Source organism: Ursus arctos, unplaced genomic scaffold (genome assembly GCF_023065955.2).
Source record: "Ursus arctos isolate Adak ecotype North America unplaced genomic scaffold, UrsArc2.0 scaffold_14, whole genome shotgun sequence".
NCBI lineage: Eukaryota > Metazoa > Chordata > Mammalia > Carnivora > Ursidae > Ursus > Ursus arctos.
The window spans coordinates 26833656-27077448 of NW_026622808.1; the positions used below are offsets into that span (position 1 = coordinate 26833656).

The following is a 243793-nucleotide window of genomic DNA, read 5'->3' on the forward strand; positions in this document are numbered from 1 at the left end:
TGGGGTGCTCGTGAGATCTCTGGGTGTCCCCTGGGGACTGGAGCCTGCCCTGACCGACAGAGGCGACACCCCAGCCCCCAAGAACAGCTCCTCAAGCTCCAAGGCTGACAGTGGGGACCCCACTGGGGGTCTGCTTCTGAGAGCCTGCCCCAGGCATCTGGACACGCCCCTCCTTGCTGGTTTAGAATATGCTGGAAAGTCCTTCACTCAGCACTCTGGCCCTTTACAGGCAGCCACCTCCCTCCACTGAGCCTCTACGGCTCCCACGCACCCCCCACCTCCCATCCTAATCTCCGAGGTCCCCCCACCTACCCCCACTCACCCTCTCTCCTCCCCAAGTCCACATCTTGGCCAAGGCTGTTCCTCTTGTGGAAAAGTCCCTCCCGTGTGTCCATGGGACAAACCTAGTCCACCTTTCAAGGCCCAGCCCAAGTGTCACTTCCGCTAGGAAGCCTGCCTTGATTCCCCCAGCAGGAGCCCTGCCCACTGGCACGTGGGCCAACCTAACCAAGATGGGGGTGTCAGGATGGGTATCTGGGCCCCCCCCATTTGACTGGGTCCGAGCAGCCAGAGGTGAGGGGTGTGCATGAGTGGGGGGCCTGGTTGGGAAGGGTCAGCACCATAAACTGGCTAAGTGGCTTTGCTTCCTGGTACTCCTAAGGAACAAAACCCCAAATCCAGGGTTTCTTGGGATGACAGATTTCTTATGGACTCCAAGAGAGGCCAAGAGGATGCTGGGTAGCATGCAGTGTGCAGTGTAGACAGGACCCAAAGTCTGTGGCCCAGGTTGACCCCAGCTCTGGCGCTCTCCTCCTGGCCACAGCTTGGGGCAACTGCCCGGTCCAGCTGAGCCACACGTCCCCCTGAGCTGGTCAGAAGAGCAAATCGGAGAGTCATTTCATGCCACGCGGTAGGAGCTCGGCCTGGGCTGTCCCCCGCCTGCTCTGTCCCCCGGTGTGGACGGACTCCCGTCTGGAGGGCCTCGGGCAGGGCCAAGAAGCTGGCATGCCTACAGTGCCACAGGGACCGGCTCGGCCGCCGGCAGGCCACACTTGGAGACACGCGGCTCTAAACTCTCACGGCCGTTCAGGAAATAGTTCTGCGCCCGCCAACGCCAGATGCTGTTCTCGAGGCTGCCATCCTGCCTTCTCCAGCACATCCTGATTGCCCTCTGCCTCGGTCACCCCTGATTTCAACCTTGACCCCAAGTTGGCCTTTTGGGGACTGCCCCAAGTCTAAAAGACACACTCCTCAGCCAAACCCCGTGTCTGCGGCCTCTGGGTTCCGCGATGTTCCAAAAGCCAGGAGGAATCCAGCCAGCCCCGTCCCTCTGCTCGGCTTGAAAACATGCCCAGAGACACCAATCCCGGCAGAATTCTCCACATTCCCGGTGTGTTTCCGTTGAACCCCAAACCTCAAACACATCCTGCTGTCTCATTTCCTCAGCGCGGCCCGGGGTGACAGGCCAGCGTGCCGGAGGCTCGTGGGTTCGTTTTGAGTCATACAGAGGTTTGTCGAAGGAAAGGTTTCTTATCTCAGAAGTTGTTACAAGCACAGCCGGTTCCCACCAACCCTCTCTGCCTGCGTGTGTGCGAGTCCCTGTGGGGGCCAGCTTTTCCCTGAGGGGCAGGACCTGACCATGCCTGGCACACAGTAGGTGCTCAATGAAGGAATGGTGGCCGTTATTAAGAGCGAGACGGTAGATCTTCAAAGCAGCAAGCCCACTCATTTTATTTATTTATTTACTTACTTATTTATTTTTTAAGATTTCTTTATTGGGTGGGGGGAAGGGCAGAGGGAGAGAGAGAGTCCTCAAGCAGACAGCCTGCTGAGCGCAGAGTCTGATGCGGGGCTCGATCTCACGACCCTGAGATCGCGACCTGAGCCGAAACCAAGAGTCAGATGCTTAACCGACTGCACCCCCCAGGTGCTCCCCCCCACACTCCTTCTCTTTAATTCCAGGGTCTCCAGGACGTTGGACTAGGGGAGGGGGACTGCCACATTTGGGGACGATCCCGAGGTCCGAGGTAACTGTCCACCCCGAGCGACTTGTGCCCGGGAAGACTCTGAGTCTCCCCATGGAAGCACGCAGACAGGGCATCAGGGCAGGTGACCCTGCCACTGGTCCCTTCTCAAGCATGGGTGAGCCCCGCCTGGATGCCTTTTTAAGTGGGAGGGGCTCCTGCAAGATCTTTGCCTGGAGGAAAAGTTGGGGTGCTTGTTTTTATTATTGTTGCCGCTGTTGGCTCGCTCGTGTAAGAAACAGTCAAGATATTCACTGCAGCACTGCCCGTCACAGCCAAAAAGTAGAAAAAACTCCAGTGTCCATCAAAGTATGGAGACATACGCACAATGGCCCGTCCACGCGCGGAATCATGCTCGGCCATAGAAAGGCACGAAGCCCTGACCCGCGCTACAAGGTGGGTGGACCTTGAAAACATTGTGCTGAGAGCAGCCGGACGCAAGGCCACACCGAGTGTGATCCCATCGACATGACACGTCCACAACCAGCAGAGCCATAGACACAGAGGGCAGCTTGGGGGCTGCCAGGGATTGGGGGAGTGGGAGGGGGAGTGACTGCACATGGGGACTGGGTGTCCTTTGCGGGGAGGAGAATGTCCTGGACCTGGAGGTGATGGTCGCACAACACTGAATGTCCTAAGTGCCTCTTCATTGTACGCTTTAAACGTACATTGTACACTTTTAATTTTATGTTCTGTATATTTCACCTCAATAAAAACAAAAATTTGTTTAAAGATTTTATTTATTCATTTGAGGGAGAGAGAGGGAGAGAGCACACAAGCAGGGGGAGAGTCAGAGGGAGAGGGAGAAGCAGACTCCCCGCGGAGCAGGGAGCCTCACGTGGGGCTCGATCCCAGGACTTGGAGATCATGACCTGAGCCGAAGGCAGACGCTTAACCATCTGAGCTACCCAGGCGCCCCAAAACAAAAGAAGAAAATGGGGAATGGAGATTTCAATTATAAAATGCTGTCATTTTTTAAAAATTCTTTTGTGAATATAAAATAAAATTTGGACCCAGTGTCTCTGCTCTTGATGGGTGAATGGAAAACAAGACATGATCACACACACACACACACACACACACACACACACACACACTGGAATGTTCTTCAGCCTTGACAAGGGAGGGAATTCTGACACCTGCTACAACATGGATGAAACTTGAGGACGTTCTGCTGAGTCAAAGAGGCCAGTCACAGAAGACAAAGAGTGCATGACCCTACATAGAGGAGATTCACAGACACAGAAAGAATGGCAGGTGCCTGGGGCCGGGGGGTGGGGGAATTCGTGTTTAATGGGGATAGTTTCAGCGTCACGAGATGAAGCATTCTGGGGATGGAGGGTGGGGAGCGCGGCACAACTTGAATGTACTTAGCACCACGGAACTGCGCACTGAGAAATGGGTAAGGTGGTAAATTTTATAATGTGAATTTTACCACGGTTTTATAAATAAACAACTACATAGATAGCATTTGGAAAATCAGACGTAAAAACAGAGAACTGCCCTGGAGCCTCAGACTCCCAGGGCACCTTCCACCTCTGCCATGCTGACAGGAACATCCACTCCTTTATTAACAGCAGACACCCAGAAAGGGTGAGTTCAAACCCCTTTTATCCATTTCATTAGGGAATACTGTATAAGACTCCACTAACGTGTATAATTGGACATATGAGTGATTTTCAGGAAAAACAATGGATTTTCCATTTTGTGCTTTAAAAAAATTCTTTTCAGCCCATGCCTTTGTCAGCCTTGAGTCAAGATGGTAAAGAGAGTCCCTAATATGGAGAAGTGGGGGACTCAAAACAATGGTATGACCTTGACATTGTCATTGGATTCACAGAAGGGGCCATTCTTACTTCACATCATTTCCTTTTCAACATGTTGACTCTAAAACTTATGTATGGGGAAACAGGGAGGGGACCTCTGGTTTGATGGTGTTGTGGACAATGCAGCATTTCATTTTTATTCTTCCAAGTCATGCCACCGGCACCCCAGAGAAAGATAGACATCAAAAACTGTTCAGCCCTCTTAAAAAAATAAACTCAGCTGGAATGCCACAAGGGCAGAGAAAAAGTCTGGCTCTCCGCTGCCTCCCCAGTCCCCAGCACAGGCCCTAGATCCAGGCTAAACCCGGCCCCCCAAATGTTTTTATAAATAAAGTTTTATCGGCAGGCAGCCGCGTGCAATCATTGACATATATTCTCAAGTTGCTTTTGTGCTACAATCACAGACTTGAGTGATTGCAAACGAAACCATATGGCCCTAAACGCCAAAAAATATTTACTATCTGGCCCCTTACAAAAAGTCTACTGACCCCTGGTCTCGTACAATGTGATGGCAAACGTTTGCTGAATTAAATCGGATTCAGAGGACATTGGCTGCTGGCAGCATCTCCGGTTTCTGCAAACACAACTGCATTTAAGGGCGTCTGGTTTTTGAAGAAATGCAGCAGATCCACGTGGTACAGAGGCCCCTAAGAGAAAGTTGCAAATGAGGTCCAGCAAGAGAGCGCCCCGAGCCCCAGGGCTTAGAGTAGTGAGTCCCGGGCTCTCAGGTCATGGGAGGGAGGGGACTCAGTGTGAACGGACTGGGTGTCCTTTAACTGACTCTAAGTGGGAAGAATTTTCTAGATTGAGTTTCACAGCCGTTGCAGGCCGTCCGTGAAGGCCAGAAGGGGACTCTCACGGCCAGCCTTAAACCCTTATGATGCCTTGCCAAAGATTCCAGCCTGTCCAGGGTCCCTGCGTCCCCCCCCCCCCAAGAAAGTCCACGGCAGCATGGGGGACCCACAGCCTGTTGTGTGGGGAGGCAACCAGGCGGGCCTGATGGAAAATTCTCACTGGTTTGCTCAACCACGCTTCCAAGGGAAAAATGTAGTTCAGACAATACATGTGGCACCTCCCCAGGAATTGGGGGTGTCGTGTTGGCAAGACAATGTGAGCAAAGACAGGGTTCTGGGGGGTTGGTGGGATGTGAGAGAGGTAGCTGAAGAAAGAGAAAAAGAGCTGCTGGAAATGTGACCAATGTCCTGAAGACAAAGTATCAGAAAACGCCCCACGCAGGGCTTCCTCCTACACCGGGCACAAGGGCCTGGGGGACAGAGAGACGTCCCCAAGGGGCGGGATGTGCTCCACGTCTGAAAGGAGCCCCCAGCCGAACTTCAGTCTCCTGTCACCTCCTCTGTTAAATGAACCACCTTCCTTGGCCCAGCCCTGCTTGAGAGAGAGAGAGAGAGAGAGAGAGAGCGCAGCTCAAGAAAGGGGCATGGAAAATGGAAAATGAGAGAACGTCCCCCCTGCGGGCCAGACGGGGGCAGGTGGCCGAGCTGTCTGGGGTAAGCCATGAGGGTCAGAGGACCGTGGTACAGGTGAGGGTTCTGTGGCCTCAAACGTATGTCTGGAAAGAACCAGAACCTTCCTCCGGGAGGCTGGGGATCCCCAAATTCTTCCTGGGCTGGGAGGGATCTGCTCTGTGGGAACGTCTTGGTGAAGGGCCTGAAGAGCCACCCCATCCCGGGGCTCATGCCCTCCAACTCCTCAAATTAAACTGCAGGAGCTTTCTATGCACGAATGCCAAGCCATTTCCAGTAAGTCTCCTTGTCGGCTATAAAAATAACCACTGGTGAAGTGGTGACAGGCCCATGATTCAGTCCAGCCGTGCCACACAAGGGCAGTGGCGTCTGTCCTCCTCGAGTTGAAAGTCCCCTGGCCGAGCCTCTGAATGAAATATAGCACTTGGTTTTGGACATAAGCACCATCTGCCCTGATGTCGGCCGATAATGGACTTGGTCTACACAATGTACTCGGCCCACTTGAGCCCCCTTCTCCCCATAGACCTTCACACAGTCTCAGAGAAAGTTGGTGGCAGGTCTGGGCCTCCTGTCTCCCGGCTACCCCATCCCAATCAACGTCTTCTATTTAGAACGAGACCCCCTCCGTAAGCAATAGTGCAGTAGCTTATTAGCGAGGGTAGAGGTCCCTCTCCGCATGTTCCTGGGTAATAGAACTAGAAAACATAAGCCTGCTCTCAAAGTGCAGACCAATCACTATCGTAGCAACCAGAGTCTTAATAATAACCATCCGAATCAGTAATAACAAAACCCGCTACTACTGGCTGAGGGGAGGGGGAAACGGGGAGTTGTTCCATGGGTATGAAGTTTCAGTTTTGCAAGATGAAAATGTTCTAGAGAGCTGTCGCCCAACAACGCGAAGATAGTCAACACCACTGCGTTGTACCCTCAAAATGGTTGAGATGCTAGGTTTTGTTAGGTGGGGCTTGGGTTGGTTTTTTTTTTAACCACAATTAGCTAGATAACAAAACAACTATTACTACGGTTCTTTCCACCTTGAGCACCTCGAGTGCTGGGAAGTCAGCCATGGATTCTCAGAACGGCCCTGAGAGATCGAGTTAGTATCTTCACTTTACAGAGGAGGAGAAGTGACTCCAAGGGATGAAGTGAGAGCCCCCAGATCTGCCAAGAGGGGGGCTGGATTTACACCAAGTCTGTCTGACTCAAGGCTGTGTCCTTCCCAGCGCACCCGGGGTCTCTTCATACCGCGGTGTCTTCCCTGGTCTCCCTTAGGGGAAGAGGGGCCACAGGTCTCTTATCCTAGGATCTAGAACTGGAAAGGAATCGGGAGTTCCGGTCTGCCATGCTGTTCCCTCAGAACCAGGATCCTCGCTTCCTTTACAAAGCGTGTTTACGGTTGAACAATGGCTACATCTCATCTTGGGTATTTTTTTGGCTCTTGGGTTGGAAACTCTGCCCTTTGTCTTTAGTACAAAGAAACAATATTCGCTGCAGACCACTATCTCAAAAGTCCTTCTGCTCTGGTCCTCAGAAAGGGTCTCTACCCCTGGGTTGAAGGTCAGCGTAGGAAAACCACTGCAAGGTCACCGAATTGCTCATTTATGAAACTTGGGTTTCTTGTAATGTACTGGGTTTTTTAGAGTTTATATTGTAAGATATATATTATATATTGATATATATTATTGACACAATGTATTGATTTGATATGTTATACATACTACATGTTATAAGAGTATTATCATACATAATAGTCTATGATATGTCAGGCTAGTAATTATATAATAATAATATTATATACAATAGTATATGCAGTAAATATATAATAGTGCATACACACACACGCACACACACACACTAGTTATTTAAGCTAGTATTTCCCCCTTAGCTTTCAGATGGTCATCAAGAGTGGGAAAATATTTTTTCAATTTTTTTTAATGCATGGAAAATTATTTTTATTGACAGACATTTGACATGTAACATCGTGGACATTTGCACAACATTGTGTAAATGCAAGGGGTACATGTTAATTTGACACACTTACATATCATGATTCCCACTGTAGCAATAAATAGCACCTCTCTCACGTGACTTAGTTGAAACTTGCTTTTAGTGGTTGGAATAATTAAGTTCTAGTCTCTTAGCAAGTTTGGTGATAATAAGACAACATTTTTGTCTATATGTGCACAAAATATTTTAAGTAAAGATGAGGCTAAGGGGATGATTTCTATTCTCCTCTTGTATGTTACCCGAAATCCTAAAATATGTGCCTTTCTGGAGACTTGAATTATAACCTTCAGACTTTAAAAGCTCGGAAGGTCGGTGGTCCAGCTCAACCTCCTTGGCCAAACGAGGAAAGTGAGTCCCAGGGCACTTAGGCAGCTTGCTCAAGGTCATGAAGCAGAGCGCGCGCACAGCACAGCTGCCAGAAAGCAAATCAAAGAGATATTTAAAAACCCACTAAACATAAACACAACACGAGCCGTGCAAGCCCACATCACGTAATTTCTTTGGAATAAGTTGGTGATAAGGATCACATTTCCCTTTATGCTTTTTCCAACAACAGCTCATGATACAATTTGTACGGCTCCTGGTAACTTTTACTGGGGAAAATTTGGGGAAAAAAAACAAAACAAAACAAAAAAAGACCCACGTTTCAAAGGAACCAGATCTGATAAGGGGGCAGAAATATTTACTCCATTATTTCAAGAGGCAGGTTCTTTGTTTCTCAGACGCTTCCTGTTTTAAAAATAGCTTTCCACAACTGTTCCAGGACTAGGATGTCCTTTTAAATGAAATTGGCTTTGAAGATGCAATTCCATTTCCTTGGAGCAAGCTGCAGGCCACCAGTCCACCTTTTGCAAAAGGTGGCTCAGATCAGATATCCTGGACCCTTGGGTTCTGGTCCTGCTGCAGCCGGAGCCGGGTCACTGGCCCGCAAGGAAGGGGGGCAGCGGCTGCCACAGGTGGGAGCCGCGGTGGGGGGGTGGGGGGAGCATGTCCTAAGAGGACAAAGGCTTCCAGCCATCAGGCGATACATCAGTGATGTCACCAAATCAAACGTCGCTGCTCACGTGCAGGATATGACTAAAGGGAAGGAGGGCGTGACCCGGAGCTCTAGGTGTGATCACGGCCTGGCAGCTGTGTGACAAGGTGCCCACCTTTCTGAGTGACGTGGACTTGAATGCGGAAGGATGAAATTACATGGGGACAGAGCTGCCTTACTGCCTGTCCGCAAAGGGCTTGGCCAAGGGAAGGCGACAGAATCTGGCCGACAGCTGACAGCGGGCGATGCGTGCATGGGGGGTTTATGGTACGCTTCTCTCGGCTATTCTGTCTGGAGATTTTCATAAGCAATGCTTTCAACCTGGACGCTATTTCTCAGGAAAGGCTGTGCGTGACCCTCGCCGAGGAAGAGGCAGAGAGGGCCTGTGGGAGTGGGGATGGCTCGATGGATTCGAGGCTGATGATTCGCACAGCAGATGTGTGTGTATGTGTGTGTGTGTGTGTGTGTGTGTGTGTGTATCCCTGAGTGTGTGTATGAGGTTGGGGAAAAAGGAAACAGGATTTAAAACTGGCTCATAACCTTTCGTGGTGGGGGAGTGGGAGGGGAGGTAGTCTGGGAAGCGCTGAGAACGGAATGAAAACGTCATGGACACCCTCTGCATAAAAAACCAAGAAAAATCCACAAATGTATCCTCAGGGGTTCGAGGGTTCCCGAAAACCCATTGCACCCCCCTAGGGAAGAACTCCTAATTCAGTGCGCGGCCCTCCATTCCTAAGATAGAACGAGACTCTCTGTACCTTTTCTAAGTGCACTGCATATGTAAAAAAGCAGCAGGCAAGAAAAAACAAACCTTTTCTGAGGCCAGCAAAATGCTGAGCCATGACCCCTTGGCGGCTTTGGGGCTCTGGGCAAGTAAGTACAGGCATCGAGCCTCGGGTTTCCCAGCAGGAAAATGCTCTATCGCCCTGCCCGCCTCACCTGCGAGGTTGCTCTGAGGTTGAAACAAAAGGTTGGAGGTTGAATCCCTCCAACAGTGAGGTTGTCATCTCGTGCTCAAGTGCGGAGCCGTGGCCACCTTGGGGAGCGGTGACACAGTGACTTCCCCAAGGGGACACAGGATGGTCCCGCCTCAGGAGGAGGAAGCCTTAGGAATCGCCTCCAGACACGTTCTGGAAGCTGCTCGCTCTTCCAGAGAGGATGAGGGGCACGTCAGAGCTCAGGAAGCCTGCAGGCTTCGCGAGAGGCCCCAGGCCCACATCACTGCCAATGACTGAGAAGCGAGGCCATCTCATGGGCACCAGGGACCTCGGGGGCCTCTTGTCCATATCCAGAAAAGGGAGATTTCCAAGGACCCTGACTGTCCGGGGTGCCCTCCACATTCCCTACCCGTCGTAAACCTCAATTCACGGTGTCCTCTCAGCCTCACGGGTTATCACCTCGAGAGGGGTCTGTGTCATAAAATACCTGGGTCTGAAAAACTGCCTTTCAAAAGTCCATCCGTGTCAGATGATGGTCAACATCAGCAGCGACAAATGGCATTGATGACGGGGACCCACATCACCTCTGCGCTCCGCCCCACCCCGTCACCCCGAGTCCCAGCAGGAGGAAAACGCCAGACAAGCCAAACCCAGGGCCACACCAGGAGACACCTCCCGGCGCCCTCCACACTGGCGCGGTCAGCAAGAACGCTGCTGCGAGACCCCCTCCGCCCCGAGGGGGCTAAGGAGGCGAGACAACTATATATATGGTGGGGACCTGAGACAAAAATAGGTAAAAACACTGAATAAAGGGTGACCTTTAATAGTAACTTCTCAATATTGGTTCATGAATTCTAACAAACGTGCCATATTAACGTAAGATGTTAACCACAGCGGAAACAGTGCGGATTCATGGGAACCCCTTTGTATTCTCTTTGTGATCTTTTTCTGCAAATCTGAAACTGCGCCTAAAACGTCAAGTTTATTAACATGTAAAAACGAGTTTGTAAAGCCCCGTCACGGGATGATTCCCTGCCCACGAGAAAGCCTGTGAGGTCAGGCGGCGGCGAGGCAGCATGCTGGGGGCAGGGGGTAGGCCGCCCGCCTTGGCTGCGGAAGGGGGGCTGCCAGAGATCTTGGCCCAGAGGCCCAGCACACACGCTGAAAAAGCTTTCCCAAAGAAGGGTCTCAGAAGCCGGCACCACCAGAAGGCGCTGGGGCCGGGTCCCCTGAGATGACACATCAAGGCGGATCCCGACGCGGACACTCTGGGCCTGTTTAGTCCTGGCGCCCCCGTCTCATCCCTTTCTGAACCTGCACGGGCTGGCGGTCGGTGGCTCTCTGCCGCCGTTTGGTTCCCAGGCGGTGTGCACTCTGGCTGCTCAGATTCGGAAGACTTATCACCTTTACCTTCGAAAAGTTGGCCTGGGGCTGTCTCGTGTCCCTGGGGACTGTGAGAAGCAAAGCTGGGGGCAGATCTGCAATGTCCTCAGCAGCTCCTGAGGTCGTCCCCACAGTTATGCCCAAGCTTCTGGAATGTTCTGGGGGAATTCAGCTGCATCCTAGTGGAAAACTCTTCCGCCTCCCAGTTCTGACAACGGGTTTCACGGTGCAGGACCGCCCAGCGGCCTCGCCCCCTACGTAGACCAGGCCTCAGGGAACAGTGCAGGAATCTTCCTTCAAATTGCAGGCCTTGCTCTAGTGACGGTGAGGTTACAATCATTTCAGAAACATTCTGCCTCCTGGAGTGACGGGGTGACCCCTAGAAACTTCCCAAATAGGCTCTGTGGCCCTAGAAGCCACTCAAACACTTAAGATGGAAACAAGAAGGTTCCACCTGGTTTTCCACCCCGAGGGGCTCGTTCACCTAAACCACATGTGAATGTTAATGAGAAGAAAGTACTGTTTAAATGAAAGGGAGAAAAGAAGATCGTTTTGTATTAAAATATTTTATATTAATCATTCAAACTTAATTTTATACAACGAATGCATACATCGCCCAGATGTCTGTCTCGGGAGGGAGATCGGGGCGGCGGGGTGTGGGTGTGCCCGGGCGCCGGTAGGAGCAGGAGATGAAAGGCAAGGAGTCGCCGCGCTTCCTCTACTCGTCCTGTGCTCCAGGCGGAGGGAGACCCGGCGCTGCCACTCGACAGGGACGTCACCGCGGAGAGTGGGATCTGCGGCAGCAACACCTCTCTGCCGGGCGAGCCCCCAGAGCCCGAGGCCCTCTGACCAGCGAGTCCTTGACATAACAGTGGCTGTGGCATGTCACAACGTGAACGGGGACCACTGCGAGCGTGTGTGTGTGTGTGTGTGTGTGTGTGTACAGACTGGAGTGTTCTTTCGCAGAACTGCCCGCGGCCGCCCCGCCTGCGCGCTCGGGACCGGGGCCGGGCCCCTAGGCGGCGGGCATGTCAGCTTTGCTGAGCGCGATGGCCAGCTCCAGGTCCTCCTGCTCCTGCCGCCGCAGCCGCGCCAGCCTCTCCTGCTCCGCCTTCTCGCTCTCCCGCTTGGCCCAGGCCAGCTGCTGCTCCTCATTGCCAAACTGCAAAGGAAAATGGAGGTTGGGTTACTTGGCCCGGGAGCTGCAACCTGCCACTTGGGGGTGGGGGCCAGAGCACGAGGACGCCCATCGCGTGCTGTCGGGGTGCAGGGAAATGCAATGCTGGGGTGCACTGGGCGGGGGGTGGCAGGGGTTGGGGGGCTGCCTGGTGTGCACGCGAAAACCAGGAAACGCCAGAAGCCTGTGTCTTGGTTGAGAGCGGGGAGGGGACACGCAGCACCCCAGTCCTGACCCACAGTCTCATGCACCGAGAAACAGGGCTGAGTCTGACCCTAGCTACCACCTCGGACCTCAGAGAAACTAGCCGCCCGGCCCTACGCAGGGAACCACAGCAGGCAACGCTAGGCATCCGTTTGGGGACACAGAGGGTTCCCGCACGTCTCTGGGTCGGAGTCTCTGAGGCTTCGCCAGGGTGTGAGGGAGGAGCCCCCGCTCAGCCTCCTCTCCAGGCACGGCAGGGGCGTCTGTGAAGGCGGCCATGGAGCAGAGGTCAGCTGAACCGAGGAGCTCAAACAGCAAACCTACAAGGCCTGGGCCTCGATGACAGGCCGATGACACCAGCAGGTGGGAGGCGCTGGGGCCGGAGAGTTCTGGCACGCGCATGGCCCTGCATTTCAAACGTGCGCAGACGACATGGTCTTGAAATGTGACATGGCAACCCCAAGCTCTGGGCCCGCTGGGGCCACCTCGTACTTGAACTTTTACAGGAGCCCTGGCATTTACACTGCCAATCCGTCCAGGAGTTCTTGAGGTCTTTTTCCAAAAAGTCCAATTGAAAAACCAGGGAGGAAACTGTTTTGATACCAAGATGGGTGGTTTCAAACCATTCAAGGTACCTTAGCTCTATGAAAGAAAAGCAAAGCTAGATCTCACAGGCGCTTCCCCCGGTGTGGGTCTCTGGTACCCCCACAGGCCCCGGTCACATGCCCGACACCCCCAAGCAAAGCCGCGGCCTGTCCACGGGCTTGGCCTCCCTTCGCGTCTCTCTTCTTGGCACTGGCTCTGCCGGGTCTCTGCTAAGCATTGGATGACACCAAAGAAAGAGGCAGGCCAGTCCTCTGAAAGGTGCCCCTTGGGAGCAGACACACAGATAATCCCGATCTGACACAGGCTTCGTGGAGGCCTGTACAGACCCCAGCGGGAGCACCAGGGAAGCAAGCACGACAGAAATTCAGGGCTCATTCTTCACACGTGTACTGAGCCTGAGTGACAACCTGGGAGGTCAGCTCCTGCGACAGGTGGGGATGCGGAGGCCTTGGGAGAGGGGAGGTGGCTGCAGAGCCTGGCCCCCAACACGCTGGACTTTCCCTCTGGGTCTGGGTGGAGGGGGGCGGGGGTGGTCAGCCACAGCGGCAGAGTTGGGGCAACAGGGCACCCTTGTGAGTGCGGCGCTGGGTGGGGGTGCCGAGCACCCAAGCCTGGTGTTGCCGGAACAGAGCACGGGATGGGAGGAGCTGCAAGGGGCTTGTGTGCAGGTGTGGTGGGGGTTGGGGGCGGTGGGCACAGGTGCGGGGTCAGCATGAAGAGCCTTCCCCAAGAAGAAAGGCTGAGTCCCAGTTTCTTAAAGAAACTACCCAGAAAAACATTCTGGGCCGATGGGTCTTGAGGTAGGACTCCCTGGAATCTGGTCCCTACCCTGCCTGTTTCCACCCCCCATCACAGAAAGCCTCCACCCCCGCACTCTCTGGGGAATTTTCCAACACCTCATCAGGAGAAAAACAAGGAAAAACCCACAAATACTGGCAGAAACAGCTTCCCAGTGCTGCTGACAGCAGCGGGAGGGGACAGCGTGGCTGACAGGGACCTCGTCCTCTGTCAGCCCAGAGGAAGGGAGGGTGGGGGCTGACAAGTAATGGCCAGGGTGACCCAGCCACAGCCTGGAAGCCAGGCCAGGAGGGGCAAGCATTAGCAGAGGCCAGGAGGCTGCACCAAGATTCCCGCCTGGCCCCAGAGTCTCCGGATGTCCCTGCAGAGCCCCCTGCTCAAGGGGTCCCCATTTTCAAATGAAATGTGCTGGCAGGAACATTCCAGATGCCTTCAGAGCACGCCGGGCTGGGGCCGGCTTCTGGATCCCGTCTGGAGACTCGCACCTCGCATGCGGTTTGCACGCACTTGAGCAGGCTGGACCGTGGTGTCCGAGAGAGGATCTGGAGGACGAGGGTTGCTCCGTCCGGGCTGCCGATCAGCCTCCAACCAGCAGAAGAGCTCCTCCCGGCCCCGGTGGAGACCCCTCGACGAGGCCACTCTGGTCCTCCGACCCACGTGCACCATGACGGCCAGAACCTGGGGCGCCTGTGGGTGCAGCCGCCACTCCAGGAACGGCAGGTGACTCCTGCTTCACCCTTGCACCATCCTGGAGCTGAGACAGAGGGCACAGAACGCCGCCTCCCGCGGCATCTCCCGGGTGCAGGGCGGACGCCAGGCGGTTTTCCTTCAGCAGCCTCTGGGCAGAAATCCGGGGTTCAGATGGCTGCGCACACTCGGGCACCCGGGGCCACTCCTCACTGGGGCCTGCGCGTCGGTCCACACCCGCCCCGTACTGCACAGGGCCTCGCAGCCACCTCCCGCTGGCTCGCTCCTGCTGCTGCGAGGGATGCATCCAGTTGGTCCGATGACGCCTGACGCGGCACATCCCTCCTGAGTCGCTCTGCACTTAATGCAGACTTCCGAAGAAAAAAGCCGTTTTGCTACCCTATAAAGGCTACTTCCTAATAAACACATTTGCCCGAGACAGAAAGTCTTGTTTTTAAAGAAATCTCGGAGACGTTTCCTGTGAACGGCTACAAGCACAAGTAACGCATTGATGGAAACTCGGGGCTCGTAAATGAGAGGCTTCCGGAGGGGCAGAGCCAGGGCGCCAATGGGAGACTGCCCACGCGTGTGCCATCGGCTTCCCTGAATTCCAGCACGGGCCACGCTACTTCCACACGGCTGACAGCATGTCCTGGGGCACTCGAGAACATCCGCGCCCAAGAAGTCGCAGTGCCAGACCTCTCAGCGTTTCCTGGGGGAAACGGAAGCACACAGCCTGGAGGACCCAACTCTGGCCTGTCCTGAGTTAGCACAAACCTCCAAGGTCCAGCAAACCAGAAACCACTGGACAACAGTCTGGGTCCCCGGATGTCACAAAAATGCAAAGACATCCTGAGTGCCCTGAGGTGGGACAGGCTGACCATTTTTGGACTATGGTATGACCGAAGGGGACAAACCAAGCCAGTCAGGTGTTCTGCCTCTCCCACACTCCATCCCCTCAGAGGGGCCAAATCACTCTGTCGGGTGTTTCCTCTGGAAAAACTGGGGCATCCGAAGAGGGAAAAGTAATTTTAAACAAAGAACAGCAGGGCTACAAACAAGGATGATTCAATACTAGGGATGTTTCTGGAATGACCAGAAATATCGGCCCAATGATAGCTTAAAACCTCAGGGTTTTGTTTGTTTGTTTGTTTTTTAATATTCTCCCCCAAGCAGCAATCGGGTGGTAGTGGGGTGGAGGGGGGGAGCAGGGCACAGAAACAGATCATGCATTTCAGAAAGAGAACAGTCATTTCTCCAAATTCCCAATCACATCTACTTATCCCTCTTCCTTACCCAAAACAGAGTACCTGAAGCCTGCGTGAATAGCTCTCTTTTTCTCATCGGCATTTGATATTTCTTCCCCCACCAAAACACAAATGCAGTACTATTCAAGAAACTGTAGATAAAGCGGGTTTTGTTTTTGGCTTTTATTAATACCACTGCCGTTTGGACACATCCACAGTGTGCACCGGCTGTCCACAAAATCGAGCTCACTGCCGTCGTAAAACATTTACAGGTTGCCAAGAGCCGGGACCGGGCCAGCGTCCTGGGCAACTGCGGTGAAGCCGCGGGACAGCCGTGCACGAGGTGGAACTGAAGCGAGTCAGGCGCTCGCTGGCACTGACAGGGCAGAGCTGGTTTTAAGACAGATATTCTAGGAGCCGGAGCGTCTATTAAACAACGCATCTCGCACTGAACCAGGAAACAAAGTACTCTGCAAATTCAAATGTAAAAACAGTGCACCACAGACGGTGAAACCAATTCTGGGAAGACAACATCTGACTTCTCTGAGAACAAGGTTCTTGGTACTGAGGAAGGTACTGGAAACACCCCCAAGTGACAGCGTTCTGCAATCCAGAATCTTTTTTGCACACCAAGAAACAACGGCCAGGCTTTCCAGATCCTGGGATTAGCTTCTAAAAAGGCACTTCACCACTTTGCTAAATGGCTCCGCGAGGGTTTTGGTTTTGGTTTTGGTTTGGCAAGGGGAAAGGCCTTCAGAGCAGTTGTTCTAGGCTGGATTTCTTCCCGTCGTAACTCGGAACTGAAATAAGTTCTAAAAAACCAAATTGCTCTTCCTCTGCATGCCCTGCCTGGGTCCTTCAATCCTTACTTGCTGCTCAAAACGCCCTGGGGTGGGCCTATCACAACTCTTGCACAAAGACCCTTCTGGGGACAGTGAAACCCTAATGGCTCTTTGGCAATCTCGTGTGCGTACTTCGGAAGCGTTTGACACTTCAGCTTCCAAAAATTCCATGAACACCACGGCCTCCGGGCCACGGAAACGACACAGAGCCTAGCAGGAAGGACAGAAAGGGGCACACTTGGCCGCCCTGCTGGAAGAAAGCATGCCCTGATCACAGAGTATCCAAACTGCAGCTCTTTTTCTTTTTTTATTGAGAAACTGTTTTTCTTACAGAAAACAGCAGTACAGAATAAATAACACAAGGGATAGCATAGAGGTACCGGGAGACAGAAGCCAGGTTTGCCGTTTCAAAGAGACAAAAAAGAACCCCAAAGAAGCTGCAAGCGGAGGGTGGAGGGGTGACGCGCAGGGAACTCAACTTACAGAGGTGAAGTCTGCAAAGCCCAAGGAAGAGGCTTTAGAAGGTTTAGCTGAAGAGGAGGGAGCAAATGGATCTTTTCCACTAAACGGGTCCCCAAACCCCTTTTTATTTTGGAACGGGTCACTGCTGTCAGCCCCGAGTGGCTGGAATGGATCGGGGGGCTCGGGAAAGTCTGCAGAACCAAGCTGGCTTACAGGTGTACTTTTACCTGGAAAGTTTAGGAGAAAAAAAAAAAGGAGAAAAGAAAAAAAAAAAAAGAAATACAAGTTACTGACCATGGACAGAACAGAGTCCTGACTGAGGAGGCTGGCGAGCGCTCACGGGGACACCCTCTCCCTCTTTGGAAAGGGCTGGAATGCCACTCGCTGATGGGATAGATCCCAGGGGAATCCTGGATGGATCTCACTTTATTCTCACCTTATCCCGGAGGCTTCATGGGTTTGTGGGCGATACAAGAAACCACTTCAGACAAGCCCCTCCCTTCCCCACCCTACACAGCTAAAATGTACTGTCTTTACCAAGTTTACATGCAGACATGTTTCAAAGTGACTCATTTTAGTGGCAACATATTTACTATCACACTGAGTTAAAAAAAAAAAAGTCATGGCTGAGCAGAAAAATACACTGCAAGCTTCTAACAATAAAGAAATGGGGAGGAGGTGGTATTTGCAATTAAAAGGGGGGACGAGTTTCACCATATGGGACAGAGTTAGCATTGGTTGTGAGGGTCTGGCCTCTGCCGTCCTGAGGTTTACATCTGTTCTTAGCTCCCGCTTCTGCCCTTTGGTGCTGGGGGCTCCAAGGGCAGGGTTTGAGCCTTTCCAGGACGCCTGGGTCCTAGCAAGGCCAATCTCAACCGGATGTGTGTGGGATAGATGTGTTCAGAATTAGAGGGAACCTGGGGCATGAGACCACGCTTGGGGCTGTGGCCTGAGGGCAGGAAGCTTCTCCTAACAAGTCCTGCCAATGTGGCGGAATGTTCCACTAGGAATCAGGGGCCTCTCCAGGCCTGCCCACCAGCACTTGATGAACCTTCAGGATCCGCCAGTTTTGTAGGCCAGGTTCCTGCCTGATGCCACTCATTTGCCCGTTGGGGGAACTAGGAATGTGATGTTCAATTTAGTCCAAGCAGCTCTGTGTCCAAGCCCCAGGTCAGAGACTAGAGGATACTTAACATAATTCTAATTTGTCAGTCCATCTGCTTATGTTTACTCTTGCAATTTCAAAGCTGATATGCACCAAGAACCCACAAGCCAAGGGCCACGTTCCACACACAACCTTGGACCTTTAGCTGAACATCCAGAAAATGCCCCCAGCCCTGAGCAGCACCCCCAGTACCCCCATGCAGCACCTGAGCCTGGGACACCTGCCCTCCTCACCCAGCCAGCCTCTGCCACAGCACCTGGCAGCGAGAGTGTACCCGTCCATCCATCTCCACGCCCAGCTCTTAGAAGCATCCTCTCTGATGCCCTGTTTCTATGGGCCCCCAGCTGTCCCTAAGAGCTCTGAGGCCACAGCCTGCCTCCACTTCTTTCAGCTCCAAGACCTCAACGAGGACAAGTCCCTCAGCCCCAGCTAGCCTCGGTTTCCTGTGCGTGAAGTGGGAATGAAGAGGCAGGGGTCAGACGAGGCGGCCAATGAGCGCCGCTCCTTATACGCGCACAGACCCCTGGAGCAGCACGGCTCACGCCCCACCCTGAGGCTGCCCTGGCATCCCACACTGCACTGGGTGCTGCCCTTCTCGGTCACACTGCCTGCCCCGGGCAGTACCAGTAGGACTCGCAGGAACCGAGAACGGGGGAGGGGGGAGGGGCAGGCTGGAGCATAGGTCTGCTCTCCCTGGGGCCTCACATTGATTCATAGGCAGACGTGGGGCCCAAGGATGGGTGGGCCCTATGAGCTAGAAGGGTCCACGGAAAGCCTTTGCCAAAGCCCCTGGGTGTGTCCCCGACACAGGTCACCGGACTATTCCCCAGAAGGGTAGTGCTAAGTCCACCATGCAACAGGACTTCTCTCTCCCACAGCACCTGACTTGTCAAAGTGAAGGCCTGGGGGTGCCCCCCCACTTTCTGTACTGGTCGAGTCTCTATGGTAGGTCCGTCCTCCACTATCCGTGACAGAGCCCAGACCTTCAAACCGTCCGTCCAGCACCAAATGCTCCCCCCATGCCATCCTTGCTAATGTGAGCTCTCCCACCTCCTTCTTACCCTGGACCTCAGGCCCCCCAGGGCTGCAGAGAACAGGGTGCTCTGGGGGCCCGCCACAGCTTCCCAGTTTGTTCCACCGGCCTGGAAGATGGGCCTCCCCCACGGCCGCCACACACAGCCAGTCAACTCCCTGGCCCAAGGGAGGAGCCGACAGGTGAATCAAGGCCTCCCTGGCCCCCAGAACTGTGTGAAGAGGAGACAGCTGTCAGGCAAGGCCAGCCCAGCAGCTTGCAGACTCCAGGCTATCCACCGAACAACAATGGGGTCGTTCCAGTGGCCGCTCCCCCTCTTGGCTTCCTGCCCCGAAAGGCCATCCCCACCCAGCAAAGTGGCTTTTTAACATAGAACTGATCCCCACGCTGCTTAGACATCCCAAAGGCTCAAGGCTGCCCTAGGAATACCCACCCGCCTTGTCCACCTGCCCCCTGCCCCAGCACCGCGGCTGCCTTCTGCCCTGCCCAGCTCCGGCCTTAGCGCTTGCTGCTCCCAGGCTCGGGAGGCCCTTCCTCTTGTGGGTGCCACACGCTCAGAGGCTGTCCCTCCCCACTTCTGGCTGAGACGCCTCCCTATCTGCCGCTCTGCAGCTCTTGCGACATTGTCCCTAGGTCACAGGTGTATTTTTACTCTCCCTAGAGTGTACGCTCTGTGGGGTTGTCCCCGCCGCCCGCTGTCCACAGCTGTGTCCCCTGCTGAGCACAGCCCCCCCCCCCCCCCCCCCGCTTAAACTCCCTGCTGAACAAAGCTTTCCACCGTGCAAGCTCCCCCGCCCCGAGCCCTGCCTCGGGCCCATGCTTCCCTCACCTCATGGCGACTCCCAAAGGCCCCGCAACCCACGCCAAACTCTTCCCAACCTCAGCCCCCGCCAGCCCTCCAGGGCCTGAGTGGCACCTCCTTCCCTGGGAAACCCCCAACTCAGGATTTTTTTCTGGCTGGTTCCTCTGCCCAGGATGTACTCCCGTCCCCCCGGCACCTGTGTCTAACTCTTCCAGCCCAGCCCCGGGACAAGCCAGATCCACCCCCTGGAAAACGGGGAGCAGCACAGCAACCCCCCCACCTTGTTCTCAGACTCCGTTTCCAAATCCACGAGAAGGGGTTATTACAGGTTGAACTGCATCCCCCACACATTCATGATGTCGTCTTCATCCCCAGCACCTCACACCGTGACCGTGTTTGGATACGGGGTCCTTGAAATGGTAGTTGAGTTAAAATGAGGTCCTGTGGGTGGGCCCTAGTCCAATAAGACTGGTGATTTTATAACAGGAGGAGGCTAGGACACAGACACGCAGAGAGAAGAGGATGTGAAGAGACAAGAAGATGGCCCACCACCAGCCAAGGAGAGAGGCTCCAGAAGGAAGCAGCCTTGCTAACACCCCGACCTTGGACCTCCAGCCCCCAGAGCCGTGAGACTAGGCTACGCTTCTGTTTGTTTATGCCGCCCAGCCTGTGGTCCTGCTCGGAAGCCCAAGCTCGCTCACACAGGGTCAGGAGAAGGCCGCCCTGCGTGGCTGCCAGAGCCATCACCAAGAGGAGGGGTCGACCCATGACGGGCTGCCTGCTTTCGTGCATCAAGTCGTACTGGCACGCCAAGCACTCGTGTGCCCTCTCTGGCGGCTTTCGTGCCACACCACCAGAGCTGAGCAGCTGGGAAAATGGAAGGCCCGCAGGGGCACGAAGAGCGACTCCAGCCTTTCACAGACCCGCGCGTACCTGTGACGGCGGAGCAGGCACCCAGCTCAGGCACCTGCCAGGGGGCAAGCATATCACATGCTACTGCCAGGTGATCAGTCCCTTCTGGGAGACGGAAGGACGCTCCAGGCCCCAGGGAGGAGGCCTCTGGGCCCCCACAAGGAAACCGAGGACCCGACTACAGCTCTCTGCTCTGACACAGCCACTTAGAAGCTCTGTGTGTGGCACGGTGGCACTCACAGCCTCCGGATGAGGGCGCCTCTCCATCCCACCTCCTCAAACCCCCCTCTGTACCCTCCTTCCCCACGGTGGAGCAGTGCCACGTGCCAGGTGCCACCCCCAAGAGAAGATGCACAGCCCCAGAAGAGACCCCCGTGGAGTGTACCAGGAGGCTGACTCCACCGCGCCTTCCACACCCCACACCCCACACGGCGGAACCATCCGAGGTTTGATCGCGGGTACACGTGTTTCCGAATAAAGCCCGCTCTGGGGGCTCCTGGAGCACCCACAGCCCTTCCAGGGCCCTCATCTGCACACATAGCCAGTATGCACAAGGACCTTCAAGGCCACAAGCAGGGGTGCCACGGGGGACAGCATCCTGACAGTTGGGGGACAGGCTCAGGTTGCATGGGGAAGGGAAGCTGACCTCAGCCTGCACGGTCCTCATGGCCTGGCCACCCTCAGCCTCCTTCCCATGGCCACTTCCACTGTCCTGACCACCCATGGCATCCAGCCTGGCATAGCCTCGCCCCTCCCCGGCAGACCCTCCCCCACACGGCTCCCCAATGCCTTGTCCACCTCCCACGGCACCAGCCTTTCCTGCTTCGGCCTCCGGCACACGTGAAGGCCAGTTCCTTGTAGGTGGGGCTCAGCAACCACTGACGAAGTAAGTCCTGGTAGGGGGTGTCCTCGTGGGCCAGTTGCTGCCATACGAGAGCCACAGGACTGTCCCAAGGGACCGAGGCCCTTTCGGGGAACCTCTCTGGTGAGCTAGGAAAGAGTAAGATGTCTGGCTTCCCTCCTTTGCAAGAAAGAGCAACATTTACTGGGACACTTTGGGCTGATTTTTTTTTTTAATCAAAAACTAACATGACAATGGACCAAACAGCAAAAATTCGAATACAGGAAAAAATAAAGAGCTGCTGGGGATGGGCTGAAAATCTCAGGGCATGGCACAGCTCCTAGTTCAGCAGTAATTCCAGGTGGACAGCTGCTTGATTTCTCAGAGCATTTCTTGCAGGGTCTGGTCCAGAGGGCAGGTTATCTGAGCAGGGATAAAGGGGTCAGCTGACCCTAGCCCAGCCCCAAGGGCGAGCACAACGGTCCGAATGTTCAAAGGTATCGCCCACTTCTGTGCTCTTTCCTTCTTTTAAATTGGGAACATCTCCCCACCCTGGTTTGGGTTTGTTGTGGTTTTTACATTGCTTTTGGGGGTGGTGGTTAAGAATCCAGCCTGCTAGGATTTCAAGCTGAGGTTTCTGACAAGCCAAGAGGTGATCGGGGAGATGAAAAGTGTCATTCACACCAAAACTGCTGGGGCCTGGTCTTGCTCCGTTGCCGAAACCGTTGTTATTTAGAAATCATGACTGTGTTAATATGAAACCAGGGCACATCAACTGCTCTTGATTTCAGAGGGGAAAAAAAGAAACAGAACGTTTTTTTTCTCAGTTGTCTGTTTTTGTGCTTTGGCACAGAGGCTGACTTACTGGACCTGACACGTGCAACATCAGTGGCATCCCTGGCTTGGCCTGACACTGTGCTGGTGACCGGAGGCTTTCGGCCAAGGAACGCGCTCCATGACAGCCCTCGGTCCAAGCTTCCTACCCCGCAGCCGCATTTATTTTTAGCAGCTGCACTTTTAAAACATTCTGGGTGTAGTTCCTGCTTTTTATGTAACCGCTTCTGCTAACGCCTTAATCGTTTTTCCGATTTTCTGAGGTGTAGTTTATCTTGAGCGTGACAAAGTCATTTTCGGCTACCTCCGTGGCCCTGAGCGAACTCACTGCCATTTGTGCTTTTCGCGGCTCCAGGTACCGTGAGTAAGGAAAGACGTGGACCGTGGCACGTGTCAGAGAAGGCAGTGATAATCGGTATTTAAGAACTGCTGTAAGAGCTACTGCGGGTGATTCCCGGCACGTGCCATGCGGCAGGTGTGGCACCACCATTCCTAGATGTCGGTGTGTGGCGCCACCCGAACCCCCTCCCCCAGCAGCGCGAAGGCGGGGAGTGAGGACCAGAGGGATGACGACCCCCTGGGGGCTGGAAGCTGCTGGCCTGGCGCCCACAGTGACTCTCCAATATTCAGAGGAGTCCTCATTAACAAGGCAGAGGAATGCAAGATTGAAGAAAAGGCAAAATAGGGCTCATTTCAAACCGCAGCAGTTTCAGCAGTTGCCCAAGCGGTGCACCGAAACCGCACACAGGACCGCCTTTAGCAAAAACAGTATGAGCCCGATGGTTTACCACAGTGTGTGCTGTTAACAAAAAAAAAACAAAAAAAACACTCGGTGGCCGGCTCCACCCTGGTAGAAATTTCTTTAATTCTCCTATTGAACTTTTCGAAGCCACGTGTGCCCCCATGCCCCTCGTGTCCCCCGTGCCACGGGCACCCAGGGTCGGGGAAGCAGCCAGGTCCCGGGCAGGTGCTCCTGAGCGAGTCTCTGGCAGCAGGGCTCCCTCCTCGCTGCGCCTTTCCCAACACGCTTTTCAGGAAACCGCTGCCCGGGAAGGGACCCCGAGAGCCTGGCCCGCCCGTGGGAAAAACGATGGAATGAACATTTGCAAGATGTGAACGCTCAAAACTCCGAAAGAAGGTAGATCCCCTTGTTCGAAAGTCTCTTCTTAGGAGAAGATGAAGAGGTTTTGGGTGACTAAGGGTCTCAATAAATCTGATGGGTAAAGATATCAAAAATATACCCAAGTGTGAGTTTGTTTTCATCCCAACTGGACACTTGCTGGGTTCTATTTATAAAATTCAGGGTTGAAGCTGAAAAATGCAACTACATTTCTGTAGATGAGAGATAAATACGAAAACAACAAAACACAACAAAAAAATAAAAAACAAAGGGCTTGTGGTCAGGACAGCTGCCCCACCTTAGCTATTACCCTACACAACACAGGACGTTCGCACAACTGCCATTTATCCCAACACGGGACACCCACGCAGCTGTCACTCGCCCGACACAAGGGACACCCACGCAACGGCCGCTCATCCTCCATAGCTTCTGACTGTCACACCACACGGGAGAACTGCAGCTGGGGAGGGGGCGCTCCCTGTTTCCTCGGCTTCTCCCTTCCCACCTTGCTGCCCCCCTGCCCTCGGCAGAAAAGCTTAACTTGGGGGGACATGGGGAGAAAGAGAGAGCAGGCTGTCAGAGCACAACCTTTCAAATTCGCAATCACTTGGGAATCTTTTACTGCAAGAGACTGCTATTCACCAGCACGTATCGATGTTTCCCTCTGGCTCCCGCCAATGGTGGGACGTGGAAGGCGCGCAAGGGAAGCTAATTTCTCAAAATGTGATGCGCGGGACCATCTAACGGTTTGCAAGTGAGGAGTCCTGCAGACGCCAGCCCTGCTCGCTCTCACTGATGCACACGAGGGAAGGCAAAGCCGGCAGATCAAAGCCGTGCCAAGTAGCACAGCCCTGGCAGATAAAATCTGAGGTCCCCACCATCACAGCGTTGAGATTTTCCACTAAAAATATTTACTGAATTTTAAGAAAATCTGCTTAATGCATTGAAGGGAACAGGATGAGGTTTGGTACCGAATTGTTGAGAAAAGCTGAACAAATATTTACTATTATCCACCAGGCATCTCTACCACTGATAGGTTTTTCAGTCCCTGTGGTGTCTAAGGTGGTCAAAGGTCATGGAAGTGAGCTGGTGAAGAGCCCCGTGGATGTGGGGTCAACCCACCCTTACGAGAGAGAGAGAGAGAGAGAGAGAGAGAGAGAGAGAGAGGAGAAAAAGGGGAAAAAAAGTAGCCACACTTTTTGGGTCCTCAAAAGACACACATCATTGGGAGTGAGAAATACAATTTTCGAGAAGTTTCAACAAAAGGCTCCTTTAGTTCTGAGCAAAAACAGGGAGGGGAGTTCGTGACTTATGAGTGAATTTACAAATCCCAAATCGGTCTTTACAACAAAAACAATACGGACTACACGTCTCACAGTTCTGCTTTTTCAAAAATCACATTTCTTCTTTGATTTTTGCCTTCGACACACTCTGCTGGAGCAGCCCTGCATGCTGTCCTGCCCCGTCCCCATCCCAGGGGCTCAGGGCACCTTGTGGGGGGGTGGTGGACGACACTCCTAGCTACACAGCAGCCAGATGGGGGGGGCCCTGGGTCCATGCCACAGGACCATGGTGGCTCAGCCTTTGTTCCTCCCTACAGAGGAGTGCCAAGGCTGCCACAGCGCTACCTCTGCACAGGAAGAAAGGCGCTGGACCCACATTTAACAAAATCACCGGAGTGTCACGCGGCGGGTCAGAAAGACGGTGAGGGGGTGTACGAGCGCTGGAGCTGTAGAGCCCACCAGGAGCTCCCTCCTATGGTGGGGGCAGCTTGGAAGGAGTCAGGAGAGCCAAACGGGCGCCCCCCACTCTTGCTCTCTGTACGGCCAACTGCCCCCTTCCCCATAATTCGATCCCACCCATGTGCCCGTGCTGTTTTCAGCTGACAATGGCAGAGGGAGGGGGCGGACCAGGTCCTTGGAATCTGAGAAACGAAGGGATGAGGCTCCTCCATCGAAAAGGAGGGGCCACGCTGGGCACATCTTCCTAGGCTCCCTCACCTTGCTACAGGTGGAACCAAGGGGTTGGGGGAGGAGTGGCGGCAAAGAGGCACTCAAGATGGCTAGGGAGGGGCCAGGGCCGGGCGCAGCACGGCAGCTCCTGTCTGCTCACACCTACACTTAGATGCAGGATGGGGGGGGGTCCAGGCTCTCTGCGCCTGCACCCCACCCTGAGGCCCCACAGCCCCCCAGGAACCTGGCTGCCTGAGCTGATTCCTCTGCTCTAGGACCCTATGCCACTGAACAACAGGTGACAACTCTGTCACTGAACTCCCACTCAATCTTCCCTCCTGGGTGCAGGAGGGTGGGCGTGTGCTAAGATAGGCAAATGCTTCTATTTTCAAACTCAGACGACTTTGCGGAGGAGAAATGTACCCCAAATAACAGTCTGTCTCCAGGCATTTCACAAGGAAGAGGCTGAGAGGAAAAGGGCGTTTCTCCCTCTGCTGGGAGCAGCGCTGGTGGCAAGCTCGCGCTGCCAGGGCGTCACCCCCAGGCCTGACACAGACCCGACCCCCCCCTCCCCAGCCGGTGGGGGTGGCGGGCAGGAAAGGAGGGCTCCACCAGGCTGGGCGCCCGGGGCTCCCTGGAGCACCCCGACCGTGGCTGGCCAGCAAGTACCAGGATTTTCCAGGCTTCTTGAGATGGCGGTGAACCGCTCTTGTCCCATTCTAGAACTTCATATATACCCACCGAATTATCTCTTTGAAATCATCGTGGGAACGGAATTAAAGTAGTTAAGTTCAGGGCTGAGGTGCTAACCGCACGGCTCAACTGGAGAAGCCATTTTAAAAGTGGATCCTGAGCAACAAACAAGAGGTCGGGACCCACCCGGGCGAAGGATGGCCACCCCAGTCTCAGCCTGGCCCTTCAGAGCACACGAGAGCCGAGCGTGAACACGGGCTGGAGCGCAGAGGAGCGCGGGGCAGCTCCCCCAGGATGGGCAGGGTGACCAGCGGGCGAGTGGGCTGGCCTACAGGTGGGCGGCAGGCAGAAACCCGCCCAGAGCAAGAAGCCGCGGTCACCCCGTGCACGTCCACACACAGGTGTGGGAGGGGACTCACGTTCTAGGGGAGACAGGATTTTTTATTTTTTTACTTTTTTTTCGAAAATCATTTGACTCAAACAGGACACAGATTAAATGCTATTCGTTTTCCTGTGTTCGTTGGAAGAATTGAGGGGAGGGGGCAGAGGGGCAAAAAAAGACACCCCGGGCATGTGCACGGCTTGATCCTGGAGGTGAAAAGGTCATTAGCAGTAATAAAAGGGTAATAAATAGCGGAGAGGTTAAAGGTGACTGGCTGGTTAGCGGTGAAGGCCCGCTAGCTGGTGTCACCCGGGCGCTGCAGGGCCCGAACGCAGTGCTGCACTTGCAGGAAGTGGCAAGGGTGGGGCCGGGCGCAGGATCCCGCTATCTGTCGCTGGGGTGCGGAGGCCCAATCACTGACACCCACACAGCCATTTCCTGCCCTTAAAAAAAATCTGTTTCTCCCTTTGCAAATCAACAACTTTTACCTAGAAACTCTTCAGCGGTGAGTTCTGACTGATCTCGGTCTCTGATCCGTTGCAGAAAATACACCATTGTTTACCTGGGGGAGGTGTGCGAGCGCCAGCTTTAACTGACAGGTTTCGGAGGCTGCGAGTGGGGTCTGTTTTGCATCTGCCTGGAAGAAACCAATTCTCTCTACCCCAAACAGGCACCTGCTGGTTACCCAATACCTTGATAGACCTTTCTAGAAAAGAGCCCCGAGCACAGAGAACTCAGTGAGGACACTGGAGCCCCGGGTGTGCCCCCAGAGGGTGGTTCTCCATGGTCCCTGAGGGTATACTTTCTGGCTCGGGTCAAGAGAAAATTCCATCTTTAGCACTGAAAGCAGATGGCCAGCCATGGGCTGCTCTAGTCACACATGCACGACGCCAGAACTCTTTCAACAGGGAACCCCGGTGAGGCTCCCGGGTGAAGGGTCCCCCACCGTGACTGCTCGGGCGGACGCTTACACACGTGAGTTTATCGCATGTCAAGTAAACCTCAGTCACGTTTTTAAAAACAAACAAAACAGCTCCCACGGAATGTGAAAACTGCAGGCTGCAGTGTACGGGAGGTGGTACCTAAAAACCACGCGTGACTCAGACCCAAACGTGCACTTGGTCCCAGACAAGCGACCACAGCTGAGCTTCGCCAGCGAGGACCCTGGCACCCTCTCTGAAGTTCAACTACCCATGCCCTGACTTTTCAACTACAAAGCTTTCTGCCGAACTGCAATCTCATGGGGAAAAGGGTCCCTTGGTAACTCCCTGCATGCATATGGCTGCCTCAGACCCAGCCTCTGTCTGCCCCTGGGAAGGAGCTTGTGGAAGGAGGACCTGTGTCCCGGTCCTAGCACCCTAGGGACGGGATGCGGACACATGTCACACACATTACATCACGGGTCATCACTGTGCGAGGCACTTTACCCACACGCCCACCTGCTAGGCCAGAGTTGGTCCCATGTTCAGTCAGGGAAACCGAGGCTTGCTGAGGTTGAGACACTTGCCTAGAGCCCCCTCCAGGAGATGGTGGCAGAGCCAGAACATGAACCCAGGCCCTGGCTTCGCATGTCCAGAAATGTGGCCTGAGCCTGATCAAGCAACCTTCCTGGATTCTAGTGGCCTCACATATGGGAGACACCTCCAGGGGCAGAGACCTGGCAGGGTTCTAGAAACTACGGAAGAGCCATCCCTCCATCTTGGTTTCTGTGAGTGCGGGTATGAAGTTGTGTGTTTGGGCTGGGGAAAAAAAAAAAACAAAAACGTTATCACAGCAGTCTGGACCATCCACTTGGGATCTCCGCGGGATCATGGCTCCATCACTAGGGCTGCGGGGTCCCCGGCAGCAGTGTGCCCACTTTGCCTTGTCCGTACTCAGCCATGCTGGGGCCGCAGCTCCCTCTGCATGCTGGGAAGGCCCTTGACTGTGATGACATGGCATTTCCAGGTGGCAACAGCCACCACGGTGTGGTGACCACGGGGCCTCTCCACGTGGGCAAAGGCCAGGTTAGTGAGAAGAGCACAGAAGCACAATCTATTTCCTCACTTTCAAACTGTTGGACTTTGTTTTCTTAAAACAAAAACAACTTGGACATCCTATCTTAAGCAGCCAAGAAAACAAGAGTTGTGCCTTGTGTTTTCATAAAGACCACCTTGAGCAGGACCTCCTCCAGCCCTCATTGGCTGACCTGTCCTGCTAGTAACCAGCTAACTCCCGGGCCGCTCCAGGGCCTAAGCAGTCTCACTCCACGCAGCATGGACGCGGAGAAGGAGGGCACTGTGCGCAGCTAGGCCTCAGTTCCCTCCATCAGCGCAGCAGTGTGGGGCAGACACCTTCCTTGAATCCCCCAAAGAACCGAACGCTTCCCCCCAGACGCAACTCATTCACAGGTCAACTGCTGGGTCAGACACCACGCGTGGGGTGCATCTGCATGGCCAGCGTGTCCACGTTGTTAGAGGTTAGTAGGAAATCACAGCAGAGCCGCCACCGGAAGCTGCTCAAACACTACTCGCCACGCGGTCTGTACCTACCACCCAGCGGTGTGTACAGCGCAGAGTTTTCCTGATCAGCCATTGCTTCTAGGTAAGAGAATCACATGAGAAACATTTAGACCTCAACGCAGGTATGTCGTAGCCGCTTACAGATTCCACACCGCACATGCATCACCATTCTCCAGAACCTGTGAGAACTCTGAGCCTATGGTTTGATCCTCAGTACAGCTGTAGATGGGGTGGAGAGGTCCAGGGCTGGCCCTGCTGCACTTTGCTGTGTGACAGTGGGTGGCCCATGCGACCTCTCTCACTTCCCTTTCCTCTTCTGAGAAGAGAGCATCACTGTGCCTGTCCTATCTTGTGGGTCTTCCTAGGATCTGGCTAGGTAACAGTCTCACAAGTGCTTCCTACGGGTCCATGGATGTGACAAGGATAGTTGGAGCACCTGGCACCGCACTGGCCAGGACAGAGCAAGGGTGCAATGGCCCAAAGCCAAGAGCAAAGCAGCCTGAGACTCCCTAGGGTACAGGCCCAAGCCTCCCAAAATGGGGATGGCCTCTCTGCTTTGTAAGTACATGATACACTAAAAGCAGCAGCCAAAATGGGGTGGGGAGGCCTGCAGAGGGCAATACAAGGGAGAGGGGACAGTGAAGGGCAAGTTCAAAAGCAGACCCAGCACTGGTTCAAGGAAAGGGAGGAAGCTAAAATAAGAGTTTCCAAGAAACCCTGCGCATGAAGCTCTGCACCTGCTAGCCTGCATGTGGAGTACCTCCCTGAGGACTGACAAGTACTGCAGCTCGCTGCGTGCGTGCATGTGTGTGTGTACCATCACACGGGAACGTGTGGACACGTGCAGTGTGCATATAGGTGCGTGCAAGCGCTGTGAGAACATGCACATGCGAGGGTGCACGGGAATGCGTGCATATGTGCACACACGTGCCTGCACGTGGGAACAGTGCATGAGCACGTGCGCACACACATGCACGTAAGTGTGAACCCAAGCCTTGTGTGTACGTGTGTATGCAGGCATGTGCTTGCATGCTTTGGCCCCCATCTTTCAGGCGGAGTGTGGAGGCCTGACGCTCTTCCATTAGGAGACTGTCAGGGGTGTCCCCTTAGAGCCACCAAAGTGGGCACTGCAGGCAGGGCTCCCATCCTCCTGAAAGAAAGCCCTGGCTGGCCCAGGTGACAGGACACGGCAGGCAGCCTCTTAAAAATAACTTCCCCTCCGTTCATCTCTACTAAGAGGAGGACTTTGACAGGCAGACCTCGTGTAGGATGACCAGAGGGCCTGGGACCCATGATCACCTGTAACTAGAGAGTTCCATGGGCCACCAAGAGGAGCCCCAGGCCAGCTGAAGGGCAGAAGCTAGCTCAGGCGGGACCAAGGTTTCAAGGGAGCATGTGGGTCTCCTGTGGCCACCCCTAGTCTCGAGACAGCACAGGTGAGACTGCCTGGAGCCGGGGCACCAAGAAAACGGTGAGCAGGGGTGGATACAGGGGCTGGGAAATTGCAGTGAATCCCGCTGCCACTTGAAGCAACAGCCTTCTCCTCTCAAGTCTGGCAACCTGGCCTGCCGGCCTTTGGCCATCATATAAAAGAGAGCCCCCACACAAGCTCCAAGTCCTCAGCATCCTCAGGGGGACACCTGGGCCCTCTCCCGAGAGTGGGGCCCCAGGGCCAAGATCAAGAGAGATCAGTGGCACCAGTCACAGCCAGGAGAGGTGAGGTCTGCAGGAAGCCCCTTGCTTGGAGCTATCTGGAGAGATACCCGGCAGGAGCCAAGCAGAAGAGAGCCCACAGCCATCTGCCTCCTCTTGATCAAACACGGCCAAAGACTCCCACTCCCAACCCCACTCTGAGTCCTCAACCAGTAAGGAAGCACCAGATTGAGGGGGTGGCCTCAGCCAACGTGGGAAAGAGCTCGGGTTAGGGGGAAGCCAGAAGGGCCATGGGATCCTGACTACACACGCTGCCAGGGGCAATGCGACAGCTCTCCCCACCACAAGGGCTGAGCCTTGGGCTTTCTGGAGACCACCCTGGAGGCCCACACTGAGCCCAAGCCAAGGGGCCCCAAGGATGGGGTGAGGGTGGGTGGGATGGGAGGCGTGCCCCAGGCACACACCCTGTGAGGACCCAGGTCACTAAGCAGTAGGGAGACCCTCTTGCTTCAAGTGCGGGCCCCCGGCATCTGCTCCACTTGGCTGGTGAACAGAGAAGCCCTTGGTCCCCCTCCCCCCGCCGTCCTCTGACGGTGGGCGGGCGGCTGCGAGAGAAGAAAGCGTACTGACCGCTGGGCGGTTTAGGCCGTGGAGGAGCAGGTTTCTTCGGAGGCAGAGCGGGAGTGTCCTGTTTACTTTTAAAGGGGTCATCTGAGAATCCTGCCCCTCCAAAGGAGGAGGTGAAAGGACCAGAAGTTGGGGGCTGTAAAAGAGGACACGAAAGAGAGGCAAAAATAATCGTTAAAATGGAGGCAACGGATGTCCATTCAGCCAATGCTCAAGTACCGAGAGCCTCAGTGAGGCCCCCACCCTCTGAGTTCCGTGGCACAGCCCCCACGGGGACCCAGGTCTCTCACAAGACCCCTGCTTTCCTCCACCCTCAACAGCCAGGGTCCTCTGGCCTGTGAGGGGCAAGCCAGCAAACATAGAGCAGGCAAGAGCCGCCCTGTGCCTCAACAGGCTTATATCACGCACGGCATTCTACCCACGCAGGGATATCAAGTCTTTCCTGACCCCAGGGTCCCCTGGGCCTCCTGTTCATGCTTCAGAGATGGGCCCCACCTCACCCTCACGCTGGCTGCAGACCCCTCCGTGTGCCACACCTGGGCAGCTCCCAGCACTGGGTCAGAATGGCAGCAGACCACCTCCTCGCCCCGACGTGGCCCACGGGTGCTGCTGCCTACACTGTGACTCAGGTTAGAGCCCACCCCCACTCCTGTTGGCACAGCCTTGGCTGCCTCCGTCAGGCTCCTCCAGCCTGGATCTTCGACCCCTGCTCCCACCCAACCCCATCTCAAGTGCAAATCAAACCATGTCATCCCAGCAAGAGAGAGAGGCACAGGCAGGTGTGTGGGTAGAGAGGACAGGTTGGTCCGTAGCACTCAACAGCCCCAGTGCCCACAGCTAACCTCCGAAGCACTCCTCAAGGCACACAGGGCCTCCATCACAGCCCCCTGCTACCCAATTCTTCCACCTCATCTCTGTAGCTATCCCTCCCCACAATTCCCCAGTCCCTGGAGTCCCTTGCATGCACCCCAGTCTCCAGGGCCCCATGCACACAGGGTCTCCAGCTGGGGAGCTCAGTCTACCCCATCCACCCCAAGATCCTCTTTTCCTCAGAGACTGACCAGACCAGATCTCACTGCCGCCCCTAGAGCTCCGACGTCCCTTCCTGCCAACTGTGCCGCTTGACATCCTGGTGGGACTCCACAGGACCCAGGTCACCATGGGCAAGCACATGCCCCCCACCTGGCCGTGTCTGCTCTGAGTGGGCGCAGGTGATGGGGCAGCACATCTGCTGGCTGGGCCTGTGGTGGGCTGTGACTTGTCTCCGTGGGCGCCCCCCACCCTGCATGCCAGCACAGTGCTGGGCACGACAACCCCCCCACCCCCAGCAGACGGATGAGCCACAGACGGGCCAGCTCAGGTCTCCCCTCCTCTGGGATCCGGTCACAGGAACACAGATGTGGCAACCGCTGCCTCAGGTATAGCCACAGATACTAGTCTCAGGTGGGGAAGAGGTGGCCAGGCCACAGTGAGAGGGAGGGGGCCTGGAGAGGCTGCTGGGCATCCCACCAGGGACGCTGGTTCCCCTCTCCCAGCTCCCAGGACCTCTAGGCTAGGAGATGCTGGCTCTGTGCTCATCTTCTCATCTCCCCAGCAGAGGTACGGAGAGGAGACACAGCCTGCAGTTGTTCAGCCCCTCCGTGGTGGAATCAGGGTGGGAATCACTGTGTCGGCCTCCGGGGCCAGGGCTCCTGGGCCCTGCCCTCCACTGCTGGAGGTAAGTCTGGGGCCTTGTTCCAGGTATAGCTCTGTCCTCAGGCCCATGGAAGAGATGTGAATGGATACAGGCAAGAGGCAGAGCCCGCTGAGGGGTCAGTGCGCCAGAGAAAGCCCCGAGGAAGACAGGGGCCAAATAAGGAAGACTCATTTCCCTGCCAAGAACATGTTGGCCCCCCAGGAAGCTCTGAGCAAGAGGGGCAGATGGGGCTGGCGGGACTATGGTAGGGCAAGGAGGTGCCTCCCTCCACGGCTGCTGCTCCCCCCTTCTGGGCTCTGTGGACACTTGTCCTCTTAGGTACAAAATTCAGGGAGTCTCTGAAAATCCTGCAGCTTCAGTTTCTGGAACATCTGCCTGGCCAGGCTGCAGAGCACAGTGGTCAGGGTTAGGGTCTGGAGTCCCAGGCCTGCTAACTGCTCCCTGCCTCCGCTCCCTCATCTGTGTAATGACCAATACGACACACCGTAGCCCTAGGGCTGCCGCAAAAATATAATCAAGACATGTGTAAATTGCTCCAACAAGCACACCAACAACATGGCGCAAAGATGGCACGATTTTTATCACACCAAGGATGGGGACATGACTGGAATTCCTTCAGATGCTTGTAAAAATCTGCAGATGCCCCGCGAACTACCGATCTTTTTATTAACTGCTGCTTGCTGTTATCCACAGACTTTACCCCAGAAGGAGACAGCATGGGAGCAGAGGTGAAGTGTTGAGCCACAGCTTAGCTTTAAAATGGTGGCTGAGGGTCTGCGGTTTGGGGAAGAAGATCGGGGGCGGGGGAGTGGGCAAAGGAACCAAGAGGGCACGGGATTCTGCTTCTGCCTCTGCCATTCATGGACCAGAACACAGCTCACGCGATTCCCACACAACTTGAGATGAGCAGGCAGGAATTAAAACCAATTACTTAGTGGAGAGGAGGCGTGACCGGCCCGAAGCCCCCCCCCCATCTCGGGGGGTCCAGAAAGCACCCATTCTGGGGAAAGCGTGCACAGCGGCTCCTGGACACATCCCGCTGAGCGTCCACCTGTACCACACGCTGCAGCCTGGACCACGAGCCATTAGGACGGTCCCAGCATTGACTCTCCGCCCCCCTCTTGTGTTCAAACCCACTGAGCGGGTGGTCTCGCTCCAGTGTGACAGGGCTCCAACCACAAAGGCCACTCCCCCCGCGACCCTGAGCTGTAGCACTTCTAACACCGCCAAGCCCGCGTCATTTCCGAATCCCACTTTTCATGACTCCAGGTTTCCCAAGAGGCCTCCTCTGGGACCCGACTCGTTCTTCCTCAGGCTGCAGCTTCAGGGAAAGTGGCTATTTTTAGAAGGGTTTCAGTAAAGCCAGCAGGAGCTCTCTGGGCTGGCACAGCACGAAGTGTGCTCAGAAAGAAAAAAAAGAGAAAAGAAAAAAAAGGAGAGAAAAGCCACTATAAAAAGCAGCTCTAAGAGGAACATGCTTGGGGTCCACAGTTTAAAGAGCTGGTTTAAAGCAAGCCACTCTCAACTTTTAAGAAACAGCCCTAAATGGGAATGCATGGCTTTAAACACCACTGGAGAAACGACTGGAAAGGCCCTGACAACCAGCCAAGAACTGCAGGGATAGCTTTTTTCCATGGGGCAGGGGTGAAATAATTACGTTTGAGTCTTGTTTTTATTCTCAGATGCTCAGAATTTGTTCTTAAAGCAAGGTGATGGATTGACAGGGTCTAAAAAAATCTCTGCAGGTGTGGGGGACCTCCACTTTGAGTGCAAGCCTGAAGACGGTCCCAAAAGAGTCTGCCGGAACCAGCCCACTGGCTGCCAACTTCACTCCACACCGTCAGGCAGAGGACGACACCGCGATTCAGGGTGGAGTGAAGAAAGGGCGCCAGTGTGCATCACCTCGCCACCCCACTCAGATGGGGAAAAGCTGGCGATGTAAAAAACACACACCAAAAAAACATAAAACCAAGAAGCCAAAAAAAAAAAAAAAGCCTTCTTGCCACTTTACTTTCATTTCCTTCAGCATTTTATTTATACACATGATGTTTTTCTTGAAAAACAGAAAGGGAACCAAAGGGAAAAACAGAGACCTACAAGGTGAGGGCTCGGTGTTCCGCTGGACAAGTGGCACGACATCAGGCGCTGACAGGAGCGTGGAAACCAAACAAAGGAGCACCTGAGACAAATTTTCCACAGCCCCGTCCAGCTCTGTCCCGCCCAGCGCCGCCAATAGGAAGGGGCCACCAGCTCTGAAGTCACAAGTGCATGTGTGTGCAGCCTGATCAAGGGACACACGGACCAGAGGGAAGCCGAATCAGAGGGAAAACTCGACGTTAGGTTAGAACGGGCAGAAAGGCAGGCAGGGCCAGGCTCTGAACTGCCTGGCTCCACGGGGTCTCTGCAGCCCCAGGACACGGAGAGACTGCCTGGAAGGGAGAGGGGCGGCCATTCGCTGTCCGGAGCCCCTCCAGACTGGCCACCCTGCGCAGCCCTCCGCCAGCCCAGGCAGCTCTACCAGAGTGCCTCGCAAAACAGGGGCCTTGCCAGTACCCTTGTCCTGGTCTCAGCCCTGGCCCCTGGTAGCTCTCCCCTGCTCTGCCGCTGGGGCCTCCCAAAGGGGGAGGGAGAGTACAATGCAGACCCCTTCATCTGGGGATTGCTGCCACCGTGTGGCACAAGCTCTCTGATTTCAGGAGTTGATTTCCTGCCTGCTAAGCAGGGACGGAAGCAGAGGACGCACAGCTCAGCTCCACTCGAGGAGGAGCCGGGGCACGTGTAATAGCCACCAAGTGACAGACAAACCTCCTGCCCTGGTGCCTTCTGGCCAATCCCAGACAGCGTTCCGACTGTCGGTGTCACAGCGTTTCCACAGGGAAGGGAGGCTCATTCCCTCCAGGCACTGGAATGAGAGAGGCGGCTACACCAGCACCTCAGGGCTCCCTCCTGCGACAGCTGATGGGCACACGTTCTCTCTCTGGCCAGAAGCTGGATTTGCTACCTTGATAAAGTACACTCACATACTTCTTTGAAAACCTAAACAGAATCTCAAACATTTCTTGAAAGCCGTGTGCCACAACACGCACCGGTTCATCACAAGTGCTCAGTGCCCAGACAAGTGCATGCCCGTCAGGCTGAGTGAACACAGAGTCAGCAGGCAGGACACCCCAAGGAGCTGGCATGGCGAGGGTGCCCAGCAGGGGCTGGCGGGGTGCAAGAAGCAAGTGACTCCTTGTCGAAGATGTTCGGCTCCCACATGCTCCAGAGACTCCCTCCCCAGCTCCCTCTCCACCATCTGGCTTCCGAACCTCCCCAATGGGAGGTGAGATCAGGGATGGAGACTGTTTTCTGCCTGTGGCCACCCCCACCCCATGCTGATGGTACATGGGGCTGGAGCAGGTGGATACTGAAGATCGGTGGGGTGGTAAAGCAGCAGGACTCTGGCCGCAGGCTGTGCTCCATGAGGCCCTCACCTGCCTGAGGGGTGGCCGAGAAGCAGCGGAGCACGAGCGGTCCTAGGGACGGGGACCGGAGGCCAACATAGGGAACACCTACTGCTGCTTTCCTTATCAAAGAAACATATTCATACTCAAAAGCAAAGGACACTAAAGATTATAACAAACACCAGCAGATCCTCAGATCACTGCCTTTCCCACTCATCACGGCCGACGTCTTTGACTTCTTAGCAGTTTCTTCTGGGATTTACCTCCATAATCATGGGCTTCTACTCTTATTTCTTAACCTGTCCATTTTGGATATGATCTACTAATTGTCTTCTTGCTATGTTAAAGATTTAGCTTTCTAGCCACACCTTCCCCAGCCCCTCCACACAATAGGGCCCCAACACCATATGGGGTTATATTCACTTAACTGCGGCCACACAGACACTGCCCAGCCTGACAACTGTGGCAATGTCATCTGTCTGGAACAGCTCCCTTTTCACCCGTATATCTGTTCACAGAATGTAGCCCTCGCTTTCCAAACCCTTCTCAGCTTGTCTTGGGCAGCTCCCACTTACATAACCGGTCCACTCTTTCCGGATGCCTCCCACCTGCCAGCCTGGGGCCCACAGTTCCAGCCTCAGCTGCCTGCACACCAGGCCTGCCCCCATGACCCTCCCGAGCCCTCTGTGCCTAACACCTTCTCTGAGTCTGTGCAGCCACAGCTTCATTGCCTGAGATCTGGCGGCTAACAGACACCAGTAGGACCAGGGGAGCGACACTTATGCCTTGTAGAGGGACACACGGCCCTGGCGGTTTCACTCAGAGGAAGGGAAATGGAACCGATCACAACCACAGGCATTTTCTAGACCCTCCCTGCCAGCTCACGACCTCGTGTGAGGATATGTTTCAGCGTCTGACAGGTGCCGGGAAATACATACGTGGTGCTAACAATTATGCCTGGCCGCTCACGACACGACCACGACAAGAGGCACAAAGACACTGGCAGAGGCACGCGTGCTCCATGGGAGGGGCTTTACCTTGGACATCTGGCTGAAGTCGGCAAAGCCCTCAGCACTACTGAAGGACCCACTTCCGAAGGGGTCTACAGTTCCAAAGGGACCTGCAAGTAGCACCAACAGTGGCAGAGTTAATTACAGGGCATCCATGGAACGCGCCTCCAGGGGCAGGGGGAGGTGCTGCCTCTCAGTAGTCAACGGCCCCCAGCGCGGGACATCCGAGGAGGTAGCATTTGCTTGCCAGGGTTGCACATCTGGATGCAGTCCTTCAACACGGCCTCCTTGCCCCCAACCCGCTCTGGCTCATGGTTGGTGCAGCTCAGCCCAGGCATCTCTCGCCATGACGGCCGCCTCGGGCAGAGCCACAGGGACTGTGCTCCATATCTGTACTTCTAGCCAGCACTGTTCACAGTCAGCAAAGGAGTGATAAGTGCAGAAGCACAGCCGACTGCCCTCCTGGGTCAGGGAGGGAGGTGAAGTTCCGCAGGGACCCGCCATCCACACCATGTATGTGGGGAGGTTGTCTGCGGGTGCAGAGTTTTGCAGAACTTTCTCCTTTGGTGGGGCAACTTGCCTGCATAACCCACACACCCACCTATGAACCCAAACTCTATCACCAACAAGCACAAGCTGCGAGGCAAGGCAGCAGGATCAAGTGGGGCCTGTTCCCAAAAGCAAGGGGGAATCCAAACGCTCCCCTCTCCCTTAATGCACAAGCCAGGACCCACAGTCAAACTTCGACTCTTTTAGGAAAAAGATCCGAAGGTACAAATCAAGGATTTGTAAGGAGAAATGAGTAAAGAGTAACCAGGAACACTGGTGTTATTACGGACTTCATTCCTACTGCCAACCTTCCTTTCCGGAAAGATGAGCAGCCGGGGGAGCTGACTTTGGCTGAAGGGCCTCAGGCGAGGATGTGAGTGTCACTGACTAAGGACATAAACTCTGAGGACACACAGCTTCAGAAATGAATGCGTGAACTGGGTGGGCTCCTTCCACTGGCTGGGGGAGAGTCGGAAGGAAAATAAGTCATCAGTCTCACCTGATCCTTTTGAGGAGACACTGGAGGATGAAAAAGGATCACTGGATTCAAAAGGGTCAAGCTGAGTGAAAGGAGAGAGGGAAGAGTAAAAAGCAGTTCATTCGTTCCCCCAGCCATTCGTCCCACCGCAGACTTTCCTGCTACCTGCGTACACTGAGCAGGGGCTGGCCGTGAGGAGAAAACGATTCAAACTAAGCCCTGGTGGCGTAAAACCCCAACAGACCAACCCCTCCCGCACAGCACACCTATAAACTCGGGGCAAAATGCAAAACAAATAAGTAAACATAAGCAACCACCTGAAGGTTCAGGAAGGGAGCCAGAGCAGAAAGACTGGACGAGAACTCCAAGTTGGCAGGAGCCAACAGCACAAGGTTGCGTCTTCTTTTTTTTTTTTTTTTTAAAGATTTTATTTATTTATTTAACAGAGATAGAGACAGCCAGCGAGAGAGGGAACACAAGCAGGGGGAGTGGGAGAGGAAGAAGCAGGCTCATAGCGGAGGAGCCCGATGTGGGGCTCGATCCCATAACGCCGGGATCACGCCCTGAGCTGAAGGCAGATGCTTAACGACTGCACCACCCAGGTGCCCCATATGAGGTTGCGTCTTCTGTCTAGACAGCTATCATCTGAGGGCTTTGTGAGGCTAGACCCCAACAGAAAACTCACTGTCTTTCTGGCCTAAAGACCAGAGGATGGTGGTCTGGGACAACCACAGTCATGGGAAAGGGTCAGGGCCCCAGAAAAGAGAGGCAGAGAACTTTCATGTCCGAAATTTCATGATAAGCTCTGCCCAAGACGAGGGCTGACCCCAGCACCGTGTGCGGGAGGGCAGACTGAATGCAGCCTACAGCTAAGGTCGTTAAGTGCACAGCTACGGGCAGGAGAAAGTGAGTTTGCAGTGGAGACTCACCAAGTCAACTGCCTGCTGAAACAAAAGCATCTGGGCTCTCTGGAGGCACAACCGAGCACTCACAATACACAGGATATGTTCTGAAATCATTCAACAGAACAAGAACCGAAAAACCCAAGGCCAATCAAAGGAAAAGACAATTGATAGAACCATTTCCAAGAGGAGCCAGATGTTCTGGAATTCTTTGATGAGGATGACTTAAAGCAGGAATAACTGTGTCCAATGAAGTAAAGGAAAATACACTTAAGAGGAATGGATAAGAGATCTTAGCAGAAAAATAGAACCTATACAAAGACACAAATGGAAATTCGAAAACTGAAAAAAGCACAATACATAAAATAAAAACTTCACTAGGTCAGCTAAACTACAGATGATCGAGAAAAAAGTAAATGAAGCTGAAGACAGATCAGCAGAAGTACCCAATCTACAGAAAAAAAGAGAAAAAAAAATGAAGAGAAAACGGAGTCTCAGGGACTCAGAGAGCCATTAGCAAAACCTCTAATATAAAAGTAGCTGTAATCCTACAAAGAAAGGAGAGAATATGGTAGAAAAAGAAAATGTCTACGAAAGTAATCGCCAAAAACCTGCCAAGTTTGGTAAAACACCTGATTTACAGATTTAAGAACCTCAGCAGGGGCACCTGGGTGGCACAGCGGTTAAGCGTCTGCCTTCAGCTCAGGGCGTGATCCCGGCGTTCTGGGATGGAGCCCCACATCGGGCTCTTCCGCTATGAGCCTGCTTCTTCCTCTCCCACTCCCCCTGCTTGTGTTCCCTCTCTCGCTGGCTATCTCTCTCTCTCTGTCAAATAAATAAATAAAATCTTAAAAACAAAACAAAAAAAAGAACCTCAGCAAACCCCAAACAGCTTAAATCCAAAGAAAACCATATACACACGTGCTTCACAGTCAAACTACTGAAAAGCAGAAATAAAGACCTAAGCAGCTAGGGAAAAACAGCACAGCACCTATGGGGGAACGACTGCCCAAGAGACTCACAGCTTCTCCTCAAAGACACAGAGGCCAGAAGGCAGGGGAATAACATCCTAAAAGTGCTGGAAGGAAAAAAAAATAATACTAGATTGGGCACAAATACCCTTCAAGAGTGACAATAAAGGGATGCCTGGGTGGCTCAGTCGGTTAAGTGTCTGCCTTCGGCTCAGGTGATGACCCCAGGGTCCTGGGATTGAGTCCCGCATCGGGCTCCCTGCTCAGTGGGGAGCCTGCTTCTCCCTCTGCCTGTGCCTGTCGCTCCCGCTGCTTGTGCGTGTGCATTCTCTCGCTCTCACTCTCTCTAACAAATAAATAAATAAAATCTTTAAAGAGGAAAAAAAAAAAAAGAATGGCAACAAAGTAGACCGGTACTGTGAGAAATGCCGAAGAAAGTTCTTCAGGCTTAAGGAAAGGGATCATTAGGGAAAATCAGATCTTAGAGAAAGGAATCAAGAGCATTAGAAATGGCAAATCTATGGATAAAGATAAATAGACCGCCTTTTCCTTTTTAAAACTTCTTTTAGACACATGCAATGGATTAAAGCAAAACTTGTAAGACAGTCTTACGGAGTTTATGGCATATTTAGATATATTATATTCATACAACAGCTAGAACATAAGAGGAGACATTGCTGGCGGGGGAGGAGGTGAACAAATGGACCTATATGGTTGCAACTTCTCTACATTTTACATGAAGTGATATAATATTGACTCCAAGTAGCCTATGAAAAGTTAAGAGTGTATATGGTTAATCCCTCCAAAAAATAATAGAAATAGGTATAGTTAAAAGAAGCCAACAGATACTAGAAAATGGAATTCTAGAAAACATTCAAATAATCTAAAAGAAGGCAGAGAGGGAACAGAGAAACAAAACACAGTGGATAAAAAGCAAGAAAATAACAAAACAGTAGACTCAAATCTAACCATAACAATAACTGCATTAAATGTTAATGGACTAGACACTCTATTTTGAAGGCAGAGATTTCCAGGCTGGAGAGAAAAGCAGTCCCAACTATATGCTCGCTATAGAAAACCCTTTGTGTATGAAAACCTGGGTAGACTGAAAGTAAATGGATGAAAAAAGATACAGCAGGCGAAGAGCAAGCATAAGAAGGATGAAGGAAGGCTATTTCAATATGTGATAAAACAGATCTCAAGACAGAGATATCACCACAAGAAAAAAGGAAGCTTTTATTATGATAAAAAGGTCACTGCATCAGGGTGCAACAAGAAGAATAAATACGTAGGCACCGGACAGAGCTTCAAAACACATGAAGCAAAACTTGACAGAATTAACAGGGACATAGACAATTCCACAATCACAGACTTTAACATTGCTCTCTCAGCAATGGGTACAGTGGTAGAGCTACAAAACAAGCAAACAGAAACAGTAAGGATACAAACGATCCAAACAATACTATCAACCACACTGACATAATTGGCATTTATAGAACATGACACCCAACAACTGCAGATCAACATTCTTCTCAATTGTACATGTCGGATGGACAACACAAACCAAAACATGGCTATCAAGAAATTTAAAAGGACTGCAAACACACAAAATATGTTCTCTAATAACAGATTTAATTAAAAATCAGTATTACAAGATACGTAAAGGAAGGAAAGAACAAATACCTGGAAATAAAACAGTACTTTAAATAATCCATGCTTCAACAGAGAAATCACAAGGGAAAGTAGAAAATACCTCGAACTAAAGGAAAATGAAGATACAACATATGAAAACGTGTGGAATGCAGCTAAGTGGTGCTTAGGGTGAAATGTGTCATTTTAAAATATTATATTAGAAAAGATGGTCTAAAGTCAGTGACCTAAGGTTGAATCTTAAGATGTTAGAAATGGAAGAGCAAGTACTAACCCAAAATAAACAGGAGGAAGGAAATAATAAAAAGCAGAAATCAGTGAAATAGAAGCAAACAGTAGAGGAAATTAATACAGTCAAAAGCTGGTTCACAGGGGCGCCTGGGTGGCACAGCGGTTAAGCGTCTGCCTTCGGCTCAGGGCGTGATCCCGGCGTTATGGGATCGGGCCCCACATCAGGCTCCTCTGCTATGAGCCTGCTTCCTCTCCCACTCCCCCTGCTTGTGTTCCCTCTCTCACTGGCTGTCTCTATCTCTGTCGAATAAATAAATAAAATCTTTAAAAAAAAAAAAAAAAAAGCTGGTTCACAGACAAGCTCAACAAAATTGATCAACAGAGAGCAAGAACACAGATCACACACACAGATCAGTAGCAGAAACAAAAGGGGGCTCCCGAGACAGGTCTATCAACAGAATGTTACAAATTAATCTTTGCCTTCAAGAAGCTCTGGGTCTAGGGCGACAAACAGGCCCGTGGAGAAGAGGAAAACCAGGGAATGTGTGGGGCAGAGAGAGAGATGCAGCCTAGAACATGAAGAGAGGCTACACACCACCCTCACTAGACACGAGAATTCTCTGTTCAATCACAGAGTCACTTTTTTGCTTTTTAAATCCCAACAGACACCAATTTAATGCAGTGCATTGGGCCTAACACCATGCAAGACATAGGTTTGCTGATGCTGGGGATGGAGAGGAGCATGTGAATGCCTCACACACTTTCAGTGCTGCCAGGAAGATGGCAGGGCAGCCGTGTGGAGCATGTGATGCTCTGTTTTGTTTCAGTTTTGTTGGGCGACGGGGCAGCAGTGGGGGCAGGTGATAGAACAGAGAAGCCACCCAGTGGGCCTGAGCTGAAGTGACAGGCGCACAGAAAGGAACAGAAAAAAGAGAGCTATTCGGGACCCAAGCCATCCTGACATGGGCTCACTGGTCCACTGCTTGTGACAGCCTGAGTCATGGGACAAGCCTCACAGGGATGAGCACCGGGCACACACAGTTAGCACATACACCTCCTTGGTGTCACTCACCTTTGAGGGTAAGGAAGGGTTTTTCGTGAACGGGTCTGAGGTAAACGGGTCATTCTTTGTCTGTTTCTTAAAGAAGTCGTCAGGCGCAGAGCCACGGAATGGGTCACTTTCTTTGAAAGGATCCCCTCCGAATGGATCTAGAGGGTGTTTTGGAAAATGAAGAAAAACATGGCCCATGAATAAACAACATTCTGCTTCATGAAAGAACCCAAATATAAAAGAACACATAGCTGACTGATGCCACTTATATGAAATTCTACAAAAGGAAAAAACCGTAATGACAGAAAGCAGGTCAGTGATTGCCGGGGACTAGGGGTGGGGGGTAGGAGGCACAAGGGAACCTTCTAGGACGATGGAGATGTTCTCTACCTCACACGACTGCACACATGTACCAAGTCTTATCTAATTATACACTTAAAATTGGTGAATTTTGCTGTGTATTTGTATTACACCTCCCAACAAAGCTGATTTTAATAATCAAAATACGGATAAATCCAGAGACAGAAAGCAGAGTGGTGGTTGCCAGGGGCTGGGGGAGGGGGAAAGGGGCGTGACTGCTCATGAGGATGAGGCTTCCGTTTAGGGGACGGCAATGTTCTAGAACTACACGGAGGTGGTGGTTGTACATTATGAATGTACCAAAAGCCACTGAATTGTCACTTGAAAATGGTGAATTCTGTGTTATACGAACTTCACCTCAATAAAAAAACAAACAGAAATAAAGAAGTCGATAAATAAACAGGCAGCACGATTGCAACACCACACCCATGGTGCATTCATTCCCCTGGAATGCGGGGTGCAGCCATGGTGAATGGACGCGGGGCAAAGCCGCTGTCACCAGGAGGGAACAAGAACTAGGCTTTCACGCAGTGCAGATGGTGGTCCTTCCCAGTACTCGCTGCCGCCACCACCTCTGGTCTGTGTAGACCGAAGCCCCATTGCAGGCAGGCGCTACACGGGGGCCCCCTGATGCTACCACAGGTGACACAAGTGAGCACGTGGGAACGAGTTGCCATGGGCATGTTTGAAAAATCGCCTAGCCACTGGGAGCTCCTTTTCTAGTTTTGCTTCTCTTCACACTGTGAGGTTGGCAAGAAGGGGAACCCGACCGTGAAGGGGAGGGCAAGTCACTGCCAGGCTTCCTCAGAAACTAAGCTCCCCTGCTGCCCTGTCCTAGCAGGCATGGCAGACAGGCTGCTTTTCTATTTCCCTCAATTTGAACTAGGAATGGAGACAGTCTGAGGATGAGTCCACGAAGAAACAAGAAGTTTTTTCAACAAAGGCTTTTTACCTGCTGCAGCTGTCTGTTGTTCTGCGAAGGGGTCATTCTGGAATGGGTCACCTAGGTTAGAGGAGAGAGGAATGTTTAGCTCTATGGCAGAAAGGACTCTGGCATATCCAAGTGGGAGCAGCCTCTGGCCGAGGCGGCTTTTCTTAGTTGGGGTGTTCAAGATGAAATGAGGTATTGTTGGCCGGAGGCGGGGAAAATGTGGAGTGAACCAGAATTCACTCCTCTTTCTCCACCACGCTTTATGCCTGTATCTCATCTCCGTCTCACCTCCCGCAGCTGCGACAACACAGGATCCCGGCGCTGCCCCAGTCCTCAACCCACAGGCAGCCCTGGAGCGACGAGGAGCTCCACACCTGCGAGCTTCAGGAGCTTCGACCCCACATCTGACACTGGAAAGGCACCCCCACTGCCCTCTCCCCGCCCCAGCACTTTGCGCAGGAACGTACAGATAGGCTTTCGGGCTTCCTGCTCTGAAAAAAACCGAGAAACCGGGGAAAACTTGTTTCTAGAAGTCTTCTTACTCTCGACACGTGTGCAGCTCTGGGTAAATGCGTCACATGAAGACCTTAGACCTACGTGGGGAACCTGTCCTTCACTGGGTAGTTTCATAATCGTGACTGCATCTGATTGTCTTACTGATCCCACCAGAAGAGCGAGGGAGAATTTACCACCCCTGGGAGGCTGGGAACCGAGATGCGCAGAGGTTAAGGGCAGAGCCAGCTGCCCTTGAATGTGGGTACCTCGCTGGGAGCTGGGAGCTCAGCTCTTCCCACCACACGCCAACGCCTCAGCTCCGGAGTGAGCCGGCTGAGGTGAAACACTCAGGTGGCCCAGGAGGCTCCAGAACTCCCTTCCCCCTCCATTCCGGAAGGTGCTATCTTGCACCCACTCGAATCATCGGACAGTTGTAAATGGCACAAAGTAAACAGCCCTCTAGTGACGAAGTGGGCACCGAGCGAGATACCTTTGAAGGGATCAGCGCCTTTAAATGGGTCGGATTTGAAGGGGTCTTCGGCCTGGAAAGGATCCGGATGCAATTCTTGGGCATTGTTGCTAAATAACAAGGCTTTATTTTTGAAAGGATCGTCCTGTAATTGTGTGAAGAGACAGGACAGGAATTTTATTATTTCAAATTTAAAGCAAAGTAAAGAACTCCCTACCCAACTTGTGTATTTCTCCTTCAAGCAGTGGGACCCTACAGAGAACAACTGAAAAATCACTGAAGAAATGTGGATGCCGGTTCACAGTGACATGTCGACACTAGTTTATTCACGGTGACAAATGTTCATTCACAGGGACAAGGTGTTAACAATAGGGGAAGCTGGGTGCGGGGCATGTGGGAACCTTCTGTGCTATCTTTAAGTTTTCCTGTAAGTCCATCACTCTTGCAATATAAAAGTGTATTTAAAAATTGAGTGGAAGCAACCCAAATGTCTGCCGATGGACGAAGAGATATACCAGATGAAGTATGTAAAAATATAAGGGAATATTATTGACCCTTGAGGACATTATGCTGAGTGAAGCAAGCCAGTCACGAAAAGACAAATGCTGTGTGACAGTGTCACTTTATATGAGGTCCCTAGAGGAGTCAGATTCACAGAGACAGAAAGCAGAGCAGTGGGTGCCAGGGGCTGCGGGAGCGGGACGGGGAGTGAGTGTCTAGTGGGTATGAAAATGTTCTGGAGTTTAGTTGCACAGTGTGAATATACTGAGGCATGGTTCAGATGATCAATTCTGTGTTATGTGTATTTTCTCACAATTAGAAATTTTTCTTAAAAAAAAATCACTAAGTCAGAAAACAGTGGTATTTTTGGAAATGTCAAAAAGAAAACCTAACAAGCCACTCAACAACAACAGCATGGGCCTCGTTCAAAAGTGTGGCCTCCCTCAATCATCTTTTTCTCATAAAACGTCTACCTATGTGGGCATTTTTAAAAAATGCTGTTTCCACACCAAGAAACATGCTGGCTATTTACATCTTGGGAGGAAATGAGTTGCTTATGCAGTTAGAACTACTAGAGCATACACACTTTGCACTTTGCATGTTTTTTAAAAAGTGCTTATTTCTAGAAACAAACAAGCATGTTTAAACCAGAAGAAAAAAAAAAAAAGATTTGCTTTTGAAGAGCACATTTTTATAGTGGAAAATGGTCCAAATGTTGGGGGGGGGTGTAATCTACACAGGAACAATGCACTTCGTTTAGAAACAGTGAGTATATTTTGGTTAATAAAGACACACCCTCAGTGAAAACATGAAGGTTTCACTGTGATATGAAAAAGCACAACATCCTCACTGAATCTGGCAGACATGTCAGCACCCGTGGGGCTGGCAAACATCCATTATTCCAAAGCCAAATAATTCAAGAGCTGGGGCTTCCGTAAAAATACAGACAATGGTTACAAGGGCAATGACGTCAAAGGTGCCAAAGGGAGATTCCTGACGAGGCTCCTAGCACTCTGGGCTGGTTGACTTGGGGAAGCAGGATGGCTCTCAGAGGCACTGGGCCAATGGGAAGCCCCAGGCTTCAGAAGGGCGACCAACACCCCTACCCTCTGATGAATCCAGAATGATTTTTCTTACCTGGGAAAGATTATCTGCAGCCTCCAACCACAGGGCTTCCCAAGGTGGGGAAACCAAGCAGGGTTCTTAGGCAAGTAAGTACAGATGTCCGCAAGCACCGCGTCTGGCGGAAGTGTGCGGTTCGTTAAGGACAGCATGGTGCTAACACCTGCTCCATGCGTGCACCCAGCAAGCGTCTGATGGGGCGCTCAGACACAGAGAAATAGGACGGAGAAGTCCCAATCTGAAGAAGCTGGGAGGCCAAGATGGAGAATCAACCTCTCACACTGTACCGGGGGAAGGGCTGTATCTGTTCCAGAAGAACGGAGAGAGATGATGACCTGGATATAGGTGTGCATTAAGAATGACAGCTTGGTCTCAGGTTGGAAGCTTCTATTTAGTTTTTAATAGCACTGATTTACAAGTTGGTGGATACTGTTTGTTTTTCTAATGTTTTAGATCATCACTTGGAAGCCTGCCAAATAAAAGGGGGCAATGGCAGAAAGGAGACTGTGATTCTAGGGGCTCTGCCTGTGAGCTCCCTGAACTGAAAGTCAGGTCTGCAGTCTCTTTCTCAAGAGCAATTATTTGCCTTAGGCAGCAATCGCTCTCTCCCCTTCAAAGGAGAAGCCTGACAAGACCCCAGGAGGGTTCGGGTTCCGACTCCATTTCACAGGTTCAGAGCAGAGAATGACCCTTCCCTTGCTGCAGAAATGCCGTAAACTCCACCATCCACTGACCACTTTGCAATGAGAACTGAGCCATCTGCCACCTGGGAGACGCAAGTGCAGTAGACAAGCACCGGGGTGAAAGATCCCTCAGCAGAGGTAAAAGACCTCGAACACGGAGTTCAGTAACTAGTCTTAAGTTCTGCACTTGGTAAGAAATAGATGTGACAACTCTGAAAGGAGTTTCTGTGACTTTCCTTCCCTTTAGATGGGGGCTGGGCAGTGGTGTGCTGGTGAACCAGCTCTCTAGGGGGGCGGGGGAGCCCTGATTGGTAGCTTCTGCCAGTTCCCATGGTGTAAATACTCCCACCGTGGCTGAATCCAAGTTACCAAAAGTTGAACAATCAGGTTACAAAATTCCTACTTAATAATCAGCTCTGGAAAGTCAAGAAAATATGGCTCCAGCACGCCAGTGGGACTGGATGCGACAGACGACCCAATGATGAGTTCTTGATGAGGCTTAAGTCTGGGATGATTTATTACTTTCTCTCTACTAGACAGGGTGGTTGGGTGCTGCCTTCAAGGGCAAGAGGCCAGTATTCTCATCACCGGATGAGAGATAAGAAATAAATTTGGCTTTAAGAAACATCAGTCTCTTGGACAAAGTAACACAGTATGAGCTGAACACTAAAGTTAGTAACTTTGGTAGAACTGTCCAGCCTTAGAAAGTTCTAGATGCACCTCTCTGGTTACACTATTCTCAGGGGACTAAACCCCTCACTTTTGCCCACCTCAAAGAGTACTAAGAGCTCTCTGAAGCAGTCTCGAAATATTCAAGAGTAAACAAAAAGCCCTCTTCAAAGTGTTTATTAAGAAAAGGAAACAAACCGAAAAATGCTTTAAAAACTGTATTTGTACAACAAGATAAATATAGTTTTTCTTTCAGACACTGGTTGCAAGTTTCTATGTAACATATCTGACGTCGACATTCCAGGATGAGTTGACTATCATGTAAACTTTGCCTCACTTACAAGATAAATGAAAATAAGGAAAGATTAAAAATCTGTGGGGGAGAGGAGGGAAATCACTGGCCACTTGCAAACTGCCACCTTGCTGCCAACTTTTTACCCAAGGAAACCCATCTTATTCGAACCTGCAAAAGGGTTTGAGAGTGAGCTGTCCTGTGAACTAAGATGAAACGGGACAAGCCCAAAGCTGTGCAAGGGGACCAACGCCAGATGGGAAAAGTGAAAGCAGGGTCACGAAGCTGAAGGCACACACTGAGATAGGACACAGCCAGAGAGCCAAGCAGGCAATTCTGCCTCACACGGTTAACGAAGAATGGTTGTTCGTAGTCCACATTCGGACAATCGAGCTGACGATGGGCCCCAGGGCGGATATGGAATTCACCGGTCTACAGTTCCATGACAAAAAGGAATCTGTGAACAGCAGAGGGAAGCAGCAAAGGCCAGAGACAGGAGACAGATGAGAGCACCAACAGTGTCTTCTAAGAGACTCAGGGAAGGAGGTATAAGCTTTCCCATAAATTCCTGGGAATGAGTACTCAGCTACTGAGGAAAGAAATACGTCAAGAAATGAACATGAATAGCTAGGTCTCTAGTTGAGAGAAAGAGAGAGAAGCTGTATTATTACAGGAAGGAAAAGGAATCTGTGAAGCCAACAGGGCCAGGGGCAGAAGGAGGGCTCAGAGCAGGAGCCCTGGACAAGGGGGCAGCAGTGCAGGGTGAGCAGCGAAAGGCTTTGGAAGCACAGCACGACCAAACCATCAAGACCAACCGCGTCCCACTGGCTCCCTCAGGAGCACATAGATGCTCTCATCAGCCAGACTAAAGTGGAAACGCTGGGGCTCAGGGCCGGAACAGCAGACTCTGGTAGGAACAAGGGGACGTGACAATCTAGGGAAAAAGTAACACTGGCTGGTGTGAGCAGCCCCAGAGTCCACAGAAACCTAAGAGGCCAACAGCCCCTTGGGCCTTGATCGGGACCCCTAGGGTCATAAAGTGCCGAGGTTTTCGGCATTACCAAAATTGCAAGAGAGAGGCCAGTTCATAGGTCGAACAGCAGTGCCTCGAAGGGCTGTCACTTTTTTGGATCGATTTTCAAGGTGCTCCTTGATTTTCAAGGTGCTCCATTCGATTTTCAAGGTGCTCCTTGTGGGAACACAGACACACATAGACATAGACACACACACATACACACACATTCCCCTGGTCCCCCCAACTAGTAGAATATAGGGTTTCACAATGTGTGAGAGCTTGATTCAATTTTGGTTAAGTTTGGGAAGCCCTCCAAATGTGGGTGGTTGGCCCACCGGAGATGAAGGTCTTTAAATACTGTTTACAAAGAATTCAGGCCTATCCTTCGCTTTGTCCCGGAAGCAAGGCTGGCGCACAGCCACGTGCACTGGGCTGCAGGGCCTGTGGGGACACACAGAGCAGCAGCGCACACAAGAAACGCCCTGCATTTGGACAGAATCAAGGCTGGCAAGCGCCCGATCCAGCAGGCAGGGCACTCTCTGATCTCAACGTGGGACCTAAGCCCAGGACTGGAATATGTTTATTCGACCTTTACCATGGCTCCAAAACCGCCCCTCTCTGTCAGGGAGACCCCCTCGCTCAGGTCGGCTAGGTTGGTCAGGCTGGCGCCGTGGGCCCCATCGAGCGCCTCGTCGTACTGCTCCAGGGTCCTGTGGGCTTCCTGGTGGCTCTCGTGCAGCTGGGAAAGCTTGCTTCTTGCCTACACAACAAAAATGGCTGATATCACGCAGGGTTTAGGGGAAAAGCGTCAGGCGAGACATTTTTTTCTCCTAATGCCCAACCCTGAGTGATTCAATGGGAAACTGAATTACTCGCCTACAGAGTTTACAAGAAGTGAGACCACTTGTAAACCAGAATGAGGTCCTTCCCACAGCCCCATGAGGCCTCTCTGTATCCCCAGCCCCTAAGGGAGGCCTATGTTCAAACAGACGTTTGTCAATTCTGGAACAAACTGAAATTGGTAAAATCCAGATTCACAATCTGTTCCAAGCGATAGTCGACATTTTCCTTTATGGGGTTTTTATCACCCCGTTTGCATGAATAAGCAGCAGTGAACATCACTGTTATTATTACTAACACACACTCATGTCTCGGTTCTATTTACCTTGAACAGACTCTTAGTGCTTGGAGGAAAAAGGTCTTAAGATAATACTATACCTATTCCTTAAGAATGAAACACAATAGAAGGTATTAAACCCCCGGCACACGTTTGTGATCAACTTTTGTCTGTAATCTGACAAAAAGAGGGAGAGATGGAGCCAGTCAAGAAAGGAAGCATGACCAGCCATTTTGACATTGCCAAGAGTGAGCGTCACCCCACGCCGTAGATGGGACACCTAGGGGCCGTTGCATACAGGGGAGCATGAAAGGAGCCCTCCCTCTGCTGGAGAGCCCCCACTACAGGCCTCAGAGCCTTCACATCGGTGCAGAAGGATGGGGTGCCCAGACAGTCTGAAGAACTGGAAAAGGACCTCACATGGGGTGATGCTCGTCACAGGGTGGGGCCTCCTGCATGTGCCAGTCCTCAAACTGCACGGGGATAGAGAGGTGCCAGAACCGGTCTCAGACTCCGTCCCTCTTTCTTGTCCAAGAACCATGCTGGTGAGGGCGTTACTGTACCCAAGACTGTCTCCAAAGGAGCTATTCAAGTCCTCACACAGACCCTGCCCATTCTCCCAAAATGGCACACGCTCAGCGGGGGAAGTGGAAGGACGGCGAGGCAAAGGGAACTACCACCGGGCCATGATGCTGGAACACGTGCTGGAGGATTCTGGGTGCTTATCCTCCAGGCCAGGACGACAGCCTCTAAGAAGAGAACCTAACGTAAATGAGGTGGGTGACAGCAAAGGAAACAAGCGGCCTCAGGGCAGGTGCAGACCAACACAGGCTGGTCAGGCACAGCGATGTGACCGGTCACTGCAGCTACTCCCCGTGCCAGAAGACCCGGTCACGGCCAGCAGAAACATACCTGGTTGATTTCATCTTGCGTCGATTTCAGGGACTTGATAATGGTTTCCAGTTGAACTTTCCCAGCCTGAATGCTCTGCTCCAGCTGGGTTTCTTCCTGCTGCAATCGGTTCAGCTCCGATTTGGCCCGGTTCAGGTCATCTTCCTGGGACTTGAGGTCAGATTCCTGAGACTGGATTTGGGTCTTCAATGAGGAAATCTGAAATGAAACGAAATATGATTGAAGGAAAATTTTTTTTTTTTAAAGATTTTATTTATTTGAGAGAGACAGAGTGCGCGAGTGCAGGGAGGAGCAGAGGGAAAGGGACAAGCAGACTCCACACTGCATGCAGAGCCTGATGTGGGGCTTGATGTCACAGACCCGAGACCACAACCTGAGCCGAAACCAAGAGTTGGACACTCAACCGACTGAGCCACCCAGGCGCCCTGAGGGAGAATTCTTAATTCACATTGTTGGAATGAGCTAACTCAGTGAGGCAGACACCAGCCTGATGCCCGGACGCCTGGCTTCCTTCCAAGGCCCTCTCTCCACTCGCAAGACAGAAAGAAGCAAGAAGGCAGACATACGCACACCCATGTAACCGACAGAAAGTCAATTTGGGATAAGGAAGAATGAGACCTGGGATAAGCACAGGCAATCTGTCCCCGAGGGGCTAAACATCCCCATACGAGGCCTCGGAGGGAGACATAAGGGCTTTGCAATCTCCTGAGGCTGCAGCCCCCTGGTTTGTAATGAGCAGTGAAGACAGCAGAGTGAGGACAGGGGTGTGCTGGCCTGCCTGGGCTGTGAGGCACAGGCCAGGGTGAGGCGTCCACACACACAGGTTAGCAGAGACCAAAGCTGTTCACCATATGGCTTCGTAGGCGAGACTGAGGTCAGGCCACAAATGCTTGGTCACTTTCTCGTGTGGTATGTCCGGCAACTCTATTAAAGCAGGAGGATGTCTCAGCCTTGTGTTTCAAGGGCTTCATGAGCTCAAAGAAGCCCGCAGGAAGCCCCCCTGCACTGCTGGGTGTGAGACTCACCATCTGAGTCTCGTCCTGGCACTTCTGCCTGACGTCGCTCAGCATGTCTCGGAGCTTGGCCTTCTGCTGATCCATTTCATCAAGGCGGTCCTGGGCATCCTGTTTCTGAGCTTCTAGCTCTTGCAAGCTGCTTGTTTCCCGGTCTAAATCATTTTGTAATTCCTAGGTAAGAGTCACATCAATCTCCTTCAGACGGATGAGAATGGGGCACATCCAGGTAACATGGTCTCAGCCTGGGCTGGAGTCCCCACGATGTCCTACAAAACCGCCCCATGCCCCCAGTCTGTACTCGGCAGGCACCCTGTGCACACCTGCTGTAAATGCGTGCATCTCGGCCTGGCAGCTGCGGCTTGAATTCTCACTAAGTTCCTTGGAAAATACTTACTGTCGGCCTAAGGAGAGGCCGGGGGCCAGGAGAGTGGCTGGGTCCCACCAAGAAGAGCTGTCCAGTGACACGTGGTCAGCGGTGGGGGGAGGAGAGGCATCACCCAAACACAAATAAACTAGGAGGAATGGAACCAACAGAATGCATGGGTGCTGTTGGGTAGGACTGGGGACATGGGGAGACTGGACTGATGCTGCACGGATGGAGGGGACCCCCCACAGAAGCACCACTTAGGAGGGACCCAAAGGACAAGCCGGCAGCAGCCAGGTGAAGAGCCAGGAGGGAACGAGTCCAGCGGGGGGGGGGGGGGGGCAGCAGGGGGCCCAAGGTGGGGAAGGGGGTTATTGGGCTCCAACTTGAGCCAAAGGAAGCAGGGCCAGGCCAAAGAGACTGTACTTGCTTCTGGGGCAGGACATTCAAGTACAGGCTTGGGACACAACGATTCTCCACTACTAACGCTTCTCTAAACTGGCAGTATCCATCAAGATGACCCAGCAGGTACCCTCACATCCGACTACGACCCCTCTAGGAAAAGCATCTTGGAGGTGTACGACATGTGTGACCACATGCAGCACGTGACAGCAAAACCTGCAAACAATGTAAATTTCCACCAGGCCGGCCTGGCTAACAACTGCGGTACAGTTTTACCCTAAGGGAAGCTGCACCTCATACTCTGAGTTACAACGTGAAGCAAACAAGGCACGTGGCGGAGCACACGTGTACTTCGCATTCTGGCATTCGTGCAAACAGGAAGGAGAGAATATGCACAAATTGCTCTCCTTACACATGCACATGACCTTCCTGGAAGGCCTCATGGGAGCTAATGGGCTGCATCTCTGAGAGGGCAAAGGGGAAGGCAGGAAGCTTCACGCCTTTTGATTTTCAACCAGGCAAATGTCTTATCAAATGCCTCGTAACTAAAGCTAAAATCACGGGTGGGTGGGGCGAGGAGAAAGAAGCCTGGGGGGCAGACAAAAGGAGCAGGGAGGGAACCCCAGCCTAGGTGAGATGGTGGCCACGGGAAACAAAGTAAGAGAAAGATTTGAGGGGACCTTGAGGGTGCAGGAAGACAGGGATGGTGAGGCCGATCCCCAGGGCTGGCCTGGGCTGTGGGCTGCTGGTGCCATTTTAGGAAAAAACCCAAAGCAGGCATGGTGTCTCCTCTCTGCTTTGAGGACAAAAATGTCATGGCTCTCTCCTCCCTAGACAGCTCCCCAGTCTCCCTGCCCATGACCTTTAATTCAGTAAGCAGATCCTCAGTCTGACAAGTTTGGGGAAGAGAAGAGACTGGTGGTTGGGAGTCCAGGACACGGGTCTGCCACATCTGAGGGAAGAACAGTGACGGAGGAGGAGGAGACGAAGCAGGGAGGGGGGTCAGGCCCAGTGTGGTAGCCTGGGACACCAGGTGGCCAACAGCCTGGGACATCAAGGAATCTGAGCCTCATTCTATAATGAAAAAGGAGGACTCGAAGAGGGGACAAATACCCATCAGCTCATGGTTAGGATGGGAGCTGGGTCAGAACGGGGGAGGTGTCTAAGCAAAGAGAACACAGAAATAACCCAGACAACCTACAAACTCAATTCAAACCCCACTGGAATCCCCAGCTGGCTTCTGTGCAGAAACTAACAAGCTGATGTCAAAATCCATTACGGAAATGGAAGGGACTCCGAATAGCCAAAACAATCTTGAAAAAGAAGAAAAAAAGTTGTAGGACTCGTACTTTTCAATTTCAAAATTTACAACAGACATACCTCAGAAATATCGTGGGTTTTGTTCCAGATCAGTACAACAAGCAAATATCGCACTAAAGTGAGTCAAATGAATTTTTTAGTTTCCCAGTGCATATAAAAGTATGTTTATACTATACTGCAATCTATTAGGTACACAATAGCATTATGTCTAAAAATAAACGTACACACCTTAAATAAAATAATACCTTATTGCTAAAAATTGCTAACCATCATCTGAGCTTTCAGTGAGTCATAATCTTTGATCACAGATCACCAGAACATATATAACAATAATGAAACAGTTCGAAAGATTGCAAAAAATACCAAAATGGGACACAGAGACACAAAGTGAACAAATGCTACCGGGAAAATGGTGCTGATAAATTTGCTTGACACGGGGTTGCCACAAACCTTCAATTTGTAAAACAAAAACAAAAAACCACACAGTATCCGCAAAGCACAATCAAGTGCAGCACAATAAAATGAGGTATGCCGCTAAGAAGCTACAGCCATGAAGACAGCGTGGTAGTGACATAACGAGAAATGCAGGTAGAGCAATGGGATAGAACTGAGGGTCCAGAAATAAAGCCACACATTGACGGCCAAGTGATATCCAACAGGGGTGCCAAGTCCATTCAATGGAAAAAGAACATTTTCTTCAACAAATGGTGTGGGACAACTGGATCTCCACACGCAAAAGAATAAAGTCGGGCCCCTACCTCACATCGTATGCAAAAACTAACTGAAAAAAGATCAAAGATCTAAATGTAAGAGCTAAAATGATAAAATCTTAGAAGAAAACATGGGGTAAATCTTTGTGACCCTGAATTTGGTAATGAGTTCTTAGATACGACACCAAAAGCAAGAGCAGGGAAAAAAAAGGAATAGACTGGACTTCACCAAAATTTAAAAGCTTTATGCTTCAAAGGACACCATCAAGAAAGAAAAGACAACCCACAATATTTGCAAATCACATATCTGATGAAGAGCTTATATCTAGAAACTATCAAGAACTCTTACAACTCAGCTACTGAAAGACAACCCAATTTAAAAATGGTCAAACGGCCCGAATAGACATTTCTCCAAAGAAGATACACAAACGGCCAATGAGCACATGAAAAGATGCTCAACATCATTAGGGAAAGCATTAGGGCCAATGAGATACCACTCCACACCCACTGGGAAGGCTAAAATAAAAAATGGGGAGTAAGTAAGTATGGAGAAACAGGAACCCTTATGCATTAACAGGTTGGAATGTAAAATGGTGCAGCCATGTTGGAAAACAGTCCAGCACTTCCTCAAAAGGTTAAACAGAGTTATCACATGATCAAACAATTCCAATCCTAGGTAACAGACCCAAGAGAAGTGAAATCATATGTCCACAGGACTTGCATGTGAACGTTCAGAGTGATGTCATCTGCAATAGCTAAAAAGTCAAAAAATTCAAATATCCATCAACGGCTGAACAGATGAACAAAATGTGGTCCAGCCGCACTGCAGAGTCTCACTCAGCCATAAAAACGAGTGACGCCCTGACACACGCTACGACGTGGATGAACGTTGAAAACACGAGGCGGAGTGAAAGAAGCCAGACACAAAGGCCACACAATGTGTGACTCCATTACCACGTAACGTCCAGATCAGGTAAATCCAGAGAGAGGAAGTAGATCAGTGGTTGCCAGGGGCTGGGGGACGACGGGACTGCTAGTGGGGATGGGGCTTCCTTTCGGAGTGAAGAAAGTGCTGAAGAACTGACAGTGGTGATGGGTGTACAACCCTGAGCATACACTAAACACCACTGAATTATACACTTTAAGTGGATGGACCGTGTGGGATGTGAGTTTCTAGCTCAGTAACATGTTATCGCAGAAACAAAATAAAACCAGAAACCAGGCAAAGACACTGCGGGTGCTCACCAGAACGACAGTGATGGAAATGGAGGCGAGAAACCCCCAGGGAGGGTGGGGAAGGGGAACCCTGGGAACAGGACCATGGGGGCTGAAGCCGAAGCTTCCGCTGCCTAAAACCAAACATAAACCTGAGGACAAAGGACTCGTACTCCACGCGGAGCCCTGGCCCGCAGACTGTGCTAGTGGGTGTGGCAAGTGATCTCCTGACCAGACCCACATGGGAAAAGGTGGCAGGAACCAAAGCCAAACCTGGTTTTCACAGGGGAACTTTCAAAAAATACAGTATTCTGTCTAGGACCAAAAAGCTGCCAGCAAGCACTACAGCAGAGCCCCAGCCTGGCCTGCTTACAAATGAGGCCCCCACAGAACAGGGGTCGGTCTGGCTGGAGTTGGGGTCTCTCCCAGCTCTGTGGGGCTGTTGGGGCACACAAGGACCCCAGCACCTCAAAGGCTGCAGGTGTGTGCCAACAGAGCCCACAAGCCAGGGCTCTAGGTGGCCTGGCTGCGCCGTCAGAACAAGTCACTACAAAGACCCGACACCTTCCTCAGAATCGCCCAGAGCTGGCAGCAGATGATTGGTTTCCTGGGTAGTTAAAGGCCATCATAGCACCCAGATCCTCAGGGACCAGAATACAAACGAAAGCATGTTCATGGCAACCCACACACAACAGGAAGGGAGAATCGGCCACACATCCCTGTCGCTGGCTGGGCCCAGCCGGGCATGAGGGAAGAGGAGGCCAGCTCCACCACACCACAGGACTAAAATGATGGAGGCTGAGAGGATGCAGGTGACGGAGGGGCGGGAGTGGGCTCTGGGTCTGAGGGATCAATTCTAGGACATGGGTGGAAATCAGAGGACTGAAAGAGAATAAAATGACAGGAGGAAAGTACCGTGGGACTTTCAGAGAAATATAGTCACTTCGCCTGCAACGTCTCCTTATAACAGAAGCAAAAAGCCCTTCCTGTCAGAGGCAGGCCAGTCCCTGCTTTCCAATCCAAAACATTCCAGGAGACCATCTACAGCCCAATCCTCACTCCTAACATGCACAGACAGCGAGAAGCCAGGAAAGGAAAGAAGGGTCTGGACAATGCACAGTGTGAACTGGTGAGTGTGCCGAAGCAGGGTGGGTCCTCCCCAGCAGCCCACAGCCATGACAGATGACATTTCCCACAGATCGGCGCAACGTGCCATCTTCCTAGTATCTCAGAGTCCTCCAGTCCCCTTGCGGGTGGTGCAGGAGAGCCGCCCAGCACCTCGAGAGCCCAACAGAGTCCGACGCTACTTCCCCTGGCTCAGGTCACATCCTTGGAGGTGGCCCAGAAAGTACCAGCCACTTTCACAGCGCACACGGCAGCCAGCCGCTGCTCTTGGCTCTGTGAGCAGCCCATGCACTGACCCTTGGTGCCAGCTGGGGAGAAGGAAGCTAGGAGGCTGAGCCACCGGTCCGGGTCACTCAGGTGAGGTCCCTCAGGTGGAGCTGGAGTCCTGACCACTTGGCCATGCTCTTCTCCCTCGCCCAGCTCTGAGCTCAGAACACGCCAGGTCCTCAAGCAGAGACCACCAGTCCCAGCGGCACTTCTTGCGCTCACCGTCAGGGTGCCATGGCCACCTCTGATGTCCTCACAGTGGCAGCACCTTCTCTATCCACTCAGACCCGAGACATTGTGGGAACCCATGCTCCTGCTGCAGACTACCCTCTGCTCAAATGATAAGAAGAGCAGGGAGGGCCCCGAGTGAGTGCTGAGCATATGCCAGACCCCATTTTCCAGCCCCACAACTCAGGAAAGCAGAACAGTCATTACCAATGTCATACAAGACCCAGAGATGTTAAGTAACTTGCCCAAGGTCACACAGCTAAGGAGAACTGGGTTCGAGCCCAGCAGACTCCCAATCTCCACATCACCACCACCTGCTAGGAGAAACTCCAGGAAGCAGGACTGTCCTAAGAACAGGTTAGCAGCCACTGACTAAACCTCAAACACTGAGACTTGAGTGGAAAAAGCCAGACACAAAAGGCCTCACCTCTAACATCCAGAACACGCATATCCATAGAGACAGAAAGCAGATTAGTAGTTGCCAGGGGCTGGCGGAGGAGCAATGCGGGGTGAGGGCTAACGGTCATGGGGTTTCTTTTTGGGGTAATGGAAATGTTCTGGATCTAGATGGAGGAAATAGCCAAGCAACATACTGCATATGCTAAAAACCACTGAATTGTATGCTCTAAAGCAGCAAATTTTATGTGATGTGATTTATACAGCTCCATTTAAAGAAAAAAAGAGAAAGAAAACCCCATCTGTAGGAAATTTAAAAACCTCATCTGGAAGCCCCCCAGAAGCTCCTGCTTCCAGGAAGGGCAGGGCTAGCTCTCCTTTGCCCCGCCCCCACGGACAGCCATGGCCGGTACTACAGGGGGCACAGCTCATGTGCCCAGGGTGAGTACTGCGCTTACCTGTACTTCGTTGCTTTTCTGTCTGATTGCCTCTTCCTTTTCTCTAATGTCTTGTTCCAGGGAGTACTTCTCTCTGGGCATTGAAAAAGATTTCAGGAAAGCACAGATGAGTGACAGCATGGCTATAAAACGGTGTATTCTCTCGGTGCCAACTTCTCAACGCCCAATTCCATCCTTACCCACAGAACCCAGCTGGCTCCCAGTGACTGTGCCCCCGACCTCATCCCCTCCTCTCAAGTGTGGGTGGAATATGTGGATACGATGAGGCATCAGTCCCAGTGAGACCACTTGAGCCCCCAGAGCAGAGGGAAGACAAAGGCAGAGCGATGCCCAGGGTGAGGAGGGCTCAACATGCCCTCACGGACTTTGCCCACAGAGGGCAAAGTGCTTTTTGGGCCCTTCTGCTCAGTGCCCTCCCTCAGAATTAACTGGTGAGGGGTGGCTGCTTTGAAGAGGATCCCAGGGACATATAGGAAATGGATGCACTTCTTTATGCCAGATGCTGAGCGTGCAGACATCCCACCCATCCAAAGCCCTTGTTTACAGATGGGGAAACTGAGGCAGTAGGCACAGAGAGGAGCCAGGGACCTGGACATGAAGGCTCTCTCGGTTTAGCTGTTGGTCCTAAACCATTAACTTGCCACCTGAGACTCAGCCGCTTTATGTGTTGAGGGAGAGCAAGGCCTTCCTGAGGTCAGGGGGAGGGCCCGGGGCTGCCTAGCAACAACCTGCCTGAGACCCCAAGGCCACACCACACTGAGACTACTGCAGATGTCATCACTCGAGCTCAGTAAGTCAATTCAGGGACTCAGGGGAATGTGCAGCACTTCATTCCTGCTGTACGAACTTGTGATGGTCAACCTGCTGCATGTCTCACAAGCCTCTGGTACTTGTGGTAACAGCTGGGACAGGGCCGGCGTAAGATTCAGATTCTCTGGGGAAGGAGCTCTAACACACCTTTGTAACTGGGCGATCTCTTGACTGATGTCATCGAGTTCCTTCACACCAGTAAATTCCCCTGATCCAAGAGAACTTGAACCGTCCTGGAACCAAATTCAGAGAGAGAATTAAAAATTGTCAAGCTGAGGGGCGCCTGGGTGGCTCAGTCAGTTAAGCGTCCGACTTGATTCTGGCTCAGGTCATGATCTCGGGGTTGTGAGACTGAGCTCAACGTCGGGCTCCACGCATGGCATGAGGCCTGCTAAAGATTCTCTTTCTCCCTCTCCCTCTGCCCCTCCTCTCCCTTAAAAAAAAAAACTGACAAACTGAGGGGCACCTGGCTGGCTCAATTGGTGGAGCATGTGACTCTGGATCTTGGAGTTGTGAGTTCAAGTCCCACACTGGGTGTAGAGATTACTTAAAAATAAAACCTTAAAAAAAAATTTGACAAGCTGACCCTACTGCCCAGCAGGTCCTAGTAAGTCCTAGTATGAGGGTTACAGTCATGGTGTATATCGAATTCACAGTAGCAAAAGGGCCAGCACCCTGCCTGGAAAACTATCCCATTGGCCCAGACACACCCCCCAGACCCATCCCTGGGCCCCTGGTAAAGGCCGGGGCCAGGTGAAGTTAGGCAAGGACGGTAGGGCACTGGCCAGCTCACACAGGCCACTGCCGCCACCTGGTGGCAGGCTGCGGGAAACCACATGAACAGGACGGGGTGTGGCCAGCAGTACTCACCGGGATGGGAGTGCCTCTCTCTGAGGGCGGGACCATGTCGGGTGACAGCACTTGAGGGGGATCGATGCCTTTACTGACCTTCTGCTGAATGAAGTACATAGCTAATGCAAACTGGTCTTTACTTAACTTCCCCGTTTGCCTCGTATCAGCCAGGGCCCTGGGAGAAATGTGCAGATGTTAATTACAGATCAGAAGCAAGAATTTGGCCCTGCGTGGTAAGTACAAATCACAGAACCCATCCTTTTAAGAAATGAACAGTGACAATACAAAGACTAGGGCACAGCAGCAACTCCTTTTCTACTGAACATCCCATTCCCGGACAGCAGTCCCAACACCCCCCACCCGAGCACCCTGCCCAAAGACTGGTTAAGGAGGGGGTCGTCAGGGGGCACCTGGGTGGCTCAGTCGGTTAAGCATCTGCCTTCGGCTCAGGTCATGATCCTGGAGTCCCGGGATTGAGCCCAATATCAGGTTCCCTGCTCAGTGGGAGTCTACTTCCCTCTGCCCTTCACCCTACTCATACTCTCTCGCTCCCTGTCTGTCTCTCTCTCTCAAATAAATAAAATCTTTTAAGAAAAAAAAAGGAGAGGGTCATCAGGACAGGAAGGGGGGCCTACCTGGCTGGAAAACCACCAAACCCCACCCCACAGGCTGAGGTGGTGGGCCTTTGGGAAGACCTCATCAGCAATCAGCAGAAATGCCACTGGCTCTTTGTGGCGTGTGTGGATGGGGGACTGTGATGCTCCAATACAGAGCAGCCATTCTGGTGGACATGGAAGCGGGACCCAAGCGGGCATCCTCCGGTCTTTAGCCAGCCCCACTTATCAGAGCAGCCTGGGCTGCTGGCTTTCAACGGGGATGACAGCAACAGCATTTAGGGTTGTTGTCCTGAGGCGAGGGGGCCCAGAAAGCCACACCTGACCATGCTGCACAGGACAGTCCCTCACTGCTAAGGTGTCCCTGCTCACGTGGCCTTCTGGCATCCTGGTAGACGGGCAAGGCAGCACGTAAGCCAGCGGCACCCGGAGCTCCTGCAAAGCCTGGGGGAGCAGCTCTGCAACCAGCCCAGTAACCAGGAGCTGGTCGTTACAGGAAGAAAAGTCTCACGCAGCTGGACAAGGCCTCCACATCTGCAGAAATGTCTCCGCCGGCCCCTCAACAGGCGGCCTCACTTCCCACCACGCATGGTGACGGCAGAGCGATGACATCACTCTCTAACACAAAGCAGACAGCCGGAAATGGTGCACAGACTCGGGCCCAAACAGCCAATGACCGGGGCCGTGGGGGGCACAGAGACCCCACCGAATGGCACCAATAAAGGCTGACTTAAGACCTCTTCATTCTTGTTGCCGTTTGAGGGTGAGGTGTGCGGATTCTGCCTGCCAGGGCCGGTCCTGCTGCACCCCCAGCCCACAGCTGCCCCTGGGCCTGAGGCCTCTCCTCTGCCACCCCCTCCTCCTCCCGTCTCTGAAGGAGCGTGGGCTCCGAGGCCTGCATGCGGTGCTCGGCCAGCCTCCACCCACGGCAGCACAAGCACGTTCTGGCTCCTGGGCTGTGCGCACGAGGCCCCTGGCTGCAGTTTCTCCCTGCCGGCCCCCTGGGTGTGTTACCTATGCTCCAGCGATGTTACTTGCGCTCCAGGGATGCCCCCTTCCCCCAACCACGTGCAGCCAAACCCAGACCGTTGTGCGACCTTCCCGGCGGCTCTTCTAGAGCGTGCTCACCCTGCCTTTTCCCTTACACGCAACGCTTTCTGCATTCCTTCTTTTAATGCAAGTATATTGGTGATTTCACTGTCACCTCCCTGTCACTGCGCCACGGTTGAGGTACTGTCCCTGTGCTATGATCAGGATGCGGCTTCGCTGCCTTTGAATCACACACACATCCACTTCCAAGGTGATAAAGGGGACAGTGCACTTCCTTGGCCCTAAAAGGGGGCACTGGAGCTGAAGGGGCGGAGAATGACTGTCCCTGACCTGTCGGGAGCAGCTGGCCTCCCCCAGCGGCTTGACTCTGTTTGACCAGAGTCAGTCTGAGTGGTACATATGCCTTCTGAAGGGACAGCCTGTTTTCTCAGGTTGGAGCCTCCCCTCACAAGATGCACATCTACGAATTATTGCCAAGGACAGTTACTTCCCCAAGCTACTCAGTAACATGCTAAATTTCACTGCTCTTCTTCGGAGGGGTTCACCTCTCCAGAATTATATGGAAATGCTCTCCTTGTGACTCCCAAGTGAAGCCCCCCAAGCCCTGAGGACAGAGTTACAAAAGGAGCCATCCCAGTGCTGTGAAGATTGGTCTGGTGCACCCTGAAGGAAAGTGGGGGTGAGGCCTGCTCCCTGACTGGCCCTGAGGGGCAGACCGGAGTCTTGCTGACCGCTCGCCCTCCTGATGGGAGCCGAGTCCCTGACCTTCACAGGCCTCCTAGGGGAGGTGGCCGCAGCCCCCACTGCCCAGGGCGGCTCTACCCGAGCTGCTGGAGACATACCACACACTCCCCCCACAGGGGCAGGGCCAAGCGTCTGCACCCCAACTGGCTGTGGCAAAGGCTGGGTCTCCCGCTAGAACCAGCATAACCACCAGCAAGAACTAGCCCTGGCCACTCAAGCAAATCACCCCAGAGCTGTCCCCAGGGACTAAACGGGCGGAGAGTGAGCTGCCGTGCCCAGGATATGGGGAAAGGGCCTTCACACTCCTACCTCACTCAGCCCCCATCCGCCCGGGCAGACGTGGAGGCCTGCTGCAGCACTGGACAGGTGCCCCTGACCGCCACGCCCTGACAGCCACTCGCCCTTCCTTAAGCACAAGCCTCTCTTCCTCGGGGCCCCTCAGAGCTTCCCATAGCCACGACCTCCACACAGGAGGCCCGGACGAGCTGACGTCCAGCTACCCGTCCTTACCAAATGTGTGCTAGAAGGTTCTGGGTGAGGCCCGAGTGCATGAAGATCTCCTTCACCTCCTGGCCACTCACATAGCCATCCAGGTCCAGGTCGGTCTTCAGGAATATCTCGTCAAATCGCATTTTATCTGCAACCGGCACCACCCAGCTCACGGTTGGCTGAAAGGGGTTTCAAAATGGTTGGTCTCTAGCTTCTCATCACCATAAACACATACTATTAAAGCGCTTCCATGCGCTCCTGACAGGAGGACTATTAAAGCGCTTCTCTGTGCATGTGGGCAGAACAACTCCATGAACCGAGAGGGCAGACAGGAGCCCTGTTCGCTAAGTGGGGAAACCGAGGCTGAGAGCAGTGAACACCACTCAGTCAGCCTCTCCCACCCCATTGCAGATCCCCCTTCTCCTTGTATTTACAGGGAGGTAAAGACCCAGCAGGCTGAAGGGGCTTGAAAGGAAGCTGATGACCTCCTTCCACGAGGGGGTCCAATTGTGCCAGGCAAGACCCTCCTGACGGCCTACATTAGAAGGACAGTCTCCTAAGAACCAACCAGCTCCGCTCCCACGCCAGCCTTCCTGGTCCTCTTGTCCTCTGCCTGTGAACACTTCTCTGCAGCTGCCAGAGTTCTCGTGCCCACCGTTCAGGATTCTGTACTCCGTCCTTCGTCCCTGACTCCATTCCCCATGACACAGCAGCGTACCCATGAGGTATCAGCGCACAACCGACAATGACGGGGAATGAATGAGGCGGATGTGAAAACTGTCTGCTGGATGGACAGGCACCCAGGGCCTTCAGGTGCTGGCAGGGGACCTGGGGCCCCAGATGAACATGCCTGCCATCTGCAAGGGCCCCACCACCCTCGAGGGCACCGCCCCGGTAGATGGAGCTAAGACTATCTGCGAGCCCCGGATAGTGCCATTTCGGCAGCAACAGGGCTTGGCCACCTGTTGCACGTGTGACCTCCCCCGCTGCCTGCTCAGGTCTACATGAGAGGGCAAATGCCACCGAATGGCCATCAGGGCCCATGCACCTCCTAATACAGGGGCATCAGGGCCCCTTCAGCTGCTAATTCTGGACATGTCACCTCTGACCTTTGGCATACTCATTGAACCCAGTTCCACTGCACCTCTGCCCCTTTTTCTAGAAACGCTTTTCCTCGGCCGCTCTTTCTGAACAGGTCTCCCTCATTATCCAAATCCAGCATGATCCTGATGCGAGCAATGGGAATCCAGAAAGCAAGGGTGGGAAGCAAGGGACACCATTTGCCCGGATCATTTCAGTTCCAGGATTCTGGATAGGGAGTAATAAGTTAGTCCAGCAAGGATTTATCAGAATCTATGGACCAAATTCAAACAGCAGGGGCTTAGGCAGCAGGAGTTCAGATAACGAGAGAGACCTCCTGCACTTTACTTGTCACGTTATGTGAATTTTGTAAGCCACCTCAGAGAAGACATAAAGACGCACATAAAGGATCTCTAACGAAGAAGAGGCTTGCTGTCTTTATGTCCAGTGGCTGGAGTAAGCTAAACCTCAGAGGCCAAGAAACCTGAGCGGATCAGACAAGATATGCTGAAAGAGACAACGGTTTCTATGCTGCACAAATCCCAAGATACTACAACTCTGGGAAGACAAAAATCCTAACATTCAACGTGCACACAAAATGAGCTTGCTGTCTGATTTCTGGGGTCTCAGAGTATATTGACAGCAACACTCAGAAGCCTACTTCACTACAAATCCAACATGGGACAGCCTTCTCCTCGCAGCTGGGTCTCCCAGAAAGGGCTGGGTTTAAGGCTGCCTTAGTAGCCACAGGCCCCCAGTAAATAGGAAGAGAGCCCGGTGGCTGAAAGGGGCTGCACCCCACAGCTGGCTGTGACGACAGGACCTGGCAGCCCTAGGCTGGCAATGAGAGAAGTGGGGGAGGGAATGGCATGGTGACTGTGGGTTCCCAGAACTGCTCGCTCTCATGTCTGTGACTCCACCAGCTGCCCCCATCCTTGGGTAAGGGAATGCACCCGCTTCTTCCCACCCCCAGCCAGATAGAGGTCCCTGGTAAAACAGGTCTAGTTGCAATCAGCAGTGTGTTCCCAGGATCTGGGAAGGGCCACCAGTTCATCATGGACAGGGGTTACCACGCTGGTCAATCTGCACCTGCCAGCAACCTTGACCCTACTTGCTTCCTTGTCAGCAAAAGCCGTCACCACTAACCTAACCTACAGTGCTTAATAAGAACAGCTCATGCAGATCTAAGTTACCAGCCTTGGCCCCCTCTCTGACTCCATCCCACCCTTCTTCCTGTTTCTAGAGGTCCCCACTAGACAGCCTTGGCACAGGCTAGTCCTCTGATGGCTTTTTGTCATTCGGGTATCAGCTCTCACCTCCTTAGTGACCCTCCAGCTGACCCCATCTACAGCAGGAGCACACCCCTCTCCTCACCCCAAACTTCCAGGCCAGGCCCTGTTCTGCTTCTCATAGCTATTTAACTTTCCTTAGTTTATTGATATGCTTACTGTCTATCCCCCTAAGGAGGGCAGAGGCCAGTCCCATGGTCACTGTGGCATCCCCAGGAAGTGTGGGGCACGGCTGGGGGGCTGCTGAGCTGATGAAGATGCCCAGATTGGGCCATCTGGACACTGGGCTTGTTAACTGACACCCACCAACTGGAGGGGAAGCCCTGTCGCCTGTGCCTCTCCATGCGGCCAGGGCAGTGACGGGGGCTGTGCAAGCACCTCTCCTCCCCGACCAACCCACCTTGACCCTCTCTGAGAGGACCCTCGCTCTACGGTGCGGCAAGCTCCTAGGAAATGAGCCGCCCCCCCTCCCCGCCAACACCAAGCAGAATGCTTAACTTTACAAGTATGTCACATGCAAGAGAATCACCATCTGATCACATATTTCTGAAGCGTTAAGTGCCTGACAATTCGTCTTCTGATTGTAATTTAAGTGCCTGTCCTTAAGCTGTTGATTGCTGAGGCACCCCCTTCAAAAATACCCATCTCAGATGAACACATCGCTAGCCACACAACTAGGGAAAGAGCCAGGCCAGCCCATGACAGTCCCCTGGGAAAGCCAGGGTGGCCTCAATAACTGGCCACCTGAGTGACCCCACTTTTCCCTTCCCATGCTTTCATTCCCACACTTATGTTTTAAACTCACCAGTAAAGAGTGAACCTGAGACACCCTAGACCCCCATGCTCCACCCCAAAAAGGCAGAGCCCTGTGCCCGAGTTTGCTCTCTAGACCTGGCCTTGCTGTGGTGGCCCCGGTGTGACTTGCACTCCGCAGGACTTGTGAGTCACCGACCTTAGTTTCGCAAATTTTCCTGATCGTTGTTGCCGAGGTACATTTTACAATTCTCACAAGAGCTGCAAAGACATTTGCTCTATCTGGGAAGTGTCAGGGGGCGGGGGTTCACCATAAGTCACAGGGGCCCAAGTGAGTGCCACAGGCATTCCTAGCAGACAGTGTCACTTACTGACAGACCAAGACCAACACAAGATGGTTTCCCATTTCTACTCATATGCGAACCTGCATAGCAGAGCCGGCTGGCCCTCTTAACGTCACCTGCACTGCTTGCCCTTTGAAGCCACAAATGGGGCAAAACACAAAGCATGACTCAGGATGGAACTCAGGATGTCACATTCTTGCATGTTTAGGTCACCTCAAGGTGCCTTTTTATAAAAGAGCCCTTTATGGTGTGCTACATTTGCCAGAACAAGAAAGGTCTTTTTGATACGTAAGACACTGCCTGCTGGGAGTCAGAGCCCCCACGCTGTCTTCCTAACAAGACACGGATGCCTCCCTTGCTCACCTGACACTCCTCATGTTTACCGAGCATCAGAGTACCTGAGATTTCTCCGACACTGAGATTATAACCAAGAACTAACTCTGCTCTCATGAAGGTGAGCGAAGGGATGTGGGAAGAAGAGACAGATGACAGATAATTAACTACATAACAGGCCAGGCATGGGAAATCTAGAACGCAGGGTGGACAGAGCGCAGGGCACACTTGCTGTGGTCACGCCCGAGCCTCCTGCTAAGGTGTCCCACGTGAGCGGCCTCACGATGCCAAGTGCTGGGGTATGATCTGGGAATGCACCTGCCCAGCAGAGGCACTGCCTGAGGCAGGAGGGACAGAGACAAGAGAAGAGAGCCAGAGGTGGGAGGAAGCTGAGTGTGTCTGAGGAAGGGTGGTATTTGTGTGCAAATGAATGAGAACAGTAACTTCGAATCCCTTGATGTTTGTGCCCCCACCCCAGAATTTGTATGTTAAAACCCTAGCCCCAATGTGATGGTATTGGGAAGTGGGGCGTTTGGCAGGTGATTAGGTCATGAGGGTGGAGCTCCATGAATGAGATCACTGCCACCATAGAAAAGCCCCAGAGAGCTCCCTCGTCCTTTGCACCACGTGAAGACATGGCGAGAAAACCATCTGTGAACCCGGAATCAGGGTCTCATCAGACACTGAATCTGCCAGTGCCTGAATCTGACTTCCCAACCTCCAGATTTTCTGTGAGAAATAAATGCTTGTCACAGTCACCTAGTCTATCGTACTCCGTTATACTCAAACGGACGAAGATACCAACCATAAATATTGTTTTAAAAAAAACCGTAATCATGGGGACGCCTGGGTGGCCCAGTCGGTTAAGCGTCTGCTTTCGGCTCAGGTCATGATCCCAGGGTCCTGGGATCGAGCCCCACGTCAGGCTCCTTGCTCAGTGGGGAGTCTGCTTCTCCCTCTGCCTGCTGCTCCCCCTGTGCTCTCTCTGACAAATAAATAAATAAAATATTTTAAAAATATTTTTAAAAAATAAATAATAAAAAATAAAAACCATAATCACACATGTTAACTTTCTGGGGTCCCAAATTAACTTGCTCCCAAGGAACACCTGGCTGGGACTTTACAGGTGCACATGGCGGCTCTGAGAAGCAGCCGCACACAGAGGGCCCCGTACCTGTGTTTGCTTGATGCTGTGCTTGGGAGACAAGCTTCCCGTGCTGTTCAGGCTGCTGACGCTGCCGTGGGAAGGTGTGGAGCGCAGGCTGTCTTTCGGCGGGGGGCTGGCGGGCAGCACAGGCACAGCACCTGGGAACACCGTCTTCTTCCTCTTGGAAGGTGGGATGAGGGATGGGGGCAGGACAGAGGGCACAGGTTCCTTCTCGAGGGCTCGGTACACCAGGTGCATCGCCTTTGAGTGCGAAAGAGAATTACATTCAGGTGGCCAGCCGCAGGCCATGGGCGAGGAGAGGGCAGCTCTTTCCAGGACTGCAGTGACAGGACAGAGACTGCTCTTTTCGAGGTCACTTCCAAGCTGAACAGTTTAAAAAATAAGCCTTTCCTGATGCGTTCTCTTCCAATGCATCATTTTTCCAAGATGTGTTTAATCAATGTAAGACCAACATGAGCCCAAAAGGAATTCAATCATGCCAGACTTCACGCATGTCCCTTTACCACACAGCTCCAGGGCTGGTGAGCCTCCAGGTATTGGAATTTGGAAGTCTAAAGATACTCTGCGACCGTGTGTACTTCCTGCTTCAGGCAGGCAGAGGAAAGAAACTGTCTAATAGAAAGATTTAAGTGCATTTTAAAGTGTAACAAAACCAGGGGTCCCTGGTGACTCTCTGATTTCAACTGGGGTCATGTCCACGCTGGGCGTGGAGCCTGCTTAAGAGTCTCTCTCTCCATCTTCCCTCTGCCCCTCCCCACCCCGCCTCTCTCTAAAAGAGAAAAAAAAAGTCACAAAAATCGAACCAACATTAAAACCCTTCCCACTTAAAAATATTCCTTAAGCTGCTATGTGACTACAGACCAGATCGCTAACACAGGTAAAATTTACCATCACTTAAAAACACTACAGAATGTTAAACCCAGAGAGTGATGAAAAGAAACCCAAATGACACAATTTTAAGACCCATTTACAGAACAATATAAATCTCGGCTGAAATGATGGGACATGATAAAAACAAAACACGAATGGAAACGCGGGGCTCCTGAGGCTCCTGAGAAGAGAGGGGGACGTGCTCGGGTTCACTCTGGGCCCGCCAAACCATTCCTGGGGATCACCCCAAGACCAGTTCAACGATACACACACCTCAAGTCCAATGCAGTCAGAGGAAATACAAAAACTAAATAATGAGGGACTGGGGGATGGGGAAGCCAGTGTTCAAAGGGGACAGGGTTTCAATTTTGCAGGATGACAGGTCCTGGAGATGGGCGGTGGTGACAGCTGCACAGCCATGTGAAAGTATTAATGCCACTGAACCACCCACTTAAAAATGGTTATGATGGTAAATTTTATGTTCTATATATTTTACCACAGTAAAAAAATAATAATAGGGGCACCTGGGATGGCTCAGTCAGTTGAGTGCCTGACTCCTGATTTTGGCTCAGGTTCTGATCTAAGGGTCCTGAGATCCAGCCCTGCGCTGGACTCTGGGCTCAGTGTGGTGTCTGCTTGAAATTCTCTCTCTCCCTCTCCCCCTGCCCCTACTCATGTTCACTCCCTGTGTGCATGCGCTCTCTAATAAATATACAAATAAATCTTAAAAAAATAAAAATAAAACACCTGCCCCTAACTATAAGAAGCTACTTTGTTTTACTTCGTTTGAGATTTAAGGAAACAAGGTGAGTGAATAAATCCCATGAGTGGGAAAGATCAAAGCTGTGAGGTGGAGGGAAGGGAAGAATGAGAGGAGAGAAAGAATGACACAGGCCCAGGGTGAGGAGGGCTGGCCTGCGAGGACACGAGCCTGGCTGCTGGGCAGCTGAACAGAAAGGTGGGGAGCTACAGGGGTGCGGAGGGAGCAGCTGCATGGGAAGGCAGCCCATAGGACAGGAGAGCCCTGATCAACACACAGACACACCACCGCCATTAAAAGGAGAAGAGGGCAGGAGTGCCAGGGCTCTGGCACAGACATAAGCAGACCTGAAAGCAGACGGTGGTGCCTTGGGGCACCTGCTGGGCACATCCACATGTATGCGTACTTCCAGCTCTGTCTACTGAAGGTCCTGAAAGCAGTGGCACCCCAGGGGCACTGAGAGCCCCCAGAGCCCACATCCTGGTTTCTAACATCATTCTCCACTACATGGAACCGGGGCTCCCTGGAGAAACAGGGCTGGGGCAGGAAATACACGGGAGGAGCCGGGAGCATCACACTATGCCAAAGGAAGCAAGTGCTCAGACAATGATGTGACCGAAGGACAAAGGAGCCAGCTGGGAGGAGCTCCCAAAGGGCAAAATAAATCACGCCACTAAAAGATTATAAACCGTGAACACAGGATGCAGCCCTGACTCCACTCTGATACCAGCTCCTTATAGTAGAAGGCTAACTAGAAAACATGCAAGAAGTGCCAGAATTAGAAACTCGTCCTGCAACCACCATAATCCTCACTCAATCGGGAGAGACTCCTGGGAGGGCTTGAAAACTAGCAGGTGAGAGGTGGGGAGTAATGCGGAGTCCAGTCCCCACATGTCTCCCACAAGAGACTGAGCACGCAGGGAGAGAGTGACGCTGCAGGAAGAAACCTGCAGCCTCCACAGACCGCAATCAAGGTTGATACCATGTCGACAACATGGGGTAAGTATCACTGGTCCAGCCGACAGCACGTACCCCAAGAGAAACAAGCATCACCTCAGTGGGGTCCTGCCCCACACAAGTGCATGGCCTGGAAACATGAGGAATCATGAGGAAACAGCCGATATCCCCAAGCTGAGGGACACTCTACAAACTGCTGGCCTGCGCTCTTCAAAATGCCCATGAGACAGAGACAAACGGAGCTGCAGAATATAACACAGGAGGCTGGAACTTCTCTGCTGCAAAGGACGTTTGGGGACAACTACCAGGGTCTGAATAATATCCTTTGATAATACAGAGCGACATATTAACGTAGAAACTATACGATAAGACACATAATAGATAGTATGATTAATTAGACAATGCCAGTGTTAATTTCCTGATTTTGAACTAGACACTGGGTATATAAGAGAATACCTTGGTTTTAGGAAATACACACTCAAGTATTCTAGGGCAAAAGGGTATGGTGTCTGCAACTAACTCCAAAATGGCTCAAAGGAAAATTTTAGGTGTACACACACACACACACACACACACACACACACACACACGGCGAGAGAGGGAGGGAGGAGGATAAAGCAATGTGGTAACATAATATCACTGGGGAATGTGACTGAAGGGTATTCAAAAGAATTCTCTGTATTACTGTCGCTTTTCTTTAAATCCAAAGTATATAAAAATAAACACTTTTTAAAAATCAGAGGAAAAAAAAAAAAAAAGCACGACTCGAGAAACATTTCCCTCCTCAGCAGAGTGGGAAAAAAGAGTCACAGCAGGGGCCTACCACAGCAAACTCATCTCTGTCCAGGTGCCCATCCTTGTCGATGTCACTGAGGTCCCAGACCTGCAAGGGAAAGAGAGCAAGGCTTACTGGGGAGGGAAGCATGTGGGCCAGAACTCAGATTCTGAGTGCTCGGTGCATAGCAGGGTTAAGACGAGGCAATAACAATGCATCTGAGAACCAGTCGCTGGGTTCTCTGAAAATCCATCAGCTGAGGAAGCATCGTCAATTCCAAGATCCTTTTTGTTATATTATGTTCATCTTCTCAAACAAATGATCATAATTATAACCATGTCCACCTTGGTTTTTTCTTTACCCTCTTACAAGGAATTCTCAGATAGAAAAAATGTTTTGGTTTCGGCACAGGTGTTGCTCCGAACACAAGCCCCCCGCCATTCACCCTGTGCAGGGCCGTGGGTATGCGTTTACCACTGGTGGATGGTGCCACCAAGCATGCCTGGCCCACCTAGCACCTTGAGGATGAGGCAGGCAGGTCCAGGTTCCTACTTTGGGTCAAAGGCCAGGTGTCAGATTTTCTAAAGTACAATCAAAGCACCAGCTTCCTGACCCAAGTCAGCCCCACCCCCAACCAGCAGGCCAGCCTGCATCATGCAATGCTGGGCACGGCGCCAGTGCCCAGAGCTAAGCAGACACTTTAGTGTCCAAGCGTGGTGCTTCACGTGCTGGTCCCCTCTCAGGTCAATCATAAGCAACATCAGCCCAGGGACATTTGTCATGTGCAGGTCCTCCTCCCCAGCCCTGCTGCTGTCCTTGACTTGGGCCTCTCTAATACACGACAGAGGCCACAGCCTCCAGCTGGCCTCTTTGCCTCTAACCCTTTCCCGAGGGTTACCACGGGGACTGTTCTAGAATACGCTCTGAGCCTGTCCCCTAGACTGGCACATGGAGCCCTCGGTGCCCTACGCAGGTCCCTGCACTGCAGCCCAGCTTCCAGGGGCTCCACCTTGATCTCTAGGGAGCCCAAACCGTTCACAGTCCCTTCAAGCACAGAGATGCCCTTTCAGAGGCATTCTGCATCAGGCTGAATGCTTTATGCCTCCGGCTTCAATTTAGGAAGCAGAGGTTCACAAAGAGTAACTTTTCCAAAGATATGGCACTTGCTCGGGGAACTAGGACTGGAACAAGACTTTCTGGCTCCGCGCCTCTCCCCACCCAGGGCCTCTCCACCTCAGCACCACTGACAATCGGGACTGCGTCACCCTCTGTGGTGGGGCTGACCTGGGCACCGCATGGTGTTGAGCAGTGTCCCCGGCCTCCACCCACCGATGCCAACAACACCCGACTGAGGTGGGACAACCAGAACCGTCTCCAGATACTGCTGAACATCCCTGGGGGAGAAGTACCTCGTAAGAACACCAGCCCTCCCCAGCACACCTCTGCTCATGCAGTCATGAGCCTGGCCTTCCTCTCCCATCGTCAGCCACCCATCTCTTCACTCTGGAGGACACGACCCAGAAATGCCTACTCTAGGAAGCCTTCCCTGCCTGCCCTGTGCCCCCTCTGCCACTGTCCTCACCAGGCAGAACCACAATTATCAGGGAGGCAATGGGCAGTAGGGGGTCACCAGGGAAGAATGAGGACTCTGGGGACCACCTAGGGCCCCATTCCCCTCTCTATGAGACCCCGAGAAGCGTACTGGCCACTCTGAAGTCCCCCTTTTCCTCATCTAGAAAATGGAAGGGACATCATCCATAACAAGGCAGTTCCAAGTCCTGAAGGACTTCATTCATGCAAAGTGCTCTAACGGGGGTTGGCATTTAGTAAGCCCTCAATAAATATGATAAATATTATGATCTTAACCATTATTTATTTATTTGACCTCCTGGACTACATCTAATTTCATCCTCATCTTCCCGGTGCTCAGCACAAGGCCTGGCCCGGAGCAGACTCCAAACTTCCTGAATGACTAAATGGATGGCTGGTGCACAGATGCACAGACAAATGAACACAAGCACGAATGCACGGACGCACAAGTGCACTGACGTGTGCATCACGGAGAGACGGGAGCACAGATGGATGGGTGCACAGTCATGAACACATGCGTGTGCGGGTAGGGATAAGTGCGTGCATGGCTGCATGGACGCGGATGGACATGTACATGCTTGAATGGGTGCACATAAGGCTCGCGTGTGCAGAAAAGGAGGGAAGGCGAGCGCAGCAGGTGAGAAGCGACCCGTGTGCCACGAGACCTGGAGCCCGGGCAGATCTGCAGCATGCGCCCCTCCCAGCCACAGTTCCCCTTCTAATGATGCACACTCCACCTCTGTCAGCCTCTCTGTCTTGTTCAGGATCTGGCTCTAGAATAGGATTACATCCAGTTGTCAGGTGTTCTGCAAGGACTGCTAAATAAACGCACACAATGTGCAGGCCAGGGTCGCCCCATCCCGCTGTGATTCGAACTCATGCTCTGTGAAGACGCTTGGTCCCCATCACAGAGCTCCACCTACACCATGCCACAGCCAAGAGGGAACAAAGGGATCTGAGAGAGTCCCCTTTCTTAGTGGCCTTCTTTCAAAACAAAGTATTAAGATGGGCTCTACCTGGGTCCTATCAAATGGGTCAGAGTCCACAAAAGTCATACTCAAACAGAAACATTATTAGGTGAATCCAAGGGACAAGAATTTGCACCTTTCCCAAAAGTTCTACTAAATGTCATGAGCTAGACCCCCAGGGGTCGCCCGGGGCAGCAGGGACTATGCTCAGTCCCCTGCTCTGGGCCTGTGCCTGCCACGTCGCTGTCATCCAATCCATACAGATGACAGCATCCATCCCTTCTCAGTGCGGAGCGGGAAACTCAGCAGGGACGGCCTTGTGGAACTGGGCTTTGTGGACAGAGCAAACACACGGGGCCGTGATGCAAACCTCACTGGAGGGAAGACAGTCTGGACTAGAAAGCTGTATCTAAAAACCTTGTATTTAATAGGAACAAAACTAAGGGCTTTTTTTTTAAGAGAACACATAAAATTTTTTCTAAACTTGCAAATTTAAAGTACCTTTATCTGAAGCTCATAGCCAGAAAAAAGTAATTAAAAATAGAAAAGAGGGGTGCCTGGGTGGCACAGGCATCCAACTCTTGGTGTCGGCTCAGGTCTGACCAAGCCCCATGTTGGGCTCCACACTTGGTGCAGAGTCTGCTTGAGATTCTCTCTCCCCCTCTCTCTCTGCCCCTCACACTCATGGGCTCTCTTTCTCTAAAATAAATAAATAAATCTTTAAAAAAAATAGAAAAGAAGCAAAGAGTTCTAGACATACACTCCCGTACTTCTCCCCAGAAGCACACAGAGTAGGGGAAATCCCAGGTTCAAATCTCACCTCTGACTGTCTTTGGGCCCTGGGCAGCAAGTTCGCTTCTGAGGCTGCCTCCCCAGGCGTGCAATGGGCCCACACAGGCTGGAGAGCATCTGTGAGCTACATCTATGGGGCCCTAAGCCAACTTGACCATAGCAAGTTCTCCATGCGCATCGGCTCTTACAAAGGCCCCAACGGTGCATGGCCGTGTGTAAAGCCTCATACATGTGCGTGGAGAGCAAGCTTGGGGCGGATGGAAGTCAGAAGCAGTGCAGGATGTGAGAGAACCACTTACCCGGCCCAGGACATCAAGAGGCAGCTTTGAGTTCATGAGGACTGGCTTGACTTTGTCTCCAGAGAGCAAACCATTGATGGGTAAGAGGCTTTCAAAAATTCCGTCGAATTTTGCCTTTTCTTCTACCTAGTTGGAAAAAATAGCCTGAGTGAGTAAAAAAAGGGTGCCTGTGGGAGAGTCCAAAATGAGCTCTGACCTGAAGCTGAATGAAAACAGGCAAGGACCTGCCACTGGCCTCCCTAAAAGCACAGGATGTCTTACAGCAGTTTCAGAGTGAACATCTGACCTGAAGGAAAGAGCTCCCTGGCAACTATGAACCTGGCAGCTATGAACCTGGCAGCCAAGGTCAATGGGAGACAGGACCTGGCCGTGGGCCTTGCTCTCCACCACAGGGGCTGCCTGGGAGACAAAGATCACTCCTACCTCCCTCCTAGGAGCGAGCTAGGACGAGAAAGATGCAAGTGTGAATGGGTTTTCGTTAAGACTAACATCTAAATCTGGATATCAACCTACGGAACTAAAAGAGCTCAAGAACCAAAAATAAAAATAAACCAAAGACTTAAGCAACCAATTATCAAAATCAACTTTAAGAACAGGAAGTCCTCTCAGAGTAAAAAAATAAACAATAAAAGCTCCCCATGAACAGAGAGGTCTGAACAGGACCTACAACGCAGAGTAGCAGCTACAGCCACTGTGAAATGTGAAATGCGGCTGGCGTGTAAAAGGGGCCGTCGGTGAGGCGGGTCTGCACAGGGGCAGTCTGCCCTCCTCTGGAAACGAAACGCACAGTGACTGGACCCAGGGGGTGGCAGATCCCTCACCACCTGCTCTGCCCACGACCTGGAGCCACAGGGAGCACTAAGAAACCCTCACAAGCGTCCGTCGACAGAATGGATAACCAAAATGTGGGGCATCCACACAATGGAATATTCTTCAGCCTCAAAAACAGGAGATTTGGACCCAGGCTACAACACGGATGAACCCTGAGGACCTCATGCTGATTGAAATAAGCCAGACACCGAAGGTCAGGTATTGTATGATTCCACTTCTATGAGGTCCCTTGAGGAGTCATATTCTCAGGGACAAGTAGACTGGTGGGCGCCAGGGGCTGGGGCAGGGAGGGGAGGGGGGTGTTAGTGTTTAATGGAGACAGAGTTTCAGTCTGGAGCAATGAGAAAGTTCTAGAGATGGACGGTGGAGATGGCTGCACAACAGTGTGAATGTACCTAACGCTACTGAACTGTATGCTTAAAAATGGTCAAGATGAACCATGAGAGACTGTGGACTCTGGGAAACAAACTGAGGGCTTCAGAGGGGAGGGGGGTGGGGAATGGGATAGGCTGGTGATGGGTAGTAAGGAGGGCACGTATTGCATGGAGCACTGGGTGTTATACGCAAGTAATGAATCATGGAACATTACATCAAAAACTAGGGATGTACTGTATGGTGACTAATATAATATAATAAAAAATTATTATTAAAAAAAAATGGTCAAGATGGGTGGCTCAGTCGGATGAGTGTCTTACTCTCGGTTTTGGCTTAGGTCATGATCTCAGGGTTGAGTGATCAAGCCCTGCGTTGGGCTCCCTGCTCAACACAGTGTCTGCTTGAAATTCTCTCTCCCCTGCCCCTCCCCTCTATGCGTGTGTACATCCGTATGTGTGTGCGCGGGCATACGCGCATTTTCTCAAAAATAAATAAATATTTTTTAAAAATGGTCAAGATGGTGAACTTCATGTCACATATACTTTACCACAATTAAAAAGAAAACAGAAAGGAGAGCGCATGCAGACACCGTACGCATGAGGCAGTGGAAGCGTGGAGAAGGTGAGCGCCGTGTGTCCCCCTTGAGTGTCTGGAATTCCGCCCACCGGCTCGCTGCTTTGAGAAACCCAGCAGCTCTCCCAACGGAAAGAACATTTGGCACTTCAGCTTTGTCAACGTTTCTCTGACGGAAACGGCTGACTCTCTCTTGAAGAGAGTCTACCCCCATCACAGCACCAAGCCTGCCCAGCCTCCCGTGAGAGGCCCCGCAGCCTCCTCCAGCGCCAGCCCGTCTCATGAGGTCCCAACACAGCCCTGCCAGAAAGGGACGGGAACGGTTCAAGGAATACAAGCTCTCTGGCATCGTTTTCCAACAAAGCAGCTCTTTTTCGAAGTAGGTGCCGTGCAACTGGACTACCAAGAAGGAACTCCTCTGGTACTGTGACTGCCGCCGGCCAAGCGCTCAGCCGCTTCCAGAGGGGACTCTGCCATTCCTGGATCACGTGAGGTCTCCTCCTGCCCCGTCCCTGCACAAACCTCCCCTTCTCCAAACCCTTCCAAGGATGGAACAGAAAAACCGTGTAAAAACAGGACAAATGTACTTGAGGTGGGGCGGGGGGAGGGGTTCTTTATTTTATAGCAAAACTGTTATTAATGTCAGTACTTAAGCCAAATAAATGTGAGAAAATGTGACAATCTCCTTACAACTGAGGAGTGAGGAGGTCTCAGTATCTGGGGGACCATCTCCATGTCCCACACTCATTTCCTTTAGCACTAACTCTGACCCTATGAGAGGTTACCACTTGTGTCTTTCTTTGCTGCTTCTAGAAAGACTTGGGACATGGAGACCGTCCCCCCAGGTACAGAGAGAAGCTTTTCAAAAAGCAATGAGAGCATCAGAAAGGAATAACAACGGTCTAGAAATAAAAGCGAGAGCTACAGACGCAACTTGGAGCTCCTCACACTTGCAAGTTCTCACAACTGCCCCTTCTATCCTGATTAACCAACCCAGGCAGGAAAAACCACAGAACGCGACCCAGAAATGCAAAATATAACTGTAAAATTTTAAGAATCCATTGCCTGAAACTCAGCTAACTGCCTTAGCAGGGCAACGCCCAAAAAGGTCACGGCCATTTCAAAAGATTTTAATCTGAAAGAGTGTCTTGGTTAAATTCTGTGGCAAACTCACTCTGAAACAGAATAGATACAATCATCCCATGCAACGTTTTGAACACCATAAATGGCTAAAACAACTGCACATGAAGGACGGGTGAGGGGCGCCGCCGGGGGTCACTTACCCTCACAGCCCAATGGGCCTCTGCGGATGGCGGTGCGACCATGAGAGGGCTGCTGGTGTCGTGCTATAAAGGAAGAGAAACAGTCTGCTGTGGCTGGCACGGAATTCAACTACAGAGGATGTTGTGTGTGCAAAGGACACACATTTCAAAGTGCTTTCAAAATGGGGAAAGACCTCAAGTAGTTAAACACAGAATTACTATAAGCCCCAGCAATTCCACTCTGAGGTACAGACCCAAGAGACCTAAAACAGGTGTGCAAACAAATCCCAGAATATGAATTGTCATGTCTACCAACAAAGGAATGGATGGACCACGGAATGCGATGTGACTCAGCAATGAAAAGGAACCGAGCACTGATATCCTCTACAGAGCAAATGATCCCTGGAAATATGATGCTGAGTGAAAGCAGCCAGATCTATGATTCCATAAAATGCCCACAACAGGCAAATCCATGCACACAGAGAGATGAACGGCTGCCACAGGCTGGGGGAGGGGAATCCCATGAGTGATTAGTTAGTGGGTAAAGGGTTTCTTTTTGGGTTGATGAACACCTTCTGGAACTGGGGGGGGGGGGGCGGGTTGTACAATACTGTGAATGTACTAAATGTCACTAAGTTGTTCACTTTAAAATGGTGAGTTTAGGTTGTATGAATTCCACCTTGATTAAAAAAAGAGAGAGAGAGAAAACACAGATCAACAGATGATATTAGAAGAGCACAAAGAACTCCAGGATTTTGACACTTACGAATTTAGGTGGCGGCATGTTCAAATTCAGATTGCTCAACGTAACTTCGTGGCCGCTCTGTGCACAGGCCACTAGTCTCAGTGCAACATAGAAACCCTGCAAATCCAAAAAAGAGGGAGGTGTAAACACTAGCCGGCTGGCCATGACAGGAGGAAAACTGTCTGCAGCCACGGGCTTTGGGAGAGAGGGACTTCACTTCACTGCAACAATGAAGACTCAATGTGCAAAAGTCACTTAAAGTGTCAAGCTGAACAGATCTCCCCCTGGGAGCACCGTTTAAATGAATATGCCAAGTGGACTCAGTCCATTGCACTCTGGACACTGCTAAATTTCACATAAATGTATTTTTTATACCTTTATTATTTTTTAAGAAAGCTTTATGCCCAACATGGGGCTTGAACTCATGACCCTGAGATCGAGTCACAAGCTCTACTGGCTGAGCCAGCCAGGCGCCCTCAAATAAATGTATTTTAAGCAACGATGAGCTCCCAACATTTAGGAAAGTGCTAAATTAGATAAGTAGCAGCCTAGAGTTTAAGATTATAAATAAATGATGATTCAAATATGTGTTGACTTTTTAAAAAGGGTTTGAAATAGACATAGTTGTTTGGGAACCAACACTCACGATTCACTGTGATCCCCTCGGCCTTGCTGAAGATAGTCTCTCCCACTCACCCCCCATGGTGAGGTGAGATCCACATTAAAAGACCTGAACTAGGCCATCAGGGGCCTTTGCTCCTCCCAACCCTTCTCCTAACCAAGAGCCGGCTATGCCACAGGCTTAGTGGACTCACACAGCATCATCTAATTTTTTTTAATTGATCAAATAGCCTGAGAACATGAACTGTTTTAAAGCTATAAACACAATTACAGTTTTAAAAACATCCTCAAAGAGATAAGCGCTAGATCAGCCTTTCTCAGACTGATGTCCACAGAATGCCCGTGTGGAATGTACAGAAAAGGAGATGTGAGAAAGCTTCCAGGAGCTGCAATACACAAAGTTAACAGGTTTCTCGTCCACAAGGATCCTCAGAATCTTTCAACATGCAGACGTACAGTGTGAATCTCAAGGAAGGGAAAGGATAGTGCTTTCCCAATGGATCAGATCATGGACACTAGGACACCAGGAATGACATTCCTTGGGATACAGTTTGGGGGAAAACTGAACTAAATTAAAATACGACCATTTAAAATCATTTGTAAGTACTATAGATTTCCATTTACAGAACATTCTCAAAATGACAAAATCATGCTAGAGAAGGAACCAGTGGGTTGCCAGGGGTTAGGGTGTGATTACCGCTGGGCAACACGAGAGAGATTCTTTTGGGGGCCAGGCAGTTCTGTGTCCCGACTCTGGTGATCATTACATGAATCTGTGCAAGTGATAAAATTACACAGAACTATACACACCACCACCACCACCCCCCGCCCAAAAAAGTCCACGTAAAACCGGCCAGCTCCAAGCAAGGCCTCTAGTTTAGCACCACGCTGGCCTCTGAGCATCATGCTATGGTGACGTCAGTAAGCAGCTCTCGCTGTGGGGAGCTGAGGAAGGATACACCGGAACTCTCTGAACTGTTTTTGCAACTTCCATGAGTCTTAAGTTATTTCAAAATAGATCAGTTTGAAAACATTTTCATCACTTGTAAGCACACAAAATACTAAAAGATACACTAACTATGAAAGATGCTCCAAGTGTTCAAAAGACCTTTATTTCAAAATGAAACCTTCCCGTGTTTATAGTCTGATAGCCGCACTCATGCCTAGTAATACTTCTCCGTGGTGGTAACAAGGAAGGAAGTGCAGAGGCGACCCAGCCTGCGGGGCTCTGGCCCAAGTCCCTCCACTTGCTCTGTGTGTATGTGTATATACATGTATATATACCTGTTTGTCCAAGAACCCTTTACCTTCTGGGTCGGCCAAGTCCCATATCTGCGGAAACACAAAAATGCTCATGAGTGCAACTGCCTATCACTGCCCATTTATTCACAGAACAGGAGCCACTGCCAGCACGGTGTGGGCCTTACGCGTCGGCTGGCGTGGCCGTTCCTGAGCTGTGGGTGAGGCGGCAAACTTGGAACAGGTGAATGACCTGCTGCCCATGGCCACACAGCTGGTCAGTGGCAGAGTCTCGAGAACCCCCAGGTCTAGTTGGCTCCAAAGCCAAAATGAACCCATAAGCTGTCAAGATCCCAAAAGGCCTCAGGCCTCTTGTCAGCTGCCCAAGCAGTAAGTGGAACATCCACCAGTTACAGCCCAAGAGGCTCCCAGTGGCCAGCCCACTCCCCAGGAGGCACAGCCCCTAGAAGAAGGGTCTGGTCTTCAGCGGCCAGGGCAGCCCTGAGGGTGGCCTCAGAAGAGAGGTCACTATCTGTCGTCACATACCTTCCCAAGGATAATGTCTGAGAGCCCGGACTTCTTTAGAAAAAGCGCAGCTTCACTCGCCCCGACTCGCCCTGTGTATGCCGGGTCAACCTAGAATGGGGGAACAACTCTTGAGACAAGGCCTCAGCAAATAGACAGCAGATAATGCAGCCCACAGTGCACTGGCTACCGGCTGATCACTTGGAGGACAGAAAGGGACTAAACTGGCTTCTACTCGGGTGTGTGCCTCCCGAGACACGCCCTCTCTAAGTCAATCCAAAAAGACACCAGTGAAACTTACCTGCTTGTAATAAGATTCATATAATGGATTTCCAGTGGGAATCTGTAAATGAAAACCACAGACACTGGTCAAAAGTTGACACACACCCCCCCACCCCCCAAAAAAAGTCATCTTCTCAAAGTGTCATTACCAAAATGTACAACAGGGAAAATCAGAATGTGTGCACTTTAAGCGTCCTCTCTACAGACACTGCAGCTTGTTTTTAGACACAGATCTCACATACTTACTCAGTCTGGGAAGAAGAAACGCTAATGCTCTTTCACAAGTCCTCATTCCTACACAAACAACTTGGTACTCAGGAAGCAGCAGCCGAGGTGACTTCTATTCACCGAATGCAGGGATTTCAACGTGTCCAGGAGCTCAGAGGGAAAAGACACCTTATCCTCTGAGACTGTTTTCTGGTTCCAGAATCCAAACAGGAGTTTCTGTATGCCATCACGAATCACCAGACACGCAAGCTTTAGACTGATTTCCCTGCCCCAGATCTCATCCCCACCCAACCCGTCCTCAGCCAGCCACCAAGGGATACACACTGACTGGCCCCCGCTGGGAGAGAGCTGGCCAGTGACCACTCCTACTGCAACAGGCAGGAAGTCCAAAGTCCTCAGCTCGGCACAGAAGACACTCCACATTCCAACCATCAGATCCCCAAGACATTATTGTTTGGAGGTGACCACCGGCCCTAGGGTCATGTGATTCACTCAAGCCATGTCTGGATCTGGCGGCCCAGCCCTCACACTTTGCACTGTGTCCACAGCTTCTCTTCCCGACCTCAGTGAGCCGTCCCCCAGGGGGGGTGTCAGCTGGGGAAGGAATTAAGCAGCCACTACAATATCAGCTATAAAGGCTTACACATGTTGGTGTTTTGCCACGTGAAAGGAAACATTCCACAAGACTGCCACTGACTTAGTGAGCAAAGTGAAGAATACACAATTACACTTAATCGTACAGAAGAATGGGCACGGGAACCACTAAAGGCAAGGAGGATGGGGAAAGCGAGAACTGAATAAAAGGTGGGAGTACCGTGTTTATTTTAAAAGTCTTTGAATGCTGTCTTGTGATTTTTCATAATGAATAAAACTGGCGGAGATGGGTTCTTTCCAGTTACAATCACTGGATGTGAACCAGCCCAACACTTGCATATTGCTGTGGCATGAAGACTTGCTTCAGGTTAAAAATAATGCTGAGATTACGGTCAGCTTCTCTGGGGGATGCCAACACCTGCGAGCATATAAAGAAGCGAAAGTACAGAGAACACCACAGAGACAGAACGAAAATAGAAGGAAAAGAGCATGAAGACCTGAAAGGGGAGAGAAGAAAGTCAAAACAAAAAGAAAGGGGGAGATCTTGAAAAAGCAGAGAAAACTAAACACAGAGCAACATGAAAAGGAAAGCAAGGCTGTATGACAAAGGAGCCACGGCTTGAGAAAGAAAAGGGGACGACACACAGGAGAAGGATCGAGAGGTAAGTACACAGCTACAGTGGTTCTCTAGCTGGCTGCTTCCTCTGGCCTGGTGCGCTGGCCCGACAAGAGTCACTGCGGTGGGGGGGGTGTCTGTCACTCTCACCTCCTTCAGACCTTAGACCGCAGTGCCCACCATCACACCTCATGTCACCTCCCAGGTTTAAAACTCTGGGATGTTTCCACAGCACATATCGTCAGAGGAGGAAGGCAGACAGAGGAAGCCAAGTCAGGCAGGCTGTTTGTCAAGGTGACAGTGACCGGGTCCAGACAGCACATGGCCTGCCACTAGCTCAAAGGAATGGAGTGCACAAGCCCCAGAGGCCTCCACCTTGATGGCAAAGGTCCCCTTCCCACCAACAAATCAGAGAGGCTCACATCTGAAAGACATTTCCAGTGGGATTTTTTTTAAGATCTCAGGGTAGGCAAGAAAAGAGGTTTCCAAGCTGGTATAATTCCAGTGAAAAAAGGGTATTTGGGGCATACGGAGTTAACAACTGTTTCAAACTTCCCAAATGCTTCTGAGCTATCAGATCCATCATCAAGAACAAGACTCTGAATAAATCTGGAAAAGCCTCCAAAGCACCACAGCCAAAGCTCCAACAGTCTGTGCTAAAGGCTCATCCCCCAGATGGCCTGTGGCCAACTTTCAACCCCACACGATCTACAAGTGACCGGAAACCACATGAGTGTGCCTCAACTATTCCTCTCTATGGGAATCAACTTAGTCAAGCTGGGACAAGGATCACAGTTAGACGCTTCAATGTGATTACTCCTACTTCAGCTACTGCAAAAGCAGAAGGGGGGAAAGGGGAAAACATTAGATCTAGTTGGCACTTCCTCTGACCACCCCACCTCATCCCAGGGATGGTGGAGGCAGGTCTGCAAGCTGCCCAATGTGCCACCGAAACAGAGCTGAAGACACCTGCTGACAAGTGACACCTCAAATACCCCAATGACAGGCAGCCTATGTGGCCAGCTCCTGGGCAGAGACCACCGTCACAACCAGCTCACTGGTTGGTGCCCGCAGCAGCTCCCAGAGGGAGTGTTACAGCTGCTGGGACAGAGCATGCTGAGAGCGGATACTGGAGCTGTTCACTTCTGTCTGACCCCAAAGCGAGCCCAGGGCCAAGCCTGGGGCACAGGCAGAAAAGGGACGGGCCAGGGAATGACGCTTTCAATATAAGAAAGCTGCAGAGAGTAAGAGGATGCAGAGAGCTGGCCGAGGTCTTTGAAAATGGAAACAGGATGGAGCCAGCCGAGGATGTGATCTCCTTCGCCAGCCCACTCTGCGAAGGAGCCATCTTCAACTTGCAGGGACTGAATTATAGATGAGGATCAATCGTAACTTTCAATTTGACCATTCAGTTGCTCATCGTATCTCAAAATACTCAGAGATAACGTGAAAAGTTCCTGTGGCCTCTTCACTCTGTCCTCCAGCCTAGATGCAATTTACAAGCGGGGGTGATAGGGAAGGGGAGTGTACCGAGAACAAGTTCACAGCCTTCTGTTGGGAGGGCTTTAAAACACCATAGTTCATGTGAGCACATGCAATTTTAACACTGGAGAAAAGCAGCTTGAGATGAAGAACACAGCAGAACCACTTTGGAGGGGAAATCCTTTGAAGATCGGGGTTCTAGCCACTCCAAAACCTCTTAGGATTGAGCCCATCCAGCTCTGATCCCCGCTTTTGTCCAGAGGCAGGACCCTTCCTAAATCTTTATGCCTGAAACCAGGAGAATTCCCACTCTTCTGGGAAAAGATGCGCTTTCACGCCAAACAAAGCAATGAGTGCCAGACTTGCTCATTTCAAAATGGCATTTTTTAAAGCAAACCAGCTTTTAAGACTTTTGGAAAAAAGTTTAATTCCTTGTTCTGATAAATAGGAGGTCACATTTATGGAGCACTCACTGTTTCCTATCCCGTACCTCATTTAATCCTCCAACAACACTGTGGCACAGGTATACTGTTAGCCCCAATTTACAAGTGCTCAGACTGACAGTACAGAGCCAATGAGTGACAGCGCCAGAGGAGCACCCAGGTCATGTGGTCCTAACCAACTCTGCACGCTGCAAAAATAGCCCAGGCATGCCAGAGCTGGGCACCGGGTCACAGCACAGACTCCCATGTGTGGTAGCCCTGGGAAAATGCATGCACATGATCATGTGATGGTGCATTTTATTCAACCCAAGAGGTCAGAGTACAAGACTCAACCCGAGTACATAAACTGTCTTGAAAACCACTACAGCATGTCATTTCCCCCAGAAAACCAACACCCTATAACAGCTGTAATTTTCTTTTCTTTTTTTATTGTCATATATCTTTTTTTTTAATTCCAGTGTAGTCAGCACACAGTGTCATATTAGTTTCAGGTGTACAATAATAGCAATTCCACACTTCTGTAGATTACTCAGTGTTTATCAAGATAACTATTCTTTAATCCCCTCTGCCTGTTTCCCCCATCCCCACCCACCTCCCCTCTGGTAACCATCTGTTTGTTCTCTGTAGTTAAGAGTCTGTTTTTTGGGTTGTCTCTTTTTTCCTTTGTTCATTGTTTTATTTCTTAAATTCCACGTATGAGTGAAATCATGTGGTATTTGTCTTTGTCTGACTGGCTTATTTCACTTAGCATAATACCCTCTAGTTCCATCCACGTCGTTGCAAATGGCAAGATTTCAGTCTTCCTTCTGGCTAATAGTCCACTACATATATATACTGCCTCTTCTTTATCCATTCATATATTGATGGACAATTGGGCTGTTTCCACAGTTTGGCTCTTGCAAGTAATGCTGCAATGAACATAGGGGTGCATATATCCCTTCAAGTTAGTATTTTCGTACTCTTTGGGTAAATACTCAGTGGTGCGATTACTAGATTGTAGGGGAGTTCTACTTTAAATTTTTTGAGGAACCTCCATACTGTTTTCCAGAGTGGCTGTACCAGCTTGCATTCCCACCAACAGTGCATGAGGGCTCCTCTTTCTTCACATCCTCACCAACACTTGTTGTTTCTTGTGTTTTTGATTTTAGCCATTCTGACAGGTGTGAGGTGATATCTGATTGTGGTTTTGATTTGTATTTCCCTGATGATGAGTGATATTGGAAGAACAAATATTGCTAAAATATGTATACCACCCCCAGGCAATCTACATATTTAATGCAATCCCTATCAAAATACCAACAGGATTTTTCACAGAACTAGAACAAACAATCCTACAATTAGTATGGAACCACAGAAGACCCTGAACAGCCAAAGCAATCCTGAAAAAGAAAAGCAAAACTGGAGGTATCACAATTTGAGACTTCAAGTTACATGACAAAACTGTAGCAATCAAAACAGTATGGTGCTGGCACAAGATATAATGCACAGATAGATCAATGGAAACAGAATAGAAAGTCCAGAAATAAACCCACAATTATATGGTCAATTAATCTTCAACAAAGCAGGAAAGAATATCAATAGGGAAAAGACATTATCTTTAACAAAAGGTGTTGGGAAAACTGGACAGCAACATGCAGAAATGAAATTGGACCACTTTCTTATACCATACACAAAAATAAACTCAAAATGGATTAAGGACCCAAATGGGAGACCTAAAACCGTAAAGATCATAGAAGAGAGCACAGGCAGTAATTTCTCTGACACCAGTCATAGCAGCATTCTTCTAGACAGAGTCTCCTGAGGCAAGGGAAATAAAAGCAAAAATAAATTATTCGGACTCCATCAAAATAAAAGGCTTCTGGGGAGCCTGGGTGGCTCCGTCAGTTAAGCATCTGCCTTCGGCTCAGGTCATGATCCAGGGTCCTGGGATGGAGCCCCACATCAGGCTCCCTGCTCAGCGGGGAGCCTGCTTCTCCCTCTCCCTCTGCCTGCCGCTCCCCCTGCTTGTGTGCGCGCTCTCTCTCTCAAATAAATAAAATCTTAAAAAAAATAAAAATGAATAAAAGGATCTTTGAAAAAAAATAAATAAAAGTCTTCTGCACGGCAAAGGAATCAGCCAACAAAACTAAAAGACAACCTACTGAATGGGAGAAGATATTTACAAATGACATATCTGATAAAGGGTTAGTATCCAAAATATATAAAGAACTTATACAACTCAACACCAAAGAACCAAATAATCCAATTAAAAAATGGGCAGAAGATCTGAATAGACATTTCTCCAAAGAAGACATCCAGATGGCCAACAGACCCGTGAAAAGATGCTCAACATCACTCATCATCAGGGATATGCAAATGGTGTATTTTCAATCAAGTTGACAAGTTTTGCAGGAATTAGGCAAGTAACACCCAAAGACAGCCCAGTCTGTGTTTCTACTTGGAAAACCAAATGCTGACACAAAAATGCAGCCCATGGAGCACGTGGCTGGCTCAGTCAGAGAAGCATGCAACTCTCAATCTCAGGGTCGTGACTTCAAGCCCCACACTGGGTGTAGAGAGGACTTAAATAAATAAAACTTAAAATAATAAAACCGCAGCCCAAAGAAGTGCTCACTTGACAGTCCTTACGTTTCTGCCTTCCACTCAGCGCTGGCTGCCCTCACTGCTTGCAAAGTCATTATCTTGGCTATGTGCGCAGTCATATTCTGCAGCTGAGGAAACTGGGATTTAGCTCGGCAACGTTCAAAAACATCAGAGAACACTAGGGCGTCCCTAACCTCCCAGCAACTGAGAGCTCTCTCCAACTGCCCCATAAGAGGTTTCTAAACCAGAGCTAAGGTAAACCTTGCTGAGAGAAGGAGAACACTGATGTGAGAGACAGCTCTTATAAATCACAAGAAAAAAAGATACCCTAGTTTTAAAATAAACAAAGTATAAGATAAAAGCGATTCAGAAAGAAAAGACACAGAAAAGTTGGGGGAAATGTTCAATTTCCATACTGCAAAATAGAGGGAAGCACCAGCATTTGCTATCAGGCTGGCAGAGTCGGCAAGGGGGGAACGAGCATCCTGGGTCCTGTGGGTGGGAAGACGATCAACTGGCTTTCCTGCAGGGCGATGCAGCACGCGCAGTTAACATGTACAGCCCCGATGCGCAGGTTTCACTTGATTCCTACCAAACTCCAGCAAGATTTTTTGTAGATAAAAATAAGATTATTCTAAAATGTATAGAGACAGGCAAAGGAACCAAAATAGCTAAAACAATTTTGAAGAAGAAAAAAAAAATTGGGAGGAATCAGTCTACCTGATTTCAAGTCTCGCTGTAAGGCATCATGGCAGTGATGAAGGGTAGACACACAGAGCCATGGAACACAACGGAGAGCCCAGAAACAGAGCCACATGGGTGTGGCCGACCGACTACTGACAGAGGTGCAGGGCCATTCATGGGGAAAGAGGCCTGCCTGGCATACGGTGCTGAAGCAACTGGACATTTAGAGGAAGAAAATGAGCCTCAATCTAAGTCTCACACTTTCTACAAAAATTCACTCCAAATGGGTCACAGGCTTAAATGGAAAAACTTAAATGGAAAAACGGAATATTCAGGATCAAGGGCTGGGCAAAGAGTTCTTAGACTTGATACCAAAAGCCTGACTCATACAAGGAAAAACTGAGAAACTGGACCTCATCAAAATTAAAAATGTTTATTCTGTGAAGGACCTCATCAAAATTAAAAATGTTTATTCTGTGAAAGACCATGGTAAGATGATGACGAGCCAAGTCACAGAAATATTTGCAAATCACAGATCTGACAAAGGATTAGTATCTGAAATATATAAAGAACTCTCAAAATTATTCAGTGGCACAAAAGCAAACGATAGGGGAGCGGGGTGGTGCCTGGCTGGCGCAGTGGGTGCAGCATGCGACTCAGTCTTGGGGTAGTGAGTTCAAGCCCCACGTTGGGTGTAGAGTTTGCTTAAAAAAAGGGGGGGGGCAAATGATCAAATGAGAATACAGACCAAAGAGATGAAGAGACATTTCACCCAAGGGGACACACAGAGGGCAAGTAAGCCCATGAAAAGATGGTCAGCATAGGTTAGTCATTAGGGAAATGCAAATCAGAACCACAGGGAGATGGCACCACACACGTAACAAAATGGCGAAAATAACAATGACACCAGTGAGCACGCAGAGAAGCTGGATCACTCACAGGTGGACAGTGGGAAGGTAAAAATGTACAGCTACTCTGGAAAACAGTTCAGCAGTATCTTAAAAAGAACTAAGCCTGTGACTGATAACAAGACCCAGTGACTGTCCTGGGCATTCATCCAGAGAAATGAAGACTTGGGTTCACATAACAACCTGTACTCAGATGTTTAGTGAAGGCTGATTCATAGCTGCCCCAAACTGGACACACACACCAGATGTCCTTTGATGGGGGACTGGTTAAATGAACTGTGACACCCCCCCCACCCCACACTGTGGAATACCACTTGGCAATGAAAAATGCCAAGGAATGAACTACTGACATGCACAACAACCCAGAAGAATCTCCAGGGGATTATGCTAAGTAAAAAAGGCCAATCTCCAAAGGTTATGTGCTGAATGATTCCATTATATAACATCACTAAAATGCTGAACTTCTGGAAATGAACAGATTAGTGGGTGCCAGAGGTGAAGGAAGGCATGGGAGTGGCTAAAAGGGCCAAGAGGAGGGATCCCTGTGTGGGATGGAACCTGTCTTATCTGACTGCAGCAATGTCAAAGTTTTGGTTGTGGGGGCGCCTGGGTAGCTCGGTCGTTAAGCATCTGCCTTTGGCTCAGGGCATGATCCCGGAGTCCTGGGATCGAGCCCCACATCGGGCTCCTCCGCTGGGAGCCTGCTTCTTCCTCTCTCCCACTCCCCCTGCTTGTGTTCCCTCTCTCTGTCAAATAAATAAGTAAAATCTTAAAAAAAAAAAAAAGTTTTGGTTGTGATGGTTGGTGTACTACAGATTTGTAAAGTGTTACCACAGCAGGAAACGGAGTGAAGAATACACAGGATCACTCTGCATTATTTTTCTCAAGTGCATGTAAATCTATAATTATCTCAAAATAAATTTTAAAAAGAGTGAGAGAGAACGGAGACCTCACAATCAAGTAACAAGGTGACATTCTGAGACAATCAGGCAAATATGAATACAGACTGGCTATCAATGGGGTAATACTAAGGTATGATCAAGTGTGTAAGGGGTTGATGTGGCACTGTGGTTATGTAAAGATAAATGGTCTTCTTGTCAGAGATGCAAATTGAAATAAGATTTCTGAGATTTATTCTTTTTTAAGATTTATTTATTTATTTTGAGAGAGAGAGAGAGCAGCAAGAGCATGGGGGAAAGGGACAGAGGGAGAGGGAGGGAGAATCTCGAGCACACTCTGCGCTGGGCGCAGAGCCTGACCCAGGGCTTGATCTCACAATCCTGAGATCACAACCCGAGCCAAAATCAAGAGCTGGGACGCCAAACCGACTGAGCCACGTATGCACCCCAATTTCTGAGATTTAAAATAAAAACTTCAGAAATAAAAATGTATATGGCAGAGGAGGTCAAGGGATGGTAGACAAGTGCAGAGATTTGCAAAACGGTATTTGTTTGGGTGCCTGGCTGGCTCAGTTGGTAGAGCATATGACTCTCAATCTCAGCGTCATGAGTTCAAGTCCCACATTAGGCATGGAGCCTACTTAAAAAAAAAATCGCATTTGTTGTAAACGGGTGGTGGGCACATGGGAGTTCATTAAACTCTTCCCTCTACTTTGAGTGTGTGTTTACATAATTAAAGACCAACATTTGATGTGTTTCTGCTTTGGCAGGGATGCTAACGGTACAAGCCACTTCAGGTGTTAAGTACGATAAACAAAGAGCAGCTTTATCACCAGCAGTGTGATACTTTTGACAAACAATAAAAACTAGCACTTCTTTACCACACACATACACACAACCCCTTCTGCTACTGTGAGGCCTCTCCCCGAGGGTCTGCCCCGAGGAAGTGATCAACTATGCAGGAGGTGGGGAAAGGCAAGAGCTTGTATCAGTTCACCCTGCTGGAGAGCAAGGAATACCCGTGACAGCAGAGGCTGGACCCAGGCGAGGATCCCGCATAGCAGTAAAACAGCATGGGCAGAACATTTACAAGCGGGGTATGATCGTCAGGTATTTGCCAAATGCAAAGGGAGGGCCCAAACCAGCACAGCCAGTGATGACCCAGCTGGTAAGCCCACAGCGATCACATATGCACATGGACCTGAATGTGGCAGGACGGACGCCACAGGCTAACACTGATTCCTACCAGTGAACTGGTTCCCCATACCCACCCCATGGCTTTCTGAGTTCACCAGTGTTCTACATTAGTGCACACTGCTTTTGTAAATAAGACAGAAAAGGGAAAGAGCCACATACAAGAAGAGGGATCCGAAGATAATATGACTCTCCCTGGAGACCCAAATGATCGCCATGACAAAGATGTGTACCTGCCATTCAGCACAGCATGCAGGGCCTCCGTCCAACCCACTCAGAACTCAAGGCCTGCGGTGGGGACACGACACGGGGGGGAAGGCCTATAGTCCCCACCTACAAGGAGAACCAAAGAGCAAGAGAACCATGCCCCGAAGTTTAGACACACAATGAAGCATCAAGGTGAACAAGACAGCCAGATGGAGTTCAGGGCCAGGAACTATCAGCAGGAACGCAGACTCAAGGTGTAAAAGCTTCAGCGCTCCCACGAGACCACTGCTCTTGGCCCCATCTATCAGAAACGGAAATAAAAGAGAAACGAGGTCACTTGAGGCAACCTTCCCACCCTGACACACCACCCTGTCCTACACTGAGTTCCGAAGGTCTCCGCCCACACCTCTTGGCCTGGCGCTCCTAGCACTGGGGGAAGCAGAACCACAGTGAGGTCAACAGTGCCACCAGACAGACGTGGACTCGAGTCCTATCCCACCACCAGAGTACTGTGCAACCCTGGGGAGGGCGAGCAGTCTCTCTGTGCCTCAGTTTCTTCATCGCATTCCCACCACCAGAGCCTGGCATTGGGTGAGCATTCCTCCAACGCTGGCTGTTTATCGCCCCGTTCTCCTCCTTGTCCTCTCCTTCCACCTGCTGCCATGTGAAATCCTATCCCATCCCTAGAAATGTCCCCTCAGGCCATTCCACTTCAAACTACTGACCTCCTACCTACTCTTCACAGAAAACTTCCTGAAAGAGTGGTCTGCCCTTGGGCCTTGAAATTCATTCATTCACTCATTCAGCAAACACACATTAAGTCCACACAATGAGGAGGAATCAAGGATACAAAAGGGTGTGAGACAGAGCTCTAGGGCTCAAGATAGGGAGACAGGAAGGCAAAGTGAGCACCGGACTACAGCACAAGGTGCCAAGGGACATGAGGGCTACGACAGCAGGAGGCACAGCTGAAGCCTCCAGAGCCTGAGCCAGGGCTCAGGGATGGGCAAGGTGGATTCCAGGGCAGAGGGGGCCGGCAGGGACTTGGGGTCATTCGGCACGGTTTCAGCCTGCCAGGAAGGGTGGACAGTGAGGTAAGAGGGTCTGTGCCCGCCCTGCTGAGATGCCCAGAACATGATCCCCGCAGCGAGCTGAGCAGATTTGCACAGAGGCAGTGAACTGTATAGGCACTTAGCTACGCGGAGTGAGTGACGGGGGAGTGACCAGGGGGAGACTTCGGTAGGCCTCCAGGAGGATGAAGCCAAGGAGTGCAGCCACTCACTGTGCACAGACACAAAGAAAGGGGGCTGTTCACCTTTAAACATGCTTCTCTGGGATGTCCCTATGGGACATGGAAGTGGAAATCTCATTCCCATTCAAGCAGTTTCTACAGAGCGTCTTGCAGAGCTCCTAGTCTGGAAGAAAATGTCATTACATGTGACAACGCACACAGAAGGCAGCCAAGTGCTCAGAGGAACAGACAGGGATGGCGGGGGCACTCAGCAGCCCAGACACTCACCTGTGAGGCTGGGGAGACCGACACTGCCCAGCTGAGCCTGCCCGAGGGGATACAAGACAACAAGCACGCCTAGGAGCACCTACGCTGAAGCACTGGGGCGTAGACAGGCCTGCAACACGGATGGAAAGAGACACCACTGGTGGGAAAACACCAAGGGAGCAGGGTCCTGAAGGGAGCAGGGGACGGGCAGGTAGGGAGGGGTATGGGGTTGAGGGTGGCCACACAGAGGACAGGTGGATGGGACTGGAAAGGGTCAGACAAAAAGGAGTTCCTGGGACCTTGCCCAGACAGCTTGGCAGAGCATGGAGCAGATTCTAGCCCATTCTCCCAAAAATGCTGTTTAAGCTCAAAAGCGGCCCTGGCCTCCCCAGAGCCTCCCTGGATATCGCTCTTCCCAGCATCTCAGAGAACAGCACCCGTCCATTCTGTCCTTCCTTCCTCTGCACAGAGGACCAGGCCCTGAACAGACTCACAGGGGTGACAGCTCAGCAGTAAGGGCCCCTACACAGCAGGGCACCTACTGCCTTCCTTGAGAATGCCCTCTTCTCACAGTGCTCCCAACTCTCCCCAAGTGTGCCCTGAATCTTCCCAAAATTCCTTTCCTAGATCAGCCACCCTGGGGTTCCAACGTCTCTGCCATATGCTGAGCCCTGGCCCGATACTTTGCCATCCCTTCAGCAGGCATGCTGCCCAGCACTCGGGGACCCCCAGCGGGATCAGGTCGGCCGCTCTCCATGCCCCTCCCCTCCTCTCTGAGGGTGGCATCATCAGCCTCCCAGCACCCACTGCTCTTCTACAGAGCCTGGGTCTTCTAGGCACCAGGTACCCAGTAGGCTCCCAGATTGAGCAAGACAGTCGCCACTGCCGAGGTGGAGCGGAGCATCAGGTCCAGTCAGGGAACAAATACAGAAGAGCAAACATGCTGGCAGGAGCCGGGAGGGGAATTCACATGGTCATTCCCCAGCTCAGAAAAGACGCTGTGGCTGGCGAAGAGCGTGAGGTTCCAACCCTCAGCCTAGCTCTCGAGGTGCCCCACAGCCATCCCCTGGCCCTGCTGGGCTAATTTCACTACTCCCCCGCTGCCCACCACACACGCACTCCCTGGACACTCACACTCACTCACACTTGCACACACTCGCAAACACACAGCGCTCAATCCCAGCTCTCCTTCCTGCTCTGGCAGGTTCTCTACATACTGGGCACCGGATGCTCCTTCTCTGGGCACAAATTACTCCCTATGCCTGGCGGGGGGCACTGTGCCTGCTCAAGGCCAATTACCTCCCAGCCCCGCAACCGAGCCCCTGCTTTAAAAACTTCCCCAATTCCCCAACTGAAATGAGTCTCTCTCTCCTCCACATTCGCACAGCCCCAAATCTACAAATGGGACATTTCTTAATGTCCAATTCTTGTCAAGGCTACTCTACTGACTGGGGCCCCCTCCTTCCTACATTTTCAGGTCTGGGAGGTGGGGGGTGAGGCAGAAGTCTCACACCTATTCTACCTCTTGCAGCGCTGGCTCTGTAAGCAAACCTTCCGTATACTTTTTTAAAAAACAAACTTGTTTGTTTGTTTGTTTGTTTGTTTACAGAATGGGTAAGACTTTGATGGAGTCTCAGGAGGGAGTGGGTGAGATGGGTGCAGAGAGGCTGATGATCGGGTAGACACAGCTCCACCACTCAGCAGCAGAGTGAAGACAAGCTACAAAGCCTCCTGGGGCCTCAGTTTCCCCAGCCAAGGAATGGGACTAATACAGCGCCTGCCCTGAGGATTACTTTAAGTACCGGATGAGAATATGTAGGTAAAGTACACTCTACAACCCCCAGATGCTACTGTACCCATTACTGCCCTTCTTATTACTGTCACGGAGACAGAAGAGCTGGCTTTATTTATAAGGAATCATGAGGAGTGGGAAGGGAAGTCAGGCAAAGTTATTAATCAGGGTGTGTTTGGCAAGAATCACATCACAGCCCTGACAGCACGCCACACCAAATGATCTTTGCCAAAAAATGATACAATATTTCACCAAATGCTGGCTACACTACAGTACATATCGTACTCATTTTCTCGCTCAACTAGTTGACTAAGCCGCTTCCAACAGTCTTTTACTAGTTCTCTTAGTCTTACTTATTTTTTTTAAACATCCAATTGCACACACAGCAGGTTAAGTGCTTAGTAGCCGTGAAATAAAGGATAATTCCAAGTGGCTAAGAGGCAACAAAAAATTAAATCAAGAGGCCGAATGCCAACAGGACCAGCTTGGTGTACAAGAAAATGCCGATTCCCTTGTCTGGGCAACAGAAACAACAGCCCCGACCTGCACGCACTCAGCAACCGTGGGCATCTGCTCATCCCCGATGGAATCCTCTTCTCGGTGGAGAAAGCGTCCACAGTGGATACAGGGATATGGCACTCCGGGCTCAGAGACCGTTCTGGTCTTGATCAAAAAAAACTCCCAGCAGGAGAAATGTTCTCAACAGCACACACCTAGCTCTGCCGGGTCCTGGCGCCTCCAGCCACACACAGTGCTGTTTCTAGGGTGCGGGGGAATTCAGAGGGCTAATCCCTGCCCCAAACTTTCCAGTCCTGACTTCATAATGTCCCTGTGAGGATCTTTTTTTTTTTTTCCTATTTATTCTTTCCCCCTTTAAAAGCAGTCCGAAAGAAGATCATTTCCTTTTCCCACTGGACATGTAAAACTGCAAACATCCTTTGTGGATTAAGAAAAGCCAATTTTCTGTGGCTCAACAGGCGTGCTCGTTACTGTCATTAGTAAATCAGAGAACCCCCTCCCCACACCCTCTCACAGCACCAGTGAAGGGACACAGGGAGCCCTGTGAAAGGGTGGGGGCCTGGCCGTCAGGATGCTGGGCCTCAAGGCCTCCCTGACTCCCCTTCACCAGCGCACTAGGTGTCTGCTTCTTCACCCAGGAGAAAGAACATTTCCACTAATCGACTCCCATCAGCTAGAGAGACTGCTCCTGGCCGCTCTTTGGACCCTGCTGCCACCAATCAACAGACAGTTATCACCTGCCTGCTCCAGGGGCTCGGGACACAGCAGGGACAGAGCTGCTCCTGCCCTCCCAGGAGCCCACGGTGTGCTGTCCACAGGAGAGAACACTGGCTTTGGAGCCAGGGCTGATCCAAGCATCCCAACTCCCTGGGAGGCCTGAAACCTGTCCTTTTAGCTCTGTCCTTCTCCATTTCCTTGTTCAGAAATGAGCCCAGGGACAGAGACAATGACACTTCCCTAATGGGGGGTCAGTGGTGAATGGGCACAAAGTGGGTGTCCAAACCCCCTCCCTTCTTCTGTACAAGACCTGCACCTCAAATCTCTCCCCAACACCTGGGTTACCAGAGTCAGGGAAGGGGCCTCTGACGAGTGGTAGGGGGTGGAGAGCAGCCAGTCTGAAAGGCTGCACCCATCTGCTCCCTCCAGTCCTGCTGGAACGGAAGAGGGAAAAGAGGAAGGAAGACCCAGGCCCCCTCTTCCTGCTCTCCTTATTTCCAAGCCAGTGGAGGCAACTGCAATTCATTCCACTTCCGTAGGCTGCCACCCAATCTCCACAAGGGTATCCTGCCACACAGGGTCCTACTTATCTCTGTGCCTGAAAGCCCAGCTCCGATTGAGCCATCTAAAGGGCAGGGGCTCAGTTTTAGTCTTCTGGGTCCCAGACCAGCACCGGCTAGGTGCTCAGCAAATGGGATCTGACGGTGCCCCCAGGAGCTAGGCTGCTTCTCAACTGCCCCTATATACGGGATCCCACCAGGTCTGGAGGGCCCGCTGCAAGGTGATGGTTCTTGTCTCACCTGTCCCAGCCACCCACCTGGCACCGCCCAGGAAGGCTGTCTTGCCCTGCTGGCTGGACACACCACACCTGCCTCCTTCTCCTGCCTCCTCCCCACACTTAGAATGCCCCAGTGCAAATAACCATCCCACACACTGCTTCAATCACCAACCCCTTCTGCTCTTCTGGAAACAACCTCAGGCCAGGTTGTTCTTTATCACTTCATGTCCATATCACAACAAACCTCTCTGAGCTAGTCCCCAGCTCTGCGCATTCTCTACGCAAGCGGTCAGATTTGAACGTGTCACTTCACTCGTCAAGAACATGACATAGCTCCTCCCTGCCTCACATACTGCGGACCTGCCCTACCATTCTGCCATTCATTCAACAGATGATTACTGAGCACCTAAGGACCAAGGATGAATTAAAACAGCCTTTGTGGACCTAGTCTATGCAGTAGGGGAGACTGACCATCAATCTAATAATCCCACCAACAGAAAATTACAGACTGGCATGTGGAAAAGTACAGAGTATCCCCACAGGCAGCAACAAAGAAGCTGGGCCAACCTGTCAGGGAAGGCTTTACCTGAGGAAGTGATGTGCCAGCTGAGATAGGAAGAGGAGTAGAGGTTAACCCAGAAATAAAGTGGGGGGGAAGAACATCCCAGAAAGGGGGCAATAAAAAGCATGTGTAAAGGCCCTGAGGCAAGAGGGAACATCGCCTGAGCAAGCAACTGGAACAAAGGTGCAGGGGTTGGGGCACCTGGGTGGCTTAGGTGGTTAAGTGTCTACCTTCGGCTCAGGTCATGATCCCAGGGTCCTGGGATCAAGCCCCACGTCAGGCTCCCTGCTCAGCACGGCGTTTGCTTCTCTGTCTCCCTCTGCCCCGCCCCCCACTCGTGCCCGTGCTCGCTCTCTCAAATAAATAAAATCTTTAAAAAAACAAACAAAAAAGGCTCAGGGGCCACAGGGCTGAGCAAACAGGGAGGGTAGAACCAGGAAGCGTGGGATGCAGGTGAGCAGCGTGCTAGATGGGGCAGAAGCCCAATTCTAGTCTGCAGACAGTGACAGCAAGCCTTCCTGGCACCACCCTTCCCAGCTTGCAACGGGTGTACACAAAAGGAGAACTGACTTTGTATCGGCTGGTCTGAAATGTAATTGGTAAATCGGTAAGTACAGCAATCCCACGCAGTAGGCAGAGGCAGGGCCAGACGGAAGTCTAAGGACATGGCTGTTTCTGGTCATCTGCAACCTCTACTTCCCTCCAGCAGCTTGTGACACTGAGGGCTGGGCCTACTATGGCGGACAGAGCATTCTAAGCAGGAGCAGCCCTCTGGGCCACCCAGCGGGCAGGTCTCCTTTCCTTCCCTCCCCACCCCCCCACCACCATCGGCCACTCTCTAGGCAAGCAGACACCGTGTCAGTCCCTTTTGTCTCAGGTCAATCTGTAGGCCAGGCACAAACTGTGTCCCATTTACCAAACCACCTTCTTCCTTTAATCCCTAAGTCACCCTAGTTAAAAGAGGGCTATGGACCCCAGAGTCCCCAGCCCTGGCCTCACGTTCAGGCCCTTTGAGCTAGAATTCCAGTGTCCTGGCTTCTGTTTATTCTGCTTTGCCTCTGTCTGAAAAAGCATGCCTTCCTCTCTTCCCAGCGTCCCCACAGCCCAGCCCAGACGCCCCTTCTCTATGCAGCCCTTTCCCAAGCAGAAGCAAGTTATCCACCCTTCATCCAGCTCAGACCACCCATGGCCTGGGCCTTCACCATGGCCTGGACCAAGCCGACCCGCCTCATGGGCTGGGCATGGCTCACTCATTTCTGCATCAGCCATGAAGCACCAAACACCCATTCGAGCAGGGAAACTGTAAAGACGATAAGGCAGCTTCTGTTTCTCCCATGACTTTCCAGTGAGATGAGATTAAAACAAAATAAGAATTTAAACAAGTGATCTTCTCTCCACCAGACTCCACAGTATCTAGAGGTTAGGTGGCATGACCACTGTTTAAAATCAAATGAGATCTCACACTGCTGTATGCTTGGCAGTTCAAAAAAATTAAAAGGGGCGCCTGCGTGGCTCCGTTGGTTAAGCATCCAACTCTTGATTTCAGCTCGGGTCTCGATCTCAGGGTAGTAAGTTCAAGCCCCGCACTGCGCTCCTCATGAAGCCTACTTAAAAAATAAAACGCACAAACAAACAGAACCTACAGTGCAACACAGAGCCCCAGGCCTGCGTTAGATGGGCTGTGTCAGCACGAGCTTGCTGGGTGTGACCTTGCACAAGTGACGTAGCCTCTGGACCTCAGTTAACCCCTTTATACAGTGAGGATAAGACTGACCAGGGTGAATCGGGAGGATACAGTGAGCAATGCAAAGTGCCTTTCCTGCTCGGTCTGTGGCTCCTGAGGCCTCCCCAATCTCACACGTGGGACCCTAAACTCCGCTTCAGTTCTCACCACGAGGATCACTTCACCCCGGGATACACTACGTATCTGCTCATTTCCTTCCGTCTGTGCCCCACTCCTGAGAACCTCGGCTCCATGAGACAGGGCTGTCTTCTGGTTCACTGCTACATCCCACTGCCCAGGAGGTCTCCAGCACAGAGGAGATGCCCAATACGTATCTGCTGAATGAATGGTGTGTGGGGTGCTGACACTCCACTGCCAGGAGGCGGATACATCATATGGAGTTACTCCCAATTTGCACATGGAGAAACTGAGATACAGAAAATACTGCACAACTGAGGGCACTGAAAGGACATCTGGGGACCCTGCAAAAATACACCCTGAAGGAACCTCAAATGATAATGGGGTGGGAGAGTTGTCTTTGAGGAAGAACGTGGAGTAAGTAGTCTTCCAAGTGGACGCTGGCTGCTCAGGTGAAGTCTGAGTGGGGAGACCCTGAGAGCGCCCCCAGCGTGGCTGCCGAGGTGTCTCTCATGGGGGTGGTGGCGGTTGTGTCGTCCATCAGCTAATAACGTGAAGCGGCCTGAGGCATCAGAGAGCAGACACTCAGCTTTCGGGTACCATCTGATCAAAGACAGTTCCCTTCTTTGCTGATCGGGTGAAGAATGAGGCATGGGAAAGTTGCTTTAAAGTTAAAAATTGGGGTGCCTGGGTGGCTCAGTTGGTTAAGTGTCTGCCTTCAGCTCAGGTCATGATCTCAGAGTCCTGGGATCAGGCCCTGCATCTGGGTCTCTGCTCAGTGGGGTATCTGCTTCTCCCTCTCCCTCTGTGCTCTCTCTAATAAATAAATAAAATCTTTAAAAAATAATAATAAAGTTCAAAATTGGTGTGGAGGGAGCAAAACTTATATGTTCTTGCTTAACTGGGAGCTACTCGGTCCACAAACCAGGCCAATGCAGGTCAATAAGATAAAGAGCCAGGGAATTCTGGGTCTTACAGGGTAGGGCCAATCTTTACTCTAAAACCTGACTCTCTACTCACCAATTTATACCACATCACCATTAGCATTCTAGTAAGACAGAGAGAGTAGCAATTATTTTAGAGAAAAAAACAAGGGACGAAAGGACAAACAAGTGCCCCAAGCACTTGGCATTCACTGCAGACACGTTCACCGGGTGTTGCTCTGGGCGAGGTGCCCAGCAGGCTGCCTGGAATAGGGGAAAGAGCAGGGCTCTGCAGGCAGACAGATGTGGAGCTGACCCACCAACTACGGACTGCAGCAAGTGACTTAAATCTCTGTGGGTCTCAGTTTCTTGTTTGCAAAATAGGAATAAAAACCTTAAAACCTGGCACCCATTAAAGAGATGACGCATCTCGAATGCCTGGGCATAGGAAGCACATGACAAAGGAGGAGGACCCCAGTGGCAAGGCAGAGGGGGTGGAACTCCTTGGGCACAGGGCACTCTCTTCTTCAATGAGCTCAATGCTTTCCATGTGCTTCCTGGGTCTAGGGCCATGCAAGGGACCCACAGAAGGTACAGGAGGGAGAACTGTCATTGAGGTGGACTGAGGCAAGAGACCACCAAGGAGGCTTCCGAGAATGGTCTCCAATGGGCGGGAGGTAGGCTAGGTTGAAGCAGGAGATCACAGCACAAGGGGGGGGTATGTAGGGGGAGCACTGGGAAGAGCAAGGCCTTACATGAAAATGGGGCAAGTGTGGGAGAGCAAGCCGGCAAGGTCAGGTGGAGCAGGCCCAGGGGGCGTGGGAATGCTGAACCAGGAACAGTCAAGCTGGACAGAAGGAGGGGAGTGAAATGGGAGCAGCTGGAGGTTTCTGGAGCAGGAGGTGGTTGTGCGGAATGAACTATGAGAGAGAGGCTAAGTAGGAAGGGGGACAACCCCAGACCTGTTTACTGGTGGATGTGGGTAAGGAGGTGGCCAATTCCAGCGGGCAGCTGGCAGGGGTGGGGTGTTAGCAAGGGAGAAACAGGAGGCTGGACTCCGGAAGGGTCTTGGTGGGGGAAGGGCATGCTCTGTGGGGAGACCCTAAGACAGGAGCAGACAGAGAGAAAGAATGCAGAAGACAGAGAGAAGGCCAACTGGTGGGTTACAGTGACCAGTGTTGTGAGGTTCAATGACAACCAACGACAGGCCACTTAAGTTAAGGATGGCACGGCGACCAGTAACTTATGAGACCATATGGTACAAAGGGGGTGAGGGACACAGGTGAATTTCCAGGGTAGGAGAGGCAAAGGGGAGCTGTGCTCGGAGGCAGGGAGAAATCACCAAGACACCAATGGAGGGAGAAATCAACCCTAGACTCCTGACTCTTCAAACACGCAAGATTTGTATTCAGGGTCAGAAAAGACTGTACAGGGAAAGAGGTGTCATAGATTTGGGGGAGTATGGAGCAGACCAGGAAAGATGCTGATGGTTAAAGTATTGGGGCCAGAGGAGAAATACGATGGCCTACTCCCCTCTACAAACCTGCTGGCAACCGCTTTACTCACCTTCAACGGGCCATCCACGTTCCAAGTGCACCCTACACCTCAGTCCAACCAGAGCACAGCCTCATGCTCCAGGCGACTCCCTGACTGCCCCCAACCAGAAATTATCCTAGAATCATATCCATGCTTCCCCAGTAATAATCTGTGAACCTGTGTGATCCCTCGGCTAGACTGAAAACACCTTAAGGGCTATGTCTCCCACCTAGCTCGAGGAGAACACCTGGTGCAGAACTTCACCTAAGAAAGGTAAAGAGAACTGTTGACATAACTACCTGAAGGAAGAAAACCTGGTCATGCCTTTGTTCAACAAACATATAAAGGAACAGGAAGAAACCCAGAAGTCAGAGACCTGAAGTTGTCATACACTCCTGGCTGTCAGTCTCTTGAAACTCCTTCAATTTTGCTCCCACCCCTAGCCCCATCCCACATGTAGAGAAGAAAAGCCACCTGTAAACGGCGCTGGTAGGTGTAACTCACTAGTTCCTGCTTCGTGAGTTTACCGGACACCTCCTGGGTGCTGGTCACAGGAGCAAGAGTCTGCACCTGCTCTCACCGGGTGCCTGGTCTAATGGGGAAACAGACCTCTGTAAACCAGCAAAGGTGCTGAGGGGTGTGTGGAGGAGACACACTGCTGGTGGGATAGAAGAGGGGGCCCTACTTATGACAAGTGGTCAGCAAAGGCCTCTGGGAAGAATGACATCTGAGCTACCACCTGAAAAAGGAAAAAGAGCCAAGCACTGACAGCACCAAGGGAAGAAACAGGGAGGAGAACTTCGGGAAGAGAACTTCAGGAGAAGGAACAGCCAGTGGGGACACCCGGAGGACAGAGAAAGCTCAGACTATGGGAGCAGCAGAAAAGCGGCAAGTATGGCCACAGTGTGGGTACCCGGGAAAGAGTGGGTACCAGGGAAAGAATGAGACCAGAGAGGGCAGGCAGGCACCAGACCAGCAAGGCTTCCTGAGAAGGAACTGGGATTTTATTCCAAAAGGTGATAGGTAGGCAAATCATATGACCCAATTCATGTTTTCATACCTTCACTCACAGTGGCGAACCACTCCCTTCCTCCAAAGCTAATCCTTCATCAGTAAAATAAGAATTCCTCTCTCCTGGGGCACCTGGGTGGCTCAGCCGTTAAGCGTTTGCCTTCAGCTCAGGTCATGATCCCAGGGTCCTGGGAACGAGCCCCGCATTGGGCTCACCGCTCGGCGGGAAGCCTGCTTCTCCCTCTCACACTCCCCTTGCTTGTGTTCCCTCTCTTGCTGTCTCTCTCTGTCAAATAAATAATTAAAATCTTAAAAAAAAAAAAAATTTCCCCTCTCCTTGTTGTGTGAATAAGCGCCAACGTGTTAGAAATTCTTAAGCACTTAAATTCTAAAGCACTCAATAAACATCAGCCATTGTCATCACCGAAGTTCAATTTAGGGCTACTGTCAAAATTTGATAGTTTTAAAAAGATTCCCCCCAAAAAACTGGGAGCACTTTTTCATTAAGCGAGCCAAAGTGAGTTTCACCCCACCACCCCCACACACACACCCTAAACTGTAGCAACTATTAATAATACCCAACATCTGTATGGCACCTAGTTTACACAGCATTTTAGTACCTGTTATAAGAACATGTTAATAACCACTCATCTTTAATACTTTTAATTTACTGACAGTGTCACAAATTCGCTACTTCTTGCAAGATTTAGCAGGTATGCATATCTCTCTCCTTGGAACAGCTGGCCAGTCATGCCTACCTGCTTATCAGCTCTCTTAAGGTTTAGCATTCTTACTGCTGTGGTCTACATTCCCATATGTCCCAATCTGCTGGAGAATTAAATGATGATAATAATTACAGTATCGCTGAGTGCTTTGATGTGCCAGGCACTGTTCTAAGTGCTTTACATGCTTAATCTTCACATTATCCCAGTATTTTTTTTATATTTCCATTTTCTAAATGAGTTCTAAGCACTTACCCAAGGACACTCAAAAGAATAAATGATAGAGCCAATAACTAAACACAAGATGATACGACCCTGTGTCCTCACTCTTAATCCCAACTCTGTGCTAGATCATTTAGACAGAATTCTTATAGTATTGTGCTTGGTACGACACAGGTATTCAGTCAATAAAGGCAGCTGTTATTAGCAGGGCACAGGTAGTTTCTAGTTCCCATGAGAATGTCACCTCCGGGAGAGCAGCGACCTTGTCTGTCTGGGTGACTGCTGCGCTCTCAGCCCCTGGACCAACGCACATTTGACGAATAAATGAATGAACGTCCCTCCCAGAAAGCAGGGCTGCCTGCGCAAGGCTCTTTTTTGCACGTATGCGTCGCGCCACTGTTACTGCCCCTTAGTAAGACCACCAGGCGTATTTGAGCGCACAGAGAGGGGCCCGGAGACCTGAGATCTCCCCTTTCTCGATTCAAGGGTGGCGGAAACAGCTCCCAAGGAAGAGACGGATGAGTCCTGGATCGCACTGCTGGAGGGTCCTGGCTGTGGCAGGGTTAGCCCTCCACCCCGGCGGGGACACAGTCCGCTCCGACGGTGGGACCCGGCATGAAACAAAGACTCGCGGGGCCGACGCACCGGTAGAAAGGCTCACTCCCCTCGCCCACCTCCCTTAATGAGAGCCCAGAGCCACCGTGCATCGCCCGGCCTGGGAGCGCCGGCGAAGGCCGGGCGTGGACCCGGGCCCGGGCCCCGGACTGTGCAGACACAAGCAGCGGCTCCGCCTGTACGCCGCCCGCAGAGGGTCGCCAGGGCGCGGGAGGCCGCGGGCTGGGCCGGCCTGTCACCTTCAGGACCGCCCGCCCACTCGCCCGCCCTCCGCGGGAGCCCCTCAGCGCGAGCCGCCGCCACTCGGCTGGGCCTCCCTGCGCATCGGCCTCATCGGGGCGCCGGCTTCACGCCCCGCACCCCAACGCTGCACCCCCGCCCGCCGGCCCGTACCTGCTGGGAGAGCGGGATGAGCGGGGCCGCCATCTTCCCGCGGACTCGGGCTCCGAGCGCCGGGGAGACGGGGGCGGGGCCGCGCGTGCGCACGGGTGGGAGGGGCGGTGCGCGCGCAGCTGAGTCTGCGAGAGGGCGGGACCGAAACAGGGCTGCGCACGCGCGCCCAAACCTAAAGGGGCGGGGTGGAGGGCGGGGCCGTGCACACCTAGCCGGGGCCGAGAGGGGGCGGGGCCGCGGAGGAGCGCAGGTCGCGGGGTGTGCGCCAAGCTTTTCTGCCCCTTACCACCTTACCCCTTACCCCTACTCCCTGGCCCCGCACCTAGAGGAATGATGTGCTGTCATTCCTCCAGGTACCTTCCCTTCCCCGTGCGCCTGGCAAACGCCTTGTGGAGAGGTTGTTGCCCACCCCGCAGAGGGTCAGGAACCTCACCGTGCCCAACAACGCTCCCTGTTTCTCGGATAGGGTGCATGTGTGTGGGGGTGGCTGGCGGGTGTGTGTGTGTGTGTATTATTTCCCAATTCCCACTTTCTAGCAGGGTGACCTTGGCAAGTCACTTAAGTATTTTCTCTGAGCCCCCAGTCCCCTTCTGAGAAGAGGGGATGGTAATATGTGTTTGCTGTCCTTCCACCTCCACGGCTCACACTGTGCCCGGCACAGAGCAGGCGCCTGATGTTTGCTGGAGAACCCAAACCGGAGGGGGCATTTATTTCTTTAGACGTTTTTTCTTCCACTGGCTAGGGACACACACTCATCTGTGGCCAGTTTCCACTAACAGGGTGAGAAAGAAAGGTCCAGCCAGGCAGCTGACCACAGAGGCACAAGGTTTCCTCAAAGCAGGTGGGCCTCCCTTACCCGGCCTCCTGTGGTGGCCACACAGTGAGTCTGGCACCTTGTCTCAGGCAGGCAACCTAGAAAGCCATGTGATCTCAGGGGTGGGCCACAGCTTCCTGTCCACCTCTTCCATTTTGGAGTCAAGCTGCTGCTGGTCTGAGACACCGGGGAGCGAAGAACAATGAGATAAGACCATGGGTCATCTGACCTCATCTTGAGACTGTTTTGCTGTCTGAGCTCCAAGTTTTCATTGTCGCCATGTTCCTTCACCCCGCGGTTCCTTGTATAAAAAGCAAGGGGAAGCCACCAGAGGGTTTGGAACATGATCAGATTTGTGTTTTAAAATGGTGAGTCTCCGTGCAGCAGGCAAAGTGGCCTGAGTGCCAAAGGATGCCGGGAGTAGGCCAGCTGGAAAGCCGGAGCGGTGGTCCAGGTATGGAGATGGAGGCTTTTAGCTGTCGTGAGTGCTTTATCCGTCTCTGTTCCATAAGGAAAAGTCGAGTCATTTCCAACAGAGGACATTTGATATAAGAGAATGAGTATAAAAGTACGGCAAAAACAGAAGAGTAATATAAGGTTACCTGAAGATTAGTAACTGTAAGAAGCTGCTGGCCCTTCTAGGGCTAAAGGTCAGAAGGGGGAAAGGTGTTACCCAAAACCCATCATCGCTGGGCCCTGAGCAGGAACCCAGATGCCCACTCTCACCAGCCACAGCTGTTTTGCCATCGCTGAAGTCACTGCTGTTTTTCTCACCATTGCCTAAGGTGCCGGCAGAAGCCTGAAAAAACGGCTTCTCCTCTCTGCCTGCCTTCCCACTTCTTTCTGACAGAACATGACAGGAAACCAATGGGTAAAGGTGTCTGTGAAATGTCATGCAGGCTTCCAGCCTCTACAGAGGCAATGACCACAGAGACTCTCCTGTATCCTCTCGACTGGAAACAGAGGCTTGGTGGTGTGAGTCCCACCCAGCTAGTGGCCTGGGATTCCCTCTTACTCCTGTAGCCACCACACTGGGCAGGGAGCCACCATCCTGCGACCTCCCTCACCAGAGTCCAGAGCTGCACTGTCCAACATGGGGGCGACACAGTACGTGTGGCCAAGTAAGTTTCAATTTGAATTAATTACAGTTAAATAAGATTAAAAATTCATTTCCCCATAGAATATACAACACCAAGAGTGAATCCTAATGTAAACTATGGACTCTAGGAGATGATGATGTGTCAGGTTCACGAATTGTGACAAATGTACCACTATGTCGTGGGATATTCATCGTGGGGGAGGATGTGGGTATAGGAGTGGGGGTATATGGGAGCTCTGTGTTTTCTGCGCAGCTTTGCAGTGAACCTAAAACTACTCTAACACCCATTTTTTAATTTAAAAAAAATCATTCCTCTGTCCCACCAGTCACATTTCAAGGGATCATATGTGGCCAGTGGCCACTGTATTGACCACTGCAATGGGGAACATCTCCATCTTCACAGAAAGTTCTCCAGGATGGCCTGCTCCAAAGATGAGCTCTGCGGCATCTGAGATGGTCTGACCCATCTCTGTACAACTGTTTCCAGCATTTTCTGTCTAAGCCTGGCTCTGCTTCTTTCCTCAGTAACTTCTTACACCGTTCGGAGATAAAAGGGGTAGACTGTTGACTCCCACCCCTGCACTAAATGGAAGTGAGTCATTCATTTCTGAGAGTGACAACCAACCCCCAATAAACCATCAGCCATCAGTCCAAAAGTCCACATTTAGAGGCGCCTGGGTGGCTCAGTCAATTGGGCATCTGACTCTTGATTTGGGCTCAGGTCCTGATCTCGGGGTCATGAGATCAGCCCCTCATCAGGCTCTGCACTGGGCATGGGGCCTGCTTGAGATTCTCTCCTTCTCCCTCTGCCCCTCCCCCCCACCCCCACTCACGTGTGTGTGTGTGTGTGTGTGTGTGTGTGTCTCTCTCTCTCTCTCTAAAAATAAATACATAAAATATATTTTTTAAAGTCCACGTTTGAGGGTCTGCCAACTTCAGCCAAAATGAGAACAAAACTTTCCAGGATTTCACTTCATGGGCAGACTTTTCACATGGATCACCTAGCAATGTGCCACACATACTTTCCAATGTATCCAGCTTATTTGTAATATCACTGGATTCTAGATTCCTGGTGTCCTAAATTTTATTACTTCCAACACAATTTTCTGTGTGGAAAAAAAAAAGGTGTCTTCAAATCAGAAGACTGTTATGTATGACTTTTTTAAAAGCTAATTATTTGATTAAGGCAAAAAAATTGAACTGAGAAGTAATTACTATTTTCACTTGAGAAAAGGAACTTCATTCCTCTGTCTTTCAGAAAACAAAAGGCCACAGAAGTGGGTCACAGAGTGAAGGAAAAGCAGTGGCTTTGTTATGGCACGACAAAAGTCTGCACACAGCCCCGGGTTCTCCAAAACAACCAGTGTGCCAGTGAAGCCTGCAACACCTTTCTACACTAGTGATGCTGGGTAAAGATTTCCTATTGGAAAAGGTTAGCATATGCTATAACTTGCAGCCTGAAGAAATAAGGTGTCATTTCTCTTTTTTCATAAGTTTTACCTACTTTTATTTATAAAACATGTTGGAGGCTAAGAAAAGAGCATATATTTTTGGCCAGACTCCCCACTGGCCTCTGGCTTCTAGCACTCAGCTTGGTCGAGAGAAAATATCTCGGTGCCCAGGGGTGGGGCTCAGGGAACATCAGACCAACCCCACTAAGAAGCATAGGAACATTTTCAGAGCACGTTGGACAAATTACCACATATGTTGACATCTGCACTTTTACATGTAGATTAAAGTAGAAACAAGGTTTTACCAGTCATCTTTATCTGGGGTGAGAATGACTAAAGCTCGTCCCTCCTGTGAAATCTCTGGAAAGTGTCCTCTTGCCCACCAAACTTGCCCATCAGCAGCTCTTGCTCATCTTCCTCACGGGCCTTCTTCACTTCCTCCTTGGCCTGGATGGCATCCATCTCCCTTTCTGGGCCCTTGGAGAAAGAAACAGAGACACGAGCCATTAGCCACTTGGGGTTATGTTTCCAGGGGACAGACCAAGTGTTCACCTGCAGCCTGCTCCTGCCTTCTTTCTTGCAAGCCTCCACACTGCCTGGGGGAAGCTTGGAGGAGCCCCCAAGGATGCCAAGCCCTAATCCCTGGAACCTGTAAATGTGACCTTCTCTGGGAAGGGGGTCTTTGCAAATACGATTAAGCTAAGCATGTTGAGATGGGAAGATTATCCGGGGCCCTAAATTCCATCAGAAGTGTCCCCATAGGAGACAGGCAGAGAGGGATTTGACATACACACAGACACAAGAAGAGAAGACCACGTGAAGACAGGGGCAGAAATCAGAGTCACATGGCCACAAACCAAGGAACACCAGGAGCCACCAGAGGCTGCAGGAGTCGAAGGAAGGATGATCCCCAGGAGACTTTGGAGGGAGCGTGGTCCTGCCGAGGCCTTCATTTCAGCCCAATGATACTGATTTTGGACTTCTGGCCTTCAGAACAGTGAGATGACAAATTTGTGTTGTTTGAAACGAGCGAGTTTGTGGTAATTTGTTACAACGGCCACAGGAAACAAATACAACCCTCCCCTTCACTTCTTTCTATTCCCAGAGTACCTGGATCCCTGTCCCACAATCAGCTGAGCAGTGAAGAGGCAGTGCAAGGGGTCCTCTGAGCCTAAGTGAGAAAATCCAAGTCCATGGGATCAACAGAAGGGCTAAGGGGTGCAGACACATCAAGACGGTTTCCATAGTCATTACTGAAAAAGAGTTTTAGTAAGGCTTCGTGGCAGAAGTCAGATCCAAAAAGAAATGGTTCACCATCAACAAAATGAAAAGGTAACCTACCGAATGGGAGAAAACATTTGTAAATCATGTCTGATAAGGGATTAATATCCAAAATATATAAAGAACTTACATAACTTCATAGCAAAAAAAAATCTGATTTAAAAATGGGCAGAGGATCTGAATAGACGTTTTCCAGAGAAGACATACAGAAGGCCAACAGGCACAAGAAGAGATGCTCAACATCATCCATCATCAGGGAAATGCATATTAAAACCGCAATGAGCTATCACCTCACACCTGTTGGAATGGCTAGTGTCAAAAAAACACTACGTAAGAAGCATTGGCTAAGAATGTAGGGAAGAGGGATCCATTGCACACCACTGGTGGGAATGTAAATTGGTGCAATCACTACAGAAAACAGTATGACGCCTCCTCCAAACGTAAAAATAGCAATGCCATATAATCCAGTAATTCCACGTCTCAATATTTATCTCAAGAACATGAAAATACTCTCTCAAAAAGACACCGGCTCCCCATGTTTATTGAAGCACTATTTAACTAAGACATGAGAGCAACCCAATTGTCCATCAACAGATGAATAAAGACAATGTGATATGTATGCATGTGTGTGTGTCTACACGGTGTGTGTCTTCCACACACGGTGGAATATTACTCAGCCATAAAAAAGAATGAAATCTTGCCATTTGCAACAACATGGATGGACATCGAGAACATTATTCTCAGTGACATACGTAAGGAAAAGAAAAACAAATACCATGTGATCTCACTTTATATGGAATTTTTTTTTAAAGATTTTATTTATTTATTTGACAGAGATAGAGATAGCCAGCGAGAGAGGGAACACAAGCGAGGGGAGTGGGAGAGGAAGAAGCAGGCTCATAGCGGAGGAGGCTGATGTGGGGCTCGATCCCATAACGCCGGGATCACGCTGTGAGGCGAAGGCAGACGCTTAACCGCTGTGCCACCCAGGCGCCCCTATATGGAATATTTTTTTTAAAAAACGAAATCATAGAAACAGAGAATACACTGATGGTTGCCAGAGGCAGGGTGTAGGGGCTGGGTGAAATGGGTGAAAGGGGTCAAAAGGCACAAGCTCCCAGTTATAAGATAAATAAGTCATGGGGTATCACGTGGAGCATAGAGAATATAGTCAATAGTATTGCAATAACTTCATATGGTGACAGATGGTAGCAAGATTTATCGTGGCAAGCATTTCATAATGTATATACATGTTGAATCACTATGTTGTACACCCGAAACTAATATAATACTGTATGCCAACTATACTTCAATTAAAACAATAAAACACAGGCATTTCACAAAAGAGGACGTCCAAATGCCCACAAAAGACATAGAACAGTGCCAACCTTCATTTGTCATCAGGGTAACGAAATTAAACCGGAGATACCAACACATACCTAGAGAAACCCACAATCCCCAGCGTCGGTGAGGATGCAAGACAGCGCAGCCCCTCTGGGAACAGCCTGGCAGTTTCTTGTGGGGTTCAACTTCCATTGCAGGACTCGGCTATTCCTGGCTATTCATCCCAAAGAACTAAAAGCAGACATCCAGACACAAAAACTGTAAGCGAACAGTTATAAGAACTTTGTTCGTATGTCAAAAACTGGAAACAACCCAATTGCCTGTCGGCTGTTGAACAGATAAAACCACTCAGCAGTATGAAGAAACCAACTACTGACTGATACCCCAAAAACACGGATGGATCTCAGACACGCTATGCTTGAGAAGCAGGCTCAAAAAGACCGCACATGAGATGAATCCATTTACAGTACATTCTGGAAAAGGCAAGATGGTAGAGGCAGATACCAGATCAGTGCGGGGCCTGGAGGAGGAGGAGGTTTGGCTACAAAGGGTCCAAGGAGACTTCTGGAGGTGGTGACACTCTTCTGCATCAGGATTTCTGTTGGTGGTTTCACAACTGTATTCGTTTGTCACAACTCACAGGCCTCTACACCACAACAGGGTAAGTCTTACAGTATGTAAATTATACTTCAGGAAATCTGACTTGTCAGCAACTGACAACAGTACCCTGCGTAGCCAAGATGCGGCATAAACTAAGACTCGCCTCTCCTCTACGGCACAAGGGAACAGAAAATAGGATGACACCTTGAAAACTGTTTGTGTGGGACCTTGTGACCCAGCCTGTCCTCTCCTGGGCATGCACAGGAATGACGGTAACAGCTTTATTCACGAGGCCACAAGCTGGAAGCAATCCAAAGCCACATCAACACAGAACAGATACCTACCTTCTGGAATATTCACACACTAAAAAACGAGCTGCTGCCGTATTTGGTAATATGAACCTCATATTATCAGGTAAATATTGGATGGCTCCACTTCTATGAATTTCAAAAGGAGGTCAAATGGATGTATGGTGGTGGTTCCTTTGGGGGCAGGGGGTGGCTGGGAGGGGGCGGGAGGAGGTTCCCACTAATGTTCTGTATCTGGATCTGGGTGGGAGGTTCACTACTGAAAACTCATCAAGCCCTTTCCTATATGTTAGAATCAAGTACAGAAATTAATGAGTAATGAACAAGAAGTTCATTGTGTGCACCATACCTTTGTTTCCCCCCAAGTGGCCTTGCCAAAATTCTCAGCATACTCTTCATCATCTGTGATCAGGAAGTTATCAAAGATGGTTCCTGATCTCACCTGTGGATGAAAATGAGGCCTTTCTTACTGATGTGAGGAATATGGCAGCTTTCCACCAAGAGAGAGTTGTATTTGGCTCAGTGCCATCACAGTGATTGGCTCTCGACAGTAGCATGTGCTTAAACCCATTTCTAAAACATCCGCTCAATCCAAGGCATTGGTTCTCAAATTTAGCTGCATATTGGGATCTCCAACAATATTTTAGAAACTCCTGATGCCTGGCCTCACCCATGGGGATGCTGTTTTAACTGGTCCCCGGTGCTACCTGGGCATGGAGACTTGGAAGAGCACCCAAGTGACTCAAGTATTCGGCGATGGTTGCCAACCACTGCTCAAGAACCTTACTGTGCAAAGTAGGCCACGGCCAGCAGCGGCAGCACTGCCCAAGCAGAGGAGTGACAGGTTCCCAGGGAGGCAGATAGGAAGTGACCAGAGGGCAGAAAGGATGTCTGTTTTGTCCACGGCTATGTGTCTTGGGTCCGGGTGTAGGGGGCAGGCACGTAGTAGGAGCTCAAGGAGGACCAGCTATGTGAATGAAGGAGTTTAGGCTAAAGCTCGGAGTTCTCAAACTACGGCAAATTAAAAACCACGTGACCTGCCAAAGCTCCAGTCCGATGGCACCAATGTTCTCAAATTCAGAGAGGTCATATTCTGTCAAATAGTTGTTTTTCATCTTCTGGTGGAGCCAAATGTCTTTGTCTATACCCTCTGGTTTCAGGCCATCCTGCAACAACAAACTCTTAAGTGGTGGCTCCGAAGGACGCAGGCCATGGAGGGGGAGGGGCATCTCAGGGCATCGCAGGAGAAGATGCCACGCACCTGGTATGGAGGCTTCTGCAGCATCGGCCCCTGCCAGTCCCCCTCCAGCTCACTGTTCCAGTCGCTTGGCTTGCTGGCACTGGCATCCAGGAAATGTTTCTCCCAGTCCTAAAATGTGTGTAAGAAAAGAAAATCAATTCCCAGATTTGAGAAAAGAAATTCTTAGTTACCAAGGGGCAGGAGCAGGCCCGTGGCCCTGGTCATGATTTCCCCATCAATTTGGGGGTCAAAGGGCCAAGTGCTCGGGGTTCCCAGTCCCACCAAGGGTTTTGGGGCCACACACTGCCAGGATTTTCTCCCTAAGCCTCGGTGTGATCACACCACCCTTCCCAAGCTGGTGAGAGGAGCAACAGAGTGCAAAACTCAAAATAGTGGCTAAAGCTAAACGAGGGGACGAGAGGTGCCACGTGGCTCAGTTGGTTAAGCAGCTAACTCTTGGTTTCAGCTCTGGTCATGCTCTCAGGGTCCTAGGACCAAGCCCTGCGTTGGGCTCTATACTCAGCAGGGAGACTGCTTCTCTCTCTACCTTTCCTTCTGCCCCTCCCCCCACTCATGTGCAGGCTCTCTCTTTTTCTCTCTCAAATAAATAAATCTTTAAAAAAAAATTATGGGACAAAAGTGATGATGGCAGGGGGAGGGGCCACACAGTCACTGCTGGTTAGGTGGTCTGTGCTTCTACGTAGCAGTCATACATGGAGTGTTCTAGAGAGAGAGGCTGGACAACCAAGAAATGTTCCAGGACTTACCTGGGGACGGCTGGGTAGCAGGAGAAAAGCAGTTATGTTATATAGACCTTCTATATATATATAACAGTCACACTGTACACATATAGACACACATGTATACATACACGCACATATGCTTGGGTATAATACATATGAACACACATGCATACATGTGTGTACATAATACACACATATTATGTGTACACACATATATACACACACTTAACACATGTATACGTGTACTCACATATATACATACACACATCTCTACATATATATGTGGCTTAGTATGTGCTGAATAAATATTTGTTGAATAAATGGATGAGGAAAAGGTTCTATGGATTAATATTTAGATAAACACATAAACACATAGAAGTTGTGTACAATGATGCTTTTTCTCTTCTAGCATAACTGAAAAAGAGTAACATGTTGCATTTAGACTGTGGCTTTTCCATGACACACAATACTTCTCAATGATTGACACAACAGGATTTGGCTGCCTGTCCTACTGCTTTTTGCCTCCACCCCAACTGGCAACAGATGAGCCGCTCTTGTGCTGGGACCAGGAGATGGTTACAATTCCATCCGAGTAGCTGGCTCCTTATGACTGCAGGCGATTAAATCATAATGCCATCATGAACTCTGTTGGGGAGCTCACACGGAACCAAACACAGGGACAAAACACAGCCAGTTTGGAGGCCAGCTTCTGGAAGGTTGATTAGGCTCCACCAGGGACCCGGCTCGCGGACCCTCCGCCCCGAGACACAGCGCTATTGGCCGGCCCGCAGGCGGCCAGGACTTTCATCCCAACACCTGTGTCTTCTGCGCAGCCAGATCGGTTTTCTTTGCCATTCTGTGCCTTGTTAAAGTAAGCGCTCTTTCCAAGTGAAAACTGTTTTGGTCTGTTTTGAAGGTAAGGAAGGGAGAGAGAAACTTCGTTCTTTTGCTTTACTGATTACATTGTCTGTGATGACGTATTTCATTATCAGACAGCAGTGCCACGGACCAGTTTTAAGTTGCCAGAAATTAATGGTAAACACAGCCCAGGGGCGCCTGGGTTGGTGCAGTCGGTTAAGTGACCTACTCTTGGTTTTGCCTCAGGTCATGATCTCAGGGTCCTAAGATCGAGGCTCTGAGCTCAGCAGGGAGTCTGCCTCAGATTCTCTCTCCCTCTCCCTCTGCCCCTCCCACTCACGCTCACCCTCTCTCTCTCTCTCACTCTCTTTCTCAAATAAATAAATAAATCTTAAAACACACACACACACAGTCCAGTACTTTTAGTTACGGCAAAGACAACTGTCTTAAGATAAATGGCTCATGGGTTTGGTGTGGTGTTTGATGTTCAAAACAAAACGTTGCAACAATAAACAAACATAAACTGAAACCAAAACAAGACAGAAGGTAGTGGGTTGAATGGTAGTTCCCAGGAACAGTTCGTTCGCATCCTAAACCTCAGAATCTGGGAATGAGAGCTTATACTGAAAGAAGGATCTCTGCAGATGAAATTCAGGCAAGGATCTCACGGCAGATCATTCTGGATTATCCAGGTGGGCCCTAGATCCAAGGGCAAATGTCTTTAAAAGATAGGAAAGAGACACAAGAAGGCCTTGTGGGGGCGGAGGCAGAGACTGATGTCTACCAGCCAATAGAAGCTGGAAGAAACAAAGGATTGTCCCACGGATCCTTCAGAGGGAGTGGGACCCTGCGACACCTGGATTTCTGCCTTCTGCCTTCAAGAACCTCGAGAGGATACATTTCTGTTCTCTTAAGCCGCCCACCTGTGGCTTCATTACGGCGGCCCTAGGAACCATAGCCGTTATAGTAATGGGTCCTTGTTGGTCAGTCACAAGCGTGAGGCTCAAAAAATACTTTATGTTCAAATTCAGATTAACAAACAAAATCATTTTTATAAAGGTTGTTGATGCATTATCCTTTTTTTTAGAAAAAAAAAAAGCATTGGTCAAAAACACAAAAGTTACTTGCTTTCATCTCAAGTATTATAAAAGTCTTTCACGAGACCTGGGTGAAGCTGCATGGCTGGTTTCAGTGGCAAATGTTCCGGGGAGTCCACTTTCTTTTTTTTTTTTCCCCCAGAAAATCGATTTTAAATTTATCTATCTATCTATCCATCTATTTATTTATTTATTTTAACAGAGAGAGAGTGCGAGCTGGGGGCCGGAGGAAAGGAGCAGAGGGAGAGAGAGAGTCTTAAGCAGGCTCCATGCCCAGCGTGGAACCCAACGCGGGGCTCGGTCTCACAGTCCTGAGATCATGACCTGAGCCAAAATCACGGGTCAGACACTCAACGGACTGAGCCACCCGGGAGCCCCCGGGGAGGACACTTTGGTTGTGATAATGCTGACATCGTGATTACCGGCGGTGCAGGAATCCTATGGGAGCCGGCTACTTACAGACTTCACTGGCACCCTCTCTAGAGTTGCTTGGGGAAAATCCATACCTGGGATTTGTCACCTTCAGCCTGGTCCCAATCCTTGGACTCTGCAGAGAACTTCTCCATCTTCTTAAGTGACATTAAGTTCCAGTCATACTCGATGTCACCGGATTCGATCGACTGACCATCGATCTTCACTTCATAAGTGAGGTCTGGTCTTAAAATCAGAGCGTAGAGGTGTGTAAAGCCATCAACCTGCGCGTTTTAGGGGGAGAAAGGATAACGATGTGACCCTTGACCTTTCAGGGCAGGTCTGCACACGTGGTTTAAGTCTTCAAAGTCTTGTTATAAACAGGAAGGAGAGAGGTTCTAGGGACAGGGGTTGACTTGACAAAAAAATGTGTCCAGCAGAAGAAATCCCCCCTTTGTACAAAACTTCCTCACTACCAAGCTGACTTGAGTGGCTGACCTCCTTTTGTGTAGACAATGGCTCCTACCTAGATCCCCACAGGCGGCTATGACAGGGTGGTGGGTATAAACCAAGGGACCACTGCTCTGTTTGATTCATGAAAAGTTATGTGGAAAACAACTTCCTGTTCTGTTCTCTGAAAGATACCAAATGAAGCATTGTCTATTTTTCTACACAGGGGAGAACTTTCTAACGCTCTGAGCTGTCCAATGGCTTAAGCTCTGCGAGGCCAGGCCTCGTGCCTCTCTTGGTCAGAGTTAAGGCCCCAGGCCAGACACAAGGGAAACACTCAACAAGCATTCAATAAATGAGAGATGGAAGGTGGATGGTGGGTGCAGGAGAGGTTGGGGGTCCCCAGGATGTCCCTGCCTGTCGGGAGCAGGGGGGACTCCTGCACTGTGCTCCAGCAGCAGTCAGCTCTCAACGTGGGGCCAGGCAGCCTGAGTGTCATTGGGGAAATGCCTGGGAAGTGTCTGTTCCGGGGTCAGCTGACCTGCTGTGTCTGCACCTGGGTGGACCCTCCGGAGGTGCTGACACTGCTCAGGTTTGGGAACCCAGCATCTTAAACGCTCCATCAGGAGGACTCTCCCTCTTCTAACAGCCAAGGTAAAAGCTCTTTTAGTACCCCTCTGCTCTGCCCTGAGGGACAGGTCGCTGCTATCACACCATGGCCGATGGCTTTGTGTGCTCTGTGTCCCTCTCAGCCTCTGTAGTTCACTGTGACAGCTGAGTATACACTTCTCCCAACGCTGTCTCCCGCTCTCTGCCCATCTTGGTCTCCACTCACCTTTCCTAATTTAGACTTTGGGCTCATTAGCCGGGTAGTTGGTACCTTCCAGGATATAACAAGTGCAGAGCCTCCTGAGGGATATCGTCCACTCCCACACATATGCAATGGATCCAAACCAGGATCTTCAATCCCAACCACGGTTTCCAACAACTTACTGGACACCTCTATCTGGATGTCTGCTGGGATTTCACAACCAAGAGTTCAAAACACAACTCCTGAGTGTGCCCTGGCCTCCTTCCTGGCCTTTTTGCTTTTCCTGCTGCTTAATAGCAATGCTGCTGAGAGTCATGGCCCACATCCCCAGTACTCACATTCCAAACATCGGGAAGTCCTCTGGGTCCAGCCCCCAAATTATCTGTCAAAACAGTCCCCTGTTCTGCATCCCGCTGAAGCCTTGGCCTAACAATCTCACCCTTCTCCCTGCCTACTGATCACCCTATCCCTCCACCCCTCATCCCCAGAGAGAGCATCCGAGGTATTTTTCTAACGGGCAGATCTGCCCCTCTCCTTGCAGATCCCCTGAGGGCTGACCACTGCCTGCAGGGGAGGTTCGCAGGGGTTCCTTCACAGCATCACAGAATGAATCAGACCCCCTGGAGTTAGCCGCTCCTCACTGGAAGGACCAGAATGCCCGACTACCTGCTGTGAGTGGGTGCTCCTTCAACAGACGCATTTTATTTTTCTAGCAGGTTGCAGAAATAGCACACGTCTGAGAGCGTCATCAGCCTGCAGGTGCCACTCGGGAGAAGGGGGTGCCCTAGGCTGGCTGACCTGAGCGGATCGTGCTCTAACATCTCCAGCATGGTCCAGGCCAGACTTCACGGCCTCCGTAGTGTCACCCCTGCTCTGTCCCACACACCTGATGCGCAACTGAACAACTTCTTGGGAATCAGGTGTAAAACCTGTACACTAAGACAGGGGAGAAAGACTTGGATTTCGAGCTCTCCCTCACCCCCCCAGGAGGGATGTCAGTCCTCTCCGTGTGGAGGGGACCCAATGATCCTTTGCAGCCACCAAGTCAGTGGGTGGGAGGCCAAGAAGAACCATGCTGACAATGGAGACTCACTGGGGCTCTGTGGAGAGACTGAACACCCCCCTGCTTGGGTCAGGACTGAAGAAGGGGTGGTAATGGACACTTCCCCTCCATGCTGTCAACGTGCCTCTCGAAACACACTCGGGTCTCCTGTCCAGATTCGCCCAGATTTGTGGAGGCTTCCCATGTTGGAGCTCTGGGCACCGGGGGCACCCCAGGGGATAGGTCCCTGCTTCCTGGCTGCTACATTCAAATGGAAGGGGTGCTTCAGGGAGTGTACCTCCCTTCCACAGGCCCAGCACCAGGGAACTGACCCAAGCTGTGTCTTTGGAGAAGCTCTGGGCTGGGCCATGAAGTTATAAAGTGGGCCTCAAGGCAGAAAGTGTTATTTTCACAGGATCCGTGGATAGAAGGTAAGAAAGTATGCTTTCACTTCAGAGACATTCCCATTTCTAAACATTTTGGTATTTTGAAGATTAATTTCTTCAGGATGTTTTTTTCCCCATGCTGAATATTTCATTCCTTAGTGAGGATGGATAGAGCAGAAATGTGACTGTACTGTCGTAAGCCTTACAAGGCAAATTCTAGTGCAGCTCACAGTAAAGAGTGAATCTGCCCTCCCGGCGGGTACAAACTTCAGAAAACAAGCCAACAGGGTATGTAAGTGTCTCTAATGAGCCTGCTAAACTGGAAACCAAGGGGCAGGGGTGTGCTGCTAAGATCCGTCCCTGACTCAGTTAAATATTTTAAGATCAAAACTATTTTCTCTAAATTTAGGTTATCATTAAGAGTTAACACAATCACAGATTTGAAGACGAAAGCATTTACCTTACACCGGATTGATTTCTTGTTTGAGTGATACTGATTCTTGAAATGTAAAATAACATGAACTTTCTTGATATCAAATCCACAAATATCAGGTCCTACAAAAAAATATATATATATGAGCTGCTCTCAATTTCCTTGTCTAATGCATCCCCACAGGAAACCCCCAACCGTTCCCCTGAAATAACATATGAGGACCGGAAGCTTACGTGTGCAAGAATAATCAGACTTTGGCGTGGATACTGAAATGGGCAGCGATGCCCTTCCCGTTACTTCTCTGGTCACTGCAGCTACTCAAGCGTAAGGCAGCACGTGAGTAGAAAAGGGTTTAACGGTCTAGGAAGCATCCCTGACGTGCTGCCTGAGGCTTGGGCTCACTCTGAATCTGAGAGGTGCCCTGTGCCCAGGGTGAGGGCTTCAGGGCGGGACAGGCTGGCTGGGATTCCCGCTCTCATTCACTGTGCTGAGACATATCTGCAACTATGCAGCTCCCCATGGCTGTGTCCTGTTCTCTCAAACAGGGATGTGAATCTTCCAAGGCTATTTTGCCAATTAGATGGGCTCATGTGTGTAAAGCATTTAATATGGCAAAGCTCAGTATTTGTTATTATTATGTCCTAAGACAACACACACATATTCAGATTAAGGATTTCTGAATATACTAAACAAGGTTTGCAGGAGGGATCTGGAAAATTTGTCAAACCTTCCGAGGATGTTTGGAATTACCCCACTGGTGCTGCTTTATTGACCTTAAGGCTTAGGAATGTACTAGAGCATCTGGGTGTCTTTCTGTCTCAAATCAAATTCTACCACATCCACTGACCCGGGCCTGCACCCGCCCCTGGGGATTCTGTGAGGCTGTGTAAACACAAGCAGATGACTGTGATTTTTTTTCTAGAACTTGCAGTGATGAACCTTCGGAATAAGAGAGATCCAGGCTGCACATAATTACTTAAAGGATATTATCAATTTGCCAGAGTGGATGTGACATTGAACTTGGAAGCTGCATCCTGAGGGACTGACAAAGAACACCATGTCTACCTCCCCGAGTTCTCAGAGATGCTGGTTTGTGTAATTTCCTTTTTTTCTTATCACTGGAAAACATTCCAGTTCAATTTTTAAAACAAAAGCTATGGTATGTGAACTATTTGTATAAAAGTCTACTACCTGGGGATTAAAACATGAAATTTTTCCTTCAAAACTGGTCAGAATTTCCCTATTTCTAAGCACCTACACGTTTTAAATATTAAATTAAGCTTCAGAACATGCCCAGACTTGACTGGAAAATCTGGACATTTTCCGTTCACAGCAATCATAAAATATTTATGCACATAATGTATTTTTATGAGGAAATGGGGTAGACAGAAGGGCTCTAAACATGCTGACCTGCCTTTGGGTTTTGTTTTGGTTTTTCTTTTGAGATTTTATTTGTTTGAGAGACTGAGCGCAGAGGGAGAGCCAGCGAGCAAGAGAATAAGCAGGGGGAGGATCAGAGGGAGAAGTCTGACACAGGGCTCCATCCCAGGACCCCAAGACCATGACCTGAGCCCAAGACAGATGCTTAACTGCTTAACCAACTGAGCCAACCAGCCCCACCCCCCGCCTCCCCGAGCCTCGTGTTTTGTTTTGTTTTTTAAGATTTATTTATTTGATAGAGACAGAGAGAGAGACCATGAGCAGAGAGAGTGAGAAGCAGATTCCCCACTGAGCAGGGAGCCCAATGGAGCCCCATGTGGGGCTCGATCCCAGGACCCTGAGATCATGACCTGAGCGGAAGCAGATGCTTAACTGACTGAGACACCCAGGCGCCTGCCTCAGGTTTTTTCTTTGCAAAATGGAAGCTGTGTTACCGGTTTCCTAGGATTTTAAATATACTCTAAGATTGCATTTGTAAGGCGCCTGGCAATGGCCCTACCTCTCCCTTCCCCTTCAACATCATAAGCCTCAGCAAGCCGCTCTCATACCAAAGGCTAGAGCTGAGGCATCACGGGTAAGTGTTCTAACAGTGACACAGTGGGTTTAAGTAAAATGTAACTGAATTAAAAGCAAAAATAATACAGATAATTTACTTGGGTTTTCTTTTTTCCTCCAAAGTATGCTGCTTCACAATTCAGATATAGCAGACATGCTATATAAATTTAAAAGACGGGGATTCTGGCTAGTATTTGTGGTGATTTTGTTTCCCAAACCTAACTAAACAAAATATTTATGAAATCATCTCTGATACAACAGGTAATATTTTTTTTTTTTGGCCAGATATCTCTGCCATCCCATTTTAAGAGAATAATAACCCAAACCAAGCCATTTTAATTTCCTTTTTAATCAAAATAAAGACTTTCTCCATTCCAGATTTTAAATTCAAGAGTAAATGGGAGGCATGGCAAAGTAGAGAGAGTGGGGAGGGGTCAGGGACTCGCAGCTGGTGGAAACTTCTGCATCTCTGTAATGCAGTGGACTTGGAGAAGTCACCTTACCCTCTGAGACAAGGCAGGAGTACATCCAAATCCAATAAATAATCTAATATCTATTCTCTCTACTGTTTTTTTAAAAAAGATTTTACTTATTTATTTATTTGACAGAGAGAAAGAATGTACAAGCAGGTAGAGGGGCAGAGGGAGAGGGAGAAGCAGACTCCCCGCTGAGCAGGGAGCCCAATGCAGGACTTGATCCCAGGACCCCGGGATCATGACCTGAGCCCAAGGCAGACGCTTAACTGACTGAGCCACCCAGGCGCCCCTATTCTCTCTACTTCTGTGTAACACTATGACCAGCGGTGTATACAAACATGACGATGGCATGACAGGTGTCTAAAGCCTGACGCTGATCATAAATTCAGAGATAAGCATAGAAAAACTATGACAGAAAACTTCTGCAAGCTATCCACATCACAAGAGAAAAGACTTTTAAAAAACGGTTCCTTAAATTTGAATTACCGATGGATATTTTAAAACTACATTTCCATTCTTGAAAGACTTTTTTTCACTTTTTAAAACTGCGGTAAAATACATATAAAATTTACCACCTTTACAACATTTTTAAGTGTAACTTCAATGGTATTAAATATTCACATTATTGTGCAACCAATACCACCGTCCATCCCCCTGACTCTTTTCACCTTGTAAAACTGAAACCCTACACCCATGAAGAACTCCCTATTCTCCCCTGCCCCCAGCCCCTGGCAACCACCATTCTATGTTCGGTCTCTATAATTCTGACTATGCTAAGGACCTAAAATAAGTGGAATTGTATAGTATTTGTCCTTTTGTGTCCAGCTTATTTCACTTAGAATAATGTATTCAAGGTTCATCATGTAGCTGGTGTCACCATTTCCCTCCTTTATGAAGCTGAATAACATTTCATTGTATGGACGCTACATTTGTTTATCCACTCATCTGCTGATGGGCACTTGAGTCCTCTAGCTTTGGTCTTCTTTTCTTTTTTTTTTTTTTTAAGCTTTATTTATTCATTTGAGGGGTGCCTGGGTGGCTCAGCCATTAAGCATCTGCCTTCGGCTCAGGTCATGATCCCAGTGCCTGCTTCTCCCTCTCACACTCCCCTTGCTTGTGTTCCCTCTCTCGCTGTCTCTCTCTCTCAAATAAATAAAAAAAGATTTATTTATTCATGTAAGAGAGAGTGAGCGCACACACATGCGAGTGGGGGAAGGGACAGAGGAAGAGAGAGAGAGAGAATCCCCAAGCAGACTCCCGAGTGCAAAGCCCAAAACAGGGCTCCATCCCAGGACCCTGAGATCATGACCCAAGCTGCAATCAAGAGTGGATGCCAAACCAACTGAGCCACCCAGGCACCCCTTGGTCTTCTTTTTTGAGACTGTTTGGCTATTCAGGATCCCTTGAGATTGCATATGAATTTTAGAATGGGTATTTCCATTTCTGCAAAAAAAAAAAAAAGTCATTGAAATTTTAATAGGAATTAGGTTGAATCTGTATATTGCTTTAGAATCTGTAGATTGCTGTGTCTAGTGTTAACATTTTAACAATACTGAGTCTTCCAATCCATGAACATGGGATATGTTTTCATTTATTTATATCTTCTTTAATTTCCTTCAGCAATACTTTGTAGTTATCACTGTATAAGTCTTTCAACTCCTTGCTTAATTCCTAAGTATTTTACTCTCTTGGAAACTATTATAAATGGAATTGTGTTTGTAATTTCCCTTTCAAATTCATTGTTTATGTATAGGGATGCAACTGGTTTTTTGTGTGTTGACTTTGCATCCTGCTACTTTGCCTAATTCATGCATTAGTTCTAATAATTTTTGTGCAGTCTCTATGGTCTCCTATGTATAAGATTTATCATCTGCAAATAGAGATAATTTTATTTCTTCTTTTCCAATTTGGATGACTTGTATTTTTTTTTATTTATTTATTTATTTATTTATTTATTTATTTATTTATTTATTTTTTGCCTAATTGCTCTGGCTAGGACTTCCAGGACTATGTTGAGTAGAAGTGGTGAGAGTGGGCACCCTTGCCTTGCTTCTGATCTTACAGGAAAAGCTTTGTCTTTCACCACTGAGTATGTTTGTTGTGGGTTTTTCATAGATGGCTTTTATTATGTTGTAGTAGTTTCCCACTATTCCTAGTTTGTTGACTGTTTTTATCTTGAAATGATAAAATTTGTGACGATCATGTGTTTTTCTTTCATTCTGTTGATGTATCATGTAATATTGGCTGATTTTTCATATTTCAAATCATCCTTGTAGACAAGGAAGAAATGCCACTTGGTCATGGTGTATAATCCTTTTTAATATGCTGCTGAATTCTTTTTGCTAGTATTTTGTTGAGGATTTTTGCATCGATGTTCATAAAGATGTTGTTCTATAGTTTTCTTGTAGTGTCTGGCTTTGGAGTCAGGATAATGAGTTCGGAAATACACGTTCCCTCCACTTCAATTTTTCTGTAAAGTTTGAAAATTTTTTCCGTAAAGTTTGAAAAAGATTGGTATTAGTTCTTCTTTAAATGTTTGGTAGAATTCATGACAGATTCATCAGATTTAGGACTTTTCTTTGTTTGGAGAGTTTGGTTTACTGCTCTCTTTACTATTTACAGCTGTCTTTGGATTTTCTATTTCTTCGTGATTGAGACTTGGCAGGGTTTGTGTTTCTAGGAATTTGTCCATTTCATCAAGGTTATCCAATTTTGGGGTGTGCAACTATTCTTAACACTGTCTTATAATTCATTTTATTTATTTCTGTAGAATTGGTAGAAACATCCCATTTCTGGTTTTAGTAATTTGAGTCTTCTTTGTCCATTTAGCTAAAGGTTTTGTCAATTTTGTTGATCTTTTCGGAGAACCAACTTTTGATTTAATTTCTTTTCTGCTGTTTTTCTATTCATGATTTCATTTATCTCTGCTCTAATTTTTATTATCCCTGTCCACTTCTCCCTTCAATTCTACCCATTTTTGTTTCACATATTTTGATGTTCATTAGGCATATACATGTTTATAATTGTTACATCTTCTTGCTATATTGACCTTGTTAGTAATATATAATGTCCTTTGTCTCTTATAACCTTTTTGATTTATTTAAAGTCTATTTTGTCTAATATTAGTACACTCACCCTGCTCTCTTTTGGGTGCTACTTGCCGGAAATATCTTTTCCCTTTCTTTCACTTTCAACCTGTGTCTTTGGATCTCAAATGAGTCTTTTTTAGATAGCATATAGTTGGATTATGTGTTTTTATCCATTCTGCCAATCTCTGTCTTTTAACTGGAGAGTTTAATCCATTTACATTTAAAGTAGACTCACTTCTGTCACTCTATTTGTCTTCTATATACCCTACAGCTTTTTGTCCTTCATTTCCTGCCGTGCTGTCTTCTTTTGTTTTTAGTTGATTTTTTGTAGGGAAATGTTTAAATTCCTTTCTAATTTCCTTTTGTGTATATTCTATAGCTATTTTCTTTGTGGTTACCATGGGGATTACATTAAACATACTAAAGTTATAATGCTCTAATTTGAATTTATACCAGTTTAACTTCAATAACACACAAAACTCTGCTATTCACCTCTTTGTCTGCACCTCTGTGATTAGAGGCAGCAATCAGTAATCAGAGCTCAGACCCCTGATATTTGGGAGGACGGGGTCCTTTTTGCCCACCCTCTCTGTGGCAAGCTGTGTGTAGGCTGCTCCGGGAGCACATGCAAAGCTATCTGCCTTGTGCATGAAATGGGGGACGGGTATGTCTACTGTGCTAAGAGCTGAAATCGACCAAAATTAACCTTCCTGTTCTTCCCCTGGAAGAAGCAATCCTTCCATAGACTTCAGAGTTCCAAAACAGTTACACCAGATTCTATTGTTATGATTGTTGTCTAGGTGGGGAGATGGATTCCTGGTGCTTCCTACTCCATTTTCCCAGAATCCTCTTCGTTCTGAAAGCTTTTTGAATTCACACCCTTCAGTTATGTCTAGTTCCTATGGCCCAATGTGGTCCCATCCCGATCCTAGCACAACTTTTAAATCAATTACTCCTGTTATCAGGAAATATTTAAAGTGTTCCAGGGCCAGCAGGGGTATAGACAGGAAACATTTTGGCCTTCCTATCATTTTCATGTGTCAAAAATATTATCCTTCAGTTTTTTTCAATTATTAAAAATGTTAAAACCCACTCTCAGGCATAACAAACATGGGCTGTGGGCTGATGTGGCCCTTGGCCAAGGTCTGCTGACTCTTGATATATTCCAAGTACATGGGGCTACATTAATGTTGAATAAATTACTTTCTCAAAAATACAATAGGGGGTGCTTCGTTGGCTCAGTAGGTTAAGTGATCGACTCTTGATTTTAGCTCAGGTCATGGTCTCAGGGTCTTGGGATTGAGTTCCATGTCCAGCTCTGTGCTCAATGGGGAGTCTGCTTCAGGATTCTCTCTCTCTGCCCCTCTCCCCCACTCACTCACACACCCTCTCTCTCAAATAAATCTTTTTTTTTTTTTTAAAGGTACAATAGAATGGTACAGTTGCCTTTTTATATTAGTCAGGTTAAACAGTACTAAAAACCTTTGGTCAGATATACTCAATGCTACTACTTTGGCAAAGTCTTAGTCTAAGATTCTATGAAACGGAAGTGTTCAAAGTCCCGAGAAATGGTTGTTTTGTACTATCTAAACTCACCAAACATAATATAGTACTGGGATTTTCCATTCAGGTTCTTCTGATCCATGTCTGCAGGGAAGACCTTAACGTAGCCCCCTCCACAGTCCATCTTCTGCTCGTGTTTCACTGTGTACTGAATGACCAGAGTCTTCCCTTTATTGCTAAACGGTTTGAAACGTGCAGAGATGGCATAGAATCGGCCATTTTGAGTGGTCTGCAGACCTTTAAACAAAAAAATACTCATGAGGGATTAGGAATGACACCGTGCTCAGTGCTGCAGGGAATTCAATGGTGGTCCTTCTCCCACCCCCAGTGATAACCACTTCTGTCAATCCAAGCCTAAAACACATTTTTACAATAACACACGATAGGCATACCACTAACAGGCTCTCTGCTGCCACAGAACTTTCCATGCTTAGTTGTTTTTGTGCTCAATATACCACTGTCATGTCTTAAGTTACAAAAACACTTTAGCTTTAAATGACAAATATGCAACCTAATTGTGGGTTAGAAGTTAATTTTGCTTCAGATTCATCTTCCAAAGGGGGAGAAATACAATTAAGGTTGTGTAGCAACTTAATTAAAAAACAGAGCATCCCATATCTTTTCTTTAACTCTTATCTTAAAATAGTTGCTTAAGACACACCACAGTGGATGGAGGACAGAGCGCTGTCCTGTAAAAAAAAGTGCTTCACTGCTCAGGATGCACTGGCCTGCAGCTGTCCTCTTTTTACAAAGATACCACCCTTTTGTCACGTGAATCATCTCATATTTTATAAATTTATGTGCTCACTTCAAGTCTAACCCACCCCCTTTTTCAGTAGCCACTAGGCTCTGTACCAAATTTTTATCTATACTGGAGTATAAGACAAACTTGAAAACAGAGGCAGTCTTACTATATAACCGAGTCTTCCTTGCTCCACATTCCTGCCTCCATACCTGCCTACACTGAGATTCATCATAAATGCACTTGGCATTTTCATTTTCTATCAGTATGTCCAAGCCTGAACTCATGGCTGATGGCTCACTACCACATTCATCTCTCTCTCTCTTCCATTCTCCCCCCAACCTTTTCCTTTCTCAAAGAATTCATAGGTTCACCCCCTCCTCTACCCCCTTACCATCCAGGTAATTACTAAGGCCAGGATTCATCACCTCCCTCTCTCTCACCACCCTCCTCAGCCACCCCAATCATCTCTCACCACTTCCCATCTCTGTCTGACTACATTCTATTTATCCTTCCATCCACCACTTCTGTGTGATGGTCCTGGGAGACCACAGTGAAAGGGGCCAAATTAACCGGTATCCCCAGTGCCTTGCCCATGTGTGCTCTCAGCAGGTGTGTTGGAGTGAATGAAACACAGAGTCTCGGGATCCCAGACGGGAGGAAGAAAAGACACTGTGGGAGAAACCCAAATGACTTTAAGTGGACACCCCTATCCTTGGACAAGCTTGATGGAACCACCTGTTAATTTCACTCTTCTTTTGTCCTATGAGCTGAATTTTGACCAATTCATTGGGTCAACATGTAATTTAGAAAACAATGCATATATAGTAGAAAAATCGGAAGCTGCCGACAGGACAACCCTGGAGTAACAGAGCCAAGATGGAGGTTTAGCAGAAGGTTGATGAAGAGGGAAACTTTTCATCTAAATCAGGGGTCCACAAACCTTTTCTGCAAAGCCAGAGAACAAATATTTTAGACTTTGTGGGCCATATGGTCTCTGTTCCAACTTACTGCCTTTGCAGCATAAAAAAACGCCATAGCTCTATGTAAATGAATAGGCATGGCTGTGTTCCATTAATACTTTGCTTATGGACACTGAAATTTCATATACTTCACTGTTTTACATGACATAAAATACTATTCCCCCTTTGATTTCCCTCCAACAATTAAAAAACGTAAAAATCATTATCTCACCAGCTGTGCAAAAAACAGGTGGTAAATGAGTTGTGGTGTGTCCACCTTTTATCACCAGGAGTGAGAAGACAGAATTCATCCTTGGCACCAGGAAGGCACTGACTTGGGGGGGCGTGGAGGGCTCAAAGGGACCTCTGAAAATGTTCCCTATCCTGACCAGGGTGTACTGATGTAAACACTCATCTTTCTGTATCTCTAAGATCTATGCACCTGACAACACGTAAATTTTAACCTCAATTTTTTTTTTCTTCTTAAAGTGAAAACAAAAATGAGAAATATCCCCTAATCTTTTTCCCTTTGCAGGTCAAAGACCTGGGGTCTCCAAACTCATGCGACTAGTTGGTATACAATGGGGCGATCTTGGGCAAGTAAAGAAAGGAAAGAGAAAAAGTAATGTCAGACCTTCTCCAAGCCTTAGTTTCCCCATTGGTGAAACGGCTGTAAGAGGTGTTAGGGGTGTGCCACACCTACCTTGCAAGGTTGCTATGGTGGTGGGGTGTGTGTGTCTGTGTCACTTAGCTCGATTTTCTCACCATTCCTACACTAACCTTTGTCTTTCTCTTTATGACCATAAAATTTCCCCGACGAGAGTCTAAAATGCCCGAGTTGAGAGTCATTGGTGGACTGCACCCATCGATTCCTCCAGCGCTCTGTGGAGGAAACAATACCGGTTAGGGCTGAATCTGTTCATTTGAGTCAAGGAAGGTGTGTGTGGCGGGGGGGGGGGGGGGGGGGGCGGTAGGAGGCTGGAGGTTTCGAAGCTTGGAGGCTTCGCCACCGCCGATCCCCACGGCGACGGACCGGGGCCAATGGCTACTCGGGCTACTGGTTGGGCAGCTTACGCCCCCATTCCACCACCACAGGTGTCGCCTCTTCACCTCCGTCTAGAAATTCCTCTTGGAAGTAGACGGTGGCCAGCGCCACCCTCAGCATGCAGACGGCCCAAATCAGAACGTGAATCACAGCCATGGAAAGCGCGCGGCACTGCTTCTTGTAACCGCCCCTTTGCTCCCGGCGGTCTCCGCGGAGTGTCGGTCCGGCCCAGAACTACAACTCCCGTCACATCTCGCGATTGTGACCTGAGGCACCATTAGCTCCCGGCGCGCAGTGCACGCCCGGCCCTTCCCGGCACTACCATTCCCATGACGCACCGCGATTGTGACTTGGGGCCCCATTGGTCCTCAGAGCGCGGCGCGCGCCGGGATATGTAGTCTCTTCCGCCCTGGCTCTGTTGCCGGGGCAACGGTCCCATCTGGCCCCAGTGGCTGGCGGAAGCACCGCGGTGGCCTCTGCGGCTGGACATCCCGGCAGGAGGTTGGAAGAGTTGGCTGGGCTGCCGCGGGGCTTGGCGTCAGAACTCGGGAGAGGAGTTGTGGGGAAAGGGGAGCATTCTGAAGCTGGGCTGGGAGGGAGACGGGAGGGCGGCCCGGCGCCTCACGCCTGTTTGCCGGTCGGGGCCCACTTGGGAGCGTGGTCGGGAGTGGGTCGCTCCCGGCGGTGGGGAAGGGCCCGATGGTCTGAGGGGAGCCAGTGTTTTCAAAGTTAGGTTTACTTATTTTTAACAACTTGACTGAGGATTCATTTACGTATCGTATGATTCACCCCTCTTACGGGTACAACTCAGTTACTTTTATTTATACGTTTACCTAGTGGTGCGGCCATCACCACGATCCAGCTTTAGGACTTTTCCGTTGTCCAAAGGATATCCGTCCTGGCCCTTTGCAGTCCCTCCTGGCTCCCACTTCCAGGCCCAGGCAGCCACTGAGGTGCTTTGAGACTGTGCAGATTTGCCTTTTCCGGATGATCCTTATGAATGGGATCATACAGTGTGTGTTTTTTTTGCGTCTGGTTACTTTCCCTTTGCATGATGTGTCCGAGATGCATGCATGCTGTTGTGTGTATCTGTATTTGTTCTCTTCTTATTGCTGGATAGTACTTCGTTTACTGATGGACCTCAGTTCTCATCCATTCACTAGTTAATGGACTTTTGGGTTGTTTCCACATCTTGTCTGCTATGAATACTATTATGAACGTTTGCATACATTTCAATCGTCTTGGGCTATGTGGGAACTGCCAGACTGTTTTCCAAATTGGCCCCTGTACCATTTTACAGTCCCCATGACAGTGTATGAGGGTTCCAGTTTTTTCACATCCTCGCCCACACTTGTTATCTGTAGTTTTGATTGTAGTCATTCTAGTGCCTGTGAAGTGGGATCTGGTGGTTTCAATTTGCATTTGTTTAATGGCTAGTGACATTGAACCTCTTTTCATGCTTGCTGGCCATTCGTATCTTTTTTTTTTTTTTTTTTACTTCAGTATCTGTTCATATCTTTTGCCCATTGGTTTATTTTTAATTGTGTGTTTTAAAAATATATCAGCTTGTGGTAAAATGGACATAACACAATATTTGCCTCTTTAACCATCATTGATTAAACCTGGGAAACTTTCAGAAGAACTAGGTGCTGGAAAACTTGGCTTGGCGGTCAGGCTTTCCCTCTGACCCACAGAATGGCCAGGGCCGAGTCCTCTCCTGAGCTTCAGTTACAAAAATATTAATGAAGGTAGCTGTAGATGTGCCAGCGGCATCCGCTTCCTCTTTACCACGTCCTTCCAGCTAAAAGCCCATTAAAAGCAGGTATTCCAAACATTATTATCTAAATCTTACTATTTATTCCATGCCCTACAATGAACATAGGATTGTAGTTATTACCACCTTTTTACTGATGAGCAAGCTGAAGCACAGAGTGGTTAAGTAACTCGCCCAGTGTCACACAGGCTAGGAATTCTGCACTGTTTCTGTTGGGTGTGGTTTTGTATTCCCTGACCCGTGGGGTCAGGCCTGTGCTAGGTTAGTTAATACTGTTAGTCCTAGCGCAGGCCTTAGTACCCAGGTGGTTAAGATGGGGACAAGCAGGCAAGCACACCAGGCAGAGAAACAGAGAGTAAAAGAAAACTAATTCACTCTTTTTTTTTTTTTTTGAAGATTTTATTTATTTATTTGACAGAGAGACAGCCAGCGAGAGAGGGAACACAAGCAGGGGGAGTGGGAGAGGAAGAAGCAGGCTCCCAGTGGAGCAGGAAGCCTGATGGGGGGCTTGATCCCAGAACCCTGGGATCATACCCTGAGCCAAAGGCAGACGCTTAACGACTGAGCCACCCAGGCGCCCCAGAAAACTAATTCACTCTTATACGGAATCTTAGGGCTGGGTTAAATACTTTTCCTTGCACAAAACATTTGAGTTCAGCTCTGAAAGGTGCAGAAGACATAGGATTGCCAGATGTAACAAATAAAAATATGGGACACCCATGGGGCGCCTGGGTGGCGAAGTCTTTAAGCGTCTGCCTTCCGCTCAGGGTGTGATCCCGGCGTTATGGAATCGAGCCCCACATCAGGCTCCTCCGCTAAGAGCCTGCTTCTTCTCCCACTCCCCCTGCTTGTGTTCCCTCTCTCACTGGCTGTCTCTATCTCTGTTAAATAAATAAATAAAATCTTTAAAAAAAAAATATGGGACACCCAGTTGAATTTGAATTTCAGATAACCAACAGATAATTTTTTAGTTTGAAAGTGTTTGGAACATACTACTTTTTAGTATAAAAATATTTGGGTCAGGGGTGCCTGGGTGGCTCAGTGAGTTAAGCATCCGACTCTTGGTTTCAGCTCAGGTCTCGGTCTCAGAATTGTGAGTTCAGGCCTACGTTGGGCTCTGTTCTAGCATGGAGCCTATTTAAAAAAAAAATGGGGGTCATACTTAGTTTTAAAAATTATTTACTGTTTATTGTAAATTCAGATCACTGGGTGTCCTGTATTTAATCTGGCGATCCCAGTAAGCTTGTTTTCTGAGTGGATAGGGATGGGAAAAAAGGCTTTTTCAGGTCTCACAGTGAATTAAAAACTATAATAAAATAACGCATGGCTTTGTTAAAACATTTAAACAGTATGGAAACAAGCAATGGTTGTGCATCTCGTCTTTTCTGCCTCACGGAGTATTATGCTGGGGGCGTTATTATGCGTACAGGTCTCCCTCGTTCCTTTCACCGGCTACATCGTAGTCCCTGAGCTGCGTGCGCTCTCCTGCCTCGCACCAGGTCTCTATGGATGGGTTCAGGTTGTTGACAAGTATAAACAGTACTGCTGAGACATTCCTTGAACACGCATCTCTGTGTGTGTATCTGAATGTAATTGTAGGTAAATTCCCAGACGTGGAATCGCCAGGTCATGGGGTTTCGGCACTTCCCACTTTCATTGCCGGCCACGTTCCTTACTGAAGGGGCCGCAGCAAAGACACACCCACGCATGCCCTATTTTTCCATCTTTTTAAGATTTTAAACTTTTTGGAAACCTTTGGAAATCTTATAGTGGGTCGTTTTTATTCTTTTAGGGGCACATGGGAACTCTGAGAATATGTGAAAGCACTGACCCCTCTCCTCCAAAGAACGTACACCAGCATGTGCGCACAACATTCAGCCGACATTTTGGTGGATGCTGTGTCTGTCCGGAACCCCTCCACCCTTCCAGGGCGGTAGTTTACGCACTTAAAGTACGGTTTTCTGGGGGACTCCTTAAATGTACAGATTGTGTTCGAGCCATTCTTTGTGAGAGAGCTGGGGACACCCGGGTAAAGGAGGAGCCCTGATCTGGGGAGCGAGCCGGGAGCAGGACTCTTTGAGTAGTGGCGGTGTAGCTGGCCAGGCAGTGAAGGACGGTGGGGAAGAAGGGGGCCTTTGGAATCAGACCTGAGCTTTGAATTTGGCTTTGCTGCTCACCAGCCAGGTGACCCGAATTGGCGACCTTGACCAGTGACCTAACCTTTGGGGGCTTTTATTTCCTCTCTAAAAGGGGGATGATGGTAACTGAGTCAGGGTCGCCTGAGGATTAAATGAGATAATAGAGCTCTGAGCAGAGTGCTGGGCACACCGCTGGAGAAGCACTGGCTCTTCTGTTTAACATTAACACGTTTCATTGAAGTCCTGGCATAGAACAGTAATTCAGTTAGCGGTACTGGGTGTTGACGTTTTCATTGTCATCGTGGGGCTTGAAGGAAAGGCTCTAGCCAGACTGCGAGGAGGGATCTGAGCTCTCAAATGGGAGGCATCGAGAGATTTGAATGCACAACATGAACGTCAGGTATTCTTTTTTTTTTTTTTTAATTTTTATTTATTTATTTGACTGAGTAGAGAGAGAGAGTGCACAAGCAGGGGGAGCGGCAGGGAGAGGGAGAAGCAGGCTCACCGAGCAGGGAGCCCGATGCGGGGCTCGATCCCAGGCCCCTGGGATCCTGACCTAGAGCAGAAGGCAGACCCTTCACCGACTGAGCCGCCCAGGCGCCCCTGAACGTCAGGTATTCTTACTCTACATTTTCTTTCTTCACTTCCTAGAATGGCTTCCGTAAGAAGAGCCGGCCATCCCGTGCGCAATATTTTTGGTGATTTTAGTGATATTTCCTTAGAAGATTCAAAGATGGAAGAAATCAGAAACCTGAAAATCGGTAGAAGTCTTACCCAAATAGCACCCGGTCATAGCAGATTTCTAAAAGGAAGCCAAACCATGGGTGTAAAACACTCGCTCCTGAAAGAGAAGGCTGTTGTGGAGGGCGGGAGCAGGCTGTCCTCAGGGAGACGCCCGGCCCCGGCCTCGAAGCTCAGGGCCAGCGCCGTGCTCACAAAGCTGGAGCAGATAGAAACCAAGATCAGGAAGCGGAAGGCGCAGATGGATTTGTCTGGCCTGGACTCGGACCTGAGGACCTCTGAGGACAGTCTTCCAAGGAGCGCAGACACGGTCCTCCCCAGGGGTACAGCCGGACTTTCTTCACACAGCCTGGATAAAACCTTCCAGAAACACGCCTGTGAAATTCCTGTGGCTGAGAGCAGCGTGCAGAATGGGAAGGTCAGTAGGTTTCTAAAGAGGAGGGAACCACCCGTTGAAAATACCTTCCCTGAGGCACGTTTTGGAAAAGAGAGGAATTTTCAAACACCCAAAGAGAAAAAACCTACTAGAAAACTGGATTCTCCAGACAGCGATGAGGAGGAAATGAGAGAGTTGCTGGGAAGCTTGATAGAATCTTCTAGAGAGAAAGAAACCTTCACGAATCAGTGTTTAAGAGACCCCAGAGTCAGTGAGGAAGAACAGACCAAACTATTCTCGGTAAGGTTGGCATGTACTTATTCCTTTTTTTTTTTTTAAGATTTATTTATTTATTTGAGGGAGGGAGGGGCAGAGAGAGAGGGAGAGAGAATCTCCAAGCAGATTCCCCACTGACTGCGGAGCCCGGGGCAGGACTCGATCCCGCAACCCTGAGATCATGACCTGAGCCGAAACCAAGAGTCAGACGCTCAACCGACTGGGCCACCCAGGCGCCAGCGTGTGCTTACTCATAACGAAGCCTCAAGTCTGCTCTTCATGTCACGGGGCTCGAGACTCGACAGCAGCCAATTTGCTCGGGCTACTGAGGAAGGGGTTTGACAAGGGACGGTTGGGCTCCAGCCAATCACGGCTGCCTATTTTGGGGCTGCTCCGTGGGTGCCAGGATTTGGGACGTATTAGGCAGGTTATGCTATCTGGAGGAAGTGTGTGCACCTCGGGTCAGCACACTTTGTGTGACTGCTCGCCAGTGGCGATCCACGGCTGCCTGTCATTGGCACCACACAGGAAACGTGGCATAGCTGCCCTTCCATTGTTTTTCAATTGAGATGAGATTGAGGTAACGTAAAAGTAACGTTTGTAAGACGAACCCTTCAGCGCCATTTAGTCCATTCGTGGTGTTGTGCAACCACCTCTGGCTGGTTCCAGAACATTTTCCTCAGCCCCGAAGGTGACCCTATACCTGTTAAATAATCACTCCTCGTCTTCCCCCTCCCCCAGCCCCTGGCAACCTCTAATCAGCTTTCTGTCTCGGTGGATTTTCTGTCGGGGATTTTCATATACATGGACTCACCCAGTACGTGGGGCCTTCTGTGACTGGCCGCCGTTTCCGAGGTTCATCCACGTCGTAGCGTGTGTCAGGGCTTCGTTCCTTTCTGTGGCCGAGTGAGACTGCATTGTGTGAACATACCACCTCTTATCCATCCGCCATCCATTGATGGGCATTTGGCTGTTCGTGACAGCACTGTTCACGTATCTGTCTGAGTCGCTGTTGTCAGTTCTTTCGGGTCTGTCCCTATGAGTGGGATTCCTGGGCCCCATAGCAATCCCACACGTGGCGTCCTGAAGCAGTGCCAAGCTACTTCGCACGGCAGCCGCACCGTTTTGCACTCCCGCCGGCGGTGCACGAGGGTTGCAGTTTCTCCACATCCTCACCAGCACTTGCGATCAGAGCTCACACTGGTGACTAGAGCCATCTTCGTGGGTGTGGAGTGATGGGAAGGCTGCATTTTAAGGGGGAAAAATACGTGTATATACGTTCTGATTCTGTTGAAGGCCCAGGCTATCATAGATCATGTACTCAGGGGCCTTAATTAATTAATTAATTTTATTTATTTATTTTTTTTAAAGATTTTATTTGTTTGAGAGAGAGAGAGTGAGAAAGAGAGCATGAGTGGGGGGAGGGGCAGAGGGAGAGAATCCTCAAGCAGACTCTGAGCTGTGTACAGAGCCCGACGCAGGGCTCGATCCCAGGACCCTGAGATCACAATCTGATCCCCAGGCAGACGCCTAACCAACTGAGCCACCCAGGTGTCCCTGAGGGGCCTTAATTTTAAAAAGGTATAATTAAAACAAAATTTATTTGAAAGCCAAGTGATATTTCTGATTATTTGTGGAGTATTTCTGGTCCCAATATTATCTTGTTTAAATGTTGTAGCTTGGCTTCCAGAAATGAGGGGAGAGAAAGAGAAAAGGGCACAGAAAGAGAACTATTTGATCCCTGATATTGGCCTCATGCCCTGCTCTGGCCATATTATTCAGTGGTAAGGACTTCATGGTCACCTCTTTGGTAATTAATTTCATTTATTTCCGCCAAAGTAGGATCAGATCCCAACTCAGCCAAGAATCCTTTCGCTACCCAGTGAGGAACTTTCCAGCCCAAAGTCATTTCGGACATCACGTCTGCCAGCCTCACAGTCTGCAGACGGAACCCTTCGCAGCATGGGCTCAAGAGCTCGCTCCCCACAGACTCACACTTCAGGGGACACAGCCGCCCGCACGGCACTGCTTTCCATCACTGGCACCTCTCCAAAGTCAGCCTCGATGGAGCGGCGTGGCAAGCTCTCCTCCCCCGGAAGGAGTGAGGCTGGGCCTGGCGATGAGTCACTCTCAGAAGCTGCCGATGACAGCCTGAATGGTAACCCACGGCCCTGTGCCCAGCTGTCACCCTGGGCAGAAAGGGCGAGACCACCTGGAGGGTCCCTGGGAGAGGGGTCACTGGGCACTGCCGTGCGGAGTGCATGGCTCACGCTGCACCCGTGCTTCCTGACCTTCTTTCCTGGTGGAGGGGCCAAGTTAGATTTTTGTTCTCTCTCTAATGTCTTCACCCAGTGACCCAGAGCAATAACCCAAAAACAAAATCCTAGAGGCACGTACAGCAGAAGGGCGACTCCGTATTCCTTTTGTTGAAAAAGAAATTTGCCTCCTTTCTTTTTTAAATTTGGGAAAGGAAGTAAATCTCTAACCAGTCACAATTAGACATTTGTATTATTTCGGCATTATTCAACATTGTCTTTATCTCTTATTTTTTTATTTTTTTAAAGATTTTATTTATTTGTCAGAGAGAGAGAGAGAGAGCACAAGCAGGGGGAGCGGCAGGCAGAGGGAGAAGCAGATATCCCTACTGAGCAGGGAGCCCGATGCGGGGCTTGATCCCAGGACTCTGGGATCATGACCTGAGCAGACGGCAGATGCTTAACCGACTGAGCCACCCAGGCGTCCCTGTCTTTATCTTTTAAGAAAATATTTTATTTATTTATTTGAGCGAGAGCAGAGGGAGAGAGTCCCAAGCAGACTCCCCGCTGAGCACAGAGCCCCACATAGGGGCTCAGTCCCACAACCCTGAGATCATGATCTGAGCTGAAACTAGGAGTCGGATGCTTAACTGTGCCACCCAGGCACGCCAACATTATTTTTTTTATCTTAATATTGCACATATTGAAAAAAGAAAGGAAAGAGACGCACAGCCAACCAACACTCCCGTCTTCCGTCTGGGGCGCTTCATCATGAGATCCAAGTTGAACTGTGTCTCGGGGGCCCCCTGGGCACCAGCACACGCTGAGTGTTGTGATGGCAGGAGGATGATACCAAACAGGCCCATGAGCGCCCTGGCCCCTGCGCGCTGGGTGACCCGGAGCTCGTGACTCCGTGGTAGGGGAGGAAAAATCGCTTTTCTATGGTCCGGGCTGGGGCCCTGCAACAAAAGACAGATTCACAGGAGAAAAGCATACAGATGTTAAATAAATGTTAAATGAGTATCTAGTGTAAGTTTTACGTGACACAGGAGCCTTCATGAGGAAATGACCCGAAGAAGCAGTTGTATGTGAGCGGTTTCCGCTAGGCTCGGTGAGGAATGGGAAGTGGTGCAAGAACGTGACGGGACAAGAGGCGGTGAGCTGAGGGTAGTAAACGGGCAAAGTTAGTGAGGCCTGCTGGGCTTCCTGTTGGCGTCCCTCCGTCTCGGAAAGAGGAGGCTCCTTTCCTGCGGGTGGAGGGAGGGCACTTCTCCCGTGAGGGTCTTATGAGCTGCGTCAGGGGAGAAGGGCAGAGAATTCTCACAGCGCCTGCCGTTGCTCAAGTTCCTTCAGCCTGAAATATTCAGTAGGCCGAGGCGCCAAGTTTCGGGGTGGTGTGTCCCGAGCCCCATCACAGACGAATGCGGGTGTGAATGCCCCAGTGGGGCAGCAGCAGATCTGCCGAGGCAGGGGGGAGACGTGGCCAACAAAGGTGCCCTCTTTAGGGTCGGAGAATGCAGGGGACCGGCTCTAGGCTGCCAGTGTGAGAAGCCCTTCGGGCCCCCTCAGTGGCTGCCATCCTCTGGATGCCACGTGGCACCTCGCTAATCGTGGTTCTGATCCTTGGGCCCGAGGGCTGGTAGGTGGGTGTCCTTGTCCCCCTGGCCCCATGTCACCTGCCTCATCACGTGGATGGGAAAGCGGGCGTAGACTGGCAGGGCAGGTGACAGACCCAGGTCCCTGCCCTTCTGCCGTCTGTCCATACTGCCAGTCCCACTGCCTCTCCGTCCTCACGGCCAGCCTGGAGGGGCCTCTCCTGGGGGCCAGTCCTGCCCCTCCCTTGTCCAAATGTAGCCTCAGAGAGAGAGGCAAGCTGGAAGCAGTGAGTACATTCTGAGTTTAGGGTCTGACGTAGTTGGGGTGGACGTCCTGGCCTCACTTCTTACTGACTGTGCAGTCTCGGGCTCTCTGTGCCTCAGTTTCCTCATCTGTGAAGTGAGGCAGAACCACGCTAGTGAGACCATGCACGTGAAGCCCTGGCTGGTCCTCCACAGGAAGCACGTGCGTGTCAAGTGTTGGCCGACGTGGCAGTGACATCGTTCCTCAGCCAGTGCCAACACAGTTCCAAAGTGCTCAAGTCCCGAATCACCCTCGTGCCTTTGCTCCGGGCCAGCTGGGATGCCTTCTAGTTCAGAGGCTTTTCCAAAGGGTTGTGTCTTTGGGCCTACCTGCCCGTGTGAGCTGTGGTGACCGACAGAGTCAGAGAGCTCGGGGGAGGGGTGAGCCCCCAGGACTGTGGCGACAGGGGATTCACTCTGGGGTTTAGGATGGGCAGGTGTGGGGGGCTGACAGTGTGGACCTCGCCCTCTCGCCGCCAGCTCTGTCTCTGCTGCACAGAGGGCCCCGCTCCCTCCTGTGCCTGCGGCCGCGCACATTCCCCCACTCTCCCTCTCTCTCCCTCTCTCACCACACGCCACCCCCTCCCGTGCTTCAGGGCCTGAACTGAACCACAGAATAGAGTTCCTGCCAATGTTGGCTGATATTCACTGCCCCTCCGCCTGCAGGTGCGGGCTCATTTGTTGGGTCCAGAGAAATCTGTCAGAGGATTCTCTACTCCCAAGTCTCCAGCACCCACGTGTTCAGCCGCTGGCGACGGGACACTTGGCATGCCCAGTGCTGGTTCACTTTAGGCTCCTATCCCCTTAACTTGCTTTAAATGGGAACTTAGGACACTTCGGGTCTAGTCTTGTGTCTGCCTGAGTTGTCCCCCTGCCCTCACCCCCCCTACCTTGAGCGCGCTTGTCACCACGCATCCTTCACTGCATTGCCATCATCGACTCTTCTGGCCCAGTGTCTGTTTTTATAAATAAAGTTTTATTGGAACACAGCCACATCCACTTGTTTACACATGGTCTGTGGTGGTTCTTGCACCGTAAGGACAAAGCTGAGTAACTGTGATACAGGCTAGGATACAAAGTGGAAACTATTTACCACTTACAGAAAAAGGGTGTCGATCCCTGTGCTGGCTTATTAAGGACAGAGACTGCACCCTTCCCGCGTTCCCGTCCTTAGCACTCAGCACTACCACGTAATAGTAAACACTGTGGAGGAAGTAAATGAGTCAATGTTGCTATGTTGCATTTTTGATTACAGATTTTCGAATCAATCTTTTATCCCTTGATGATCTGGCCCCCGCTGTCAGTGAGAACTCCGACTTGGAACAGGAAGTAAGTACCGCCAACGTCACTTTCCTTTGTCGGTTACGTGGAAAGGCTTACAATGATTGTGCTTCATTGAGGCCCATGGTTCTTAACCCCCGGGGGACACTTGGCATGTCTGGAGACATTGTTGGTCATGCCTGGGGTGGAGGGCGCTGCTGGCATCTGGGAGGGTGGCGGCCAGGGACGCTGCTCAGTGTCCCGCACTGCACAGGATGGCCCCGCCACAAAGAATGTTTGAGTTTCAAATGTCAGGAGTGCCCTGGGGGAGAGATCCTGATTTAGGCGATAACAGGATAAAGCTACTTAATACAGCAGATGATTGAAGCAGGTCCCACTGAAACTGCCCCGTAACAACACCGCGCTGACCTGTACTCATCCCGGCGCCCCGTTGCAATTCTTGCCATATTAGTAACCTCCTCACTCCCAAACGCGTGTTGTCATAATACAGAATAATGACCTTTTAGCAGAGTTCGTCCACATGCCACCGACACAGGCTCACGCCATCTGTTCAAATGCAGCAGCCCCGTGTTGAAGTGTCTCACGAGCTGCGCTCACAGTCCTGAGCCCACCCAAAGCCACTGTAGGACCAGTGGGGACCCTCACCTGCTGGGCCCCCTGGGTGCCCATTCCAACGCAGCGGCATTTCGAGCGTGCTGATCGGACAAAACCACTTGCCAGTTACCTCCGTATTCTTCATTTTAGAAAGAAGGCCAGTGGGAAAAGGCCTCCAGCCGAAGCCCCCAGGCCACGGGGCCCCCCACTGGAAGTGAGGTCTCAGAGCACCTGAGTGAGCCGTTGGCCTCCTCCGCCGGGCCTGAGGGGGCTTCCAGCCCGAGGCCGAAGTCTCGGGAGCCCACGGCGAGCACAGTGAGCTTGGCTTACTCGGAAGATTTTGAAACCGCATCTGAGTCGAGGGCCCATTCTGAGGAGTCTCCCGACAGGACGCTGGACACTAGGTCGGAATTCTCTGCAAGCCTGCAGCCAGACCTGTCCCTGCCAACACTCGAGCCTTGGAGAAAGCAGGTCAGGGGCGTTACGAGAGTCATCGTGAAGGAGACGGCCGTGCAGACCCTCGATCCCGCCTTCACCTACCAGTGGGCAGAGGGTAAGCCGGTGGGTCCCCCAATGGAGGTGCAGGCACTGGGGGTGCGTGCCGTGGGCATCCTTGGGAGCACAACGAAGAGCTGCAAGGTCTGGAGGTTTGGGTCATGATTGTTAGCCAGCTGGGGGGCCGCGGGGCCACGTTTCCTCTTCCGAGGATGAGGGGCAGCTGCCCTGGGTGTTTGCCACTGCTTCCCGAGCTCTAAAACACCCCGAAAGGTTTCAGGACCCACAGCCAAGGCGGTGGTTCTCAACTGTGGCGATCCTGTCCCTGGGGGACCTCAACCAGGTTGGAGCCAGTTCTGGCTGTCATGACCGAGTGACAGTTTCGTGGGTGGAGGCCAGGGATGTTGCTCCGTGTCCTGCGGAGCCCAGGGTTGCGTGGACCCTCACACCATCCGTGTTTAAGTGTAGCAGCCCCGGGCTGACGTTTCTCTTCAAGCCCCGTGTGACCTTCCAGATGTTTCTCTTGTCCCCAGCTTCAGTCCTGGCCCATCTGAATGGAAAGATCCCTTTCTTTTAAACCTTCCCCCGCTCTCTTCTCTCGTCTAGATGGAAGCCCGCCATGTCGCCAGGGCTTATTCCTGGGTTGCGCGAGGGGGTGTAACTCTCACCTGCAGTGTTCGATTTGATTTGGGGGGGCTTAGCCGTAGAGGAGCCTGGGCTGGCACACCACTAGCATGGCCATTCTCTTGTTTCTCGGGGAGGAAAGTGAGGCAAATGTGCCAAGTCTAATCACTGGAAGGTGTTCAAGGCAGTGGGAGCCCGGTGCTGTGACTCAGAAACCTCCAGGTTCCACTCCACGGCCCCCTGCTGCCTGACAACACAGCCGGTTGTCAAACGCAGACAAATGTGTGCATTTCTGTATTTTTTTGAAATTTAAAGGGAGCTTTCATACAACACAGCTGATGCCCTTTTCCTAGACCAGGCCTGACACTGAAAGGAGAGGAAAACCCAGCCTAAATAAGCCAGCTCATTAGAGTCCAGGGCCCACCCGAAGCCTGCACGGGGCCCCGCAGATGGAAGGCCGAGGTGGGGAGGGCACGGCGCCGCGGTTAGCAGCCGGCGCAGCTGGTTTGTCCCAGGAGAAGCCAGCGGGAAGATGGAAGCAGGCGTGGGGACATTTTAAAAGGGGAAGAGGTTCACAAAGCAAGAAGGGCCGCTGTCCTGTTCAGACAAGACCTGATTCGTGAAGCCTATTTCACGTCCCGTCCGCTGAGGAAAGGCATTGCTCCGCATCCTGTCCACTCATCCCCTCCCCCTTTGTCCCTGGGACAGGGGCCGGTGTGGCGGCGGCCATGGGGCCGGCCCTGGGAAATGCCTACGTGGACCCTGTGCCCATTGCCAGTCACGTCGTCAGCGCGGACTCGATAGAAGGTAACAGCCCAGCTTGGCGGGTTCTGGTGGTGAAGGCGCAGAGTCACGGCCACCGGGGGGGGGGGGGGGCAGGGGGGTGCCCCCACGTTAGTGCCGGGTTCGGGGAATCTGTTGGTGAGATTGTTGCACCACAGGCAACGGCCACAGTTCCTAGGATCCCGGACGACAGACTGAGTGTACGAGAACCTTCAGTCTGTCTTGCCAAACGACGCCCATGTCAGATTAAACAGGGAAGTTGCGAAAAACACAACTCTGAGCCCTCCACCCCAGCCGGGCTTTTTCTGTGTGTTCCCGCCCGTGCCTTGTGTCCAGAATCCATAGTAGTTTCCCCCCCAAAGACACTCAGCCGGTACTGAGTGGCGGCCAGCGCAGCGGCCACGGGCTTTGGTGCCTTGCCGCGTCCGGGGTGTGGCAGGATCCCAGGCGGCCCAGCCTGGCCTGCGGCGTAGGGGCCCCAGCAGCTGCCATCGGGAGCCCAGGCTGCCTCAGGTCCCCACGGGGCCACGGACAGCTCGAGGGACACAAACAAGCGTCCGTTTAGTACCTGTTAGGTTTTTGCCCTTTTCAATTTTTTTGAAGATGAAGATACTAACATACACTAGTTGTAACCACGGGATTGTTTATCTCCTTTCTAAAACGTCTCCCGTTTGGCGAGCACCCCAGAGCTTGCTTGTGTTGTTACGCAGCCTTCCGGTGATCCTTTCGAACCATTGCACAACTTCCATTTTTCAATGTATTTTGAATTTAATGGAAACTTTTATTTTTTTAATTATATTTTTAATTACTTTATAATTAATTACCTTAATTACCATGTTATGTGTTTAACACATGGTACATGGGTGGGACACCTGGGTGGCCCAGTCGGGTAAACAGCTGCCTTCGACTCAGGTCATGATTCTGGGCTCCTTGCTCAGTGGGGAGTCTGCTTCTCCCTCTCTCTGTTCATGCTGTCTCTATCAAATAAATAAAATCTTTAAAAAAAACCCCACATAACGTAAGATGTACCCTCTTAGCTATTTCTAAGTGTCCGATTCAGTGGTGTGAAGAAGGTTCCCGTGGGCAGCTGGGGCTGCCGATTGACTAGACTTCGTCCTGCAGTCAGACGTCTAGTTAAGACTCGCGTCTCTGCCTGGGCGCTGAGCATCCCACATGTGCGACTCTCGAGTCACACGCCAGCGGGCAGAAAGCAGCTCACTCACTCCAGGGTGGAGGCGGCCGGGAGGGATAGGTGGGGCCTTTGGTACTTCTGGCGGCGGTACCTTCCAGAAAGCATCCCCACGTGGCTGCACGGGGGCGCTGCCGAGCACGTGGGCCCAAAGCCGCGGACCTGCTCCCCCTGCGGGGGGGGGGGCACCCGTGGTGGGGGGCAGGCGGGCGGCCGAGTGACACGGAGCGGGTGCAGCCCTGACAGCTTACAGCCCGGCCGTGTTGGCGCTCAACGACATGCTGAAGCAGCAGCTGAGCCTGACGCGGCAGTTCGTGGAGACCAGCCGGCACCTGCACGGCTCCCTCCTGCAGTCCCTGGACCGAGACTCGTTCCACTACCACACCCTGGAGGAAACGAAACAGGTGACCGCAGCACACAGCCCTTCCCGGGAGAGGGCGGGGGCCTCGGCGCATGGAGGGGGACGGCGCACAGCCCGGGCTGCAGGGACGCTGTGGACCCAGCCGCCTGCGGTCCCAGCGGAAGGAGCCTGGCTCTGACGGCCTGTTTCTGACGAGCAGAGGCAGCCTCCTTGCTAGGGGCGGGCCGTCCTGGGAGCTGAAGCGCCAGAAACGTCACACTCACCTCTCTCTCCCCAAAGTTAATTTTTGTCTGATTATAAAAAATTTGTTCTCATTTTATAAAAATCTGATTTCAGAGAGAGGTAATTTATAAAGCCCTCCATAACTTCAGAGACAATTATCACCAGCTCGATGTTCTTCAGATTTTCCGTATGTAAAACATGAACTGTTATGTATAGAATGTACAATATTGTAATTGTGTATTATCGAATATATATTACAATGTAATAGGTATAACGTTGTTAATAATGTGTATTTTTTTTAAAGATTTTATTTATTTATTCGACAGAGATAGAGACAGCCAGCGAGAGAGGGAACACAAGCAGGGGGAGTGGGAGAGGAAGAAGCAGGCTCATGGCGGAGGAGCCTGATGTGGGGCTCGATCCCATAACGCCGGGATCACGCCCTGAGCCGAAGGCAGACGCTTAACCGCTGTGCCACCCAGGCGCCCCATAATAATGTGTATTTCTTTATAGAAATGGCATCATACTATATGAGCCATTCTGCATGGTGATTTCTATCCTTTTATCTACAAATACTTCAGTGCGTAGTTCTCAAAACAAAGGACTTTGGAAAAATACAGTCACGATACCGTTATGATACCGAAGCCAAGCGAGCTTTTCCTGATACCGTTGGACATCCAGCGTTAGAGTTCTACTTGTCTCATGAAAGTTGTACATTTTGTTGCTGTTTTTTCATCAGAACCCCTGCCCCCGCCAATCTCTCTGATGTCTCCTTGTAGTTTATTTGTTCAAGAAAACAGGTTGTTCCACAGTTTCCCCCATTCTGGACTGTGGACGGCACCCCCCAGAGTCCTTTTACTTCCGTTGGTCCTACACATTGGTTGATGGGATACAGCTGACGTGGTTGGACCATGTCACCTGCCTACAGCCCACCATGGCTCCTCACTGCCCGTGCTGGGCCCGTGTCCTGGGAGCAGCACCCAGTCCCCATGTGCTCTGAGGGCCCCCCTGGAAGCCCCCCTTCGCCGGCCCCGCCACGGTCATGCTTCCCTTTCAGACCCAGTCAGGGCTCGCCCCTTGCGGGGTGCTCTGCCAGGCACCTGTCTGGGTTCACCTGTCATTTCCACATCACTGTCACATGGCATCCCACCTTTTTTCCTGTCCGCCTGTCCGGGAGCCACTGGGGACAGGTGCCGCCTCCCAACACCCAAGGCCTCAATAGACTGAGGCAGCAGTGGTGACATCTCTGTCCTCTGCCCCACAGTACATCAGGCACCACAGGCCCGCCCCGCTGTCCATGGAGGACGCCCTGGAGGAGGTGAAGAAGGAGCTGTGAGAACCAGGAGGTGAGGCAGGGTTTGTGGGTTTGAGCTAACAAGCTGAGCCAGTACACCAGCTGTGACATTGTTTTCCAGGTGACGGTGGTGGGAGCAGGCAGCACCCAGGACTCACCTGAGTGGAATCCCGGCTCCAGCCTTTCCTGAGTGGTTGACCACTCCCAGCCCCCACCTCCTCTGAGTGCCCAGCCCGAGAGGACGCACAGGCCAGGGGCCACGGAGCCCTGGGAGGCACTGTCACCACTCACAGCAGGACGGAGGATGCCCGCCAGTCTGGAGCCCCGCGGGGCTGCCTTCCCCGTGAGCAGAGGTAGATGGAAGGGGCGAGAAGCCCCGTCTGCCCCACAGGAGCCAGCGCCCCATGTCCGCGCCGGGGACACCCACAGGAGATGCCAGGGCACGGCTTCTGACCGGACTGCACAACTCGGAATCGGCACGCCAGGCACGCCGCCCGGACTCAGCCCGAGCACACTTCTAACTCGAACACACAGGGAAAAAGGTCTTTAAAAAAAGTTTTTATTTGAAGGCAAAACAGTAAAATCCACAAGAAATCGTTAACAGCACGTGTTTACGTTTTATCCTGAATCAGACACGTTTGAACAATTCACAGCTACAGGAAATCTAGAACAAAATCAAATTATTTTATCACATCAGGTTGAAAAGTTGGAGAGGACTCTGCATCTTATTGAAAAGAGTTTTTCAAAAATGTTTCTGTACAAAGACGGCACCGCACGAGCTGCCCACAGACGCCAGGCGCGGCCCGTCCCCGCGTAGTCCCCGGCGGCATCTGCCCTCCTGGCCGGGGTCGCTCTCCGCACCCCGCGTCGGAGCAGGCCGTCCACGCGAGCGCTGGTGTTGGGTTCCTCTACGCGAAACACACAAGCAGAGACGCTAAGGGTGCAGGCTCTCCGAGGGCGTCACTCCAGGACCTGAAGATGCCTCAGATCAGCTTCCTTAGAACCTCTGTTCCTGCGGGACCATGAGTGGCTAACGTTTGGGGGAAGAATTTCAACTCAGACAACTAAAGTAACTGAACTATGGGCCGTGAGCACGTCTGAGGAACCAGGTTTCAAATTCTCACTGGGATCCTCTTAGGCCAACATTCCCTTCTCTAAAACTAAACATCTGGAGTAAAAATGAAAGCCCTGTGTAACGTTGCCAATCAGAAAGGGTCTGTTTTTCTGTTTGTAGCCGGCACCCGGCCCGAGCTTTGGCACCCAGCGCGGGCCGGCGGGGTGCGGGCGGCAGGGTGCGGGCCCAGGGCCGTCTGACCACCACACGCTCCTCCTGGGCTAAGTGGAAGCTCAGAGCTGACTGCGGGGAGGTGCGCAGCTGTGCCTTTGGGTGTCGGGAGTTGGTGTCCAGGGTTGGAGGGTCTCGTGTTTCTCACTTCTCTGTCAAGGGAAGGAGGCTTGTGGCCGGGCGGCCGGGGCATCTCTGGGCAGGTTCTGGCTTCTCCTTGAGAGCTGGTTGGCAGGCGGGGCGCGGGGCCCAGGGCCTCCCACGCTATAGAGCACGGCGATCTCCCTAGGCATGCTGTCATCTTCCTTCTCTTCTCCTGTTCCCCGAAGATGGCGACTGTGTGACCACCAAGCTGTCCCTACCATCTGTCACTGCCAATGAGCCAGGAAGGTCCCAACGGCCCAACGCGGTGGCCGAGGCGCGGCTCCTGCCCACGGAGCGCCTACTTGCACTCGTCCCTGGCCTTCATGCGGGCAATGAAGGAGTAGCTCTTATTCCTGCGGTAGTTCTCGTACGGGTCATCCAGGGCCACGCCCACACCCTTGTACTGGTCCCACTTGTCCCGGACGTCCCCCCCCTTGATGGGGTCCTGGATCCCTTGCTCTTTCACGCCGAGGCCGCCAGATCCACTCCAGCCTTAAGAAGAAAGGGGGGAGGGTGGTTACAACCCACAGGAAGTCGAAATCTGGCACATTTATCCATGAACTGAAACAAGACTTCACGTGCACAGCTGCGTGACGCGCAGTCACGCGGTTGACACGCGGGAGCCTGCTGCGGTGAGAAAGAGCGCCCAGCGAGAACTCTGTGGGTTCGCCCTTTCTAGTCCCGGCAGCGAGCGGAACCCGCTCTGGCTCCCCAGCCCCGAAAGCCCGAAGCGGGTGGTGGTTCTTCCCAGGAGCCTTACCCATTTTCACCAGCATCTGATGTCCTTTGTTCTCTTCCCCGAGCCTTGAATCAGGTATAGGAGGTGCTGAATTAGAACCCAGACCAGCCGAGGAACTAAAATTAAGACAGGTTACGTTTTTTAAAAAAGAGTCGATACATTTATTGGAATGAAAAGTCTTAGAATATTACAGCGTGCGGCGTACGTGAACATTCACCAGTGTTAGAGGGACGCACACACACATCCCGGGTCTCTAGCATTCTTCTTTGTCATCTTCGCCAGCCAGGTGGGGGAGCTCCCTAAGGATGGCCCCTGCCCCACACTGAGCAGCAAGGCCAGGGCACACGGAACCCCCGAAAGGCTCAGAGACAGCCAAGCCACTATCTCAGGCTTTACAACATTACCACAAAAAGGTAAGAGCAAGGTGTGAGAAGAGCGGGTGCCACTGTCACTGTGCTAGAACTCGGGGGTCCCTGAGGGGGCCGCCTCAGCATGGGCCACCGGGAGCACATCTTCTAGCGACAGGTTTCAACATTCACAGCAAAGCATCAGAGAGTTCCAGCGCTACCAGCAGTCACTGGACAGTTAAGACAGAAATCTTACGGCGGGGTGGGGCTCCTGGACCGCGACCGACGTCTCCTTCCCGGGGAGTAGGACTTGGAGCGCGAGCGGGAGCGGGAGCGGGAGCGGCTGCGGGAGGAGCGGGACCGGCTGCGGCTCCTGTGGGGAGGATAGAGCTGACGGTGGGCAGCGGCCACGGGCGCCACAGACGGGCCTCATCGGCGCGCGGCCCCCGGCCTACCTGGAGCGGGAGCGGGAATAGGAGCGGGAGCAGGAGCGCGATCTGGACCTGGAGTACGAGCCGGAAGACTTGGATGACCTCGAGTTGGACCGCGAGGAAGAGCGCCCTCGGCTTTTGGATCTGCTCCGAGACCGCGAGGGGCCGCTGCAGAGAGAGGCCTCGTGAGCGGCATGCCCGAACGTTCCAGAAGACCCCGGGCGGGCGGGTCTGGGTGCAGAGCTGCCCATTCCCCTCAGAGGACCCGGCTCCCAGACGCGCGGCTGAGCACGCACGCCACAAACCTCTCTTGGGCTGGCGTCTTAGTTTTAACTGGGGCCTTCCAGGAAAACCCACCCTAGGCCCAAGCAGAGGCCGGACCGACCTCCCTCTGCCCGTCAGGGAAGACAGGACAGCCCGGGGCCTAACTGGATGGTGGGTCTGTCAGGGTGTCTGACAGCGGCACAGGCTGGGCCCGCTCTGGCTGGGGACGTGGGCTGACGGTGCGCAGGCACCCGTGGGCTCACCTGTTGCGCTTTTCCTGGCCCTTCCTCCGCCGCGCCCGCATTTTTGCTCGAAAGAACTCGTAGAGGCCATTCTGCTCCCAGCCTTCGCTGTAAGACACGGGCATCTCCTGTGTGACTCTGCCTGCCTCCCTCCCGCGGGGAACTTGTGCAGCAGGAGTAAACCCCACCAGAAACGCATGCGGGCACGTGCTCCTCCCCTCCCTCGTTCACGCGGACGCTGAGCAGGGTCCGGCACCATGGGCAGCCCTTCCGCACGCGGGGAGGCCGGCTGGGGCTGGGCCGCCTGCCAGGAAGCAGAGAGGCCGGGTGCACGCCTGGCTCCCAAGCCTTTTCCACATCTATGTTTCCCAAAATAGCTCAGGTGGCTCTTATGGCCCATGACCTAAGTAACTGGGGACAAGGAACTCTGACTCCTAGAGGGACAGGCCAGTGACCCAGCACAGGCAGGAGGTGGTTTTGGCTGTACTGGTGATGAGTCCGTTCGAGGGTGCCCTGAGGGGGCCCGTGACAAAGCCTGGGGCACGCAGCTGCCAGCCACTTCTGAAACATGCCACACCTAAGATGACAACTCGCTCCAACACGTTCCCCACTAGAGAGGCCCTTTGTTGGGAGCCACCATATGTGTGACACACATTACCCACGGCCGGGGGAGAGATGGGCCCTAATTCGGCCTAGCATTTTCCAGGCCACCCCCTTTCCTCACCTGGGCCTCACACCACCCTGGGCAGAAGGCATGGCCATTAGAAGTCTTTCTCACAAAGCAAATTTGGTGGGCAAGTCAGGCCAGGAAAGGGAACAGAGGCCTCCCTCCCATCCCCAGCCCCACTGCCGGTCCCCCTGAGCGCCGTACCTGTTCCTGGGCCTGTCATGGGAGGGGGGGCTGTAAAAGGCCTCCACGGCCGCCAGCAGCCTCTCGCTGGGCGGCATGGGGGGCGGGAGGCGGATGTCCTTTGGGTCCAAAGGCTTGTACTCGTGGTCTTCCAGCTGCAGTGGAGAACACAGTTGTCATGCACGCCCTGCCAGAGGCCCTCAGGCCCACCGGGGTGCTGCGGCGACTGGGGGAGCAGGGTCGGGGGGATACGGCCCTGGTTTGGTGTCAGGGTTACCCTGGGCATCAGTTCCTCCCGCTGCCCTTCCTGGGGAATCCCACCAGGGCTGCAGCCACACCAATGATGTGATTCCTAAGCGAGGGGGTGGAGAACTCCTTTGGGGCCAATAAAGGTCTGAGTTCTCTCTCCAGAAAACACGTGAGCCACACCCTCCACGCTGAGGTGACGGCAAGACCCCTTGGTTTATTCAGACATGACGTGGATCCCACATGCTGCCACCTGCGGACTTCTGTGCTGTGCTCCCGAGTCCTGCCCTGGGGCCCCCTCCCCGGTCAGAGCAGCCCCAGCCCAGCCCAGGGAACCCCCTCTCCAGAAGCCAGCTGGGCTCGCACCCCCTTGCTGTCTCAGCGTGGCCGTTCTCAACTTCCAATCTGATGGGGCCTCAGAGGCGATGGAGTGGCTCCTCCTCAGCATGTCCCTGGAGCTGCTCCCAACCCTGTCTTGCTCCCCTCACCCCCCAGCGCTGCCCCTCCCTGTGTTCCCTGAGAACGCCCTCCGCTGTCGGCCCCTGGGCAGGGTAACGTCCCAGGGCCAGGATCAAGAAGACCCACGCCTCGCACCCAACCCAGCCCGGCCCACGCCTTAGGGCCACAAAGTGTGCAGCACTGGGAGGGACGTGTGGATGAGCAGAGGGGACACAGGCCTTGCTCACTTTCACCTCAGGAATTCAAGTCGAGAAGAGGCACTGGCTCGGACACATTCCCACTGACCAGTCCCATTTGCTGGGCGTAGCAACGAGTGGGAAGGGACCCTAGGAAGCAGCGTTTGTCCTCTATCAGGAAATGGGCTCCGCTTGTACCATTCTCACGTGGGGACAGAGGAACCAGCACAAGTGTGTGCTATGAAACTGGGTGCTCGCCTGGCGACATTACCTTCACGAGGGGGGCCATCAGCCCCGCAGGCAGATCGAAGTAGGGCACGTTGGGGACCAGGCTAGGGTCGTCGTGGTTGATGTGGGGAGGGCCCTGTCGCCGCATGTGGGGGGGCTGCCCGTTGAAGCCATGGGGAGGAGGGCCGAAGTCGGGGTGCTGGGGCCCACCCCAGGGTGGGTGCTCGTTGATCCCAGGATGAGGCATGCGGTGGCCAGGGTGGTGGTGAGGGGGTCCCATCTCTGCAAAACAGAAACTCCTCTCAGGCCTACCGGGCAGTGGCGAGCTGGGTGGTGCCGGGGGCGCAGTCAACGTCTGCCAGGGCACGGGTGCCTGGGGAAGGGGGCTCAGCGAGGGCGCCAACACGTGCTCGGGGCCGCACCTCCTCACCTGCTACTTCTCGCTCCCCGGGATGATGTAGCTGGGGGGGAGGAGCCGGGTTTGGGGGGACCTGTCCTGCACCCACGTCACCACCCATGGACTCAAGGTGGAAAGAGGAACAGGGAAATCACAAAACCTTAAAACAGCAACATAATGGGACAAAACGGTATGACTGTTTGGAGACAGAGCATTCTGAAGGTGATTCAGTTGAGGTGAGATCCTGCAGGTGGGCCCCGATCCAACACAACTGGCATTCTGACAAGGAGCGCAGAGCACCGATGCACTCCGGGCAGGAGGACGTGAAGACGGGGAGAAGACCCTGTGGTCTCAGGCTTCCAGCCCCTGGAGCTGAGGGGGAAGCCGCCCGCTCTGCCTGCTGTTACCATGGCCACGGGAAGCGTGTACTGGCAAATACATGTGCTCGCTGGTCTCAGCTAAATTTGTAGCCGAGACCGGAGTTTAATGTGAAAAGAGAAGCAGCAATAGAGTAGAAACGAATTTTTTTTTTGAAAACAGAAAAATCTAGAGATTCTCTGAAGAAAAGCAATGAAAAAAGCTGGTGAAAACAGCGAGAGAGGGAATGAGGAAGGGCCCCGCAGGCGCTGTGGGTCCTGGACTCCCTGCCCTGCCTGCCCGTCTGCTGCGGGGCTCAAGAGCGACTCTCCTTCCGGAAGGCCCGTGTCCTTCCTCCTCCCAGGGCTGCGTGGGCAGCGGGAATGGGATTTCACCTCTACGGCTGGTCCAGCGTGTGCCACGTGCCTGGACCCCGGCCGCCCGTCTGCTTGTCTTCCACCTTCCCCAGGGCCCGGACGGGACGTCTACACCATCCTATGACCCTCAGCTTGTTACCCTGACTCAGGGGACCTGCGAGGTCCCCCAGTGATGAGGTCAGGCAGCACCATCTGGGCTGCTCGGGAGGGCCAGCCGTCGGGGGGCCTCCCACAAGCAGCCGTCAGGACCGTCTCAGGAACAAGGGGCAGGAGAGGGAAGTGCTTCCCAGATGGGGGCCAGTCCCCGCAGAAGGTGCCCTCGCACTCACCAGCAGGGAAGTCCCCCTGGGGGTAGTCGAAGCGGTGAGGGTAGGGTGGCCGCTCAAAGGGGTGCCGCGGGGGGAAGTCGTCCTGCATGAAGCGGGGCGGGAAGCGGTTGAAGTTGTGGGGGTGCGGCGGCTGGTTGAACTGCGGGTGCTGCTGGTGGGGCGGGAAGGGCCCGCGGAAGTGCGGCGGCCGCTGCATGCGGAAGGGCGGCTCGCGCTGGCCCCCGCCCCACGGCGGCTGCTCGTGCTGGCTGTTCCAGGGGCCCTCGAACTGGCTGTTCCAGTTGGGGTCAGGCTGGCTGTTCCAGGGCGCATCGCGCTGGCCATTCCAGCCGGGGTCCCCACGCTGCTCGCCCCACATGCCCTCGTGGCTGTTGTTCCAGGGTGGGCAGTGGGGCGGCCCGCCCTGATGGTGCGGGTAGGGCGGCTGCTCGGGAGGCTGCAAGGCAAGGAGTGGACGTGAGCCCCTCCGGAGGCCAGGCCGGCGCCGGCCACACGTCCGCGGTGTGGCTCTCCAACCGTGGAGGCGACGGGCCCCGACCCGGTGCTGCCTCCTTCGCTCTGCCGTGCAGCGGGGACTCTGGCGCTCAGACTCCCCACGACCGCACCTGCACCTCAGCCGAGAGCTTCCCGTGGCCGCATGAGAGCCGGGCAGGCCGCAAGTGCCGGGGCTCCCAAAACTCCCAGCACGGCTGCCTGAGCCGGAAGCCGGTGGACGCACTCCAGTGCCCATGCCCCTTGGTGGCCGGCAGAGGCGCAGCCCCCATGGCTTGCAGAGCGCAGGGAGGAGCTGGGCCCCAGGGACCCCACGGCGGACACCTGCCCTGCCGATAGCCCCTTCCCTGTCACGTCCCCTCTGCCCTGCGTGGTCTTCTGGGTCACCGCCCATACTGACTACCTGCCCTCAAACCCTGTCTCAGGGTCTGTTTCTGAGGACCCAGACCAGGAAATGTCTTTCCGTAGGTGGGAGAGAACGGAAGCACTGGACCTCACCCAGCTGCTGTCCTGAGACTTAAAACTGGGACTTTAACCCCAAACTCAGGGCCAGGGTGGGATGTGCCTAGGAGTGGATGACCAGGGGGCCCATCTTTAGGGTCACAGCTGGTAGCCCCGCTGACTGCCAACACAGAAGTAGGCTCGGGGCCACACCACACCCTCAGGTCTTTCAAGAAGTTAGAAAGCCAGTTTCTAACTATGGGAATTACTTCGAGTGCCTGGGTGGCTCCGCTGGTTAGGCATCCAACTCCTGATCTCAGCTTAGGTCATGTCTCGGGGTCGTGAGTTCGAGTACCACATTGGGCCTCCACACTAGGCGTGGAGCCTACCAAAAATCAAATCAAATAATAAATAAGTATTTTTAAAATGTTACTTCAAAATGTGTAAGATCCCACATGGGCAGGCCAGGCCAAGTGTACCTCTTCCCCCAGGCAGACCCTCAGCGGGGACCTTGTTGTCATGAGCCCATCCTACCAGTTCCCAGAAAGAAGACTGACCCTGCAAACACCTACACGACGGGGATGAGAACTGTCGTCTCATCAGAGGGTGCCCACAAAATGCCGGATACCACACGGCTCACAGCCAGCACTCACGGGTAGAAGCTGTCTTTATGGGGATGCCCAATCTTTTGTGAAATGAAATCTCTTCTCCTAAAGCTCAGGTTTGGGGTTGGAGGGGTACAACAGGCAACTCAAAGCCACAAGCCCCGCTTGTCGGTCCAGAGCTATCTCCCTCCCGTCCTCCCCAGAGTCACCTGGCAAGGCTGCAACCACTAGGCCCCATCAAGGGGAAGGTGGACACCCAGGAAAGGCCTGGGCTGTGCCCAAAGGCTCCATCGGATCAGATCCAGTGGCCAGCAAGCAAGTGGATGTTTCTACTGTTTCCCAGTCATGCTAAGCTGGATGAGATGAACCCTGCCTGGGCCTAGAAGTTTCTGATTCCAAAAAACCAGAGGGAGTGACCAGCATCTCTGCCCCAGAAAGCACTGCCAGCCCTATGTGTCTGACCTTCCCTTTCCTTACGCAAGCACAATGTTCTTTCCAGGGAGACAAAATGTTGGCACCATGCTGGCTGAACCAGTTAGAAAGGGGACAGAAACTGATCACCTTGCCATATTTGACCGTTTGAAATTGCCCAGCCCTCACAGGAACAGAGGGGCCGAAGTTCCTAAGAGGCCCGGATGGTCAGCACCAGGACGGGTGTGAAGCCCTGATTGTCCTGCCCCACCCCCACCCCTCAGTTAGATGGGGCTGGTCTATCTCCTCCACCCACCCAGCCCGGGCCCTGCTGCAGAACCTCCGTTTCCCGCAGCGAGCCACAACCAGCCCGTTGATCCACACAGGAGACGGCCCACCGCCCCCACAAGTCTGGGAAAATACCTGCTGTTGGCCCCAAGGAGCGACGGGATGAGGCTGGTCAAACCAGGGGGGCTTATTAGGTGGGATCTGATCGTGGGGCCCAGGGCCCCGGGGGCCGGCAGCAGCAGGATCCTGGACTCCTCCCGAGGCGTCGTACTCAGAGGAGCCGGGCATTTGGATGGGAGGCTTGCTGTCATCTAGAGCCAAACACGAAGGTGGTTAGTGGAAACGATGACCAGCAACCACCCGGGACCAACCCAGGCTGGGCCTCTACCTCTTCAGAAACCCTTGCTGCCCGAGCCCCCCCAAACTGATGGCTTCCAGGAGGGCAGCGCGCAGTGGGGAGGCTGACCTCACCGGGAGTACAGCCCCCTCTTTGAAAGCTTTCAGATAAATACCTCATTTTGTACCTATTCTATTTTGCTCAAAAATTTTCGTTACCAAATTTTATTAAAACCCTTTCTGCATCTATTTGAAAGATCATTTTTTCCACCTCATCCGTTGTTTCATGAGACTTCTAAGCGTTAGACCATCCTTACACGTTCCTAGGGCAAATCCTATCTCATCATGGTATGTCTTTTAATACTCTGCTACATTTCAGGTGTGAAGTATTCCTGCGTCTTTGCTCAGAAGGGATGCTGCCTGATATCCGTAACTCTTTCTCCATCTGGTGTAAAAATTAGCCTGGTCTCGAAAACTGATTTGGGCAGCTTTGCCTCTGTGTTTTCTGGGATGGTCTGTACAGGAAAGGAATCACCTGAGCTGAAGGGTTTGGTGGCATTTGCCTGTGAAATACCCGGGCCTAGTGTTTGGAAACAGGTTAGAATCCAGCCCCAGAACCAGGCGTGCAGATCCAGAGCCCATCTCTGGCGGAGAAGGCCGCTCTCTTGGAGCAGCCCCCCAGGGAGCCCCGTACCAGGCTGGGTGGTCGGCGGGATGGCAGGGGCGGGTGTGGGGGCCGGCGGTGGGGCGGGCGGCGGCGGGGTGGCCTTGACCTCGGCCTCCATTTGCGGCATCTGAATCTGCTGTTGCTGCTGCTGCTGCTGCTGCTGCTGGGCCAGGCTGTTCACGAACTCCTCGTGCTGCGTCTTGAGGGTCTGGATCTGCTGCTGGAAGGCGAGCTGCACCGGCTGGACCACCGAGGAGTACTCGTTGATGAGTGTCGCCTGGCAGAGAGAGGGGAGAGCGGCCGGCACTCAGGACGGACGCCTCGGCGCCTGCTGCCGAGTCCCACCCCTTCTGGAGCCGCTCAGGGACAAGCCCTGGGAAGACCGGGGAATTCAGGCCAGTGCCTCGGGCGGGCAGGCAGGGGATGGTCCCGTAAGACAACGAACGCGGTCTGAACAAGCACGGAGCATCTAAATCTAGCCGAAATCTCGTGAAAAGGACGCCAACTGCAGCAAAGTCTGTGGTTCCCTGGTAACAGGGAGGCGCAAGGACAGTGCGCCCTGTACCACCACACAACCGTGACCAACATGACCTGGGACAAGGGTTCCAGGCCACCGTCGGGGGCCACGCTGCTCACTCGCTGCCCAGCTTTGAGCAAGTCACAACCTCGCTGAGCCTCGATTTCCTCAGCTATAAAAGGGAACGGTAACAGGACATATCTGCAAGGATTCTGGGGGCGAACTCAGTGAAATAACAGGGAAAGGGACCGGGCAGCTCAGTAAACATAAGCTACGGTCACCAACTCAGGAGAGACAAAGCGGTCCACGCCACTGTGCTCGGGAGCAGCATGTCTGCTGCTTTACTGAGCAACAACAAAAGTGGGAAACATTTTTTAAAGCGTGACACACACGTTCCTCACTGGGCTGAGAATGAAAGCATCTCCCCTGTGGGGGCGGGAGCTCTGCCTTGCCTTCTAGCAGCTGCGGAAGGGGCCAAAATACCGGTGCCACAGCTGAGGTGACCAAGGAGACCTGGCCGGCCCTCCCTGCCCGCCTTGCGCCCCCGTTCTCTGAGCAGATGCCTCCCCAGCGAGAAGGCAGACGTGCACACAGGAACGCTGCCTACGCATGTGACCATGGCAGCCTAGACGACACCGAGCCTTTCTTATGCTTCCGTCATGCAGAAACCAGGCGGGAGGACCAGAGCCGACAGGCCAAAAACACCACCAGCAGCCGTGCCTGGACAGGGCAAGCTGGCCACAAAAGCACCAGGAAAAAAGTCAGACGGCCTCACCTGGGAAGGGTTCACTGGTCACGGTGGATGGGACAGGAGCCCCCAGAGGCTGCTGCTCACCACCCTTCCAGAGACACAGGTGGGAGCCCCATTTGGAAAATGCTACCTGGCCTCTGAAATCACCAACCCACCAGCCGTTCCCAGCCCAAGTGGGGGCTGCAGGCCGCCTGACTTCGGGAACGGGCTGAGGTGGCGGTTGCCACACCCTCTGGGGTTATCCACCCCAGTCCCAGGGCGCGGTGTGGTGGGGAGGGCACCCACCTGGTACTGGCCAAGCCCCAGGGCCGGGCTCTGGAGCTGCTGGATGATGGAGTCGTCAAAATAGCCGTTCTTCTCCCAGAGCTGCAGGAGCTGGGTGTGGGGGAGGAGGGAGAGGCTGCGTCAGCAGGGAAACCAGCGTCCCCATCGCCCCCCGAGTCCCTCTTCCCCTTCCTCTCCCGGCTGCCCCAAGTACCCGGGCGATCTTTTGCTGCTTGTCCTCCTCCACGGCCAAGAAGCTGGTGCAGTAGATGGGCACCACGACTTTCTGCAGGGCGGCCAGCAGCTCCCTGGCCTGCTTGCGCTGGCTGTGAGGGAGAGACCTTCCGCGCGTCAGGGCCCTGGGGCGGGACCCGGCCACGCGCCCGTTACCATTGCGGCTCCAGCCACAGCACCCTCTGCCTTCTTGGGACGCGGGCCCCCAACCCGGCTGGGACGAGGGCTGGGCTCCCCACAAGACCTGTGCTGGCACCTGGGCCCAAGTGACAGACGGACAGCAGTGGGAGGAGGAAAAGAATAGCCTGAGGACCTTCAGAGCAAGGGCTGTCACCCTGATCTCCTGACCAGTAAAATAAGCCTTCCCTCCCAGGGTGGCACAAGGACCCACGGACCCAGGGCCTGTAGGAGCCCCAGCTGCCCACGTGGCCTCACTCAGCCCTGTCACCCACTATGCACAAGACCTCAGCTTGAGCCCTGCTTTCAGGAGGCAGAGGGAGTGTGCTGGGCATGCCAGGCAACTAGGGACGTGAGGCAGCCTGCCCGCCCATCCTCCCAGGGGCGCTGCATGTGTGAATGGGTGCGGAGGCCCCTGGGGCTGTGCTGTAAGGCGGCAGAGCCTGATGCCACACGTGCTGCCTCCTGGAGGACGCAGGGCAGGAGGCGAGCAGGCAGAAGCCCTCCCAGCACCAAGCTCACCAGAGGGTGCTCAGAGACAGCAGTGAGTGTGGGCCGAGAAGCCGGGCCGGGGAGGGGAGGGGAGGGGAGGACAGGGTGAGCAGCACGGGGCTTCTGGACAGAGCACAACTCAAGAGGAGCAGGGCTGGATGACTGCCAGCAACGGGCTGTGTCTCTGCAAAGCTGCCCTGGTCAGCAGAGTGGCTGGTGGAAGCAGGAGAGCAAAGAAGGTTCTGAGCAGCTGCCGATCTCCCAAAAGCAGAGAAATAAAGGAGGGATGAGGCAGGGAGTGGCCGGGCGGGCACGGGGCCACCTGTGTGGCATAGGAAACCGGGAGCGGAGGGGCGGGGACCCGAGCTGCACACGTGGGGCAGGAGATGGGGCAAGACGGGGGAAGGGTCAGGGGGCAGGCAGAGTCCGTTTCTGCTGCTCTCTCACAGGAGTCATCCCCCTCGGCCAGGCCAGGCTCAAAGCCAAACTCGCAGCCAGCCTGGACGGCTAAACACTAGCCCCGCCAGCAATGTGTGCTTCCGCCAGTGCCCTCCCCGGACCCGCTCTGGCCCAGTGTCTGGGTTTCTTAAGTTCACCTCTACCACAAGGTACCAGAGAGGCTGCGCAGGAGCAAATGCCGGCCTGGTCTCGGGAGGGCTGGGGGAGTGGTCTCAGGGGGCGGGGGGGAGGGGGACAGAGGATAGTAGAGAGAACCCCATGGGGGGGATCCTGCAGCAGAGCAGAGTCAGGTGACAGAGCTGTGTCTGTGTGTAGATCGCGCGAAGGGAAACTGGCACTGGATACAGACGGATGTGGAAAGACACCCAGAGGTGCCCCAAGGAGAGCGAGTGGGGACGGTGGCCCAAGTGAAGTGAAAGGTCCAGGGAAGGGGCCGAGACGGGGGGTGGGGGGTGGGGGGTGGTGTCCTCCCAATGGAGAGCTCATGGCTCAGACCAACCCTCCTCTGGGGTCCTTGGACAAGTGACCCCCCAGTCCCAGGCCAGGCCAGGCTACTGAGCGCAGCACAGCAGTCCAGCAGAGGGCCAGAAGGAGCAAGAGGGAAGGCGGAGTCTGGCGGGCCTCACCAGTGGTGCAGGACATCGTTGATCAGGTAGATGAGATGCAGCCGCAGCTCGAAGTGCGCCCCGTCGGCGGTGATGCGGTTCCGGAGGTGGCCCGCCATCAGCTCACAGTGCGGGGGGGACTTGGCGTTGCTGAACATCCAGTTCTTCCCGGCCTGCGGGAGCCAGGCTGAGGGTGAGCCGGAGCTCGCGCAGGAGCCCAGGAGGGTGAGGGTGCTCCCAAGGGCGTGCTGTCCCAGGGCTCAGGAGCACACCGAGGCTGCCGCCTGCCTTCGGGCTCCCTCTCGGCTGCAGGACCAGCACACGTTGCCCACGTGCTGTCCTCCCCACGGTGCTCAAGAGCGAAGGGGAGGGACGGACAGGGCTCCCCTGGTGCAGTCCCAGCCCAGGCAGGCTGTGGTGGGCTTCCCCCCTCCATCAGGAGCACCAGGTTCTGGGAGCACCCTGCCCCCCCCCCAGCCCCCACCTGCCCTCACCGAGATGGCATCTTTGGTACACGTGTCGATGATGGGTTGCAGCAGGTTGTCAAACTCATTCATGTCCAGCTGGGTCTCCTCCAGGAGCTTCTGCATCTGCTGCTCTACGGCATGGGCCACAGCCGCGGTCACCTGCTCCTGGGAGGCCGAGCAGGACGGGGACTGCATGAGGAAGGACCTTGGCCCAGGACAAGCCTGGCCCATCAGTGCCCTGCCCCCAGCACCAGGAGGTCACACTCAAAGCCTGAGACAGGCATCTGGGACAGTCACAGTCATGGCCGTGACCACGGCAGGCAGAGGATAAAGCAAAACGGGACACAGCAGGAGATGTCTGCCCCAAGGTGACAGATGGAAAAATGAACACCCAGAGCAATGATCAGCAAATCAATTCAACAAAAACAGAAAGAAAACCAACAGACAGGTGTGGACACACGACAGCACTGAGAGGACATGCAAACCGTTGCCAGTCAAGGGAAAGGAGAGCAACCACACCAGCAGTCAGGGAAACGGGAATCAAAATGGGTTGCGGGGCCTCGCACACTAGATCCGCGCCCTGGGAAGTGGCTGAGGACCAGGGCTGCTGCGGGCTCGGGAGTCAGGCCACCCAGTCCCTGAGGAGCTGTGTGTGGAAACTGAGGGGGAGCATTCTAGAAGGTTTTGTTTCCAGCAAAACGACGGTAATTTTACATCTTGCATCTAGTAATAAAAGCGGAGCTGGTGTTTCAGGGGTCTTATTTTTTACTCGTCTTGTTTTTCTGGCAACTTGTCCTGTTGTACTTGGCCAAAAAATCAGGCTATGACAAACCAGGACAAAAACATTCTTCCCCACGACAGCCTGGGGCGACCTAGCCAGCAGGAGCTGGAGCCAACGGCACCAGGGGCCACCTGGCCTTCCATCCCCGCACAGAGGGTGTCTGTCCATCAAAGAGCTTGTAGGATAAGTTCACCCACAACAAGAAGCAACCTGTGTCCAGCGTCAGGGGTCGAGCTAAACACACCACAGGTAGTGGCAGCCCTGTCCTCGGTGCTGACGTACAGTGAGGAATTCTGCTGACGTCTATTATTAGTCTGTTATTAGTTCCAACGTACAGGTGCAAAAACAGAGGCACAGGTTGAGCTCCAGGTGCCCACCCCAGGACCGAGAGGGGAAGAGGGGCGGGGAAGTGGGGAGGAGGAGCAGGCCCCGTACCTGTCTGAGTGCTAATAGGTGCTGCTCCTGCTGCTGCAGGTTCCACTGGCTCTGCTGGATGAGCTCGTCCATGGATGGGGCTCCCTGGGCCGCCGGGATGGGTGCAGCCGGGGCCAGCGGGGGCTGTGGCAGGGGTGGCAGGGCCGCGGCTGGCTCCAGCTCCGGGGCCTGCTGCTTGCAGATGACTGGCAGGAGAGGAGGAAAGGTGGCCTCCATGAGGAGGTGGCCCCTTTGCTGCCTCTTGGGCAGCTCCAAGCCACAGAGACTGCCCCTGCCTATACTCACCATCTGCAAGAGGGTCCCTGTGCTGCACTGCACCCCCTCTCTCTGCACGGCCCCTCCTGCCCTGCCTGTAGTGCCCGCCCTGGCCCCCACTCACAGGGCCCTAGCCCTTTTCTGTGCGATATCACCTTGGCCCCTCTCCCGCCCACCATCTGGCCTTACCCACTGGCCTTCCAGCTGAGACCAAGCCCATCCCCCTCCACCCCTCACCCAGGCCTAAGCCTCTGCTGAACCCAGACCATGGCCGCTGGCAGACAAACAGCCCTCCCCAAGGCTCTCCCTCATGTCCCGTCCCCCACCACCTCCTCAGCAGCTTCTGTCTTTAAAAACCCTCCCTTTGCCCTGCGTCTCTCTGGCAATGATTTTGCAGCTGAGACTCATCTTCGATCCCTCAGTTCCCATTTATGTCGCCCCATGGAAGTCTGGCTGTGCACCCCCACCCTGGGCCGCTGTGGACATCCTTCCTCAGCCCCGTGGCCCTGTCCTAGGTCCTTGTCTCATGTAGCCTGTGTGGCCACCCCCAGGCCCGTCTTTCTCTGGCAGACCCTTGAATGCGGGGATGCCTGGTTCTGCCCTTTCCTCTGGGCCAGCCCACACGGCAGTGGGACACAGGAACTCCGAGGCTGCAGTTACCATGATCGAGCCACCACTCCTACCTCGACCACCTCCATCCTGGATTCCCTGCGCTGTGGATCTGATCACGGACCAAAGAGCCCACTGACTTTCCAAAGGCACCTCACACAAGTTCGCGTGTCCTCTCGCCATGTGCTCTACCTCCCCACGGCCCTCCCGGCCTCCATGGCTGGCATGGCTATGCCCACACCCGAAGCCCAGAAGGTCTGGGCACTTCTTTCTCCCTTGCACCTCTCACTAACAAGTCACCGTGTAGTCAAGTCAGGCTTCTAGATGACACTCCAGCCTGTGTCCTGCCGTCACTGCTGTGACTCTGCTGTCACCTGCATCACCCTTGGAACTATCTTCCTGTGTCCGGTCCTGCCCCCTGTACTTCTCAACAGCACGGCCAGGGTGCTGCTGTTCACAAGAGGTTTGAGGGCCAGCCATGGGTGAAACCCGGACCAGACAAGTATAGAAATGCCAAGGGATCCTTCTGGCGCCTTTATAGCAACTCGAAGTTTCACAGATCACGTTTTATTGTATTTTACAAAAGTGTACTTTCCACAACAGATTGGGAGTTTTACAAAACGAAAAATAAAAGCCAGTCCTTCACCAGAATTTGCGAAGCGCCATTCTAGAAGAGCCTCTCCTCAAACTACCAAGGTGAAGCGCCAGCTACACAGTGTCTAAGCCCGCTCCACAACAAAGTCCTGAAATTCTCCAAGACCTCCCCAGAAACTTCCAGGAGAACTCCTAAGTCCTTGGCCAGCCGGCCCTCCCTCCTCTGCACCCTGGCCTCTGTCCACTCCAAGCAGCACCCTTTCTCTGGGCTTTAGCCACTCTGAGCTACTGCCCCCTCCACTCCCAGCCCCTCCCAGGGCTCCTTCCTCTGCCTGAGCACTTCTTCTTTGTTTCCATCTGGCTAACTCTGACACATTCTTTAGTCTCAGCTGAAACGTTGTTGCCCACAGAAGGCATTTCCTGAGCCCCCATCTTCCCTTGTCAGAAGCACCCTATACTTCCCCCCATTACAGTACCAAGTCCCAAGTGGCCTCTGATTTCTGACCCTCCAGGGAGGGAGTGGGTTCCCCTTGACGGGAAAACAGCGTCTCACTGTCTCACCTCACGGTCACGTGAGCTAAAGCACTGTCCTCCTTGGCCTGGTTATGCCACTCTCATCAATAACCAACTGGTGCCCCACTTCATGAATTCTACCCCTTAACCCCACCTGCCCCCGTGCCTGACTCAACCTGCTGACCTCATTCAGACCTTACCACCAACTGCCCCGTTCGTTCACCTGCAGACCTCCCTGGTCTGCAGCCTCCACTCATGCCCCCTCCAGCCTGTCCTCTACACTGGCAACACAAACCTGACCCACCTCTCCCTTCTTTCAAACTCTGTGGCTTTCCACCACCTATAGCAGCAGTTTTCAAAGTGATGTGCTGGGGCTAAGGAATGGGCCCACGATTTTAGGCAAATCTCCTCCACCTCCATCTCAAACCTAACTGGGCACCAGATGAACCCCTAGATGGCGGGAGAAAACCCGAACCTTCCCCCTGGCATTGACCACTCCAGATCAAACCCTTCCCTCGTCTACACACGTTCTATGCTCCAGCCATGCTGGGCCTCTCATGATTTCTCTTATCGCTCCCTAAACACATTACATTTATTCAAACCATTGCACCTTTGTTGTTTCTCACAAACTTTTTATTGAATGCCTACCAAATACCATGTAGTAGGGCACAACAATGACCCAAACAAGGTCTGGTTGGGCTCAGGGAGCTTGTAGTCTAGGAAACATTCACTCTTCAATGCCCATCTACTAGTCAGCCCCCTCCTCATTCATTCAAACAAAGTACTTAGGAACGGAACAAGACAGATGTGGGCTCTGCCCTCAGGGACCCTACCACCTGGTGACTTTATCTATTATTCAAAGGCCAGCTGTGATTCCTAAACCCACCTTAGACTCTTTGAGTCTTTGAGGGCAGGGCTGGAATCCTGATACCCAACCGGGTGAACATCCATAAACATCTGCCAAAAACTAAAACCCAAAGAACAAGTCTTTTGGATCTGGACTGCAAACACCTGAAATGCATAAAAATGTTGCTAGACCCACTGAGAGCTCGCAAAGGGTGCTGGACAATGCCTGCCAGGAGGGTCCCGGTCCAGCTTCTCTCACTTTCACCCTGGAAAACACCGAAACAGCCACTCTACTTCTGCTGACCCAACTCATCACATCTCCAAAAACAATAGAGTAATCCCTGATCCGGAGCCCAGAAAGAGGATCAATAACCTCATTCTCCATTACACTCGGACCCAACAGCCGCTCGGTGCAGGGCCCTGGAAACAGCGGAAGGGATCATGAAGGCCCAGCTGCCCCATTTTCAGAGACAGAGCATGCGGCCCACAAGAAGGCGGTTTGTGGCAGAGCCCGAACTGGAGTCAGAGAAAGGAATCGCTCGAAGGGACGGCCTGAGAGCTGGAGAGAACTCACGCTGCTGCTGCTCCAGCGCCAGCTTGCACTTGTAGTAACTATAGAACTCGCCTCCGAACAGAAACGAGAATTTCGGGTTGTCCTTTTGCTTCTCCATCGTCATCTTCTCAAACTCGGGCCCGTTGCGAGCCACGAACTGGGCCAGCTTGTCGATGACATTTCGAAGCTCCTGGTCTGGGGGACGGAGAAAAGGCCACGCGGGGCGTCAGGGAGGACCGCCCAAATCCGGGGGCCCTGGCGTCCCAGCCCCCGTTCGCCGGGCCGGGGTCCCTAGGGTTGGGCTCCGGAGAGGCCGCCCTTGTACGGGTCCCGATAGGGGCCACACGCGCGCCGGGGATGCGGGGACCCGCGGGAGAGGCCGCAGGCGAACCCGGGAGGCCGAGCCCCGCCCCCTCCTAGGCCCGGAAACCCCGGAAGGCGGGGCGGGCCAAGAAGGGATTCCAGGGAGAGAGAAACGGTCCCCGAGCCCAGGCTGGGCCTCACCGTCGGGCGGCAGAGGCATCTCCATGGCTCCGGCCGCAGGGAACGTCCTCCGGCGCCTCACGATCGCCCACCAGCCCCGTCTGCGGAAGCCGGCCGGAAGTGGCGCGAGGGAGCCGTTTACGGCTGCCCTCGCGGGCTGCTTCCGCCCTCCACTTACGGCCGTCGCCGGGAAACCGCGGAAGTGAGGGCAGAAGGCGGGCGGGAAGAAGCCGCGCGAGGCCGGGCGCGCGGTAGGGGCTAGCGGTACGCACGCGCAGGGGCTTTCCCGCGCTTGCGCGGGGTGGCCCACTGTCGCGCTACGCCCCGGAACGGATGGAACGGCGCACACTACCGTTAGCCATGGCCGGGGCGTCCTCTCAGGCTCGCGTCGCCGCTGGAGGGCCTGGTAGGCCGCGTTCTCCGCTGGACCAGGGCTCTGGGGAGTTCCTCCCCGGGGGGCTGCGGTGAGAAGACTACGAGGTGAGGCGCGTCCGGGAGGCTCCCGGGCCGCGACACCGGGAAGTAGAACCGGGAGGCGACGGGCTTGGAGGGAATGGAACTGGGCTTATTAAGGTTCCCAAGATCTCCCGTTCAGTTTCTTTCGCTCGACCCAACGCTTTGGTAAGGAAGACTTTGGGGCGGGGGACCTCCCTACCCCCGCCGGCCTCACCCTGCGTCCTCTTGGGGCTCGCCTGGCTTCGGTGCAGTCATTCGAGCGGCATGGACTGAGTGCCCACGACCTGCGGGTGCCCGGTCTTCTAGACTGCGCGCCCAGAGAGCAAGGCACCTTCCTCAAAGATGCAGTCACATTGTTTCTCAAATGATGACGAAGTGAATGTGTGCTCACGCTTGGGAAAGAGAACGATGTACAAGTATCAGTAAACGTTACAGAGCGTAGACTGTGGATGTCCCCGTAATCCGACCTTCTTGAGATTGCCATTGTTAACACTTGGTTGGCTATACCTCCCTATCTTTTCTATGCAAATAAATGTCCATGTATTTTAGATACGTTTTTTTTTCTTCTTTTTTGGGCTACAGATTTATCCATTTGACGCTTATGGATTGCCACCTATATGCAAGATAATGCTTTAGGCCAGGAATCGACAAACTTATTCTGTAAAGGGCCAGATAGCAAATATTTAGGGCATGTGGGCCAACGGGCAAAATTGAGTATATCATGTAGGTACTTACATAGCCAAAGAGAAAAATACTCCTAATATTTTTTATTGTCGGCGTTCAAAATCTAGTTTTTAAGCGGCGCCTGGGTGGCTTAGTCCTTAAGCGTCTGCCTTCAGCTCAGGGTGTGATCCCAGGGTCCGCATGGGGCTCCCTGCTCCACAGGGAGCCTGCCTCTTCCTCTCCCACTCCCCCCGCTTGTGTTCCCTCTCTTGCCAGCTGTCTCTCTGTCAAATAAATAAATAAAATCTTTAAAAAATAATAATAATTAGTTTTTAAAATACAGGCCTACTAAGGAGAAGAATGGAATGCTTTTTTGCGGTTCTAAGTTGCTCTTTCCTGTCATTAATTGATTGCAAATGTTCACTAGTAAAAACTTGGTTCACAAAAAGCAGGCTGCATGTGGCTTGTGATGGAGTGGGCACAGGCTCTGCTTTCCTGATCTGTAGTCTAGGAGGGGCGGAAACCCATAAATCAGTAAACAAATACGTCATTACAACGGTGTTATTAAGGAAAACAACACAGTTTTTGATAAGGGAGGAGGGTGGGGTCTGCCTCTGGGAAGTGAGGGTTGTACTGAGATCCTAATCAGGAGTGAGCTACGTGAATACTCCAGGCAAAGGGAGCACGTGAGATTGGTCTGTGTAGTATAAAGCTCAGTAATTTGGATAGTGTGCGTATTTTTCCATGCCAGTGAAGATCTGTATCAGCGTTTTAATTTGTGATCTGCCTTGGGTGGAATTCAGAGATAGCACACTGTTGTACCTATATGTGTTTTCGTGAGTTAAAGATACACAGCATTTTTCAGATTCTTAACAGGATCTGTGAGCCAAAACAGGTTAATGAATCTGTATGGTCATTTTTTTAAAGATTTTATTTATTTAATTTATATATATATTTTTTATATTTATATTCATTTTTAAAGATTTTATTATGGGAATGAAGATTTTATTTAAAGATTTATTTTTAAAGATTTTATAAAGATTTTATTTTAAAGATTTTAAAGATTTTATTTATTTGAGAGAGAGTATGGGGGGGAGGGTCGGAGGGAGAAGCACACTCCCCACTGAGCAGGGAGCCCAATGTGGGGCTCAATCCTGGGGCTCCAGGATCACGACCCGAGCCAAAGGCAGAGGCTTAACCAACTGAGCCACCCAGGTGCCCCTGTATGGTCATTTTTAATGACTGCTTAGAACAGTGTGGTGTGGATGTACATTCAAGCCAGACTCTATGGAGTCTCTGGGGTTGGTTCAATTTTTAGGTCGCTATTAAAAGCGTCTTAGTGTAGGATGTGCACATTTAATACTGATAATGCTCAACTGTCCCTTCAAAAGATTGTAGACCTGTGACCACTGTTATATTCATTTCTTAATGTTAAAAACACCTGAGACTGAGCGTTCAAGCTCCATGTGGCCTCACCCAGACTCAGTTCAGTGGGCCAAATTAGAATCCACAGGTCCGAAGAAGGCAGAGTTGCCAAAAGTAGAGACTTCTGCACAGATGGTCTCCAAGAACCTGGAAACACAGCTCTTAAGGAACCAAGTAAAACGCACTCTTCCTGGATGAGATGAACTTGCTGATGGGACTCATCTAAGAGGCAAAATGGAAAGAAGTTTAAAGCCATATGCATACCCACTTTGATCTGCGAACAAGCTGTGAGGAATTTATCCCAAGTCAGAAGTAGGCGCTACCAGGTGCATGGCACAGTTATCGCATAAAATGGTGTATAAATAAATGTGCAGTAATAGGAGTTGGTTAAGTAGAGCATATCCCTGTAATAGGATACTACAATATGTACACAGACACACAAAATCAAGAAAGTATTTAATAAGAAGGGGAAATGTTTTTGGCACGTTTTTAAAAGCAGATTATAAAATAATATGCATATGCCTGTTGTGGAAAAAACGTGTATATATCCCCAGAGGCAACTGCTGTGTCCAGTCTTTTGTGTGTCTTTTTAGAAATAAAGTGTATATTCACAAGCACATTTATATATCAATATATTTTGGAAATTGTTTTCTCTGTACACAGATCTCATTCTTTTTGATATCTGTAGAATGTAGATGTCTTTTAGCTTTAACAATTTTTTTCAAATGTAACAAATATACAGAAGTTGTTACTAGAAAAAGTAGTGGGTGACTAAGGAACTCCAGGCCCATCCAGGCCTGTAGTCTCAATAAAGGCAAAGCTTGGTGTGACTGTCCCCTCGTTTCCTACAGTAACAGACCCCCCACTGTGGTCAACTAGCCGAAGGCACGAAGGCAGGGCAGAAGGAATGATGTGGGAACAGAGAAGATCTTGTTCCCATCTGGAGCAGGCAGCATTCCTCGGACCTCATCACGTCACCGAGCAAGCCTCTGGTCACAAAGGAGTTGCCCTGGGGAGACAAACGGGAGTATTCCCGTCCTTGGGAAGGACACTCCCAGGTATGAGTTGAGACTGGTGTCTGAACAATGGGGCCACGCACAGCACGAGCTCTTATTCTCTGCAGGAACAGGCCCTGACTTGTTGGAGCTGCGGCGCCAGTCTACAAAGCCACCAGGTCGCCCAGACAGGGTGGGTCCTTCAGGGTCTTGGCAGTGTGGCCAAGGCAACTGCAATGAAAGGATACACCTCACATGGCACCAGATCACCTTAAGAATATATGACAAAGGTGAGGCCAAACAAAACCGCTCACTTTATCTTGGCTGCTCTGCAGGGCAAAGGGCCCTGGCTTGGGGTCAGACACTCCTGGGTTCTGGCCTTCCTCCATTGGCCGAGTTGGACCTTGTTTCTACTTCCCGCTAAAATGGGGCTAATATCTTGGGTGCTAATGGTTAAATGAGATGTATAAAATACAAAATACGCAGAGAAGATATCCTGGGAATGAAAACATTCCACTCCCCTCAAGTAATTACTCTGGATTTTCCTTAGCATTTTTTACATACCTCCAATACAGCACCTATATACCACTTACCTAGTTACACATCCATAAATGAAGCCCGGAGTGCTCTGAGGCTTATGTATCTCAGTGTCCTGTACTTGACACGCATTAAGTGTCAGTAAATCATTGAACAGAAGGATTATGAGTCAAGAGGATGTGCACAGTTGTTTTAGCAGAAACTCTCACCCTTCAGCTGCTCCCGAAGGAAATTTGTTGGGACCTGGTTTCTGAGTAACGGGGTGGGGGGGGAGGGTAGGCTCTGGAGGCAGACTTCCTTAGTCTAAAGTCCCAGCCCCTGTGAGCCTTGTTTTCATCTGTAAAGCAAGGTTAATAAAGCTTAACATGAAGGGGTTATAAGGATGTGTGCGAGAACGCACCGGTGTGCTGGGCATGTGGTAGGTCCTCAGTATGCGCTCCAGAAGCACAGCCGCCGCACCTTCTTGGGTTTTCCGTGTTCCTCTGGTCAATAAAGGCATGTCATTAACCGCTGAGCTGTGATTCTAGTTTTCTTCTACCATCTCGTAAATTTACAAATCACATGTCCTAGTTTTTGGCTCAGGAAAAAAATAAAAGGTTGCAGTTTATTCCGATGTGAGAGTCAAGTTGGTTTCTTTCTGTCTCTCCTGTTTGTTGCTGGGCACACTGAAGACAGGGTCACTCAGAAAGACCCTCACTGACAAATTAAGACCCAATCGTGATTCCCTGGAGACCATCGTTTATTTTTGGTAAATGCCATCAATGAGTATACACGTGGTATCATTCCCACAGAAGTCTATAGCATTTAAATCTTGAAAATAAGTGACAGTTGAAAAAAATTCACAATTTTCAGTTCCTTGAATAATTTAATGTTCTGTCCCCTTAAGGCTGTGAGACCTTAAGGTATCCGGGCCTGGTTATGTCCTAGCAGTAATAAAGGGCCTGTTTTATGATGTATGCCAAATACACAGCAAAATTCGGAAATCCCAAGTACGTCTTCACTTTCATACTTGGCTTCCCTCCTTTGTAAAAGGGGTGTGATTTTCCCTATAACGAATGACTTAAAATAAGGTGCTTAAAAAGTCCACACCGAGTCTCTAATAGTGAACAAACACTATTCAAAAATGCCCTCTGAGCCTCAGTTTCCCCTTCTGTAAAATGAAGGAGTTGGGTTTGAGTTAGTGTCACAGGCAAGACCATACCATGGATGGGTAGACTAATTCGCTACCACAGACCCCAGCAGGGAGGAGGGTGACGGTTTGGAACAGAGCTGTGAATGTGAATGTGGGAGTGGGGTGGCGGGCCAGGGCCAAAGTGGCTGGAAAACTGGCCTTCAGGAGGTCAATGTCAGCTCTGAACCTTCAAGTCTCAAAAGTATGTCTTTGTCTTTTGATCTGATGATTTGGTCTAATACAATTGTCTCATTCATTCCAGTGTATGTACTTGCTGTAGATTTATGTACAGAATTAAATACCCCATTTATTAATTTATAAACCGTAATAAAACCAGTCATTTCCCCTCACCAGCAGATCTTGCATTGGAAAAGGGAAACAAATTAATATACAAATTTTAGCAACATCAGAAATTTCATTAAACCTGAAAAGACGTGTAAGTTCATTTTGGAGTTCAATTATCTGTACAAGGAATCAGTTACTATAATCACAAAGACTACTGTAATATCTTTGTGGTGCAAAATTATCCCCATTTGTTGCTATTTCCCAGTGAGAAAAGTTCAGCTACGGATCGTAGTGCCTCTGATGGAGGCACTCAGCAAGCTCTTTTCCCAAATCCCCTTCCGGATTTCTCCTTCCCGTTTTACACGGCAACTGTCTCAAAACTTGGGACCAAAGTAAGTATAAAGCAAATGAACGGTACAGGGACCTGAGGCTGGTGGTGTGTAAACTCAGGCCAGAAGGGGACCAGGTGACCTCTCCAGGAACAGCCCATTCAGAAGCTGACAAAGTAACCAAACCAGGAATCAAACATAAGATCCGGTGCTTCCTCTGGTGGGAAAATGCCTCAACCACCAGGAGGTAAAGGGTGACCCACTGTCCCATCTGCTGCTTGCTCCAAGCGCCCACTCAAGAGGTTGGGCACAGTGCTGAAGGAGGAAGACAGATATCACCGAAGACCCCACCAGCTGAGCCAGTGGTCCCCTCTGTGAGGGCAGGGTCCTCTTGTGACGCTGGGGAAATTGGAGATGCTTAGTGGAACCTTGGCACATGGGCTACCTGCTGGGGCCACATAATCTTCCTGATCCGATTTATCCAAACCCAAACCATAGTGTCGAGCTCGCCCCTCCTCCCCTTCACCAGGACATGATTCAGATCCTAATGCAAACACCACCAGATCAGGTCATGGAATCAAAGTGCTGTGGTCTTGTCTATTACACAAACTACTGAGATGATGTTCTTGATTCATTCAGATTTCAGCAGCAGGGGCCTTTAGGAGCTTGAAAACACTTCATCGCTTCCTACTAATGCTGAAATGTACCAACAAGACAGGCATCACCAGTCGGGAGCTTTTCTTGTTTTTAAACATTTAAGAACAAAAGGGTTTTCAATCCATAAGCCAGTCCTCCCTCATGAGTCCACCTTACAGGGGACCAAGGCATAAATACAACTACAAAATATTCCCTAGAAAAATGCAAGATCCTCATGAAATTAACATCGCCCCACCAAACATCCTACTAAGTCATCACAGAAGTGGTGAGGACTCCTCAGAAAAGACAAAACGAGTATTACAGAACTAGAGCTTGAAACACTGACATGATTTCCTAATGCTCCTTCGGACAGCCCGGTAATCACTTCCTCCTCGCTATCCCCAGAGAGGAGAGAGGCCCTGCTCTGGCAAGGGGAGCAAGGGCAAAGGAGAGTGCAGCTGCCCTCCTTCGGTCTGGACACACACCAACTCTGATGTGCAAGTCAAAGAATTAGGCTCCAAGAATTCAAGGCTAATTGCAGGAGCTTTTCTCTTTGGGACATTTGCCAGTAACTGCAAATGGCCATGGGGTTGACCGGAAACTGGGTCCATCTTTGTTGTTGGAGATGCTTTTAATAAACTCTGGCGCTCCTCTGCTCCATGCCTGCCTCAGCCCTGACCCATCTGAGCAGCAGAATGAAAGCGGCTAGTCTGTCACTCTCAAGCACCACCCTACAAGTCCCTTCCTTGGCGCCCAGGAACCCTCTTGCCTGCTCGGAGGTCTGCATCCACAGCGATCCCGCCTTTTCGGAGAGTTAGCTGGAAATACTATCTGGAAAGCAGAACAAGAACTCTCAAATACATGACTTGGGGAAGAAGTCCACAAAAAAAAGTAAAAAGCTGGCCAAGATCTCCATACCAACACAGCCCTCAGATGACAGACTCCAGGAAGAAAGGGCCTGGAACACAGGAGCTCGAGGGCAGTGGTTCTTACTGCAGGGCAGCGTCCTGCTGCCCCCAGGGGCCTGGGAAGCCCAGGGTCTGCTGATGGTTATGCACCGTCCCCTCAGCTGGGTTGTACATTCACTGGTTGTCAGAAGTTTCTCGTACTGCTAGGGAGTGGGGGAAGGAGTCACACAACGGTCCCGCCCTGCCCTCTAGACTCTACACGTCATAACGGTTCAAACTGTAGGAGTTTGGGTAGCTCTGCCGGCTGTACTGGAAGTGATCTGTTAAGATGTTGTTGCGGCCATACTGATAGTCCCCGTGCTGGGGGAAGAGGATGCCATTGTGGGGTTTTTCCAGGGGGCTCCGATGATGCTCCTTACTGCTCAGGTCCCCAGCGGTGACGGGGAGGAGGTGCTTCCGGGCTTGCTGATTGGCATCGTACTTGGTCTGCAAGGTCAAGAGAGCAATGAGATCGTGGGCTCCTTCTCCAGCGCCCGCACACAGCACAGAGGGGAGCAATTCGCATCCAAGCAGCCCTTCAAGGCCCACTGAAGCACTGACCGAGGCAGGCCTCAGGCATGGCCGGCCTCCCTGTTAGCCACATGTGTCTCTGCACTGGGCCCAACAGCGAAACCTCTGACAAAGCCTCTGTAGACCCAAGAGCCACGGCTGGAGTCTGGCACAGACCTAGAATCATCTACACGGGAAAAGGAAGGCTGCGCCGGGTAGGGCCATACCAACACCATAAACCAGTCCGTGACAAAGCTGGAGCTTTGGCCCCAGCCTCTCAGCTCCTGCTGAGGTCCCTTTCTTCTCCCCCCACCAACTCCTGGTACCTCCCTGGGCTTGGAGGGAACAGCCTCCCCCACCCCAGACTCACTTTGTTGTACAGAAAGACCCCCAGGATGGCTGTCATCATGCCCAGGACATTGGTGCTGGTGACTGGGTTTTGCAGCATGATCAGGGACACTGTGATGACCATGATTCTCTTGGTGGCATTGGCGACAGAGTAGCTCAGAGGACTGATGAGGTTGAGGATGCTGAAGGCGATAACATTCTGGGCGAAGTTACAGAAGCCGCTGACAGCCAGGAGCAGGAGCGTCCAGGGCCACTGGGACACATAGGCCTATAGAGACAGAGAAGCAAGAACAGCACTGGGGTCACATGCCAGCCCCAGCAGATGCAGGGCGAGGGGCACAGAGTGGCTGACTGGGGTCAGTGTCAGTGGGGAGCAGATCCAGCTGTGTGGTGTATAACAGGTGCTCGATAGCACAACCTGACCGTCACGACACTCTGCACACCTGGCACAATGATGATAATTCGCTTCATTCCTACTGAGGATGGGGAGGCTCCAAGAGGCGAAGGCAGGTGTACCCGAAGGGTGTAGAGCACGATGTGAACTCAAGCTTCCCTGGTTCCTGACAGTAAGGACTGGGAGCTCTGGGGTTAGCAGAGCAGGGTCTGCTTACTGGACACTGTCTCAGTCCAATCAAGCTGCTAGAACAAAATACCACAAACGGGGGGCAGGGAGTGGGGGGCGCTTATAAACAATAGATCAAGGAGACTCAGTGTCTGGTGTGAGCTCCCGGGTTCACAGGCAGGGTCTGCTTACTGTGTCCTCATGTGGCGGAAAGCGGTAGAGAGCTCACTGGGGTCTCCTTTTATAAGGACACCAATCCTGTTTGAGGGCTCCACCCTTAGGGCCTCCCAAAGGCCCCACCTAATACCATCATCCTGGGGGGTGAGTTTCAACATAGAAATTGGTGGTTGGGGGGGAGGAACACAAACATTCAGACTGTAGCAGACATAATGCGTGCTTACAGGATGGGGAGGCCCTGGGGAGGCAGCCCCTTTAGGAGTATGCAAAGAACCTAGTAATAAAAGAGCCCCAGGCTAGGAGCCAGAAGCCCTGGGTCTGCCCTGTCACTGGGAGACCCCTCCCCCGCCAAGTCACTTGACCTTTCAGGTCACACTTTCTTCCTCTATGCAACAGAAGAGACTGATCCCTGCTGAGCCCATACAATGCTGCTGCCCTGAGGATCACCAGGGATCCCGGCTGTGAAAGTATCTAAAAGGACCCCAACCCAAACCCGGGATGGCATCAAAACTTTGAATCATCTGACCCTCACCAGAATGAAGCACTCTGATTAAGGGGGCCCAGAAGTTAACCCACAACCAGCAGACATCCTGACCACAGAACCCCCCCCCCCCAGAGAGCCTGGGCTAATCCCAGAACAGGCAGCAGGCAACAGTCAGGTGGGTGCTGCCCTGGCCAGGTGGCCAGGGATGCCCAGCACTGAACATTTATGGACATCTATTCAGGGCCAGACACCAGAAGGCAGGCGGCACCACTCCCATGCCTCCCCACCTCCCACAGTCCCATCTCAGTACCAGTCCTGGGGAATCAAGAGGCTGCTTTAGGGCACGGATGCCAGGCCAGTGGAACGACCTCAGGAGACAGTACACCAGACATGGACAGCTCCAGTGTCTCACCTAGTCTGGAATGCTAGGAGAATCCCCATGTCCCTGTGCTCTGAGGACACAGCAGCCTCCAGACCCAGTGTGGCTCAGTCCAGGGAACAAAACCACAGCTGCTCAGTGGCACTTGCTCTCTGCATCCCAATTCTCAGGCTGCATTGGTATTGGCCACAGGAGGACACAGCTGGGTCCCTTCAGGAAGGTGGCATTTAGTGGCCCTGCCAGGATGGGAGCTGGAAGTCTTAGAATGGCTGCCTGATTCCGTCTCCACCACCCCGGGACGAAGGATCATGAGGTCCTCTCGAAGGAGAGCAAGTTACACTTAGGTGACCTCCTCAAGGTCACTCTGACTTTGCCCCTAGTTGGGATAATAGCCTCTGTAAGGCACGTAAGCCCATCAGCATGCTTTTGTTGTGAGTGGGCTTGTTCTCTTAGGGGTCTTTCCCTGAGGTGACCGATATGGACTTAGAAACTATTTTTACAAGCCAGTCAGCTTGCACAGATATCTTTCAGAAAAGGAACCCAGCCAATCCTGGTTTTTTAAAAAAAAAAATTGACTTGGAATAAAGTCAAGTGTTTCTTCCTCATGCTGCATAGTTCCATGTGTTTTAACACATGCACTGATTCACGCAGCCAACACCACAATCAGGATTCAGAACCGCTCCGTCACCCCAAAACACTCTCCCAAGCTTCCTTGTATGAATCCGCTCCCCCAATCCAGGGAACTACTGATGTGTTCTCCTTCACTCTAGGTTTGTCTTTTATTTTTAATTTAATGTGATTTTATTATATTTTATTTTAGTAGGCTCCACACCCAGTGTGGAGCCCAATGTGGAGCTTGAACTCACAACCCTGAGATCAAGACCTGAGCTGAGATCAAGAGTCAGGCGCTTAAGCAACTGAGCCACCCAGGTGCCTGTAGGTTTGTCTAAGAGATTGACCTACAAGTGAAATGAGTCAGAACGGAACCTTCTCAGATGGGCTTCTTTCACTCAGCAATGATGCCTCCGCCATCCATCCAAGTTGTGTAAGGAATAATAGCTGATGACTTCTTTTGATTGCCAAGTAATGTTCCATTGTATGAATGTACCAGAGTTGGGGTTTTATTGTTGTTGTTGTTGTTTTCCACTCACTTGTTGAAAGACACTTGGGTTGTGTCCAGTTTTTAGTGGTCATGAGATCATGAGTAGAGTTGCTATGAATATGTGTGTACAGGCTTTTGTGGGACCCTGAGTTTCATTTTTCTAAAATTAACACCCAGAAATGAGATTGCTAGGTCATATGGTAAGTGAGTTTAACTTCAGAAGAAACGCCTGATGTTTTCTGAAGTGGTTGTACCATTTTGTATTTACTCCAACAATATATAAGCATTCGAGCTGTGCCTTATCCTTGACAAACATGGTATTGTATATTTTTTTATTGTAGCCATTCTAATAGGTATGAAGTGGTACCTCATATGCTTTAGTTTCTCTCTAGTCACTAATGATGTTGAACATATTTTACTTGCCTATTTATATGCCATCTGGGGAATTTCAGTGGGAAAGGGTCTGCTCAAGTCTTTTGCCCATTTTTAAGCAAGTTGTTTTCTGACTATTGAGTTTTGACAGTTCTTTATATATTCAGAACACAAGTCTTCTATCATTTGTAAACATTTTCTCCCTGTTGGTAGCCTTTCTTTTCTTTCACTTAGTGTCTCCACAGACCAAAAGTTTTAAATTTTGGTGAAACTCCATTTACCAATTTCTTCTTTATGGACTTTGCTTTTGGTGTAATATCTAAGAACTAATTCCAAGTCATAAAGATCTTTCTCCTGTTTTTTCTTTTTTAAGACTTTATTTATTTGTCAGAGAGAGTGCATAAGCAGAGGGAGCAGCAGGCAGAGGGAGAAGCAGGCTCCCAGGAGCCTGACGTGGGACTCTATCCCAGGAACATCATAACCTGAACTGAAGGCAGATGCCCAACAGACTGAGTCACCCAGGTGTCCCTCTCCTGTTTTATTCTTCTTTTTTTCTAAAGGTTATCATTTTATAGCACTTCTTTTAATTTTTTAAGTAGGCTCCACACCCAGCGTGGAGCCCAGTGCAGAGCTTGAACTCACAACCCTGAGATCAAGACCTGAGCTGAGATCCAGAGTCAGATGCTCAACCTACTGAGCCACAGGCGCCCCTATCATTTTTGTTCTTACATTTAAGTCTAGAATGCACTATGAGTTAAGTTTTGTATAATGTGTGATGTCAAAGTCAAAGCTCAGATTTTTCATATCGATGTCTTAATTGTTCTAACACCATGTGTTAAAGAGACTTACCCTTTGATTGCCTTTGAACCTCTGTCAAAACCCAGATTTGTGTGTGTTTAGTTGCACACAATTCTGCTCCACTGATTTGTGTCCCTCCCTTCACCAGCATCTGTTCCTTTATACTAAGTCTTAAAATTGAATAATGTGATTTCTCCAAGTTTATTCTTTCTGAGACTTCCTTTGACTATTCCAGTTCTTTTGCCTGTCTATGTAAATTTTCCAATCAGCTTTTCTATGTTAAAAAAATGTAATATGTATCTATCTACACACACACACACACACACACAGGCATACCTTGGCCACATTGCAGATTTAGTTCCAGACCACCACAATAAAGGAAATATTGCAATAAAGCAAGTCAAGTGCATTTTTTTGTTTCTCAGTGCACATATGAGTTATGTTTACACTATACCATCATCTATTAAATGCACAATAGCATGTCTTAAAAGATGTGCATGCCTTAATTAAATGTACAGAACTTTATTAATCAGAAATGCTAACCATCATCTGAGCTTTCAGCGAGTCATAATCACTGATCACTGATCACTGTAACAACACAATAATAATTAAGAAGTTTGAAAGATTTGTGAGAATTACTAAAATGCAACACAGAGACACAAAATGAGCAAATGGTACTGGAAAAATGGCACCAATAGATTTCTTTGATGCAGGGTTGGCACAAACCCTCAATTTGTAAAAAACGTAGTATCTGTGAAGTGTGATAAAGCTAAGCACAATAAACAAAGTATGCCTGTATACAGTAATGTATCTCAATTTTCTTCATCATCTTTTCCAAGGAAAGAAATTAAATCCAAGCAATTATTTATAATTAAATCAATGCTAAAGAATAAGATTTTGTTGGTTAGAGAAAATTTTATTTTTTCCTTTCAAATCTATTTCCTTTATTTCTTTTTCTTGTCCTATTGCACTGGCCAGGATGTCAAGTATGATGTGGAACAGACATGTTGAGAGTGAACATCCTGAACTTATTCCTGAATTTAGCAGTAAAGCCTCCAGTCTTTCATCATTATGTTAGCTATAAACACCTTTGATCAGGTTGAGGGAGTTTCCTTCTATTTCTAGTTTGTTGATATTGTTTTTTTCATGAATGATGTTGGATTATGTCGAACGCCTTTTCTGCATCAGTTGATACGAATATGTGATTTTTCTTTGTTAGACTGTTACAGATTACACTGATTTTCAAATACTGAATTAGCCTTGCATTCTTGATTTAGGTCCCATTTTGTCATAGTGTATTATGTTTTTTATACATTGCTATTTTGTTAACGACTTTTGCCTCATTATCCATGAGGAACAATGGTTTTGTTATATGGCCCAAAGTGTCCCCTTGTCTTCTGTTTTCTAGAGAAGACTGTATAGAATTGGTATTTATTTTTCCTTCAGGGTTTGGTAGAATTTGCCAGTGAAATCATCCAGGCCTGATGATTTCTTTTTAGAAGGTTTTAAACTATGAATTCAATTCCCTCAATAGCTATGGGACTACTTAGGTTTATTTATTTCATCTTGGGTGGGTAAGTTTTGGTAGTCTGTGGATTATGAGGAATTGATCTATTACATCTATGTTGTTGAATTTAGGTATATAGAGTTGTCAGTAGTATTCTTATCATTTTAATATCTGTGAGGTCTATAGTGATATTCCCTCCCTCACTCCTGATATTTGTAATGTTGTTGTCGTCTCCTCCTTCTCCTTCTTTTTTCTGGGTCAGTTTTGCTTCAGTTGAAAATATTTTCTATTTCCCTTGAAGCTTCCTCTTTGGCCCATGGATTATTTAGAAATATGTTGCTTAATTTCCAAATGTTTGGAGATTTTCCTGTTACCTTTCTGTTACTGTGTTCTGAGAATATACTTAGTATGTTTTCAGAACTTTTGTTAAAGTTTGTTTTATGACACAGAACATGGTCTATCTTGGTGAATGTTCCATGAATACCTGAAAAGAATGACTATTATGCTATTGTTCGTAGGATGTTCTATAAATGTCAATGAGATAGATATCCAGTTGGTTGATGGTATTATTCTTTATTCTTGTTGACGTTTTATAATTCTAATGGTTCTGGAGATTCTATATTGCCGGATATAAAATTATGTGTTAATAGTTTCAGTACTCTAAAAATGTTATCTCACCTCTTTTTGGTGTTCAGAGTTTCTTTCTTTTTTTTAAAAAAAGATTTTATTCCAGAGAGAGAGAGCAAGCAAGCAGGGGGAGGGGCAGAGGGAGAGAGAGAAACCTGAAGCAGACTCCTCGCTGGGTGCAGAGCCCAATACAGGGCTCAGTCCCACGACCCTGAGATCAGGACCTGAGCTGAAACCATGAGTTGACTGCCCAACTGAATGCACCACCCAGGCGCCCCTAATCCACAGTCATTTGAAACTGCTGTTCTCCTATAAGTAATGCATCATTTTTCTCTGGCTGCCTCCAGATTTTTTTGCTTGTGTTTTAGTCTTTTTTCTCTCTGTGGGTCAAACTGGGTAATTTCTCTTGATCTGTCTTCAAGTTATTGATTTTCCTCTGTCATTTCCACTCTACTATTAAGTCCATTCAGTGACTTTTTTGTTACTATTTCTAAATTTCCAAAATTTCCATTTATTTCTCCTATTTTTCATCCTTCCCATTTGTTTCAAGAATATTCACACTTTCCTCTTTTTAATTTTTAAAAAGATTTTATTTATTTGAGAGAGAGAGAGAGAGAGAGAGAGTCAGAGAGATCATAAGCAGGGGGGAAGGGTAGAGGGAGAAGCAGACTCTGCAATGAGCAGGGAGCCCAAAGTGGGACTCGATCCCAGGACCCTGGGATCATGACGTGAGCAGAAGGCAGATGCTTAACTGACTGAGTCACCCAGGCACCCTCACCCTTACCTCTTGGGACATGATTATAATCGTTGCTTTCAAGTCTTTGTTCAAGGGGCACCTGGGTAGCTGTCGGTTAAGCGTCTGCCTTCAGCTCAGTTCTTGATCTCAGGGTCCTTCCCTGCTGAGCAGGGAGCCTGCTTCTCCCTCTCCCTCTGCCCCTCCCCACTGCTCATGTGCTCTCTCTCTCTCAAATGAATAAATAAAATCTTTAAAAAAAAATAGAGTCTTTGTTTAGTAATTCCAATATCTGTGTCATTTAAGTGTTGGTATCTGTTATCTCCTACAAGACTTAAAATATTCATGGTTCTTCATATGCCAAGTAATTTTGGATTATACCCTGGATATTTAGAATATTATAAGACTATAGGTCTTATTTAAATCCTATACGGAATGTTGATATTTTGTTTAGCACACTCAGTTGGGTTTAGACTACAAGCTTGACCAGCCTCCCCTCTCCATGATTACCTTGGTACTTGCCATTTCCTAGAGTTCCCCTTTTCAGTCCTCTAATCAGACAACTGGGGCTTAATTACCCCACTCTGCTGTGTCCTTCCTACAACTGCACCTCCACTTGGGACCAAGCAGTGGGCAGATAAAAAGACAAAAATACTCAGTGGGGGCTGATCCCACTCTCTGACTGCAGAGGAAGGCTACCCTCACTCAGCGTCTCAGGTGCTGTGGGACCCTGCTGCCGCCACCACCACGGGATTGCCAGGGGCCTGGGACACAAGAGAACCAAGAAACAAAAATTATAAAAATCCCTAACAGGGGATTTCCCCTGCTCTAAGTGTCAGGAATCCCCTTTCCCATTTCCCTGATCCAGAAGGAGAGGGCCTCTGGCTCTGTCTCACCCTGTGCCCACTTCTGCATTTCGGGCTGCATCAAGTCCAAGCTGGACATACTGGAGACAAAAGAGAGGCAAACTGACTGCTGACTCAGCACTACTCTGAAATCTGTCTGCTGCCCTTTACCTTCCAGTTCTCAAACAGCTGCTTCACTCATCCTGTCCAAGCTTTAAAACCAGGCCACCTGCTCCAGAGTCTAGCGAACCCTGCCTCGTTTCAGCCCGGCTGTCAGCAGGGGGCTGCCTGTGTACAGGAACTACCCACTGGAGCCTTTGATTCTTGGTAACGTGGCACACCACCCTCCAGGACATGCACTCCTATATGATCCTTGCCCCCACCACTAGAAAGCCCAGGACTGGGACAGAGCTAAATCACTGGCATCTGTGTGGGAGACCTGGGGCACAGAGGAGGAGCCCAGATAGGTGGGCACCCTGCCTTCAGACTGCAGCACCATCAAATACTGCACGCTCCTAGGGCTACCATGCCAGTGTCTAAGGGCCCCATGAAGGTAAGAAGTATCTACGGCCTCAAGAAAGGACACAGGTTACTAAAGGTATTCCAAAAAGGTAATCACTAAAAGAAAACTAAAAAATGTCCTGAATACAAATAAAAAAACAAGTAAAGTGCCCAGAGCACAACCTGTCAGTACATACTGTGTGCATGTACTCATACAGACACCAAGGAGCTGTAACATAGGATGGAATGACAGAATGGACACCAAAGCTATCAGCAATATTCTGCAGCCGATAAAAAGAAGGAGAAAGACCTAAATGTAAATATGTTAATAGGGAGTGATCCCCAGAACATGTCTGAGTGAAAATAGCAAGGTGCTCTTTTCTATCTAAAAAGTGGCTTTTTGTGTAAGGAGAAGAAAGGTAGGAATATATACAGATTTGTTTATACGTGCCAAAAGAAACACTGAAAGGGGAAACCAAGACCATAAAAATGACTACCTAGGGGGGAGGGACAAGAAAGTGGGGAGGTGACAGGGACTGAAACCAGACTTTGAATAAACTTTCTCATACCATCTGGCTTTAGAAATATAAAGGTCTGACAAATTCGGTGTGGAAAAGAAAAGAAATGCCTAAAAAAGGGAAACAAATGGAATGAAAAGAACCCAGCTAGGCAAGTAGGTGATATAGGCACACTGAAAACAATTATTTCCATTGCCCTTAGAACACAGCATACCAGAGGTGCCTGGGTGGCACAGTCAGTTAAGCATCCGACTCTGGATTTCGATTCAGGTAATGATCTCAGGGTTCTGGGATCGAGCCTGGTGTCAGGCTCCGCTGCACTCAGCGTGGAGTCTGCCTGGGATTCTCCCTCTCCCTCTGGCCCGCCCCCTGCTAGTGCTCTCTTCCTCCAAAATTAAAAAAAAATAAAATAAAAGAGAAAGAAAAAAAAGAACACAGTATTACAATTGTACATCTTTAATGGAACATGTCCTACGGACAACTAGAGCAACAAAGAAACCTCAAACTTCTTTCAGTATCCCACCTGCAGTTGTCCTGTGGGGATTCGCACTCTGCAGCGATTATGTGTGTGTTCAGTAGACTCTCATACGTGAATAGTTGGGGTAGGATAAACAAAGAACAAATGTGGCAAGGAACCAAGTGTACCAGAAAAGACATAAATTTAAAAATCACAGCAATTGTAAGTCCTGTAATGTTAAACTGGCACTGGAATGAATTGGTATGAACTCTCCCCTCTGCCCCAATAGGACTTTCCTAGCTTGTCACCGCAGAGACTCAGAAGCAAGGCCAACCCCACAGCGGTGAGCACACACGGTGCTCAGGCTGTGTCTCTGGACAGCACTCTCTATTACGGCCAACCCGGGTTCCCGAAGGAGTGGACGACTGCAGGTCTGGGACAGGCGAGGCGCAAGATGAGAACATCCTGCTAGACCAAAAGCTACCAAAGGCTGACCTGTGCTGTAGAAAGGACAGGGAGCCAATGGGAAGGACTACATTGACCTGGACAGGATAATCTGAATATGAAAAGAGTAAGATACGCAACAGACACAGGAGTCCACAAGGATATTGAAAAAAAAAAAAAATAGGACCTTCCTTCACTGTCCCCCCCACAAACCCCCCCCCACCCAGTGATTAACATTTGCAATAGGCTAGAACTCTTCTCTGAAAATTGGTAATTAAAAAAAAAAAGAGCAGCAGTGAACTTTCGTGTACTTTAAGGTAACAAACAAGTCCTGGTCAAAGATGGAAAGTTCTTTGCAGAAAACTTACAGATCATCAATATGGAAAGGAAGTTAGAACAGAGCCAGGCTTCTTAACTAGAGCCTGGAGATAATGTGCACTATGCCTACAGGTAGTGCTGAGGATTACAGACCAAACTCAAGAACTCCATCAGGCCTCATTAAGTCCTAATACACATTTACTCCACTCTCTGTAACTCAGACTTGGGAAAACCACGCCCACCTTCTCCTTATCATTGTCACCTCCGTGTGAGTTTCTACTGCATTGTCTGGAGGCTGGCCCTGCAGGTGGTGGGAAGATTCTCTTTCCTGTGCTTGGAGAGCTATGGATACCACCACAGTAAATGGGAATACAGACAGAGATGACACCGAGAAAGGAATCCAGCAATGCAAGCGCAGTTTTAACAAGTCAAAGTGACACCTGAACCAGACTGTCAGGACAGAAGAGTTGGCCATGCTGGCATTTTTTTCTTCCTGATGCCACTGGCACAAATGCAGCAGCTGTTGACACCTGAGATTTAGCCTGCTGGAGGAGGAAATGCAAAGGAAGCCGACTTCCTCGACTGCATGAGAAATGAGTCATAACAAAGCTGAGTGCTAAGACGGCTGGCTGCCAGGGCCCCAGATGTCCCAGAGTCAACACAGGTGTAATTCCCCAGCAAAGCAACTAATCTGGAACTAATCAAGAAAAGGGTGTGTTCACCACACTGGCCAACTCACCAGGTCGCTGCTGACCAGGAAAGCTGAAAGGTCCACTAGGACCCACGTGGGGATCATAAAGAAGACAGCGTGGCAGCCCAAGATGTTCAGGAGTCGGAGATGGTGGATCCGTGAATCTCTCAATACCTAAAGAGAAGAAAATCTTTGTAAAGGCCAATTGAAACTCTAAGTGGCAAGAAGGGCTCCAATTACCCAGGTCCTAAATACAATGACTGTACATTAGCCCCGACATCCAACCTTGACCACCAAACCTACAAGCGCACCTGCAATGAGACAAAGATGTCCCAAACAAATATGAAGGACTGAGAAATGAAAAAAAACCAGCAACACTCAGTACTGGTGAAGTTGCAGTGAAACAGGCACTCTTAAATCCCACTGGCTTATGTCTAAACTCGCATATAGCTGTTTCAGAATACAACGAGGCAAAGTGTTATCAGGAGCCATAAGTATCTCATACACTCCGACCCAAGAACAGTAAACCTATGTAAGGAAATAACTTGACAGACAAGAAAACGTTATGCACAGAGATGTTCGTTACTGCATTACTTGGTTGTTGTTGGTTTTTTTAAAAATATTATTTATTTGAGAGAGAGGAGAGAGAGAGAAAAGGAGCAAGAGGAGGGGCAGAGGGAGAGAGAGAAGCAGACTCTCCACTGAGCTGGGAGCCTGATGTGGGGCTTGATCCCAGGACTCCAGGATCACTACCTGAGCCGAAGGCACACTCTTAACCAACTGAGCCACCCAGGCGCCCCCCCCATTACTGCATTACGTATGATGAAGAGTTGGAAACAGCCTATACTGCAGTAGGGGAACTGACCGCATTAACTGTCGTGTCAGAAAAGAGTGTATTACAGGATTTAGAGCAATATTTTTTAATGATATGGGAGAATGTTATAAATAGTAAATGAACAAAGCAAAATTTTGAAATGTATCTATAATATTACAACTCTAAAAACTGTGCAGAAAAGACCCCTAGCATTAACAGTAGTTCTCTTTAGGGGACAGTACTGTGACTTTACTCAGCACGGAAACCCCCAGGCAAGGGGCAGGTCTCTACTGATTACTCATCTCCCGCACCCACTATGGTGCCTGGCACATAGTAGGTGCTCAGTAAGTTTTCTGATTTGGTGGGGGGCACTTTCTCTATATTTTCACATAGAGCATATGCTAATTTTATAAGAGGAAACGAACTCTTAAAAAAAAATGAAACAACAAACACAAAACTGGTAGAAGGGCACCAGGATTTTTTTCTTGTTCCAACACCACAGAAATCCCTATTGACCACTCTTTCACCCATGCCACCCCCAATCATCAGACATAACCCAGATGGTGCCCAAATACCTTTTTGGAGAAAATATTCTGAAGCGAGAAGCACAGTGTGGCAGCGAGGGCACTGATGAGCCCCCACATGTCGAAGGACAACTCAGTGACAGTGGCCAGCAGGACGCCGCTGATGATAGGGATGAGTGACAGGTACACCTGTGGGAGGAGGGCAGGAGGGGCTGACGGCCGGAGTTGAGCTAGGCTGCCTGACACAGATGCCTGGAGGAAAGCCTCAGCTGCTCTCCCCTCCCTCAGCAATGGGACCCCACCTACCCCCTGGTCAACACTGTTACTGTGATAGTGATGCTGGAGGGGTGCGGGGGGAAGATGGGGCAGAGTCCCTGGGGGCAGGGCTGTGTCACTGTGTGCAGCCCCACTCCCTGCACCGTCACTTACACTAAGAACCCCTGCTCAGGCCACAAACTGGGGCTGGCCCTAACAGCTCTATCCAGCTGCCGCCATCAACACACCAGGGTCTAAAACCCTGATCTTCCGAGAGGCTGGCCAGGTACTTTTTAGTTTCGTCTCTTCCAAAATGCCATTACCCTCGGCTGGGACACTCCCTCTATGCCTTTTCTGGCTAGAGACCTCCTTCCCCCTCAGGTCTCAGCTCACAGACCAGGAGAACATTCACCTCCCCCGCAAGACCCCGTCAGGTTCCTCTGCTGCGCGTTCTGCAGCAGTGCTCTCCACCTACTAAAAGGGCCCGTCTGCATCCCTGTGCTTTTAGAGCAGGTCCTTGTTCACCGCTCTGTCCTGGTGTCCAGCACATAGCAGGCACCCAACAAGTGCCGGCTGAATGAAGAATGAGCACCGTGACAGGAGGCTTTCTAGAAGGTCCAAGCTTTCCAAGGCCAAGTGTATGCAATGGTTCCTGAGCTCAGGGGGCTAAATAGCTCCAAACTTGCAGAGAAATAGGATCCATTTCTGACATCCAGCTTTTCTGACTCCCAGCTCACCCTCCTCCTACAAAGGACACTTTAAAGCAGAAATTTTAGGAGGGGTTGGTGAGGCCGCTTCATCCATCCCTGGAGAACAGAGCAAGGGCTCTGGACTGGGTAGGGGGCTCAATTCTAGCTCCCCTACTATTGGCTGTGGGCCTTGGGCACTTGACTCACCCTTTTCTGTCCCATCTCTTCAGCTGAGATCAAGAATGACAATTATACCTGCCTTATCTGTCTCACAGGGTGGGCCCATACATATTCTGTCTTTATCATTTGTCCTTGCCTGGCCCATTCCTCAGTCCCTCCTCACTGTGTAAGATCCCGGCTCCTTGCCCAAGCTGGGTACAATGTCCCATACAACAGGGAAACCTGATAAACACGATGTGATATCGAGTGATTAAGCTGCACACCTTCCGGGCAACTCCGACCTGGAGACAAGTCACACCTGACATCACCCAGGGGGTGGGCTACAGAGCACACCCAGGTCTCGCAAAGAAAAAGGCTGAAACAAAAAATCAGCCAGAGGTGGCCCAATTTCCATAAGCTGATCCAGGGCACCGCCACTCTGGGTTACATAAAATACGGGATGCCAGAAACCAACCACGTAGAAAAGAAGCGCTCTGTCCAGCATGAAATGGATTCCAGCTGGGACAACAGGAGTCCACTTCCACTTAAGGACACGGAGCAAGGCTGTCTCTGGCTGAAGCCACAGCTTCTCTCGCCCCAAGCCAGGAAATACCCTGGCTTGGCATCTTGAACAGACTCTGGATTGTGCCCAAAGCATCTTCCTCATGCAGTCCTAGGCTCTGCATGTTGCTTTCACTTCCATTCCCAGACACTCACAATTCCTAGTGGTTTTTATTTCGAAGACTTTGCTGGATTTTGCCAAAATCAGGCTGTTTGGACTGGCAATCTCACTTCCGACCCCAGAAGTCCCCAACCTGACCACAGTCACTTGCAAAGAAGTGAAACTTTGTCAGAGTTCCAGCCAGGCATCAGATGTTCTATCCCTGGTCCCCCTGGAGGGGCACGTGGTGCCTGGCCATGATGGGCCCAAGTCATTGCCTACCAGCAACCAAACGTAGGGAATCAAAACACGAAGGAGAGTTGGGCCTGAGAGGGACAGGAGCGTCCCCGAGACCACAGAGCACAAGCAACTCAGGGACACACACCACTGCCTCCAAAGCGATCACAGAACATTAGCAGTAAAAGGCCACCAGAAGCCTCTAAGCTGACTTCCTGATTTGAGAGGAAGCCAGGAGACTGGACCACGTCACCAGCTGGGTACCAGCCAGGAAGCCCTTGGGGCCCCCACCTGCCCAGAACCCTCCTGGGTTACCTTGGTGCTCTGCTTCTCCTTCATGATGATCCGGGACAGGAGAACCACCCAGATAGGCATGGTGGCTTTGACTGCAAAGAGAGGCAAGGGGCTCTCAGGGAGCCGCCCCAGTCCCAGAACCCCACCCTGGGACCCTGTCCCAACTCCACTAGTGCGATGGGAGAGCTTAGCAGTCCTTCCATCCTCCTCAGACCTTCTTCTGTGGGGCTTCCCCCAACCCAACAGTTTTGATTCCCGTGCTCAGCTCCCAGCTCTCTTCTCAGCCACTTCCCTCCCCAAAACCCTTGTGAGAGTCCCTCCCCTGCTAAAAGCCTCGTTGGCCCCCAGCGCCCTCCTGACAGAAGTTGACTTCTCAGGCCGTCGGGCCGCAACCCAGCCAGCGGACTCCTATCCAAGCGCCGAAACCCCGGGTGGTGCGTCCCGGCCGCCGCCCCCCAGGCCGACCGCGGCACCCACCGGTGTGCGCGTAGGACACTGGCACCTTCCAGATGCTGACGTGCGCTGACACGGATGCGAAGTACTTGCCGAAGGCGAGTGGCAGCACGTAGCGCGGGTAGAAGCGCGGCGGCAGCAGCGGGCCGGGGGACGGATGCGGGCCGGGCCCAGGGCCCGAGACGGGCGGCGCGGGGGGCACGCGCCAGGCGCGCAGCAGCGGCGGGAGCCCCGCGCACAGCGCTAGGATGTGGCACAGCGACACGGTCACGGGGAACGGGAAGGCGCTCAGGATCACCTTGTTGACCACGTTACCACCCGCACTCAGCGCGTACCACAGCAGGCACAGCGCCGCCACGCGCGCGCCCTCGCGCGCCCCGCCGCTGCCGCCCGCCGCTGCCGGGCCCCCCGCGCTCGCGCCCACCGCCGCCGCCGCCGCCATCCTGCCCCAGCGGCCACCTCTTCCCGCCCGTCCGACGGCCAGACGCCGGGCGGGGGCGGGGTCGGGTAGGGGCGGGCGCGCCGGCCAACGCCGCTCTCCATTGGTGGCCGCTGCCTCGCGTCACCGCCTCGCGCCGGCCGACGCGCCTGCCACCACGTAGCGGGCGCAGGCCCCGCCCCTCTGGTGGGCTTCCGGCCGGGGCGGTGCCTATCGCGGAAGCGGAAGGTGGGGACGCGGACCCCAGCTTAGCGGGGTTTCCCCAGCGGCGGGTCGGGCCGGGGGACCCCGGAGCCGCGGCTGGAGCTGAATGGGCAGGAGTGCAAAGGCCCTGTCTCGTCGACGTCTGTGAGCGGGCCATCGAGCTAGGGGGTCAAACCTCGATTCCCATGTTACATCGGCACCCTCCAACCAGATTCCTGATGGGCGGGCGACGGCGGACACCAAAGATAAAAGACCAGACCTTTCCGGAAAAGAAACCAAGAGAAAAGCTTTCCATAGGCTAAGTTTTTTCTGCAAAAACACGGGAGCGACTTCCATGGCCGGACTCCAAAAGAAGGGTTAGCCCGGAGCGCCCGGTCTCTGGGAGCTCGTTCTGGGAACCACTGCGACGTGTGCTGTGCGGTAGGTATGACCGTCCCCATTTCACAGACGGACGGACCGAAGCCCAGAGAAAGGAGGCGACTTGGCTGAGGTCCCCTGGCCAATTCGGGAGCCGTGGCCATGGTAGCCTACTCCCGCACCTGTCTCCAGGGCTCTTGCAGGTGGGAGAGGTGCCGGGCCCTGACTGCATGCCCTAGGCCCCAGCGGAGGAAAACATGGTGTTTTCAGCAAAATGGTTTTATACTAAAGGACTTTGATTTGTTCCAAAAGTCATGTACTGACAACTTTTTGGGGAAAGGGGGATTTAAGATGCCCTTTTACGATGTCTTTACTTGGCAAATTAGAAAGTGGCAACCAACTGATTTCCAAAAGGTGGGAGAGAAAGCTTAGCTTAACTTTGTATTCTCAAAAACGGGCAATAATCTTTATCCTGGGGCTTACTGGATACTCAGACACAGAAGTGGTCCTTCAGGTGGGGGCAGGGAGCAGGGACCTGTTGTCCTAAAGCCCAGACCTGAGAAAAGGAGATGCTCGTAAGATGCCAACCTGTACCCAAGTATCTTCCAGCTGTGCTTACGACCGTTTGCCACAAAGTCATTCACTTCCTGGGGACACCCACACAGCAGCACGGTGGACTTAGGAAAGTAATTAGTTACTCCATAGCACAAAGGATTCTACTGACATGCTTCCCCCTTTTCCCCCCTCCCTTTTTTTTGGGTTAAACTCTGATCGTTTAACTTATCCTCACAGCTCTGGGGTAAGCACTTTCATCTCCCAGATAGAGACCTGTGTATAGGAGTGACGTGATTATCTTAGAGCCATACAGCTCATAGATGGCAGGTCCAGAGTTCAACCTCAGCCTGTCCTCAGAGCCACTTCAGCCACTGCCGTTATCTTAGGGTGGGTGTGCCTTGCACCAAGGCCATGTCAGAAATCCCTGCTGCTTCTGAAATCGTGGTTCTGGGTTGACTGTTCTGGACCCCCTGGTTTGCCCTATGGGACTGTCCCTCTTTTTTTTTTTTTTTTTTTTTTTTTAAGATTTATGTGTCAGAGAGCTTGTGCGCACAAGCGCACAAACAGAGGGAGTGGCAGGCAGATGAAGAAGCAGATGTGGGGCTTGATCCCAGGACCTTGGATGAGGACCTGAGCCTAAGGCACACACTTAACTGACTGGGCCACTCAGGTGTCCTGGGACTGTCCCTCATAAGGGGCAGCTACTTCCTCATCTGTGAAATGAAGTAGGTACATCCAACATGACCTACTCTGGACTGAAAATTTTTGAAAACCAAAGTCTTAGCTTATGGTTTCAGGGATGTGGGAGAAGGAAATATTATCACTTTTATAGTCAAGGCAGAAAAGTTATTTTTAAAAAATAGCACCTGCCAGATACTAAGACAGCCCCAAGCCTGCATGGGGAGCTAGCAGCCTGGGGCCAGAGCCAAGGGGTGCACTGCCAGACATGGCTATGGGCCATGCCCTGTAAGAGCTACATATTTTCTAGGGTAAAACAAGGTTACGAAGACCTGGGACATGGAACCTCTTTGGAGGGCTTCTTTCTCTGGGGCAGGTGAGGTCCAGATAGAGACGGGGTAACGTCCGTTCATGTGGACCTTCAGTCTCTGTCACCCAAAGCTAGCAGGGGACCCCGGAGGTGGGAGAGGCAACATGGCCCTGAATGAGTGAAAGGCAGGTGGAGGTCAGTTTTCATGCAGAACACTAAATAGGCTGACTTGGCTATTTTGCCCTGCCCACCTCCCTAAAGTCTGGCAATGGAGCCCAGACCTCGGACACGAAGGGCTGACTTGACTGTAAAGGACCAAATTAGTAACGATTCTGAAACTGGTTTGTGCAAATGGTTTTTTTTTTTTTTTTATTTCCACATTTATATCACAAGGTGTCCACTTACTGGACCAAATAGCAAAGTTGCTCCCTTCTGTGTCCTGAGAACACAGAAGTCTAGGTACTGTACATTCACTAAGGCTCCTTGTTTTTGCAAATCGCGTTTATGACAAATAACCATAAGGCAAACGAATCTAAAGGAATGGTTATGAGTGTTTCCAGCGTACAGACAGGTCTCCTCTTGCCCAACAATACAGCTTACACACCAGTAGCACCCGCGGTTACTTTTATTTTTTGGGAGGGGATTCTAGAAAGGTGAAATTTTCAAGATATGCGTAGGAAAAGGAAACTGAAAAGGGAGAAACAGGAAAATTATTTGGCTGGTGGTCAGATGGAAGAGGGGGATAAAATAAACTCCTAGAAAACTTAAGATTTTGCAGCATTTTTTTCAAAACTGGGTTTTAACCGAAACCAGATGAAAATGTGTGGCTGCCTACGGAGTGTAGGTCGTACTGGCTGGCTGGCCGGCCGGCCCGCCTGCTGCTAGCAGCTTGCTGCGGCCAACAAGCTTCTGGCATCAGGACTGAAGCGCTGGCCAGGTGGGGTGCAAACAGGCCACGGTGTAGGTACACCCACTGCCTCAGACACTCAGGGCCAAATTTAAAAAAGGAAAATGCAAATAGATGAGATGCGTGCTTCTGTTGCTGTTTAAAGGTAACCTCTCCCCCAGGTTTTCTGTGCCTGCCTGCAACTGAGGTCCCAGCTCACGGGTGCTGGGAAGTGTCCGCACCTCTTCCGGGGTGGGGAACTAACGCTTTTTATAGCTGGTTTGCTATAGAGTTCTGAACTCACTTTGCCGGCCTTCCTTCCACACGGTCCTTCCTTTGCAATTTTGTTAGTAAACTGGTAGCAGCATTTCACAAAAGAAGGAGAATTTTGAGGGAAGAGCACGGAGAGACCTCGAGACTCCCGCCCCCTCCCTCCTGCCCCGGGCCGGATTCCCCGGATTCCCAACCACTGGAGGCAGCCAAGCCCCGGCTGCCCGCCTGCCATGCTAACTGCAAGGTGGGAATGCACTTAGAGGCCGACAGGCTGGTCAGTCCAAGCAGACATAAGGCAGAATGTTCAATCGCCCGTCGTCGCCGTGCGGATCGAGCGATATGCACTGCGTCCAGTCATACCAGTTACCCTGTGTGTCCTGACACCCGTTCACCCCTGGCCACTGGTGGGCCTGGATTCTGTCCAGATCGTCCTGCGTGACCTCGCGATTCAGCCCTGGGAGGTCCGTGGGTGCGCTGTGAGGCACCAGCACATGTGGCTTCCTGGCCCCGCGCCGGGTGCTCTCCTCCTGCTTCAGGTACTCAGACATGAAGTGGTGAGCCCCTGGGGTCTGTGCGCCTGACGACGAGAGCAGGCTGCTCTGCCGGCTCAGGTAGGACTGGATGATCTCATTGCGTGACAGCTCCTTCCAGTTCGTCTGTTCAAAAGGGCTCTGGACGCTGGCCTTGGCCTCGGGCTTGTCCAGCTCTGTCCTGGGCTGCTCTGTGTGCACAGGGCTGTCAGCCCGCACTGGCTCTTTCTGGGTCAGAGGTTTGATCTGTCTGGTCATGGGGTCAAAGGTGAGCTTCCGCTCTTTTAACCGGACAGGCTTGACACCCGCCTCAGCCACCTGCCCATCCAAGTTCACCGTGTAGTCACGAGGCCGGTACCTCTTCTTCTTTTTGCTGTCCGAGCCACCAGACGAGGCAGCATCGCTGTCCGCCTTGGAGGAGTCCGGGGAAAAGCCCGCCCGGGGAAGGAGGGACTCGGCTGGAGGCAGCCCCACCTTGCAACCCTGCCCTGCCAGCCGCTGGTGGCCCTCAGGCTGCTCCAGCCAGCGCACCGGGCTCTCTGCACTGGGCAGCAGCTCAAGCCGCCTCACAGGTGGTGTGGACGGCTGGGCCAGTGGAAGCGGTGATGGCACCTGTGTGACATCAAGCGCCTGGGGCCGTGGAGAGGGGCTGCGCATGGAGCCCTTGGGTGTGTACGGGCTCCGCTGCCGGGCAAAGGAGCCCTCGTGCCGTGAGTTCCGGGGACTGAAAGAGCAGCGAGGCGGCCCCCTGGAGTGGGGGGGGCCTGGAGTCTCATCCACCCGGTCCAGCTGCTGCAGCACCGCAGCCTTTGTCTGCAAGCAGGGGCCCGGGGGCTTGCCCAGGCCTGGGGAGCTGGTGTGCGGCCGAACGGCGTTGACGGGAATCTTGCCGCTGTGCTTGTCGCTCTCGCCGTGCTCTAGGCGGCCGCCCTCAGGGCCCGTGTGCCCGCTGCCGTCCAGGGCACCAGGGAAGCTCTCGGGGCTCCCGCCAATCCCGTTGGTGGGGAGGGGGGACGAGTTGGGTACCAGGGAGTCATGGCTGGCTTTGGAGACCTTGGGAGGTGGGCCAGGGTGGCCAAGGTCACGCTGATCTCCCCGGCGCTTGCGGCTGCCCAGCCTGTCCAGCCGCTGTCCGGGCAGCCTCTGGATGTCGTTGCGGTTCTTCAGGTCATGGATGCTCTTGGGCGTGCCGGCCGCCCCCACCTCTGGCCGGCAGTTGTGAGCACCCCCGTTGGCGGAGCCGGCACTGCCCGCCAGCCCCCGCAGCGCCGCCTCATTCTGGTGCACAGGCTCGATAAGCTTCTGCCAGCTCCGCAGCAGCTTCTTGGCCCGCTTGGCGAGCTCCTCGTTCTTCGTTTTCTTGCGGACGTCGTTGATGAGCTTCCCAAGTCGAGTTTCCTACAACCAGAGAGAGACAATGACATGCTTTTGGGACAGGAAGTCCCCCATGAAAAGGGAGCTGAGGGCCCCTGGTCTTTGGATTAACCCCACTGTCCCACAAACCACAGAGTTCCCTAGATAACAAAACCCATGGGGATTTGGGGTCCTTTGTGACATCTAACTTCTCAAATCCAGTCCTCAAACTTCAGGGTCCCAGGGCCACAGGGGGCATCTTCAGAAGCACCGTCCCACAGGCTCCTGGCACCTGGAAGCTGTGGACCGGCAGGCCAGTGCAAGGACACTTTGCTAGGGAAGCTCTTTGGGTGAAAGCACACAATGGCCAAGGCAACAGCAAACAGAGGGCCTGAGCCAGCATCACTCACTGGAGCCTCTCGCCCTCCTCCCCCCAGGCTTGCCTCCCAGCCCTGGGACTAAAGCCACCCAATTCCTGCAGTGCCCAAAGGAAGATGTTGCTTTTGGCACAGGCTAGGCCAGGAGGGTATCTGTACCCCTCACTCTGCACTCCTAAGTCCTCACCGGGCCAGTGAGAGCAAAGGCTCCAAGAAGCCGGGAAGGACTGGGGTTGGGGAAGCCCAGGCCCTGCCCACCCTGCTCTTCCCAATGTTGGGTCCTGGGGACACTCACCTCCAGTGCCTCTTTGGTAATGGGGTATTTCTCCAGGCTGGAGATGACTTCCAGCACCGCCACCATGTTCCGGATCTGCGAAACAAGAGCCACTTGTCAGACCTATGCCCCTTTCCTTGTTCCAGCCCACTCTGGCCTCTCCCTCCCCAAAAGCCAGTGGAGTTGGCGACATCAAAGTTCTCACCCCATGCCTGCTCCTGAGGCCAAAAACGTACCCAGTGCTCACCCTCCCGTCCGCCTCCTCTAGTGCATGGGGTGCAGCTGACCACGAGCCCGTCCATGGCCATGCCCACTTGCCCAAGTGGTTGTCACATGGCTGAAATCCACAACGCACATGAAGTAAGACCTGCTCCTGCTCCAGGAGAGGTGTTCTACTCTACCATCTCATGGGGGGCAGTGTGCCGAAGGACTTATCAAATAAAACACAACGAGCTTAAAAGATCAATAAAGGCGTACCTCCTTTTGTTGTTCTTAGCTTTATTACACTTCACAGATACTGTGTTTCTTACAAATTGAATGTCTGTGGCAGCCCTGCATTGAGCAAGTCTATTGGTGCTATTTTTCCAACAGCATTTGCTCACCTTGTGTCTGTCTCTGTGTCACATTATGGTAACTCTCGTATTTCAGATTTTTAAAATTATATTTGTTGTGGTGATCTATGATTAGTGATTCTTGATGTTACTACTGTGACTGTTTTGGGGTGCTACGAACTGCACCCATGTAAAATGGCAAACTTCATTGATACTGTGTGTGTTCTGACTGTTCCACTGCCCAGCCATTTCCCTGTCTCTCTCGTCTCCTTGGGCCTCCCTGTTCCCTGAGACACAAGTGTTGAAATTAGGCCAAATGATAACCCTACGAATGGCCTCTACATGTTCAAGTGAAAGGAAGAGTCACACATCTCTCACTTTAAATCAAAAGCTAGAAATGATTACACTTAGGAAGACATGCCCCAAACCAAGACAGGCTGAAAGCTACGCCTCTTGTGCCAAACACTTAGCCAAGCTGTGAAGGCAAAGAAAGTTCTTGAAGGAAATTAAAGTGCTAGTCCAGTGAACAAACATTGGTGATAAGAAAGTGAAACGACTTTATTGCTGATGTGGACTAAGTCTGAGTGGTCTGGACAGAAGATCAAACCACCACACCATTCCTTTAAGCCAAAGCTTAGTCCAGAGCCAGGCCCTGACTCTCTTCAATTCTCTGAAGGCTCAGAGAGGTGGGGAAGCAGCAGAAGGAAAGTGTGAAGCCAGCGGAGGTTGGCTCATGAGGTTTAAGGAAAGAAGCCAACTTCATAACCGAAGAAGTGCAAGGTGAAGCAGAGGGTGCTGATGTAGAAGCCACAGCAAGGGATCCGGAAGATGTCGGTGAGATAACTCGGGAAGGCGGCTACACTACACAACAGGTTTTCAGTGCAGACCAAACAGCCTTCTATTGGAAGAAGATGCCATCCAGGACTTTCACAGCGAGACAGAAGTCAATGCCTGGCTTCAAAGGACAGGCTGACTCTCTTGTTGGGGTGAACGCCGTGGTGACTAAGTTGAATCCGATGCTCATTTACCATTTGGAAAATCCTAAGGCCCTTAAGAATTATGTGAAATTGACTCTGCCTGTGCTCTAGAAACGGAACAACAGAGCCTAATGACAGCACATCAGTTTACAACATGGTTTACAGACTATTTTAAGCCTACTGTTGAGACCTACTGCTCAGGAAAAAAGATTCCTTTCAAAGTATTACTGCTCATTGACAATGCACATGGTCACTGAAGAGCTCTGATGGCGACGTGCAATGAGATTCATGTTGTTTCCATGCCTGCTGACGCAACATCCACTCTGCAGTCCATGGACCAATTGGAGTCCATGGAGTCATTTCAACTTTCAAGTTTTACTCTTTAAGAAATACATTTTGTAAGGCTACAGCTGCATAGGTAGTGATTCCTCTGATGGATCTGGGGAAAGTCAGGTGAAAACCTTCTGGAAAAGGTTTACCATTCTAGATGCCATTAAGAACATCCGCGATTCATGGGAAGAAGTCAAAATATCAACATGAACAAGGAGTTTGGAAGAAGTGGATTCCAACCCTCATGGATGACGTTGAGGGTTCAAGACTTCTGTGGAGGAAGTAATCACAGGTGTGATAGAAACAGCAAGAGAGTTGGAATCAGAACTGGAGCCTGAGGAAGGGCCTGAACTGCTCCAATCTCAGGCTGAAACTTGAACAGATGAGAAGTTGCTTCTAATGGATGAGCAAAGAACGTGGTTTCTTGAGCTGGAATCTACTGGCGAAGATGCTGTGGAGATTGTTGAAATGACCACAAAGGGTTTAGAATATTACAGAAAATGAGCTGATAAAGCAGTGGCAGTGTTTGAGAGGATTGATTCCAATTTTGAAAGCAGTCCTACTGGGGGTCAAATGCTACCAAGCAGCATCGCATGCTACAGAGAAATTGTTCGCGAAAGGCAGAGCCAATCGATGCAGCAAACATCACTGTCATCACATTTTAAGAAACTGCCACAGCCGCCCCAGCCGCCCCAGCCGTCAGCGGCCACCACCCTGATCGGTCAGCAGCCAGCACCATGGAGGCAGGACGTTCCATCGGCAAAAGATTATGATTTGCTGAATAATGAGATGATGGTTAGCATTTTTTTAGTAATGAAGTTTTGGGGGGGTTTCTGTTTTTTGTTTTAGAGACCAGGGGAGGGAGAGGGAGAAAGAGAGAATCCTGAGCAGGCTCCATGCACAGTGTGGAGCTCAACGCGGGACTTGATCTCACCATCCTGAGACCATGACCTGAGCCGAAATCAAGAGTCGGATGTTAACTGTGTCACCCAGACGCCCCAGTAATGAAGTATTTTTAATTAAGGTATATACATTGTTTTTCTAGATATAATACTATTGTACCCTTACCAAACTACAGTATGGTGTAAACACCACTCTTACATGCACTGAGAAACCAAAAACTTCATTTGCCTCGGTTTATTGTGACGATCACTTTATTCTGGTGCTCTGGAACCCAACCCACAGTATCTCCGAGGAATGCCTGCACACAGCAATCTAATCAACTTGGCTACAATAACAAGACCTTTAGAGTTCATCCCAAGACACCAAAAAGCGACAAAGTGGGAGAAGTCAGACGCCACATGGCCTCGGGGCTCTGTATGTTTCTGGCACACAGAAAGCCTGGACTGGCAGACAAGAACAGGCGCCGGGTGAAGAGGAGACGGCAGCACCTGTGCTCAGTGCTTGCAGCCATCAGGGAATGCAGACAGGAGCCAGGAGAGGCGACCCTGCGGACGTGCCCACTAACCAGCAGAAGAAGTGGCATCTGACAGTACCAGGTAGTTCTGGGGCTCAGCCAAGTCTAGGGAGCGATGGCCTTTATTTGGTAGCCACACATGCACACCTGCTGACCAAGCCATTCCATCCTTGTGTACTGCTTGCTGTGGGCCAGGCCCTGCTCTCACACAATGTGTTTCCATGCGGCACTACTCTGTGGAATCGCAACAACCCCGTGGGGAAGGTACTATTATCATCACATTTACAGAGCGGAGATGGCACACAAAGGTGCAGGCCACGTAGTCAAATATTACAGTGACACCAGTGTCTTCCAAGAGTCAAAGGAGCAGAATGAAAAATTCAAGAGTAACAGAAATGAGCCAACTGTAGCCTCAGTGCACCAACAAGATGAAGCTCAGACCACAGGGAGTGGAGTCACAGAAAACACAGACTGCACTGATTCCATTTACACCAAACATCAGAGCATACTCAAAAATTAATTCAAAATCAGTCACAGACTCGGCCCCTGGCTGGCTCAGTCAGTAGAGCATGTGATTCTCAGTCTTGGCGTCATAAGCTTGAGCCCCACACTGGGCATACTGCTTACTTAAAAAATAAAATAAAATAAAAATAAATAAAAAAATATATATACACTATTCATTCCTAAAATCAATCACAGACCTAAATATGAAAGCAAAAACTCAAAGTCTTTTAGAAGACACAGGAGAGGGGTGCCTGGGTGGCTCAGTCGTTAAGCGTCCGCCTTTGGCTCAGGGCGTGATCCTGGCGTTATGGGATCGAGCCCCACATCAGGTTCCTCCATTGGGAGCCTGCTTCTTCCTCTCCCACTCCCCCTGCCTGTGTTCCCTCTCTCAATGGCTGTTTCTCTCTCTCTGTCAAATAAATAAAGTCTTAAAAAAAAAAAAAAAGACACAGGAGAGTATCTCTGCAACCTTGGGGTAGACAAAGATTTCTTAGGACCACCAAAGCAGTAACCACCCAAGAAAAAATACTGACGAACTAGGCTTCGTTAAGATTAAGAACTTCTGCTTACTACCAAGAAGCAAACCTCACCCCAGGAGCACGTGCTGACAAAGCATGCCCAGTGAAGGGCTCAGCTCCAGAAGAGATAAAGAGCTCCTGTAGGTCAACACCCCCCAGCAGCTGCAGGTTTCGGTAGGGTGGTGAGACAGGGGAGCCCGCGCCCTGAGGAAGCCCACCTCCCCCCAAGATCACACAGTGCGCATATCACACGCCCACACACACTAGAACTGAGTTATGCAGGCACTCGAAAGGGCACAAGGAAAGGTACATCTCCAGCCACTGCAGTGTTTCCCTGTATCTTTTCCAAAAATACACCCTGCATATAGAAAAGCTTGTGTACATACTTATCACGCATTTAAAAAAAGAAAAGAAAAACATGATTCTATGCCTTACTTTTTCTCACTAACATCAGAAACATCCAACATCACAGACCTCCTCCTTTTGCTCTTCCTTCCAGTTGGGGGGGGGGGTTGGGGGAGGGAGGGCCCCACTTGAGCAGTGCTGTGTCCCTCCTTTTCCACTTACTGTTACAAACAAGGCTGCAATCTCCACCTTTACTAGAGGCGATTCAGGGCTAACACAAGCTGCTAGAGGGGTTGTTGGCACCAAGGCCATGAAAGATTGTAATTAGCCGCCAGGGAGGCTGCTCCCATTCCATGCCCACTATAGGAGAGGAAGATGGGGAAGCCTGTTTCCCACATCCTTGCCAGCACTATGATGTACTGGTTTCCTTTGCTGCCAAAATGATCACACAGGATCACAAACTGAGTGGCTTAAACACCATGCATGTATATATCATGTCAGATTCCGGAGGGCAGGAGTGTAGGTTGGGTCCCTCTGGGCTGAGATTCAGGTATAGCCAAGCCACCCTCCTTCTGGGAAGCTCTTGAGGGCTGTTTTCTATTCCTTCAGGTGTTGACAGAATTACTCCTTGCTGTACCGAGGGCCCCCTTTACTTGCTGGCTGGCTGTCATCTGAAGGCCATTTCCAGCTTCTGGAGGTGCTATTCCCCAGCTCATGGCACCTCAGTTCACCTCCCAAGTCAGCAACAGGGCCAAGTCCTCACACCGCACCTCTCTGACCTGGCCAGGAAAGGGTCTCCACTTCTAATGATTTATTGAGGCTGGGCCCACCTGGATAATCCAGGTCTGCACCCTTAGTCACACGTGCATCGTCCTTCTGCCATGTAAAGTATCACATGCCCAGGTTTTCAGGACTAGGATGTAGACATCCTTGGGGCTGTGACTATGCTGGCCATGTATATTCCCACCTTATCTGCCTTATTTCCAGCTGAAGGCAGTTGTCACCTCCACCCACCATCCCAGGTTCTCTGTGTCTCCTCTGAGTGTAAACTGCAGTGACCACAGAGCACCAACAGTAGCCCCCACTCTGCCCGAAAGAGCTCTCAGAAAGCTGCCCCCCTGCCAGGGGGCCCAATCCACACCTTGCCAACAAAGGCCTCCCCTCGAAATGTTCTCATTCAGGGCCGTGCCCGAGAACACACACACATCCAGACGGCACCAAAAACCTACTCCAAGCTGCAACAAAGGAAGGGGTCTGAGAGGAGACACACTCCATCCTTCACATACCTTGATGTGCCAGGGAAGAGATTCAGCGCAAGAGGAGACCACGAAGCGAGGAGGCCAGTACCATAGGAACAGCGAGGCCACCCAGTCCCTGTCCCCAGCCCTAGGATTCCAGCCCCGATGGGGTCCTGAGCTTGCCACATGGCCTGTCTCCACCCCAGTGACCTCACCCTGGTATATTTAGAGCCCTGGGTCCTCACACACTCCTGAACCACAGTCCCTGCAGAGCAAGCTCGGCAGCACAAACTGTCCTTGTCCTTGGGCAGACACTGTCCTGCTGCCAGACAGGAGGGGGGAGGCAGAACACCTGGGCAACCCCGGAGGCTGGAAGCAAGCTAGCACCGTAGACCTCGCACAGTGGGAGCAGGTCTGCAGGCCCTACCGTCCTTGCTGAGCAGCTCCCACACCTGAGCCCATGTACAGAGTCTGGCTTGGAGCAGGCTCTCCGGCTCTCAGCCCTGTGGAAAATGCTATCTCTGCCTAACCTCTTTCTGCCCTGGCTGCCTGGAAGTTCAGGACCATCCCGGGGGGCTCACTCCTCTGGCTCTGCCCTGCCCTGAAGTCATGATGGTGAGGGCACTGAGCACTGTGTGGGAAGCACCACCTGGGCATTCCAAGTGCAGTCAGTCCCTGAGTACCAGGAAGCAGACCCCGAGAAATGCTCCAAGGAGTCTGGCCCTGAGCACTGACACTCACCACACCCGACAGGCAGGAGTCTGTGCAGCTCTAGGCCCGGCCCAGCTTCTGGCCTCAGACCCAGTAGGCAGTGTCGCCCCAGCCAGCCCGTGGCTCTGCCTGGGTTGGGCACGCAAAGATGGAAGGCTCCTGAACCAGCCTTCCCAAAACATCCACCCACCCACACAGAAGCAGCAGGCCTCCCAGGATGAGATGTGGTCATCAGGAGGCTCCCAACCAGCTTCCAGGCCTGCAAAGCCCAGCACAGGGCCCTCAGGCCAGGGAGGTCAATGTCAAGTGGAAGGCAGACCAGGCATGCATATGGAGAGGGCAGCCCCTAAGTGGGGCCTCCCAGGGTAGACAGCGGAGGTCCTAGCACCTAGGGAGATGGTGACATGACACCAAAGCTCTGGAGAGGGGAAAGGATCAGAGTGAAGACAGTGCCATGAGCAAAGATGCCAGGAGGAAGAACAGACGGCGGGGAAGTTAGCTGGCTCCTACACAACCTGCCTTTCAACTTTAGCCACTGTGGGAGCTAAGCTGCTGTCACGTGGCCAAGTGGCTAAGACCACTTGTCTTTGGCCTGTTCTGGGTCCCTCCTGGCACCTGTCTGTAGGAAAATATACTCGCTCACAATCACAGCACAGACGCTGTTCTGTTCCTGTACAGGGAAGAAGCCTCTGGGCACCTGCCCGGCACCACCCCAAGGGGGTTTGAGTACGTCTGCAGGCCAGAGTCCCAGGGCCATATACAAACCTCCTGCTGTCAGGAATAGCCTGGCGCACTGGTGGCCCTTTCCTCCTTTGGCTATCTCCTTTGGGATTTGTTCTCAAGAAGAACAAAAACAAGAACACCTCTCAAAACCAAAGGGCTTTCCCAAAAGGGATAGAATTCACAAATGAAGGATGCCTGAGTGCCCAAAGTCTCTCATTTTCTCCTTAGGGCTCCTTCAACAGATGCAACTTAATTCATATATCATTAACAATTAACAAAGCCAAGTGTCACTTCCCCTTTCCATCAATGAGGACTTCCCATGTGAACTGCTCACCATCTCAGCCCACTTATTCTCTCTTGGACTGCCCTCTTTATTGGAAGTAATTAATCACCTAGCCAAGGAGCCCACAGGGTGGTGGTGTGCCCACAGCAGTTGGGCAAGGAAGGTGTCAGGAGAGGGGGAGGGCCACTCTGGAAGTACAGGGAGCAGGCAGGGCAAGAAGCCAGCAGGTGACTACTGGTAGAAGTGACTTCCTTAACTACCTCACTGAGTGGTTTCAGATCCTGGACTGGAGGCTCATGGGGCATAATCACGTACACTCCGTAAGACAGAAAAGTCAGTGTCATACAGGCAGCTCAACCAGCCAGTGTCTCCAGCATCGAATACACAGGCACCCCCTAAACAGGGCATCTCCCAGCTTTGGCATGGGGAGAGAGAACGCACATCCTTGTTCAAACCTACGGGACACCCCAGGGACACATGCTCCTCACCACCAACCCAGTGCCCAGGGCTTTTATGGGGTCTTCCCATGACATGAGAACCAAGAGCAGGCACAAAGGAAGCAGAAAGGTCTTTGTTCCTGGGGAGACCCTCAGCTCATAAGTCACTGCTCCAGCCAGACTAGCTGGCGGTGTTTGCTGCACAGGAAGAAGGGGGGCTGGACGCACACACGTGACAACACAAAAGAGGGGATGGCACCCCATAGAAGCAGCCTGAGCACAATTCTGGACCATGTAGCACAGAACACGACCACACTGCTCGCACGCAAGGCTGGTGACATCCCCGTCCCCGTCTCCTCACTCCGCCAGGCCAAGCAGGGGCAACAAAGAGCCCGTGCAGCGCTCCAAGGCACGCTGTGCTCTGTGTGAGCCGCTAAAGGTGCACGGCTCGCCCCCAGCTTTTAATGACACGTTTCGGAGTATTTACTGGAGAAACGATGCTTGGGTGTGGGTGGCAGAAGGGGGATAGATGAAGCAATGCTGATCAGCTCCACACTGGTTTCTACTGAAGCTGGGGCGTGGTTACATTATTCGCTCTACTTTTGTGTCTGAAATTGGTCACAAATCTAAAAGGCTACAAAATGCACCCGTTTCCTCACATGTGGATGGGACATCTCTGTGACTGGAGGTGAAAGGAGATGGCAGTTGGCAGCTGCGCAGAGGTGAAGTGAGGAAATCCCCGTTTTCCAATTCCACACAGTGGCTTCTCCCTGTACCATCTGGTACCTGCGTGGGGAGGGAGGCTGAGGGCTGGTGGGACACGGACTCCCTCCACAGTGAGCCTGTCTCTGGCCCCCTCAACCTCTGATTCAAACTAGAGGGCATGTTTTATCTGGTGCAACCTCTGGAGCTTCCCACCAAGGCCCCTGCAGGCCACTGCGCTGCTGCTCAACGACTCAGTGTAAAGACCGCCCACACCCCTGGTGGGAAAAGGGATCTGGGGTCTGCTCTCCGAGGTGGGTGTATGCCTCCTTGCAAAAAAGAGTCCACAGAGAGCTGGAACCCGGGCCATGCCTGATTCCTCACGCTTCCAGACCTGCTCTTTGCCTCAAATAGGGAGGATGCCACAGGTCTAGCAGGGCACCCACCTAGACATAGGCCAAACAGCTTCCTGAGGGGCTCTCCAGAGAGCTGGCGATGGCTGCACCCACGGAGAGGGCAGGTTCTGTGGCTGGGTTCCCAGGGTGCTGAGGCCAGGGAGGGAGGAGTCAGCACTCCAGGCTTCTGACATGACAGCAAGCCTCAAGCCACACCAAAGCCCTCACCTGTCTACAGAGGCCAGCATGTATATGTTCACACATGCATGAGGTCAGAAGCCAGGGGAAGGTCAGTCAGAGTCTGGGGGCATCTCACAGTGGGTCCCAGGTTGGGTCACCCCGTCCAGGGAGGGTGGAAACATGGTAAAGAGCAACAGTAACGCAGGGAAGGGACAGCCAGCCAACGCTATGCTGTGGCAGAAAACCTGCCTACAACAGGGTACATGGAATCATCTTTAAAACCCTACCACACTTGAAAAAATATTTTAACTGGCCCTCATCACATGTCTGAAAGTTGCTCTGTGAATCAGATCGCTGGTCTGATGCTGGATCTGTGTTCAGAGCTGGGGCCAGCACAGTGGGGTACACCTGCCACTGACCAGCCTCCTCCTCCCCTATTTCAGGGGCGATGTAGGTAAACCCCAGGGCCTGAGTAATTACTGCCCTGTGGGGGATTTCCAACTCCACGTGAAACAAGGAACCGAGACACTGAGCTGCAGTCTGTGAGGCCTGTTGCTCACTGTTCTTTCCTGCATACTTCAAGGGTTCCCGCCCTGCCCCAAATCCCCATTCTCTCAGGAATTAAGCTGGATGTGTGCAGCCACGGTGGCAAAGAGGAAACCCTGTGCTCCTTGAGGTCTGAGCACTGGTGGGGCCCACAGTCAGTAAGGTGGGGCAGGCCCACCTCAGCCTGACTCTTACAGGACCACCACTTGTTGGGTTCCTCCAGGAGCTAAGCTCTCTAACTTTTCATCCTTGCAAGCCCACTTTTACAGATAAGGAAACTGAGGGTCTGGGAAGGTAATGGAGATCCAGGGCTCACCACACAGCTAGAAGGTGGCAGAATATGGTCTTATACTAGCCTGGCACAGGCTCTGCCTATCACATACAGCCCAACTGGTGCTTTACTAGGTGGGGTGAGGGAGGGCACCCAGATGCCACCAGGCTGGTGATGTTGGCATCCCGCCCACACACTCACCCTGACCTGCCACAGCAGGTAAATGCACAGGTTACAGAGCTTCTTGAAGGCACACAGGGCCAGTGGCTTTGTGCCTAGCAGATCTCTGGGCTGCCTCTCCCTTCCCTCCAGGGCAGCCTAGAGCCAAGGACACCCACATACCTACCCACCCCAACAGGGGCTTCAGCCCACCCAGTGCTCTCCCTACACAGCAGGCCACATGGTAAACAGCAGCAACACCAGAGCCCGCTCCTCTCGCAGCCCCCACAATGGCGCACACCACACGTCTTCCTGCCTCTGATGAACTGCACACATGTTCCCAGGTCGGTGCCATTCTTTCTGTGGCTCAAACTGCCTCTTCAAGAGACGGTTGAGCCTCTGGATGCCTCTGCATCCCCCAGAGATCCTGGCTGAACCCAGCCCGTGTCCCACCCCATCTCCCTGAGTAAGGAAAAGTCATCAGTGCGGCTTGATCCTCCCTCTTGGCTCTTGAAGGTGCATCCTCCTGGCCCTGCTCTGCCCTGCCTGGTTCCACAGCCAGGCAGGAGCGAGAGGAACTGCCCTCAGGTTGCCAGCACTCAGCCTGGCCAAAGTGCCTTCCGCTGCCAGCACCTGAGTGGGAGCCTCACACCTATGGGGTGAAATCGCTCTCATTCACAGCTTCTTAGAGGAAGAATGACACAGCTGGCAGGGAGGAGGCGCAGCGGTGCCGTGTCCCAGCTGCAGCCGCCAAGCTCACCACTTGCAAAAGCACAAAAGCACTTCCTCATCAGAGGGGCCCATATGCTCCCCAGGAACGTCCACAGCTGGAGCATGGCCACTGCCTGCATGGCCCCGACTGTCACATTCACAGCCCACAGAGCACCCGTGGTCAGCCGGAGCATGTAATTGCAGCTGCAACTCGGCCCAGGGGATGGTAACCCCAGCCTGAGCCCAGGGAGCAGGCAGAGCAGTGCCTACATCCCACGAGCGGCACAGTGCAAGAAGGGGAAGCTCAGGGCAGCGGCTGGAGCTCCCCGTCAGCACGCAAACAGAGCAGCACCTGCCATCCTGGCTGCCATCCTTCTTCACTAAGAGGCTAGCAGATGGGGAGGGGGACATGGGGGAGGGGAGGAGAGGTAGCACTCTCCCTACAGCCCCAGCCCCCAAACTGTCCCTCTTTCCCTCCTACTTTTTATCTCAGCAGCTCCTTCCCAACAAAACGATGTACTTAAACTTTTCTGACCTCTGAATCAGGTCAACAGGACACACTCAATTCTCATTATAATCCAGCCTCATCTGAGAGCACAAGAGCTCTCAATATGTCATCTGTGAGCTGGTTCATTCCTCCATTGATACAACTGGAAAGTCAGAAAGCCAAGCAGAGCATTTTTTTTCTGCCATCCATGCTCACAGAAGGGTCTGGCTAGCAGAGCATCTGATGACAGCACTTGTGGTCGGGTCAGGGTTTCTCCCTCCCATCCTCACACTTGGGAAGAACTGCCAGTAAGAATACTGGCTGTGCAAGACAGAAGGGCCCAACGCCCACGGGAGGGGCACACACAATGCTCGACCCACATGCATGCAGAATATAGGCAATCCAAAGTGAGAACCGGCCAGCATTTTAGGAACTGATAGGGGCCGACCTCCGACAGACTGTGAAGTAAAACCCAGAGTGCACTCCTGTGCCAAGTGAAACAGCCGGTGGTGGGGCTGGACAGAGAAGGGCCAGGCAGTGGAGCTGTACAAAGATACAGTGGGGCCAAACTGGGCCTCTAATGCTGTCCAACTCGGACTTAAGCAAGACCAGCCATCGATCAGCCCAGCTCCTCCTCCGTGAGCGAGGAAGCCCAGGTGGAATGTTGGGAAAACCACAGATCATCTCTGTAGATCCTGAATGGAGTGCTAACCACTGTCTTGAGGGACTCTGCCCATGGGGGCCAGGTCAGGTGGGCCCTGCAAGTTCACCAACAGCCTGCTCTGTGGTCTCTGAGACCCCTGAGGCAGTGCAGTGCCCAGCATGGAGCCAGGCTACAAGTCCACCAACCTGGGCTGCTGTAAGATCCTGGGAGCCAAGGATATTTCAGAATTCCCCTCGACAAGTCACCAAATGCTTTCTGAGCACCTACTACAGGCCTGGAGTACGCAAGAAGGCACGTATGGCCCAGTCCTGAAGGATGGGTGGAGATGGCCAGAGACAAGGACAGACACAATAGGGGGAACACCACAATGAGGCTCAGCTGAGCTGCCAGGAGCCCTGGTGCAAGGAGCGCAGAACCATGGCAACATCCAGCAAGCTCTTTTAGAAGAGAAGGATTACAGGGTAGGGAATCAAACACACACCCCTTCTCAGAGGGACTCAAGCCCAGAACTGGCCCCACAACCTGAGGTTGCCATGCCACACAGGGTAAAAGTGACCACAGCACATACAAAGTCCAGGATGCCCCTGGTAAGCAGTAAGAGTGTATTACTGACATGTAAATGACATGCAGGGTCTGATAGCCCTCACTTTCCTGAGCACTCCCACGGGGTCACCACGTCCCTTCTGAGCTGGGTGGACACGAAAAAAGCAACAGGAACTGCCAGAACCTGGGTGGGGGCCACACTGGTTAAGTAATTTGGCAAGTCTCAGGGTTAAGTATCAAGGAGCTCTTGTTTCCTCTTAAATAGGAACCTGACAGCTCCGCAAACTCATCAGGCCCTAAACATAATTAACGGTGGGTGTCTCTGTCCTACACGGGGTGGTGGCCATCTGCTAGGCCATGAACTCCATATTGAGTGCTCCAGGGCATAAAGTACCAGAGAAGACTATGCACCGGAGGTCAGTGGATGGCTCTGAGCCCACCCACCCACCCAACCCACTCAGCTGTTCCCTCGGCCACTAAGTGGGAGGATGACAGAGCTTCCTACAGGCTCCTGCAAGGGGAACAAGAGACACACATGGACACCCAGGATGCTGCCTGGCACACAGAAGCGCCCAGAAAGGAGTCGCCTCCTACACTTGGTAGGGATATCAGGCCCGAGGCTGCCCCTCCCCCCACCTGCTACCCTGCAACTCAAGAGCTCTGTGTGCAGCTGGCAGAACCACAGTGGGCACAGGGACTTTCTCAGTGGGCATTCCTGTAACAGGGGCCACCTTGGAGAGAACCAAGGAAACGCTCACGAAACAGGAAGGAGAGTCTGTACATTCTGTGTCAAACATTGCGTAAGGATGGATGCTCATACCCCACGACCCAACAATTCCACTCTGAGGCACATAACCAACAGACACATGAACACCCATGCATGGAGAACATATTCAGAACAGCCCCAACTAAAAACCACCTGAATGGCCATCACCAGCATCATGGGTGACTAAATCATGGTCTATCCTTTCAGCATGGAATGAACACAACATGAGATAAATCTCAAAACAGTGTCCGGCAAAAAAGCCAGGCACTAAAGAATACATTCTGTATTGGATTGAAAGCTCACAGGCAGGCAAGACTTCTCAGTGGTGACTGAAGTCAGGGAAACTGGGGGTGGCAAGTTGCTAGGGAGGGAGCAAGAGTGGCTTCTGGGGAAACGCTCTATTCCTCGCCCTGGGTGGGGGGTTACTCAGGCGTGTTCATAAGCATTCAATAAATTGTAAAGCTCACAACTTGTGCACTTTTCGTGGTGAGGCCATCCCATCCTGGAAACAGACGTCAGAGCTGCTGGGGTTGAAAAGGAGGAGACACTGGTGAGTCACTGTGGCTACCACACAGTGGCACAGACCCTCTGAGGGTCCCACAGAGAGGGCTGCACAAGGTCAGGCTACCTCTGAGACATGCAGCATGCCCTATGCTTCAAAGCTCACAGGGAAGCAGGTCCACACACTCCTGCCCTAAGCAGGGGGGTCAGGTCTGGGGAGGACAAGGGTGCTCTGCAGGTTCCAAGGAAGACACACTCAATAGCTCAGTGTCCTCAAGAAGAAGTAAGCTCTAAACTTACTGGAGAGGCAGGCAGACAGCACCCACTCCCTGGGCACTGCTGGCCAGCACTGTGCTGGGCATCTCTTATCATACCACAGTCTCTTCTGAGACCACAGACCCCAAAGCAGGTATTATGCTGTTTCCCCAGCATGGAAGCCAAGGCACCCATTAAACATCTGGCCACAGGTTCATTACTGACCTAAGCTGCTAATCTTGTGCAGTCAGCCCATGCCTGACTCCATGCAATAGGCCATCAGCAAGTCATCCTGGTGACCTGGGCAGAAACAGACAGCTGGCTTGAAGGAGGGCAATGAGCAATTAGGATAAGGAAAGTCTTCATGCCTAACCCAGGAAAGAAGATATCAAAGCAAAGGAGACTAGAAATTAAAGTGGGGGAGGCAGATAATATTTGAAAATCAATGTAATTTGTCCTATTACAAGGGCTCAAAATGAAAAAGCCTTATGATTATTCCAAAAGATAGGGGAAAAAACATTTGACAGAACTAGGCATTTCTTCATGATAAAAAATTTCAGCAAACTAGGAAAACAAGAGAACATACTAGGCCTGATAATTGCTTCAACAACACCCACAGCTGACATCATACTTGATGGTGAATGGCTCCATGTTTCCCCCTCACAGGTGCAAGACAAGGAGAGGTGCTCACCACTTCTATTCAGTCTTGTCAGGAGGTTCCAGCCAATGTCATAAGGCAAGAAAAAGGTCGGGGGGGGGGCATCCAGATCGGAAAGAAGAAGTAAAACTGTATTCACAAATAACAGAATTGTCCATGTGGAAAATCTTATAACACCTATAAAAAAACTACCAAAATAAATGAGTTTAGCAAGGTGGCAGGATACAAGTTCAATAGGAAATTTGGCTATATTTCTTTTTTTTTTTTTTTTGAAGATTTTATTTATTTATTTGACGGAAAAAGAGGCAGCAAGAGAGGGAATGCAAGCAGGGGGAGCGTGAGAGGGAAAAACAGGCTTCCCGCCGAGCAGGGAGCCGAATGCAGGGCTCAATCCGAGAACGCTGGGATCATGACCTGAGCCAAAGGCAGACGCTTAATGACTGAGCCACCCAGGCGCCCCTGGCTCTCCCTCTCCCTCTCCCTCTCTCTCTCTCTCTCTCTCTCTCTCTCTCTCTCTCCCTCTCTCTCTCTCTCTCTATATATATATATATATACAGGCAACAAACATTCAGGAAATGAAAATTTAAAAAACCAATTCCATTTATAATAGCAATTAAAAATATTAAGTACTTAGGGATACATTTGACAAAAGACATGAGAGAGGGGCACTTGGGTGGCTCAGCCATTAAGCATCTGCCTTCAGCTCAGGTCATGATCCCAGGGTCCTGGGATTGAGCCCCGCATCGGGCTCCCTGATCGGTGGGAAGCCTGCTTCTCCCTCTCACACTCCCCTTGCTTGTGTTCCCTCTCTCGCTGTCTCTGTCAAATAAATAAATAAAATCTTAAAAAAAAAAAAAAAGACATGAAAGAGTTCAACACTGAAATGTGCAACATTGAAAAGTGCAAAACATGGCTGAGAAAAATTTTAAAAAGCATCAATTAATGGAGAAATATACCAGATAAATGGATTGGAAGAGTCAATAGTGTTAAGTTTCTCCCCTAAACTGATCTATATAGCTTCAATGCAATCCCAATGAAAATTCCAGCAGGATCTCTGCGAGAAATTGACAAGTTGGTTCTAAAATGTATATGGAATCATACAGAGGTCCTAGAGTAGCCAACAGACTTGGAAAAAAAGAAAACCAAAAGATTATAATCAAGACAATCTGGTACTTGAGTAAAGACAGACAAACAGATCAATGGAATAGAACAGAGTCCATTAACAGACCCACACATGCACGGTCAACTGATTCTTAACAAAGGTGTTAAGGAAATTCAACGGGGGATGAATAATCTTTCAACAAATAGTGCTAGAATAATTGGGTAGCCATATGGAAACAGCAACAACAAACAAACAAAATCCTTGATCTCTGCCTCACAAGATACACAAATATTAACACCAAATGGATCATAAACCTAAATGTAAGAATTAATTGAAACTATAGACCATCTAGAAGAAAACACAGGAGGAAAACCTTAGTGACCTTGGGTTTGGGAAAGACTAAAAATATGACAGAAAAAGCAAAAAGTTTAGAGAAAACACAAACTGGATTTCATCAAAATTGAAAATCTTTCCTCTTTAAAACGTAACACTTATGAAAAAAAAGAAGGCAAACCGCACACAGGGAGAAAATATACATGAATCACATAACTAAGAATGGACTTGCATCTAGAATACATTAAAAAACTCTTTCGACTCAATGATTAGGTGAAGAACCCAAGGGGAAAAAATGGGAAAAATGGTTTGAAAGGATATTCAAATCTTTCATCAAAGAAGAGAGATGCACAGCATTATTAGTCATTAGGAAAATGCTTAAAACCACCATGAAATATCACTACATACCTATTAGAATGGCTAAAATTTAAAAGACTGACCATACCAAGTGCTGGTCAAGATGTGGAGCAACTGGAATTCTCATACACTGCTGGTGGGAGTATAACACAGTATAACCACCTTGGAAGACATTCTGGCAGATTCTTAACCTGAAAGTCCATCAACACATGGGTCAATAAATGAATCGTAGTATATCCACGAAATGAACTAATGCTCAGCAACAAAGAAGAATGAACTATTGATAAACACAACATGCATGAATCTGAAAATAAATATGCTGAATGAAAGAAGAGCCCAGACCAAAATAAAACAAAAAACAGTACATAGTGCATGATTTCACAAAATTCTAGAAAAGGCAAGCAAATTCTACAGTGACAGAAAGCAGATCAGCAGTTGCCTGGGGATTGGGGTAGGCCTGGAGGGAAGATTACAGAAGGGCAAAAAGAAACTTCTGGGAATGATGGATATGTTTATTACCCTGTGGTGATGGGCTTTGCAGATGGATATAGGTCAAAATATATCACACTGCATACTTCTAATGTGCACAGTTTACTGTATGTCAATTATACTTCAATAAAGCTCTAAATAACTGTGGAGGCCGGTGATACATGCAACAAGGGCCCAGAAAAAAAAAGGAGTGGTAGTCAAACAGTAGGAACACTTCTTTGTTGCAGGGGAGGCACAGACCCCCACCTGGGCTCAGCCCTCTCTGAGGTTGGAGGATGAGACCGAAAGTTCCTTCTCTCCTCAGTAAAATGAAGAGGACCGTCATGCCTGGGCATCCCAGGGGCATCATAAAGACTGAACAACAAATTCAATGTTGCATGTAACAGCTCCAGCAGGCACCAAACATCAGCTTTTCTTTCTGGGACATTCTACGTGTCCCCACAAACACCTGTGCATCCAACAGACTGTACATCCAAACTGCGCCTTGAAATAGGTGATCTGTGGCTTAGAGCCGGACCCCAGCCCTCTCAGGAAGACATGCTACAGCTGAAGCTGGGTAGCACTGTCTCACAGGTTATGACATAAAAGGCTCACTAGCCACCAAAGGCTGAACTTAAGGACATGTGCCCTCCTCAGCTTGCCCTCAGGGTTTTGTCATACTTCTACTGGAGACCCAAGAGAGGGAGCCAACTTCCTGTGCTCACATGAGAGAAAGGCCAGTGGCCACAAACAGCTACAGAAAATCTGAGGCAAACGACAGTCTTTTCTTCCCCCACACAGTGCCATGAGCAATAACCTACATCCTGACATGAAAATAGCCTCCATGCGTCTGACAGCTTCTTTTCCCTCCTAGCTCTGCATGTTTTTTCCAACCAGACTTAAGCTCCTGTGACTGAATTTGTCTGAAACTCTGATTTTCCCTCCAGACAGCTGAGCTAGACCCCTACTACTCTCAAGTGTGACCTGGGGCTCAGTAGCACCAGTGTCACCCAGAGCTGCTTGGACGGGCACAATCTTGGGTCTAAGCCCAGATCTCCCAGATCAGAGATGCATTTGAACAAGCCCTTGAGAAGATTCACACACAGAGAGATGGTGGACAGAACCACCTTCCTAAGGCAGAAGGTTCTGCTTGGCACCTCGTGCCCAGCCCATTCAGATACTCCCCAGCAGTAATGCCACCACCAACACCTGCATCGTGCTTTCCAGAGCACAGGGCTCCTCCAATCCTGATGACAACCCTAAATCTGGACAAGGATGTGATGTGCCCAAGTTCACACATCTACAGGCCAGACAGGTCACTGGACTGCCCCACCAACGGTGGGCTAGAGAATCCACAGAGCCCACTGGGCCCAGCTGTGGGACCCTGCCCATCCCATGCCAACCCCAGAAATGGCTCTGCCTAGAGGTGGTGTGACGGGGTCCAGGTGAACCACCACAGAACAGAAGGACAGTGACCCTCCAGGCTGAGGAGATGAGGGGGATGTGCCGCCATCGGCCAGCAGTGGTGCCTGTTCTCAGAGAGGATGGCATGTGGCAAATGTAGGCTTCGGGGCCACAGAGCCCTGTGCATAGGCAGTCCCCCTCAGCGAACATTAGCAAATCATACCACACATGTCCCTTCCAAACAGGAGCCCAAGAGCAGCAAACCTGACCCACTAGCCCCACAGGACATATGGAACCTGTCATCACCATCTCCACAACCTATGGCAGCCCCCACCATCCCCCAAGGGCTGCCAGGGCCCAGGCCTCATCCACTCCCAGAGCTCCTGTCCCCAAAGCACCTCCCCTCTTCCAAACCACAAAGCCAGGGTTTCTGAAATAATTCTGCTTCAGCTCTAACGAGGACCAAGTAGCTTCTGTGGGCTGGGCCGATGACCAATTACAACATGGGTGACATCTTCTAAGGGGGAGACGACACTTTCCAGGTTCCAGTCAACTGCCTTCCATACCGCTGCCTTGGAGGAACACACCTGCTTCACAGATTAGCAGCTGTGAGAACATCACCAAACCCTCAGTTCTGAAAACACAAGTCAACTAAAAAACTCACACACACCTCACACTGACAGCTGCACCCCTCACAGGACTCGACCAGTCAGCCCACGCAAGGCTAGTGCTGCCTCTGCCGCAGACTCTTACCAGTCCAAACTCCACTTACTGCCTGGTCCCCTGACCTGCAAGGGGAAAAAGCACAGGTCTCCAGAGAGGAAGGGACTCAACAACCCTCGGCAACACCTCACCCATCAAGATCCTGGTGCCAAGGACCCTACCTGGAAGGGCGCCCCTCTCCCACCTGTGCGGAAAGTAAGGCCAAGCCACCACGTTAGCCCTAGCTAGGAGCTCTGACAAGCTCGCCCTTTCCTGGGAGGGTGGCTGGGCGGGGGAGAGTGAGCTCTGCGAGCAGCCCACATGCTTCCTCTGTCTTTCCTTAGCCTTCACCCCTCACAACATTCCAGCTTGCTGTTCACTGTCTTGTTGTCCGAAGGTGCCCCCCCACCTGCAGGAAGGCTCCACAAGAGCAGGGGCTTATTCACTGTCGCCTCCTCAGTGCTTAGAACAGTGCCTGGCACAGAGCAGGGACTGGAAAAGCGAGTGAATGAATGAACGAACAAAGGGACAGACGAATAAGGTCCCATTTTACTATCCTCGGTTGAGAGGCACCATGTTTACTTCAATATTCAAATATCTCAAAGGTCTCCCTCTGTGGCAAGTCGGAATCTGCTGCCACCAACTTGGTGTCCAGAAAACAAATATGCCTTGTCCCATTTCTAGCTGTCACCTGCACTGGTCACCTACCTCCCGAAGGTCATGGGAACAGGGAGGTGACTCTCAGTGGTCTTCACACATCCCTACAAAGGCACCATTGTCTGGGGATGGGGGAGGGCAGGCAGAGGGAAAGCCAAGGCAAGAGCAGGAGGAGGCTGGCTGTTCTTGTCCCCTGAGGCTGTGGCTGGGGTGGCACAGACTTTGTTACCCCTCCAGGCAAACATATTTGCTCAGCAGTACTCAGTGGCTTGGGGAGAGTCTTTCATTTTCAATACAGTGGCCTGGAAGTTACTACAACTACAAATATTTTCTCCAACTTACCTTCTTGGCAACCCTGAAATTATTCCAAAGGGTTACATAAGGAGGGAGAAGAGAAGCCATGTGAGGTTTTTGCAGAGCCAGACATAAAAGTAACATGGAAACCAAACATCACAATCCACTGTGGTAACTTGGGGACAGCAGTGACAGCATTATCTGCAAGGTGGCAGCGCTGCTTAGCATGGCAGACAAGTGGAAGATTGCTGTTAGAGGATGAGGGCACAGTGGAGGGTCACCACAGCTCCAGAGGCCACTTGCTACGAGGAGCCAAATCAACTGCTTCTTCTCAACCTTCCCTGCTGGAGGCCTCAAAAGGGAAAGGCTGACCACCCAGCAGCGGCCCACGGGGCTGGAGTGGACTCCTGTGGCACTTCCTATCTCGCTCCAAACTACTTGCCTCTCACGGGAAGTGGCAGCAAAACTGACCCTGAGGCCAGGAGCCTGCCCGATGGCTTGAGTGTCAGAGGACAAAGCCCTGCAGTGAGTCTCAAGGTCCCCTTTACCAAGGTCCAAGGAAGGCAGGGTCCTGGCTGGGCCCCAGGAGAAGCACTGCAGCAGTTTTTCCTCATCTTAAATGCACGCAGGCAAAGAACGCTGAGCAGCACTGGGAAGAGAGGATTTCGCTTTTCACTGTATTTCCTTCTACGTATCATTTGCTAACATTACTTCCTCAATATTTTAAACCTATTTTTTGACGTGTTGTCTTAAGTCTGTTTTTTCCCCTTTTTATCCTCACCATACAGTTGGGTAACCAAACACAGTCAGCCACAGCAAGAAAAAATAGAGTAGTGCATCTAGGGGAGGAAACAGAAGGCAGGATTTTACTACAACCTACGATAACATTGAAAAGGATCTCTACCTGTCACCGTACCAAAATGGCTCTGCCTGGGCAACCTGTCACCAAAGCCCAAAGCCGAGGAGCTGTCAGCCCGGCCTCCTCCCATCTCTCACAGCAGTTCTTCTGGGCATGCCCTCCGCAGCCTCATCTCCCTCAGCCCAGCGATCCTCAAGCCCCAGCCCCACCTCACGCAGCTCCAAATCTGCACTGCAAGCCCAGGCGCCACATCTGGACCTCACCCACCCACCTGGGGGCTCTTCTTCCACATCTCCGAGGCACCCGGGGCGTCCACGGGCCACTGGCCAACTCCCCCGCCCCACGATGGACCCTGTTCCTGCAAGGCTGTGTGCTGGGAGCAGCACGGGCAGAACAGGCTCGCCCGGAGCCCATTAGCCAGCCCCGTACCCTCCCCTGCGGCAGGCACTGCGCCTCCAAACAAACCCACCCACACTACCCCCTGAGTATGTCTTCTTTACACTCTCATTTCAATCCCCTGACACGGGGGGTCTGAGCCCCCCTCCTTAGCTGTGACAGGTGCTCTGTCTGAACATGCCTGCATGTGGCTCCGTAACTCTTCACGCCAAGTCTCCTTAACCCCTTTGGTTTTCCTCTCCTCTGAGAGCATCTTCCGAGCCCCCATCTGTGTCATATGTGTGTCCTCGAACTCCCACAGCCCAAGAGGCAGATACCAACATGGCTCAGGTCTGACCCCAAAGGTCAAACTCTGCAGCACTGTCTCCCCTGAGCTCCTAGCATTCCCACCGACCTGAGCCATGGCAACGTTTCCGTGGGTGACTTTCCCACACTCGTCCCAAGCAAGCGACAATTACGCAGTTGAAACTGCATTATAGATGCTATTTTCTCTTTTCGGTTAACCCTTACTTCCTCCTGTTGCTACATAATCTTTATAAAGATCACGTTTAACAGCTCAATGTTTCATCAATGCATCATAATTTCCCTGACCTTCTCCAACTGCTGGACACACCATCTCCTTACGGGTTCTCCTACTGCAATCAATGTTGAAGTGAACATCTTCACACATACCACTTCCCTCATTTTTTTTTCCTTAGGAATAAACTCCTGAGTATTAAAATTTGCTCCAAGGGTCCAAATACTTTAATGGCAACTGGTATTGCCCCGACTGTTTTTGACTCTCCGCTTATGCAATGTGATGACCCCACTGCCAAGGGGAGGAAGAAAGCAAAGGGTCCAGAGAGGTGGGCCTACCTGCCTGACAAAGCCGCACAAAGGTTGTCAGGGCTGTTATCCTGCTCTCTTTATCTATCCATCAACTCTGCATGAGTATGGCAGTGTGTCTCCAGACGTGAGGAAGCAGAGGAAGGAAAGAGGACCCAGCGCAGGCGATCCTCCAAGTCTGGCACTGAAGCCACCTCCTTGCACAGACACACAGAGAGAACTGGGCTCCCACCACCCAGCTGCCGGAGAAGACAGGCTCATTGTCAATGAGACTGTCACTCTACCCAGAAGGACAAGGACATACCTGCATGGACACGATGGCACAGGGCTGGGGACATTCCCCAAGAGGCTTGAAGTTGAACATCACTTTCTTGTACCTCTCCAAAAAGGAATGGGGGCAATAGGATCTGAGGTGGGATCTCTAGAGACTCCTCTGGGTGTCTTGGGCAAAGTGAGGCCCTGAACAGGGTATGACGGCTTGCTCTCCCTTCCTGTCTACCCCAGCTCTCAACCCAAGACCACTGTGTGGCACACCATGCTACAACCCCAAGCCTGAAAACAACCAGCCTAAGGCAATGCAGATTCAAACCCCACAAGAGGACGGAGACCCCACCACACGGGCTGCATCCTGTACACCGCGCATGAAGAGGCTGGCCCTTTCGTGCCCACACAATGGAGGATGGCAGAGGTACAAGGCCCATGAAGACAGCAAGCATGAGCCCTTGAGCACGTCCACCAGACATCACCCAGATGGAGGCAGCGTATGGCTCCCCTTCTCCCGGAGCTCTGGGTACTTTTAGGACCTGTGTACAGTAGGTGAGCCAGAGCCTGGGATGACAACCCCAGCCGCTGTTCCTGTCTTTGCGCCCAGCACTACCAGCGGGCGACCACAATCTCTATTCAGAGCAGCCTCTAAGGCAAGTTTAATTCTCATTTCACAGATGAGGAGACAGAAGCTCAGAGAAGTAGAACAACTTGCCCAAGGCCAGACGAGGTGAAGCAAGATCTGAACCCACACCCATCTGACTCCAAATCCACGGGCTCTCTCTGGTGCTGCTACCCTATATAGTGCATCGTGGTATAACAAATTCTCTAATGTCTACTTTTTAGAGTCTATTTTAGCAATTTATTTCTTTGGAAGCAAGAAGTTGTCTTCCCACTGTTGTTTAATGTCCATATACTCAACCGACTAAGACAATCATGCACAGGCAAGCATTAGGACAAGCTCCTTTTCAAAAAGTGACACTGGAAAACACCAAAGAAAGCACACTGAAACCACCTCCCGAGTCTGCCCTCTCCAGTTCCCACTGGCGCACAGAGGTGCCCCTGACTCCATGGGCTACTTGGGGGCCCTGCAGCCATCATCTGTCCATAGTCCTGCGGCATCACCACATGGCCACGTTGAGGCTGTTTTCAAGCTGCCTCCTTGGAGCGACCAGAGCCCAGGCCTGTTCCAGACCCAGGCCAATCCAAACACAAACTATCCCCTTTGATCCAGGTCCCACGTGGGCTCTGGCGACACAATGGTGAGGGAGCCTCATAGTCTTAATTCAGCAGCACCTGCTGATAGCACACCCTGCATCAGAACCCTTGTTTTTCTGTCTCCCAGTACAGCAAATAAAATTCACGGAACTTGTTACCACTGAGAAGTCACATCAATAGTTAGCATCCTCAGCACACCTTCTGACAGCTGAACTGTACACGCGGCAGGGCACTGGACAACAGTCCCAGTCTCCTGGGCTGCTCCAGAGCTAGGCCCCTAGCTTGCCGCCCCACAGCCCCATGGGTCCACAGGCCCCAGGCCACCTGCAACACAGATGATGAAGATGACATCACTTCTGACACTGCCACATCAGGCCTGCCCAGCTATGCTGATCATCTGTAGTAAGCATTAGGATGAACTGTAAGGGAGAATATGTGCTAAGACAACAAACATATCAGAGAGAACAAGTTCAGCAGTAGCTGAAAACTCAGACACTGTTAATGAATAGAAATCTAACAAATGCAATAAACAAAATAGAAGTAATAAAAAATACAGTACACTGACTGCAAAAACAACTGATACCAAATCCTGGGCCCCTCTCAAACTTCCTGAGCCCCACACACATCCCGAGAAAGCTCCCAGAGGGGGTCCATGCCCCCCTGGATCCTGAAGCAGGAAGAAGCCTTAGAGAGAGCTCGCTAGTCAGGCCAGGGTTCCAAGTGCCACCTGAACGCTTGCCCTTTAGTTTTCCCACTTCACTCTTGCCCTGAACAATAGTACCTGGGCTTTGGGAAGCAGGTTATATTTTTTCTAGTACCATTACAATAAATGCACAGCTATCAAAATAAAACATGTTCACCTCCAACAAACCCATAAAGTCCTTCTCCGTGGTGAACAATACTGATCCCCCAGCCCACAGCCTTTGCTTTACTCACTGGAGTCCTCATCAACTCACAGATGAGCTTCAGTCTCTGTCCCTCCAAAACAGATGCCACGCATCTCACAAAAAAGACTGTAAATATGATGCAAAGTATCTCCAGGCCCTGCAGGAAGCAGAAGAGTGGGACAGCAGCAGCAACGGGCAGGAAGAGGAGGACCAAGCTTACAGTAAACACTTTTTCTGACCCTGAACCCCATATTAAGGTGAGGAGAGCCAGAAAAGAACCATTCAGACACTGCTGCATCTCTGCTTCTGCCAAACTCGACCAGGGGATCTTCTCACTCCTCCCTGTTTCTCTAGGACTTTGGTTGGGGCCTCCTTGGGGGGTGGCAGGCATTTATCTGATCCCCGTTCAGTGCCTGCTATGTGCCAGATTCTGGGTGGGGGTGGGGTGGGGACTGTCCTCAAGCCCTGGCTCAAGGAGCCCCATCCTGGTGGTGGAGACAGGCGACTGTACCAGCAGGGCTCCAGGGAAGGCACTGCAGAGAGGTGAGGCTCAGGAGGGAAGAATGGGGGGTGCAGAGCCATAGGCATGCACAGACTTGCAATCGGGGGGGAGGTAAGGGGGACTGTGAGGACAGGAGAAAGAGGCAGGCAGAGGCCTGCTGTGACAGATATTGGTTTGGGAACTCCAAACTCAGCCTGCCTTGTAGAAGCTGGGGTTCCCCAAGGGTGTGCGCGGAGGAGGGGGGAGGAGTTGAGCTGCAGTTCCCATCACCCCTGAGGAGTGTACTGAGCCCATCTGAGTCCCTTGGCCGAAGTCTCTACTGCCCATCTGTGCCCAAAGCCCCTCCACAAGTTGCTGGCACTGCTCTCCTTCCCCGTCAGCCTTGGGCTGGAACTGGGGTTCTGCTGTAGCACCCTGCCATAGGGCAGGGCCAGTTGCTTCAGGCCTCATCTGTGCCTTGGGGGAACAGCGCCATCCAGCTCATAGGTGCTCCGAGGACTGCAGTATGTGCCAAACCCACTCCCTGAGGCCCTATGTGGGAGTCTCTCCACCAAAGGGCACTAACTACCAGTTGCCAAAGGGGCACCCGCTCTGCCTCTGCCTCCGTCTTGACATAACACTGGATTCCCACCAGGCTGAGTGAAGGAACAACAGACACATTCTGCCTCCCCTTCGCTGATCACCGACCAGGGCCCCTTGCTCCTGAAATTGGATCTGGCCTCACAATCTTCTTTAACCCAGAGCTCAGAGCAGGTAGACCACTGAGCACTGGGGTGCAGGGGGAGCCTGGCCTATCCTCTTCAGTTATACCCAGCAATCTCCCCCTCCCCTAACCTGAGTTCCTCTAACTGCATGTCTGCCAACAACACCCTAAGGGGGCCCCTGCCTGAGTGTCTGACCAAGACGCTGAGACATACAAACACTCAAAACCACACATGACACACACACACACACACACACACACACACACACACACACACACCACACACACACACACACACCAGACCCCAGAGGCCCTGTCAGGAAGTCTTGGCCCAGCTTTCTAAGCCCCAATCAGCTCCCCAGGTTTCTTGCTTCCAAGGCCGCCTTCTCACTGCAACTCTGATAGTGCTCCCCCACCAAGCATGAGGCAGTCTCTGGGTCCTCCCCCCCAGTCTGTCACTCCCAATGATAAGACTGCAGGCGCTGCTTATTGTGGAAGCTTTGCCTGGAAGATGTACTATGAAGAGCCTCAATAAAGCAAACTGGGCACTACTTAATAAATTCTTACTACACAAAAAAATTAAATTAAAATTTAAAAAAAAACAGAAAAAAGAAGAAAAAAAGAAGAAAAAAAAAAAGAAATTCTTACACATAGCTCTACAAATTATTGTCCAAAGTGGTCAGGCTCTATCAGCCCCTTTTTACAGGGAGGAAGTTAAGGCACAACGAGGTCACCTATTCCACCTGAGGTCACACAGCTGGGTTTGGGGCCCCAGCAGCCTGGCAACCAAAATCTGGCTCTTCACCACATGCTCCACTGCCTCTCCTAGAAATACACAGATAAAGCACAGTGTGGCCTTGAAGGCACTCCTGGTGTGACTGGGCAGGCGGGCAGGTGGGACGGTGGGATATTCAGGGTATTCTGAGGCCTCTAAGAAGCGGGATGGAGGGTGTCTCTGAGGAGACCTGAAGAGTGCACAGAAGTCTGTAGGCCAGACCAGGAAGGTAAGGACTCGTCAGGTTAAGTTGGGAGCAAAGGGCCACGGGCACACAGTAGCACCACCAGATGAGAGTGAGAGGAGGGCTATGGCAGGTTACATAATGGACCCCAGGCCATACTCAGAGCAAGGTGTGACATGGTCAGATCAGACTGCAGTTTTAAACAGCCGGATCCAGCTGCCTGGTGGAGAGCTCAGAGCAGAAGCAGAGAGAAAATCGGTAGGTGCTGGCCAGCCCCACAGAGTGAGACGGTGACAGGCACACCGGGGTGGATGTGAGATGAAGGGGGACACGGAGGCAGGACCCAGGGGCTCAGGGCTTGTTTGAGGAGAGGGACAGGGCAGGAAGGGAGGACATGCAGCTGGATGCCAGGGAAGCACTGTCCCAATGACGTGTGTCCGTTAGTGCGCTCACTTCCCAAGGCTCTAAGGACGGACTGCTCATGGATCACCACGTTTCACCTACCCTGAGATGTGCCAGTATACCACTAAGAGACAAATGGTGCTAACTGGAAGACACGGCCTGACCCCAGAGACATTACAATGTGACTGAAAGGGACACACCTCACTCCTCAGTCCTCATACCCCGAGTGCTCACAGTCAGGCAAAGGTACACGGTCTCCCTCACACCCGACAGAACCTCTGGGACCAGGTACTGCCCCCAACCATCCCCTTCCCTCAACCATGTCTGAACAGATCCCAAGGCATGCATACAGCTTCTTTCCTCCCACCGGGCCTGGGGTAGCAGCTGCCACACCTGAATGCCACATCTCCCAGCCCAGCCTGCACACAGCTCCACCAGCAACCTTTCCAAGCTCCATTCAAAAACAGCTTTGGGGCCCTAGTAAAAAAGCCTCAGCACGCCTGAGCTCCTGGGAGGTCCTTCTGCCTGGGCTGCCCTTCCTCCGGTTTGCCCCACCCACCTCATCCATCTTCTGCACTGAGCCACTACGCCCTGTCACCCTGTTCATGCTCACACAGCACTGGGGCTGACAAGCACCACATACGCAATTGGATGGGGCAGCCGAAAGAGTGAAGAGGCGGGGCATGGAACCCAGAATCTTCTACTGTAACATCATCAGCTTCTGTGTCTCGGGGGGGGGGGGGGCGATCGCCCTCCCGTGGGATTGTGCGACAATCTGCCCAGCACACGGTCAAGTGCTGGCCAGCTGGGGGTCCTGATCCGTGCAATGGGAATCATCACAGTCATCGCCTCTCTGGACTCCTGATAAACCAGATGTGCTCCTGAGTGCTTGAGGGCTTTCCTGAATGCTAAAGTGACATCTGAAGGGAGCTGCAGAAGATCCAGGACCAACAGACTGCAGCAGTCTCCCCGTGGATAAACAGCAGGGCCCTAACACTGGCTGCTTCTGTGTCAGGGACAGACATGACCTCGGGCTCACCCGGCCTGCCTCCTGGAGCCAATGCCAGCTCCGCCGGCACCTGCCCTCTCACACCTAACCTCAGCTTTTGAGAAACAGAGTACGGGGGAGGGGTGGCGTGGCTTCAGGGAAGGTCTCGGGCCCAGTGAGGCTCCAGGCAGTGCTCACAGGACCCTGTGGTAGTGCAGGATGCTGCCTCTCCCTGCTCCCCATCCTTCCAGAACCAGCTCTGAGCAGAGCTATGGAGGAGGCTGCCTGCTCTGCCCTTCCCAGAGGAGGCCCCCAGAGAAGCTGCCCTGCCACACCTGCCCCTGTGAAAACCAGCACTCCACGCTTTCACTGTGTGACAGACTCAGTGGAGACATGCACACAAATACTCAAATAACACTGTTTTATTAATCAATTCTGGGAGCCAGTTCCATGACAATGAAACAGATACGATCACGGAATATTATGCTGCAGTGAAAGCAATGAATTCTACTCATATGTAACAAAGACAGAGAGCCAGGACATGCTGAGGGAAATGAGCTGCCTTTAAAATGACAGACTTGTGTGCCATGCACGGTGTTCTAGGATGTATCTCTACACACAATGATGTACTCCAGACTCAGGACAGTGGTTCCCTCCACAGTGACAGAAGAAACTGCACTAGTGACAGAGGCCAAAGTGGCCTTAGCTGTAACTCACTTACATTTTAAAAGAAAAATGTATTTATTCCTTGTGTAGTGACAGATCAGTGAAAAGAAAAGGAAAGACAACACAACACTGTAGGCAGAGGATAGGGCAAAGGAAGGCCCAAGAGCACAGGCCACGCCGATGTGCAGGCTGAGGAGGTCACAAAGCTTCTGGGGGGCTGTGAGTTGCCAGAGTCGGTTCTGCAGAGGGGACATTCTAGATCTGCAGGGACTGCACAAAGGGACATCAGCTTTCAACCAGAGATGGTATAGTGTGGAAGGTGACCCTAGACCTGGTTTGCCAGAATACATATTTACACCTGTTGTCCAGTGTAACTTTTAATAGTGCCTCGTCCACTCTAAAAGTGTCCTGGTATGGCGGATAAGAAATATAGTCACCCTAGCTATGGGGACAGGGAAGGAATCACAGCTAGGCCTCCTGACACACCGTCCACCACCGCCTCCCGTGCTTACTGCAGGCTCCACACTGTGCCACCACTGTAAGGGCACTGTCCCCCAAGTCCCAGAGCTGCACTGGCGTAGAGCATTTTACAGATTCAGAAACGGAGACTCAGAAATGAGATTCCTGACCAAAGTGACACAGCCCACACAGAGTTTAAGACACCAGCACGGGCAGGACTTGGGAGAGGCCCTGGGATCCTCAGACTGAGAGGCAGCCTGAAGGCCACAACGACCAGATGAATAAAAAGAAATGGATGTAAAAGAGAAAGACCCCGGAGCTTGTGTCCACAGGAGGAGGCACAGAAAATTCCACTGGCCTTTGCCAGCACCCATCTGCAGTCCATGTCCACACCCCCCCCCCCAAGAGAGAGCAGCCACAGAAGGGACTGGCACGGGGCACCCAGGCGAGAGACAGCACCTCCGAGATGGCACCTCCAAGTTGCCGAGGCAGTCCAGGAGTGGCGTCTCTATGCTGGTGTCGGTCAACACTACCAGACAGGTGAGCGGCTCAGAGGAGCAATGGGCAGGGAGATGCCAGTGTGACAGAGGAAGGGGTCAGGTAGAAGATGGCCTGGGAGAAGAGCACCAGCCGAGATTCCGCAGTGCTGGGAGGGATGGAGCTACAGGGCTCATCCTGCCAATGAAAGGCCCTCGGAAAGAAACAGCTGAAGGCTGCACGGGGCTCTTAGTAACAAAGCACCCTTTCACATTTGTCTTCTTATCCAACTCTTAGCCAATCTGTAATTCAGCGAGTGGGGCCAGCTTTCCTCCTTCCTCACTCACCTAACTCACATACACACCTCTTCAATTCCGTCTCCCTGCAAAGGGATGGGCTTCAGGTCACCAGCCTACCAGGCAGCTTGACAAAGTGCACTGGTGACTCCACCTCATCCTTAGCGGATCACCGGGGGCTCTACAGGCCTCGGCCGGCCTGGAGACTGCAATGGATTGGTTTCTCGGGACTGCTATCGTCCTCCTCCCTACAAGACCAGGGATGTGATGGCTTTGGGACTGGGTCCCCAAAAGCACAAACACCTTCATCTAATTAGGAATGACACAAGTTTGCAAACTGGGCCAGTCCTCCCATCTCACTGACATGACAGTGTGACTCTCCATAAAGCAGGGATGCGGGGGGGCCCCCCCGCGACCAGCAGGGGAGAGACCACTGAGCCTCTGGACTCTCTGAAGCTGTCTGGCCATGTCAACGAGGCCCACACCATCGGCACACGGCAGTCTCAAGATGCGCTGGGTTTAGGTTTCATTCTTTCCTTTTTTGAGGGAGTGGAAACAAATATAGCATTAGCCACGCTGAAACCCACAGCAACTTTTATGGCCCGGTGATGAGGTTAGCAACAGTGATTCCTTGATCTGGGAGGTAAAGTAGCCAGAAGATGGAGCTGCTCCTTTCCAGTGGGGAGGGTACGCTGCATAAGCAGAGAAGGAGCGCTTGTCTCTAACATCAGAAAACCTTGGACGCGGGAGCCCAAACCCATCTGGACTGCACACTGCCAACTGCTGCAGCCAGCAGAGAACAGACACGAGCGTTCATTCAGCAGCGATCTATTTATGGGGAAAATAAAAATGTATTGCGCACGTGGTGAAGAGCAAGTCAGGGAGCAGACAGAGCTTGTGGGACTGACATGCGTGTCGGGAAAGGCAGACAACAGACAGGCGAACAGGACGATGTGAGTGTACCAAAAGCTTTGAAAAAATAACCATGCAGCATGTTACAGGAAGGCTTCCTCTGACCCTTGGGGCCAGCAGAGGTGGGCACCTCAGCCCCAGAGGCCACAGAGAACCAGGATGGCACAGGATCTGGAAGAGAGTTCTGGCCCCGCCCCACCTTCAGACAGCTGGCTCCCTGCACGCCCGAGGGGCTCCCAGCACAGCCCCTCTGAACCAAGAGAACCATGCCGGCAGCCCGCCGCAAAGGCAGTGATGCCATCTTGGACAAAGAGCCTGTGGCCTGAAGCCAGGTTCCCCACTGGCCAGGAATAGGGACTCTACCCAGGGCCGTGCTGGAGCCAGCTCACACTAACCCACGAGAGCCCGGGGTGAAACTTTCAGGAATCTTGGGGGCCAGCTGTTAAACACAGCCACTGTGAAAAATGCAATGATAGAGGCTCACAAGAAGTTCTATTGAAAACAAAGGCGATGAAATACTCACAACTCATCACTTCCTACTTATTTTGCCATGTTACTATTCTCTAGGTTTTTGAGTTTATTCATGACTATTAAATCCACAGGGAGAAAATGGTGTGCTACTGAGGCATCTCCTCCCAACTCCACGTGTGGTGACGTCACGTTGGTGGCTGGAAACCAGCCACAGTGAAAGTATTTACACCATGGAAATTGGCAAACACTACAAATCAGGGCTCCATTCACTCCAGGGCCATATCCAGTCCAATGTCTGTTTTTGTAAATAAAGGGTTTTCTTCATTTTGTATTATTTCTTATCAAGATGAAACTCAAATAACATAAAATTAGCTATGTAAATAAAGTTTTATTGGAACGCAGTTATAACCATCCATTTCCATATTGTCTATGGCTGCTTCTGTGCTATAAATAAGGGCAGAGTTGTGACAGACTCTATGGCTCAAAATATTTACCATCTGACCCTTTACAGAAATAGTTTCCCCAACCCCTGGGGTTTAGATTTAAGAAAGTGAGGGAGAAACTGTTAATAATGCAGATTAAATTTAAAATTGTGTCACGCCTGTAGCCGTTACATTAGGAATAGCACAAATGAACAAGGAAATATCCTTTCAGTATTTGAACACTATTATCTAATTCAGCATTATCATAAACAAAACTACCAATCGATATTCATGTCAGAACTACACTCATAAGCTGACTAAAGATACAAAAGTTCCGCAAAAATCAAGGAAAGCAATCTGTGAAACAACTGGTACGCAGAACTGACAATAAAGAGGGCTGTACATTTTATTATTTGTGAACTGTATACTACCCATCCTGTATATCAGTAAAACGTATAAACCTACATATGTATATGTATGCATACTTTTTTCTTCCAGAAAAGCCAGTTGCCAAACATTTACTGGCATACCACAGAGTAAATGAGAGTATATAACTTCAAAGAACCTGAAATAAAGTTTGAATGAAACGAAAATCCATTTGCATAATTACTGTATTTCAACATTACATGCAAACGGAAATGAGGGAAGAACCTGTATTCATTAGATATAGCAACTCTTGCCAATTATTGAATGTTTACTAAAAATTGGCTATAAGTTTCATCACCTGCACATGCAAACAGACTTTCTCTATAGTGATTGCCAGAGTCAAGCGAAAAAAATCCAACCTAATACAAGTTAGGTTCATGGACAAAGCACTCCCTCTTATAAAAATTAATGACATTATTTAGAAAGTCAATACGAGTTAATTATTTACACATTTCCTAACATTTATACTTCATTTTTCTTATCATCACACTGAAGAAATGTCATGCTCGAGTTTTTTTCCCCCAGTCCCACCTGGACTGTTCCCCCAGAGCACTGTGTGGACACCATCATTTCCTACGTGTGCCATGACATGACAGCACCCGGAGGCAGTGTGACACAGCAGGGAGGGGATGGGACTCTTCACACTGGGCGGCCAGGAGAGACCTGAGCAGTCTGATGGTCACAGACCTGGGGAGAGGACCTGGACAGTCATGAATGAGGGACAGGGAAGTACACATTGAGGAGAGAAGGAAAGAAGGGTCCAAGTCACAGAGCACCTGTAGATCATGATAATAAGGAGTGGGATGTCTATTCTGAGCGCACAGGATCTTAACTGGCAGAGTGATGAGATCTGATTCTGGTTTGGAAGGAGCAAGAAGGAAGTTTCCCAACAGGGAGATGGCTAGGCATACACCAGAGATAGAGAAAAGACATTTTGGCAGTAGAGCCAAGGGGACTTACAGATGGACCGGACATAGTAAGGTGGCAAAAAGCAGGAAGCACGGATGACACTGGGAGTTTAAGAGAACCACAGGCACGGCTCCACTGACTGCGATGAATGAAAGCCATGAGTCCACGCACGTCCTCTTTGTCCTGGCGGGCTGGACCCCAGTCCTCTGAGAGCATGAAGAACAGGACTGGTGGTCCTGACTAGAGCAAAGCATTGCACGCCGCTGCTCTGAACCTCCCAGATATGCATGAGAAAGAACTCTATCCTCTCTGCTGGTTGCAGTACACACCAGCCCTGCGCCCACTCCACATCTGATTGCTCTCTATAGTTCTCGAGTGCTCTTCAGGCTAAAGCGATCTACTTTTATTTTCATTTTTTTACTGTTTAATTAAAAAGACAATGGAGCATAGGAAAAACAAAAACAAAAATTGTTCCTACTTCCTCAACACAAGTGGTTCTCATTTATGCAAAGATCTAGTTTTTGTGCCTTTCCTAGTTGTGCTTGGCTGACAAAAATAATCCTTTTCTTCATCATGGCCAGACTTGTCCATTTTTCCAGAGCTTTCAGGACTGTTCTTCACAGCTCTATGCTACTTGACTCCGTGGATGCACCGTGTTTCCTAAGCTTCTCCCATGCCGTTCAATTAATGACATCAACAATCATTATTACGTGAATATATCTATTAACATTGTCATTAAAATTCATCGTGTACCTGTTAATAGATTCCTAGGAGTAAAAGGACTAGATTAAAGGACACCAGTGTGGCTATGCCTCTCCCTACATAAAAACTTTCCTAAAGGGTGAAGTATGAAGTTGCTCCTGGATCCTGCCAGCAGGGCGGTGTGGGATGCGGCAGGCAGGGTGGGAGACAGACTTGGAGATGTAAAATAGCAACAGGGTAGCTTTAACTCAAGTCTTGATTTTCTGCCAATGCCATTCTTCCCACATGTTTGAGTACAAGGTATATTTTCTCATTATTAATCACATCAACATTTCTCTGTCCAGTGATGTCTCTGAGATCTTGGGACTGTTAGTTGTGAATACCCTCTCCATACAGAAAGGACGTTGCTTCCTAAAGGTGATTTCACTCACAAATTCATATTTTGATCACCCCCATCTGCAAATGCACTACAAAGGAAAAGTCCAGACAGGTTTTAATCCTGACTGGGAGTTCTAACCGAAGCACCTCTTCCAAAGAAGTGCGCCTTTCGTTCTACAAGTCTGAGATTTTATTCTACAACCTATTTCTTCCTGTTTCCCACCCCCAGGGAGCTTTCAGAAATGTGTAAAATTATGCAATGTTGTCTGGTAACTGCTCATTGCTCACACTAAAGGGAAGACTATCTTTGAGAAAGAACAGCATCTGTGAAATCCAAAGTTAAATATCTACAAACTCATCCAGGGGAATAACGGCTCCTGCCCCCATTCCCAGAAAGGTGGGGAGGGGCTTGTGCATGCTCAGTGCCCACGACGTGCCCTTTAGTAGGGTCGGGCTTGTTTGGTTCTCACCTTATAGACAATGGCAAATTTGAGATTGATAACAAATATTTGATGTGATTTGTCCAAACCAAATATTTGATGTGATTTGTCCAAACTAACCATTTGTCTGGTTAGTTCCCAGACACTAACCATCTCAGAGACAGAGCAGTAGAGATTTGAACCCAGGTTTCACTCCAAAACCCTTGCATGTTAAATACTTTTCTTTCTTTTTTTCTGTCTGTCCATCTGTCCATCTCTCTTTTTTTACTTAGGAGGGAGGCTCAAAGGATTTCTATCTGATTGTTAACTGCATTCATCAACCCAGACTTAAATGAGAAGAAGGGTTTCCTCTCTATAAAACAAGACCTCATGAATGGAGCAGATATGGCTCAGAGGCTCTAGAGACACTGGAAAAACCAGAGCTGTCTGGCTGGGGAGGGGCTGAGACGAATGGGTGGCAAGGAAGGGACAGGAGTCCCATGCTGCATCCCTCTGCTTGCCCAGGTGCAACCTCCTTCCCTATTTCCCATGTGGAAAAAGACAACATAGCCCCAAGCCCTTACCCAAAGTACAAGTAATCTGAGTCCCCAGAAGTGTGCTGTCCAATTCAGGTGTAAAATTAAACAGAAATTTAGAAGTCAGGGGCGCCTGGGTGGCACAGCGGTTAAGCGTCTGCCTTCGGCTCAGGGCGTGATCCCGGAGTTCTGGGATCGAGCCCCACATCAGGCTCTTCCACTATGAGCCTGCTTCTTCCTCTCCCACTCCCCCTGCTTGTGTTCCCTCTCTCGCTGGCTGTCTCTCTCTGTTGAATAAATAAATAAAATCTTCAAAAAAAAAAAAAAAAAGAAATTTAGAAGTCAGTTCTTTGGTCTTACCAGTCACAAGTTAGGTACTCGCCACCCATGCGTGGCTCAGAGCTACCACACTGAACAGCACACACAGAGACCATCTCCATCACCAAGCAGTTCTCTGGAAGGAAGGAAAGACCTCTGCAGGAATTCTCACATACCCCTCTTTTCTCTGCAGGCTCGCAGTGTTGTCTCATGATGAAAGCAAACGCTGTGAGGTCAGCTATGCACTGGCCAGATGACTAGCTACTTCACCCAGCTAAGCCTTCCACTCCTCTATGAAATGGGATAATACCTAGCAGAGAGCGAGGACGCCTTAAGAGCTGCTGCTTTGGTCCTCCTATTTCTTCTATTAAGGCCCAAAGATTTAAAAAATGACCTTTATGAACTCCATCTGCAGGTCCATGGTCACTGTTAGGATTATTCTCCCCTTTCTGCATGGCCTCCAGCAGGGACAACCTCCCTCCCTCTTTTGTTCACCTATCACAGAGATAGTACCCATTTCCCTCATGGTCATCTCGATGACTCAACAGAGGCTGGCCACTGTACCAGGCACCAACACGCTCAGCCTCTCAGAACACCACCACCAGGTAATGGGTCCAATAGCCATGAGCCACAAATAAAGAGACTGAGCCTCAGAAACAGGAAGTGATTTGCCCCAAGTCCAGGCAGACAGAAGCAAGAGAAGGACCTGAAGCTGCTGCTCTCACAGCACAGCTGGTGCTCAGGGTTCAGAACCCCCTGCAAGGGAAAGTCATCCTGGCGCAGGCCTCACCCATGAGAAGGAGGAAGCCAGTGCTCTCCTGCAGGACTGGGCCTGAAGGGGCTGGACAAGTACAGCAACACCGAGAGCACCCTCCTCCTTCCCTGGGTCCTGTCACTCGCACACACAGGGGACAGGCCAGTGCCTGAGTGCTAACTATGCCACTATGGTTCCAACAGAACCCACATGCCACAGGAAGACCCCAAAAGGCTGAGATCTGGAGAGGGCCAAGTGTCCTAACAGGAACAGAAGTCCTTCAGGGAATCAGCCACCCCAACCCTGATACTCATGAGCTCAGCAGCTGCCCTGCCCAAGCCCCACCAAACCTGAACTCGCACCCTCAACCCAACTCAACCCTCCCCAGTTAGGCACTGCTTGTACTTGTCTATAGTTTGAAATCAGAGATGGACCCACATCAGTTCATAAACTGGTCACTGACCCTAACAGAATGAACAGGCTCACTATGCACCAGCAGAAGAACCAAGGTGGGGGAGGGTGCAATACAGGCCATGTCAGACAGGTTAAAGGTGCTGTGGGAAAGATCAGACCAGGACAGCAGAACAGCCAGAAGACGGTGCTCTTGAGATAGCTGGCACTGGTGTTGCTGAGGGAGGCACCCTGGGCCCAGAGACCAGAGAGGTAGGGAGGAAGTGAGGGGGGAGGGAAAAAGAGGCAGGTGGACCATCCAGGTGTGGTACACTAGCCGGCCAGGAGCTGACTGATGTGCCGTTAAGTGCGGCTGGAGCAGCGGGGAGAGAGGACTGGAGCATAATGTGCTTGGCTGATTCTGTCTAGACTCTCTTGATTGCAAGTAACAGAAAAGCCAGCTCAAAAAGGCCTCATCCAGAATAGAAGCCACTGGCTCACTTAACTGAAAAGTTCAGGCAGGGCTTGCCTTGGGCCAGTCAGGCCATGATGACTTAATCCTCCCTCAACTCTCACTCCTGGGCAGGCTGTCCCCAAGCAGAGACCCTAGCAGCAACCTGCGCATATCCTCTCCCATTCACGTCTCCCCCCAGCCACCCCAGCAAAGTGCTAAAACTTTCACAGGCTCTGATTGGGTCATAGGCCCATCCTCAAACCAACCACTGGCCAGGAAGATGCAGCCCCGTGATTGGTTAGTTCCCAGACACTAACCATCCAATAGGCGTGGACCAGAGAGTAAGGACAGGAACTGGCCGCTAGAGGGGCTGCCCACTATACCGCCTGTGAACTGAAAGTGGCCATGTATGTCAATACCCAGGGCACTTCAGGATTGGGGCCATATCCCATCCTCAAGAGCCTTCCGAAGCAGCGTATGTGCATCCTCCTGAGAAAATGAAGGCTGAAAACCTGACCTCCTCCAAGGCTGCAAGGTGAATAGCAGAATCAAGATTCCAGTATAGTCCCGTCTAATGACAAAGCCCAAGTTTTCCACCCACAGAAATACTATCTTCTCCACTATATGCTACCTAAAGAACAGACTTTATCCAGTCAGACACACAGCCCCAACACAGGGGAGGAAACGTCTGTTTTGGGGCATTCACTCTTCAGCTGGTATGGAGAGGAGAGGAGGAGGCAGACCAGCTGCTAAGCAGCTGCACTAGACCTCCCAGGAGATCCCATTTTGCAGGAAGGGGGGCTGCCATGGGAGGCGGACCCCAGGACAGCTCTGAGGTCGCCTGCGGAGTGATGGTACTGCCAACCACTACAGTGCAGCATACCAAGGGCAGGAGGAAAAAAGGTGCCTCCACTCTAGAATGGGCTGCCTGCACATCCAGGACAACAGTCAGCTAGAGAGAAAGGGTTCAGGTGCTGCTGGAAGCCATGGCTCTAAGAGTACCTGGGAAAAAACCTTAAAGGCAGACAGGGCCTTGGCAGTACTAGGCAAAGCCCAAACACTCGGGGATAAGGAGGCACCACTGGCAGAGAGTTTGGAGAGAATGGAATGGCCAACACAGCAAGGTGCAAGGGGAACAAGGGACGATGGGCACCGGTCAGTATTTGGCCTCAGGCTTTGTTCACTCTTGCAGAGGTGCAAGGAACTGAAGACAGCATGATGACCCAGGAAGACAGCCTGGAGTGACAAACACAAACACATTCTTATCCCCAGGGTCAGCTCACCTCACAAAGCAGATGAAGCCACTTCCTATTTCCCAATGTGGGGAGCCCACCCCCTTGGAGAAAACCATGTTCACCGTAATCCTAACAGGAGTGTCATCCCCAGGGCGACAAGCAGGTGCCCACTCCCCTCTAAGTGGAGCTGACAGGCAGGCTCACCAGAAACCCCAAAATAGCCCCACTCCCACCCCAGACCAGTGTCCTCACCATTTCTGTCCTGCCACATGGGAGAACGACAGCATGCTGGGGGCACCTATTGTTTTTGTTTGTTTGTTTGTTTTAAAGATTTTATTTATTTATTTGACAGAGAGAGAGACAGCCAGCGAGAGAGGATACGCAAGCAGGGGGAGTGGGAGAGGAAGAAGCAGGCTCCCAGCGGAGGAGGGAGCCCAATGTGGGGCTCAATCCCAGGACCCTGGGATCACGCCCTGAGCCGAAGGTAGACACTTAACAACTGAGCCACCCAGGCGCCCCCCTACTGTTTTTGTCTGAACTGCAGACCCTGCTTCTACATGCTCCTCCCTGACTTCCTGTGGACACTGCCACTTTCTTACAAGGCCTCCTTCACCCCCAAGCCAAGCCAGAGTGATTCTCCACGAGTTTTCAAACTGGAAGCAAGAGTGAATCCCCTCTTCTTCAATGGCCTACCTGTCAAGAGGTCAAACTCAAGCTGCTGCATTTCCCACCACAAGACAGAGAGATAGACATACATACGCTCACAAACACCACTCTGACTCAGTGATGGGGTGAGGGAGGTTACAAGCAAAGGCAGTACAAGCTCACATAACACCTGGGAGGGTGAGGTTTCTGCCCTTTGGTGAGAAGTTAAGTTCCTGCATTCAGTGGCAGCACTGCCTTGTCACCAACCTTCAAACTGAGAATTGTAAATGCTTGAGAACCTCCTCTAAAATAGAAGTGAAAATGAAATACCCACTCACAAACCTTTCCTCCCATGATCATGCCTAAAACCTAACATGTGGCCACTTCTGTCGCTGCTAGGCTACCAGCATCCAGTAAAGGGGGAGCAGACATCAACAACTTCAGTTACTTGCTGAGAGCCCCCCCCACCCCGCCCAAACAGTGGGAAGGAAAAATGGAGAAGGCTATGAAAGATCATTTGACTCCTCTACCCGTCTCAGTTAACCTAAGGGGAAGAAGCCAGTCCGGAAGTGCAGGTACCAGTTTCCGGTTACCCAGGTTAACCAAGGGCAGGAGGAAATGGGCAGGACGATCAGATCTGAACAGACCATCCAGTGCCCATCCATGCCTCTGAGCCAAGAGGACAGAAGTCTGGAGAACTCAGCTCTCGCCTGGTCACAGGTGCCGCTTCATGGCTACAGGAGGCCTGTATGAGTCTGGGCCTCCTGGATTATACCACCTCCCCCTGCCTGGGCTGGGTACAGCACCAGAAGAGATGATGGGGACCAGGCAACAAGAAGGCTCTCCTAGACTTCCAAAGTGCTCCTCAGCCCAGATGGGGTCAGAAGATGCAGCCCAGCACTGGCACTAATACAAGGTAACAGCAAAGTACCCAAGTGTGACTACAGGCAAATCAGAGTCTGCAGGTTCAACCAGGAGTGGGTACTCAGAACCTCAGGCTGTGACCTCATAACATCCAAACCACTCCATTGCTTACTCCAGACCTTACAGTTCAGTTACACCCATTTTTGTGTCTAGACCCAAGTCTCCCAGGCCAGCACCATGCCCAACTATTTGATGGTATTATCACAGCAAAGAGATGATTAAACTGGCATGCATTCAGCGGACATTGTCAGCTTGTTCCCCACCTCATTACCCCCTCCCACCAACAGGACCCTGATGTTTCCTGGAGGCATCCCCTCTATTCTGGGCCTGTCTGGAAGGAACTAACACCATGCCCAGATTTGGAGGTGAACCAAGCAACACTAATTCCATCAAAGCCCAGAGAAGGCACCAGGAAACATCTGCTGAAACTTCTAGGAAAGCATCGCCTTCTCTTCCTTCCCTTGCATGATGGTCAAAGAAGGTGAATCCCCAACTAGGGGAGCTGGGAGGAAGACACCCCACTGTGTGAAGGGAACAATACAAAAGAGATGGAGCAAAGCCAGGTCCTCACCTGAGAAAAGACTCACCTCTGAGCCTTTGAGTGGGACAAGCCAATCAGCCCTTTTGCATTTAAGTTCCTGTCATGAGCACAGTATGACTCTCCCTCTGGGGTTGGCTGGCCAAAAGAATTAGTAAAAGTAGAAGACAAGGGCTCTGCTGCCATCTAACTGAACATTTGAAGGAAATAATGTGAAACAATTGGTGAAAAGGGCAAACTGTGCCTATTTTATATCCTACACATCAGTGTCGCTCCTCCACAGACAGCACTAAAAAGCCAGCTTGCCAACTGCTTGCCTGGCACAACTGCAAGATGCACAGTGTAAATAAAGTTGGAAAGTGTCCACCTGAAGTGGTTTTCAGAAGGGCTGGCCTTAAGAAGAGGAGGGCAGTTAGCTATCTTGGGAATCACCTGGGGAAAGAGAACACAGCCACAGCCCCATACCCCAACCTGAGCTGGACGAGGGACTTGATGGCAAGAGGCATCAAGACAGCTAATGGAACTGGGGCGAGGGGGCAAGAAGAACCCAGCCCCCATGTGTGCAAGCAGAGCTGACGCCAGCTTGGTGGATCCGGTGGCTACCCAGAGCCAAGTGTGACCAGAGGTGTGGGTAGGGGATGGAGCCGAAGGTACAAGTATGGGCAGGGTAGTGGGGCTACCAGTGCCTGGAAGAGGGCTGCCAGGCCACCTGCTGAGCTCTCCGTGTGAGCGGTGGTCACATACACATGAGTCTTCCGTGAGAGGACCACAGAAATCACCCCCCACCACCACCACAGAGTCAAGGCTGGCTACAGCCAGCCACCTATGAAATCACTCTGCACACTGTGAATGGGTGACCGGGATCTCCACAGCAGTCATGAGTGGACCCACCACAGGCTATGGCCTGGAAGAAGCATCACCCACTTTCTGGCCCTGATGAAACCCAGGGGAGTGGGGTGTCCAGGAAGGGTCTGGTTTGTCATGGGACCAAGAGAGTCCCAAGGAAACAGTTTAACAGTATCTCCAGGGTCTATAGACAGGCAGGGATCTAAGATAAAGAGTCATCTTTTCTCCGTCAGGGGTGAAAAATGCCAGCCAAGAGACAAAAAGGAAAAAAATGCCTCACACCTTTTCCTCTGCCAGTTCAAGAGAAAGCACAAACCATTTCAGGTACAACTTTCCTCCCAGCCTGGCATAAAAACATAACACAGACCAATCCAGCATGAGGATCCAGACTCGGGCAGGAGAGTGGCATGCCCACCTTGTACCTACTATGCTATCTCAGGTGACATGGGAGGCGGCAGCAGGTGGGTAGGCCTGGTGGGGGCTGGGGAGAGGAGGATTCCCAATTCCAGTGTGATCCCTTCTAGCTATTTGTCTACTAAGCCTCAGTTTATGCACCAGTACCTCCCACCCTATGTTGCTGTACAGATTAAATGTTTTGAATTCATGAGAAGTGCTGAAAAGTACCCGCCCCTAGTACCTGCTCAGTAAGTGCTGACAGCCAGCTCCCAAGATCAGCCCTTTTCACAGGAAGATCAACAAGCTTCTGAGCACCGGCTTGCTATGGAAGTCCTAGAAACATGGGGATTAACTCATGCTCCACTACCAAGGAGCTTGCAATCCCGAGGAAAATGTAATCAACAAGACCCGTTATCAGCAGGAATGTAGGGTTTTAAAGTTATGTAGAGTGCCTGAGGGCAACTGTCTGGGAAATCAGGATAGGCTTCTGGAAAAGGAGAGCAGTAGGGATGACAGAAGGCCACAAATGTGAGTTGCAGAGGGTCCCATCCTAGGTGTCACACACAAACAAAGGTTAGCTTGCAGATGTAAGTAGATGCTGTTTTGATGATAAGACACAACTTCATTTCAAAGCATGACTACATTAGGAGGAGCTTCTTTCCTTGAATTTTCTCAAAAAACAGCTACTGAAAGCACACCTGTCACTGTGTGGAAGTTCCTGTGTATTTCCGACCACAGGAATGGATCCTGACAGGCAAAAAGGTTAGGAGCCACTAGGCTAGAAGATTTCAAAGGGAGAAAGGTTGTGGGAACTGTGAAGGAAATGAACACAAAACTTAACATTTAAAAACACTTTGTATTTATGAGGTTAAACCTCAGAAGACACAGTGGAGTCCAAATTCCCTGCTGGGCACTGCTTATGTGGGAGGCAGGAGACTGTCATTAAACCCGCCACTTTTGAGCCTACCAGCACCGGGTATAGGCCCATAGCGTCGTCTGCAACACCGGAGAGGTCGTTAATCTCTACTCTTCCCTAAAATGAAGATGAAGCATCTACCTCTAGGACTAGTTGAGAGAGCAAACCAGGATGCAAAGTGTTTCATGCCATAGAAGGGGCTCTTCAGGCTGTGGCTGTCCATTCTACAGCCTCCAGTGGATAGAGATAGGAAACTTCATAGCAGGCCCAGGAGCATCCAAAGCCTTTTAGCTCCACCTGCCTGGCAGTGGCACATCACCTGATGTGACCCTTCTCCTTTTTTAATGGGGTCCCCACACAATCACAGAACCTCCAGGAATTCTTGGGCAGGAGTCTGGGGGTCCAGATGGAAGGCCCAGGTATGTCTGCACACCCACTTGGCACAGTGGTTCTGCACTGTCTCGAGCCAGCTCTGACAATAATCAAGAGCTCCCCCAAATGCAGCAGGACCTACCTCCCAGGACCTCCTGCCTCCCCCTTCTAGGTTTGCCTCGGAAAGCCACACACAGCAAACCTAACCCCAGGGTACATCAGTTCTTCAAATACTTGAAAGCAGACTCCAGGCCCTTCACAGAGCCTGACACTTGCCCCCTTCCCATCCCACTGCTGAGAAGGCAAACTATTCAAGGATTTGCCAGCCATCCCTCCAAATCCTGTTTCCCTCAGGTCAGAGACGAACCAAGAAGGGACTTCCTGCATCTAATGCTAAAACTTTTCATTCTGAAAACTCAAGTTATGAAGTGTTCTAGAAGTCATTTCATGATCTCCAGAATCCTAAACTACGTCTGAATAAGACACATGAAGAACTGTTCCATTTGGACCTAAGAGCTGTAGCCCTGTAAGACCACCCCGGCCTCCACCAAACCTCACCCAACCCCAGACTGCCTATGTGCACATTCTCTTCCTGTTCCAGGTCCCTCGAGGGCAGGGGCTGGGCATCTCCAGGTCTTAACCCCTCAAGCCAACACCATAAGCAATTGCTAGAATTGTTTATTCAACTGCTGAGCCACCTTTTTCAGTTTTACCATATTTCTCCATAGAAATATGGAGATCAGTTGCTGACTGAGATGTTAGTGTATGGCCTCCCTAGATCTGGAATTCAGAGACCACTTTTAAACAGCGCATGCAAAATACTGGTATGTCTTCCTTATGCAGGAAATACCCTCCAGTTCATGGAATCCCCATGTCAATACTTGCTCAGTTCTACATGTGTGCCCTGAGACTGAACAGGAGGAGTTTCAGATGGGGGCTCCAAGTGTGGGCACTAGAAAGGCGGCAGTCACTCACCAAACCATAAACTCAGTCACCCATTCCAACAACCAGCTGAGGGGTCCCAAAGGGACCAGAGAGACTCAGAACAGCACAAGGGGGGAAAAAAAGGCACGACTTCTACTGACAGAGACAAAGCCCCCAGCTTCCAGAAGGTGATTTAGAGTGGGGGCTGGGCAGAGACCTTCCCACAGAACTGCAGTCACCTAGGAACTGGACTGAGTTCTGGTTCTGGTTAAAGTGGTGGAGCTCTGAGAAGACACTTACACAGGCACTAAAACTGAGGCACCTCTCCTTCACCTAACCCCAAGGCTGGCACCCTTGAGGTGCACGTCCTACCACATGCAGCGACATCTTGAGCCCAGGCGACCACGAAGCCTTTCCATATCTGTATCAAGACAAAGGCCCCTTCTCACAAGCTGATCTTGGACAGTCCTCCAGGCCTCTGTGACTTCCATCCAGGACAACATACTCTGATTACAACTAAAGCCACTTCTGAAGACCACTGGGAGACCTCTGCGAAGACAGAATGTAAAATCCACCTTCTTCTGGGGGACAGAATGAGTCAGAACAAGGACTTACACCTGCTCTCTTCAGACATCCTGGCTACATAGAGAGGAACGTCACTGCACTTGGGCAACCAGAGTGATCAGAGAACATCCACGTGTTTAGATTTTATATCCTCTAATATGTTGTAGAGAATCAGAACCTACAGCCTTCCCTTTTATAATTTTTAACAATCCTCCTTTTGGCAGGATCAACAGCATTTCAAGTTAACATCATAAGTGCTATAATCTTGAAGCAAATAACAAAATTGGCATACAAGACTTATGAAAAGTTCCATTATCAGTTGGCAGTTGCCACACCATGGTACGGTCTGGCCCAGGATTCAGTCCCCACCAGAAACCTTAAGATGTTTCCAGGACAGGCTAATATCATCAACCTGTTAGATCTATCACAGGTAAATCTAAACCAATTTGTAATCTCATATAAACTTACATGGGACAGAAGAGGCTCCCCACATCTTTTTTTACCAGCTCAAGAGCACTGCCCTCTCAGGCCTCTTCTGAAGCCATCTCTCCACCTTTGAGGGCAGGGTGTGGTGGCATTAAGAGTTAGAAACACTGTCAGTTAAACTTTGGGTAAGTCCCTAACTTTAGGGCAGTCACCTCAAATGAAGTCAGCAGAAACAAAAGCATCTTGTCCTCTCCTGGCCACAGGAGGCACCCGCTAAACGGCACCGACTGTCATCATGCTGTTGGCTTCTGCACCTGCAGGAAGGGGAGACGGGCTGCTCACTCCCTCCCTTACAGGGCTGCTGGGGGGAAGGAGGAGACCCCACTGAAGTGCTGCAAAGTCATATAAAGTATATATCTCTGTGTTGAGTTCTGTTAGAATTGTTATTTTAGGAAGTTCACAGAATGCACCTTACATTAAAAGAAAAAACTTTTAAAACAGTTCACGTTAGAACCCGAACCCTGGATCCGGAAGGAGCTTTATGGGTGCATATACCAGTCCCCGGTCCCACTTTGGACCCTGCAGCCCAGAGAAGTTAGGTAACATCTTAATCTTCAAATTCCCAGGTGGGAAAATTATCATTACTTGTGTGCCTTTCTGTAGAGGCCCTATGGTCTCTGACCACCTCCCACTGGCGCTCGACGTTTGCATAAGTGTGAGAAAGAAAGTAGTTTCTGAAGTTTCCTGCTGGAGAGCCTGACCACTAGGAAGCCTTTACACAGACATCTTTGGCAAGTTCAAGTCCCTTTCCCCCCGATGCCTTCTCTGGCCTCTCTCTGGTCTGATTACAGAGATGTCCACCTGCTTTGAGCAAGGCCTGCCTTGTGCCACTATTCAACTTGTTATGGGGATGCAGAACTCACTCCACCATCTGTCAGACCTATTCTCAGATGCCGGACTAACATCCGTGTTCTTCACGGTTCTAGACAGTTCTGAATTAGAATACTCCAAGACTGAACTTCAGCGCATATAAAAGTCACACGAGCTTCACAGGCCCAAGAAGGATTCTAGGGTTCAGTCAGTTTAACCAGCACTTAGCACTCTAAAGCACCTAATGCTTCTGCTCTAGAGAAAGAAGAAACAAACATGCTCACGAAGCCCAAAGTGGTCAGGAAGACAAAGCCCGAACTTCCATGAAACAATGAGTGTCCAATACAGACGAGAACCTAATCACCTGCTGAGGAGACTGTGCGTGGGTAGACTCCAATTTCTGGGCAGAAGGAAGACACGGCCCTCGACTCTATCCACCAATGTTAAGCTGGGACAAACGCGCACACTGCACTTCAGAGATTTTCAACATCCTGGCTGACATACGCCACAAGGAAGGTAAGGCTTAGATTGTTCTGAAAAAACTGTTAGCTGCTTTTTGAAAAAGAGTGTAGAGGATTTACTTTATTACTGAGCTGGCAGAAATTATTAACTCAGAGCCTGCTGTACAGAAATTCAAATACTCCAGAGGCTAGAATTGAGAACACAGAGACAACTTTCCTCTCAAGAACTCCTTTGTCAAGGAGATGGTCAGTTACTTTGTTACTTCACTAACTTCTCAGATACTTGTGGATATTAGGTCAGCTGCCTGACATTGATTTTTCAAGCAAAAGCTAAGTTTGTTAACCATAATTGCATGCCCATAAAGGTAAGCATTGCATGACACAATTCTCTTGTCGCTTCTCTCAGAAGAGGTTTAATTTTAGTGTTGGCTCTTCAACACTGTCCCCATTTTTTTTTTCCATGAGCATCTTAAATATGTGTCAACTAACTATCCCAAAGTGGAGTTCATAATTGGGCAAGGTAGAGAAAAGCAGCTGGGCGCCAGCAACGCCTTCATGGAGCTACCTCACTCTCACCTGAGCCCAGGTCAACCCAGGGAAACTGCTGAATTATGGTCGCACCATCTCTGCTGATAACCTACTCTGCCATGGCTCCAGTTTCCATATGCGGTTTGCTCCAAGCCACACTCCTGTCAAAAGGTTCTAACAATGCTCACGGATGGTCACTGGCAATGGCAGCATTTAAAGGAGGCACTTTCTTCATTGCTCATATTCAGAGACAGTTTCCCAAGTCCACAGTTTCCCATCCACCACACTTATATTAGAACTCTACGCACACCCATTAGTGATGGAGCGCCCCCCCCAAACAAACCATATGAAATGTGAATCCCAGGCCATGGAAACAATCACTGGCTTCTATGAATGTAACATTTCTGCAAGCACGTAAATACAAAAACCTGAGATTTGTTTCCTTCTCCCTCTTCTAGCTAACCACCCCCCCTTCCTCTTTTCCCTCCTCTCCCCCTAGGAACCCTTTAGATTACAGCCTTACACTACACTGGAACCCCTGAGGTCACTGCTCCGCCTAATCTACAACATCGTGACCGCCTGTCAAAGCGCCTCCTGATCCCAAAGCTCTCCTAGGTGGCATTAAGGATCAGTGCTACTATCTCAGCAACCTCTGATTCTTCTGAAGGCAAACAAGCAAGTGGAATTCGGGAAATTATACTCTGGACAAAAGATGCAAAAGTCACCAAGGTTATGTTTCTCATGTCACTTGTTTTATCCTCTAATATTTCAATCTTGCGAACCGCAGTGGCAACAGTAACTGCAAAAAATTCTGGAAGGCTTTATATAGCTTGGGCCTACTCCACCCCCAAAGTCATAACAAAAAGTATACAACATTTGTTTAAAACAATTACCTCCAAGTTAATCTTAATGGGGCCTGAAGACGAGGGATAAGAGAATTATTTATGATACAAAAATCAGAGTCTTACATTACAAAGACCGTAACTCCTCAATCTCTACCAAAATTGTACAAGCCAATGTGAATTACTCCAAAAATACCAAGCTTAAAGCATAATGCTAAGAGTCATTAGTCAAACTCACATAAGGGAAAACAAAAACCCTACAGTGAGAGAAACCTGAGTTACCTGGCCCAAGACAATTTTTTTCTTTGATCTCCAGCATATTAAAAAGTGATCTCAATAGCCATTTCCTGGTCTCCCAGCAAATGCAGGGGCTCACTTCATACCTGGATGCCACAACATCTTCCTATTGCTCAACCTGCTCCTACCACAGGGGAAAATGACCCCTACTGCCAACAATCCCTTGGAGAAAATATGAGAACACTATGAGTCTTCCCCTACACACACGAAGGGGGGCAGAGGAGATCCCTCTGCAAACAGTAGCCTCGGTGGAGGGCCATCTGAGAAAGCAACACCCTGGGGTTAATCCTGACTGTCTAGGTGACAAACCACCAAGCTAGGACCCTCAGGCAGAAGAAGGGATAGCCAAAGGAGGATTCTTGAAGGAACAGGAGACAAAATAATCACCTCTAATTCACACCAAAAAGCGGGGCTCTGGCTTGATCAGAGACGCAATGGGCATTTAGGCCCAGAAAGGTAACAGGAAGAATCCCACCCTCCCCAAGATCATCTACCGTCAGCAGCGATTCCAGGAGGGAGCCGGCAAAGACATATCCACACGCAGAACCAAGGGGGGACTCTCCACACGCCCTGGCCACCCGGCTAAGAGCAAAGTAAGCTGGGGGGTTCCCTCTGAAGCCAGGAAGGTGCTTCCAGCCGGGAGAAGAGGGAAGGAGGACTTCCCTGATCAGCCAAAAGGCCGAGACACCGGCGGTACAGGCTCCCGAGTCATACCCCGGACACCAGTTGCTCCACAGCCTTTCTCCCTCCCCTCCCCCCACGCCGGGAGGACTTCCCGGGGGTCGCGAGTCCCCAGGGAAGGGCAGGCAGGTGAACACAGTGAGAAGCAGGAAGGGTCGTAAAGCTGGAGCGAGAAAGAAGGGAAAGCTCTGGCTTCAGCTCCCGTCCGCTCCCTCCGCCCAGGCCGCACGGAAGCCTCGGCCTCACGTACCGAGCGCCGCCAGACTGCCCGACCTGCCCGCGTCTCGGGCTCTTGGGGCGAGAGACCGGGATGGCAGCGGCCCTCGGGGGTAGGTGGGCGTCGGGCGGGTTCCCTGGAGCCCGGCGGGCGAGGGGCATTGGGGAGGGGGAGGGTCCCGGGCCCACGCGGCCTCCGTCCCGGCCCGCGCAGCGGGTACTTACGTTGCTCTGGGGGTCGATGGCCTGCAGCAGCCGGTCCCTGATCTGCTGCGGAGACGCCGGAGCCGCTGTCATTGCCTGGGCGAGGCGGGGGGGAGCGGCCGGGCCAGCGGGCGGGCGGGCTGAGGCGGGGGACGGGGGTCACTCACTCGCCGGCCTCCGGGAGCGGAGCCTCATGTTCCCCGCGGCGCCGGGGGAGGAGGGGGCGCGCGGGGTGGCGGAGAGGGGAGCCGGGGCTCGGGCCCGGGGCGCCACCGCCACCAGAGGAGGAGGAGGAGCCACCGGAGCCGCCGCCGCTGCTGCCGCCGCCTCGAGAACCAAACTCCAGTGAGCTGCCCCCGCGCGGAGCACTCTGGGTAACCCGCGCCGCACGCAGCGTCGGCGCCACGCTGAGGAGGTTGGGAGATGGGGCGGGCGGAGACGCCGGCCCTGGGCGGGGCCGCGCGCGAGCCCCGCCCCGCATCCCCACGCATGCGCGCGCAGGCGCACTGGTCCACCGCCACGCCACGCCCACCGCCCGGCGGAGGGAGCCGTTGGGAGGCGGTTGGGCGGGGCAACGGCTGCGCCGGGAGGCTCCGCCCCTGGCTGGGCCGTGGGGAACTGAGGTTTCCGACGGAAACGC

General features: G+C 51.2%; 6 protein-coding genes and 1 long non-coding RNA gene across 32 annotated transcripts; 2 read left to right on the top strand and 5 right to left on the bottom strand.

Moving 5' to 3' along the window:
* Positions 1–11248: 11248 nt before the first annotated feature.
* EPS15L1 (epidermal growth factor receptor pathway substrate 15 like 1) lies at positions 11249–105330 on the bottom strand. 13 transcript variants are annotated; one of them, XM_026500424.4, is made up of 25 exons: positions 105262–105330; positions 82294–82335; positions 82014–82103; positions 81513–81560; positions 79629–79724; positions 78884–78946; positions 75822–75947; positions 72221–72280; positions 68817–69050; positions 63865–64022; positions 60965–61121; positions 60242–60327; positions 59285–59357; positions 52809–52970; positions 51784–51981; positions 50350–50514; positions 45494–45617; positions 44530–44580; positions 43239–43375; positions 38434–38494; positions 37413–37495; positions 31240–31372; positions 28987–29034; positions 16743–16948; positions 11249–11860 (listed from the first exon to the last, which is right to left on the bottom strand). In XM_026500424.4, the coding sequence occupies exons 1-25, from the start codon at positions 105292–105294 to the stop codon at positions 11714–11716; spliced, it is 2781 nt and encodes a 926-aa protein (XP_026356209.1). In that variant the 5' UTR covers positions 105295–105330; the 3' UTR covers positions 11249–11713. The 13 variants fall into 13 exon arrangements, with proteins under 13 accessions (XP_026356209.1, XP_057167577.1, XP_026356211.1 ...); XM_057311594.1 differs by having other exon boundaries at positions 50344–50514; XM_026500426.4 differs by lacking the exon at positions 28987–29034.
* Positions 105331–108667: 3337 nt separating this feature from the next.
* Positions 108668–129680, bottom strand: CALR3 (calreticulin 3). Its single transcript, XM_026500431.4, has 9 exons — positions 129567–129680; positions 129237–129338; positions 126786–126989; positions 119657–119751; positions 116603–116791; positions 113420–113527; positions 113196–113324; positions 112508–112600; positions 108668–109102 (listed from the first exon to the last, which is right to left on the bottom strand). The coding sequence occupies exons 1-9, from the start codon at positions 129655–129657 to the stop codon at positions 108959–108961; spliced, it is 1155 nt and encodes a 384-aa protein (XP_026356216.1). The 5' UTR covers positions 129658–129680; the 3' UTR covers positions 108668–108958.
* A 234-nt stretch (positions 129681–129914) lies between these two features.
* CUNH19orf44 (chromosome unknown C19orf44 homolog) lies at positions 129915–147014 on the top strand. Of its 12 annotated transcripts, XM_057311611.1 has the most exons (11): positions 129943–130002; positions 131196–131323; positions 133068–133813; positions 134065–134830; positions 136649–136964; positions 140215–140288; positions 140985–141387; positions 142662–142760; positions 144163–144329; positions 145773–145854; positions 145924–147014. In XM_057311611.1, exons 3-10 carry the CDS (start codon positions 133794–133796, stop codon positions 145842–145844), a joined length of 1917 nt encoding a protein of 638 aa, XP_057167594.1. In that variant the 5' UTR covers positions 129943–130002; positions 131196–131323; positions 133068–133793; the 3' UTR covers positions 145845–145854; positions 145924–147014. The 12 variants fall into 12 exon arrangements, 10 of the variants coding, with proteins under 10 accessions (XP_057167589.1, XP_048083022.1, XP_057167594.1 ...); XM_057311609.1 differs by lacking the exon at positions 129943–130002 and having other exon boundaries at positions 131014–131323; positions 133068–133208; positions 145905–147014; XM_057311608.1 differs by lacking the exon at positions 129943–130002 and having other exon boundaries at positions 131014–131323; positions 133068–133208.
* Positions 146348–165078, bottom strand: CHERP (calcium homeostasis endoplasmic reticulum protein). 2 transcript variants are annotated; one of them, XM_026500432.4, is made up of 17 exons: positions 164970–165078; positions 164487–164660; positions 161096–161280; positions 159907–160044; positions 159434–159585; positions 157660–157771; positions 157467–157556; positions 155941–156190; positions 155046–155221; positions 152674–153109; positions 151257–151495; positions 150126–150259; positions 149276–149362; positions 148773–148916; positions 148574–148690; positions 147992–148086; positions 146348–147723 (listed from the first exon to the last, which is right to left on the bottom strand). In XM_026500432.4, the coding sequence occupies exons 1-17, from the start codon at positions 164992–164994 to the stop codon at positions 147530–147532; spliced, it is 2748 nt and encodes a 915-aa protein (XP_026356217.1). In that variant the 5' UTR covers positions 164995–165078; the 3' UTR covers positions 146348–147529. The 2 variants fall into 2 exon arrangements, with proteins under 2 accessions (XP_026356217.1, XP_057167586.1); XM_057311603.1 differs by having other exon boundaries at positions 157660–157804.
* Positions 165079–165177: 99 nt separating this feature from the next.
* On the top strand, positions 165178–169536 carry LOC130543601 (uncharacterized). Its single transcript, XR_008959073.1, has 2 exons — positions 165178–165428; positions 168344–169536. It is a non-coding gene; the product is annotated as an uncharacterized LOC130543601 (long non-coding RNA).
* A 209-nt stretch (positions 169537–169745) lies between these two features.
* Positions 169746–188310, bottom strand: SLC35E1 (solute carrier family 35 member E1). Its single transcript, XM_026500442.4, has 6 exons — positions 187876–188310; positions 187420–187490; positions 185155–185292; positions 183814–183939; positions 173273–173518; positions 169746–172839 (listed from the first exon to the last, which is right to left on the bottom strand). Exons 1-6 carry the CDS (start codon positions 188291–188293, stop codon positions 172609–172611), a joined length of 1230 nt encoding a protein of 409 aa, XP_026356227.1. The 5' UTR covers positions 188294–188310; the 3' UTR covers positions 169746–172608.
* Positions 188311–190734: 2424 nt separating this feature from the next.
* Positions 190735–243498, bottom strand: MED26 (mediator complex subunit 26). 2 transcript variants are annotated; one of them, XM_026500443.4, is made up of 3 exons: positions 243175–243498; positions 194109–194183; positions 190735–193481 (listed from the first exon to the last, which is right to left on the bottom strand). In XM_026500443.4, the coding sequence occupies exons 1-3, from the start codon at positions 243244–243246 to the stop codon at positions 191829–191831; spliced, it is 1800 nt and encodes a 599-aa protein (XP_026356228.2). In that variant the 5' UTR covers positions 243247–243498; the 3' UTR covers positions 190735–191828. The 2 variants fall into 2 exon arrangements, with proteins under 2 accessions (XP_026356228.2, XP_057167595.1); XM_057311612.1 differs by lacking the exon at positions 243175–243498 and adding an exon at positions 200016–203233.
* Positions 243499–243793: the final 295 nt, after the last annotated feature.

Bases quoted from the DNA above. Each gene is read 5' to 3' on its own strand.
- CUNH19orf44 (XM_057311606.1), top strand. From the start codon at position 133,135: ATGTGCGCACAACATTCAGCCGACATTTTGGTGGATGCTGTGTCTGTC. The intron at 133,209-134,064 runs GTAGTTTACGCA...TTCACTTCCTAG, and splicing joins CCCTCCACCCTTCCAGGGCG to AATGGCTTCCGTAAGAAGAG. The intron at 142,761-144,162 runs GTAACAGCCCAG...GAGCGGGTGCAG, and splicing joins CAGCGCGGACTCGATAGAAG to CCCTGACAGCTTACAGCCCG.
- CHERP (XM_057311603.1), bottom strand. From the start codon at position 164,994: ATGGAGATGCCTCTGCCGCCCGACG. The intron at 161,281-164,486 runs GTGAGTTCTCTC...CTCTCCTGCCAG, and splicing joins GGCGCTGGAGCAGCAGCAGC to TCATCTGCAAGCAGCAGGCC. The intron at 150,260-151,256 runs GTAATGTCGCCA...TCTCCACTGCAG, and splicing joins TGATGGCCCCCCTCGTGAAG to CTGGAAGACCACGAGTACAA.
- SLC35E1 (XM_026500442.4), bottom strand. From the start codon at position 188,293: ATGGCGGCGGCGGCGGCGGTGGGCGCGAGCGCGGGGGGCCCGGCAGCG. The intron at 187,491-187,875 runs GTGGGTGCCGCG...CTCTCTTTGCAG, and splicing joins AGTGTCCTACGCGCACACCG to TCAAAGCCACCATGCCTATC. The intron at 185,293-187,419 runs GTAACCCAGGAG...CTCCTCCCACAG, and splicing joins AGGAGAAGCAGAGCACCAAG to GTGTACCTGTCACTCATCCC.
- EPS15L1 (XM_057311594.1), bottom strand. From the start codon at position 105,294: ATGGCGGCCCCGCTCATCCCGCTCTCCCAGCAG. The intron at 82,336-105,261 runs GTACGGGCCGGC...TTTCATTTACAG, and splicing joins TCATCCCGCTCTCCCAGCAG to ATTCCCACTGGAAATCCATT. The intron at 31,373-37,412 runs GTAAAGCCCCTC...CCTCTTTTACAG, and splicing joins ACTTCAGCCAGATGTCCAAG to CCCCCAACTTCTGGTCCTTT.
- CALR3 (XM_026500431.4), bottom strand. From the start codon at position 129,657: ATGGCTGTGATTCACGTTCTGATTTGGGCCGTCTGCATGCTGAGGGTG. The intron at 113,528-116,602 runs GTATGGATTTTC...CACACATTTTAG, and splicing joins CTGAAGGTGACAAATCCCAG to GACTGGGAGAAACATTTCCT. The intron at 112,601-113,195 runs GTCACGTGGTTT...TTTCATCCACAG, and splicing joins TCGGACTGGAGCTTTGGCAG to GTGAGATCAGGAACCATCTT.
- MED26 (XM_026500443.4), bottom strand. From the start codon at position 243,246: ATGACAGCGGCTCCGGCGTCTCCGCAGCAGATCAGGGACCGGCTGCTG. The intron at 194,184-243,174 runs GTAAGTACCCGC...CTTGTTTCGCAG, and splicing joins CCATCGACCCCCAGAGCAAC to ATCCGGAACATGGTGGCGGT. The intron at 193,482-194,108 runs GTGAGTGTCCCC...CTCTGGTTGTAG, and splicing joins TTACCAAAGAGGCACTGGAG to GAAACTCGACTTGGGAAGCT.